Source organism: Chlorocebus sabaeus, chromosome 25 (assembly GCF_047675955.1).
Source record: "Chlorocebus sabaeus isolate Y175 chromosome 25, mChlSab1.0.hap1, whole genome shotgun sequence".
In the NCBI taxonomy this organism is placed as follows: domain Eukaryota; kingdom Metazoa; phylum Chordata; class Mammalia; order Primates; family Cercopithecidae; genus Chlorocebus; species Chlorocebus sabaeus.
In genome coordinates, this window is record NC_132928.1 from 58,596,026 (window position 1) to 58,884,383 (window position 288,358).

Genomic DNA, 288,358 nt, shown 5'->3' on the forward strand with positions numbered 1-288,358 from the left:
TCATGCTGCATTGTAAAACAATAATTTTCAAATTGTACTTTCCACTTAGAATCATATAATTTTAGAACTTGAAAGAACTTTAAGGATTAAATTTATGAATGATCTCACTATGACATTTTGGTCCAGGCAATTTTTCTTTTTCTTTATTTTTTGTGTTGGAGTCTTGTTCTGTCACCCAGGCTGGAATGCTGTGGTGCGATCATGGCTCACTGCACCCTCCCGACTCTCCCGACTTCAGAATACCATCAAGAGGAGGATACCCATCATTTATTGGCCCATAAGTAATATAGAAACCACTGAGACAGTATAAATAAAAAATGAGGAATGAGGGCAGTAGTTTGAGTTTCATACCAGAGAATCTGACCATTTCATTCTTAGAGTCACATACTGCACCTGAGAGTGATGGACCACCCAGGAACACACAGGAAGGCAAAAGAAGCAGCAAAACAGGCACCCTACTGGCTGATGTTAGTGTGATATTCATGTCTGCTTTAGAGTTTATGAAAATGTTACATATTACAATAAAAAATGTTACAGTGATGAGTAGTATAGCTTTTATAGATAGATTAATCAAGTTAATTTGAAGATTAGCATGTATTTGTTTTTTATTAACCAGGAATATTTCCTTTATTAAAATATGATAGAATTACTTCACTAAGATCCTACATAATTTAGTACATTCAGTAACACTTTATAACAAAAGGTTATCTTCGAAACGGTGGACTCTTACCCAAGAATCACAAGCACTGCACAAATTACTTTAATCGCTTTTAGAAACCATCTTTTGTAGGCAAGTTGTAGGAGCCTACATTTATGAGGTCAGCCAACAGCAGCCAACTGAGTGTTTCCTAATGAATCTCTACTTCCAAATGTTTCTCAAGAGCTCTCCTTTGGTAGTTTCTTATAAGTTTTCTCTTTAATTAAAATGATAATTAATTTATTCTTTTTCTGAAACAAAATGAGCATTTCTTTTTTATATATGATATATTCAGGTGCATAATCAAACCTTTTGAAGAATCACACACACATTTTCTTGGACATAGTAGCTTTGCAGAATGCTGACATCACTCACAGTCCTGCAGGTGACTTCCTATTCTCCCTCACAGAACATGTAAGTAACGATGAAACACCAGACTTGGGCCATGCGATCATATGGGACCAAATGGCTCAACAGGTTCGTCTTTATCAGGGTTTCCCATAAAGTACCAGGGAACCAATACATCCCGAGAACAAAAAGAAGTCCTGTTAATATGAATAGGCAGCTCGGAATTAGTAACTTGCCTTGAATTATATCCTCCCTCCTAAGAGTCATTAATGGAGGGGACAGAAGATGCTGAGTCTTGACTGCCCACATCAGGCATCTGCTTCACAAGCATCCCCTGCACTGAGGTATAACTGCTTATCTCCTCTCTCTTTCCTTGGCTAGTTCTGTGTCCTGTAAGCTACTTGGACTTCTGTTTATTATAATATACTCTTGTTCCATTGCCCAGACGTAAATGAGTGCCTTCCCACTAGGTTTCAGGAGTCCAACACCTGCTTGAAGAGCTGTCACTCTATGTTCTGTTGTTGCAAAATGGGGAATAACAGCAATGGAGATTCGGGCATACCAAACCCACTGTGGACTGGTACTGACAATACATCACAAACAAAAGCCTGGAATTGTCTCACTCTACAAATGTCCACAAGGTTTTGACTCTGATCACAACCAATCAAATCTAACTCCTTATTGACGCCAAGGTGCTTTCTCCATTACCATATCCTGTATGAACCACTATTAAACCACTTGGCAAAGCCTTCCAAAACTCAATGATGTGTGGCCAAGCAGTATGTCTCATGCTGCTGAAGTGCCCAGCAACCTAATCATAAACTTGATGGACGTACTCTTGCTCTAGTTGTCAGGTTTCTTTGTCACTCTCTGGAAATGAGGGAGGAGTCTCTTTCCTCTGGCTATCACAAGCCAAAGGGTAACCCATGGGTCCAAAGGTATCTAGATTCTCCTGTCATCACCAGCCAACTCCAACAAGGCAACATAACTGGCACTGTGATACCATCTGGGTACTTAAAATCCATGGCAGTCATGCCCAGCTTAATATTGATTTATGGTCAATTGTTCAGGTTTATGTTTAATGTTACCCTCCCTCAGCTATTTCTCCAAAAAGCTATCACAAACATCAGGAAGACTCCCAGGCAAAGGCTTATCTTTATCTACATTGTTGTTCTCACAGTGGAACTCATAACCAAAATGCTTTACTCTTCTGTGTTTCAAGCATTTTTGAAAATTTTGATCGTCCATATCTTTCGTTCAATCAACACTTTCCAAAAGAATTTTCTCATCCTCAGAAGAAATTATTTCTTCTACTACTATGAGGCCTGGTAGTAAGGCTTGAGGCCCCAATTCCTTCCATTGTGCTTTTTCCACGAAATTCAAATACAGAATAATCTTTTGTCCTAAATCATCCACTATTTCTTTCCCATCGAGGGTAACATAGGCTCTCTTAGATTCTTCTGTAGTTTTGTATCTTCCAAATGAGAAGGGCTTGTTAGGTGGCATTAAGAGAGCATCCACAAGTCCACATTTCTCTAAAACCAGGAGCAGTTGGTTTCTACTCACACCATTACCTAAACCACCATTGGCAACAACTAGCCTCTCCTCTTCAGCTCAGGCTGGATTCAGATTCTCACCCTGCAAGTGCTTTGTTCTTCGCCACCCTCTCCACTGTAGAGCCAGAAAACTGTCATGGATACTTGCACAACGCCTCCTTTGGGCTTGGCCATGTTGGAGAAAAGCAGCATATGTTTGTTATAGGAGACCTGGAATATTTGTAAGTTAGTTTTGTTGGCTTGACCTATGAGGTGCCGGAAGAGATTCAAATGTTCTTTGATCTTTTCACCAGAGAACAACAACAGAAAACTTGTTCAAGCACATAACTTAGCATTTTCTGTTGTGATGAAAATTAAAGTTGTTATATAATCTCTACTTTATAGTAAAATGGTATTTTTCTCTTTTATTCTTAGGAATTACTTCAACTCCATTCCCTGTTTACTTTGGCACCTGAACTTTCACTTTATCCATTAGCTACAATTCCTTGGTTATCATTATCATTGCATAATATTTTCTTTCTGAAGATGGATGATAGTTCTTACAGAGTGTAGGAGTCATGTCTTGCAGTCTAACTTGGATTTTCCTCAGCACTCAGCATGATGCCCTTTGCATACATAGTTTATCACAAAATCATTTACTGAATGGTCAGAGGTTTTAAAAATGAGCCTGTTTTAGAATAGGAAGCCTAGTACAGAGGAGAAGACTATGGTTTTTAGTAGTTTCTCCACAGTTAAGCCCACTTAAATTCATAAAACATTGACAAATACTGTTTTACTGCTTCTCATTGACCTTTACCTATTGGTAACATTAACCCGTATATCTTTGCTGGGATTATGACGAGATCTGGAAAAAAATGATAACAAAACTATTTTCTTTTCAAGCAGAGACCTCATATTCCTGGCAAATAAATTGACCTTGACAATCAAACACAGGCATTAAACAATGAGATGAATGAATAAGGAGTAGAAAAAATTTATGTGTAATCTTCACAATGAAACTTGAAATTATCAGAAAATAATCTTGTTGGTCCTTTTAGTGGGCACCAAACCAATGAATTATTCAGAAAATTCATACATGAACAGAACGTCCAGTTTAAAACCTACCTAGTGCCAAGGTTGACAACTTCCTCAATACTAAGAGCCAGGAATAAGACTGAGGTATGCTTGTGGGTAACAGGATGGGACTTAATACAGGGGCAAGGGATAAGGCAGGAGAGAAAATGAAGACAGAGAAAAGTCAAAGGAGAATAATTTAGCATCAGGCAGACCTAATTTGAAACTCAACCCCCAGTGGGTATCAGCTGCATGAACTTGAGAAAGTTATTTCCTTTCTTAAATTTGCTTTTTAAAAAAATCTGTAAAATAGGGATACTGTAAAAGGTGGTCACAGGAATAAATTAGCTGATGAATATGAAACAGCAAGTTTCTACTTGACAGAGAGTATTTTTGCACACAGGCTCGTTTAGTGGCAAAGCACCATCTCCCTGGAAGGAAGCACAGCTGGTAAGAAAAATATTGGCACAAAAATATACACTTCTGTTTCAGAGAAGCTTTTGTAGGTTAAAGCGGTACGTTTCGCAGCTTTTAGCAGAGGTAAGCACAGCGGCTCTAGAAAATAAGAGATGAATTACTTAAAGTGGACTTTGTTCAGTCACTTAAACTAAGCTAAACCAAATCTGTATTGCCCTGAAACATGCTTGAGAGCAATGGCTCTTAAATAGTGAACAGCAAGCTGATGTGAATGGATTACAAATCAAAATAAAACAGATTACCAGGCCTCATCCTGAGCCTACTGGGTCAAAAATGAAGGGTGAAGCCTAGAAAGGAGTCACTTCCCCTGAAACACTCTCCCTACCTACCACCACTCAAAGAAAGCAAAAAACTTCCCTCACTGTGAGAATTGCTGAGTTTACAAATGAAGAGAGCCCAGTGTGCAAACTAGACCAAATTATACCAGATTTGGTACCCTTGATCACATGGGCTAGGGGTTTAGACTACACTGGTCAATTCTGCAACAAAGAGTAACTGGACATTTATATCAGCATCCTGCTTCACATTTTTTAGATCAGTGCTACTTATATTTATCTTAACTTAGCTATAGTGAAGGCCATCTGGTTTTTATCCCAGAGCGTGTGTTTGAGACACTCTTAAAAACTTGTGTGACTTGCATGAAGTTTAGGATTTGAAAGTTGCTTCTGCCACCTACTGGATGTTTGACCTTAGGTCAATTATTTAATCTTTCTGAGCTTCAGTTTTCTCTTTCATAAAATGAAGATATTAATATGATTGTGTTGTAGTAGTAAATTCCTACATTAAATGAATCCTTTCTATTACCCTCAGGATCCAGAAATCTCAAATAGACAAAACTCAGGGAAACAACATTTATATAATGCTGATTAACAAAGCCTGTTTCCATCTAGAAATGCAATAATCTATAAAACCACTTTTACAGAACTTGTCATAAAATAGGTTCTCAGAAATGCCAGTTTTTTTTTTCCTCTCTCTCCCTAACTTATGGCCACTTTTTATGTACTACCTTGCTTGTTATTTCGTATTGCATTATTATGATCTTTTGTATTATTACTTAATTTTCTATGTGTGCCTTGTTTTTCCAATTGCCTTTTAAACTCTTTGAAGAAAGCGAATACATCTTACATTCATGGTACTATTCCTAATGCCAAGCACGGAGCAGTCCTAGTGCCAATCACATAAAAGTGCTCAATAAAAATTTCAATTGATTGAGGGTGGAAATACTGAAAAATTGATGAAGAGAAGAGATGGGAGTTTATGGTGGGCAGAGTTAATGAGATACAGAGTAGCACTAATGCTAGGGATGTTTAGTCTCCCCCACAGTTGGGTTTTGGCTTCTGTGACATCCCATCTTTGTTACTCAAACTTCGTTTATATCATAATTTGAATGTGTGTATATATATATTTTTGAATGTGTATTTGAAAAGAATTTATATAATGAAAATATTTTTAAGTGATACATATTTGAAGCTAAAAGTAAGCTACACAGATTGGACCTAGGGTGTGTAGACTGGTAGATACCTCTCAATATCCCCCAGCAATTGAGTGCCATAAAAGTGTATAAGGGAGCTGAATCAAATACCTTATTTCAGAAATAGAGGGAGATCATGACTGTTAAAATTTATGTATGAAATTGGATTGTAAAGAATAAGTAGACTTATGGCTAAGAATTTTAATTTTTGAAATGTCTTTTTGTTTTAGTCAGACTACCACAACAGATAGCTGAAAAGAAAAAAAAAGTTAGTATACATAATGCTTGGTTGGTATTTCTATTTTCTGACCTTCTCTGGTTCTCACATCTCTGGTCCTAACCCATTTCTGGGATATCGAAATAAAACTTCTCTCCAACCACAATTGTTGACTATCTAACTTATAAGAATGAATGGTAGACCTGATCCAGATATTCCATTGGGGGTTTAAAGTCTAGAACTGTGCTACCCTTTATTATTTAACAATGTGCCAGTTAAAGATATCACCCCAATGAAAAATAATAATTATAATACATTTCAAATTAGAGATATATTAATGTAGTTGACTGAATACTGGAAGTTAGAGTTGAAAGACTTAACTCTCCCCACGAGCTACTTTGCTAATCATTAACAAGTCACTTGGAATCTCTAGACTTCAGGTTCCTCCTCACTTTCAATGTGCCTCGGGCTAATGTTGTAAGAATAAAATAAGATATCACATGTAAGGTATTTAAAATGGAAAGGCACTAGGAGCAGTGTGGTGGTATTAGCCTGAGGAATCTGCATGTGGGGTCCTGTGATAACTGTGACAGGTGTGGAAGAGCCATTTGAGATATTTCTTCTGGGTTTTTAATACTCTTTGACAGGGCTGCAGCCTTGAAAATAAACACAGAATATGTCCATGTTGAAGAGAAATGAATAGAACTTTCAGGACGAAAAAATCAATAAAAAATGTAAACATCTAAGGGATATTGACATTGACCTCAGAAAGCATGCCAGATTTTTCATAGGTTAGTGATACAAAGATCTGCAATAATGTATAATACTATTTAAAAACGAATATCTTTTTTTGGTTGTGAAGATTTTTGCATTACAAATACATATAAGAGATTGATAAAACACCACATATGCAATCTAAAAACTCCTCCACGTTTGCAGCTAAACTTCTGATCTTAAAATTTTCTAACATAATGGTTCAGTTAAATTATTTCATGTCTACATCCTTAAGCTGCTGTCTATACTGCAGATAAAATGTGATTCATATGTGATCACTACTGAGAAAAACTGAGTACAAGGAACTATTGAATATAAGAATGAATTATTTTTATAAGTTCAAGAAAAGTTAGGAACTGGATAAAGAGTTGAAAAAGGAAGGGCCTTGAAGAATGTGCTAGGAAGGCCTTGAATCTTCATCCAAGCTTCGCACAATTGATACTTAGTCTAATAGGCTTGGATCTTGGAACTGAAAATGATTCTTCTGGGGCAGCCACCAAGTAGACATCTGTTTCAAGTGCATATGATGGATAACTTATGCCCCTCCCCCAATCCCCCGCTGCCTCTCATTGCTCAACTCCTTAAGGTACGCTTTAGTTTTTTAATTTCACTTGTAACTTTTGTAAGAACTTCTGATAGCCTCTTAGGAAAGAAGAAACCTACATATTTTAATAAAGCTTGATGGGATATAATTTTATACTAAAATTTTATAAAGCAAAATTAATAAATACAAGTGTATTAGTTTGTTTTCATGTTGCTGATAAAGACATACCTGAGACGGGGCAATTTACAAAAGAAAGATGTTTAATAGACTTCCACGTGTCTGAGGAAGCCTCCTAATCATGGCACTAGACAAAGAGCTTGTGCAGGGAAACTTCCCGTTATAGAACCATCAGATCTTGTGGGATTTATTCACTATAATGAGGACAGCATGGGAAAGACCTGCCCCCATGATTCAATTACCTCCCACTGGGTCCCTCCCACAACACATGAGAATTCAAGATGAGATTCGGGTGGCGACACAGCAAAACTGTATCAATCAGACTTTGAGTTAAAATAACACATTTTATGTAATTTTTATGTTTGACTATGTATCAGAAAGAATTATTTTGCTAGCTTCCCCTTTCTCCCCATTTCCTGCTGCCTCTGCCATACCCATCCCCAATATAAATAGAACACATGAATTTTTGTAATCAAATAGATCTCCAGTCTGATAGAATAGGTAGTAAGAAACGGAGTAGAGGCAAATATGGGTGGGCTGGGTTCAAAGAAAGAGGCATGGTGGAGTTGAGGAATTTCCTGGATGATGGCTTCTATTTTTGTCTATAATGTCGGGAGCAAAGTCATCTGTTGAGAATGAGTGGGCAAGTGGTCAAGTAGTAGATTTCAGGAGTGTTAAATAAAGGCAGGAACTACCTATAAGGCTTGCCTGGGGTATCAAAGTCTGATTGGGGTTGAGGAACACAGATTTCTAATAGACCACAACTTCTTCATGGGCAATAGCAGCATTCTACATGCACGTGTAACGTTTCTCGGGGAGCAGTGTAATCTAGGAGCAGAGAGGAAAGTAAAATAGGTGAATTCATCTAAGGTTACAGTTTTCCTAGATAGGTTCAAAGGAAGGGGTATGGTGGGGTAGCAGCTTTTGTTTTGAGGGTGGCAGCTGAAGTGAAAGACAAGGGTCCTAAGCTGTGAAAAGAAGGCAATGAAGATTTGAGAACAGGGTTTAAGGGTCTGAATCTTCCCAGTAAAGTGAAAGATGAGATGTGATAGGAATGAAGGTGTCATGAGCTGAACTGTGCTCCCCACCAAACTCCTATGTTGAAGTCCTAACCCCTAGTACAGCAGAAGATGACTGCATTTGGAGATAGGGTCTTTAAAGGGGTAACTACGATTAAGTGAGTTCATTAGGGTGAGTTCTAATTTGGACTGACTAGTATCCTAATAAGAAGAGGAAATTAAGACACAGAGGAAAGATCGTGAGAGGACACAGAGAGGATGGCCATCTATAAGCCAAGGAGAGAGGTCGTAGAAGACACCAGATCTGGGGCCAGGCGCGGTGGCTCACACCTATAATCCTAGCACTTTGGGAGGCTGAGGCAGGCAGATAACCTGAGGTCAAGAGTTTGAGACTAACCTGGCCAACATGGTGAAATCCATCTCTACTAAAAGTATAAAAAAATTAGAAGGGCATGGTGGTGGGCACCTGTAATCCCAGCTACTTGGGAGGCTGAAGCAGGAGAATTGCTTGAACCCAGAAGACAGAGGTTGCAGTGAACTGACACAGAGCCAATGCACTCCAGCCTGGTTGACAGAGTAAGACTCTGTCTCAAAAAAAAAAAAAGAAAAGAAAAAGAAACCAGATCTGCCAGCAAATCGATCTTAGATGTTTAGCCTTCAGAATTGTAAGAAAATGAATTTCTGTTGGTTAAGCAGGATTACTTGAATTTAAGATATCAGTAGTGGAGAAATTCTGCATGGTTCAGGGTGTGGCTATGGGAGTGGAGGTTGAAATGGTAAGGATGTGAACATCACTAGATGCAAAGACAGTAAAGCATGCAATATAAAGACAAATAATTTAAAACCAATTTTACAGTGTTATAAAAAACAAATTTAACAGTTTTGGTGGCAATCGCGAGGTCAATTTACAATGTACTCTGTACGTAACTTTTAGAATAAAAACTATCACGTGAAATAATAAATGTGAAAGTGCCTTTTAATTTCAAGCCACAAAATAAAACCTCTGAAGCCTGAGGTGCATAAATATAGGCCTATATAAGCCTACTAAGAAAAAAAAAATCTGAAACATCTGATTTATTTGCCCTAAAAAACACTATCTTCCTGTGACTTTTCCTTCCTTACATTTTGATGTGGTAATTAAATGCTATAGCAGTTAAATTGTAGGATACATATAGAATGCTTAGCTCTTTGGAAGAGCTCAATGAAAGTTAACTACTATGTACAAATTAGACATGGAAACCTACCATATCTGGGGAAGGGAATGGGGAAACTTTGGAGCTGCAGAACTGGGCAGGTGTCTGGTACTTTCTAATTGTGGCTAAATAAATTAAAACATTGCAAAGAATTTTTACAAGTCAATGCTTTGACAGAATAATATTTTTAAAAAATATTTCTTCATTTGGTAAAGAGTTAATCCATGTTTGAAATTCCTCTAAGTTTCTCTGAATGCATGGTTTCTATTTACTGGAAACTCTTCTAGAGTAATTAGAGAATATTTCATGGTCAAGGTTACTCTATGAATTGTTTTAGCAAATATATCTGTAAAGTGATGGACATTTTATTATCAAGAAATGAATTAAAATACTCATGATTTATGCCATTAATTTGTGTGGATGCCAGGCCCTATTGATTTATATCCTCTGTATCTTGTTGAAGCACACTGTGAAACCCCTTCCCTAGCTCATTTACCGCAATGAACGTCTTGTTCATTTAAAGCCACTGCCAGCCCAAACAACTTCTATTGCTTAGAATTTTTCTTCCAGTCACCCATTACCCTCTATTAAAAAGGCTTTTTCCCTCTCTTTTTAGAAAACTACTCCTGACTACAGTTATAACTCCCTGGTGGGAGGCCTTCCTCTATAACTGATGTCATGAAGGAAAATTTTACCTTGAGACATTTTTCATATACGTAAGTGTTAAAAAAAAAAAAATAAAAGGAAGGGAAAAAAGGCAGTAACAGAAATCAAGTTGTAAATAAATGGCACACCTAAATATCAGGAATTAAATTCTCTGATGTTGTGGAATAACTTAGTAATTCTTGGCCTCGTAAATATATTTCTAAGTAGCAATTCAATTCAAACCAATATATTAATATTATAGGACTGTGGTTTCCACATTCTTTAAGAACTTCCAAAAGGAATCCCTCCCTCCCTCCCTCCCTCCCTCCCTCCCTTCTTTCCTTCCTTCCTTCCTTCCTTCCTTCCTTCCTTCCTTCCTTCCTTCCTTCCTTCCTTCCTTCCTTCCTTCTTTCCTTCCTTCCTTCTTTCCTTCCTTTTTTCTTTCCTTTCCTTCCTTCCTTTTTCTTTTTGTTTTCTTTTTCTTTTTTTAAACAAGGTTTTACCCTGTTGCCCAGGCTGGAGTGCAGTGGTGAAATCAAGGCTCACTGCAGTCTCAACCACCATGGCCTCAGGTGATCCTCCCACCTGAGCTTCCTGAGTAGCTGGTAGCACAAGCCCATGGCACCATGCCTGGCTAATTTTTATGTTTTTTGTAGAGATAGAGTTTCACCATGTTTCCCAGGTTGGTCTTGAACTGGGCTCAAGCGATCCACCTGCCTCAGCCTCCCAAAGTGCTAGGATTATAAGTGTGAGCCACAGTGCCTGGCCTAAAAGGAATATTTCTTACCATTCTTCTTCCAAAGTGTAGTTTCAGAGTTTGACTAGGTTGATTTCAATGTCACTGTAAGGTGGTAGAGGAAGAGGTGCAGAGAAGGTCCCATTTGTAAACCAAAAAGTATCTGAGACAGGACTCAATCAATTTAGAATCTTATTTTGCCAAGGTTAAGGACCACAGTCAATGATATAGCTTCAGGAGGTTCTGAGAACATGTGTCCAAAGTGACTGGGTTACAGGTTTGTTTTATACATTTTAGGGAGACAGGAATTACAGGCAAATACATAGATCAATACATGTAAGGTATACGTTGGTTTGGCCTGAAAAGGTGGGACATCTTAAATGGGTGGGAGAGGGGGCTTCCAGGTCATGGATTCAGAGCTTTCCTGATTGGCACTTGGGTGGAAGAGTTAAGCTCTGCCTGAAGACTTGAACTCAGCATAGAGAAATGCTTGAGTTTAGATAAAGGGTTTGTGATAACCAAGGTTCTTGTCATACAGATGAAGCCCCCAAGTAGCAGGCTTCAGAGAGAATAGATGGTGAATGTCTCTTATCAGAACTTAAATGGTGTCAGACTCTTAAAAAAAAAAAAAAAAAAAAAAAAAAAAAGACCTAGTAAGGGAAAGAGAGTCTCTACAGAATGCAAGTCTTCCCCACAAGAGACAGATTTCAGGACCATTTCAGAATTTGTCAAAGAAATATATTTTGGGGTAAAATACTTGGTTTTCCTTCAGAGTCTGTTATCTGTCATGTGATGCTATACCAGAGTCAGGTTGGAATTGTCTTATTGCTATAGAGTCTGTTTTGTTAGTCTTGAGTTTTCTGTTTCAATGTTAAATTCTAGTCCGTTGCATCTAAACTCCAAAGAGAAGAGTGAACAATGAGGCGTGTCTGACCTTCCACTTTTCCTCATGCCTTGAACAAGTTTTTCAGGTTTCTTTGGGGTTCCCTTGGCCAAGAGGGGGTCCATTAAGACAGTTGGGGGACTTGGAATTCTGTTTTTTGTTTACACATTGAGGAGGAATCAGCAGAGTCTAGTGAAAATAGAACATTACGACAAAATTGCTAGTTTTATCACAACTCTCCAGTGAGAACATTGGTAATTTAACTATTTGAGGACTGAATTTTTACAACTTATTCTATCCTTACAGGGGTTGGAGGACAGAGTGGGATATTGATTTTTGTGATAGATATAATATTGTATTTTGAAATGTTCAACATGCTGTGGAAATGCAAAGTCCCACCTGTCATTCCCATTGTCACAGTGTTGACAGAAGCCCGTAGGCAACCTTGCTTTCAATATCATAGTGGCAGTGTAGCTGACTGTCCTGACTCCACCCTCCCTTCTTCTGCTGGCAACCTGCAGCAGATAGCCATCAAACCAATTTTTCCTGATAGCCTACTTTTATTAAGTCAAGATACTCCTCCAAATCACTACTTCACATTCAACATATTTAACCTAAATTCCCGGGCATAACATGCTTTTCAAATTTTGAAAATGTTTATATAGTTCCAGTGTTTTGTGCAATGTGCTAAAGATTCAGTGGCAAATATGACATAGCTCTTATTACAAAAGAACTTGTAGATTAATGATGAAAAACCAGATGACTTCTTATTTCCTTTTCAATGACAGTGACTTGTTTAAAAGCATTTATCGAATCAGCATATACTTGAATGCCAAATGACAGGCATTGTTCTTGAATTTAGGATTACAGTGATGGACAAAATTGTACTCACTTCATAGTGCTCACATGCTGGCTTGGATTACTCATAAAACGAACACATGCTTATAATGTAATAAAAAGCAAAAAGTCAAAATAAGTATTATATCCTATACCCTTCATTTTTATTCCCCAAAGGCAATCACTATTAATGGCTTTTGTGTACATTTCCAAAATTTTCTGTCTATGCCAATATATATGTTTATTTTTTTAAGCAAAGGGCTCAAATTCTAACTCTACTTAATTTATTTAATCGAACCATATCTTAATATCTCTGAAACAGGGACATGTCTTATAATCAATGTTATATTATAGTTTTAATTGACAGAATGTTTTCTTGTCTTTGTGGTACATAAAATGAGGGTGGGTCTTAATGTTGAGCCAATGAAATGTAGTATTATAATAGTAAAGCACTTAGCTATGAGTACAGAAAACCAACACCATACCAGTTAGAGATGGTTTGGTGTTTTCAGCCTAATTACATTAGGCTGAAAGTAACAGAAATGAAAACCAACAGCTTAAAAAAGGAGTGTAATTTTTCTCACATAACAAGAAATTCTGGAGTTAGGAATGCAGGGCTAACGCATGGCTTCAATGTGCCAATGGGGCTCAAGCTCCTTTGTCTTTATCCTCCTCAGGGTAGTCAGAAGATGGTTCCTTCTCTTTCTGATGGTGCTACTACATCTAGGCAGGAAGAAAAAATATTATCTACCTTTAACGCATTCAATATATAATGGCAGAGAAGAAACAGGATAAATGCAGGAAAAACTACCATTCAGAAAAGGGGAAGATGGGAAGATGGTGATAACCGGTTCATAGAAATCATCAAATCCTGCTAGGCAGGGATGGTGACTCTGGGCCCCAGCAGTAGAGTGAACATTTAGTTGGGCAACCTGGCAACTCCTGGTTCTGCTTTCTGGAAGAACCACCCTTGTCTACTGTCCTCTGTGGACCTGAATCTTTCCTTTTCAAGTTGGGGAGTATGAAGGATGTACTTCTAGGAGTTTGTTCAGCTGTTGGATTTTACTTCTTTTGGTGTGAATTTGGGTTCTCTGAGATTATTTTGGCAATTGCCAACTGTTGTAGGTCAGATATGGCATTTCTTTGACCAATGTATGGAATCAAAATTTAGAATGCTTGCTGTCTGTTTGCTTCCAGTCATTTCTACACATAAGAAACAGCCAAGAATCTTGTAAAGACACATTCTATACCTGAAAATTCCCATTTACCTACTGACATACTAGTTTTTGCAATAGCTTTTTAGAAGGCTTATGTTGTAAAGAAATTTGAAAAAATGACAGTACTCTTAATCCCATCTGTCATAGCAGCTTCCTGCTTTTCTTCCTTAAAAGACTGAACTTTATTCTAATGTGTTTATATTAAATATTGGATGCTAAATAATCCATCCCTATGCCATAAAATATGATGATAAAGATATATATGGAAGAACATTTTAAAACATTTTTAACTTTAAAATATTTAATTGATAAAGATTGCATATATTCGAGATGCATATAATTATGATTTGATATATAGATATGTTGTATAATAATGATCAGAATCAAATTACTTTGTGTTTTTGTATTACAGTAGCACTGGTTTTATCTCCTAATATACTTGGAATGCTTTCTGCTTGATGTATAGAAGCAGTTGGTTTTCTTAACTCTATAAAGCTATGAGCTGTGTACTGTGGCACATAGTATTCTCTCAAAATGGGTGTAACATTATTCTTATATAATAGTCTGATGTGGATTGACATTTTGCCTGAGAAGGTGTTCTCAAGGATATCAAAACCTTTCATTTTGTGATGCCATTGTCTTTAACAAATGGCCTCTGATGCAGAAAGGGAGGAGTGAGAATATCTAGTACTTATCCACTTAGACATAGAAGTGACACTTATCACTCTCACTCACATTTGACTGCCCAGAATGAGTCACTTGGCCAACCTAACTGCAAGGCAGGCCAGTAAATATCCTCTTCTAATGTATGACTAAAGAATAAGGAATTGCTAAAGACCTAGCCAATATCTATCACAAATACTATTGTTAAAATGATTTCAATAATTCAACCTACTATAGAATCATCATTTTCAGCACCATAAAAAGAAATGGATCAGAATACCAGCTTGTCAGTCCAATGGAAGAGTTTTGTCATTATATAGTGGGCTAGAAGTCACACCTGACTGAAGAACAGCATGTTACCCAGAGGTCACAGAATTGAAGCTGAGAACAGTAATTAGATGAGACTGTTATCTTCCTAAGGGAAGGAGTACATTTTGGTGGTATGGAAGAGCTATGTTCTTCATTCTCTTATAAAAATGATTTATTAAAACTATATAATTCTATGTAATTATCCCATTAAAACTTCACAATACGTTTCTCTGGGGGAATAAGCATGCTCTGGGGGAATATTAACTCCATATCATAGAAAAATAAACAAAATGAATTACCTAAGGCTTCCAGCTAGTAAGCAGACAAGCCAGAACTCAAACCTATGTCTCCTCAATTCAAGTCAAGGTTTTTCTTATTATTTTCTCAAGAGGGAACTATCATAGTACTGGCCTCTGCATCAAGCCAATGTTTCTCATTTATTATGAAAATGTTATATTGGGCTACCAGGACACTGCCCTGCCAGAATATCCATTCTCTATCAATGTGCCTTCCTATTCTACTCAAGTCATTATTGCAAGGTGCCACCCCAGGACCATGGACCTGCTTCAGTATTTATCAACTTGGCATCAGTGGTTATTTAGATATTGCAAGAAAACAAACTGGAAAGTAAACAAATTGATTCAAGTCTATTAAATTTCTAGTTTTTACTCTGTCAGATGCTTGGAATTTTGACTGTGTCAGTCTAAACAGCAACCCTCTTTAGAATTTAGATACCTTCTTCTTTTAATGCGGAACAGCCTCTGTTCCTCCTCTACCTCACCTATTATGGAGTATCTCATTAGAATCATGCATCTGGAAATGCTTATTTCCTAGTACAGTGTCTCTTTCCCTAATGTCTCTGTACCCTAACTAAACTAATGTTAGTTTGTGAACAAATAAATGATTGGTTCCTATACTCAATAAATTATAAATTTATGAAGTTTTTCCCCACATGACAAACACAGTGCTAGATGCTGATGATAGAGAAATGCCTAAACCTGATCTCAAGGACTGACTAATACACTGACATACAATACTGACTTCTCTCTGGATCTACCAGGACTCTTAAAAAACACTGATGGCCAGGTGTCAAGCCCAAATATTCTGATATAAATGGTCTGGATTAAAGCCTGTTTATTGATATGTATTTTTAAATCAGTCTAAATGGTTCCAATATGCAAACCGAGTTTATACCCAGTGGGAAAAACAAATCCCTAAAAGGGCAATTTCAGTGATATAGTGATTAAGTATCCTGTTCTGGAGTCCTTGAGTTCAAATATTCTGCACTCCTCTCCTTAAGTTATGTGACATTTACCCAATCTCTCTGAGGTTCAGATTGCTTTTCAGCAAAATGGGAGCAGTGATAATACCCAGCTGCTAAGATTGTCGGGAAGAGTAAGTCGGATATCACAAGTAAAGCACTTTGTAGTTTCTGGGATAAAGCAGCCACTAGGCCAAGTGTGCTGTGGAAACATGTGAGTTAGAGAAGGCCTTTCAGAGGCAGGATACCTCCTTCTCTGACAGGGTGCCACCATAATTTTGTGGTACAAAATGGAGGTCAGATATCCTCCTGGAATAGTGAACTCACCAGGGATCCCTTGAATCCTCTCCTCTTGCATGGATATCAAAGCCAACAGAGTCTATCAAATTGTTTCAACTATGCAATGGCAACAAAAATACCTTTTTTTTCAGTATTATTTGTGAGGATGAAATGAAATAGACACACACAGAGTGCTTATCATGTAGTAAGTCTGCAACAAATGTGTCCCACTTCCCTATACAATGGGCCACAACAATATGCCCAATAAAGCTGAGGCTGTCTCTTCCCTTACATATATTTAGCCACCTGGTATCAGAAAGTCTGCTCATGTGTCTATTTACTCACCCATTTATCCATGTGACGAATATGTATTAAATACTACTATGGCCTATGTGTATACAGGAGTGAATCAAGCAAACATAATTCATGATCTTGTGGAGCTGATATTTTAGCAACAGGGCCAGAGTAGAGGCAACTAACTGCAGATGAATTACCTTTCCATTAATTTATTCTACCATTAATTATCCTAGTTATTGTGGTAAGTGCTACAAAGGTATATGGGGGTCAAAGACGCTTCCTGTGGAAATAACTTCTGAGTTGGGTTTTGAAGGATGGGTAGGAACTGACTGTGTGAGGGAAAAGGAAGAGTGCTTCTGGCACAGGAAGAACATGAGTGAAGGCCCTAATTCGTGGGGAGAATGGGGAGTTGAGGAAGCCAGTGTTTCTGGAACATGAAGAGTGAGCAAGAGAGTGTTCCATGAGGCTGGCAAGGGGGGCCAGATCCTACATGGCCTTAAAGGCCATGTTGACTATTTCTCTCTTACTCCAGCAAACAATGGAGAAGCTTTCAAGGATTATTATATTTTTCAAAAATGGGAATAACAGCCATGTGCCAAGAAGAAAGGTATTCATAACCACAACTATTTCCTAAAGAAGGTGAAATCTATTGAAGGGATACTCTTATGTCTTCAGAACATATGGAAGACCTGCATATCCAAGTAGGAGGTGAAGCCTCTGGAGAATTGAGTGTTTTACCAAGTAAAGTGAAAACAACTCAGAGATCCTGAAGAAATCAGGAAAATGTGGGGTGAAGAGAAGATACGGAAAGGAGAAGGAGGAGAGGGAACCAGGAGATGATGAAGATCATGTCTAATAGGATTATCAGACCCTAAAGAAATATCAACCTTTGTGTACGGCCTAATATATCAATTGCTGTCTGGTTGACTGGTGGGTATTGGTTGAATTGATTTTCTTTGTTTTGCAGAAATGTAGCTATGTTAAATTCCTTTCGCTGCTCTAGCAAATTACCACAAACAGGGCCTTAAAACAACATGAATTTATTTCATACGATTCTGGATGTCAGGTGTCCCAAGTGGGTTTCACTGGGCCAAAGTCAAGATGTATGTAGGGCCGGGCGCGGTGGCTCATGCCTGTAATCCCAGCGCTTTGGGAGGCCAAGGAGGGCAGATCACGAGGTCAGGAGATCGAGACCATCCTGGCTAGCACGGTGAAAGCCCATCTCTACTAAAAATACAAAAAAAAATTAGCTGGGCGTGGTGGCGATGCCTGTAGTCCCAGCCACTGGGGAGGCTGAGGCAGGAGAATGGCGTGAACCCAGGAGGCAGAGCTTGCAGTGAGCCGATTCGCGCCACTGCACTCCAGCCTGGGTGACAGAGCGAGACTCCGTCTCAAAAAAAAAAAAAAAAAAAAAAAAAAAAAAAAAAAGAAAAAAAAAGATGTATGTAGGACCTTGCTCACTGGAAATTCTATAGAAATCTATTTCCTTGCCTTTTTCGGCTCCTAGACCTGTATTCCTTGCATTTTTTGGCTCATGGACCCTACCTCCACCTTCAGAAAGAAGTGTAGCATCTTCATGAATCCCCTTTCTCACTGACCTCCCATATTCCTCTTATAAAGAATCTATGATTACATTGGGCCCACCTAGATAATCCAAAATAATCTCCCCATCTCAAGATTCTTAATCACATCTGTTAAGTTCCTTTTGCCGCATAAAGCAAAGTATCTGCAGATTTCAGGGATTAGGAAGTGGATATTTTGGGGGAGGTCATTATTCAGCCTACCTCTTTAGGTATTCTGCTAGTTCATTATGTGGGAATGAAAATTTGCCCTAATTTTGAAAGGTGAGATCTGGGACACCTGGATATATAAAATAATACAGGTTAAGGTATAAATTAAAATTATGTATTCTTTATTTCTGGTCATTTTTTATTACTCCACATTTCATAAATATGTAAAAACTTTTACTAAAGTGTGAAGGTAATATGTCTTGTTAACATTTCATTCATTTGGCAAGTATTCATTGAGCATTTACAAGTGCCAGGCATTGAGCCCAAGAGCACACAACCAAGTGTAAGACATGACAGTTGCTTTCATGAAACTTCCATTTTATGAGGCAGAAGAAGAAGGAAATAGATAATTTTATTACAGTGTGATTAAAAACGATGAAAGGTATAATCATAGGGTGTTAAGGCAAAATATAGGACCAACACCCACCCGACTTGATCAAAGAGGGAAAGAAAATGGATCCCAGATACATCCATCAGGATTCAACTAGAGAAGCAGAACTGGGGATTTGACCATATGAAATTATGGGAGCAGGATAAGTAGTCTAGTCTCTGAAGCCTATCATTTTCACATCTGATCCTGGAACTTGAAATATGCAGGGCAGGCAGTTGGGAGGGAAGGTGTATGTGAAATGGGAAGAGCAAGGACAAAGTAGAACCCACAAGCTCAAAACTGTGTCCATCTCTTACTGCTTCCAATATTGATGTTGATGATGTGGGTATTCTGCAGGAGAAGCTGGAATCCTTTGTCAATAAAACGAAACTCACCTGGCCCAGAAGTCAGAGAAGCTGAAGGAGAATGTAGGGGAAGCTGGAATGGCTGCCATACAATACTAGAGAAGTGACCCAGCAAAGAAAGGAAAACATACTTGAACTGCAAGTTGACACATTACAAATTCAGATGCCACTACATCTGGATCAACAGAGAAAAAGTGCTTTCATCTAATTACAAGTAGTTTACTGTGGCTAGAATGGCTTATGCTCAGGTGGGGATATGGGGATCCAGAGAAGGTAAGGTAGGAGGAGTGAAGGATAAGCCTTAGCCTTAAGTTGAGCAAGATCATTGATGAGGTTTTATAATTCTGATGGCAATGGGAGCACTGACTATGATGGACTGTCCAATCTTTCTTTTAAAAAGCTCAAACCAATTAGCATAAAGTAGTCTTCGCTTGGGTTTCAGCTCTTCTCATTCTTCTTTCCTCCTCATAGTTGTACCCACAAACTCCTCCACTTTCCCCTACACTCTTATTGCTCAATACCTGTACCCAGAATATATTTCCTTCTCCCCTTTTTCAAGTTCCACATCTTTTTTGTTAACACTGCCCTAGGCAATATTTCTCCCAGCAGGATAGAAATGACCACACTATGTGTCACTAGACTGTGCCCATCCTGAGGTCAGGAACCTTGTCTATATCATCCAAATGTCTCCACTGCCTAACACAGTATCTGGCACTTAGAAGGTGCTCAGTAGATGCTTATGGACTGAATCAAGTTCCAAGAGCTTCTCATCAAACACTTTGCTTATGTGATTTTCAATTATTAGTGGTTTTGATGAAATAGGGCTTCTGATCACTGTCAGACATAGACAGACACCAGGTTTCTCAGATTTCTATATTTGAATAGAGAATTAAGAAGAAACAGTAAAAGCTTCCAGCATTTTTCAGAAAAGCATCTACAAACAGACTCAAGTTGTCAAGAGGGAAAGAAAAATCATTCTTCTAAGGTCAGCTCCAAGACATTGTTGACTTCCCATTGTTTATGAAAGATGAATGTCATTATCATTCTCTTCTATAAGGTCTTATCATTCTTGATATCTTTACTGTCTGTGGGACTGTCTATCTGGTCCTTGAGTGAGTTATAATTGTAAAGAGGGTTCAATTTTTTGATGTAGAAGAATTTAAGTAATTTTTGGAAGTTTTGATTAAGAGTTGCAGAGGTCAGTTTATCGGCTATTTTCTTAAAAATATCATAGGTTATTTCAGCCAACTCTTTGGTCACAGGGTCTTCATCTCGGAGCAGTCGTTCAATAACTGTAATATCAGAAGAGACTTTAGTTCAAGTTATCTCTTTCTCAGAGGCCATGAAACTTTAATTCTAAACAGCCCTGCCACCTTTCACAGAGTGCCCCCTTCTCTCCATCTCTCCTCTTCATTCCCTCTGCATTTTGTAACTTTGACTGATTGCATTCAGGAAGTTTTATCATCTATCTCCACCAGACCCCATTAAAAGAAAAATGGGAATATTCACTAAAAATTACCGAGGACCTTTTATGTGTTGAGCATTTTTCTAGATAACATAAACAGGTATTTGTATATTGAGTAAGAGGTTCATATTGGTCATAATGAAAAAGTTAAAATCAGTCTAAATGTTCATTAATAGGGAACTGCTTAAAAGTTAGGAATATAAAACGAAATACTACATATGTATTAACATATTGTAGGCCCCTATTTCTTGGCATAGAAAGATGTTTATATTATACAGCTAAATGAAAAAAGTTATAAAACAGTTATGATAGTTAAAAATATATAATAGCTTTTATTCTTTAAAAATATCCTGGATAGGCAGGGCACGGTGGCTCATGCCTGTAATCCCAGCACTTTGGGAGACCAAGGCAGGCGGATCTTGAGGTCAGGAGATCAAGACCATCCTGGCTAACACGGTGAACCCTGTCCCTACTAAAAATACAAAAAATTAGCCAGGCGTGGTGGCCCACGCCTGTAGTACCAGTTACTCTGGAGGCTGAGGCAGCAGAATTGCTGGAACCTGGGAGGCGGAGCTTTCACTGAGCAGAGATCATGCCACTGCACTCCAGCTGGGTGACAGAGGGAGACTCCGTCTCAAAAAAAAAAAAAAAAAAAAGAAAAGAGAAAAAAGAAAAAAAAACCGGGATAATACATAGACCAAAATGCTAACATCATTATATAAAATGCTAATACCATTATATCCAGATAGTGGACTGTGAGAAATTACTATTTTATTTCTTGATAAAAGAAATAGAAACAAAGGGGGGAGATTTAGAAAACGGAGAGATGAGAAGGAGCAGGAGAGAGGGGAGTGAAAGAAGAAAATGACTGTAAGAAAGATGGAAAATTCTAGTGTTTGGCATTTAGCAGGTAGTCAAATATGTGTTGAATGAATGAGTGAGTGAGTGAATGGATGAATGGATGAATGAATGAATAAGGAAGGAAAGTAATGACGTATAAATGTAGGTCCATGAATTATAATAAATGTACCACTCTGGTGGGGGATGTCAATAATGGGGGAGGCTAAGCATTGGTGAGGAGAGAAGGTACTTGGGAAATCTCTGTACCTGCAGCTCAATATTGCTGTGAACCTGAAACTGTTCTAAAAAAAAAATCTAGTAAGAAAGAAAGAGGAAGGAAGGCAGCCAACTTGTTTTTATAACTCACTGTTTGTAATTCTGACCCTGATGGGACAACAGACAGAGGCTAAGGGAGATTCCTAAGACCCAAACATTTTGATAGACTAATATTACCTTTCTTTAATTCCCTCCTCTGCAAATGTATTGTATAATGCTATCTACTAAAATGTGAATTCTCTGAGGGAAGAGACTGCTTTATTTGCAACTCTGTCGCTAGCAGTAAATAGTGCTGTCACATAAATATAAGAGATGCTAAAAAACATTTGTTAGATGAATGAGTAAATGAATTTTCAACTTTCCGAAGTTCCCAACGGCTCTAGGATGACAGTTCTCAGACAATCAGTGGAATACATGGAGTGATTGAAACAGGGAAAGAGAGTAAGAGGAAATAGAATAGAAAGAGAAAAAACATACATACCTCTTAGCCCAGTTCTTTCATTGATTCTTCCATAATTATCCAACCACTACTACCACCCTCTTCCTATCTGGCCTGGCACCCTAACAGAAATCATATGTGACTAGAATCACAAATAGTAAATGTACTTAGATTTACGCATAAAGATTTTGTTATAACCTCAATACTCACCATCAAGCATGACTTCAATTTCAACTCTAAGCAGTAAATGACCACCAGATTTTGCCAAATATCCTATGCACACAATAAAAATTAAAGTTACTGCAACATGCATTATGAAAATACATTTTTCTGATGTTATCTGGCTACCTTCTTTGCTTTTTTCAAAGCAAAGCATCTCTAGATTATCCTTGAGTCATCTTTTAGTACTTTTAACTATTGTCTCATAAAATTGTTTATCGAAAGATATATGAGAGTATAAATGTGCACAAATCATATTCAATAGCTCGGTGAATGACCACAAAAGGAACACACCAGGCTACCACTTAGGTTATTAAATAGAGTATTAGCAGCATCCTGGAAGCCTCCTTAAAGCCTCTCCCAGTCTCCTCCTCCACCTTTCAGAATATATTCTTTTGTGTCTGCCTTCTTTTGCTTCACATGACATTTTAAGATTCATCCATGTTCTTTCATGTAGCAATAGTTTGTTCATTTCCATTGCTACATGGCAGAGGCTAGCAAACAAAGTTTTCTTGAGATACAGCCATTCACATGGGCTCATTTGTTTACATACCTATGACTGTTTTCACCCTACCACAGCAGAGTTGAAAAGTTGCAACAGAGACTATATGGTGCTCAAAGTTTAAAGTTACTATTGGGCCTTTAACAGAAATAATTTGCTGAACCTGCTATATACTAGTGTATCTTATGAATGCATCATTTTTTTAAAATCCATTCTGCTGTTGATGGGCATTTGTGTTGTTTCCAGTTTGGGGCCATGATGAATAATGAAGTTATGGGCATTCTTGTACATGAATTTTGGCATGTATTTGTATAACTGCTGTTTGGTATATAACTAGTGGATTTACTGGGCATGCTTATGTTCAACTTTAGCAGTTACGGCTAAACAGTTATCCAAAGTGGCTGTACCAGTTTTCACTCCTACCAATAGTATGCTAACATTTTCATTGCTCTATGTCCTCCGAACAATTGATATTGTTAAAATTTTTCCTTTCAGTCATCCTCATAGGTTTGGTGATAATATCACATTGTAACTTTAATTTTCATTTTTTTTGTTATTGATTAATAAGATCATGTGTGTATTTACTGGCTATTTGGATGTCTTCTTTTCTGAAATGCTTATTCAGATAAGTCTCTTGCCTGCTTATAGATTGAGTTATCTTTTTCTTTGTCACTTGTAGGCATTTTAAAGTTCTGAGCACTAATCGTTTTAAAATGGTGCATGTCTTACAATATCTTCTCCTATCTCATGGCTAAACTTCTCCATTTGCATTTGTGTTTTAACTAACAGAAATCCCTAATTTCAATGTAGTTTAATTTATCATCTTTACATTTATGGTTAGTTAATTTTGAGGTCCTGTTTAGGAAATGTTTCCCTGTCTCAAGCCATAAAGATATTCTCCTATATTTACTTCTGGAAGCTTTACTATTTTACCCTTTATGCTTATATCTACCATCCAGCTGGAGTTATACAGCATGAAGTTGGGGTCAAGATATTTTTATATACCTCTATAGTTGATCCTGCACCATTAAGAGAAAAACTGCTCTTACTTTACTGCTTGGCAGTGTCACCTAGATCATAAATTGTGTGTGGTCAATGTCTTGGCTCCATTCTGTCTGTCTATCATTGTGTCACTACTGCATGACCTTAATGTGTAATGCATCTTCATATCCCATGGTATAAGTCCTTCAACTCTAGTTTCTCTTTAAATTATCTTGGCTATTCTCAAACACTTAAGTTTTAATATAAAGTTTATAATCAGCTTGTCATGTTTCACACACACACCCAAAATCCTCAGTGAGATTTTGTTTGGGAATACACTGAATCTATATAGATCAATTTGGGGAGAACTGACATCATCATAATATTTAATCTTTCAATAAATGAACATAATATATCCTTGTATGGAACTCTTTTAAAAATTTTCTGTATGTTTTCCAGTTTTCTGTGCATTCATTTTGTGTATCATTTCTTTTAAGGTATTTGATGATTTTTGGTGCTATTGTATTGGTATTTTTTAAATTTTTATTTTTATTTCAATAGGCTTTGGGGGAAGAGGTGGTATTTGGTTACATGGTTGAGTCCTTTAGCAGTGATTTCTGAGATTTTGGTGTGCCCATCACCTGAGCAGTGTACACAGTACCCAATATGTAGTCTTTTAAAAACAAATTGTAGAGGGAAATTTTCTTTTTTTCTTTCCATTATTTTTTAAAATATGTGAGTGCATATATAACCTTTCATTTCTTTTAAATAAACTTTTTGCACCTATTGACCCATCCTCTAAGTTTCTTCCCCTCACCTCCCACCCCCAAACAGGCCCTGGTGTGTGTTATTCCCCTCCCTGTGTCCATGTGTTCTCATTGTTCAACTCCCACTTATGAGTGCGAACATGTGGTGTTTGGTTTTCTGTTCCTGTGTTACTTAGCTGAGGATGATGGCTTCCAGCTTCATCCATGTCCCTGAAAAGGACATGATCTCATTTCTTTTTTATGGCTAGATAGTATTCCATGGTATATATGTACCACGTTTTCTTTATCCAGTCTATCATTGATGGGCATTTGGATTGGTTCCATGACTTTGCTATTGTAAATAGTGCTGCAGTAAACATATGTGTGCATGTGTCTTTATAAAATGATTTGTATTCCTTTGGGTATATACCTAGTAATTGGATTTCTGGGTCAAATGGCATTTCTGGTTCTAGATCCTTGAGGAATTGCCACACTGTCTTCTACAATCGTTGAACTAACTTAAATTCCCACTAACAGTGTAAAAGCATTCCCATTTCTCCACAGCCTCGCCAGCATCTATTGTTTCTTGACTTTTTAATAATCACCATTCTTACTGGTGTGAGATGGTATCTGATTGTGGTTTTGATTTGCATTTCTCTAATGATCAGTGATGTTGAGCTTTATTTCATAAGTTTGTTGGCCATGTAAAAGTCTTCTTTTGAGAAGTGTCTGTTCATATCCTTTGCCCACTTTTGCTACTTTGACCACTTCAGACTCTGATATTCTTTCTTCCACTTGGTTGATTCAGCTATTGATACTTGTTTTTTTTCCTTGTAAATTTATTTAAGTTTCATGTAGATTCTGGATGCTAGACCTTTCTCAGATGGGTAGACTGCAAAATTTTTCTCCCATTCTGTAGGTTGCCTATTCACTCTAATGATAGTTTCTTTTGCTGTGTAGAAGCTCTTTAGTTTAATTAGATCCCATTTGTCAATTTTGGCTTTTGTTGCTATTGCTTTTGGCATTTTTGTCATGAAGTCTTTGTCCATGTCTATGTCCTGAATGGTATTGCTTAGGTTTTCTTCTAGGGTTTTTGTGGTTTGGGGTTTACATTTAAGTATTTAAGCCATGTTGAGTTAATTTTTGTATAAGGTGTCAGGAAGGGGTCCAGTTTCAGTTTTCTGCATATGGCTAGCCAGTTTTCCCAGCACCATTTATTAAATAGGGAATCCTTTTCCCATTGCTTGTTTTCAGCAGGTTTGTCGAAGGACAGATAGTTGTAGATATGGTGTTATTTCTGAGGTCTCTTTTCTGTTCCATTGGTCTATATGTCTGGTTTTTTTTTTTTTTTTTTTTTTTTACCAGTACCGTGTTGTCATGGTTACTGTAGCCTTGTAGTATAAAGTCAGGCAGCATGATGCCTCCAGCTTTGTTCTTCCTGATTAGGATTGTTTTGGCTATATGGGATCTTTTTTGATCCTATATGAAATTTAAACTAGTTTTTTTCTAATTTTGTGAAGAATGTCAATAGTAGTATGATGGGAATAACATTGAATTTATAAATTACTTTGGGCAGTATGACCATTTTCATGATATGGATTCTTCTTATTCATGAGGATGGAATGTTTTTCCTTTTTTTTTTTTTTCTGTCCTCTCTTATTTCCTTGACCCGTGGTTTGTAGTTCTCCTTGAAGAGGTCCTTTACATCCCTTGTTATCTGTATTCCAAGGTATTTTATTCTCTTCGTAGTAATTGTGAGTGGGAATTTATTCATAATTTGGCTCTCTGTTTGTCTATTGTTGGTGTAAAGAAAAGCTTGTAATATTTGCACATTGATTTTGTATCCTGATACTTTGCTAAAGTTGCTTATCAGCTTAAGGAGTTTTTGGGCTGAGATGATGTTGTCTTCTAAATATAAAATCATGTCATCTGCAAACAGAAACAATATGACTTGCTCTCTTCCTATTTGAATATGCTTTATTTGTTTCTCTTAACTGAAAGAATGTATTTTGGTGTGTTTTTCCCCCCATATTTAGTGCTTCTTTCAGGTAGGCCTGGTGGTAACAAAATTCCTCAACATTTGCTTATGTGGAAATGATTTTATTTCTCCTTCACTTATGAAGCTTATTTTGGCTGGATATGAAATTCTGGGTTGGAAATTCTTTTCTTTAAGAATGTTGAATTTGGCCCTCAATCTGTTCTGGTTTGCAGAGTTTCTGCTGAGTGGTTCACTCTTAGTCTGATTAGCTTCCCTTTGTAGGTGACCTGGCCTTTCTCTCTGGCTGCCCTTAACACTTTTTCCCTTATTTTGACCTTGGAGAATCTGATGATTATGTATCTTGGGGTTTGTCTTCTTGTGGAGTGTCTTAATGGTGTTCCCTCTCTTTTCCTGGATTTGCATGTTGGCATGTATTGCTAGGTTGGGGAAGTCCTCCTGGATAATATCCTGAAGTGTGTTTTCCAGCTTGTTTCTATTCGCCCCATCTCCTTCAGGTATTCCAGTCTATCACCGGTTCCATCTTTTCACAGAGTCCCATTTCCTGGAGGCTTTGTTTGTTACTTTTCATTCTTTTTTCTCTAATCTTGCTTGCATGCCTTATTTCAATAAAGTGGTCTTCAAACTCTGATATTCTTTCTTCCACTTGGCTGATTTAGTTATTGATACTTGTGTATGCTTCACGAAGTTCCTGTGCTGTTTTTCAGCTCCATTAGGTCATTTCTGTTCCTCTCTAAACTGTTTATTCTAGTTAGCAGTTCCTCTAACCTTTTATCAAGGTTTTTAGCTTCTTTGCATTGGGTTACAACATACTTCTTTAGCTCAGCGTAGTTTTTTATTACCCATCATCTGAAGCCTACTTCTGTTAATTCGTCCATCTCATCCTCTGTGCAGTGCTGTGCCCTTGCTGGAGAGACATTGCAAACATTTGGAGAAGAGGCACTCTGGCTTTTTGGGTTTTCAGCATTTTGTCATTGATTCTTTCTCATCTTTCTGAATTTGCCTAGTTTCGATCTTTGAGGCTGCTGACCCTTGGATGAGGTTTTTGTGAGGACTTTGTTGTTGTTGTTGCTTTTTGTTTGTTTTTCTTTCAATGGTCAGGTCCCTCTTCTGTAGGGCTGCTGCCATTTGCTGGGGGTCCATTTCACGCCCTATTCATCTGGTTCACTCCTGCATCTGGAGATGTCACTCAAGGAGGCTAGAAAACAGCAAAGATGGGTGCCTGCTTCATCTTCTGGCAGGGGCACTGATCTGATGCCAGTTGGATCGCTCCTGTGTAGGGTTTCTGACAACCCCTGTTGGAGGGTCTCACCCAGTTGGGCGGCATGGGGAACAGGATCCATTTAATGAAGCACTTTGACCCTTGATGCAGGGGTTTGATTTGCTAGGGGGAAACCCACTCATCTGGGCTCCTGGATTCCTCAGAACTATGAGGAGGAAAGGCTATGTCTGCTGATTCACAGAGACTGCAGCTATCCCTCCCGCTAGAGGCTCAGGCCCAGAGAGATATGGGTTCTGTCCCTGAGCCTCTGGTTAGAGTTGTTGGATTTCCTGCAGGAAGCCCCCCACCCAGTGAGGAAGGATGAGTCAGGGTCAGGCCTGAAGAGATCCTCTGGCTGCAGTCTTCCACAGCTGGTGTGTTGGGCTGTTGGGGACACCTTTTGGGACCAAGCTGTCCAGTCCTACTGGTTCCAGCAGGGGAAAAGCACAGCCTGGAGCTATAGAGATGGATGCCACACTTCCCCTGCCCGGGGAACTTGACATGTTAGGCAGTTGTGAGTCCCAGTACTGGCTGCTGCCCCTTTCCCAAGAAGCTCAAATGGCTTAGACAGCAGGCAGCTGCAGCTGTGATGCTGGTCACCCCTCCTCCCCAGGGGCTTGATGGGTTTAAGCAGAATCCAGCTGAGATGCTATTGAGAATCTGCATGGCTCTGGGGTTAAGGCCCTAGGCCCCGGTGGTGTGGGTTCATGAGTGGGATCTTCTAATCTGTGGGTTTCATAGTTCCATGGAAAAATCATGGTCCCTCCAGCTGGGAAGGATGCCTCCCTTGGCTGGGGGGTGGGGGCTCCTCTACCCATGTGGCTCTCAGATGGGCCACTGCACCACACTGCTTGCTCTTCCTTTCTCTCCGTGGATCATACCAGCTGCCTAGTCAGTTCTGATGAGAGAACCTGGATACCTTGGTTGCCAGTGAAAGATTAATGCACTTATTATGGTTCTTTTCGATGGGAGCCTCCGACTGCCACTGTTTCTAGTTGGACATCTTGGCCAGTCAGTATGTTGTCTTTTATCCCTCATCCCTTCCCACCCTTTCCCCTGAGTCCCCAAAGTCCACTGTATCTTTTTTTTTTTTTTTTTTTTTTTTTTAAGTCTCATACTGTTGCACAAGCTGGAGTGCAGTGGAGCAATCTCGGTTCACTGCACCCTCCGCCTCCCAGGTTCTAGCGGTTCTACTGCCTCAGCCTCCCAAGTAGCTGGAACTATAGGCACGTGCCACCATGCCTGGCTAATTTCTTTTGTATTAGAGACGGGGTTTCACCATGTTGGCCAGGCTGGTCTTGAACTCCTGACCTCGTGATCTGCCCACCTCAGCCTCCCAAAGTGCTGGGATTACAGGCGTGAGCCACCGCACCTGGCCCATTGTATCATTCTTATGCCCTTGCATCCTCATAGCCTAGCTCCCACTTATGAGTGAGAACACAAGATGTTTGGTTTTCCATTCTTGAGTTACTTCACTTAGAATAATGATCTCCAGTTACATCCAGGTTGCTGCAAATGCCATTATTTCATTCCTTTTTAATGGCTGAGTAATATTTCACGGCATATATACACCACATTTTCTTTATCCATTCATTGATTGATGGATATTTAGGTCAGTTCTATATTTTTGCAATTGCAAATTGTACTGCCATAAACATGCATATGCAAGTGTCTTTTTTTGTATAATGACTTCTTTCCCTCTGGGTAGATACCCAGTAGTGGGACTGCTGGATCAAATGAACTTAACTTTTAGTTCAAATGAAGTTAAAGAACTTTTAGCTCAAGTGAACTTAAAGAACTTTTAGCTCAAGTGAACTTAAAGAACTTTTAGTTCTTTACGGACTCTCCACGCCATTTTCTGTAATGGCTGTACTAGTTTGCAATCCCACCAGCAGTGTAAAAGTGTTCCCTTTTCACCACATCCACACCAACATCTATGATTTTTTTTATTTTTAAATTATGGCTATTCTTGCAGTAGTAAGGTGGTATCACATTGTGGTTCTGATTTGCATTTTCCTGATAATTAGTGGTGTAGAGCATATTTTCATAGGTTTGTTGGCCATTTGTATATTTTCTTTTGAGAATTATCTATTCATGTTCTTAGCCCACTTTTTGATAGGATTGTTTGTTTCTTGCTGATTTGAGTTCCTTGTAGATTCTGGATATTAGTCTTTTGTTGGATGCATAGTTTGTGAAGATTCTCTCCCACTCTGTGGTTGTTGCTCTACTCTGCTGATTATTTCCTTTGCTGTGCAGAAGCTTTTTAGTTTAATTAAGTCCCATCTGTTTATCTTATTTTTGTTGCATTTGCTTTTGGGTTCTTGGTCATGAAGTCTTTGACTAAGCCAATGCCTAGAAAGGTTTTTTCTGATGCTATTTTTCTGGAATTTTTATGTTTCAGGTCTTAGAGTTAAGTCTTTGATCCATCTTGAGTTAGTTTTTATATAAGGTGAGAGATGAGAATCAACTTTTCATTCTTCTACATGTGGCTTGCCAATTATCCCAGCACAATTTGTTGAATAGGGTGTCATGTCCCTACTTTATGTTTTTGTTTGTCGAAGATCAGTTGGCTACACTTTATTTCTGGATTCTCTATTCTGCTTCATTGGTCTAAAAATTAAGCTTCTAATTATTTATTGTTTATGTATAGAAATCCAATTGATCTTTGTATACTGATGTTGTATCTAGAAAACTTGCTAAACGGGTTAATTTGAGAACTTTTTTCTGAATTTCTGGAACGTTTAAAATATGCAATTATTTATTTTCTAATTTTGAATGTTTCAAATGTTTCATTTCCTTCTGTCCAAACTTAGTCATTTGTTTTGCCTTATTTTAGTTTTGGAAAATTCTTGGCCATCATCTCTTACAGTGGTTCTTCTGCCTCATTCTTTCTCCTCTCTCTTTTTGAAATCTATATGTTAGACCATTTTGCCGTGTCTCATATTATCTTACACTTTTTATATATTTTTCATTTTTATTTCTTCAAACTTTAATCTTTAGTTTGAATATTTTATTCTGACATATCCAATTCTATTTTAAGCTTTTTCTAATATGCTGCTGATTTCATTCATTGAGTTCTGCATTCCATTTCATTATTTAATCTTTTGAATACATTAATCATATTTATTTTAAAGGTATATCTAATAACTGCAATAATGATATATTCTTCATTCTATCTCTTGTAACTAAAAAAGTCTACTTCTGGTTTTTTTGATTAACTGTCAGCTATCGTGTATGAAATTCTGTGTAGAAAATTTGAGTCTCTGGGTAATTTATCTTCTTTCAGAGGGGATTTATTTTTGCTTCTGCCAGGCAGTTAAGCTAAAGGTATATCTTCTTTATCCAACCAGGGATTTAGATGTTCAAGGCTTTGTTCATTGTGAGGGCTGGTCTATTTGCAGTTTACTCTTTCTCCTAGGATGAATCCATCACAGATCCCCATTGAAAGTCTGGGAGTATTTGGGATCAAGACGAGGGCAACATTTTCAAACTAGGCTCATACAAAGTCAGTCATTGTTTGGTGATCTGGCTGTGATGGCTACCATGAGCATTTGTCTTGGGCCTCAGAGCACTTGCTTTGAAGTGGGTGAAGTGTTCCCACAGCAAGCAGTGGATGTGGAGTACACTCCAGAGATAGGCATTGAAATTGGGATCTTTCTTGTTGCAGGACTGGAGCAGAAGGAGAGTTTCTGAAGCTGCAGGAAGCTTTACAGTCAGGGATGCCTTTGAGACCTGAGATGACAGCTCTGTATATGTCGTTGCTAGGTGCCTCAACTTGTTCCCTTGGTCAGTCAGGAGAATGAGCCCCACTAGTTCCAAGGAGTAGTAGAGAGAATCCCATTCCTGCTCACCTGAATTAGAAGCATGGGCCACCCTTCCCTTCCTATGCAAAGAATTTCGTGTGGCAGTGCTCCCTCCACTCCACACTAAGGCATATTTTCAGGTATTTGATGCACCCACTCACCTGCATTAGGAGCCTGCATCACCCTTTGCTTTCTGTGCAGAGATCTTGGTGCTGTAGCACTTTCTTTGCTCCATGCCCAGGGCACATTTCCAGGCATTTGGCTCACCCACTCTCTTGGATTAGGAGCCTGAGCTACCCCTGCCTTTCCCTGTGCAGTAGTGATTTCTCTGCTCGTTTCTGGGACATTTCTAGGCATTTTTATGCACTCACTTGCCTGGATTAGGAGCCTAAGCCACTCTTCCCTTTCTGAGTAGAGAACTTGGTGCAGCCAACTTGATGGTCTCTTCACTCTACACCTGGACATATCTCCTGGCATTTGGAGTACCCACTCTTCTAGATTAGGAGTTTAGGCTGCCTCTCCCTTCCCATGCAGAGAACTTAGGGCAGTGGAGGTTCCTCTACTCCACACACAGGCACATCACTGGGTGCTTACCCCCTGGATTACCATAAGAGCTGGTGCTTATGACTGCCACTGGAGGACTATGGATGGTCCTGCCTGGCCTTGTTCCACTCAGCTTGGTCCCCAACTCTGAGACTCAAATAACTGCAACAATGTGCTCAAATAAGCACAGTCAGAAATGATAACAATGACAAACAACTGATTCCACAGGAATACAAAAGATCATCAGCGACTACCATGAGCATCTCTGTGCACGCAAACTATGAAAACTAGAAGAAATGTGTAAATTATTGGAAACATACAATCTCCCAAGATTGAGCCAAGAATAAATAGAAGTCCTGAACAGATCAATAACAAGTAGTAAAATTGAATCAGTAATTAATAAAAAAAAAAAAGAAAAAGAAAAAAGGTCCACAACCAGACTGATCCACAGTTGAATTCTACCAGGCATACAAGGAATAACTGATACCAATTCTATTAAAATTGCTCCAATTCCTATGAAGCCATCATTACCCTAATAACAAAGCATGGCAAAGGCACAAAACAAACTGAGGAGGAGGGAACCCTCCCTAACTCATTCTATGAAGCCACCACCGCAATATCAAAGAATGGCAAGGGTACAAAACAGAAAATGACAGGACGCTATCCCTGATGAAAATATAAGAAAACTTTTTTAAAATTTAATTTAATTGGATTTTAAGTTCTGGGATACATGTGCAGGATGTGCAGGTTTGTTACATTAAGTAAATGTGTGCTATGGTGGTTTGCTGCACCTATCAACCCATCACCTAGGTGTTAAGCCTCACATGCATTGGCTATTTATCCTGTTGCTTTCCCTCCTCCCTGCCTCTGCCAGGCCCCAGTTCGTGTTGCTCCCTTCCCTTTTTCCATGTGTTCTCATTGTTCAGCTCCCATTTATAAGTGAGAATATGTGATGTTTGGTTTTCTGTTTCTGCATTAGTTTGCTGAGGATAATGGCTTCCAGCTTCACCCATGTCTGTGCAAATGACATGATCTCATTCCCTTTTATGGATGCATAGTATTCCATGGCATAGACATACCACATTTTCTTCATCTAATCTAGTATTTATGGATGTTTAGGCTTATTCCATGTCTTTGTTATTGTGTATAGTGCTGCAATGATCATACATGTTCATAGATCTTTATAATAGAATGATTTATGCTCCTTTGGGTATATACCCAGTAATGAGATTGTTGGATCAAATGGTATTTCTGGTTTTAGGTCTTTGAGGAAATGCCACACTGTCTTCTACAATGTTTGAACTAATTTACATTCCCACCAACAGTGTAAAAGCTTTCTATTTCTCCACAATCTCACTGGCATCTTTTATTGAAGAAAACATTTTCAACAAAATACTGGCAAATCAAATCCAACAGAACATGAAAAAGATAATATACCCCAATCAAGTAGGTTTCATTCCAAGGATGTAAGGATGATTCGACATTAAAAAAAATAAATAAATGTGATTCACCACATAAACAAAACTAAAAACAATAATCATTGCAATAAATGTACAAAAAGCATTTGATAAAATCCAGCTTTCCTTCATGAGAAAAACCCTTAACTAGGCACATAAGGAACATACCTCAAAATAATAAAAGCCTATTTATTGCGGCACTATTCACAATAGCAAAGACTTGGAATCAACCCAAATATCCATCAATGACAGACTGGATTAAGAAAATGTGGCACATATACACCATGGAATACTATGCAGCCATAAAAAAGGATGAGTTCATGTTGTTTGCAGGGACATGGATGCAGCTGGAAACCATCATTCTCAGCTAACTATCGCAAGAAGAGAAAGCAAACACTGCATGTTCTCACTCATAGGTGGGAATTGAACAATGAGCACACTTGGACACAGGAAGGGGAACATCACACACTGGGGCCTGTTGTGGGGTGGGGGGAGGGGGGAGGGATAGCATTAGGAGATATACCTAATGTAAATGACGAGTTAATGGGTGCAGCACACCAACATGGCACATGTATACATATATAACAAACCTGCATGTTGTGCACATGTACCCTAGAACATAAAGTATAATAAATAAATAATAAAAGCTATATATGACAAACCCACAACCAATATCTTACTGAATGGGGAAAAGATGAAACCACTCCTCCTAAGAACTAGAACAAGGCAATGTTGTCCACTCTCACCACTTCTATTCAATGCAGTACTGGAAGACTTAACTAGAGCAATCAGACAACAGAAATAAATAAAGGGCATCCAAACCAGAAAAGAGGATGTCAAATCATCCCTCTTCACTGATGATATGATGTTCATGCAGAAACCCTAAAGACTCCTCCAAAAGACTCCTATATTTGATAAATGACTTCAGTAAAGTTTTAGGATATAAAACCAACATACTGAAATCAGTAGCATTTTCATATGCCAACAAGGATAAAGCCAAGAGCCAAATCAAGAACTAAATGCCATCTACAATAGCTACAAAAAACCAAAATACTTAGAAATACATTTAACCAAGGAGGTGAGATATCTGTATAAGAAGAACTATAAAACACTGATGAAAGAAATTGTAGATGACACAAATTTTTAAAATCCCTGTTTCTTACCATATACAAAAATTAAGAGAGATTAAAGACTTAAATATAAGACCCAAAACTATAAAATTATAAAAGAGAAACTAGGAAAAACTCTTCTGCACATTGGTTTGGGTAAAGAAATTTTACTAAGTCTTCAAAAGAAAACATGACAGAAACAAAAACAGACAAATGGAACTTTATTAAACTAAAGTTTCTGCACAGTGAACGAAATAATCAGCTGAGTAAACAGACAATCCACAGGATGAGAGAAAGTATTTGCATAGTATGCATTTGACAAAGAACTAATATTCAGAATCTACAAAAAAATTCAAACAACTCAATAAGAAAGAAAATAGCCCAGGTATGGTGGCTCATGCCTGTAATCCTAGCACATTGGGAGGCCAAGGCAGGCAGATTGCTTGAGCCCAAGAGTTTGAGACCAGCCTGGGTAACATGGAAAAGCCACATTTTTACAAAAAAAAAAAAAAAAAAATACAAAAATTAGTCTGGTGTGGTAGTACAGGCCTATAGTTCCAGCTACTTAGGGGACTGAGTTGGGAAGACCACTTGAACTTGGGAGGTTGAGGCTGCATGAGCTGTGTTCACACCACTGCACTCTAGCCTGGTCTGCAGAGGAGACCACGTCTCAAAAAAAAAAAAAAAAAAGAAAAAAAAAAACAGAAAAAACTCATTAAAGAATGGGTAAAGAACATGAACAGATGAACAGACATTTTTCCAAAAGAAGACATGTAAGCGGCCAAGGAAAATAAAGAAATGGGGGGTGTACCAAGGTGGTGGAATAGAAAGCTCCACTGATCATTACCCAGATCCCTGAGTCCCCTCTGACTAGGGTTGTTTTAAATGCTTCCTCTGTGGGTTGGCATTGGCTGAGTTTTATCTGGTTTTCCTTCCTGCTCTAACAGGACAGCACTGAGTTTAGTGCCTCACAATTGCTGTGTTCTCCCTCACTCAGCACCCAGAGATCCTCTTAGCACCACACTGCTGCCACTGGGAATGGGGGTGGGGGGAGTGGAGTCAGTGATTCAGGACTGTTTTTTTCCTATCTCTGCAGTACCTCTTTCAGAGATATGAAGTTAAAACCAGGAACTAAGCATATTCACCTGACTTTGGGTTCTTATGAAGGCGTTTCTTCTGTGTAGGTGGTTTTTTACTTGTCAGCAGGGGTGGGTAATGATCAGCCAAGGCAGTGCTAGCATCAGCCCTCCCCTAACCCCAAACTACACAGCTTGTGGCTCCAAAAAAGACACTTTCCTTCCCCTTGAGGAGAGGAGAGGGAAAAGTGGGGAGGACTTTGTCTTGCATGTTGGATGCCAGCTCAGCCACAGCAGGATAGGTCACCAGTCAGAATCATGAGGCCCTGTTCCGGGTCCTAGCTCCCAGACATTTGTAAACATACCCTGGGCCAAAAGGGAACCCACTGCCTTGAAGGAAAAGACCTGACCTGGCAGCATTCATTACCTGCTAACGGAAGAGCCCTTGGTCCTTGAATAACCAGCAGCAATGCCCAGGTACTACATTGTGGGCCTTGGGTGAACCTCTGAGATTTGCTGGCTTCAGCTGAGACTCAGTACATTACCAGCTGTGGTGGCTGTGGGACAAAACTCCTTCTGCTTGAGGAAAGCAGAGGAAAAAGTAAAGGGGACTTTCTTTTGTACCTTAGATCCCAGCATAGTTACAGGGGGCAGAGCATCAAGTGGGCTCTTAGGATCCCGGATTCCAGGACTTGACTTTTGGATGGGATTTTTTAGACCTGCCTTAGGCCAAGGGGAACCCACTGCCTTGAAGAGTGAATTGTGGGCCTGGTAGCATTCACCACAAGCTGACTTCAGAGTCCTTGGGCCTTAAGGGAACATCAGTGGTAGTCTGGCAGTATTCCTTGTGACCTGGGATTATTGTGTCTACAAGGTGAGGCTCCTCTGCCTTTGGAAAGGGGAGGGAAGAGTGGAAAGGATTGCATCTCAGTTTGAGGGTCAGCTAAGCTGCAATACAATGGAACACCAGGTAGACTTCCAAGGTTTTTGACCCTAGTCCCTGACTCCTGGACAGTCCTTCTGGACCCACCCATGTCCTGGGGGACCTCACTGTTCTGAAGGGAGGAACACAGGCCTGGCTGGCTTTGCCACATGCTAATCGTAGAGCTTCACAGGCTTTGAGAGAATGTAGGCCAAGGAGTAGTCACAGTAGGTCTTGGGTGAGACTCAGTGCTGTACTGGCTTCAGGTCGACCCAGTGCAGTCATAGTGGTGGTGGCCGCAGGGATGCTTGTGTAACTCTACCTCCAGCTTTAGGTGGTTCACAACAGAGAGACAGGGAGAATATGTTTGTCTGGCAGAAAGTAAGAGAAGAAACAAGAGTCCCTTCTTGATAATCCAGAGAATTCTCACAGATCTTGTCCAAGACGATCAAGGCAGTACCTCTATGAGTCTGCAAGAACCACAATGTTACTTGGCTTGGGGATACAAAGTGGATACAACTTACGTTACAACACCTAAGTCCTTTCAAATCTCTGCAAAGCCTTCCCAAGAAGGACAGCCACAAATAACCAAGACAATGAAGACTACAATAAATACCTAAGTCTTCAATGCCCAGACACTGAAGAACATCTGCTATCATCAACACCATTCAGGAAAACATGACCTCACCAAATGAAGTAAATAAGGCACCATGGACCAATCATAGAGAAATATAGATATGTGACCTTTCAGAGAATTTGAAATAGCTATGTTGAGTAAACTCAAAGAAATTCAATATAACACCAAGAAGGGATTCAGAATTCTGTTAGATAAATTTAACAAAGAGATTAATGAAAAAGAATCAAGCAGAAATTCTGAGAGATGAAAAATGCAATAAGCATACTGTAGAATGCATTGGAGTACTTTAATGGCAGAATTCATCAAGCAAAAGAGAATTCATGAGACTGAAGGCAGTGTATTTGAAAATAGAGCTGACAAAAGGAATAAAAAACAATGAAGCATGCCTACAAGATCTAGAAAATAGCCTCAAGAGGGCAAATCTAAGAGTCACTGGCCTTAAAGAGGGCGCGGAGAAAGAGATAGGGGTTGAAAGTTTATTCACAGGGATAATAACAGAAGCCTTCCCAAATCTAGAGAAAGATATCAATATCCAAGTACAAAAAGGTTGTGGAACACCAAGCAGATTTAATCCAAAGAAAACTACCTAAGGCATTTAACAATCAAACTCCCAAAAGTCAAGGATAAGAAAAGGATCCTAAAAGCAGCTAGAAAAAAGAAACAAATAATATACAATGGAATTCCAATACATCTGGCAGCAGACTTTTAGTGGAACCCTTACAGGCCTTGAGAGAGTGACACGACATATTCAAAGTGCTGAAGGAAAACTATGTTACACTAGAATAGTATAGTATATCTGATGAAAATATCCTTCAAACATGAAGGAGAAATAAAGGCTTTTCCAAATAAACAAAAGCTGAGGGATTTCATCAATACCAGACCTGTCCTACAAGAAATGCTAAAGGGAGTAACTCAATCAGAAAGAAAAGGATATTAACGAGCAATAAAATAGTCACCTCAAGGCACAAAACTCACTGGTAATAGTAAGTACAAAGAAAAACACAGAATATTATAATACTGTAACTGTGGTATATAACCTATTCTTATCCTAAGCAGAAAGACTAAATGATGAGCCAATCAATAATAATAACTACAACAACTTTTCAAGACATAGACAGTATAATAACATATAAATAGAAGCAACAAAAAGTTAAAAAGCAGAGGGATGAAATTAAGGCATCTTTTTTGTTTATGCAAATGGTATTAAGTTGTTAACAGGTTAACGTAATAGTTTATAAGATTGTATTTGCAAGCTCCGTGGTAGCCACAAACCAAAAACATACAATAAATACACAAAAAATAGAAATAAACTAAATTATAATGCCAGAGAAAATTACCTTGACTAGAGGAAGACAGGAAGGAAAGAAAGAAGAAAGAAACCATAACACAACTAGAATACAAATAATAAAATTATAGGAGTAAGTTCTTATAAATAATAACATTGAATGTAAATGGACTAAACTCCCCAATCAAAAGACATAAACTCTCTGAATGGAAGAAAAAGTAAGATTAATTGATCTGTTCAGCCTACAGAAAACACACTTCACCTATAAAGACACATATAGAGTGAAAATAAACTGGTAGAAAAAGATATTTCATACCCATGGAAACCAAAAAAATTGGAAGAGTCACTATATTTATATCAGAAAAGATAGATTTCAAGACAAAAACTATAATAAAGGACAAAGAAGGTCACTATATAATGAAAAAGGGGTCAATTCAGCAAGAGGATATAACAATTTAAAATATATATGTACTCAACACAGGAGCACTCAGATACATAAAGGAAATACTATTAGAGTGAAAGAGAGAGATGGACTTCAATATAATAATAACTGGAGACTTCAACACCCCACTTTAGCATTGCAAAGATCTTCCAGATAGAAAATCAACAAACATCAGATTTAATCTTCACTATACATGAAATGGATCTAATATATATTTAGGGAACATTTCATTCAAGAGCTGCAGAATACACATTCTTTTCCTCAGCACATGGATTATTTTTACAGATAGACCATATGTTAGGTCACTGAACAGTCTTAAAACGTTCAGAATAAAGGGAAACAATATCAAGTATCTTCTTTAATCACAATGGAATAAAACTAAAAATTAATAACAGAGGAATTTTGGAAACTATACGAAATATGTGAAAATTTAACAATATACTTCCAAATGACCAGTGAGTCAATCAATAAATTAGGAAGAAATTGAAAAATTTCTTGAAACAAAATAATGGAAACACAACATACTAAAACCTATGGGATACAGCAAAAGCAGTACTAGGAATTTTGTAGCTGTAAGTGCCTATATCAAAAAAGAGGAAAAACTTCAAATGAGCATTTTAATGATGTATCTTAAAGAACTAGAGAAGCAAGAGCAAACCGAACCCAAAATTAGTAAAAGAAAAGAAATAATAAAGATCAGGGCAGAAATAAATGGAATTGAACTGAAAACAACAATACAAATTATCAGTGAAACAAAAAGTTGACTTTTTTGAAAAGTTAAACAAAATTGACGTACCTTTAGCCAGACTAAGAAAAAAAGGGAGAAGATCCAAATAAAATAAAAAATGAAAAAGGAGACATTAAAACTGTTACTGAAGAAATTCAAGGGATCAATAGTGGCTAGTATGAGCAACTACAGGCCAATAAATTGGAAGATATAGAAGAAATGGACAAATTCCTAGATACATACAACCTACTAAGATTGAACCAGGAAGAAATACAAAATCTGAAAAGACCAATAACAAGTAGTGAGATCAAGGCAATAATACAAAGTCTCCCAGTGAAGAAAAGCCCAGAACCTAATGGTTTTACTGTTGAATTCTACCAAACATTTAAAGAATAATGAATACAAATCTTAATCAAAATATTCTGAAAATTAGAGGAGGAGGGAATACATCCAATATCATTCTATGAGGCTAGTGTTACCCTGATATCAAAACCAGACAAATACACATCAAAAGAAGAAAACGATGGGCCAATATCTCTGATGAATATTAATGCCAAAATCCTCAAGAAAATACTAGCAAGTGAAATCAACAATGTATTAGAAAGATCATCCATCATGAGTTAGTGGGGTTTATCCCTGGGATGCAAAGATAGTTCAACAGGTAAATCAATCACTGTAATACATTATATCAACAGAATGAAGGATAAAACCATATGATCATTTCAATTGATGCTGAAGAAGCATTTGATAAAATATAATATCCCTTCATGATGAAAACCCTTAAAAAACTGGATAGATGGAATATACCTCAACATAATAAAAACCATATATGACAGACCCACAGGTGGTATCATACTGAATGGGGAAAAACTGAAAGCCTTTTCTCTAAAATGTGAAACATGACAAGAATGTCCACTGTCATCACTCTTGTTCAACATAGTACTAGAAGTCCGAGCTAGAGCAATCAGACAAGAGAAAGATATAAAGGATATCTAAACTGGAAAGGAAGAAGTCAAATTATCCTTGTTTGCAGATAATATGATCTTATATTTGGAAAAACCTCAAGCCTTCACAAGAAAACTATTAGAACTGATAAATACAGTGAAGTTACAAAATACAAAATCAACATACAAAAATCAGTAACATTTCTATATGCCAAGTGAACAATGTGAAAAAATTTAAATCCCATTTCTAATAGCCACATATAAAATTGAAGACCTAGTAATTAATTTAACCAAATAAGTGAAAGATTTTTATAAGGAATATTATAAAACACTGATGAAAGAAATTGAAGACACTAGGAAATGAAAAAAATATTCCAAGTTCATGGATTGGAGAATCAATTTTGTTAAAATATCCATACTACACAAAGCAATCTACAAATTAAATGCAATCCCTATCAAAATAAATACCAATGGCATTCTTCATATAAATAGAAAAAACTGTTCTAAAATGTATATGAAACCACAAAAGACCCGGAATAGCCAAAGCTATCCTAAACCAAAAAAACAAAACTGGAGGAATCACATTACCTGACTTCAAATTAAACTACAGAGCTATAGTAACCAAAACAGCATGGTACTGGCATAAAAACAGACACACAGACCAATGGAACAGAATAGAGAACCCAGAAATAAATCCACACACCCACAGTAAACTCATTTTTGACAAAGATGCCAAGAACATAAAGACAGTCTCTTCAATAAATGGTGCTGAAAAAACTGGATCTCCATATGCAGGAGAATGAATCTAGACCCCCATCTATTGTCATATACAAAAATCAAGCCAAAATGGATTAAAGGCTTAAATCTAGGACCTCAAAATATACATCTATTACAAGAAAACATTTGGGAAAACCTCCAGGACATTGGTCTGGGCAAAGATTTCTTGACCAATATCTCACAAGCACGAACAACCAAAGCAAAAACGGACAAATGGGATTACCTCAAGTTAAAAAGCTTTTGTATAGCAAAGGAAGCAATCAACAAAGTGAAGAGATAACCCACACAATGGGAGAAAATATTTGCAAACTACTCATCTGACAAGAGTGTAATAACCAGAATATATAAGGAGTTCAAACAACTCTATAGGTTAAAAAAAAAAAAAAATCTAATAATCAGATCAAAAGATGAGCAAAAGATTTGAATAGACATTTCTAAAAAGAAGACATACAAATGGCAAACAGGTATATGAAAAGATGTTCAACATCACTGATAATCAGAGAAATGCAAATCAAAACTACAATGATATATCCTCTCACCCCGGTTAAAATGGCTTATACCAAAAAGACAGGCGATAACAAATGCTGGTGAGGATGTGGTGAAAAGGGGACCCTCTACACTGTTGGTGAGAGGAGAAGAGTTTGGAGGTTCCTCAAAAAAACTAAAAATTGAACTACCGTATAATTCAGCAATTCCACTGCTGGGTATATACCCAAAAGAAAGAAAATCAGTGTATCAAAGAGATATCTGCATTTCTTTGTTTGTTGCAGCACTGTTTACAATAGCGAAAATTTGGAAGCAACCTAAATGTCCATCAACAGATTAATGCATAAAGAAAATGTGGTGCATACACATACACAATGGAATACTATTCTGCCACGAAAAGAGTGAGATCCAGTCATTTGCAACAACATGAGTGAGACTGAAGATCATTATTTTAAGTGAAATAAGCTAGGAACAGAAAGACAAACTTTGCATGTTCTCACTTATTTGTGGGATTTAAAAATCAAAATAATTGAACTCATGGACATAGAGAGTAGAAGGATGGCTACCAGAGGCTACAAAGGGTAATGGGGGGTTGTGGGGGTTGTGAGGATGGTTAATGGGTACAGAATAATAGTTAGAAAGAATGAGTAAGACTTACTATTTGATAGCACAATAGAATGACTGTAGCCAATAATAACTTAATTGTACATTTTTAAATAGTGTGATTGGATTGTTTATAATTCAAAGGATAGAGGTTTGAGGGGATGAATACCCCATTTTCCATGACATGCTTATTTCACATTGCATGCTTGTATCAAAACATTCCATGTACCCATAAATATATACACATACTATGTACCCACAAAAATAAAAATATTAAAAAATGAGAAAAGGTTGAATGTCACTAATCATCAGTGAAATACAAATTAAAACTGCAGTGAGATACCATCTTGCACTAGTCAGAATGGCTATTACTAAAAAGACCAAAAGAACAAATGTTGATGAAGTTACAGAGAAAAATGAATGCATATACATTGTTGGTGATAATGCAATTTAGTATATCCTTTATGGAAAACATTATGTTGATTTCTCAAATAATTAAAAATAGAACTACCATTTGATCTACCAATCTCACACTAGGTATCTAATCAAAGGAAAACAAATAAAATAATTGTATCAAAAAGACACTTGCATTCCTGTGTTTGTCACAGCACTGTTTACAATAGCAAAGTCATGCAATCAACATAAGTTACCATCAGGAATGATTAGAGAAAGAAAATGTGACGTGTGTGTGTGTGTGTGTGTGTGTGTGTGTAGATTTCTTGACCAATGCATACACACACACACACACACACACCATGGAATACTACTCAGCCATAATAAATAATTGAATCATGTATCTTGCAGCAACATGGATGCAACTGGAAGCCATTATCCTCAGTGAAATGACTCAGAAATATAAAGTCAAAAACCATATTTTCTCACTTACAAATGGGAGCTAAACAGTGGGTACACATGGACATACAGAGTGGAATAATAGATACTGGAGACTTCAAAAGGTGGGAGGGTGGAAAGAGAATGAGGGATAAAATACTACCTATTGGGTACAATGTACATTGTTTGGGTAATGGGTACACTGAATGCCCAGTGTTCTACCATTATGCAATATATCCATGTAAAACAACTGTACTTGTATCCCTAAATCTATTAAATAAAGAAAAAAAATTATATCAGCTTTATAACAGATAGAGGTATATATTATAACAGAGCCCTTCATTTCAGTGGATAATCATGTAATTTTTCAGAATCTTCGAATAGTTATTCTTCAGTCAGTCAAAATATTCAATTGATAAATGCCATGCTATGTGATCATTAAATAAACTAAAAAATAAAATGATTTTAAATATCACAACCAGATGAAAAATAATGCTACAAAGGATTGAACAACTGCTACATGCTAGACACTCTCCTGGGTGCTTTGTTTCAATTACTACTCACACCCATTTTGTGAAGCTATTCTTCTTATTCTCATTTTACAGACGGTAAAACTAAAGTTCATAGAGATTAAGTAACTTGGTAAAGGTCACATGGCTAGAGGGTGTTCATTCTGAGGTTTAAATGCAAGACTATCTATTTTTTACTTGAGTAATCAGAAAATAAAATTTGTTTTTCTGTTGCGTAGACTTAAGGTATATAACATAACGTTTTGATATATATATACCTAGTGAAATGAATACAACACTCAAGCAAGTTAACATATCTATCATCTCACATAGTTACCCTTTTTGTGTGTAACACACACAAATGTGTTGTATTTATTTTAAGTGTTCTTTTAGCTAAAAAGACCTAAGATCTACTCTCTTAGAAAATGTACAGTATGCAAGTATGTAATACAATATTATTAACTACAGTTTTCATGCTATACGTTAGCTCTCTAGATTTATCTTACATGACTGCAACTTTGCACCCTTTGACTTATGTACCCTTTGATTTACATCTTCCCATTTCTTGTGCCCTTGCTCCTGGTAACCACCATTATACTTTATATTTCTACCTATTTGACTTTTTAAAAAAGATTTCACATATAAGTGAGATTATGCAGTATGTTTCTGTCTTTGGCTTATTTCACTTATTATAATGTCCTCTAGGTTCATCTATGTTGTGTCTTGTTTTCCCCTTTTTTCAGGATGGATCATTTATATTGTCTCAAAGGAGGATTTCCTTTGCTTATCAAACCAATATTTTATACTTTTTCTTTGCTTTAGTCAAAATAGTGACCACAAAAATCACATGATCATTTATTTCCTTTTTTTGTTTATTATTATTATACTTTAAGTTCTAGGGTACATGTGCATAACGTGAAGGTTTGTGCCATGTTGGTGTGCTGCACCCATCAACTCGTCAGCACCCATCAACTCATCATTTACATCAGGTATAACTCCCAATGCAATCCCTCCCCCCTCCCCATGATAGGCCCCGGTGTGTGATATTCCCCTTCCTGAGTCCAAGTGATCTCATTGTTCAGTTCCCACCTATGAGTGAGAAGATCATTTTCATAATACAGTCAACTGGCAGTAAAGCTCAAGATACTCTTACTGGCAGGTGGAGCATGGGCCTAGCAATTTAAGAATAATGCTTAAAAAAAATCCTGTTTTGTGGGATGTCCTTTATTACTGTGCTTTTCTATCTGTTTGATTTTGTATTCTAATGCATTTCCTTTTAAGATTAGGTAGATAAATGAATGAAAATTTCTCATGCTAACAAGTATTAATTCCCCCAATGTCAAATTTCTTTTTTTTTTCTTTAGTGCTTTTACTAAAATTACTGAGATTTAGCTGGTCACCCAGCTAACAACCAGATATTTAAGACTTCTTTACAGCTAGGTGGGAGGATATGTCTATGATCTGGGCTAATGATAATTTAGCAGAAGGTATATTTGCTCTTCAGAGGAGTGTATGTGACCTGTTGATATTTTTGTTTCTTTCCAACCAACTGGAATGTAGAAGTGGCTGCAGAAGCTGGAGCAAACATTTTGGAGCTGCTTTGGGAAACTATGTGATGAGAATGTTAGAGCAGCAAAAGAGCTGGCCCTAGTTTACATATCCTTGGACTGTTGCATGAGAGAGAAATAAATTACTATCTTGTTAAACATAGTTATATTTGGATTGTTCTTACAACTGCAGATACTTATTTCATAAATACAATGTTACCACCAAATGAACAAAATAGGTGGAAAAATTGTGCAAAAAGACCTACAAATTGGATGGCTCTACGGAAACTGTGTTTTTGAAAGTCACAAATGAACTTTCAAACAGAATTTGATGCTTTGGACATTATATCAAATTAACCAAAATGCCAAGGTCTAGGTAGGTAACCATGTGATCCCAACTGTGTGGAAGAATGCATTTGGTGGTGGTGGGGAGTGTGGTTAACAGGAAGTGCAGGCTTTATCCACAAGTGAAGCTAATGGTCAGCTACATCCGGTTGCTACCATGCAGAAATGCAGGTTGAGTATAGCTTCGTCTTGCTTTTTTTTTTTTTTCTTCATGAATAACTAGAATCCCATAAACTTATATGAGAACTCTCACATTTTAAATATTGACAGCTGTGACATACTACTCCATATTAATATCATGGTCCCTTTCTTGACCATTTAAATAACTATATTTCCAAGCATCTCTTGAACTAATGGTGTCACTATGACAGTTCTGGTCATTGTGACTGTAAGATAAGTCACAGGTTGGGGACTTTGACGACAGCCTTGTAAAACTGGGCTGGCCCAGTTGGAAAGCACATCTTTTGTCTTTTACTTTTTGTTTCTTTCTTGGTGTAACACTTTTAAAATGTGAAGGTAATCAGAAAATACAAGGATAAAAGCCACATGCTAAGGTCAGATGGCAGTGTACAATGATGCAATAAATATCTATGTACACACATCATTTCTCCCCCGTGTGAGTGTATCTGAGAATATATTCTCTTGAGAGGAAATTACTGAGTCAAAATAATATGCATTTCACATTTTGACAGATTTTACCAAATTGTTCTTCTTAGAGAAAGTAATGATTTACAGTCTCAACAGTAATGTAAGTGATGGCTCACTTCCTGCAACCTGGCCAAAATAGGGTCGTACAAAACTTTTCATCTTTGTCAACTCAATGGATAGAAACATTGTTGGCATCACTTTTGGATAAATTTGTGAACATTTTAATGTTTAAGAGCCAAATGATTTTTTTCGGTGTGTTCTTCGTCCATTTTTCTATTGTTACTTTTTCTTGTGGGTTAGTAAAGATTCTATAGACAGTGAGAATTCATGCTTTGTCTTGATAAATGTAAATATTTCATCAAAATTTGGCTTTTGACTTTGTTTATAGTGGTTTTGCCTTGCCAATACGGTTTCATTTTTACATAATTATCATTCTTTTCTTTATGGCTTCTTTTGACTCTTAGAAAGATCTTCCCCACCTCATGACTGTAAAGCCCATTTTTCCAATTAATTTAATTTAATTTTATTTATTATTATAATTTCCTTTTTAACATTTGAACTTATGATCATCTGGATTTTATTTCGTGTAAGAAATGAAATGGGCGTAAAATTATTCTAAAAATTCCAGATGGCTCAGCAGGTGTCCCAACATCATTTAAGGAACATTTCATATTTTCATCACTGTTAGTTAAGGTCAATGATTCACTTTCTAAAACACTGCATATTTAGGGGGTTATTTCTGGATGGTATTATGTCCTATTTATCTGTCTATTCATTCCATGTGATTTTAATTACTAAAGCTATATTGACATATGATAGGGCTAGTCCTCTCTCATTATTCTTTTCAGTTAGAGTTTCCATTATTCTTGCATGCTAACTTTTCTACTTTAATTTTAGAATCAGTATGCCAATGTTGAAAAAAATCCTATTGATATTTTAATTGGCATTTCATTCCATGCATAGATTCATTTAGAAAAAAATTGACACTTTTAAAATTTTTATTCTTTTTTTCCTAAAAGAGGGTTTATACCTTTCTATTTTCAGTCTTTGTGTCCTTCAGTAATGTTTGCAATTTTCTTCATAGAAATATTGTATATATTTTAAAGTTTATTTTTAGACCTCCCTTCCTTCCTTCTGTCTATCCTTCCTCCTTTTCTTATTCCTCTCCCTATCTCCCATCTCTCTTCTTCTTCCAAAAGTCTTCCTTCCTTCCTTCTTTTGCTCCCTCCTTCTTTTTCTCCTCTCTCCCTCCCTCATTCTTCCCTTCCTCCTTTCTCCTTTACTTCCTCATTTTTTATTTCCTTCTTCAATTTTTACCTACTATAAATGGGATATTTTCTTTCACTGTATTTTTTTTACTGAGTTAGTTGCTTTGAGATTAGCATAATTTAAAGCATGTATTTTTAAATTGAAAGTATATAAAAGAATATATATAATATCCTACCTATGGACTTAAAAAATACTGGTGCTCTTGAAGCTTCTTGTGTGTCCTTTCATAAACACTTCTTTCCCTCCTTCTCCTCCTAGGTAAACTAGTATATTGGATTTTGTGTTGACCATTTCCTTGATCTTTCTTACTGTTTTCCAGAAAATTAATGTGAATTCTCAAATAATGTTTTACTAGTGTCTGCTTTCATCAGTACATAAGTAGTATGTATTCTTTGGGTTTTGTTTTTTGTTTTTATTCATTTTACTCAAAGTTTTTTTTTTTTTTTATGTGTTCATCTATTCTGGTGAAAGTAAAGATAGCATTTATTTACTTATTATTTATTCATTGTTTGTAATAAACTTCCTTGCTATTTACTGTTGCATTTGTGACAATACAAAAATTATTTATTCATTCTACTTGTGACAGACATTTGGATTATTTCTAATTTATCTGATATTACAAATAATATAGCAATAAACTTACATGTCTCCAGATGCACCTATGTGAGAGAGTCTAAGGTACATAGTTAAAAATGGTATTACTGACTTATAGGAACATTATGCTCAACTTTAGCTAATAAGATGATGTCAAATTATTTTCTGAGTGTTTGTATCAATTTCTGTTCCCACTACAAGCAACAAAAATTCCCACCACTCCACACACTTTTCAACTCTTGATACACACACACACACACACACACACACACACACACACAAATCTAGGTATACATGCTTTATACTTAGATTTTTTAAATTAAAGTTATATATATATACACACATATATATACACACATGTGTATATATATATAAAATATATGTGTGTATATATGTGTGTGTATATATATCTTTAATTTTAAAAATCTAGGTATAATGCATATATGAAAAAGTGCACATATAAATGTATAGCTCATGGAATATTCACACAGTGACCACATCTAAAGTCAAGACACAAGACATTACCAGTAATCCAGAAACTCTCTCTGAGGCTCCCTTTTAGTTTCTCCCAAGTGTAAACACTACCCTGAGTGTAATAACTCTTTAGTTCTAGCTGTTTTTGTGTTTTACATCAATGGAATTGTACAATATGTACTTTTTGTGACTCGCTTTCATTTCAACATTGTAAACTTCCTCTCCACTGTGAATGCAGTTGATTTTTTTTTTCGTTGGTATGTAGTATTTCACTGTGTGAATCTACATCAATATATTCATCTAACTGTTGATTTGCAGGATTGGGTTATAACTAGTAATGCTGCTGTGAATATTCTAGTACATTTATTTGTGAACACATGTATGTATTTCTGTGAGATCTTATAGAATTCCTGAGTCATAGGATATGTATATGTTTGGTTTTATCACATATAGCTAAACAGCTTTCCCAAGTGGTTTAAGAATTTTCAGTGCCAACAGCATATAAGAGAGTGCTGTTTGCTCCCTATCCTTGACAACAGTTGAGCTTGTTAGTCTTTATTCTACACTTTATGTTCGATGTATAATGGTACCTTATGTTTTCAATTTGCATTTTCCAAATGAACAATAGAGTCAAATATCTTTTTATATGTTTATTGGTCATTTGTCTATCCTTTTCTGAAAAGTGTCATTTATTACTCATTTTTCTATTAGGTGTTTTTTTCTTATAAATTTATATGAATTCTTTATATATTCTAATGTGATTCTTTGCCAGATATGTGTGTAATAAATACCTTCTTCCATTTGGTGGTTGCCTTTTAACATCATTTGGTGAAGAGAAGCTTTCAATTTTAACATCAGTTTTTTTTTTATATATTTTAAGAAGCGTTGCTACTTTATTGGTGTGAAATGGGGTGTTATTGTTCTAATTTGTATGTTTCTGATTATTAATATTGTTGGACATCTTTTTACATGATTATTTGTATTTATGTTTTCTCTTTTGTGAACTTCCTCTTCATATTTATTATTATTTTTTGCACCTTTTATATTTTGGTCTATGGATTTTTTTGTCTTTTTCTATGTTATAATTAATATAATATCAAATTAATATGTTTTAGTTACACACGTACAAATATTTTTCTCAGCTTATTGCTTGATTTTTATATTTTTATCTTTAGAAATATTTTGTTAATCTTCAGTTATAAAGATATTATCCTACATTTTCTTCTAAAAGTTTTAAAATATTTGTGTTTTATGTTTACATTGTTTGATTCTTCTAGAATTAATTTTTGTGTAGGGCATCAGGAGTCCTTGTGTATTTCCAATTTTCTTTGCAACTTTTATTAGGCAGCCCATCATTTGCCGGTCTGATATACACTGCCAGTTCTGATATATATTAGGTATATGTGTGGATCGGCTTTCTATTCTGTTCCACAGGTCTGTCTTTCCTTGAGTGAGTAACAGACTGTTTAAAATTCTGTAGCTTTATAATAAATCTTTATATCTGGTGAAAGTAGTAGTCCCAATTTTTTTTCCTTCAGGAGTATCTTGGCCTTTTGCTATTCCACAAACATTTAGAATCAATTTATCAAGATCTATGAAATTATCTGATAGTATATTTATGACACTTGAACTGAGCCTGTTGATCAGTATTTTTCAACAGATGCTCAGTAAGGATTCTAGATGGGACAAGCATTTGTGAATAGCACTGTCATAATTATTTCTGAATATTAAGCATATCTCTGCTCATTAAATGCATTAATGGACATTAAGTGTTGTACCCATCAGGAAGCAAGCTGGCAAGGGAGCTTGGGAGATATAGAATGCAGAGGTCAGCCTTCCGAGACATAGAGAAAAATAAAAAGTGGTAGAGACTTGATTGAAAGATGAGAGTCCTACAGGTAAATAGATACTAGATGTCTTTTTGCAATAGTTCATCCATTCATTCTTTAGTTAGATGAATTCCATGCTCTAATAATTTCTTCAAGAAGAATTCATGATGATGATTTCATCCTGAGTTCTTGTGTTTTTGAAAATAATGTTCTGTCATCTGTATAGTTGGATAAAATTGTGCTGAATATAAAATTCTCCAGTCACAGTTTTCACTTCACTTAGGAATTTGTAGGCAATATTCCACATTTTATAGTTGAATACTATAAAAATATGTTTTTATAATATTCAAAATATGTTTTTATAGTATTCAATATTCTATATTTTATACTTGAATTCTATAAAAAAGTACTTTTTAGTATTCAACTATAAAATATAGAATATTGAAGTAAAGAAGTTTAATGACAGTTTCTCTATTTTTAAAATCTATAGGTAATTTTTTTTGTCTGAATACATAAGAATTCTTGAAGAATTCTTACAGAACTGTGCAGTTCCATAACTTTATTACAAAATGCCTTAATGTTGCGTTCTGTATAAAATATTTTTTGAAAAAATGTTTTCCTCTCTCAGTATATTTAATCTAGTCATCTTTATTTCTTAAATTTTATATTCAAAGACTTTTGTTCTGTTGTAGTTTTTCATTTCTCTTCTTCAGGGATATCACTTGCACATATTTGCATTTCTTTTTTCTATCATCTATGTCTACTATTGTTCCCTAATTTTAAGAATTTTGTGGGGGTGCCAAATAGATGGTGGAATAGAAACAGCAGAGTTCAGAGGCTCCCATCATGGAAAAAAACAGACAAACAAACAAACAAACAAAAACCATACTAAGCATGTGAATCCTTCACCAGCAGCCAAGGTATTCAGGTTTTCTCATCAGAACTGCCTAGGAGGCTGGTGCGAGAGAGAGAAGGAAGAACAGTGTGGTGTGGCGACCTGCCTGAGAGCCACATGGGGCAGGGGAGCCCCTCCTCCAAAACCAAGGGAGGCAGTGAGTGAGCGTGCTACCCAGCCAGGAATCTGTGCTTTTTTGATGAAACTGTGCAACCCACAGATTGGAAGATCCCACTCGTGAACCCACGCCACTGAGGCCTAGTGTCCCAACCGCAGAATGTGCAGACTCTTTAGAGCCTCTCATCTGGAATCGGCTTAAGATTACCGAACTCTCTAAGCCATTTGAACTCCTTGAGGGAAGGGCAGCAGCCAGCACTGGGGCTCACAACTGCCTAACACGCTAAGCTCCCTGGGCAGATGAACACCCAGAAAAGGGTGGCACCCCATTTCTAAAGCCCCAGGCTGTGCTTTTCCCCTGCCAGAGCCAGGGAGGCTGGATAACTTGGTTCCAAGACTTGTCACCCCACAGCCCAACACACTGGCTGTGGCAGTCTGTGGCCTGAGCGCCTCTACAGGCCTGACTTAACCATCCTTCCTCATTGGGTGGGACTTCCCTGCAGGGACTCCAATAACTCCAGCCAGGAGGTCAGGGACAGAACGTGAATCCCGCAGGACCTGAGCCCCTAAGGAGAGGGAGGCCACAGTCTCTGCAGACCAGCAGATTTAGCCTTTCTTCCTGGTAGTTCTAAGGAATCCAGGCAGCCCAGACAAGTGGGTTTCCCCCCCAGTGAGGCACACCCCCTCTACCAAGGGGTAAAGTGCTTTGTTAAATGGGTATTGTTCTCCATGGTACCCAACTGTGTGAGACCCTCCAACGGGGTTGTCAGAAACCCTATACAAGAGCAATCCTACTGGCATCAGGTTGGTGCCCCTGGAGCTCAGAGGTCCTAGAGGAAGAAGGCACCCAGCCTCCTTTAGTGACATCTCCAGGCGTGGGAGTGAATCAGATGAATAGGGCCTGAAGTGAACCCCCAGCAAACTGCAGCAGCCCTACAGAAGAGGGACCTGACCACTGAAAGAAAAACAAGCAGAAAGAAACAATAAGAGCAGCAACCAAAAAGCCCCCAAAAATCCCCATCCAAGGGTCAGAGCCTTAAAGACCGACTCTAGACAAACTCAGGAAGATGAGAAAGAATCAACAAAAAAATCCTGAAAACCCAAAAGGCCAGAGTGCCTCTTCTCCTCCAAATAATTGCAACATCTTTCCATCAAGGACACAGAACTGGACAGAGGATCAGATGGGTGAATTGACAGTAGTAGCCTTCAGAAGATGGGTAATAAAAAACTATGCTGCACTAAAGGAGCATGTTCTAACCCAATGCAAAGAAACTAAGAACCTTGATAAAAGCTTATAGGAGCTGCTAACTGAATAACCAGTTTAGAGAGGAACATAAATGATCTGATGGAGTTGAAAACCCCAGCATTAGAAGTTTGTAAAACATATACAGGTATCAATAGCGAAATTGACCAAGTGGAAGAAAGGATATCAGAGTTTGAAAACCACCTTGCTGAAATAAGGCATGCAGCCAAGACTAGAGATAAAAGAATGAAAAGGAATGAACAAAGCCTCCAAAAAATATGGGGCTTCATAAAAAAGACCAAACCTATGATTGCTTAGAGTACCAGAAGGAGATGAGGAGAATGGAAACAAGCTGGAAAACACACTTATATTTATGGATATATTAAGGATATTATTATCCAGGAGGACTTTCCCAACCTAGCAAGACAGCCCAACATGCAAATTCAGGAAATACAGAGAACACCACTAAGATACTCCATGAGAAGATCAACCCCAAGACACATAATCATCCAATTATTCAAGCTTAAAATAAAGGAAAAATTGTTAAGGGCAATCAGAGAGAAAGGCTAGGTCACCTACAAAGAGAAGCCCATAAGACTAAAAGTACACCTCTCAATAGAAACCCTGCAAGCCGGAAGAGATTGGGGGCCAAATTCAACATTGTTAAAGAAAAGAATTTTCAACCCAGAATTTCATATCCAGCCAAATTAAGCTTCATAAGCAAAGGAGAAATAAAATCATTTTGAGACAAATGTTGAGGGATTTCATTATCACCAGGCCTGCCTTGCAAGAGCTCCTGAGAGAAGCACTAAATATGGAAAAAAAGCACCTAGTACCAGTCACTGCAAAACACACCAAAATGTAATGACCAATGACACTATGAAGAAACTGCACCAACTAGTGTGCAAAATAACCAGCTAGTATCATGATGACAGGACCAAATTCACACATAAAAATATTAACATTAAATGTAAATGGGCTAAATGCCCCAATTAAAAGATACAGACTGGCAAACTGGATACAGTCAAGACCCATTGGTGTGCTGTATTCAGGAGACCCATCTAATGTGCAAAGACACACATAGGCTCAAAATAAAGGGATGGAGGAAAATTTACCAAGCAAATGGAAAGCAAAACAAAAACAAAAACAAAACAAAACAAAACAAAAACCAACAAAAACAAAAAAACAAAAACCCAAAAAACAAAACAAACAAACAAAAACCCACAGGGATTTCAATCCTAGTCTCTGACAAAACAGACTTTAAAACAAACAAAGATCAAAAAAGAATAAAAAGGGCATTACATTATGGAAGAGGGAACAATTCAACAAGAAGAGCTAACTATTCTAAATATACATGCACTCAATACAGGCACACCCAGATTCATAAAACAAGTTTATAAGACATACAAAGAGACTTAGACTTCCACACAATAATGGTAGGAGATTTTAACACCTCACTGTCAGTATTAGACAGAACTAGACAGAAAATTAATAAGGATATTCAGGACTTGAACTCAGCTCTGGATCAAGTGGGCCCAGTAGACATATGCAGAACTCTCCAACCCAAATCAACAGAATATACATTCTTCTCAGTGCCACATGACACTGATTCTAAAATAGACCACGTAATTGGAAGTAAAACACTCCTCAGCAAATGTAAAATAACTGAAATCATAACAAACAGTCTTTCAGAACACAGTGCAATCAAAATAACTCAGGATTTAAAAACTCCCTCAAAAACACAGAATTGCACAGAAATTGAACAACCTGCTTCTGAATGACTCCTGGGTAAACAATGAAATTAAGGCAGAAATCAAGAAGTTCTTTGAAACCAATGAGAACATGGAGACAATGCACCAGAATCTCTGGGACACAGCTAAAGCAGTGTTAAGAGGGAAATTTATAGCACTAAATGCCCACATCAGAAAGCTTGGAAGATCTCAAATTGACGCTCTAGAATCACAGTTTAAAAAGCTAGAGCATCAAGAACAAACTAATCCAAAAGCTAGCATAAGACAATAAGTAACTAAAATCAGAAAAGAATTGAACTAGATAGAGACATGAAAAGCCCTCCAAAAAAATCAATAAATCCAGGAGCTGGTTTTTAAAAAAAAAAAATTAACAAAATAGACCACTAGCTAAACTAATATAGAAAAAAAGAGAAGAATTAAATAGATACAATAAAAAATGATAAGGAAATATCACCACTGACCCCATAGAAATACAAACTGCCATCAGAGAATACTATAAACACCTCTACGCAAATAAACTAGACAATCTAGAAGAAATGGGTAAATTCCTGGACACATACACACTCCCAAGTCTAAACAATTAAGAAGTTGAATCCCTGAATAGACCAATAACAAGTTCTGAACATGAGGCAGTAATTAATAGCCTACCAACCAAAAAAAGCCCAGGACCAGATGGACTCACAGTTGAATTCTACCAGAAACACAAATAGGAATGGTACTATTCCTTCTGAAACTATTCTAAACAATTGAAAAGGAGGGACTCCTCCCTAATTCATTTTATGAAGCCAGCATCATTCTGATACCAAAATCAGGAAAAGATACAACAAAAAAGGAAAAGTCCAGGCCAATATTTCTGATGAACATCGATGCAAAAATCCTCAATAAAATCCTGACAAATCATATCTAGCAGCAAATAAAAAAAACTTACTCACCATGATCAGGTTGGCTTCATCCCTGCGATGCAAGACTGATTCAACATATGCATATCAATAAACATAATCCATCACATTAAACAGAACTGAAGACAAAAACCACATGATTATCTCCATAGATGCAGAAAAGACCTTTGATAAAATTCAACATCCCTTCATGTTAAAAACTCTTAACAATCCCGGCACTTTAGGAGGCTGAGGCAGGTAGATCACGAGGTCAGGAGTTCAAGACCAGCCTGACCAACATGCTAAAACCTCGTCTTTACTAAAAATACAAAAATTAGCTGGGCATGGTGGCATGTGCCTGTAATCCTAGCTACTCAGGAGGCTGAGGCAGGAGAATCGCTGGAACCTGGGAGAGGGGGTTGCAGTGAGCCAAGATTGCGCCACTGCACTCCAGCCTGGGCAACAAGAGCAAGACTCCATCAAAAAACAAACAAACAAAACAAAAAAAAACACCTCTTAATGACAAACCCACAGCTAATATCGTATCAATATCATATTGAATGGGCAAAAGCTGGAAGCATTTCCTTTGAAAACTCGTACAAGACAAGGATGGCCTCTCACACTACTCATATTCAACATAGTATTGGAAATTCTGGCCAGGGCAATCAGGCAAGAGAAAAAAACAAAGGTATTCAAATAGGAAGAGAGGAAGTCAAATTGTCTCTGCAGACTGCATGATTCTACATTTAGAAAACTCCATCACCTCAGCCCCAAAACTCTTTAAACTGATAAGCACCTTCAGCAAAGTCTCAGGATACAAAATCAATGTGCAAAAGTTATGAGCGTTCATTTACACCAATGATAGACACACAGAGAGCCAAATCATGAATGAACTCCCATTCATAATTGCTAAGAAGAAAATAAAATACCTAGGAATACAGGTAACAAGAAATGTGAAGGACCTCTTCAAGGAGAACTACAAACCACTGCTCAAAGAAATCAGAGAGTACACAAACAAATGGAAAGACATTCCATCCTCATGGATAGGAAGAATCAATATTGTGAAAATGGCCATAATGCCTAAGGTAATTTATAGATTCAGTACTATTCCCTTCAAACTACCATTGATATTCTTCACAGAATTAGGAAAAGCTATTTTGAATTTCACATGTAATCAAAGAAGACCCCACATAGCCACGACAATCCTAAGCACAAAGAACAAAGGTGGAGGCATTGTAGTACCTGGCTTCAAACTATACTACAAGGCTACAGTAACCAAAACAACATGGTACTGGTACCAAAGCAGATACATAGACCAATGGAACAGAACAGAGACCTCAGAAATAACACCACACAGCTATAATCATCTACTAAATACAAACAATGGGGAAAGGATCTTCTATTCAGTAAATGATACTGCGAAAACTGGCTAGCCATATGCAGGAAACTGAAACTAGATGCTTTCCTTACACCTTATACAAAAATTAACAAAGATTAAAGACTTAAATGTAAAACCCAAAACCCTAAAAACCCTAGAAGAAAACCTAGGCAATACCATTCAGGACATGGGCATGGGCAAAGATTTCATGACAAAAACACCAAAAGCAATTGCAACAAAAGCCAAAATTGATAAATAGGATCTAATTAAATTAAATAGCTTCTGCACAGCAAAAGAAACTATAAGACTGAACAGGCAACCTATAGAATGGGAGAAAATTTTTGCAATCTACCCATCTGACAAAGGTCTAATATCCAGAATCTACAAGAAACTTAAACAAATTTACAAGAAAAAACAACCCCCTCAAAAAGTGGGCAAAGGATATGAACAGACACTTCTGAAAAGAAGACATTTACATGGCCAACAAACATACGGAAAAAAGCTCAACGTCACTGTTCATTAGAGAAATGCAAATCAAAACTACAATGAGACACCATCTCACACAGGTCAGAGTGGTGATTATTAAAAAGTCAAGAAACAATAGATGCTGGCAAGGCTGTGGAGAAATAGGAACGCTTTTACACTGTTGGTGGGAATGTAAATTAGTTCAACTGTTGTGGAATACAGTATGACAATTCCTTAAGGATCTAGGACCAGAAATACCATTTGACCCAGCAATCCCATTACTATGTATACACTCAAAGGAATACAAATCATTTTACTATAAAGACAAGTTCACATGTATGTTTATTGCAGCATTATTTAAAATGGCAAAGACATGGAACCAACCCAAATGCCCATCAATGATACACTGGATAAAGAAAATGTGGTATATATGCACCACAGAATATTATGCAGCCATAAAAAGGAATGAGATCGTGTTCTTTGCAGGGACATGGATGAAGCTGAAAGCCATTCTTCTCAGCAAACTAACACAGGAACAGAAAATGAAATACCACATGTTCTCACTCGTAAGTGGGAGCTGAACAACAAGAACACGTGTACACAGGGAGGGGAACAACACACACCAGAGCCTGTTGGGAGGTGGGGGGTGAGGGGAGGGAACTTTGAGGGCCAGTCAATAGGTGCAGCGAACCACCATGGCACATGTATAGGTATGTAACAAACCTGCATGTTCTGCACATGTATTCCATTTTTTTTAGTAGAAAGAATAAAAAGAATTTTTCATTGATGGTTTTTGTTTGATTTTGCTAACATTTCTCAACCCTGTACTCCTTGTCCCTTACTGAGTTCTCAAAATTATTTTCTCTTTTGCTGGTTGTAATTTAATTTGCATTTTTGGTGACATGTTTTCTCTCACTTTTTCCCCCTTGTACTTTGAAAGTTTATTTTTCATGTGCTCCCATTATCCCATCATATATTCCCTATATGCTTGTGTCTATACTTTAGATCTTCATTTTAAAATGTTTTGGATTCATGGAAATATTTATCATGACTTTCATCTGCTCTATAGACATATTTTCTAAGGTTTGTTTTTCTTCATTCTTTTGTCTCTTTTTTCCCTTGAAGTACCACTGTAGAAAGATAATGCTGTTTCTTTTTTTTAAACTACTTATTTACTAATCTTGCAATAGCTATATACAGAGGTTTATTTGTGGGAACTTCCAAGGTAGAACTCAGGATAGCAGGGATTAATTCTGGTTTGAAATAAAGTTATTATTGGCTGAGCACGGTGGCTTACGCCTGTAATTTCAGCACTTTGGGAGGCGGAGGCAGGCAGATCACTTTAGGTCAGGAGTTCAAGACCAGCCTGGCCAACATAGGGAAACTCTGTCTCTATTAAAAATAGAAAAATTAGCCAGGCGTGGTAGCACATGCCTATAATCCCAGCTACTCTAGAGGCTGAAGCAGGAGAGTCGCTTGAACCTGGAAGGTGGAGGCTACAGTGAGCCAAGATTGTGCACTGCACTCCAGCGTAGGTGACAGAGCAGGAGTCTATCTCAAAAAAAAAAAAAAAAAAAGAAAAGAAAAGAAAAGAAAATGACAGAAAGTTATAACAGGGTTTTTCTTTGTGTGTGTGTGTGCGCGCACACATACACGTGTGCATGCCTGTGTCTGTGTGTTCTGCCACTCCTCTCTGATTAAAACAGATCATGGGCTTCAGTGCTGATCATAATTCATTTTGTCATCTACCCTGACTGAGAGCCTCCTCTCTATATGTATGATGTGACTGTGTATTTCCTTATTCTTTGCTGCTCCTGTTACTCCATGATGCTAACTGGGGTCAAGGGAAGATCCTACTGCCAAGTTGGAGACTCACTACCAAGTTGGGAATTCCAAAATACAGAATAATTCATTTTTATTTTCACAGTGAGAGCTAGTAGGGGAAAACTGTTTGATCAGGTTTGTCTAATATTAAAAAACTGTCTAGTCTTAGAGTCTTCCTGGGTTGCCCCTGCCTGTTTCCACTTTTTAAAAACTTTAGTGGATTTGGTAGTTCTTCCTCATTTACTGTAGTCTGTGGTTACAGATGTCCAAGTTTGGTTGAAGATGATGTTTTTATATTTTTAAAAATTATTCGTATTCTTTGGGTAGTGATTTTTAAGTGATGAAGGGGAATAATGAACGATGGTATGTCACCATCTTAAATTTTGAAATCCATTTTGCTGAATACACTTTGCATAAAAATTAATTATACAGCTATATTCTCTGTGTACTATAAAATAGAACTCTATTCTCATCACATGTATCAACCTCTATTCATCACCATGACAGGTGCTGTCCCTCATAAACAGAGATATTTAAAAAATGTAAGGAAAACTTTTAGCTTCTTCTCCATTCTATACCATTTAAGACAAATTAGAAATTGAGAATTGAATTATATTTACCTATCAAAATAACCGATGCCCTCTTAAGATATGTTCTGGAGCTCCACAGGAATCCTAAGGTATCAGATATCAAATCTGTAATGTAGTTCCTATGAGAAATAATCTGAGAATAAAAAGGAGAAAAAAGCACCTCTCTCAATTGTTGAAATAGAACATTTGCTTCCTCCAGAAAGGTTTCAACATACCAAATCAGGACCAAATTAGAAGCTGGGGATGTTTTTGTGGGAACTATATTCTTGTTCCCAAACTCAACTCTCTTTTTCCATTCTTTGGTTAGCATTCATCCATTCCTACTTGTCTATCATTGTTGTTCATGCTGGGTTTCAGAGGACTAGCTCAAGAGGCAGTGGCAAAGTATTCTAGTTTTCTTTTTCGTGATCTGGGATGTTCTTCCTACCTTAATACCCATCCATAGCTCAAAATGGGTGGGATGGAGGAAGAAGATAAGATGGATGATCAATGTTGAGAAAGAGGAAGTGGAAAATTCTAATTCCTCTCGGCTCAAGCTCCAGTTATAATCACTTATTGAAGATTTTTTCTTCCATTTCTTTTTCTCCAAGATCTTCTCTTATCCCCATTACAGTTTTTATCACTTTGGATATCCTGTAAGTTTTGTCTATAACTCTTACAGTAGTAAAAATGGAAGAGCCACTTACGAGATTGTTACAGATATTGAGCACCACCATCTCAAAACTGTAATTTTCATCTTTGAGCAAACGTGATGTTGACCACATTAATTGTGAGGTACAGATTTTTAATGTATATTTACATGCCTGTGAGACAGAAAAGGGTCAGTGGAGATCTATTCATCTGTTGTTAGATAAAACATTGTAATTCTTGGTAAATTTATGAAAAAGAAGATCAAATGACTTACATTAGCTACTCTCTCCTCGTCATCCTCCAAAAACAGGATTAGGGGCACCAAGCCTTCTAGAATCACATCATTCAGCATCCATGTGTACTGTCTCATATCCCTAACTAATTCACCAAAGTGTCGAATTGCCATACTTCGAATGCCTCCATTAATCTGTAAAAGAAAAAGGTCTTATTTGAGGATAATATTAGGGCTTTTTTCTTCAATCAGTAATCTACACATGCACACACACACACACGATATAAATATACTATATATGTATGTGTCTATACATACACTATGTGAAATTTTATTTATTTTTAAAAAAATTCACGTTGGGTTAAAGTAGTTAGGGTGTCTTTTAATTTTAAAATAATATTTGCTTACTTATTATTCACAAGAACCAAGATATGGAATTAACCTGTGTCCATCAATGGAATAATTGAAATACTTTTCAGTCTTAAAAAGAATAAAATCCTGTCACGTTTGACATGGATGAACTTGGAGGACATCACGCTATTTGAAATCAGTCAGGGACAGAAAGACAAATATTGCATGATCTCACTCATATATGGAATACTAAAAGGTTGAACTCATAGAAGAGGAGAGTGAGACTAGGTTTCCAGCAGCTGAAGGGTGGTGGGAGGCACTAGGGGAGATGTTGGTTAAAGAATACAAAGTTTCTGTTAGACTGGATGAATAAATTCTAGAGATCTAACGTAAGTTTAGTTACATTAGACTATAGTTAATAATGTAATGTATACTTAAAAATTGCAAAGAGATTAGATCTTAAATGTTCTCACAACACACACAAAAAAAGATATATGAGGTAATGGCAATGTTAATTTTGTTTGATTTAATCATTTCACAATGTATAAATATATCAAAACATATTGGATTCTGTAAATATATACAATTTTAATTTATTAATTATGCCTTAATAAAGCTGAAAAAAATATAAACTGGGAAAAAAAATTACTTACCAAAATTCAGATTGCATTACAAAAAACTCCTGTGAAAAATTAGTTTCTTAAATTCAGGAAGATGATTAGTATTTAATAACATCCTAAAAGTATAAACTGAAATAGTATGTATAACTTGGAGATAATTTTTATAAGGATACTTATAATAATGTAACCATGCTATGTTCAAAGGCTGGAGGACTTCGCTGAGTTGCCACTGAGTAGCAATGGAAGCTCTATGCATACTGGCGCACAACCAGGTTTTCAAGGGCTACTTAGGCCAAATAGGAAGGTAATTGGATAAAAATGATTCTAGAAAGGAAAAATGGCAAGTAAGAAGAGGTTCATTTTTAAATTTTATTTATTTATATTTTATTAGAGACAGGGTCTCACTCTGTTGCCCAGGCCAGAGTGCAGGGGCAGGATCATAGCTCACTGCAGCTTTTAACTCCTGGGTTCCAACAACCCTCCTGCTGGTCTCAAAATCTTGGGCTCCAGCAATCCTTCCATGTCAGTCTTGGAAAGTGTTGGGATTACAGGCGTGAGCCACTGCACTTGGCCCAAATTTTTAAAATATAATAACACTTTCTGGTTTTCAGGAAATGTTTATAATCTCAGACTGATGTTTTTTTATGTGAGCATTCTGACTACTTTATCACATATATGACCTTGGCCAAATATTGCCTTCTCTTTGCCTTAGTTTCTTTACATGAAAATTGGATAATAGTAATACAGTTGCTTAGAGATTTATGTAAGATAGCTCGTGTAAATCATTTAGAATAGCCCCGGTGTATATTAAGTGTTCAATAAATTAAGCCACTTTTTTTTTTTTTACTTTAAGTTCTGGGGTACAAGTCCAGAAAGTTTAGGTATGTTACAAAGGTCTATGTGTGCCATGGTGGTTTGCTGCACCTATCACCCCATCATCTAGGTTTTAAGCCCCATATGCATTAGCTATTTCTCCTAATGTTCTCCCTCCCCTTGCTACCCGCCCCCCAAGTGGCCCTGGTGTATGTTGTTCCCCTCCCTGTGTCCATGTGTTTTCATTGTTTAACTCCCACTTACGAGTCAGAATACGAGGTGCTTCATTTTCTGTTCCTGTGTTAGTTTGCTGAGAATGATGGCTTCCAGCTTCATCCATGTCCCTGCAAAGGACATAATCTTCATTCCCTTTTATGGCTGCATAGTAGTCCATGGTGTATATATATCATATTTTCTTTATCCAGTCTAACATTGATGGGCATTTGGGTTGGTTCCATGACTTTGCTACTGTAAGTAGTGCTGCAATAAATATACGTGTGCATATGTCTTTATAGCAGAATGATTTATAATCCTTTGGGTATATACCCAGAAATGGGGTTGCTGGGTCAAATTGTATTTCTGGTTCTAGATTCTTAGGAATCACCATAATGTATTCCACAATGGTTGAACTAATTACATTCTCACCAACAGTGTAAAAGCGTTCCTATTTCTCCACAGCCTCATCAGCATCTATTATTTTTTGACTTTTTAATAATCACCACTCTGACTGGCATGAGATGGTATCTCACTGTGGTTTTGATTTGCATTTCTCTAATGATCAGTGATGTTGAACTTTTTTTCATATGTGTTTTGGCCATGTAAATGTTTTCTTTTGATAAGTGTCTGTTCATATGCTTTGCCCACTTTTTGATGGGGTCTTTTTTTTTTCTTGTAAATTTAAGTTTCTTGTAGATTCTGGATATTAGATCTTTATCAGATGGGTAGATCGCAAAAATTTTCTCCCATTCTGTAGGTTACCTATTCACTCTGATAATAGTCTGTTTTGCTGTGCGAAAACTCTTTAGTTTAGTTAGATTCTATTTGTGAATTTTGCTTTTGTTGCAATTGCTTTTGGCATTTTTATAATGAAGTCTTTGCCCATGCATATGTCCTGAATGGTATTGCCTAGGTTGTCTTTGAGGGTTTTTATGGCTTGGGGTCCTACATTTAAGTTTTTAAGCCATGTTGAGTTAATTTTTGCATAATGTATAAGGAGGGGTCCAGTTTCAGTTTTCTGCATATGGCTAGCCAGTTTTCCCAGACCATTTATTAAATAGGGAATCTTTTCTCCATTGCTTGTTTTTGGCAGGATTGTTGAAGATCAGATGATTGTAGATGTGTGGTGTTATTTCTGAGGTCTCTGTTCTGTTTCATTGGTCTATATATCTGTTTTGGTACCAGCAGCATGTTGTTTTTGAAACTGTAGCCTTGTAGTATAGTTTGAAGTCAGGTACCATGATGTCTTCAGCTTTGTTCTTTGTGCTTACGATTGTCTTGGCTATATGGGCTCTTTTTTGGTTCCATATGAAATTTAAAGTAGGTTTTTCTAATTCCGTGAAGAATGTCAATGGTAGTTTGATGGGAATAGCACTGAACCTGTAAATTACTTTGGGCAATATGGCCATTTTAATAATATTGGTTCTTTTTATCCATGAGGATGGAATGTTTTTCCATTTGTTTGTGTCCTCTCTGACTTCCTTGAGCAGTGGTTTGTAGTTCTCCTTGAAGATGTCCTTCACATCCCTTGTTAGCTGTATTCCTGGGTATTTTATTCTTTGTAGCAATTGTGAATGAGTGTTCATTCATGATTTGGCTCTCTGCTTGTCTGTTGTTGGTGTATAGAAATGCTTGTGATTTTTGCACATTGACTTTGTATCCTGAGATTTTGTGAAGTTGCTTATCAGCTTAAGGAATTTTGGGGCTGAGGTGATGGGGTTTTCTAAATATAGAATCATGTCCATAAACAGAGATAATTTGACTTCTTCTCTTCCTATGTGAGTACCCTTTACTTGTTTCCCTTGCCTGATTGCCCTGACCAGAACTTCCAATACTTTGATGCATAGGAGTGGTGAGAGAGGGCATCCTTGTCTTGTGCTGGTTTTCAAAGGGAATGTTTCCAGCTTTTGCCCATTCAATATGATATTGACTGTGTGTTTGTCATAAATAGCTCTTATTATTTTGAAGTATGTTCCAATAATACCAGGTTTATTGAGAGTTTTTAACATGAAGGAATGTTGAATTTTATCGAAGGCCTTTTCAGCATCTATTGAGATGATCATATGGTTTTTGTCATTGGTTCTCTTTATGTGATGGATTACATTTGTTGATTTGTATATGTTGAACCAGGCTTGCATCCCAGGGATGAAGCCGACCTGATCGGGGTGGATAAGCTTTTGAATGTGCTGCTGGATTTGTTTTGCCAGTATTTTATTGAGGATTTTCTCATCAATGTTCATCAGGGATATTGGCCTAAAGTTTTCTTTTTTGTTGTGTCTCTGACAGGTTTGGAATCAGAATGATGCTGGACTCATAAAATGAATTAGGGAGAAGTCCCTGCTTTTCAGTTGTTTGGAATAGTTTCAGAAGGAATGGGACCAGCTCCTCTTCGTATGTCTAGTAGAATTCAACTGTGAAATGGTCTGGTCCTGGGCTTTTTTTTAATTGGTAGGTGGCTATTAATTACTGCCACAATTTCAGAACTTGTTATTCGTCTATTCAAGGATTCAGTTTCTTCCTGGCTTAGTCTTGGGAGGGTGTATGTGTCCAGGAATTTACCCATTTCTTCTAGATTTTACCATTTATTTGTGTATAGATGTTTATAGTGTTCTCTGATAGTAGTTTGCAGTTTTGGGGGGTCAGTTGTGATTTCCCCCTTATCATTTTTTATTGCGTCTATTTAATTCTTCATTCTATTTTTCTGTATTAGTCTAGCTAGTGGTCTATTTTGTTAATTTTTTCAACAAACCAGCTCTTGGATTCATTGACTTTTTGAAGGGTTTTTCGTGTCTTTACTTTCGTCAGTTCTGCTCTGATTTTAGTTATTTCTGTTTTCTGCTAGCTTTTGAATTTGTTCCTGCTTCTCTAGCTCTTTTAATTGTGATGTTAGGGTGTCGATTTGAGATATTTTTAGCCTTTTTTTTTTGACAGAGTGTCACTCTGTCGCCCAGGCTGGAGTGCAGTGGTGCAATCTCGGCTCACTGCAACCTCCGCCTCCTGGGTTTAAGCAATTCTCTGCCTCAGCCTTCCAAGTAGCTGGGATTACAGGCACGTGCCACTACGGCAGTCTAATTTTTGTATTTTTAACAGAGACGGGGTTTCACCATCTTGGCCATGCTGGTCTTGAACTCCTGACCTAGTGATCCACCCACCTCAGCCTTCCAAAGTTCTGGGATTACAGGCGTCAGCCACTGCTCCTGGCTAATATTTCTAACTTTATGACATGGACATCCAGTGCCATAAATTTCCCTCTCAACACTGCTTTCGCTGTGTCCCACAGATTCTTGTACATAGTCTCTTCTTATTGGTTTCAAAAGACTTCTTGATTTCTGTCTTAATTTCATTATTTACCCAGGAGTCATTCAGGAGCAGGTTGCTCAATTTCCATGTAATTGTGGGCTTTTGAGTGAGTTTCTTAATCCTGAGTTCTAATGTGATTGCACTGTTTTTAGAGAGTGTGTTATGATTTCAGTTCTTGTGAATTTGCTGAGGAGTGTTTTGCCTCCAATTATGTGGTCTATTTTAGAATCAGTGCCATGTGGCACTGAGAAGAAGGTATATTCTGTTGATTTGGGTTGGAGAGTTCTGTACATGTCTGTGGGGCCCACTTGATCCATAGTTGAGCTTAAGTCCTGAATATCCTGTTAATTTTTTGTCTCGTTGATCTGTCCCTTGTTTCTCAGAGGTTTTGCTCATTCCCTTTTCTTCTTTTTTCTCTAATATTGTCTGCATGCCTGATTTCACCAAGATAGTCTTCAAACTCTGATATCATTTCTTCTGCTTGGTCGATTCAGTCATTGATACTTGTGTATGCTTCACAAAGTTCTTGTGCTGTGTTTTTCAGCTCCATCAGGTCATTTATTTTCCTCTCTAAACTGGTTATTCTAGTTAGCAGCTCCTCTAACCTTTTATCAAGGTTCTTAGCTTCTTTGCATTGGGTTAGAACACGCTCCTTTAGCTCAGAGGAGTTTGTTATTACCTACCTTCTGAAGCCTACTTCTGTCAATTCATCTATCTCATCCTCCATCCAGTTCTACGTCTTTGCTGGAGGAGGTGCTGTGACCATTAGAAGGAGAAGAGGCACTCTGGCCTTTTGGGCCTGCAGCGTTGTTTTGTTGATTTTTCTCTCATCTTCATGAGTTTGTCCAGTATTGATCTTTGAGGCTGCTGACCTTTGAATCGGGTTTTTGTGGAGACTTTTTTTGTTGGTGGTGTTGTTGCTTTCTGTTTCTTTGTTTCTCTTGCAATGGTCAGTACCTCTTCTGTAGGGTTGCCACAGTTTTCTAGGGGTTCATTTTAGGCCTTATTCACCTGATTTGCTCCCATGTCTGGAGATGCCACTCGAGGAATCTGGAGAACAGCAAAGATGGGTGCCTGCTCTTTTGTCTGGAATCTTGAGGGGCACCAACCTGATGCTTGTAGGATCGCTCCTGTATAGGGTTTCTGATGACCCCTTTTGGAGGGTTTCACCTGGCTGGGTTTTATGGGGAGCAGGATCCACTTACCAAAGCACTTTGGCTGTCCCTTGGTGGAGGGCGTGTGCTTCGCTGGGGGGAAAGCCCACTTGTCTGGGCTGCCCTGCTTCCTCCAAACTAGGAGGAGGAAAGACTGTGTCTGCTAGTGTGCAGAGACTGTGGCCACCCCTCCCCCCAGGGGTTCAGGCCTAGGAAGATCAGAGTTCTGTCCCTGAGCCCCTGGCTGGAGTAGTCAGACTATCTGCAGGAGGACCCCAGCCAGGAGGGATGGGTCTAGGTCAGGCCTGAAGAGGCACTCATCAGCAGTCTGCCACAACTGGTGTGTTGGGCTGTGGGGGATACCTCTTGGGATCCAGCCATCCAGCCTCACTGGCTCCAGCAGGGAAAAATCATAGCCTGGAGCTATAGAGACGGCTGCTGCCCTACCCCCGCCCTGGGGGCTTTGCGTCTTAGGTGGCTATCAGTCTGAGTGCTGGCTGTCACCCCTCCCCCAAGGAGTTTAAAGAGCTTAGACAGCAGGCAGCCGCCCCGCCCCCCGCCCCCGTCCCAGGAGCTCAGCAGTCTTAAACAGATTCTAGCTTAGTAGCTGTTGAGAATCTGTACAGTTCGGTGTTTGGGACCCTAGACCCTGGTGGCATGGGCTCATGAGTGGGATCTTCATGGAAAAAACACGTTTTCCCAGGGTGGGTAGCACGCTCACTCACTGCCTCCTTTGGCTGGGTGTGGGGGCTCCCCTGGCCTGTGTGGCTCTCAGAGAGGCCACAACACTACACTGCTCTGCCTTCCTCTCCATGGGTCATGCCCGCTGCCTACTCAGTTGTGATGACAGAACCTGGATACCTCAGTTGCCGGTGCAGGATTTGCATGCTGTTAGGGTTTTTTTGATGGGAGCCTCTGAACGCCGCTGCTTCTAGTTGACCATCTTGGCCCCGCCCCTTCAAGTCACTATTATTATTACTATTCTAAAGTGTTTATGTGTTTATAAAATTCATTTTTGCCACTACATTTGTTTTTTCCATAATTTAATAATACTGTGCTCTTCTTCATTGAAATGTAAGTGATTAAAAACTTAGAAGTTTTGGTAGGATAATTTGTTGTGAAATAATTCTCTGGTTTACAAGCAATTTATCATGGAGTTCTTTAAAAATACATAGATTCCCCATGGCATGCCAAAGTTTTCATTCAACTTTTCTGAAACATGTTTACCATGTAAAATGAGAATTTTCAGAAGGAAGAACTTTCTGATAAAATACTTTAAAATTCAAATTTTATATGATAATAAACATTTATTTGGGGCATGGCAAATAACAAATCTGATTCTTGTAATAAACCTAATACTGTTTATGTTACCATTGCTGTTTTATCAATGGGGAGAAAGTGATACACCAAAAGACTGAAGAAATCACTCACTTGGTGTTTGATAGCCAATAAGAGGCGGAAGAGGGATTTGAACCTAGGCGGTCCAGATATAGGGTTAACCAGTACATAGCCACAAAGCTACAATTTCATCCAAGGATAGAGGCCATTCCTTGATGATTATTCTTTTAGTCCCCAGGTTCTCACAGTGTACTTAAAAAAAAAAAAAAGCCTGGACACAGTGGCTCACGCCTGTAATCCCAGCACTTTGGGAGGCCAAGGCGGGCAGATCACAAGCTCAGGAGATCGAGACCATCCTGGCTACACAGTGAAACCCCGTCTCTACTAAAAAATACAAAAAATTAGCCGGGTGTGGTGGCAGGCACCTGTAGTCCCAGCTACTCCGGAGGCTGAGGCAGGAGAATGGCGTGAACCCGGGAGGCGGAGCTTGCAGTGAGCCGAGATGGCGCTACTGCCCTCCAGCCTGGGCTGCAGAGCGAGACTCTGTCAAAAAAACAAACAAACAAACAAACAAACAAACAAAAAATACCAGTACTTACCTAACTAATATTGTTATCTCTGGAAAAGAAATAGTGACTTCTTACAAAATAACTATTTTCTATTGACTTATTCTGTGCCCTAACATCATTGCTTCAACTTGAGTTTCAGCTGAACCACAAAACCTAATGATCTTACATATCTAACTGTGTCACTCACATGATCCATCAGAGGACAGTAGCTGGAACCAATTCTGGTACCCAAAGAATAAGTCATTGTGTCCAGTTTGTTTAAAAGCCTTCTAAGGGTGATCAAGGCCCGAAGTACAACAGTATCGTCTTTGGAAAGGAAGGCATCCAGGATGGCTATTAATATACTGCTGACATTTTCTATCTACATATAAAAGGAAAATATGGTGGGATTTAGGAACTAGCAGGAGACTTGAGCTGACATTTAGTATGGATACCTCGAGTCTGGGTGGCACATCATGGTGTGCGGAAGCCGACTCACGAAAGTCTCTTGTCAAATTTTCAAAAATGTTGACTTTTTGCAAAAAAAAAAAATTACTGAAAATTAAATTATATAAATTTAACATTAAATAGAAACTGATAATAAATACTAAAAAATTGTCACTCCCTAATTCTTTTGCTACATTTTACCATTATCTATGCTCTTGAAATTATTCATGGGCATTGCATCTGATTGGCAGGAATATTAAATAATGATGTGCTATTGTGCATCTTTTGCCAGTTCCATGGTTAGTCATGTCCCTTTGAAAGTTTCAGATTAGCCATCATAGGGATCTTTACACCAGGGAATTGCCCTTATTTTCAGAGAGCTGGCTGTCAAACATTTACTAACACACTACTGGCAGAATGACCTCTAAATTAGATGATAGTGACCCATTTGGACATGAGAGCTACTGAGACACTCAGGCAAGTCATGGGAGTCAATGTAGATCAGTACCAAACAGAATAGAAGGCAAGGAGGAACATGAAAAAGAGACACCAGAGAGAAAGAAAGGCAAGAAGAAAAAGACTAAAGGAAATTAATGAATATTATTTTGCCAAAATAATAGCTTTAAGGAGAAAAAAATAGAGCTAAGGACTATGTCAATGCCAGAGGCCATTTTTGTCTTTACAAACAGTATATGCAATCTCAACCCAGATCACTTTCCACTACTTTTCTTTCACTCTTCTAGGAAGCCTTGACAGAATTTTCCTTTCAGTTGTTAATAACATTAGGAAGAACTCTGGGTAAAGCAATAAATAATTTGCTGCTTACTAAGAGAGTGTACACTACTGGTAAATCCATCAACTTGTATTATTTATTTAAAGTAAACAGACCATGGCTTATGTCAGTATAAATGCACAGTGGGTGTCCACTGATAGACTTAAGTTTTCAGAGGCCATGCTCAATAAATAAACAAGGATTTATTATTGGATATATTATAAAAGTAATGATTTATAGAACATTTACACTCTCAGCATTTTGCAAGATACTTTGGAGTGTAGAATTACAAACATGGAACATGCTTAAATTCAGTCGACCAGGAAGGCAAGAATTATTCATGTGAGTCAGTGGGAAACAATATAAGTCTGTTGTTCTCAGCTTTAACTTGAATAACAGTTACCTGGAGGACCTTTAAAACACAGATTGGTGGGCCTACCCCTGAATTTCTGATTCCATAGGACTGGGGTGGGGCCTCACAATTTGCATTTCTAGCAAGTCTCCAGTTGATGCTGATACTGCTGGTTCAAGAACTGTGCTTTGATGGCCACTGGTATAAAATATGAGTGCTCATAATCGATATGGTTCTGAGAGGGATGAGGCTGCTAGAGATAAGAATTTTCAGTGCAGTTTGACTTGGGCCAATCATTGAAAAAGGAGAAAAATGTAAATATGTATAGGTAAAGTAGGAAAATTATGAGTAGAAGAAAAAGCTTGAGCAAGTGCTCTGAGATAGGAATTAATGTGTACACGTGTGTATGTTGGAGGAGAAATTATGTGTATATGGTTTAGACTGTAAGACAAGTCTAGGGCAATGAGGATAAATACATTCTGAGTGCAATGAATGATTTTCTGTAACAACAACAAAAAAGTAAGGCAATAAAGTCACTAAATGGACTTAATACATCCTTTCTATTCAACTCAGTTTCCTTGTTAATAAAACAGCAGGCTTTGATATGTATTAGTTATATAGAGACTGAAAAATATCACTGCTTTACTAGTGAAGATGTTAAGTGACATCAAAATCTCATATTATGGTTTTGATGATGCTGGCAGACACAAATCACATACACATACCTTATTGACAACTGGTGACATATGGGCAATTCTCTGAAGGATCAGTTTGCTAACTATAGGATTGGAATCACTGATCCAGTTTGTGAAGAGGACCAAAAATTCTTCTGGGAAAGGGTCCCTGAAGAAGTTATTCAGAAGCTGAAAGAAAATAGTTAATAAATTTATAAGGAAAGTAGATGCCAAATTGTATGATTTCTGTCATAAAAAATCAAGATATTCTAAGTAAAACTAGAATGCAAATCTCACTAAAACATCAAATACATATATTTCAGTGCTCACAGCAGTGGGAAGAGACAGAAACCAGGATAGAAAAATAGATGCTTGTGTGTGTGTGTGTGTGTATTTTACATTTTCCTCCATTGTTGGAAACTCAGTGACCCAATTTAAATTTCCCCATCATACTGATTGTAGTCAGGTGGTGAGTTTCTTGACAGTGTATGTCTACATATACTAAGAGGTGATAACCTACTGCAGGCCAGGCACTGCACTAATAAATAGAGATACAATGGTGAGCAAAACGGTAGCACCCTGTGACCCTGTGGAGCTTCCAGGCAAGCTAGAAAGACTGATACTATACTAGGTACTATTCTAATGAGACAGAATTTCTAATTGTAGTCAGTACTAGGAAAGAAAGCTACCAGCTGTCACAATACATCTGCACCTACAGCAGCAGTCCCCAAACTTTTTGGCACCAGGGACCAGTTTTTTAAAGACTTTTTTTTTCCAGGAATGGCTGGGGAGGTGGGGTGTGAAACTCTTCTACCTCAGATCATCAGGCATTAGTTTAGATTCTTATAAAGAGCCTACAACCTAGATCCCGTGCATGCAGAGTTCACAGTAAGGTTTGTGCTCCTGTGAAGATCGAATGCCGCCGCTGATCTGACAGGAGGCAGGGCTCAGGTGGTTATGCTCGCATGCTGCTCACTTCCTGCTGTGCAACCCAGTTCCAAACAGGCTATCGACCCGTACCAATATGTGTCCCAGGGAGCTGGGGACCCCTGATCTATGGGACTGTTTAATTTACATTGTGTAATGTAGATTCAAGTTAGAATGAAGAGTGATATTTAGATTTAGATTTGTGAGTTGGCATTAGATAGAAAAAGTGTTTAGAGAGGTTACCTTCAAGGATGATGAACCGTGTGCAAAGGCCCTGAGGGAGATGAAGCAGGGCATGTTTGAGCACCTGAAAGATGAGTGAGAGGAGGGGAGAGGTAATAGAAAACTGGACAGCAGTAAGGCTTGAGGGCAAGTATGGAAGGTGGGACAGAACCTACAGGCCAGTTTGAGGAAGTTTAGTTTTTAAGAGCTGATACTCAAAGTGAAGACATGAGTATCATGAGCCTTTATACATTTAATAACTGACAAATATGCTGATTAAAATCTCTCAAAAACACAATGACAGTTTTGGCCGGGTGCGGTGGCTCACACCTGTAATCCCAGCACTTTGGGAGGCCGAGGCGGGCAGATTACCAGGTCAGAAGATTGAGACCATCCCAGCTAACACGGTGAAACCCCGTCTCTACGAAAAAAACCCCAAAAAATTAGCCAGGCATGGTGGTGGATGCCTGTAGTCCCAGCTACTTGGGAGGCTGAGGCAGGAGAATGTCCTGAACCCGGGAGGCAGAGCTTGCAGTGAGCTGAGGTCGAACCACTGCACTCCAGCCTGGGTGACAGAGCAAGACTCCGTCTCAAACAAAAACAAAACCAAAAACAAACAGTTTTATAAAATCATGTTTTCCTTGGAAGAATTTAAACTATCCTTAGATCAGGTACACAGAAAGATAGGGAGTGGCAGAGCAAGAGAGCAAGAGTGAGACAGACAGTGAATGAGAGAGAAAGACAGATCACATCTTCTTTTCAAACTTTCAAAGAACATTCACAAAAATTAGATACCATGTCAAAAGTATTATTAACATCTCTAAAGCAAAAAAGTTAAAAAGCACTTCAAAAATTTGTGATATAATAAAAGAAGAAACCAAAAAGAAAGTTTAAATAAAATAAAAAGAAAGCCTATAAGGCACTTGTAAACTTAAGAGAAATCTCTCCTAATTCGTGGATCAAAATCTTAAACCACAGAGGAACTCAAACACTCAATAAGGATGACAACAAAATAAAAAACAATAAAAATTTTATATAACATATATTTATACTATAGTTGGAAGTAAATGTATAATTTGACTTTAAATATTTTACTTAAAAAGAAATGTTAACGTAAATTATTTATATCCTGAAATTAAGAGAAACAATATCACAAAATAGAAAACAGTACTAAAGAAAGCTGGTGTAAGAAAATAATAAAGGCAGAAATCATTGTATTAGGAAACAGAAAAACAATAGAATAAGCCTATTGCCTTTTGCACAGGAAAAAAAATCCTATTAAGATAAACAGATTTTTCATCAACATTGTACAAAAAAGAAAAAATGAGCAGTGAGAAAAAAAGTGTGGAGTAGATAAAAAATTTTAAAAGACTATCTGCGTTAGTAGTTCTTAGGCAAGGATGAGCACAGGATCTTCTGCCGGCAGCTTTTATACATTACACATGTCTGGGCTTCATCCTAGTAGGTTTTCCAAAGGCAGACCCTGGCTTATATACTTAAAAAATATTTCTTGGTGACTTTAATATGCCCATCTAGTAGAGACCCAGTGATTATGGCAGTAATTTGAAATTCTGAGTGAAATAAATTATTTTCTGGAAAAATATAAATCTCCAAACATAAGTCAAGGAAAACTAGATCATTGAAACAGACGAAAAATAATGGGAAACTGGTAATAATCAATGTGTTATTTCCCAATAGGATCAAGGGTAATTCTTTTTGAGTGATAACCACACATATGTAAAGCCATATTTTCCCTTTGGGATTCCAGTAAGTAATCTATAGCATGGTAATTTGGTGTTATGTGAATATTCCATTCTCCAACAACTTTTCACTTAATTGTTTTAACATCTATTGATGATTTTTCTGGATTTAGTTATCAAATTAGGGCTTGCAGAAATTGTGATTTGCCACTTCTAGCATTCCTTCTACATTTAGTGGCTGGCATCTGTCTCTCTGTCTGTCTCTATTCCTGTCTCTGTCTGTCTTCTCATTCTCTCATTTTGAGAACCACCAAAGATTCATGAAATTAAAAAAACCTCAATATTACTAAAAATCCTAGAAGAAAACCTGGGCAGCACCATTCAGGATGTACGCATGGGCAAAGCTTCATGTTTAAAACACCAAAAGCAATGGTAACAAAAGCCAAAATTGACAAATGGGATCAATTAAACTAAAGAGCTTCTGCACAGCAAAAGAAACTACCATCAGAGTGAACCGGCAACCTTCAGAATGGGAGAAAATTTTTGCAGTCTATCCATCTGACAAAGGGTTAACATCCAGAATCTACAAAGAACTTGAACCAATTTACAAGAAAAAAACAACCTCATGAAAAAGTGGGCAAATAATATGAACAGACACTTCTCAAAAGAAGACATTTATGCAGCCAACAGACATATGAAAAAATGCTCATCATCACTGGTCATTAGAGAAATGCAAATCAAAACCACAGTCAGATACCATCTCACACTAGTTAGAATGGTGATCATTAAAAAGTCAGGAAAAAACAGATGATGGAGAGGATGTGGAGAAATAGGAACACTTTTACACTGTTGGTGGGAGTGTAAATTAGTTCAACCATTGTGGAAGACTGGTGATTTCCCAAGAATCTAGAACTAGAATTACCATTTGACCCAGCAATCCCATTACTGGGTATATACCCAAAGGATTATAAGTCATTCTACTCTAAAGACACATGCACACGTATGTTTATTGTGCCACTATTCACAATAACAAAGACTTGGAACCAACCCAAATGTCCATCAGTAATAGACTGGATAAAGAAAATGTGGCACATATCCACCATGGAATACTATGCAGCCATAAAAATGGACGAGTTCATGTCCTTTGCAGGGACATGGATAAAGCTGGAAACCATCATTCTCGGCAAACTATCACAAGAACAGAAAATCAAACACTGCATGTTCTCACTCATAAGTGGGAGTTGAACAATGAGAACACATGGACATAGGGAGGGGAACATCACACACTGGGGCCTCTCAGGGAGTAGGGAGCTAGGGGAGGGATAACATTAGGAGATATACCTAATGTAGGTGATGGGTTGATGGGTGCAGCGAACCACCATGGCACGTGTATACCTGTGTAACAAAGCTGCACATTCTGTACAGGTACCCCAGAACTTAAAGTATAATAATTTAAAAAAGGAAAAAAAAAGTTACAATTAATTAGGTACTATTTATTTTGATACTCTAAGTTGGCTAGTAGAAGCCACTTTGAGTTGACTCTTGTGTCCTTTTGATATGGCCCCATGGGCCTTTAGCTCTTCTTTGGGTTGTGGAAAAATTAGATGTCCGTGACTCATCTATTTTTCTTGACCTCTGAAACCAGCCATTTTATCAAGGAGACATCCTTTTGGTGAGTAATAGCACTTAGAAAACATTAGAAGTCGATGCTAAAGTACGACTGGCTGTCAGAATATCATGTTTTCTTGGCTTTTACTCAGAGCTTAGAAATAGTTATTCTTTAAATCGTGAGTTTATACTAATAATGTTGATATTTTAGCTCAAAGCTAACATAAGAGTTTATATTACCTTTTTGCAGCTTCATGTTTTTATTGCCTTCCTTTTACTTGGAAAACCCTGGTGTCTAATAGGATTAATACATTTACTTATTTGCTTTCTGATAAATAATACATACCTTAGTCTTAAAATGGTAATATCAATATACAATACCAATAAACCTTCTGAGTAAAAGTGAATATTTCTTTATACATATTTTCATTCTTGGAACATATCTAAATCAAAGCACTATGTTCATAAGCTGCATGGAGTAATTATCTGTGTGGTTATTAATTTGGTATACAAATAAATTCATTTGCATGAGTTTAAATTTGGCTTTTTTTTTTTTTTTTTTTTTTTTTTTGAGACGGAGTCTCGCTCTGTCGCCCAGGCTGGAGTGCAGTGGCACGATCTCGGCTCACTGCGAGCTCCACCTCCTGGGTTCCCACCATTCTCCTGCCTCAGCCTCCCGAGGAGCTGGGACTACAGGCGCCTGCCACCATGCCCGGCTAGTTTTTTGTATTTTTTTAGTAGAGACGGGGTTTCACCGTGTTAGCTAGGATGGTCTCAATCTCTTGACCTCGTGATCCGCCCGCCTCGGCCTCCCAAAGTGCTGGGATTACAGGAAATTTGGCTTTTTTCTACTTCTTGATTTAATTTTATTCTTTCAACAATAACTTTATGAGTCAAACTACACAAGAAGGGGTACTTGGAGAGTCTCACTCCCATCCCTGTCCATTCTACCCTTTTACTCCCATGTCGTTTAAAGTAACCAGTTACTTTAATATCTAGTTTATCTTTTCGTTTTCTCTCCAAAAGGTAAGCACATATTTTAAAATCCTTATAGTTTTAATATATAATAAAACTATATAGAATTATATATAATATATAAAACATGTATTTAATGTGTGCATATGTATATATTTCCCAAAGAATAAGTCTACATTTTATATACTTCTATAGTGTATAATACATTTCTTTTTCTCTCTTATGCAAAAGGTAGCATCTGTGCTGCTCTGCAGTTTGTTTTATTTTTACTTAACAACATCTCCTGGAAATTACTCTGCATCAGTACAAAGAGATCTTTCTCATTCTTTTTAAAAAATAGATAAGGTCTTGCTATGTTGCCCAGGCTGGAATGCACTGGTTATTCACAAGCACAATCACAGCTCACGACAGCCTCAAACTCCTGGCTTCAAGTGATCCTTCTGTCTCAGTATCCTGAGTAGCTGTGACTACAGGTGTGTGGCTTCTCATTCGTTTCTATGGCAACATAGTACTAAAATATGTGTGGATCACAGCCGATGATTTTAACTACAGGCTTCTTCCAAAATTTTAAGAAATAGATGATTTGCAAGATTCATAAGTAATTCCATTGTGCAGAGGAGTATTTAAAATTACTGAATTGATTTTTACAATTGAATGTAAATCTCACACAAAAATATGAGAGAGATAACACATAATAAGTAACTACAGAACAAAATCACCTCTGAGTAAGATATAAAAATTTTTAATAAAATTCTAATAAGTCAAGTTCCAGCTATATCGAGTTTGTAGAATATTACAATGATAGTTTTAATGTTAGGCTATCTGTGACTATTATATAGTATTAATAAGATATGTAAAAAATTATATTTTTCACTATCAAAGTCAATAAAATTTAACATTTCAAATGTAACTATGAATAGAACAATGGCTAATAACAGTGTATTTCCGATAAAAGTTAACCATCTTAATAGTGAAATAGAAGCATTTCTATGAAAATCCATAATAAAGCAAGAATGGAATATTATTCACCACAATTATCCCCCAGAGAAGCAATAATTTTCAGTCATTCCCAAGCAAAAGTACCTTGCTGGAGATTATTTGGGTTTATGTAGAAGGTTACAAAAACATGGTGGATTCTAAAATTAAGGAGAGTTCTTTTGAGACTGTAAATCAATACTTGGATGGTAGGCTTGCTGACTGTGGTCCTGCTTCTAAACCTAGAAATGACCCGGTCTCTCTGCAGACTTGGCTACAGTTACATTTGGTGTTGGTCCTGCCACCAAAACCATCCACCAAGGAAACCAGGGTAACAGGCCTGCTGACCTTGGTTATGTCTTTGTGCCCTGAAACAACCCTGTAACTTATCTCTATATCTTCTCAGCAGTGGCCTGAGAGCTGTCCTGCCTGCTGAGAAAGCTGCTAAAAGACAAGCCTATATGTGATTTTGCAGGCTGGACTGCTAACTTTGGACCCACAGCAGATCCTGGAAAGGTCCTGTACCTTGACTCCAGCCCCTTTTAGCTGCAGTTTGGGAGCAGTTCTTCCTGTCTAGTGACTAGCTTAGGAACATACCTATCCTGCAGACCATGTTCTGGCTGTAAACACTGAAGCAGCCTTGTGACTGGGTTCTATCCTTGCTAGTCATGGTCTGGAGCCAGTCCTGCCCTGGGACCCACCCACTTACACAATAGGAGCCCTCTCATAGACCCAAAGGGAGCTACACCAATCTGTGTACTTGGTAATAGGTCTGTTGTTTCTGCATCCTGTAGTGGACCTTGATTCCAGAGACAACACTACTGATCAAGGCCTAGAGGTAGGCCAGTTCACTCAGGAACCAGAGAAGAGGCACACCTTCTTGAGTCCATGGTAACAGACCAGCCAACCACAAGTCCCAGGAGCAGCCAGGTGCCCTAGCTCCAACTCCACCCAACCACAATTCTGGAGGCAATCTCATTAGCCCAGGCGTGAAAAGGAAAAGGTGTTTACCTGCCAAAGCCACTCTGTAAAAGTGGGAAAAGGTGTTTGCATTTTCAAATGCATGAAACCAATGCAAAGCTATACAGATAATGAAGAATGAGGCAAATATGACATCACAAAAGAAAACTTACAAAGCTCCAGTAGTTGACCACAAAAAATGGAGATCTACAAACTGCCTGAAAAAGAGGTCAAAATAATCATCTTAAAGAAGCTCAATGAGATGCAAGAAAACACTGATAGACAACTGAATAAAATTAGAAAAGCAATGCATGAACAGAAAGATACACTTAATTAAAAAAAGAAACCATAAAAAATAACAAAACAGAAATCCTGGAGCTGAAGATTATAATAATAGGCTGAAGAATTCAATTGAGACCTTTGATAGCAGACTTGATCACAGAAGAAAGAATTAGCAAACTTGAAGACAAGTCATTTGAAATTAGCCAAAATAATAATAATAATAATAATAATAATAATAATAAAAGAGAGTAAAGACAGGGATGTAAGGGACACTATTAAATATATGAATGTTTAAATTATGGGAGTTCCAGAAACTGGGGGAGGAGAGAGAAGGAAGAAAGAGGTGGGGGGAGGGAGGAAGGAGCAGAGAGACAGAGAGAAAACATTTAAAGAAATTCTGGCTGAAAACTGAATCTTGTGAGGGTTATAAACATCCAGATTCATAAAGCTCAAGACTCCAAGGAAGATCAACTCAAAGAAGAACTATCTGAGACACATTATAATCTAATTATTAAAAGTCAAAAAAAAAAAAAAAAGAATCTTGAAAGCAGCAAAGGCAAAGAGACTTCTCACACACAAAGAAACTAGCATAAGGCTATCAGCAGATAACAGAAACCTCACAACTGAGGGAGTGGGGTATATTCAAAGAAAAAACCTGACAACTAAGAATACTATACCTGACAAAGTTGTCCTTCAGAATTAAGTAGAGATAAAGACATCCCCAGACAAACAAAAACTAAGGGAGTTTACAACCATAAGACCTAACTTACAAGAAATGCTAAAGGGAGTTCTTCAATTTGAAATAAAAGGACACTGAGTAACAACATTAAAATATGTGAGTGTATAAAACCCACTTTGAAAGATAAATATATAGTCAAAATTAGAATATTTTAATATGGGATGGTGGTCGGTAAATCACATTTAACTCTAACGTAAAAGTTAAAAGGCAAATGTATTAAAATATAGCTTCAATAATTTGTTAATGAATATTAAGTCCTGGACCAACATTCAGACAAGAAACACAAGTCATCCAAATCAGAAAGGAAGAAGTAAAATGTTCTGTCTTTGCAGATGACATGATCTTGTATATATAGAAAGTCCTAATGACTCCATAAAATGCCTCTTGGATGTAATAAATTCAGTAAAGCTGCAGAATTCAAAATCAACATACAAAAGTCAGTTGCATTTCTATACACTAACAATAAACTATATGAAAAAAATTAAGAAAACAATTCTATTTACAATAGCTATAAGAATTAGAATATTTAGGAATATATTTAACCAAGGATGTTAAAGACTTGTACACTGAAACTATAAAATGCTGATGAAGGAAATTGAAGACACACATAAATGGAAAGATCTCCAGTGTTCATATATTGAAAGAATTAAAAGTGTTAAAATGTCTATACTGGCCAGGCATGATGGCTCATGCCTGTAATCCCAGCACTTTGGGAAGCCAAGTTGGGTGGATCACTTGAGCTCAGGAGTTTGAGATCAACCTGGGCAACATGGTGAAACCCAAAATCCATCTCTACTAAAAATACAAAAATTAGCCAAGCATGGTGGCACGCACCTATAGTCCCAGCTACTCTGGAGGCTAAGGTGGAAGGATTGCTTGAGCCTAGAGGACAAGGTTGCAGTAAGTCAAGATCGTGTGACTGCACTCCAGCCTGGGAAATAGAGTGAGACCTGTCTCAAAAAAATAAAAATGTCTATACCACCCAAAGTTATTTACACATTCAATGTAATCTTTCTCAAAAGTCCAATGGCTTGTTTTACAGAAGTAGAAAAAAAATAAGGTTTGTATGAGACCAATAAACACCCCAAATAGTCAAAAAAATCTTGGAAAAACCAAGTTGGAATACTACACTTCCTGATTTCAAAATATATTACAAAGCTATAGTAGTCAAAACAGTATGGTCCTGGTATGAAAACAGACATATTGACCAATAGAACAGAACAGAGTGCTCAGAAATAAACCCACCTGGTGACTAGGAGAGATCATGGCAGATGGGAAGCAGGATTAGATTGCAGCTCCAGACAGAGCAGCATGCAGAGGCTGCATTGTGTATTTTAGCTCCAGATTGATTGTAAGGACAAACCAGCAATCCTGAGAGGACCCACAGACCCTCTGAAGGAAGTAGACGCTCCTGCAGGACCCGGAAGAAAGCCCAAATACTGTGAGTGCCCCAACTGTGGAAGTAAGAAAGGGAGACAGTCCTCTCCCGAACACACAACCTGACTGGAGAAGCTGAAGGTCTGTTTGCTGGAGAAGTTTCTGACTTTACCTGAAGCTGAGTCAAGTCAGAGAGCTGAGCCAAGTGAAATATAGGGGTTAGGGGAAGTAGCAGAAAGGCCCTGGGAGTTCACTGGGTCCCCAAGCAGCCCATTCCTGCCTGGCACCACAGGGATCCATCAGGAAGAGATCCATCAGAAGGAGGATCCATCCATCCTGGCCAGAGGAGCAGGGGGTTAAACTATGCAGGGAGAAGGAATTCTCGAGCTGAACTTTATAACAATTTGAATAGAGCAAGAAGCCTCTTGGCCAGAACTCAGGAGAGGGCATGAATCTGACTTGCAGACTTAGACTTCACAGGCAGCGGAGGAACTAAAGCCTTTTTCTTTTGCAGCTGGGAAGTGAAAAGCCTTGGGCAAGTTTTCAAGCCTGCCTTGCCCTCTGCCTGGAAACAGACTCAGGCCTGTTGCAGGGGACATGATGGGAGTGAGACCGCCCCTTTAGTTTGTGTGGAAGCTGGGTGAAGCCTGTGACTGCCACTTTCCCCCACTTCCCTGACAACCTGCATGACTCAGCAGAGGCAGCCATAATCCTCGTAGGTACACAACTCCAGTGACTTGAGACTCTCACTCCCATCCCCCACAGCAGCCACGGCAAGACCCACGCAAGGGGAATCTGAGCCCAGACACACTTAGCCCCACCCCCACCTGATGATCCTTCCCTACCCACCCTGATAGCAGAAGACAAATGGCATATAATCTTGGGAGTTCTAGGGCTCCACCCACCACCTGTCCCCCTCCACACTACTACAGCTGATGCTTTCTGGAAAGTGCCATCTCCTGCCAGGATGCCAACCAGCACAAAAACAGAGCATTAAACCACCAAAGCTAAGGATCCTCACAGAGTCCATTGCACCCTCTACCACCTCCACTGGAATAGGCATTGTTATCCACTTCTGAGCCCATAAATGGTTCACATTACAGGACTCTGTGTGGACAACCTCCAGTATCAGCCCAGAGGCTGGTAGACTCACAGGGTGGCTAGACCCAGAAAAGAGACAACAATCACTGCAGTTTGACTCATAGGAAGCCACATATACAGGAAAAGGGGAAGAGTACTATATCAAAGGAACACCCTGTTGGACAAAAAAATTTGAATAACAACCTTCAGCCCTAGACCTTCCCTCTGACAGAGCCTACCCGAATGAGAAGGAACCAGAAAACCAAACCTGGGAATATCACAAAACAAGGTTCATTGACACCCCTCAAAAATAATACTAGTTCACCAGCAATGATTCCAAACCAAGAAGAAATCCCTGATTTTCCTGAAAAAGAATTCAGGAGGTTGGTTATTAAGCTAATCAGGAGGGACCACAGAAAGGCAAAGCCCAATGCAAGGAAATCCAAAAAGTGATACAAGAAGTGAAGGGAAAAATATTCAAGGAAATACATAGCTTAAAGAAAAAACAATAAAAATTTCAGGAAATTTTCAGAGACACTTTTAGAAATGCAAAACGCTCCGGAAAGTCTCAGCAATAGAACTGAACAAGTAGAAGAAAACAATTCAGAGCTCAAAGACAAGGTCTTCAAATTAACCCAATCCAACAAAGACAAAAAGAGTAAGAAAATACGAACAAAGCCTCTAAGAAGTATGGGATTATGTTAAACAACTAAACCTAAAAATAATTGGTGTTCCTGAGAAAGAAGATAATTCTAAAAGCTCAGAAAATACATTTGGGGGAATAATTGAGGAAAACTTCCCCAGCCTTGCTAGAGATCTAGACATGCAGATACAAGAAGCTCAAAGAACATCTGGGAAATTCATCAACAAAAGATCTTCACCTAAGCACATTGTCATCAGGTTACCCAAAGTTAAGAGGAAGGAAAGAATCTTAAGAGCTGTTAGACAGAAGCACCAGGTACCCTAACAAGAAAAACCTATCAGATTAACAGCAGACTTCTCAGCATAAACCCTATAAGCTAGAAGGGATTGCAGCCCTATCTTCAGCCTCCTCAAATAAAATTATCTGCCAAGAATTTTGTAGTCAGTGAAACTAAGCATCATATACGAAGGAAAGATATAGTTGTTTTCAGACAAACAAATTCTGAGAGAATTTGCCATTACCAAGCCACCACTACAAGAACTGCTAAAAGGGGCTCTAACTCTTAAAACAAATCATGAAAACAGAACCTCTTTAAAGCATAAATGACACAGGACCTATACAACAAAAATACAAGTTAAAAAGCAAAAACAAAAAAACAAGTACACAGGCGAAAAAGAGCATGACAAATGCAATAGTACCTCACATTTCAGCACTAACATTGAATGTAAATGGCCTAAACACTCCACTTAAAAGATACAGAACTGCGGAATGGATAAGAACTCACCAACCAACTATCTGCTGCCTTCAAGAGACCAACCTAACGCATAAGGACTCACATAAACTTAACGTAAAGGCATGGAAAAAGGGATTTCATGAAAATGAACACTGCAAGTGAGCAGGAGTAGCTATTCTTATATCAGACAAAATAAAATTTAAAGCACCTATGGTTAAAAGAGACAAAGAGTGACATTATATGATGGTAAAAGGCCTTGTCCAACAGGAAAATATCACAATCCTAAACATATTTGCACCTAATACTAGAGCTCCAAAATTTATAAAACAATTACTAATAGACCTAAAAAATGAGATAGACAGCAACACAATAATAGTGGGGGACTTCAATACTCCACTGGCAGCACTAAACAGGTCATCAAGACAGTCAACAAAGAAACAATGAATTTAAACTATACCTTGGAGCAAATGGACTTAACAGAGATATACAGAGCATTTCATCCAACACCCACAGAATACACATTCTATTCAACAGCACATGGAACTTTCTCCAAGATAGAATATATGATAGGCCAAAAAATGAACCTCAATAAATTTAAGAAAACTGAAATTATGTCAAGCACTCTCCCAGACCACAGTGAAATAAAACTGGAAATCAACTCCAAAAGAAACCTTCAAAACCACGCAAATACATTGAAATTAAATCCTGCTCCTGAATGAGCATTGGGTCAAAAAAGAAATCAAGATGGAAATTTTTGAACTGAATGACAATAATGACACAACCTATCAAAACCTCTGGGATACAGCTAAGACAGTGCTAAGAGAAAAGTTCATAGCCCTAAATGCCTACATAAAAAAGTCTGAAAGAGCACAAATAGACAACCTAAGATCACACCTCAAGGAACTAGAAAAACAAGAACAAGCCAAACCCAAACAAAGCCAAAGAAAGAAAATAACCAAGATCACAGCAGAACTGAATGAAATTGAAACAAACAAACAAAAATACAAAAGGTAAATGAAACAAAAAACTGGTTCTTTGTAAAGATAAACAAAATTGATACATGATTAGAAAGATTAACCAAGAAAAGAAGACAGGAAATCCAAATAACCTCACTAAGAAATGAAACAGGAGATATTACAACAGACACCATTGAAATACAAAAGATCCTTCAAGGCTACTATGAACACTTTTATGCACATAAACTAGAAAATCTAGAAAAGATGGATGAATTCCTAGAAAAATGTAAACCCCCTAGCTTAAATCAGGAAGAATTCGATACCCTGAACAGACCAGTAATAAGCAGAGGGATTGAAACAGTAATTTTAAAATTATCAACAAAAAACAGTACAGGACCAGAGGGATTCACAGCAGAATTCTACCAAACATTCAAAAAAGAATTGGTACCAATCCTTTTGACACTATTCCACAAGATTGAGAAAGAAGGAACCCTCCCTAATTCATTCTATGAAGCCAGCGTCACCCTAATACCAAAACCAGGTGAGGACACAACCAAAAAAGAAAACTACAGACCAATATCCTTGATGAGCAAAGATGCTAAAATCCTTAACAAAATACTAGCTCAATGAATTCAACAACAAGTCAGAAAGATAATCCACTATGATCAAGTGGGTTTCATACCAGGTATGCAGGGATGGTTCAACATACGCACATCAATAAATGTGATAAACCACAGAAACAGAGCTAAAAACAAAAATCACATGATCATCTCAATAGATGCAGAAAAAGCAATTGGCAAAGTCCAGCATCCCTTTGTGATTAAAACCCTCAGCAAAATTGGCATACAAGGGATATAGCTTAATGTAATAAAAGCCATCTATGAAAATCCCACAGCCAACATAATACCGAATAGGGAAAGGTCGAAAGCATTCCCTCTGAGAAATGTAACAATACAAGGAACAATACACTCTCACCACTCCTCTTCAACATAGTACTTGAAGTCCTAGCCAGAGCAATCAGACAAGAGAAGGAAATGAAAGGCATCCAAATTGGTAAAGAAGAAGTCAAAGTGTTCCTGTTTGCTGATGATATGATCATTTACCTTGAAAACCCTAATAACTCCTCCAGAAAGCTCCTAGAACTGATGAAAGAATTTGTCAAAGTTTCCAGATACAAGATTAATGTTCATAAATCAGTAGCTCTTCTCTACACCAATAGCGACCAAGCAGAGAATTAAATCAAGAACTCAACCTCTTTTACAATAGCTGCAAAAAAAAAATAAAATAAAATACTTAGGAATATATCTAACAAAGGAGTTGAAAGACCTCTACAAAGAAAACTACAAAACACTGCTAAAATAAATCATAGATGACACAAACAAAAGGAAACACATCCCAAGCTTATGGATTAGTAGAATCAACATTGTGAAAATGACCATACTGCCAAAAATAATCTACAAATTCAACATAATCCCCATCAAAATCCACCATTATTCTTCACAGAACTAGAAAAAACAATTCTAAAATTCATATGGAACCAAAAAAGAGTCCGCATAGCCAAAGCAAGACTAAGCAAAAAGAATAAATCCAGAGGCATCACATTGCCTGATTTCAAGCTATACTATAAGGCCATAGTCACCAAAACAGCATGGTACTGGTACAAAAATAGGCACATAGACCAATGGAACACAAGAGAGAACTCAGAAATAAACCCAAATACTTACAGCCCATTGATCTTCAACAAAGCAAACAAAAATATAAAGTGGGGAAAGGACATCCTTTTCAACAAATGGTGCTGGGTTAATTGGCTAGCTACATATAGGAGAATGAAACTGGATCCTCATTTCTCACCTTATACAATTATCAACTCAAGATGGATTCAGGACTTAAACCTAGGACATGAAACTATAAAAATTCTCAAATATAACATTGGAAAAAAAACTTCTAGACATTGGCTTAGACAAGGATTTCATGACCAGGAACCCAAAAGCAAATGCAACAACAACAAAAATAAATAGCTGGGACCTAATTAAACTAAAGATCTTTTGCATGACAAAAGGAACAGTCAGCAGAGTAAACAGCCCACAGAGTGGGAGAAAATCTTCACAATCTATACATCTGACAAAAGACTAATATTCAGGGTCTACAACGAACTGAAACAAATCAGTAAGAAAAAAACAATCCCATCAAAAAGTGGGCTAAGCACATAAATAGACAATTCCCAAAAGAGGATATACAAATGGCCAAGAAACATATGAAAAAATGCTCAACATCACTAATGATCAGGGAATAATGATCAGGGAAAGGCGAATAAAAACCACAATGCAATACCACCTTACTCCTGTAAGAATGACGGTAATCAAGAATCAAAAAACAGTAGATGTTGGTGTGGATGCGGTGATCAGGGAACATTTCTCCACTGCTGGTGGGAATGTAAAGTAGTACAGCCGCTATGGAAAACAGTGTGGAGGTTCCTTAAAGGACTAAAAGTAGAACTACCATTTGATCCAGCAATCTCACTACTGGATATCTACCCAGAGGAAAAGAAGACATTATTTGAAAAAGAAACTTGCACACACATGTTTATAGTAGCACAATTCCCAATTGCAAAATCATAGAACCAACCCAAATGCCATCAATCAACAAGTGGATAAAGAAATGATTATGTATATATATGATGGAATACTACTCAGCCATAAAAAGGAATGAACTACCAGCATTTGCAGTGACCTGGATGAGATTGGAGACTATTATTCTAAGTGAAGTAACTCAGGAATGTAAAACTAAACATGGTATGTTCTATGTGATATGTGGGAGGTAAGCTATGAGGATGCAAAGGCACAAGAATGATACAATGCACTTTGGGGACTTGGGGGGAAGAGTGGGAGAGAACTGAGGGATAACAGACTACAAATATTGTACAGTGTATGCTACTTGGGTGATGGGTGCACCAAAATCTCACAAATCACCACTAAAGAATTTACTCATGTAACCAAATACCACCTGTGCCCCAATAACTTTTGGGGGAAAAAAAGAAATAAATCCACCTATAAATAGTCAACTAAAGATTGATAAAGGAGCCAATAATAGACACTGGGCAAAGAATAGTCAATTCAATAAAAATGATGAGTCACATAGTAAAATTAATGAGAGGTCAAAATAGACTAAGCATATGTGAAATCATTGATGACTATTGCAATGTTCAGTTAAATTTATGCATACTTTTGAAAGCTTTAGAAGTAGATGGTATAGTATAATAGTACACTTTTCATAATTAATTAACCATTTTACTATGATGTTTGAAATCACCTCTAATTTTGAAAATATTGGGCACTTCACCTTAGGTAATACATGCCTATTATATTACTATTTTTATGAAAAACATTAGATTTGACTGTGATAATTTCAGATTATAAAGCCTTTATTTTTTGTAAACAAGAGTTTGTCAATTTGCTTGATTCCATTATAGTATTACAATACATGGCACAATATTCACATACAAAGTAATATCGTTCTACATCTTCATTTTACCCAGTTACTCAGCCAGTTCCTTTCTCCCCCTAGATGGTCGGAAGTACTGCCTAGATCCCAGATGTTAACTACCATCTTTATTAAACCCAATTATCCCTCAATATACTTTAACAATCATGCAGAAATATATAAACTGGTACTAAAATATAATTAGTGTTTGTAAAAATTCACACCCCTAGAAACAGAGAAAAACCAACTGCTGGTGAAAGCTGAAGGGACAACTCTTCCATAATCCAGATCTAACCCCACACCTCTCCCCATCCAACTTCAGATATCATTCATGATCTTAAGTCTTGGTAAGGACCAACATTCAGAGGGAGAAATATGAGAAACTGGAATTTTGATTTAAATTTGGGTAAGAAAAGGAAATGAGAACACAGCTGTTCCCAGTCTACAAAACTCACTTCGGTGAGGAATATTACTACGATGACACTGTCTTCTGACCTTCTAGGACCTTCTACTGAGAGCTTATAGAGATAACGCAGAGTCTCCGGAAACTGTGGAAAGTTATATTCACTGAGAGTTCTGTAAAAGAGAATAAGGCACTGACTTAGCAAAGAAGAAAACACTATGCTAATAGTGGCAAAGAGAGAAACATTATTCTATTTTGTACCTCCCAGATAGAAAGAAAGATACTCTTTAATAGTTCCTAAATAAATTGTAGTCCCACTATGAATTCTACACATACTCTGGAGAATTACATATAACTGGATCCCTGTCAACATCTCTTTCCTTAATGTCACTTCTCTTTCCTGTCTCTCCCATCCTTTGCCACAGAACAGAATGCCCTATTTTAGTGTGAGCTCCCACCAATTCTTGACTAAAGGGAGAGGAAATAAAAATTTAGTGCTCAGTCCAAGATGGCTGCATACAGGTCATCTTTGTGGTTTTGGACCAAGCTTTTTCTTTGAATGCTGTAATGCCGATGAGAGTTTGGGACCGCCCTGGATTACTCAGGAAAAGAGGGGGTTATCTCTGATTCACTATGCCATTCACATTCTCCAAAACACATTTGGGTGGTGGACAGCCTCACACTTGTCCTGACATGGTGGACTGGATCAGATCAGTAAGGGCAGAATGGCTAAGGATAACATGAGAAAGTTTCCATTTTAAGATTCCTGGTTGGTCTTCGAAACCAGTGCTTCTAAAACTGCAACGTGCAAACAGATCACCCTGGGGATATTGGGAAAATACAGATTCTGATTCAGTAGGTCTAAGGTAGGCCATGGATTCTGAATTTTTAACTCTCAGGTGATGCTGTTGCTGCTTGTCTGTGGACCCCACTTTGTTTGAGTAAGAAGATCCAAAGTTACTTCTTAGATATCCTTAGAGTGACATTCAGCTTGTGACAACTTGCAGGGCACAGATGTACTACACTTTTACACAGCATGTGCCCCTGAAATCTATTTGCAAATGAGATTCTGTTATAAAAGCACCAAGGCCCCACAGACCACAAAGAGTGTAGTTTCTGGGTCAGTCACAACTTGAAGTAGTCTTAGTCTGTCATGTTGTCAACAGCCCGTATTTTGATTCTTGATCAGAAAATCTGATCCCTACAATCAGAAACTTGCTGTTCACTAAAGGGTTAACTAGAAAACCCCCTTTCTAGTACAACAAAAATAAAACTGTTCTTCTACTATTATTTTCCAAATTTATTTGGCTTATTCAGTATAGGTTTTTATTGGACCTCTTTCAAGTGGAAACACATTTAAAACTGATGCCTGCAGTGCAGGAATCAGCTAAAATCAGAGGGAAAAAACCAAACTCACTTCTAGTTTTCTATATCTGTAAAAAAAGAAACCTGTTCTGTGGAGGGAGGAAAATTGGGCATCTATATTATCAGGTAAGAGGGCAAGAAAAAGGAAAAAAATCACAAATAAAAACCCTTCAAAGTAACTGAAGAAGTAGAAATCAAATAGCAACTCATATCATTAAGAGAGATCTGGAAATTTGGAATAGATGCCTATTTTGTTCCCTCATGGCTTATTGAAGGAAGTTGGAAAAGTTGGGATAGAGACCAAGAATCCTACACAGAGACCCCTGTCCTTACTTAGCAATAAAGTAGACTCCATAATAGTAACACAGCTCTTCAGATAACTGGTCCCAGAAATTCGCCTTCGTTAGAGTAATATCTACCTGTTGCAGTCCAGAACAATTCAGCAGAACTCTCAGGGCATCCTGAGCATATCTAAAGCCCCAAAAGAGAGCAAGATCATCACATGTCAGTGATATTCAAAAAACTAAATACACATTACCTGCCTTTTCATCCCATCTTGGGCAGAATATAGGTTTTGAGAAAGGGGATGTCTCAAAGGAAAAAGATTGCTAAATGTCCTTCATCTTCCCTGATTAACAATACATGGGATAGGGGTTAAATTAAAATTGTGGCACATAAAATCTAGCATCAGTTGCAGAACAGCTTATTTGTTTATTATTACTAGCTTATTTGTGATAGATTAATTTGAAAGAGATGTTCAATGATGCAATGACTTGCTAAAGGTATCCATTTTCTTCTATTAAATGAATAGGATATATTTTCATCTAGTTGGGATGCTTTGATGTATGTCTTCTTATAGAATAGGGTAAATAGTAGACAGTTGGGTTGAGATTTCTCTGCTGGGTAGCAAAATCAACTGTACTCTCTTGAGCAAAAAGGAATTGCCAAACTTCTCTGTGGACAAACAACTGCATATAGTCATAAACCCATATATCACATCTCCAACCATGAATTAACTTTACGATTCACAAAGTACATTTGAGCACATCATTTTTAATCTTATATGTAGAATAACCCTGAGAGGTTACTAGCAGAAAGTAAGTAAATGGCAAAGCAAAAACATATCTGACTTTGGATTTAATGCTCTGCTGTCTTTTCTGTGGTAGTCTCTTACTGATCTGATAGGGAGTGTGGTAGGAATCAACAGAGTTCTGTGGTCATGGCTCTTTATATGCTACACATGCTCAGGGAAGGTGAGCTAACTTTTAGGTACTCAGGCTGGTTACTTTTCTGAATGCATTCTACCATTCAGAGAAGAGAAAACTGTAATAAATGAACACACTGCACATGGGACTGTAAAGAATCCCATATGAACCCAAGGGGGTAGAAGTATTGACAGCTGGATGCTTATCTCTTATTTAATCTGAAATAACCAGTATTATCTCACAAAGCATTGTCCCTGGTTGTCAGTTTCAGCTCATTGCTGTAGAAGACTTGGAACATAAGGGTCATCAAGAGCTGGGGGAAAAACTGGGCCACCGCTTTCTTGTAGGAACCAAGAGGCAGAAAGGTGCACAGGGCCTGGGATGCCTACAAGGGAAGGAAATAGGAGGTAGAAATGTAAACATTTTTCTCTAAACCCACTCGACCTTACTGAGGGGAGCAAGGGAGTGACTCTGCAACCCCTCCTTCAGCCTCCTTGAAAAAAACCTAAAGCATATATGGGTATCCATTCATTCAATAACAGCTGCTACATCAATTGTGAGCTGGGAACTGTGCCAAGCCTACTATGGTAAGGGACTCCTCAAGGCACTATACAAACACCCTGGATACCAAACCAGTGGGATGCAGGCTGGTTTCCAAGGTGGGCTTCCTTCCTAAGATCCCCTTCCTATGTGGCCATGAAGAGCAGTCATACTAATAACCTAGGTCCTTCCTGTGCTCAAACAATACAAGGAAGTGAGATATTTAAGGGGAAGGCAGGTCAGGTCACCAACAGATCATTTGGCATACTGACCACTGCAATACCCACCACATCAGAAGTATGGGTTTGGGCTATAATCTTAAAAGACACATTCCTAACTGCCATAATCCTGAATATTGAAATCCTGGGAGACCAAACTCCCAAAAATATAACTCGGGAAAAATAATTTAAAATTTTTAAAGACATGTGTTTATATTCTTAAAAATGAGATTTATTGGTTACCAGAGGCTGGGAAAGGCTAGTGGGATGAGGGAGGTGAGGATGGCTAATGGGTATAAAACAATAGTTAGAAAGAATAAATAAGACTATTTAATAGCATAACAGGGTGACTACTGTCAATAATAATCATACATTTTTAAATAGTGTAATTGGATTGTTTATAATTCAAATAAATGGTTGAGGGGATGGGTACCCCATTCTCTTTGATGTATGTATTTCACATTACATGCTGGTATTAAAACATCTCATGTGCCCCATAAAAATATACACCTACTCTGTACCTACAAAAATGGAAGTTTTTTTAAAAAATTAAAATGACATTTGAGAAACATGAAAACGTGACAGAAAACTTCATAGGTCATTTTACACAATAAATTGGGCAAAAATATACGCATTTTTCCAAACATAAACATTTAGGTATACTAACAACAGTCACATGGATAACAGTTATGGGCAGACAAACCACATTCATAAAGAAATAGCTTATATAACCGTGGTCATCTGAAATCCCTTGGTGGACAACCTAAGTCTTTTGACAAGACAGACCAATGGATCACCACCACACATGCAGTCACCCAAAGAGCCGAGATCTCAATAAATTTTATCTTCCTCAGAAAAAGCAAATATACAAAAATGCATCACTTCATTTACTGAGGAAGTTTCAACATTTTTATGTATAAGTGCAATGCTTACACACAAAGTCAATCGAAGTCAATATAGTGACAATGCATCTTCATGGAGACAAATTTGCAAAAAAAAAAAATGCATAAAAATAATTAGAAGCCTCTAAAAGTCTTTACACCATTTTTATCTCCAATATAGGAAATGAAATATGTAGTATAGCAAATTGGAAAAAATAATGCTGACAACTTAGTGAGAAAAATACATTAAAAAGAAAATAAAAAACACACTAAAAAGAAAATTCAACATAAAAACAATAGGAATAAATTATGGGCAGCTGCATCGAGGTGGTTCATAAGAGCTGGTCAACTTTTATGATCATTAATTATATTTTGAAGTCCTTTATTATGATGAATGGCTGTTATTTTTTCTTTTAGGGCATGGCTCTCCCTGGAGAATATGTTCACATTCATTTCATATGTGATGCTACTCTTTTTGAAATTCTTTTGTGGTTTCACATACACTAATTCGAGCATTCCCTGTTCAATTTTCCCATCTTCTGTGCCATGCTTTTATGTTGTTTTGGCATGCAGAAATCTATTTCACATGCACTCATAGAAAGACCACAGATTTGAAGAAAACAATACTAGTGATTGAACAGCAACACCATTGCGTAAGTGTCTTCTCCTACTGTACACATAATTAATTTCAAACCAGTCAGTAACTTTTCTGACTTATTCAAGGCAAATGTGGCTTTAATTTATCAAAAGCTCCTGGAATTTCATCAGCTGGAAGGAATGTCAATGCAAACAAATGACTTGTTTTACCACTAAAGTTTTCATCATTGTCATATTGCCTGGCTAATCTCATCTGAATTTTTCTAGAAATGCTTTGGACTGAATGGAAAAAAAACAAACTTTATTAGTGACAACTTGAAATTCACTTTTAGAAGCCTTGATTGCACCTAATTCCAAACATGTCATTACAGTTTGGGGATTCAGTTAGATGATAGAAATTTTAGACTTTTGGGATTTTGATATTTTGGAATTTCAATATTCAGGATTATACTGTTCAGGATTTTGCCTTTAGGGATTGTAATTGGCATTGTAGAAATACATATTCCAACATATCACATTTTTGAAGCAATGCCAACTTTATAATACTCTGTCTCTGTAAGACTTTACTCCCGGGAGTGGTGATTTTGGTTTTCAGGAGAATAAAATGATGGACACAAATGAGATTCGGTCTTTACATGGCTACAAACACCTGTATGATGTAGCCAGTGGCTACTTCTCTCATATCTCCTATGCTTTCATCTCCCTTGCCCAATTCACTCAGATTCTTTGGCCTCCTTGTATTCGCTGACATACTAGGTAAGTGTCCATCAATACGAGACTTTTCCCTTCTCTCAGTCTAGAACTCTCTAACTCAGATATATGTAAGGATCACATCCTCACCTGATTCAGGTCTCTGATTAGATGCCAGCTCAGCAGAGAGGTCTGCCCTGACCAACTCACCTAAACCTTGCCAGTCCCTTTCTTTCCTCCACACCACTATATATCTCTTTTAAGCTTTATACCATCTGACTTACACGACATTTATTTGTTCATTGTCTGTGTTTCTTACCAAAATGTAAACTCCATAATAGGGCATAGCACATAATAGACACTCAATAAATATGTGTTGCATGAATGGATGTATGAGAAGAGGACTGTGTTAAGAAAGTATGATTGAGTCTGTGGGCAGATAGGGATTTTTCACAATCAGGAAAACAATACTGAGAAGAAGAAACACTCATCGTGTTATTTACCGCCAAAGGCATTAAGTTGGTAGCATCAAGAGAGAAACGTTTTCCTTTCGTTAGGGTGTCCTCCATTTCCCCAGGTTTTCCTTTCAGTATCAATAAGATTGTCTTCAGCACATGAGGGGCCACGCTTGCCTCAGAACCCGCCGCCTGCCACATCTGTATCAGAGTGCTGCAAACACAGCCCCGCCCCACACAATGAGAATCGTGTTTGTTATGTCCTACTTGATAGAATAACAAGAATCAGGAAAAGAGTCTTGGTTTTACATTTTTATATAGCAAAGACACTGCAGACATGTCCAAAGCAAACTGAGATTCCTATTTCCAAATGATCCCATAAGCCTCTTATCCTAGAAAACAGAGAAAGGATTTAAATAAAACCTTATGGAAAATACCAGTCTGGTCTGCAAATTCATTTCTACTGCTATTTAAATATCTGTCTAACTCACTGTCAAGAACTGATCAGCTTTCTGCACTCTATACTTCCTCTGCTACTCCCACCTTGTGACTTTGTTTGTTCAGAAATAATAGAATATTTAAAAACTGGCATGGGAATACAAATTAATAAGTAGATTAATATAAAAATTAAAAAACCCTAAATAAAAAATGAACTAATTAAATAACAAAAATAAAAACAAAACTGAGCACAGAAGAGTAAGCCATTTTGTCAAATGTCACACAATGAGTGACACAGATGCTATTAAAATCCTGGCTTCTCAATCTCCAGTCCCCTGGCTCCTTTTCCTATGTACTCGACACTCTTCAAGATTAGTCTTACTGTTGCTTATCTTACAAACTGCTGTACACCTCTGCACCGATGTATTTCTGAGACCTTGCCAATTCATGCTGGGTTCTGACACTTATTGCTCAGTCTTTCTGTGTTCAGGTTCCTCATTTGGGTGCCTAATCGCTTGGAATATGGAAATACCCAGCTCTGTAGCACCCACTACCCACCTGCTCCAGGTCCCACTTAGAATCACATGGACATCAACTCTCATATGCCGTGTCTCCTTGTCTTATCTCTTGTTCATACCTCTTGGCTGAGCAAATGTTCCATGTGTTTCTTTGGTTTAGTTTCACTCCATGTCCTGGCCTTTTCTACCTCAGTCCTCAGATAGAATTAGACCTGCTGGTAGCAGCTTTGGTTAAGTTCACCTAAAAAATTATGCCTGCTTTCTGTACTTCCTGAGCACATATTGCTTGTACCAGATTTATTGGCAATTTTTATCTTGTATGCATGTGAATATATTCCCTCTCCTCAACAAAATGCTTCAGGGCCAGTAATACTTTATACAAAGTGGGTGCTTAGTTCCTAATGAGTAAATTGTCTTATGAAGATCTTTCCAGGAATTTTATGAATAGTAAAATACTTTGTGAGTTAAAGCTTCCTAAATAAATACAATCTTTCAGTCTGAAAAATAAAGTTATGTGATTTATTTAGACTTTTGTTTATTTCAGTGCCCTTTCACAGACATTAACTAACCTACATAACACATTTATAGATAGAACTTCCCTCATTTTCTAGATGAGGAAATTTAGCCTCGGGGAGTTTTATCAAACTTCCACAACGTCACATAAAATGTAAGCGTCAAAGTTGATGGAAACAGATTCATTTGTTTCCAAAGCCCAAGTCCTCTTCATAATAAAACTCTCTGCCTTTTACACTATTTATGGTAGGAAGTAGTACCTTGATTTCCAATGTTTATGCAAATTGTAGAAATGGAGTGGTGTGATTTTTCTAAACTCTTCTAATGTGCCTGTTAGGTTCATATTGTCCCATAGGCTCGCATTTGTATTTTTTTCTTCTTAAACTTTTCTTGTGATCCTGGATCATAAATTTCAGTCTAACAGTTAAAGGACACAGGACTCCCAATTTTAATGCTTATTATTGGGATGTAGAAATATCTTATGTCTGTCCTTCATAAACAAGAAAAAACACTACATGTACAAATTTATTTTCTCAACAAAAATGAGTAAATTCACAAATGGGAATAAAAATCCATTATCACATTGAGGAGAGGTTTGTTCCTCTGGGATATGCAACATAATACAATTTAAAACCACAGATAAATAATAGTGACATTGGTCATTTCTTGTGGGCCTACTGTGTTTTAGGTATTATACAAAGATATGCATAACACATATGATATTATTTAAGTCTTACAATCATCCCACATGATGCACAAATACATTTTTCTCTTTCAGAAAAAAGAAACCAGACCTGACTATGGTAGGTTGAGAATTTAAACCCAGGTCCATCTGACAGTGGAACCTGTGAACAAGTCCTCATGGAAGGGGACAAAGGGTTGGGGGGCCTTACTCGTCTGCTGGAACTGAGTAGTCCATAAGTTGAAAGATGACCTTCTTGGGTGAAGTACATGTTAACAAAGTGATAACCCGCAACATAACATCCTTCATACAATTGTTATCACACAATTGCCTATAAATAGTATCCACAATCTTAGACACCTGGAAGAGAAATTCCACAGGTAAACAAGAATCTCCTGTTCCATGGTCACCTCTAAACCAAGGCATTTCTTGGATATAAGAATTCACTTTTTCTCAGAATTACCAAGGCAGCAACTAACACACAAATAAGCACTAGTAGAAAGCATATTTATATGTGTTACTACACAATGCAAAATATTCATTTGGATGAAGACTAAATCTGTGCATTTACGAATAGCAGGAAAATGCCCATTTCTTTCAAAGTTTATTTTGGGAGGGTTGAACTCATTATATAAGAAATATAAACTCAGTATAGGAAATATACATATAATTCAAGTACTTAAAGAAGAAAATCAAAATAATGGAACAGAATAGCAATGGAACTACAGTGTATACTTCAAAGAAACGTTTGAAAGTTAAAGATGATTTGAATTCACATATTGAAGGGATGAATGATGTGTTGGAGGAATGACCCAGAATGGTAAACACCAACCCATAATCTTGCAAACTCTACTCATAGGTCCCATGTTAATTTCATTTTTCCGCCTTTTTACTCATTCTTGAACAAGGAGAGTTCTAGCTGGGTCTGAAATTTGTCTCAAATCAGTGGATGTGTATTCAGTATCAAATTTAATCCACCCAGATCATCTCACTTCTTATCTTGAAAATAATCCTTTGCATTTTTTTCTTCTTAAATATTTCTTGTGATCCTGGATCATAAATTTTAGACTAACAGAGATTATAAGCTGGAAAATTAGTTAATGCAAATTTACATTACCCTGCAGTTACATCACATACCGTTCAGTTATCTGTACAACTTTCTATGGCAAACCAAAGAAAAAATTATAAATAAAATGTTAAAAAGGGCAGGGTACTTTTCCAACCACATAGGTTCCAATGTGAGCAAGAAATGAGAGATATCAAACTACTCTTTTCCATAGACCTTTTTAACTATGGGATTTAGAGCTTCTTCTAGTTGTCCTCTTCTTATTTTAAATGCACATACCTCTAAAGCAAGCCACCTATGTCACTGGGTGCTTAATTATAGAAATTTGTGCCAATTTATGTCCAGTTATAAAAATGATAGTCTGTTTCAATTTTGATGAAATATTTGATGTGTTAGGATTATTTAGAGATTATAAGCCCATATACTATATACGGAATTTAGGGGATTTTTAGGGATATTTTTAGCCTTATAACTCATGTTAGAACCCAACCCCATCTAAGACAAGAATCCACTGTGTTCAGTAGTCCAGTTGCTTGTGGGAGCTGGGGTTGGGTCATAAATTGAGGAGCCCATTTTGTTCATTTTTTTTCTGTGGTTAGAGATTTCACTGTAGCAGAGGCTAGTTTTATACATCTAGTTTTCTGTTTGGTCTCTCTTCCTCTCAGGGACTCGGTAAGGCTTCATGTCGCCTTCCTTCAAGTGCTCTTTCCCACTTCACTAGAAGAGAACTCTATTTTGTAAGATGACTTTTGCCCTTCACCTTTCCCTGTGATTGTGTTTGCCTTACAGAATGCTCCCATCTGCAGCAGCATTGAGAGTTCTATATAAAGCGTCGCCTCCCCTTTCCTGCTCTAGGAATTTGAGTAAGACTTCTCAGATTATTTTCAGTCACCTTGCACTGCCGTGTCAGGAGAGGGAGCTGGAGGTTCATTCCTCATGTCACCATCAGGGCTGGTTTCATGGGCCTGTGACCTATGTGTTTGCACAGGGCTCCATGCTGAGAAGGTACCTTTACTTTGTTTAAAGCTCTGCCACTATCACCTTGAACTTTTAAACAATTTTATCTTTGTATTTTGTAAATCAAATCCCATGGGACAGTGGAGCAGAGGAGATACAATAAGTGAGTCTGCCATTGTTCCTATGGTCCCCTTCACATGTGGTGTTCACAAAATTCCAGGGGACCCAGGATGTGAAGCTCAATGGGAAAACAAGATAAGCATCTTATTGAAACTGTAACCTACTTTAAAAATTCCCACTTAGTCTGAAAATGACATAGAAAGAAACAGAAAGGGTAGCCCATAAATTATTTTCCTTTCAGGCTTTCCTTACTCATCAATAAGCTGAGGGTAGAGAACGTTGGTAGGATATGTGAATGATAAAAAGTGAAATTTTAGGCCGGGCGCGGTGGCTCAAGCCTGTAATCCCAGCACTTTGGGAGGCCGAGACGGGCGGATCACGAGGTCAGGAGATCGAGACCATCCTGGCTAACACGGTGAAACCCTGTCTCTACTAAAAATACAAAAAAAAACTAGCCGGGCGAGGTGGCGGGCGCCTGTAGTCCCAGCTACTCGGGAGGCTGAGGCAGGAGAATGGCGTGAACCCGGGAGGCGGAGCTTGCAGTGAGCTGAGATCGGCCACTGCACTCCAGCCTGGGTGACAGAGCAAGACTCCGTCTCAAAAAAAAAAAAAAAAAAAAAAGTGAAATTTTAGAAGTCGAGCTAGTTTTATGGAGTGTTTCCATCCTTTTGGAAAGAATTGAATACATATGCATGTGTGAGCTGTGAAACACAAATAGCATTATTTTGGTGATTCTGCACATGAGCTAAATGCTCCTATGTTTACCTTTGTAACTGGCATTGCACAATATATGTGTGGATAGTAAAATCTGCTCACGACTAAAAAATGTTCATTGTTCTTTTTGCTTAGAAAGACATTAAATAGCAAATAAAACCAGCATGAAGAATTGAGAGAGAGAGAGACTGTGGAGGAAAGGCGAATACTGCATGTGCTTACACATTTAATGACATTATTTCCTATGTTGTGAGGAAGCAGTCCTAGATTTCATTCTGCACTGAGCCCCACAAATTATGTAGCCAGCTCTACGGCAAGCTGAGGGTCTTTGAAATCTTTCCTTAAGGGATACACAGGGGATTTCTATTACAGCTATACTATTTTATTGCATTAATGTATCTCTTTAAAAATTTGAAAGCAAATATGGCAAAATATTATGATATAATATGATTGGTGGATAAGCATTCATTACCTACTCTTTAAAATTGTTCGTATGCTTGAAATATTTCACACAAAAAATCCTCAGGCCAGCATGGTGGCTCATGTCTGTGACCCTCGTGCTTTGGGAGGCCAAGGTGGGAGAGTTGTTTGAACCCAGGAATTTGAGACCAGCCTGGGCAACATAGCAAGACCTCCATCTTTACAAAAATTCATTTAAAAAGTTAGCTGGGTGTGGTGGTACATGCCTGTAGTCCCAGCTGCTTAGGAGGAGGCTGAGGTGGGAGGATTGCTTAAGCCCAGGAGTTTGAGGCTGCCATGAGCCAAGGTTTCACCACTGCACTCCAGCCTGAGCCACAGAACAAGACCCTATCTCTAAGTAAAATTAAAAAAACCTAAAGCCTCATTATATTAAAGTGATATAATGAACAATGACAAGAAGTACATATAAAAAGAAGTGGACATACAACAAAGGCAAAAATGCACATTAGAGAGTAAACCCTGTGCTCTCCTGTTTATTGTCAAGTATCTTACCATGGTGACCTTCTCGGCATGAAATTCCAGAGTAAATTTCAGTATGGATGCTGCATCAGATGCGATTTTATCATCAGGTGAAGAGAGTTTCATCAGGAGACTCCACACAAAGTCAGTCAGCAGGGAAGGCAGTAAGGTTTGCCCTACTCTCTGCAACCACAAAGGATAGTCATGACCTCAGGGCTTACTCACACCAACATAAGACAGCTAAACTCAGACATGGTGGCAGATGCTCAAGAGCCAGGCAGGGCCACAAGACTTCCATGGTCCATATACATCTCTCATTGGAGTCTCCTTCCTCCATGAAAAAATATTAAAAATTATATTTTACAACAATGTTGGTACAAAAATGACTATAATCCAAGTGAAATTATATTTAATTTTTTTCTTCCGATTTTAAAGCAATTCAGCTATTCAGATATTATCATGAATTTCTTCAGTTTTGGAAATGAGTTTACTCAGATCAGAAACAAGTATGAAGAAAGCAGAAGATGCAGGAGGGGACAGGGTGAGGAAGTCAAGTGAACTCAAAGGCATGGACTTTCCTCTTTTACAGAAAGGGATCAGGAAGCAGAAAGAAATAAAAGGCCTTTATGTCCATGATCGAGGTGCAAGAACTACAATTCAAATAATCCCTTGTTAAAGTTAGAGGACTCTCCGTGGATTGTAAAATTTGAACAAAATCACATTGATTATAGATTTCTCAATTAAAGAAAGATAAACGAGCCAAATTTTCTCCTTTTGCCTTTATACGGGGGACAAATAGTCATTCTCCCAAGTACAGAGGATACCCAATCTCACCAATAAAAGTTTTTCTGCACTGTCTTTAAAGGGATGGAGTATTGCTTTTTGGTCATAAGGCAGAACTAAGACTAAGGTCTGAGTGAGAAGTGATGACCACTAGCGCCTTTCCCACTGGGCAGAGGGGTGACGGATGGGAATCTTGGAAAGCTATGGAAGAAAATTAGAGGAGATTAACCAAGGATTGGAGAGGTGGGATGAATATCATAAATAGTTTGCCACACTTTAAGAAAGCCATATTTAACTCTATGACACTGGATTTTTTTTTAAAATGGTGGAAGGCAGAATATTCTCTTTTTGAATATTTGCTTGCTCAACAAAAAATTTACTTTAGTATCTATCTAAAAAGTTGTAGAAGAAGCAATTCCCAGTGAAACTTAGAGCCAGTGTTAGAAGTTTCTGTCATGTACAGGTGAAGGTGTGATAGTTGATTATATAAAATGATAGGTTTGCTTTGTAAAATATTATCTACACGTAACTCTCCAGAAATACACCAATCACACAGGATCAGCTGGGCTCTTCAGAGGTCATTTTTATCTCCCCCTGCTTCTTACTGCTACACTGTTACACCATGTTATTACATGTTCTTGATGCCACTTGCTTGAATGTTTGCATAATATACTATTAACTTAACAGTCCACAGATTTTCATTTGTTCCTCTATGTTTGGCATATACTTTAAAAAATCTGTGAAGAAGCTCTCACAAATAGTGGTATTGTTTTGAGTTATTTCTTTCTATAAATTCCCATGAATGAGACTACTAGTTTATTTGGTATGAACATATGTGTGTGTGTGTGTGTGTGTGTGTGTGTGTGTGTGTGTGTATTTTAGTTAATGACACTTTGTGGCTCTCTGTGGATCCTTTGCAAAACAGTGTCCCCTCTTACAACCAACTACTATATAAAACGAGAGTGCCATGGTTTGGGAATTGTTTTTCGTTTTGTTTTTCTATCCAGCCTTCCCATTTAATGGTAGTTTGCTTCCAGCTTCCATGGTTAGCAACCTTGCTGCTTCTACCCCTATTTGCATGCTTTGAACTTTGTCTTTGGCTATGGTCCTCTTGGTCTTGTTTCTACAATCTTGTATTCTCTCAATTTACCTATTCCATCTACTACTGGAAGTCCCAGCTCCAGGTTTTCCAGCTACTGCTCCTGCATGTAGTGCTGGACTTGCTTTGGTCTCACAATTGGGAAATGAGTAACAGGTCATGAACACAAGGACCCAGGGCACCTCCCCCAAGCCCAAGGATTTTTATGTCTGATGGATATTAAACTCCGATGAGCAAGGACACCAACCTAGAGGCTGTGATGATAAGTTTCATGAACAGCTTAGAAGAGACCCCAACAGACTGCTGGTCCTAGGTTCACTAGCCCAGTCATGGTACTCAGGATTTCAATTCCAGGATACTGAAGTGGAGGATGGAAGAATGAGGGAAGATTTGCTAGTAAACTTAAACAGATGCCTGGTTTCTTTATGTAAATGAACATGGTCAACCAGGCTTGAAAATTTTGAGAGGAGGTGGGAAAGAATAACTTTTGGTTTTGGAAAGATGTACCATAGGGCTTCTACATATTTAAGACATCTATGCAGTATTTTTGACCATATCATGTTAGATGTATTGCTTCTGTGTATCCTCAGCCTCCCACAATTCCACCCATCTCAGCCATGCAAGAAGACACTGCCTTATACATGTAGTTTTAAGAGGAACCCCTAGGTCCTCCTACCCCAAGAGATGAGCTGGCCTAAAGGGCTTCCCCAAAAGTTTTGCTGAGCCACTGGCTCAATGCGTGTGGATGGAAGGTGCTGGAAAGCCCAGCCTGGGCTCCAGTGCTGTGCAACTTCTGGAGCCTATGACGAAACCTATCTGGAAGGTGCTGGAAAGCCCAGCCTGGGCCCCAGTGCTGTGCAACTTCTGGAGCCTATGGCTAAACCTATGTAGTTTGAATAAGGTGAGGGAGCATATATAGCTATAGAGCCTCACGGTTCTCCCAAGGGTTGAGACAGTGTAAACACAACTAACTTGGTACTGAGATTTATCATGTAGGCTTTTTAAATTTTTATTTCTCATTTAATAACATTTTTAAACAAAATCAAAATCACAGTGTCATTATGTTTGCAGAGTAAATTATGATAGTATTGGAAAGTCTGTTAACTGCTTTGTTAATTTTTCTAAGTAAGCAGAAATTCTCCATTTTTAGTGAACTATTTGTTGGCCAAACAAAAAGAAGTGTAACTAGGAAAACCTCATTTGCTTTCTATAAGGATTAAGTAATACAAATTACTATATTTGGGAATAATTGGCATAATTATTAATAGAGATGAAAGTCAGAAAACCAAATGGTCTATAATCATTTACATTTTACCGCACTGAGTTTAAAAAAAATGAAAAACTACTAACAACATAAACTTTGTTCAAATAAATTGCTACTAAGAGTAATAATACATATAAACAAAAGCCCTTGGCAAAAGTGGGGGCTAAATTACCCGAGCAATTTTGCTTTTGTCTTGTCGAAACTCCTTGGGTAGAAATTCTACATCAGAAGAAGGAAACTGGAGGCTGTAACTTTTATCGTTTGTAGGCTTATTTGTTCTAATATCCGCTGTGTTAAGAAAAATAGTTTAAGGTTATTTGATCACTGGTTTGTTCTATGACATTACTATTTCCAATTTTCTTTTCCTGCCCAGTTCGGGAGATCTGATGTTTTCTGAATATTTAACTCTCTGCTCATAGTTTAGTCTCATAAAATATTATGGCACTCACACAGAATTCATAAAGTGTTTAAGAGAGTCCATGTGACATATGAATGAAGGACAAATACTTTTAATAATAGCCTGACAAGATAACAAATACATATAGACCATCAAATTCATGGTTCAGTGTGCTGGAAAAGCTAATGCTAAGCTGGAGGATCTATTGGCAGGGAGAGTAGACTCAGGCATCTGAAATGAGCTGAGTGGTAGACCAGAGAATCCAGAAGTGCTCAGGAAAAACTTCAGGTGCAGAAAATTTCAGTTCCAGAGAAGGTGAGCTTTAAATGATTTTGTTTGTTTTTAAATAGCTCTATAGAGATATAATTGACATTTATTTCCTGATTTTGTTTTTGTTTTTTGTTTTTTTTGAGCCAGGATCTTGCTCTGTCACCCAGGCTGAAGTCCAGTGGTAAAAACAGAGTTCACTGGAGGCTTGACCTCCTGGGCTCAAGTGATCTTCTCACCTCAGCCTTCCCAGTAACTGGGATTGCAGGCACATGCCACAGTGCCCAGCTAATTAAAAATACACATATTTTGTAGAGATAGGGTCACACTATGTTGCCCAGGCTGGTCTCCAACTCCTGGGCTCAAGTAATCTGCCCGCCCAGGCCTCCCAAATTGCTGGGATTACAGGTGTGAGCCACCATGCCCAGCCCATATAACATATCTAAGGTGAACAACTTGATAAGTTTTTGTGTATCTATAAACTCAATAATAATAAACCACAAGAAAAAAAATGAACATATCTATTGCCTCCAAAAGTTTCCTCATGCCCTTTTGTAATCCCTCACACTTACTCCCTGTACCCATCCTCTGACTCCAAGTCAACCACTGATCCACTTCCTGTCATCTGCTCTCTGTCAAGTTGGTACTTTGTAATTTTATATAAGTGGATCATACAGTATGCACTCTTTTTGGGGGGTGGAGGGGGGTTGGCTTCTTTCACTCAGCAAAACTACTGAGATTCATCCATGTTTTTGTACATATTAATAGTTTGTTCCTTTTTACAGTGAATAATACTATTCTATTACATGTACATACCCAAATCTCTTTATCTATTTGCCTGTTAATGGACATTTAATTTGTTTCTGGTTTGAGGCTATTACAAATAATGGTGTTATGAACATTCATGTACCAGTAAGTATTTGTATGAACTACTTTCATTTTTCTCAGGTAAATATGAAGTTGTGGAATGACTGAATCATATGATAGCTATATGTTTATCTTTTTAGGATAGTGCCAAATTATTTTCTGACGTTGTTATACTATTTTACAGTTTGCCCACAAGGTATGTGAGCTCGAGTGACTATACATCCTTAATAACACATGGTAGAATCAGTCTTTTCAGTTTTATAAATTCTAATGGGTGTGTAGTGGCATCTCATTATAGTTTTAATTTACATTTCTTTAATAAGTATATATAGAACGTTATTTGATTTGCTTCTTTGCTACGTGTTCTTCTTTGGTAAAATGGCTATTTAAATCCATTTTTGTTTTTTAATTTGGTTGTCTTTTTTCTTAGAGAGATTTTTTTTTATTTCTTCTAAAAAAAGGGGGGTGGATACATGTGCAGAATGTGCAGGTTTATTACATAGGTACACGTGTGCCATGGTGGTTTGCTGCACCTAGTGACCCACCCTCTAAGTTCCTTGCCCTCACCCCCCACCCCCCACCCCCAACAGGCCCTGGTGTTTGTTGTTCCCCTCTCTGTGTCCATGTGTTCTCAATGCTCAACTCCCACTTAAGAGTGAGAACACGTGGTATTTGGTTTTCTGTTCCTGTGCTAGTTTGCTGAAGATGATGGCTTCCAGCTTCATCCATCTCCCTGCAAAGGACATGATCTCATTCCTTTCTTTGCCTGCATACTACTCCAGTGTATATATGCACCACATTTTTTTTGTCCAGTCTATCATGGATAGGCATTTGGGTTGGTTCCATGTCTTTGTCATTATAAACAGTGCTGCAGTAAACATATGTGTGCACATGTCTTTATAGTAGAATGATTTATATTCCTTTGGGTATATACCTAGTAATGGGATTGCTGGTCAAATGGTATTCTGGCTCTAGAACCTTGAGGAATTGCCATACTGTTTTCCACAATGGTTGAATTAATTTACATTCCCACCAACAGTGTAAAAGCGTTCCTATTGCTCCACATCCTCTCCGGCATCTATTGTTTCCTGACTTTTGAATAATCACCATTCTGACTGGTATGAGATGTTATCTCATTGTGGTTTTAATTTGCATTTATCTGATGATCAGTGATGGTGAGGTTTTCTTCATATGTCTGTTAGCTGTGTAAATGTCTTCTTTTGAGAAGTCTCCGCTCATATCCTTTGCCCACTTTTTGATGGCGTTGTTTGTTTTTTTCTTGTAAATTTGTTTAAGTTCCCTGTAAATTCTGCATATTAGACCTCTATCAGATGGATAGATTGCAAACATTTTCTCCCATTCTGTAAGTTGCCTGTTCATTCTGACAGTATTTTCTTTTGGTGTGCAGAAGCTCTTTAGTTGAATTAGATCCCATTTGTAAATTTGGGCTTTTCTTGCAATTCCTTTTGGTGTTTTATTCATGAAGTCTTTTCCCATGCTTATGTCCTGAATAGTATTGCCTACATTTTCTTCTAGGGTTTTCATGGTTTTGAGTTTTACATTTAAGTCTTAATCCATTTTGAGTTAATTTTTGTATAAGGTGTAAGAAAGGGGTCCAGTTTCAGTTTTCTGCGTATGGCTAGCCAGTTTTTCAAGCACCATTTATTAAATAGGGAATTCTTTCCCCATTACTTGTTTTTGTCAGCTTTGTCAAAGGTCAGATAGTTGTGGATGTGTAGTGTTATTTCTGAGGTCTCTATTGTGTTCCATTTGTCTATATTTCTGTTTTGGTACCAGTGCCATGTTGTTTTGGTTACTGTAGCCTTGTAGTATAGTTTGAAGTCAGGTAGCATGATGCCTTCAGCTTTCTTCTTTTTGCTTAGGATTGTCTTGGCTGTACGGGGCCTTTTTTGATTCCATATGAAATTTAAAATGGTTTTTTTTAATCATGTGAAGAATGTCAATGGTAGTTTGATAGGAATAGCATTGAATCTATAAATTACTTTAGGCAGTATGGCCATTTTTACAATATTGATTCTTTCTATCCATAAGGATGGAATGTTTTTCCATTTGTTTATGTCCTCTCTTATTTCCTTGAGCAGTGGTTTTCAGCTCTCCTTGAAGAGATCCGTCACATCCCTTGTTAGCTGTATTCCTAGGTATTTTATTCTCTTTGTAGCAATTGTAAATGGGAGTCCACTCATGATTTGGCTCTTTGCTTGCCTATTGTTGGTGTAAAGGAATGCTTGTGATTTCTGCACATTGATTTTGTATTCTGAGACTTTGCTAAAGTTGCTTATCAGTTCAAGAAGTTTGTGGACTGAGATGATGGGGTTTTCTAAATATAAAATCATGTAATCTGTAAATAGAGATGACTTCCTCTCTTCCTCTTACAGAGTTTTGAGTGTCCTTTATGAACTTTGAATATGGGTCTTTTATCAGATATGTAGTTTGAAAATATTTTCTCCCAGTCTGTGGCTTAACTATTAACCGTATCTTTCAAAGAGCAGAGATACCTAATTTATCATTTATTTTCATTTATACTTTGATTACTGTATCTAAGAAATCTTTACCTAATCCAAGGCCCCCAAATTTCTTTGAGTTTTATAGTTGTAGATTTTACATTTAGTTCTATTACTCACTTTGGGTTAATTTTTGAATATGTATGAAGTATGAATCAAAGTTTTTCTGCCTATAAATATTCATTTTTTCCAAACACAATTTATTGAAAAGTTTGTGCTCACTCCTTTAAATTGCCTTTGAAACTTCATAAAAAATCAGCTGACTATATATATGGATTTATTTCTGGACTCTCAATTCTATTTTGCACAATGTTGAATAGAATAGAAGTAGTGATAGTGCACATTCTTGTCTTGTTTCTGATGTTTCAGGGAAATCATTCAGTATTTTACCATTACGTGCAGACATACCTCAAAAGATACTATAGGTTTGGTTTCAGATCATTGCAATAAAGTGATTATCACAATAAATTAACCCACATTAATTTTGTTGGTTTCCCAATGCCTATAGAATGTATGTTTACACTATGCTGTATTCTAGTAAGTATGCAATAGCATTATGTCTAAAAACATACATATCTTACTTAAAAACATTTTATTGCTACAAAATGCTAACAATCATTTAAGTTTTCACTGAACAGGTTCTCCTGGCTTGGATCTCCAGCAATCCCTCACCAACGCTATTGAGCCAGTAGCATCCCTGCAACTCTCTGGGACAGAGTTCCCTGGGAGGGCGAGTTGCCATCTTTGCTGTCTTATAACCCTTACTGTCTCCAGGCTCTTGAGAGTCTGTGGGGACCAAAGACTGGTCTGAATTCCCAGCACAGAGCATTCCCGACATGAAAAAGTGGCTGGGCTATTTTCCACACAGGTCTCAGTCCTTCTCCTCACTGGACATGGTCTCTTGACCTTGGACTCCAGCACAACCACCCTGCCCCCACCTGACCCTTCAATCAGAGGCAGCCCAGCATTTCTCTGAGTAGAAAATCCCAGAGTCAACCCACAACACCTCCACCACTGCAATTGCCGTGGTACTCCCCTAACAGCCCTTGGGCTGGGGGAAGGAACAAAGGGCCTAGTCACTATGTGGGCACCTCCAACACACTCCAGCCACAGGAGGAAAAGGAGTCTAACCCTTATTCCCTGGAAATACCCAACCCCCACTCCTCACCAGGCAGGGCCCCTGGCTCATAACTGCAGAATGGTCACCCACAACCATGACTGAGCATATCCATTGGTAAGTGGCCTGGAGTCTCCCTGGAGAAAGGCTCCCAGAGGTATTTGACAGCCCCTCTGCCATTGCCACAGCAGAGTTCTATCCCTGCTGCCCTCAATTTGGGGAAGAAATGAGCCTGAGGGCTACACCAGAGCTTACAGCACACCACAGTCACCATAGGGAGAGGAGACCAATCTTTCCACCTGGAGAGTCCTTGAACCCCTGCTCTCCAACAAGCACAACCCCAAGCTCATATCAGCAATTTAGGTGTCCTACCCTACTGGCTGAACAATCTCAGTAACAGCAGCTCTGTGTTTCTTGGAAGTAGAGCTCATGGGAGCAACTGAAAACTCCTCTACCACTGCCTCTGCAGTGGTACTACCCTTGGACTAAAGAAGGAGCAAAGACTGTAAGTACCTAATCTGCACCTTCGGCAAGCTACAATCAACCCAAAGAGAGGGGGCCAGTCTGTCTCCCAAGGGTTCTACTTGATGCTCCCTGCTCATCACCAGGCCGGGAACTCCTAGCTTAACCCACAGTACAGACCTTCAATCCTGGGTTGATTACACTGAGCAATTACTGACCTGCATCTCTCTGGTGTGGAGCCTCCAGAAGTCAAGCAAAAGACTGTTGGCCACAATCACTGCTGAGGTTCCTTTCTCTGCTGCCTCCAAGTTAGGGAGGAAACATAAACCTTGAAATCACCCCAGAGTTGTGATAGGCATCCCGGAGGTGCCAAGCCATGATCTATAGCCAACACTCAAGTGGGAAAGGAGCCCATGGTTTCAGGGTACTGAGAAGGAGCATAGCTGCTACTGTAAGGAAATATAGGGGAGCCACAACTGAGCAAGAGTCTACCAACTGACCACTGTGCCTAAGTGCCATTCACCAGATCACACCCTAAAGCTTCAACACCAAAATATCTCACTAACATACCCTACCATGAAACCAAAGATGAGAAGTCAGATACAAATACAGACCCTGCACAAGGCTCAGCCCTGTGAAGACATCCCGAAAAGAAGTCTGCTGACTATACTCAATCTCCACTGCAGTTAAAGGAATACCCTCATGCAGAGCTGAGAAAGAACCAGTAACTCAAAGAGCTAGAGTGTTTTATGTCCTCCAGATGACTGAAATAGTTCTCCAACAAGGGTTCTTAATCAGTTTGGATTGATGGAAATGACAGAAATATAATTCAGAATATGGCTAGGGATGAAGATTACTGAGATTCAGGAGAATAGCAAAACCCAATCAAGGAAACTAAGATTCACAATAAAATGATACAGGAGCTGACAGATGAAATAGCCAGATTAAAAAAACCTAACTGGCCCAATAGAGCTGAAAAACACACTACATAATTTCACAATGCAAATGCAAGTATTAACAGCAGAATAGACCAAACTGAGGAAAAATATCATGAAACTTGAAGCCTGGCTCTCAGAATTAAGGTAGTCAGAAAAAAAACAAACAAACAAACAACAACAACAACAACAACAAAAAAATCAGAAAATAGAATGTAAAGTAAAGAACAAAACCTCCAGGAAATACAAGATTATATAAAGAGGACAATTTTATGTGTTATCCCTGCTATAGATGGGGAGAAAGCAAACAACTTGGAAAACATTTCAGGATTTCATCCATGAAAACTTCCCCAACTTTGCTAGAGAGGTCAACAGTCAAATTCAGGAAATACAGACAATCCCTGCACAATTCTACATCCCCAAAACACATAATCGTCAGATTCTCCAAGGTCAAAATGAGAAAAGAAAAAATGTTTTCATTTTTTGATATGCCTCAGCTTCCTGAGTAGCTGGGATTACAGGCATACACCACCATGCTTGACTAATTTTTGTATTTTTAGTAGAGACGAGGTTTGACCATGTCGGCCAGGCTGTTCTCAAACTCCTGACCTCAATTGATCCACCCACCTCAGCTTCCCAAAGTGCTGGGATTATAGGTATGAGCCAGCATGCCTGGCCTCAACATTCTTAAAAAAAAAAAAAAAAATTCCAACCAAGAATTTCATATCTGGCTCAGCTAAACTTCCTAAGTGAAGGAGAAATAAGATCCTTTTTAGATAAGCAAATGCCAAAGAAATTCATTACCACTGATCTGCCTGATAAGAGCTCCTGAAAAGAACACTAAATATGGAAAGGAAAGACCAGTACTAGTCACAGCAAAAACACACTGAAGTACACAGACCAGTAATACATAAAGCAATCACATGAACAAGTCTGCATAATTAATCAGCTAACATCATGACAGGATCAAATTCATAAATAACACTAACCTTGAAGGTAAATGGGCTAAATGCTCCAATTAAAAGGCACAGAGTGGCAAGCTTAATAAAGAATAAAGATGCAATGGTATGCTGTCTTCAAGAGACCCATGTCACATGTAATGACACTTACAGGTTCAAAATAAAGGAATGGAGAAACCCTACCAAGCAAATGGAAAACAGAAAAAGGCTGGGGTTACAATCCTAATCTCAGGCAAAACAAGACTTTAAGCCAGCAAAGATCAAAAAAGACAAAAAGGGCATTTACATAAATGGTAAAGGATTCAATTCAATGGGAAGACCTAACCATCCTAAATAAATATGCACCCAACACAGGAGCACCCAGATTCATACAGCAAGTTCTTAGAGATCTTCAAAGAAACTTAGACTCCCACACAATAATAGTGAGAGATTTCAACATCCCACACAATAATAGTGGGAGTCTTCAATATCCTGCTGACAGTATTAGACAGATCATTGAGGCAAAAAAGGTTACAATCTTAAGTGAAATAACTCAAAACAGAAAGTCAGATACCACAGGTTCTCACTACATAATGTGTACACATGGGCATACAGAGCATATTAATAGACATCAGAGACTCATAAAGGTAGGAAGATGAAAGGTAGGGTGAGGGATGAGAAAGGACCTAATGGGTAAAATGTACACTATTTAGGTGATGCTTACTAGTCAATATATCCAAGCAACAAATCAGCATTTGTGCCCCCTAAATCTATTCAAAAAAATTATTATGTCCCCCTAATTAATTGATCCCTTTATCATTATGAAATGACTTTTTTTTTCCCTTGGAGGCATTCTTATCTCTAAAATATATCTTTTTATAGCAATATAATGTAGCCACTCCAATTTTCTTTTTATTATTGTTAACATATCATTTTCTAACGTTTAACATTTAATTCATGTGTGTTTTATATTTAAAGTGAGTTTCTTGTAGGCAGCATATAGTTGAGGCTTGCTTTTTATTCAGTCTGACAATCTCTGTCTTTTTACTTGGGATATTTAGAATATTTATATTTATTATGATTGGGTTAAAAATTTTTCTTGATTTTTTTTTACTATTTTTTCTTATTTTTTTTTTCTATTCTTTTTGCTTCATTTTAAATTATTTTCCATGATTCCATTTTAGCTCCATTTTGGCTTATTATATATAACTTTTTGCTATGTTATCTTAGTGGTGGCTTTAGGGTTTAGATGATACATCCTTAACTTATTACAGTTTACTTTCAAGTGTTATTTTATAACTTTGGGCATAGGAGAAGAATTTTAAAACACATTTATACATTTTCCCCTTTAAGTTTTTGTGTTATTGTTTTTATACTTTACTTTTGTTATTATTTTTGCTTTAAAGAGTTGGCTATCATTTAAAGAGATTTAAATAAGAGAGAGAAATGAATATTTATCTATATTGTTGAAGTTTTCCAGTGCTCTTCATTCCTTTTTGTAGATCTAGATTTTCATCTGGTATAATTTCCTTTTCTAAAAGAATTTTCTTTAACATTTTTTGCAGTTAAAGATCTGATGGTAATTAATTCTAGCAACTCTTGTATATCTAAAATGTCTTTATTTTATTTTTTTTGAAAGATATTTCTACTCATTTAAGGATTCTAGATTGACATTTTTTTTTTCTTTTCTGTATTTTATGATGTTGGCTTCATTGCCTATAACTTGTGTCATTTCTGATGAGAAATCTGCTGGCATCCTTACCTTTGTTTCTCTATATGTAATGTCCTTTTTCCTCTTTGGCTCGTTTTAAGATTTTTTTCTTTATCACTTGTAAGCAATTTAATTATGATGTGCCTTTATGTTCTTTTCTTCACATTTCCTGTTCTCTACCATGCTTTTCGGTGTGTGAGTTTATAGCTTTTATTACACTCGAAAATTTTTCAGTCATTATTCTTTAATTTGTTTTTCTGTCCTAACTTTCTCACTTTCAGAGACTCAAATAAGATATGTATTAAGCTCTTCAGAGACTCAAATTAGACATGCCTCATAGTTCATTGATGCTCTATTTGTCTCAGTTGTTTATTTTTCTGTTTAAATTTTGATAATTACTATTACTATGTCTGCAAGCTCATGAATCTTTTCTTCTGCAATGTTGTTGTTAATCCATGCCAGAGAATTTTTCTTCTCAGATACTGTCATTTTTATCTCCAGAGGTTCAATATAGGTCTTTTAGGAGTTTTTCTATGTCTCTACTTAAGATGTTTTTATCTTCTAATTCCTTAAATAAGTGGAATATAGTTATAATAATTCTTTTAATGTCACACTCTACTCATTCTATCATTTGTGCCTTTTCTCTATTGCCCAGGCTGGAGTGCAGTGGCGCGATCCTGGCTCACTGCAACCTCCGCCTCGCAGGTTCAAGCAATTCTCCTGTCTCAGCCTGAGTAGCTGGGATTACAGGCACATACCACCACGCCCAGCTAATTTTGTATTTTTAGTAGAGATGGGATTTCACCATTTTAACCAGGCTGATCATGAACTCCTGACCTCAGGTGATCTGCCCGCCTCAGCCTCTAAAAGTGCTAGGATTACAGGCGTGAACCACCATGCCCGGCCTAATAATTTTTTTTTTAATTGGATTTCAGACATGTTCATTTTAACTTGTTGAGTGCAGGAATTTTTTTATTTCTAGGGGTATTCTTCAGCTTTGTTTTGGTAAATAATTAAAATATTTGGAGACAGTGATACTTTTAGGTCTTGTTTTTAGGCCTTTTTAGGTAGCATTAAAACAGTTTGGTCTGGGGATGATTTTTTTTCTCCTAATGAGACAAAACCCATCTAAGTACTCTACCTCAGTACTTGTGAATTATAAGCTTTTAAATTCTGGCTTACAGGCATAGGTATTATCACCAGCCTTTGTTGAGCACTGGATCTTTTTCTATAATCATTTTTGTTGTTTCCCACCCTTCGAACTCAGGCAGTTTACTCACATGCATATTCTCATTAGTACTCAGCTAAATACTTAAAGGGGGCTCTCTTTAGATCTCTGCAGATCTCGAGTTTGTGCGTTTGTGCGTGTGTGTGTGTGTGTGTATGTGTGTGCATGTACTCATGTACCCCGTTCTGGTACCCTGGCCTTTCAACTCTAGCTATTGACCTATCTGGACTCCCATTTCTTTTTAACTTGATGAGACCACTGGCTTATCTCTTTTTGTGTTGGCTCTTAGAAATGTACTCTAGGTGGTAAGCTTAGGCAATTACAAACCCCACATCATTTGTTCTTACCTTCTCATCTTTCAAGAGTCATTGTCCTTTGTTATTTAACGTCCAATGAATTGAAAATTATATGTGTGTGTGTGTGTGTGTGGGTGTAACACACACACACACACATATATATATATATTTTTTTTTTTGAGACGGAGTTCCGCTCTGTTACCGCTCTGTCACCCAAGCTGGAGTGCAGTGGTGTGATCTTGGCTCACTGCAAGCTCTGCCTCCCGGATTCATGTCATTCTCCTACCTCAGCCTCCTGAGTAGCTGGGACTACAGGCACCTGCCACCATGCCCGGCTAATTTTTTGTATTTTTTAGTAGAGATGGGGTTTCACTGTGTTAGCCAGAATAGTCTCAATCTCCTGACTTCGTGATCCACCCTCCTTGGCCTTCCAAAGTGCTGGGATTACAGGCGTGAGCCACTGCGCCTGGCCAAAAACTATATATATATTAAGTTTGCTTATTATAGGAGGGTAAATAGAGTAAGTCTGTTCTCTGTTATTACATCCTGGACAGAAGCAGAGGCATAGGCTCCATAGACAGAGGCTCCACCCCTTGCAAATATACAAATATTTTTAAGCTTTGTTCTAAAATGCAATTAAATTACTTGAGATAGTTTAATACTTTCAAGTCTTGCTTTTATGTTTCATTAGAAAAGTCATAGCAATATTTATTTTAATCCTAGGCTGATTTTTCTCCACCATTGAAGCAAGAATCTTCTGAGTAGTCTATCAGATGCTCAATTAGATAGAAAAAAATACCTCATTTTAAAAGTCTCATTGGTAAACTCTCTCCTTCTCCATCCTTCCCGGTTCCACCCAGCATTCCTCTCCCCACCATTAATACTCAAGTAATCTAAGAACAGTAGTTTATAAATCTTGAAGAACCAACCACACTATTACCAGAATTTCTTGACAATGTGAAAAAGATTCAAAGATACATTTTAGAAAGTATAGCTATGACTCTTGGGACAGGATTTAGAAATTAACAGACATAGAGCCTTCCCAGGACCCATAAATTACATAACGAGGGACATATTCTTAGTAATCCTGAGAAAAGATGGTGAACCATTCTTACCATTCTGACACTGTGCAATGTAGAGGAGGTGACACATTCCCAATGACGCTTGTTGTACAATCGAGGGATCTTCATGAGAACACAAAAGAGACAGCTCTGCTGCCAGGAGACCCAAACATGGAGCATCAACACTTGTCTAATGGAGAAACAAAGGAGAATATTCATTTGCTATGCATAGCCAACATGAAAATGTCTGCATGCATCTGATCCTGTTATAAATCAGACTAGGATTCTAAGATAAGCTTCAGAGTTTACAATATCTGTAATCAAATCCTGGCCCCGTTACTGACTCTCAATTTCCTCATCTGTGAAATGAAGATAATAAATTCCACTTTGTAACAGTTATTGTGGAGAGTAAGGGGTAACACTGATGACAAGAAGAAAAAAATCCTAGCAAAGTACTTGGAAATAATGGTGACTCAACTAATGTTAGTTTCTGTGCCATGAAGTGGGTAGCCTTTGTGGGTAGCAAATTCCCAGGACATGGAAAAGTAAGGTAGGATGTGTATTTCCAAAACCTTTAGTGCTTCCTTCTCCACATACGGAACACTATAAGTCACTGAGGAGGTATGCCACTTTTCCTCTTGAAGTTGTTCCGATTCCTCTCAGGGAAATTCATTTTTAAAAATGCACTTGCTTTTGATGTCAAAGCTACTACCAAAATATTTCTGTATTTCCTTCTACAACTTCTTCAACACTTTGACTAATCAAATATTTAGATTTTCATCTTAATGGACCTGTTTGGCTAGAGAATATCCACATAGAGAAGGAAGTAGAGATAGAAAAGAGGAAAGATAGAAAAGGCATTTGCTTTTATGAAATTATGGGTGCCCTTTACCAATTGTGTGTGTCTTTTTTAAAACAAAGAAGGGCTCTGATTAAATGTAGATTTGGCGAACTAGCAGCATGGCTTGCAGATAGTTCTTGCCCCCAAGACAAGTGATTACTTTTCCTAGGTAGAGGCTTTGATGATTGGAGCAATTGTTGATGGTAAATTCCAGAGGGATCGCAAGGCCTGTTTCTGTTGACCTTTTTCATGCCCCATTTTCCCTGCCCTTTACGTGACTTACCTCACCACTTCCTGCCCACTCTGTCTCTCTCTCTCACACACACACACAGAAATTCCTAAGGAAGAAATATGAAGTGGCCTGGGTCATCTGGGTCATGGGCCAAGGCCATAATTGAATTGTGATGTGGGGAGTGAAGGTCTCAGTAGGAGAACAGAGATTATAAATATCTTTTTATCCGTGGATATTCTGCTTGTATTCTTTTCCACCCGTACAAAGACTGGCCTGGTCCTTCCCCTTTTAGGAGCTCTGTGGCTTTGGAGAGTCTGGGAGCAGACAGTAGCAGCTGCCTCTGCTCTAGGCCCTAGGGAGAAATGCTCTCTTTCCCTGGAAGTTCTTTTCTTTGGGTTTATATTCCAAGGTTTTTTTTCCCCCACTCGATGGCAAGATCTTAAAAACCATCGTTGTGTATGGGCATGAGAAAAAGGAGCAAGTTTTCTCTCTCTACTGGGCATGAGAGAAGAGTAGTACTTCTCACAGCTTAACTCACTGAAGCTGAGCACCACTTACAGGGGACTGGCCTCACAGTCATCTTATATTACAGGTTTTGCCTCAAATGTCCTCCCTGATTATCCCTGCTCAGGAACTTGTTAAATGTGTAGTTCTTAGTGGATGTTTTTGTAAATGAAACTCCTAGTGGTTTCCTTCTCTTCTGTTTGCCAGTTAGGATGTATCTAACTGTATATGTTAGGTGGATGCCTCTAGCAGAGTATGTGTGGTCGTGCCTAAATTGCATTTCCACTTACTGTCACCAACTAAAAAGGCATGTTTAGGGAGTGGGACATGACCCAAGGTAGGCCGAGAGAGGAGTAAGGCAGCGTGGATCATGGAGCACACTGATATATATCCTGCGCAGCCATTCAGAAGCGTGACAACCACAGCTACCCTTCCTCTAAGACAAGACTTTGAGAGCTTTCAATATGATATATCCTGGCTTTATAGAAAATCTACCCAAGTACTAAAAAGAAGCAAATATTTAAAAAATGGAGAAAAGTAGCTTCTCGATATTCACTCCTAAACCTAAGTATTCTTGCTTAGTTTTCTGGCCCTTTTAACTGTGCCCTTTCTTTGTAGATCTGGCCTCTCCAGTCGCTTGTCTGAACAATAATGATAGTTTTAAGTGATAGGTTCCAGAAGCAACCACTTCCATGGTTTTCAGCTGCTTCTTCTGGAAGTTATCCCTGTTTCTATAAACAATGCACCTTCACTTCTAACATCCGTTTGAGACATTGTCTGTCTCAACTCCATTCTTCCACTTCCCCACAATTCTCTCAATAGAGAACATTACTCATCATAGTATATTATTTTTAATTCTTCTACTTTTGTGTTTTACTACTATATTAATACTTTTATTTTTTGTTTCATAGAACAGAAAAACAGAATAGGAATATAACAGGATAAAATGTAATAACAGAATAGGAACATAAGTAGAATCATCCAGAATATAGCCTTTTGTGCCTGGCTTCTTTCACTTAGTGTAATGTTTTCAAGGTTTATGCATGTTGTAGCATGTATACAACTTTATATCTTTTTATGAGTAGATAATATGCCATATGAGTATGTTACATTTTACTTGTTCATTTGCCTGTTGATGGACATTTAGATTGCCCTTTTCAGCTATTGTGAATTTTGCTGCAATGAACACTTTGTATATGTTTTTGTTTGAACAACTGTTAAATTCTTTTAGGTATATACTTAATATTTCTGTGTCAAATGGCAATTCTATGTTTGACTTGTTGGAGAACCACTAAACTGTTCTCTGCACTTTAATTTTTGCACTTTTGAGCTCGTAGCATTTACATTGTGTTCAGTAACTCATTTAAGTTTTTCTGTGCTGGGTTTATAGATTAATTCTAAAAGTTAAAAATCAATAATATGGTCTCACCATGACTAGGTAAAATTACTCAATGTATAGGCCAAGCTCACTTTAGTTATATTTCCTTTTGGCATGTACCTATGTCTTTCTCATCTGTACCCTGCATTATCTCTTTATTTTATTTTTAAAATTATTTTTATTTTTAATTTTTTTGGAGGTGAGGTCTCACTCTGTCACTCAGGCTGGACTGCAGTGGTGTGATCATAGCTCACTGCAGCCTAGAACTCCTGGGCTCAAGAGGTCCTCCCATCTCAGGCTCTCAAAACACTGGGATTATAGGCATGAGCCACAAAGCCCAGCTGTCTCTCTATCGTTAATAGTATTTTTTTCTTTATTTACCTTTGTCTGTCTCTTTTATTTGCAGAGTTTCCCCCAAATTTCACAAAGTGTGATTGCTGCTTAATATTTAAGGATGCAATGCCTGTTGATGGGGTTTTGTGTGTGAGCAAGGCTTGCCACCTGTTGTACTTTGTTTTAGAGCAGCTAGGAGAGGGGCTGGAGTCATGTGTAGTATATCTAGATAGGATGCAAGACTCTTCTCTCAGGGAACTTAACAATGGTTTTTGCAAAAGAAAAATTCTCAACTTCTGTCTGCCAACGTGTGTCAAGAGGAATGCGGGACGACATAGGTTCTTCTGTACAGGCTTTCAATTAATCCTTTGAATTAATGCATATGTTTCCAGCCTGCCTTGACTCCACCCTTATCATTATTTGGCCTTTCATAACTCACCCTCTAGGGTTCTACAGGGAAAACTGCTTTTCTTCCAGCTAACCCCTATCCTAATGCTCATGGTCTCCCACCACTCAGTTCCCCTGCCAGGTTTTATCTTCTAACTCATCTGTCTTCCAGAAATGTGTTGGCATGACTAGCCCACTGAAAACACTTCATTAATTCTCTTTGTTGCTGTGTATTTATACTTTTAAAATATTTTATGACCATCATTTTGTGGGGACTCTGGAGAAGAAGGAGATATATACATGTGGACAAGTTGTTAGATTGAGCTGGAAATCCACCATCCATTTTTAAATGCTGATGTGCCAAAGGGACAAAGCTAGGGAAAAAACATCTCCGTGCGGGGGGGGGGGCGGAGCAAGATGGCCGAATAGGAACAGCTCCAGTCTCCAACTCCCAGCGCGAGCGACACAGAAGACCGGCGATTTCTGCATTTTCAACTGAGGTACTGGGTTCATCTCACTGGGGAGTGCCAGACGATCGGTGCTGGTCAGCTGCTGCAGCCCGACCAGCGAGAGCTGAAGCAGGGCGAGGCATTGCCTCACCTGGAAAGCGCAAGGGGGAAGGGAATCCCTTTTCCTAGCCAGGGGAACTGAGACACACAACACCTGGAAAATCGGGTAACTCCCACCCCAATACTGCGCTTTAAGCAGACAGGCACACCAGGAGATCAAAATCAGGTAACTCCCACCCCAATACTGCGCTTTAAGCAGACAGGCACACCAGGAGATCATATCCCACACCTGGCCGGGAGTGTCCAACACCCACGGAGCCTCCCTCATTGCTAGCACAGCAGTCTGTGATCTACCGGCAAGGCAGCAGCGAGGCTGGGGGAGGGGCGCCCGCCATTGCTGAGGCTTAAGTAGGTAAACAAAGCTGCTGGGAAGCTCGAACTGGGTGGAGCTCACAGCAGCTCAAGGAAACCTGCCTGTCTCTGTAGACTCCACCTCTGGGGACAGGGCACAGTAAATAATAACAAACGCAGCAGCTCTGCAGACGCAAACGACTCTGTCTGACAGCTTTGGAGAGAGCAGTGGATCTCCCAACACGGAGGTTGAGATCTGAGAAGGGACAGACTCCCTGCTCAAGTGGGTCCCTGACCCCTGAGTAGCCTAACTGGGAGACATCCCCCACTAGGGGCAGTCTGACACCCCACACCTCACAGGGTGGAGTACACCCCTGAGAGGAAGATTCCAAAGCAAGAATCAGACAGGTACACTCGCTGTTCAGAAATATTCTATCTTCTGCAGCCTCTGCTGCTGATACCCAGGCAAACAGGGTCTGGAGTGGACCTCAAGCAATCTCCTACAGCTACAACCTACAGCTGAGGATCCTGACTGTTAGAAGGAAAGCTATCAAACAGGAAGGACACCTACACCAAAACCCCATCAGTACATCACCATCATCAAAGACCAGAGGCAGATAAAACCACAAAGATGGGGAAAAAGCAGGGCAGAAAAGCTGGAAATTCAAAAAATAAGAGCGCATCTCCCCCGGCGAAGGAGCGCAGCTCATCGCCAGCAACGGATCAAAGCTGGACGGAGAATGACTTCGACGAGATGAGAGAAGAAGGCTTCAGTCCATCAAATTTCTCAGAGCTAAAGGAGGAATTACGTACCCAGCGCAAAGAAACTAAAAATCTTGAAAAAAAAGTGGAAGAATTGATGGCTAGAGTAATTAATGCAGAGAAGCTCACAAACGAAATGAAAGAGACGAAAACCATGGCACGAGAAATACGTGACAAATGCACAAGCTTCAGTAACCGTCTTGATCAACTGGAAGAAAGAATGTCAGCTATGGAGGATCAAATGAATGAAATGAAGCGAGAAGAGAAACCAAAAGAAAAAAGAAGAAAAAGAAATGAACAAAGCCTGCAAGAAGTATGGGATTATGTAAAAAGACCAAATCTACGTCTGATTGGGGTGCCTGAAAGTGAGGGGGAAAATGGAACCAAGTTGGAAAACACTCTTCAGGATATCATCCAGGAGAACTTCCCCAACCTAGTAGGGCAGGCCAACATTCAAATCCAGGAAATACAGAGAACGCCACAAAGATACTCCTCGAGAAGAGCAACTCCAAGACACATAATTGCCAGATTCACCAAAGTTGAAATGAAGGAAAAAATCTTAAGGGCAGCCAGAGAGAAAGGTCGGGTTACCCACAAAGGGAAGCCCATCAGACTAACAGCAGATCTCTCGGCAGAAACTCTTCAAGCCAGAAGAGAGTGGGGGCCAATATTCAACATTCTTAAAGAAAAGAATTTTAAACCCAGAATTTTATATCCAGCCAAACTAAGTTTCATAAGTGAAGGAGAAATAAAATCCTTTACAGATAAGCAAATGCTTAGAGATTTTGTCACCACTAGGCCTGCCTTACAAGAGACCCTGAAGGAAGCACTAAACATGGAAAGGAACAACCGGTACCAGCCATTGCAAAAACATGCCAAAATGTAAAGACCATCAAGGCTAGGAAGAAACTGCATCAACTAACGAGCAAAATAACCAGTTAATATCATAATGGCAGGATCAAGTTCACACATAACAATCTTAACCTTAAATGTAAATGGACTAAATGCTCCAATTAAAAGACACAGACTGGCAAACTGGATAAAGAGTCAAGACCCATCAGTCTGCTGTATTCAGGAGACCCATCTCACATGCAGAGACATACATAGGCTCAAAATAAAGGGATGGAGGAAGATTTACCAAGCAAATGGAGAACACAAAAAAGCGGGGGTTGCAATACTAGTCTCTGATAAAACAGACTTTAAACCATCAAAGATCAAAAGAGACACAGAAGGCCATTACATAATGGTAAAGGGATCAATTCAACAGGAAGAGCTAACTATCCTAAATATATATGCACCCAATACAGGAGCACCCAGATTCATAAAGCAAGTCCTTAAAGACTTACAAAGAGACTTAGACTCCCATACAATAATAATGGGAGACTTCAACACTCCACTGTCAACATTAGACAGATCAACGAGACAGAAAGTTAACAAGGATATCCAGGAATTGAACTCATCTCTGCAGCAAGCAGACCTAATAGACATCTATAGAACTCTCCACCCCAAATCAACAGAATATACATTCTTCTCAGCACCACATCGTACTTACTCCAAAATTGACCACGTAATCGGAAGTAAAGCACTCCTCAGCAAATGTACAAGAACAGAAATTATAACAAACTGTCTCTCAGACCACAGTGCAATCAAATTAGAACTCAGGACTAAGAAACTCAATCAAAACCGCTCAACTACATGGAAACTGAACAACCTGCTCCTGAATGACTACTGGGTACATAACGAAATGAAGGCAGAAATAAAGATGTTCTTTGAAACCAATGAGAACAAAGATACAACATACCAGAATCTCTGGGACACATTTAAAGCAGTGTGTAGAGGGAAATTTATAGCACTAAATGCCCACAAGAGAAAGCAGGAAAGATCTAAAATTGACACTCTAACATCGCAATTAAAAGAACTAGAGAAGCAAGAGCAAACACATTCGAAAGCTAGCAGAAGGCAAGAAATAACTAAGATCAGAGCAGAACTGAAGGAGATAGAGACACAAAAAACCCTCCAAAAAATCAATGAATCCAGGAGTTGGTTTTTTGAAAAGATCAACAAAATTGACAGACCACTAGCAAGACTAATAAAGAAGAAAAGAGAGAAGAATCAAATCGACGCAATTAAAAATGATAAAGGGGATATCACCACCGACCCCACAGAAATACAAACTACCATCAGAGAATACTATAAACACCTCTACGCAAATAAACTGGAAAATCTAGAAGAAATGGATAATTTCCTGGACACTTACACTCTTCCAAGACTAAACCAGGAAGAAGTTGAATCCCTGAATAGACCAATAGTAGGCTCTGAAATTGAGGCAATAATTAATAGCCTACCAACCAAAAAAAGTCCAGGACCAGATGGATTCACAGCTGAATTCTACCAGAGGTACAAGGAGGAGCTGGTACCATTCCTTCTAAAACTATTCCAATCAATAGAAAAAGAGGGAATCCTCCCTAACTCATTTTATGAGGCCAACATCATCCTGATACCAAAGCCTGGCAGAGACACAACAAAAAAAAGAGAATTTTAGACCAATATCCCTGATGAACATCGATGCAAAAATCCTCAATAAAATACTGGCAAACCGGATTCAGCAGCACATCAAAAAGCTTATCCACCATGATCAAGCGGGCTTCATCCCTGGGATGCAAGGCTGGTTCAACATTCACAAATCAATAAACATAATCCAGCATATAAACAGAACCAAAGACAAGAACCACATCATTATCTCAATAGATGCAGAAAAGGCTTTTGACAAAATTCAACAGCCCTTCATGCTAAAAACGCTCAATAAATTCGGTATTGATGGAACGTACCTCAAAATCATAAGAGCTATTTATGACAAACCCACAGCCAATATCATACTGAATGGGCAAAAACTGGAAAAATTCCCTTTGAAAACTGGCACAAGACAGGGATGCCCTCTCTCACCACTCCTATTCAACATAGTGTTGGAAGTTCTGGCTAGGGCAATCAGGCAAGAGAAAGAAATCAAGGGGATTCAGTTAGGAAAAGAAGAAGTCAAATTGTCCCTGTTTGCAGACGACATGATTGTATATTTAGAAAACCCCATTGTCTCAGCCCAAAATCTCCTTAAGCTGATCAGCAACTTCAGCAAAGTCTCAGGATACAAAATTAATGTGCAAAAATCACAAGCATTCTTATACACCAGTGACAGTCAAACAGAGAGCCAAATCAGGAATGAACTTCCATTCACAATTGCTTCAAAGAGAATAAAATACCTAGGAATCCAACTTACAAGGGATGCAAAGGACCTCTTCAAGGAGAACTACAAACCACTGCTCAGTGAAATAAAAGAGGACACAAACAAATGGAAGAACATACCATGCTCATGGATAGGAAGAATCAATATCGTGAAAATGGCCATACTGCCCAAGGTCATTTATAGATTCAATGCCATCCCCATCAAGCTACCAATGAGCTTCTTCACAGAATTGGAAAAAACTGCTTTAAAGTTCATATGGAACCAAAAAAGAGCCCGCATCTCCAAGACAATCCTAAGTCAAAAGAACAAAGCTGGAGGCATCACGCTACCTGACTTCAAACTATACTACAAGGCTACAGTAACCAAAACAGCATGGTACTGGTACCAAAACAGAGATATAGACCAATGGAACAGAACAGAGTCCTCAGAAATAATACCACACATCTACAGCCATCTGATCTTTGACAAACCTGAGAGAAACAAGAAATGGGGAAAGGAGTCCCTATTTAATAAATGGTGCTGGGAAAACTGGCTAGCCATAAGTAGAAAGCTGAAACTGGATCCTTTCCTTACTCCTTATACGAAAATTAATTCAAGATGGATTAGAGACTTAAATGTTAGACCTAATACCATAAAAATCCTAGAGGAAAACCTAGGTAGTACCATTCAGGACATAGGCATGGGCAAAGACTTCATGTCTAAAACACCAAAAGCAACGGCAGCAAAAGCCAAAATTGACAAATGGGATCTCATCAAACTAAAGAGCTTCTGCACAGCAAAAGAAACTACCATCAGAGTGAACAGGCAACCTACAGAATGGGAGAAAATTTTTGCAATCTACTCATCTGACAAAGGGCTAATATCCAGAACCTACAAAGAACTCAAACAAATTTACAAGAAAAAAACAAACAACCCCATCCAAAAGTGGGCAAAGGATATGAACAGACATTTCTCAAAAGAAGACATTCATACAGCCAACAGACACATGAAAAAATGCTCATCATCACTGGCCATCAGAGAAATGCAAATCAAAACCACAATGAGATACCATCTCACACCAGTTAGAATGGCGATCATTAAAAAGTCAGGAAACAACAGGTGCTGGAGAGGATGTGGAGAAATAGGAACACTTTTACACTGTTGGTGGGAGTGTAAACTAGTTCAACCATTATGGAAAACAGTATGGCGATTCCTCAAGGATCTAGAACTAGATGTACCATATGACCCAGCCATCCCATTACTGGGTATATACCCAAAGGATTATAAATTATGCTGCTATAAGGACACATGCACACGTATGTTTATTGCAGCACTATTCACAATAGCAAAGACTTGGAATCAACCCAAATGTCCATCAGTGACAGAGTGGATTAAGAAAATGTGGCACATATACACCATGGAATACTATGCAGCCATAAAAAAGGATGAGTTTGTGTCCTTTGTAGGGACATGGATGCAGCTGGAAACCATCATTCTTAGCAAACTATCACAAGAACAGAAAACCAAACACCGCATGTTCTCACTCGTAGGTGGGAACTGAACAATGAGATCACTTGGACTCGGGAAGGGGAACATCACACACCGGGGCCTATCATGGGGAGGGGGGAGGGGGGAGGGATTGCATTGGGAGTTATACCTGATGTAAATGACGAGTTGATGGGTGCAGCACACCAACATGGCACAAGTATACATATGTAGCAAACCTGCACGTTGTGCACATGTACCCTACAACTTGAAGTTTAATAATAATAAATAAATTAAAAAAAAAAAACAAACAAAAACATCTCCGTGCTATAAGCTGACATGCTTAACTCACATTTCTTTGCCTGTTGAAAGTTGAATCATTTAATTGAAGGAACATGTGCTTTGAGTATAGGAGTTTCTCTATCCTGATGGGCACATGGGTCATGTGAGACAAATCATCACTTTAAAAATGTTTATGACAAGATAAAAATGATAGAATTGTTCAATAGGACAAGAATCTCTGACACTCTGGAGGACCTAGGCTAGGGTTATTATGAAGAAAATAGTCTATCCAATGTAGGAACAGTACCAGACAACAAATGAGGTGGATGCACTTAGAGAAGGGTAGAACAAATATTCATTGATGATCTACAATGTGTCAGATACAGACTATGCACAGACTAGGGCTGTGGGAATCTCAGATTTTAATTTATCAACAATGTGTTTTGATTTTTTTGTTTTGTATATTTGCCTCCCCAATTAATTTCACTGGCTTAATCATCTTTACAAGACATTATTTTAAAGAGAAAGAGAACTTAGTGAAGTTTTATGCTTCCCTGATTGTGATGAGCTGGTTGATTCTAGCTCTAGTTTCAATGTCCAGGAAAATGCGGAAGTACTTCCACCTGGTGGCACTTAGTGAACATTGCAGAACTCCATCGGTTTTCTCAAACAAATCTGAGTTATAGCTAGGAACTCTCAACTAACAATTTATGAGAACTTTCTGCTTCACATGTGAATTTACATATTTATTCCTTTGCAGTTGAAGGATGGGATGTATGCAAAGGAGAATGAACTCTACTACAGTAATGGAAAGAGGTGATAGAAGATGAAACTCCAAAATGTCTATCTGCTACTTGAGTGGAATTCACTAGAATATATCAAATGCAGAGAGAAACATGTGACTAGGCTCTAGTCAAACAATTGTCACCAAATACTTGCTGAGTATATAACACATTTTAGGAACTGCGCAGAAAACAGTCTTGAGTGGTGAGATACACTTACTGTCAAGCTTCACTTGCAAAATTTTCAGTGGTGAACCTTCTGGACACCAAATGTATAACTCAAGCTATTTTAGAAATTAGAGAAAGGCTGCCTTCCCAGGTCAGAGAATCAGAAGATTGAAATAAGCCACTCACTCTCATTTTTTGGACACTGAAATAGGGAATCAGCATGATACAAAGAACATTCTGGACTGTATCCCCCGTCTAAGTAAATTGTATTATGTTCCAAAGCTGAGTTTAAACAAAATAGTAAAAATTCAAATGTTTTACAAAGCTCGTCTAGATTCTTCATCTCAATAAATCTGGGGACTGCCTGTACAAGCAGTAGAAAATGGATAAAGATAACATCACGAATGCATGTTTCTCACCCTCTTTACTTTTATCTCCTCCTGAAGTGATTCCAGCAATCAGATAAGTAATTAGCAGAGTATGTTTAAAAATCGCTGTAAAGGATAGGTTGGGAAACAGAGGCTGAATATACAGTATCCACAAAAGAGAAATATTCATAGGTAGTATGACGTTTTTTAGAAGGCAGGCCATGATGGCATTCAAAGTATAGACAAACTCAGTAAATATTGGTGATTATGACATACCTATTTGTTCTCCATCTGAAATGCAAAAATTAAAGTCTGATTATATCCCAGTATTTGTGAAGGTGTGGGGAAATGGGCAGTTTAATATTTATAAGAATGCAAATTGGTGGACAATTTTGTGTTACTAAACTTTAACCTATCATATTTCTTTATCTGACCATCACTTTTCTAAGCCTTTCCAGGTACACACTCATGTACTTGCACAAAGATGCCCATTTTGTATTGTTTGAAGCAGAAAAAATTAAATGATACTTTAATGTCCATCAACTGAAAAATAGCTAAATGGATCATAATATGTTAAAACTATGGGCTATAAACTGTATTTAAAATAATAAAATGAATCTACATATGTTGACATGAAAATATCTGTAGGATGTATTGTTTCAGTGAAAAAAGCAAATTGTAGAACCATATGTAAATATAACTTTAGTAAAGAAACAATAAGTAATAAAGCTATGTATTTCAGTGTGTGTTTTATATGTGGGTATGCACATTGAAAGTGGTTTGGTAGGACACACATCATGCTGACATGGCTAAGGACAGGGTTGGTGTGGAGAGGATAGTAAAGGGAGACTTATGCTCTACCTCTAGCATGTTTCACAATGAAAGAACTTGAGGATTACTTGTATAAATTTAAAATAAATAAATAAATAACAGCTTTCAAATTATTTTAGGAAGTAATACATAAGAAGACAGGTAAGGTTGGAAGAATTTTAAAAATTACAAATTGTGGTCTACAGAGGAAATTTCAGAGTCAGCAAGAATCTGGTTTTAACACCTTCATGTTCTTTGCATAAAGCATGATGCGTCTTAATCAATTGTTTGAGAAACTGTTCTGATTGACAAAAAGTCATGTAGGATATTGACTCCTTTTCTGACATCCCAACCAACCTACCAGTACAATAATACCAAGGACCTGTCAAGTACTGTTAGGACCCAAGACACGGAAAGCAGCACTGTAGAAATGCAGTCTTCAGAATCAGGTGGCATTGTTCTACTCTGTGACTTACATATTTTCTGACTTTCCTGACTGTAAATCTTAACACCTTGTTGATGATCACCAAGATTCTCTCTTGCAGATATGAGCTATCTTTACTCATCCACACGAGCATTTCCTGTTGGAAACACAAAGTCATCCTTGAACCATGCAATTTCCATTTTCCAAGAACCTTTCCTCTATTCTCCAACTTCACCAATTCAGGCATTCCTACAGTCTCCTGGTTATTTCACACTTAACCTACATTTATCTCAAAAACCCAGACAATAAGCATCTAGTATACTACTTCATCTACTATAGAAACTGTTTCTGGGTTTTATTTTATTTTATTGTATTCAACAAGTATTTACTAATATCCACTATAGTAGTCACTTTGTTAGCACCATGAATGGTTCAGCACGAGGCTATGATATGATTATCAGCTGCTTTGCCTCCTCTTTTTCTTTCAAAGTATGTCTTCTCCCTTTTATTTTTAAATGACAAGTTGCATTTCAGATTTAAAAGACATTCCAGAATTCCTCTGCCAATTCACCACTCAAATATTCTGGCTTATGGTTAGAGAGTACATTACTGGAGGCAGGTTTGTTAGAAAGTTCTTGCAAATTTTGATTCAAATCTGTCTTAGCTGCACCTTCTAGCTGTTCTTAATCCTCAGAGGGATTAATTCTTCCCTTGAGAAGGGAAGAATACTGCATATGCCTCATATACTAACCGCCATTAATAGTTTTCTTTAAGGCAATCTGTCAGGGTCTACCATATTTATGTCAATGGTTGGCCAAACCTCTTCACCTGCTCTTGCTCCCATTGTGAAAAATGTTTGAAGTCTATTTCCTAAGGTGAAAGAGTTTCTAAATCTCAGCGAGGTCAGCCTCTGCCTTGGCCTTTTCAGGAGTGAGGTTTCAGCCCTTTTTGAGAATCAGGGAAGATTTTAGGCAAGGTAAGTATAAGAACAAAGTGGTTAAGTAACAGGTTCCCAAGATAGAGGGGCTTCTCCACACATTAACATTATATATATTATTGCTCCTTTCTCTGTTTTCATTTTTTTTTATCACAAAATGGAAGAAATTACAGTAACCCCCTCATGAGATTATGTTAAGGATTATATAACTCACATATTCAATTTAGTGTCTGACATGGAGTCAATGCTTAACTCAATAAATGGAAACTATTGATAATGTCATGGGGTGAATAAAAGAGCATGCACGGGCACGGAAGGGGAGGATTCATAATCACCGTGAAGGGTCGTGAGGATAACAACATTTTTTAACTTTTATTTTAAGTTCAGGGGTACATGTGCAGGTTTTTATATAGATAAACTTGTGGTATTAGCCTAGTACCCACTAATTATTTTTCCTGATTCTCTCCCTATTCCCAACCTCCACCTTTTATTACACCCCAGTATCTGTTGTTCCCCAATAAGTGTCCATGTTTTCTCATCACTCAGCTCTCACTAATAAGTGAGAACATGCAGTATTTGGTTTTCTGTTTCTGTGTTAGTTTGTCAAGGATAATGGCTTCCAGCTCCATCCAAATTCCTGCAAATCACATAATCTCATTCTTTTGTATGGCTGCATAGTATCCCATGGTGTATGTGTACTACAGTTTCTTTGTCCAGTCTACCATTGGTGGTTATTTAGGTTGATTCCATGTCTTTGCTATTGTGAATAGTGTTGCAACATGTGTGCATATGTCTTTATGACAGAACAATTTATATTCCTCTGGATATATCATATCCAGTAATGGAATTGCTGCGTCAAATGGTATTTCTATTTTTAGGTCTTTGAGGAATCACCATGCTGTTTTGTACAATGGTTGTACTAATTTACACTCCCATCAACAGTGTATAAGCATTTATTTTTCTTCACAACCCCGCCAGCATCTGCTGTTTTTTGACTTTTTATGGATAGCCATTCTGACTGGTGTTAGTTGATATCTCATTGTGGTTTTGATTTGCATTTCTTTAATGATCAATGAGGTTGAGCTTTTTTTTCATATTCTTGTTGGCCACATGTATGTCTTCTTTTGAAAAGTGTCTGTTCATGTCCTTTGCCCACTTTGTAATGGAGTTTTTTTTTTTTTTCTTGTAAATTTAAGTTCCTTTTAGATGCTGGATATTAGACCTTTGTCAGATGCATAGTTTGCAAAAAATTTCTCCCATTCTGTAGGTTGTCTGTTTACTCTCTTGATAGTTTCTTACAATGGGCAAAACTCTTCAGTTTAATTAGATCCCATTTGTCAATTTTTGCTTTTGTTGCACTACTTTTGGTGCCTTTTTCATGAAATTTTTGCTTGTTCCTATGTCCAGAATGGTATTGCATAGGTTGTCTTCTAGGATTTTTATAGTTTTGGGGTTTACATTTAAGTCTTTAATCCATCTTGAGTTAATTTTTGTATATGGTGTAAGGAAAGGGTCCAATATCAATCTTCTGCATATGGCTAGCTAGTGGACAACATTTTTTAAATGAATAATTAAAAAAAACAGTTGGCTCAAATTAGGCACAAATTAGCCTAATACATTTTATTTTTCTTCAAATTCCTTTTTGTCCTCATAAATACCAATACTGCTTCTTTACTTTATGTGTGTATTTATGATTTATACAGCTCATAGATGCTCCCAGTAGGATAAATTGATCTGTTTTTCCAGTACTTCTACACAGTTGGCCTCTGATGCCAACATGTTAGGAATGCAAAATTGAAGACCATAAGACATGCAGTGCAGTATTCTGTCTCTGGTTTAGACATTAAAAAATTAAGTTGTGAAAAATAGGTTTTGAACTGTCATTAGGCCTTCTTTAGGTACAGTAGTATCCATGAAGATAGAATGCTCAGCATTTTCTTTAGTACCTGAGTTGAAGAAGAAGCAGCATGCATACAGACATACACAGCATGGTTTCATAGCTATGTGAACTTGAGGGTAGTTTAGGCTAACACTGCTCTCTAATACTACTCTCTGCTACTTCAAATTGTGTTCACCCATATAGCACCACATGAGACCCGGTTTCTGAAGTGCCTGTTGATGCTGTCCTTCCCAAATTAAATTCCTAAAAGTGTGCCTCTGTATTTCAAACAAAGGGAAATGACTACATTTCCCTCTTTTGTGGTAAAGAAAAACTTTCAGTCATCAAATACTTGAAGGAGACGCAAATATAGCAAATGAGAAGACAGCGAAGCATAGTGAGCATACTAGATTTATGACAAGAAAATTAAACTACTTATTTCCCCTTTACCTTTAAGATCTGTAGTTTGTAGAGGTCTTTAGACACCAAGGTCAGAAGAATGTTCTCATATATATTTAAAATACTGTGGTATAAATTCTGAAACACAAAAACATTGCACAGCCAGTCTTAGATAAACTTTTACCTAGTGTCTACAGCTTTTTTCTTGCTTAAAAGTTACTTTTAATTGGGTTTCAATTCCTTGAACATAAATCAGTGACACAGAAAATACTTAACATCAAATTGTAAAATGCCACACATATTTAAAGACTTCTAGCATTATCTCAGATATTAAAAAATATACGAAGAAAAAAGACAAAGGAAAACATAAAAATGTAATTCCCTTTGAGAAATAGAATGAGTATTTTTTATTTAGTGACTTTCTATAATCTTTAAATTTTCTATAATAAGCATCTACCATGTTTTTTTCTTTCTTTCTTTATTATTATTATTACTATTTTGAGATGGAGTGTCACTCTCTCGCCTAGGCTGGAGGGCTGTGGTGCCATCTCCGCTCGCTGCAAACTCCGCCTCCCAGTTTCACGCCATTCTCCTGCCTCAGCCTCCTGAGTAGCTGGGACTACAGGTGCCCACCACCACGCCCGGCTAATTTTTTGTATTTTTCTAGTAGAGACGGGGTTTCGCCGTGTTAGCCAGGATGGTCTCGATTTCCTGACCTCGTGATCCACCCGCCTGGGCCTCCCAAAGTGCTGGGATTACAGGCGTGAGCCATGGCACCCAGCCTGCATCTACCTTGTTTATAGGAGGAAAAGCTGTAAATTTAATTTTATAAAAACTTACTTTTCTGTGTTTATGAATGCTGCATTTTCTCAATATTCTTTGTGCTTAAATGTGATTTTGCTTGAGAATTCAATATGTTGGATTTATTTTCACTGGATGCATGATTTTGAGTTCATTTTTTTCTTTATTTTTTATTATTATGATTATACTTTAAGTTCTACGGTACATGTGCACAACGTGCAGGTTCATATACATGTGCCATGTTGGTGTGCTGCACCCATTAACTCGTCATTTACATTAGGTATGAGTTCATTTTGAAAAAGAACATAGCCCTGGCTAATAGTTTTGTCCCCCTATTTATAAAAAGTTTTATTTCCTATTCTAATGATGAAGATTTAGAAAAATTCTCACATCTTAAATTTTTAATTTTCTCTTGCCTTAGCTGTTTATAGATTATCTTTCTAGTGCTTGTTTCAGGATACTCTTGTACATATACTTTTCAATTTTCCATTGTCTTTTAGAATGTAATAACATGAATATATTTTATTCTAACTGTTGCTTTAAGTTCATTGAAAGCAATAATTTGTGAATATCCACCTGAGTAGTTGTGATGGAAGTAGACAGTAATTGCTATTTTAAGTGCTGACACTTACTACTATCTATGTAAAAAAATAGACTTTTATGCCTTTGTGATTTGAAATAGGTTGGAGAAGATTCAAGCATGATGTGACTTGGTTCTTATTTTAACTGACACCTACAAGTTACCCAAACGTCATATTTAAATATAATTCAGGCCAGGCACAGTGGCTCACACCTATAATCCCAGCAATTTGGGAGGCTAAGGTGGGAGGATTGCTAGAGTTCAGGAGTTTGAGACCAGCTTGGACAACGTAGTGAGAACTCATCTCTATAAAACAAAACAAAACAAAAATTAACCAGGTATGGTGGTGCATGTCTATAGTCCTAGCTACTTGAGAGGCTGAGATGGAAGGATTGTTTGAGCCCAGAAGGTGGAGACTGCAGTGAGCCAAGATAGTGCCACTGCACTCTAGTTTGGGTGACGGCACAAGACCCTGTCTCAAAAAAAAAAAAAAAAAAAAAAAAAAAAAAAAAAAAATCCAATATTGAATACATTTTATATGTAAATAGATGGAAACAGTAAGATTTATTGTTCCACACACTATGTAGGTACTGGAAATTGTATGCTATGTAGGTATTGGAAATTTCCATGTGTGAGTAGCTGACATATAAAATAAATGGAACATTAATAAACATGGGGCATTTGGGTGTTGAAATGCTATATAACAACACATTTTTTTTCTTTCTTGCTAGTATTGGAAGAAGAGTTTCATTTAACTCAGAAAGTTATTTTTCTTCTTCCAACTACCAGAGTGGTCCTCACCAGTAAAAAGTAAAAGTATCTCTGAGTATTCTCAGGTAGCCGCTCAGAAATATTTGGAAGAGGTCGAGTTGGAAAAGAATGGCACATTTGGGAAAATGAGCGGCCTAAAAATCTGTGTTGGGGATATAGGAATACAGCTGAGAAGGTTTCTACATTAAAGTCACCTAGCATCAATCGCAGAAGAGGCTGAAATTATCTGATACTTGTATAGAAGCTCTTATAAAAGGAAATAATTGGCCTGATAGTTTTGCATCTCAGTGTTCTAGGTTCTCTCCACAAACTGAAGAAAGGAGAGAAGTGGCTATGCTGAGATCTCACTTTATACCATAAGCCACGAATTTCTTCTCTAGCTTATAGAGCGAGTTCACTGTATAGCAATGCTGAGGAAATGGAGACCACAGATGTCTGCTAATCTTACTATATGATTCTTTCTACTTTCATCTTTCTATGTTCCTATTCCATTCTTTGAAGCATTTGCCAGCAAACTCCCTATTCTTGCTAAACCAATTACCCAAAAATATCTTCACTGATTTGCTCCTACAAATCCTACAGAATCCACTAAAATCCCATGGGTTGTAGAACTCACAAGGAGTCCAGGGGTATAGATAAGTGCACTGACTGTTACAACTAAAAAGAGTGAAGTGGAGGACTCTCAAGATTATCACCTGCTGAGACACATTCTGCAGGATTGCTGTGATGTGTAATAATATCCTATAACGATTAAAGGAAGAAAAATTTTACCTCCATGTCCTCAAAGTCCTCATTACTGCTCCCCATTTCTTTTACTTTGTCAAGACTTGGCATGACAACTATCATTCCAAAGGATGACTCTATTATCTTCAGCTGAGATTCAAACTGCAGTAAGGGATCCACAAAGCTGACAAGAAAAAGGCGTAATTATTAATGATGAGATAACAAATAATATAATAGAAATTTAGTGGCCATTTCTTTCTTTTTTTTTTTTTTTTTTTTTTGAGACGGTGTCTTGCTCTGTCACCCAGGCTGGAGTGCAGTGGCACCATCTCGGTTCACTGCAAGCTCTGCCTCCCGGGTTCACACCATTCCCCTGCTTCAGCCTCCCGAGTAGCTGGGACTACCAGTGCCCACCACCTTGCCCGGCTAAGTTTTTGTATTTTCAGTAGAGATGGGGTTTCGCCATGTTAGCTAGGATGGTCTCGATCTCCTGACCTTGTGATCCGCCAACCTCAGCCTCCCAAAGGGCTGGGATAGCAGGCATGAGCCATGTGCCTGGCCCAGCCATTTCTTAGTGATAAACAAAAATGAGGTTCAGCTTTTGGCTTTATATGACAGATGAGTCTTAAGTGTTATCTTAAAAATGATAATGTTTTAAATATAAAGGAATTAATTTCTTTGTAAATATTATCTATAAACAATTATTTAGAAATCAGAATATATTTCTCCATAAACATAATAATGCGAAGAGTGGTTATATTCCCAGCCAAGCCCACAAAGCCATGCTAAGCTTTAAACAGTTGAACTATATTACTACCACAATTTCTGTAATCAATGATAATACGTTTTTCATATCTTAGTATTTCTTACATTGAGATGCATCTTCAAATTGATGGCAAATGAAGCTTGCCTAAGCAGCTAGAAAGATTATCTGCCTGTCTATACAATACAGAAAGACTGGAAAAGAGTATGAGAAAGAAATAGTAGTTGCCAAATTATAATGGTGGAATTTGGAGTAATTTCTTAATTTTTCACAATTACATGTTTTAAAGAGATAACATTTTAAATACATCCAATTAGGGAAATAAAAGAGCATGATAGCTTATCATACCTGGAGTTCACAGCCAGGATCACGGATTCATTACTTAAGAGGCCTGAGTATGCATCCAATAGGCTGCTAACTTTATGTGCCTAAGTACCATGTTAAAAAGAAAAGAAAAGAAGAAGAATTAATGATTACAGAACAGTGAGACTCATAATAGCATGTGTACTTCTCCCTTTTACAGAGACTAAAGGAAACAAATCAGACTGGAAAACACGCTCAAAAGTTCATAGAAGAGTTAAGACCAGACAAACTGTAATTTAAATTTACAATAGTATGTTTGCCTAACTGGAGGTCTTTTACAGTCAACAACTATGCTTATATAATTTGTATTTCCAGACAGCATTTTGTAAGGTGTGCTCTTTACCAGATGCACTTCTGTACACCACTATAACTATTAAGTCCCACCTCTACAGTATGGAGTCTGCCTATAAAAATGCCAGCAGGGCCGGGCGCGGTGGCTCACACCTATAATCCCAGCACTTTGGGAGGCTGAGGCGGGCAGATCATGAGGTCAGCAGGTCGAGACCATCCTGGCTAACACGGTGAAACCCCACCTCTACTAAAAATACAAAAAAATTAGCCGGACGTGGTGGCTGGTGCCTGTAGTCCCAGCTACTCGGGAGGCTGAGGCAGGAGAATGGCAGTAACCCAGGAGGCAGAGCTTGAAGTGAGCCAAGATGGCGCCATTGCACGCCAGCCTGGGCAACAGAGCGGGACTCTTGTCTCAAAAAAAAAAAAAAAAAAAAAAAAAAAAAAAATAGCAGGGCAACTTAAGTCAGGTGTTATCAAAGACTGACTAAACTCACACTATGGAATGAGAACGACTACAGGGCAATGTGCAGCTGTTGAATACAACAATTTAGGCTTTAAAAGTGGTAATTAAAGGGATTCCACTAAGAATTTATCATTCTTTCTTTTCCAAGAAACTGGAGAACTAGACCTCCAATAGCCAAAACAATCTTAAGAAAGAACATGGAGGTATTACAGTTATGATTTCAAGCTATAATACAAAATTAAGTAATTAAAAGTGTATGGACTGCTGTAAAAACAGACTCATAGACAAATTGAATGAAACAAAAAGCCCAGACATAAACCCATTAATATATGGTCAACTAATCTTTGATAAGGGAGCCAAGAATTCACACTGGGCAAAGGACAGTCTCTTCAATAAATGGTGTTGGGAAAACTGAATATCCACAAGCAAATAAATGAAATGGGACCCTTATCTTATACCATATACAAAAATTGATTTGAAATGGATTAAAGACAAATGTAAAGATGTGAAACTGTAAAACTCCTAGAAGAAAACATAGGGAAAGAGCTTCTTTACATTGGTCTTGGCAAAGATTTTTTGGGTAGGACGTAAAAAGCACAGGCAACAAAAGCAAAATTAAACAAGTGGGACTACATCAAACTAACAAGCTTCTGCACAGCAAAGAAAGCAATTAACAAAATTAAAATGACAACCTATGGAATGGGATAAAATATTTGTAAAACATAGATCAGATAAGGGGTTAATATCCAAAATGTATAAGAAACTCATACAATTCAATGGCAAAAAAAAAAAAAAAAAAAAAAAAAAAAAAAAAAAAAAAAGCAGATAACCCAATTACAAATGAGCAAAAGGCCTAAATAAAAATTTTTCCAAAGAAGACATACAAAAAGCAGTCCCTCTGAGAACAAGACAAGGATGCCCACTCTCACCACTCCTCTTCAACATAGTACTGGAAGTCCTAGCCAGAGAAATCAGACAAGAGAAAGAAATAAAGGACATCCCAATCCATAAAGAAGTCAAATGGTCACTGTTTGCTGATAATGTGATAGTTTACCGTGAAAACCCTAAAGACTCCTCCAGAAAGCTCCTAGAACTGATAAAAGAATTCAGCAAAGTTTCCAGATACAAGATTGATGTACACAAATCAGTAGCTCTTCTATATACCAACAGCAACCAAGTGGAGAATCAAATCAAGAACTCAACCCCTTTTACAATAGCTGCAGGAAAAAAAGGACAAAACAAAAACAAAACAACAACTTAGGAATAGACTAACCAAGTAGTCAAAAGACCACTGCAAGAAAAACTACAAAACACTGCTGAAAGAAATCATAGACGGCACGAACAAAAGGAAACACATCCCATGCTCATGGATGGGTAGAATCAAGATTGTGAAAATGACCATACTGCCAAAAGCAATCTACAAATTCAACGCAATCCCCATAAAAATACCACCACCATTCTTCACAGAATTAGAAAAAAAAAAATTCTAAAATTCATATGGAACCAAAAAAGAGCCCGCATAGCCAAAGCAAGACTAAGCCAAAAGAACAAATCTGGAGGCATCACACTATCTGATTTCAACCTATACTATAAGGCCATAGTCACCAAAACAGCATGGTACTGGTATAAAAATAGGCACATTGACCAATGGAACAGAATAGAGAATCCAGAAATAAACCCAAATGCTTACAGCCAACTGATCTTTGACAAAGCAAATAAAAACATAAAGTGGGGAAAGTATACCCTTTTCAACAAATGGTGCTGGGATAATTGACTAGCCACATGTAGGAGAATGAAACTGGATCCCCATCTCTTACCTTATACAAAAATCAACACAAGATGGATTAAGGACTTAAATCTAAGACCTGAAACTGTAAAAATTCTGGAAAATAACATTGGAAAAACCCTTCTAGACATTGGCTTAGGCAAAGATTTCATGACCAAGAACCCAAAAGCAAATGCAATAAAAACAAAGATAAATAGCTGGGACTTAATTAAACTAAAGAGTTTTTGCATGACAAAAGGAACAGTCAGCAGAGTAAACAGACAACCCACAGAATGGGAGAAAATCTTCACAATCTATACATCTGACAAAGAACTAATATGCAGAATCTACAACAAACTCAAACAAATCAGTAAGAAAAAAACAAACAATCCCATCAAAAAGTGGGCCAAGGACATGAACAGACAATTCTCAAAAGAAGATATACAAATGGCCAACAAACATATGAAAAAATGTTCAACATCACTAATGATTAGAGAAATGCAAATCAAAATTACAATGCAATACCACCTTACTCCTGCAAGAATGACGGTAATCAAAAAGTCAACAAACAGTAGATGTTGGCATGGATGTGGTGATCAGGGAACACTTCTACACTGCTGGTGGGAATGTAAAGTAGTACAGCCACTAGGGAAAACAGCATGGAGATTCCTTAAAGAACTAAAAGTAGAACTACCATTTGATCCAGCAATCCACACTACTGGGTATCTACCCAGATGAAAAGAAGTCATTATTTGAAAAAGAAACTGGCACACATATGTTTATAGCAGCATAATTCACAATTGCAAAATCGTGGAACCAACCCAAATGCCCATCAATCAACGAGTGAATAAAGAAACTGTGATATATATATATATGAATATATGTCATATATGAGACATATATATGAATATATATATGTGACATATATATGCGATAGAAGACTACTCAGCCATAAAAAGAAATGAATTAACAGCATTTGCAAGGACCTGGATGAGATTAGAGAATATTCTTCTTTTTTTTTTTTATACTTTAAGTTCTAGGGTACATGTGCACAACGTGCAGGTTTGTTACAGATGTATACATGTGCCATGTTGGTGTGCTACACCCATTAACTCATCATTTACATTAGGTATATCTCCTAATGCTATCCCTCCACCCCTCACCTTCCCCACAATAGGCCCCATTGTGTGATGTTTCCCTTCCTGTGTCCAAGTGATCTCATTGTTCAATTCCCACCTATGAGTGAGAACATGCAGTGTTTGGTTTTCTGTTCTTGCGATAGTTTGCTGAGAATGATGGTCTCCAGCTGCATCCATGTCCCTACAAAGGACATGAACTCATCCTTTTTTATGGCTGCATAGTATTCCATGGTGTATATGTGCCACATTTTCTTAATCCAGTCTGTCACTGATGGACATTTGGGTTGATTCCAAGTCTTTACTATTGTGAATAGTGCTGCAATAAACATGCTTGTGCATATGTCTTTATAGCAGAATGATTTATAATCCTTTGGGTATATACCCAGTAATGGGATGGCTGGGTCAAATGGTATTTCTAGTTCTGGATCCTTGAGGAATCGCCACTCTCTTCCACAATGATTGAACTAGTTTACAGTCCCACCAACAGTGTTAAAGTGTTCTATTTTGATTGGAGAATATTATTCTAAGTGAAGTAACTCAGGAATAGAAAACCAAACATTGTATGTTCTGTGATATGTGGGAGTTAAGCTATGAGGACACAAAGGCATAACAATGATACGATGGACTTCAGGGACTTGGGAGAAAGAGTGGGAGGGGGGTAAGGATAAAGGCTACAAATATGTTGCAGGGTATACTGCTCAGATGATGGGTGCACCGGTCTCACAAATTACCGCTAAAGAATTTGTAACCAAATACCACCTGTACCCCAATAACTTATGGGAAAAAAAGACATATAAATGGTGAATAGGAACATGAAAAATGCTCAATATTATCAATATAATAATATTAATTATCAAGGAAATGCAAATTAAAATCACAGTGAGACATTACCTCACACCTGTTAGGATGAGTATTATCAAAAAGATGAAAGATAATAAGAGTTGGTGAGAGTATGGAAAAAACGAAACCCTTGGATGCATGTAAACCCTTGGCATGAATGTAAATTGGCATGAAACCAACCACATGGAAAACAGTATGGAGATTTCTAAAAAATTAAAAATAGAACTACCATATGATTCAGCAATCCTCTTTATGGTTATTTATCCAAAGAAAATAAAAGCAGGATAGCAAAGAGATATCTTTACTCTCATGTTCATTGCAGCATATTCACAATAGTCAAGATATGGAATCAACCTAAATGTCCTCTGATAGATGAATTGATACAGAAAATATAATATCAGATATTGAAGAGTTCCAAAATTCAAAGCTGTCAAATTATAAAATTTCTTAAGAATTTGCAATTCAATATGTAGCTAATAGGAGTCTCATAAAGAATGGAGAAAACATGAAGAGAAAAATTATCCAATCAATAGTGTGGTATAATTTCTCAGAGAGAAATGGCTGGAGCCTTTAGATTGGAAACGTGTGAGTGCCCAGTATATTTTGAATTAAAAAAAAATACCAGAGACATTTTTATAAAATTCCAGTTTACCAAAAATAAAGATAAATCTTAAAGGCTTCGACAGAAAGAATCCAGGTGACAAAGGCTAGAGAATCAGACCACCATCATGTTTTCATCAGTCATAATGGATGCCACAAAACAATGTAAGTTATGTGTTCAATTTTTTTTTAAGAGAAAATGACTTGTGACCTAGAGATATGGCTGAAGTAGTAATTGCTGATGACTCTTTTCACGGTGCTAGTTTCTTTCTTTCTTTCCTTTCTTTCTTTCTCTCTCACACACTCTTCTCTCCCCCTCCCCCCTCCCTCCCTACTTCTTCCTTTCCTTTCCTTTCCTTTCCTTTCCTTTCCTTTCCTTTCCTTTCCTTTCCTTTTTCTTTTCCTTTTTCCTTTCTTTCCTATTCCTTCCTCCTTCCTTTCTTTTCTTTCTTTTCTTTTCTTTCTTTCCCTAATCTACATTGCATGACTTTTAAAAATAAGAGCATACCATTTTTGTAAAACTATAAAAGCATTTGAAATTGATCATATATTCACTTCATGAAGAAAATCTCCTTAAGCTCTGAAAGTTAGAAACTGTACGGGCCAATGCTGCAAGACTTTATGTTACAAACATAAGAATGGGACAAAAGATGTTTAACACAGTTAGATGAATTCATACTTTAACCTGCACCTACACAAAATGGATCATAAATATAAATGTAAGGCTAAAACTATAAAACCCTTAGAAGAAAACACTCATTTTTGGTTAGGAAAAGTTTTTTTTTTCTTTTTAGATGCAACACTAAAACCATGGCCCACAAAATAGAAAAAAATGATAAATTGGACTTGATCAAAACTAAAACCTCTTGCTCTTCAAAAGATACCATTAAGAAAAATAAAACAAACCATATACTGAGAGAATATATTTGCAAATCATACATTTTACACTCAATACTGTTTATAAAATACTTCTAAAGATATTGTATGAAGTCCACATGAAGAAAAAACTTTACTAAATATTCAGATAAGCAGAAAGAAAACATGTTTCTAATGATAAGACAATAGTTTAAGGAAGTATTCATAAATTAATCTGTAAATTCAGTGTTTCAACTCAAAATGCCAAGAGAAATTCTGGAAGGAATTTGACAAGTATATATCAAAGTTCCTCTGAAAGTGTAAATAATTAAAAGTAGCTAATACATTTTTGAAAAAAAATAAGTGGATAGATTACAAAAGATTTTGTGTTTTACATCTGAGCTATCTGCAGTAGTTAAAGATTTGTCTGATACTTCCTTTACCGCTATAATTTGATGTGTTGGCATTGCCTACCTCTGCTGAAGTTAAAAGCTGCTGCTTGCTGCTGCTGCTGCCTCTGCCATCTGTCAAAGGCATTGATACCGTTGCTAGTGCTTCTTGATTACAGCCCCATGGCTGTGGTAACCCATTAGCAAAAGAGCCAGGTTCTGCACAAAAGGTGCTCTCACTTTATAGCTAAAGTCACAGGTGACTGAATTCACTCTCATCATTTTCAGATGGTCATTATTGCTCTTTTACAACAGCCCTGTCTTTGTAGGACTTAGCAGCTGGGACTGTGCTATTAATATAGTGAGAAGTGCTCATCAACCTCTCATACTAGCCCACTGTCTTTGAATCACTTTCACACACTTTGATAATCTTCAGCTAGGAGATGTCTTTCCCTACAGGCTCTTCCATCCTGCTAGTCCTGCCTTATCTTGAGTGGCCCATGCCTCGATGCTAGCAAGAACTCAGTTTCTACATCAAGCAAGTTTATGTTTTGTTTCCAACGAGCCATTTGACTGTCTCCTTCTCTCATCTTGCAACTCCTATTTCCAACCTAAGTCTGTGTCATTCTTTTGAATGTAATTGGGTTTCTGAAGTTGGCCTTTTCCACAGCTAAGAGAAATGTAGATTCTGTTGCTGAAAAACAAATTAAGACCTGGAATGGTAGTCCAGCTTTTGCTTTCTTAGAACCACAGTTTTACTATGCATGCTTAGGAGTTGGTTCACTAACTTCTGTTATTCATCAATAGAGACAAATTGATGGAGTTGATTAATTTGTTTCTGTAATTGGAATGCCATAATTAACTATTTGCACTTTCTAAATTTTCTGTGCACTTTATATTTTCAACAAAACTCCTTATCACACTATTGGCAATAATTGTGTTTGGACTATTGTGCTTCTCTAATACTATATACATGTAACTAGATCAAAATTTAGTGTGATCATCTCTAACTGATGGCAAATCTCTATTTTAAAATTCCTTCAAATCCACATAGGAAGATATCTTTCCATTTTTTCATCAGGACCCCCTCCCACACTAGGGAAAAAAAAAAAGAGGAATTTTCAGTGGCTTAGAGACAAAGAAAAACAATTTGATGATATAAAAATAAAGGCTGAAAGAAAATAAAGAATAAAAATTAAGACAAAATGGAGGATTTAAGGTTGAGGGACATTTACAAACTTGCATAGTAAACAGCCCCTTTACAAGAGCAAAACATGGATTGTAAATATAAACTACATCAAAATATAGATATAGTTTGATCCAGCAATAAAACTTAGATTATTCATAGAAGCATGTTTTTGAATGGACTTTTAAAGTAATATACCTTATTTATTTATTTGAACATGTGAAAAGGTAATACACATGCATGTGCAGTACAGTACAAAAGCATAAACAGTGAACAATGTTTTCAAGTCTTCCCCTTCTCTAGCTCCCATCCTCTAATTTCCATCCCCAGAATCTACAGTTGTTACTGCTTTCCTGTGCATTCTCCTAGCAATAGAATATGCAGATATAAGAATGTTAATGATACTCTTTTGTGAGCAGTTTTAGCCTCTAAGGTATATATATATAGGAATTGGTTCTATGTTTTCCTGTAACTGCTGCCACTGTGCTCTGTTCTTCTTCTCTGCCAGCTCCCTTGCCTTATCTTTCCCTGATAGATGGCTGTCTCCCTTGTGGACTATTCTAAGTCTGATTTCATTAATTCTCCATCTTGTTTTGGTTATTAATACAGCCTCATCATTATTGTTAGTACTAAATCCTGTTTATTTAAAATCTTCAACTTTATTGTTTGTTCAAAAGTCTTCCTTGATACCCAGAGCAAGCAAGGATTTTGGTTTTAGGGTAAACACAGTATAGCTTAGTGCTTAGACCAGCAACTCTGCAGCCACTTGCTAGCTATGTGACTATGAGCTGGTTACTTTCTGCCTATGTTTCCCCATTTTCAAGGTAGTACTTACCCCACAGGGCTGTTGTGGGGATTAAATGAGTTATTCATTTAAAGCACTTAGAGTCTGCCTAACATGCTATCGGTACTATTAAGTTTTAGCTATTTTTACTATCATTGGAATGGGGAAGGGATTTCCCTCTCTCACACCTCTCTGTACTCTGTTCCCTTTCTCATATTCCCTGTCTTTGTATCTCTGGAGTTGTGGATGGCTGAGGAATTAGGGGAAATATGTTTCCTTTTTGGTCCATCCATGAAATAATTTATTGTCCCCTTCCCGTTGGTAATTCGTTCTGGCATAGCAGGTGGTGCCCCCAACAGCCCTGCTGATGAAGAACTCAATCTACTAGGGGAGTGTCACTTTCAAGGTCCAGCTACATGTTCTGGAAGATCCCCACTGTGCTGTGTTTTGGTTTTTTGTTTTTGAATTTTGAAGCACCAGCCCACTTGACCCAGGTGCAGGGGTTCCCAACAGCCATCAGCCCTCAAGTATACACTGCAACTCAGATGTCTGTTATTACTTATAATGAGTATCTTTGTGTTTCATCATCTATAATTTTGATGGAGCAACACCACTCTCCTGATTAAATAAGTCACCAAGGTTTTGAACTTTTTAGCAAAGCTTAAAGGAACTTTTATGACTAAGTCTGTGCTTACCCCTCTATCCACAACTCCTATCATTTCCTCTTGACCAGTCTTCATTCTAGATGCACCTTTTGTCTTAGATGGATGCTACAAGGTGCTGTTTAGACCACCCTTCTCCATTTCAGTACTGAAATACTCTTTCCACAACTTGTGGAAGTGTTGGCAGCTGAGAGCTCTTAGATAAGTATTCTTGAGAATTCTCTTAGCCAAAGAGCCTTCCTACCTAAGATCACATCCCCTCTCTGGGAGCAACCTACATCTAATGACTAGTTGACATGGGGAAATAAAGACCAAACCTCCTTGCCTCAAAGAGGGTCAACTTTGAAAGGTCATCCCAGTTACAGAGCACCCTGCAGAAGTAGCTGAGACTTATTTTGCAAGTGCATTGCAGTTCAACACCTCCTTGTACTTAATCCTGCTTCCTTCACTTTGCCTCCACTACTAATCCCCAAGTATTGATCCAAAGAGCACATCCACTGTTATTTTAGAGTCTACTTCCTGGGGAACCATAGCTAAAATCTATAATTCTACAAATGTATGTTGCTTTTTCTTTCTCCATGCCTTTACAGGTGCTGTTTCCTCTTCTTGGAATGTACTTCACCTTCATCTAGGCATTCTACTCATCCTTCAAAGTCCAGCTCAAATCTTCTCTGGCCCAAAGTCATATTTGAATGTCCCTCCAAATGTACTTCTATCATTTCCTGAATATTGTAACTTCTTCATAACTTGTAGCAGTTTCTAACTACTGAATTTTTTGTAAATCTCTCCCATTGGACTATAAGGAATTTGGGGCTAGTGTTTGAGTTTTATTCTACTTTGTTTCTCAAAAAGATAGCATAATATTTAATGCATAGCAGATTATCAATAAATATTTATTGAATGAATGAATGAGTGATTGAGTGTAATTCTAAACTGCCTCTTTCCGACTCTATGAACTATACAAATGGGAAAGGATTAAATGACCCTGAGTAATAGAATATGATTTTATTAACAACTCTCCTCATGTCTTGGCTGGAAAAGTCAATTTGTCCACCAAATGTTATCAATGTTTTGCTTTAATTATCAGCAACTTCGACCTATGGATTATGAAGGAAGTCTATAAAAGTTTTAATATCCACACTGAAGTATTTCTTTTCTAAAGGTAGAAGATTACATATTTTCTTATGGCAGCCCTCCCCTATTTCTTCTGTATTAATTTGGATGTGGATTAAAATGATGGTAGGGTCTATTAGAGGTTCAGAATTTTAATACAATTTTGAAAAATGACTGGGTGAATATCCACTAAGACAATACCGTGCTACACACTGCAGAGAACACAAAGATGAATAGTCACAATCTGTGCTCTCAAAAGATCAAAGATAAGAAATTTGCAAAAGACCTAGAAAACAATAAGATAAATGGAAAAGGAAAGACGCAAACTAGAATGGCTCTCAAATAAGGAAATAATATCATTCAATAGAGACTAGGTAGAAAGGGCTTCAGTTTGACGGGAAGGGTTTCCACAGTGATGATGGAAGGTAAAATATGAGTGAGGAGACTATCCTAGAGACCAGTCAGTTGATGGAGGATGGGTGGGATAAATAGTAGCATGGGAAAAGAGTTTCATCCTTTTAAATTAGTACTGAAGGTCATTTTCAGGAGCATGAGAGAGTGAAGAAGAAATGACACTGCAGGGACATACAGGTAAAAACAATTTTTAACCAAATTGCCTTTTTTTCCCTTTCTACCCCAAGACATGTACTTTAAACATTACTTGTAACACCCTTGTAATGGAAACAGTTAAAAAGTTATTTTTTCCAAGAGATTTCAATTACATTGATATCCTTATAGAATATCACTTACCATGTGGTGCCATTTCACACTGTATTGCAGATTCTGGAGACAACTCACTAGCCAGAAAGAAGGAGATTAGTTAAAAAGGAATGAACATAGCCTCTTATCATCTTAGTGGAGCCTGATTTCCAAATCTGAAGCTACTATGACCTTAATGTCAAAGCCCAACAAGGACATCCATACACACACTAAAACTATAGAGAAATTTACTGTGACTATTACTGGACAACACTTAACACAAAGATTAGCAGGCAGACTATGGCAGCACATTAAAAGAATGAAACACTATGCCCTAGTAGTATTTATTACATAGAGGATGGTTCAATAAAAGAGAATCTATAATACAATTCTCAACATTAATTGCTAAAGAAGAAATTCTACACAATAATTTTTGAGTTCCAAATTTATGAGATTTTAAATATAAACTTGATAACATTTTTAAATAAAATGGCTATGTAGTTCATGTCTTAATGTGACAGATAAAAAAGAGGGTACCAGGTGTAATTAGAAAATAAATAGAGCATTCTTATTAAGGTAAAGAATAAAACAAAGATTACCATTACTACCACCATCATTTACCATTTCTGGAAGTACCATCACATATTATTTTAAAATAGAAATAAATGTATATATTAAAATTGGAAAGAAAAATATAATTTTGTTTGAATTATAACTTCATGGGAAAAAGTATGAGGGGCTTTTAAATTTTCAATGTTATCAAAATAATTTAATTAGAAGTAGAGTTATCAGTTACTGAAATGATTGATAAAATTGCCTTATGAAATTTTTAGAACCTGTTATGTTTTCCTTTGCTTGCTTGGAGGAGGTAGATCTTTGATAATTATTTTATGTCTTCTATTTTAATTGGTATATTTAGATTTTCTAGATCTTCTTTGATTCTTTTTTAAAAAATAAACTTTTTATTTCAGAGCTATAGGAAAGTTACAAAGACAGTAAATTCTCATGTATCCTTCAACCAGTTCCCACCCCCAGTGTTAACTAAAATCTTACATAATCATGGCGCATTTTTCAAAACTAAGAAATTAACATTATTACAATTACATTAACTAAAATTCAGACTTTATTTGGATTTCACCTATTTTTCCACTAATATCCTTTTCTTGTTAAAGGATCCAGTCCAGGATTCCTTGCTGCATTTAGTCAGCATATCTCCCCAGTTTCCTCTGATCTCTAAAAGTTTAGCAATCTTTCCTTGTTTATGACCTTGACAGTTTTGAAGAGTACTGGTTAGGTATTTTGTAAAATGTACCTCTATTTGTATTTATCTGACTTTTTTTCCACATAATTAGACTGGGAATATAGCTTTGAGGAAAAAATATTACAGAGTGAATGCCTGCCTGTCTCATCATGAAAAAAATACAAGATTTGAATTTATTTATTAGTACTACTATTTTTCTCTTCCTGAATTCAAATATTCAACTTCATCTTTATATGGGTCATTTTCTTTCTGCCATCCTTAGATTTATTTTGTTTTATTTGTATAACTTCTTGCTTTCAATACTTGATTTCATTATTCTCATTTTTTTCTGGTTTATTTTTCTAAGTATTAAAGGCTGTAAATTTTTCTCTGTGACCCCTTTGGCTGTATACTATAGAGTTTGATATATAGTATTATCAATACTTTGTAGTTTCCTATTAATTTCCTCTTTGATCCAACAATTGTTTAAAATAGAAAGTTTACTTGACAAGTGATAGGTTGTTTTTTGCTTGTTTCATAAATTCATTGTCAGTTTCTAACTTTTTGCACTGTAATCAGAGAATATGTCTTCTATTTCTACTTTTTGGAATTTATACAGAAATTTCTAGCCTAACACATGGTTACGTTTGTGAATGTTCTATGGTCATTAGGGAAAAAAAGGTACATTCTTTGTTATCATGGATACAGAATAATGTATAGTTTTCTCTCTGTCGTCTGTCACTCATACACACACATATACACAAAAATACCTCCTCCTATCTCTATCTATTATGTCCTGAAGACTTACTTGCTTTTGGATTCTTTGCCGACATGCTGACAGAGGTGAATTAAAGTCTTCTACTACTAATGCTGCAAAAGAGTATCATGTATTAATACATAAACCAGAAACTTTCCTACAGTTTTTTTTTTGCTCTATCAATTTAGATGGTACTATGATATATAGTATATGGATTGTGTTAATTTTCTCTAGCTATGCATCAATTTATCAAAATTTAATGGCTTAAAAATACCTAGTTATTATAGTGTCTTAGGTCAGAAAGTTCAGTCTCAGTTTAGCTGTAGTCTGCTCAGGGTCTCACACAGATGGACTCAGGATGCCAACTGGCAGTGCTATCTCATTTGAGGCTCAGAGTTCTCTTTCAAGGTCAGTTAGATTGTTGGGAAAATTCAATTGTTTGAGGCTGTCAGATTAAAGACCCTATTACTTTGTTGGCTGTGGCTGAGGGCAATACTCAGCATCTAGAAGCCGTGTGCGGTTTCTTGCCGTATGACCTGTTCCAGAGGCCATCTCATGCTACCAGTCTCCAACTTCTGTCTCCAACCTCCAGACCCAGACTTAAAAGGGTCATGTGATTAGGGCAGGCCACTCAAATACTCTTCCTTTTAACTCAGAGATAACTGATTAGTAACCTTAATTATAGCTGTACAATTCCTTCTTCCACATTATATAACATAATCATGAGAATGATTTCCCATCATATTCAGAGCTTCATCCCATACCCTTCCTTAATATTTCAGCTTCAAGTGGAGGGATTGATATAAGACATGGATACTAGGGGACAGGAATATTGGGAGCCATCTTAAAATTCTTCTTACTACATAGATTTTCATAATTATTTTATCATCACAATGGATTATGAACTTTTTCATAATGTGATACATTTAAAAAATCACCTTTACTGCCTTAAAGCTTATTTTAAAGCTTGAAATTCAAGTTTGTCTGAATTATGATCCCAACACCTACTTTGTGGTTGTTTACACTTTTTTGGTATTCCTTTCTTCCATCTTTTTATTTGCAACCTTTTTGAGATACTTTGTTTTATAAATGCCTCTAGTATGTAACATATTGCTGGACTCTATTAGTGATTTAACTATATTTCTTTCTCTTTCTACGTAAGTTCAATCTCTTGTCATTTATTCCATAACAGATTTTGTCACTGTATTTTATATGTGCTTTTATTGTTGTTGTTGTTACCTTGAAATATCTTATTATTTGATGTTTTTCTCCTCACTTTGTATGTGTGTGATGTGGTGTTTTTGTGTGTTTCTTTAATACGAAAGGTTTATATTCCTGTTGTGATGATGTTTAGGATTACAATAACTTCTTATATTTATTCCTCAAAACTTTAGACAGAATCTGTTGATTTCCAACTATGAGCAAAGATGAAATAGGTTCATTTCTATTTTCTCTGTCACTCCTCTTAAAATTTTAGTTGATTTTATTAGTGAAACCTTTATGCATTTGTGTTTATATTGCTTGTTTACTTTAATAACCCCTAGGTTTTAAAAATGAAATCAATGTGTTTATTAACTTTCCCCTTATCTTTTATTTTTGTTATAATTGTCATTAGCAATATCACTTTTATACTTTCAAGATGTATAATATTTACATTCAGTTATGTAACAATAATCCTACTTCCTTTATGTCTTAGCCCTTCGTGTAACAGATTCTGTGCATACTGCCAGACTTTCCCCTTTCATTTCTTGTTGAGCTAAAGTTCATTTTCTTTGACTTTATTTAAGAGAGACTCATGAGAATCACATTCCTTGATTTTTTTTCACATTAAAACTGTTACACTGAGTTAAAGTTTGGCTGCATATAATATTCTTGAGCTATAATGTTTTCATAAGCGTTTTACAGACATTGTTCCATTGTCATCTAGCACTGTTGTGGAAAAGGCTAAGGTTAGCTACTTTTTTTGTCTCCTATATAGATCAAATGAACCTTTTTTTCCCTCTCTGGATTTCCAAAGGATTCCTTGTTTATTTTTGAAATTAAGTAACTTTACAAGGAAAGAGCTCATCATTGACTGACTTAATTTTTCTAAGGACATAGTCTGCTTTTGAATCTATATGTTCATGAAACATTTTATTAAATTTTATTTACATATTTTCTTCTCCTCTGTTATTTTGGTTCTCTTCTTTAGTGATACCAGTTATGCTTATATTTTGTCTCATTTCTGAAGTCTTTCTGGCTTACCTCAGTCTGGTCCTTAATTCTCCTTAGCACGTTTTTACCAATATTCATTTTCTTTGCACTGTTTCCAACATTGCTTTTGGCCTTTTCAGAGTATTTTTAACATTCCATTTTTTTCCTGAGCTTCACTATATCTTTCCTAAATTCTTATATATCTACTTTGAGATCACATTTTATAGATAAAATCACTCCATTAAATTAAAACAGTTTTTCATCTGCCATTTGATATTTTTCCAGTTTTAATTGTCATTGATTTTTTTTACTTTTCTACTTTTTTCTTGTAAAATATTTGTTTAGATCCTGTATTGATTCTTTTAAAATTATTGCCTATTAGAATAAATTGGGCTACTTCCAAATCAAATATTTTCAGGACTTTCACCTTGAGGAATGTTCCTCTTGATCCAGCATAGTATGTATAAATTTGCTCTTTTAGCTTTACTTTTCCCCAACTATTTCACCCTGGCAGCATTAGAGCTACTGCAGAATTGGCCTCCTTTACCCTTGCCCACTTGCAGGCAACAACAGCTTGTTTGTGTGATTTCTTGTTTAGTTCAGCTTCACCAGCTTATCTTTGGTTCAAAACCAGAACCAAAGAAGGTTTACTTAGTGTATGCATTCCATTCCCCTTTCTCTGTCTAAGCTACTCACCTTGCTTTCCTCACATCCCTATCACCCAGGAAAAGCATTGGTCATCTATCCAGGGAGGTATCTCTGGGTCCAAACATGTGAACAAAAGCCCTATTCCAGGGGTGTCATATTTCCATACAATTCAGCTGTTACTCCATAACTGGAGTGCTTTCCTTGCTGTTTTTGAATATCCCATATTTTAGTAAATGTATGTTACTGGCCTCTACCCTATCAGAAACTTTGCTTTAACAAAAGTTTTTTAAAATTTATCATAGGATTAAAGACATACAGAAAGAAACTTTAGGAAAGATCTAAAATTTTACCCTTGATAAAATTATTGGTATTCATTCCCCCCCCCGCCGACCTTTGTGTATGTGTGTGTGTTTGTGTGTGTGTGTCTACTCTACATTGCTGGAGGAAACTGTAATTGCCTCCCCTGAGGCAGTTGTCAAGCAAGATAATGTTGAGTTTTCTCAGGGGACCCACTCCCACCACTCTTCTTTGCTTCTAGACCCGTAACTAGACTCAAGTTCCAGAGGGTCCCTAAAGTCAATGTACAAGGTGTGACCCATGAGGAAATGTGCTATATTCCAAAAGAATGACTTGAGTTTTCTTCTTTCTACAAGCAGAAATCCAGGGAACCTGTGTAGAAATGGATAATAAAGCTGTGGGATAATGGAGGAAGACACAAAAAGTTGAATTAGGCCATATTTATTGATATGGGCTCACTAAGCAGAGATTCTGCATTTAATGGTGCAGCTCAGGGAATTAGAAGTGGCTCTAACTACTTGTTTTGTTGATTGGCTAAAACATGGACCAAAAAGTGGCCCCTGAGGAGAAAGTTAGAAATGCCAGACCTGTATAGCTTAAGTCAGAAAAGGGATTCAAAGGCTTAGGGATATTGGAATATTAGAGTGAATTTGTCATTTACAACCTAGTCTCTCATGCTGGGAGTGTCCAGAAGGCACATCTTTCACCACTACAGCAAGCAATTTGTGAGGGAAGTCCTAGCATCCTTGAGGAGCTCTGTGCTTGCTCTTTTCTGTAGATCAGACCCTACTATGGTGGAAACTGCAGCCATTGAATGGAGAAATATAAATGTGATGAGGATAACTGGATTTCAGAGTGGCAGGGGCAAAGGGGCAAGCTCAACAACCAATGGAAAGATGAGTGTGGTTGATTTAATGAATAACAAAAACTCAAAGCAGCAGTCAAAATAGTCTGCCTCTTGTGAACCTATGGTATTAGCTAGTTGATCATGGTGTTCCTAGAAGTTAAACAGATAGGAGGCCTATTAAATTCTTATTTGATTTGTGTAAGTATAAAAGTTATAGGTCAAGTAAACAAAAATCTAACCTAAATAAAAAATTAAGTCATGATTCCTCAATCATTTCCCAGACTTAAGCTGGCTTACAAAGCCCAGAATTCCTTGAGTGAAGGGGAGGCAGGGTCCCTTTGAAGAAGGACCTTAGTATACTACCAAAATTTATACTGTGAATCTTTCTCCCGGACTGCCACAAAGGGACCTATGGCCTTTTTCAGGGTAAGTGTGCCTTGGGGAAAGGAAATAATCAGAACTTTTGGGAAGTACTAGACAATGGTTCTGAACTGACAATAATTCCAGGAAACCCAAAATGTCATTCTGGCCATCCAGTCAGAATAGGGAATTAGGGAGGTCAGCAGTTCAATGGAGTGTAGCTCAGGTCCTTCTAACAGTGGGTCCAGTGTGTCCCCAAATCCATCCTCGGTTAGTACAGAGTTATTTGTTATAACTGAGGTTATTTCCTCAGTTCTGGAATGCATAATTGGAATAGACATGCTGAGTAGCTAGTGGAATCCCCATGCTGCTTGCTGGAGCTGTAAAGTGAGGGATATTATGGTGAGAAAAGCCACATGGAAGCCACAAGAACTGCCTCTACCTAGGAACATAGTAAGCTGGAATCTATACCGCATTCCTGGAGGGATTGCAGAGATTAGTGCCATCATCAAGGACTTGAATGATTCAGAGGTGGTCATTCCCACCACATCCCCATTTAAATTATCTATTTGGACTGTGAAGAAGATAGATCTTAGAGACTGACAGTGGATTACTGTAAACTTAACCAGGTGGTAACTCCAAATGTAGTTTCTGTCCCAGGTGTGATTTCATTGCTTGAGCAAATTGACATATTCCCTGGTACCTGGTATGCAGCTATCAATCTGGCAAATGCTTTTTTTCTCCATCCCTTTCAGTAAGGTGCACATGAAGCAGTTTGTCTTCAGCTGGCAAGGCCAGCAATACACCTTCACTGTTCTACCACAGGGGCATGTCAACTCTCCAGCTCTATGTTATAATTTAGTTTTCAGGAGTCTTGATCACTTGCCCATCCACAAACATCACACTGGTTCATTATATTGATGACATTGTGCTTACTGGACTTTCTGAACAAGAAGTAGCAATACTCTAAACTTATGGCAGGACCCCTGTGTGCCAGAGGGTGGGAAATAAATCTGACAAAAATTCAGGGGCCTTCTATCTCAGTGACATTTTTTGGAGTCCAGTAGTGTGGCGCATGTTGAGAAATCCCTTCTAAGGTTAAAGGTAACTTGTTGTATCTGGCACCTCCTAAAACCAAAAAAGAAACAGAATGCCCAGTGGACCTCTACAGATTTTGGGCAACATATTTCTCATCTGGGTGTGTTACTCCAGCACATTCACCAAGTGTTCTAAAAAGCTGCTAATTTAAATGGAGCCCATAATAAAAGAAGACTCTGAAACAGGTCCAGGCTGCTGTACAATCTGCTCTGGTACTTGGACAATAGGATCCAGCAGATCCAATGGTGCTTGATGTATCAGTGGCAGATAATGATGCTTTTTAGAGCCTTTGGCAGTGAATTGAAGTGCAAGCCCCCAGGATTTTGGGGCAAAGCCTTACTCTCCTCTGCAGATAATTAGTCATTTTTTGAGAGACAGCCTTTGACATGCTACTAGGCCTTAGTAGAGACTGAATGCTTGACCATGTGGCACCAAGTTACCATGTGACCTGAGCTGCTTATCATGAACTTGGTGTTATCCAACCCACCAAGCCATAAAGTTGGGTGTGCACAGAAGTATTCCATCATCAAATGGAAGTGATATATATGTGATCAGGCATGAGCAGGTCTTGAAGGCACAAGTAAATTACATAAAGAAGTGGTCAAAAGCCCATGATACTTCCTCCTGCTACCCTGCCTTCTCTTTATTTGCCTGCAACTATGTCCTCATGGGGAGTTCCCTGTGATCAATTGACAGAGGAAGAAAACAGCCTGATTTACAGATGGTTCTACATGATATACAGATACAACTTGAAAGTGGATGACTGTATCCCAATAGCCCCCTTCTGGGACATCTCTGAAGGACAATGGTCAAGAGAAATATTCCCAGTGGGCAAAACCCCAAGCAGTGCAATCCTCCCTGTAGGCAGAACTTCGAGCACTGAATCTGATTTTTTACTTTGATTGGAAGGAGAAATAGCCAGATGTGTGATTATATACTGATTCATCCACTGTGGCTAATGATTTTTCTAGATAGTCATAAACTTGGAAGGAACATGATTGGAAAATTGATGAAGAAATTTGAGGGAGAGATATGTGGATAGACATCTCTGAATTAGCAAAAAGTTTAAAGATATTTGTGTTTTATGTAAATAGTCACCAAAGGGCAATCTCAGCTGAGGATTATTTAATAATCAAGTAGATAGGATGACACATTCTGTAGATACAAATTGGGCTATTTCTTCAGCTACTATTGTCATTACCCAATAATCTCATGATCAAAGTAGCCATAGTGTCAGGGATGTAAGTTATGTATGGGTCCAGCAACAAGGACTTTCGTTTGTCAAGGATAACCTAACTATAGCCACTACTGAGTGGCCAATATGCCAGTAGCAGAGAAAAACACTGAGTTCTTGATATGGCCCAGAGTGATCAGCCAGCTACCTGGTGCCAGGTTGATTACATTGGACTGCTTCCATCATAGAAGAGGAAGCATTTTGTCCTTACTGAAATAGACACTCTGGATACGGATTTGCCTTCCAGGTATGCAATCCTTCTGCCAAAAACTACCATTTGTGGACTTATAGAATGTCTTATCCATCATCATGTTATTCCACACAGCATTGCTTCTGATCAAGGAACTCACTTCACAGCAAAAGAAGTGGGGCAATCGGCTTATGTTCATGGAATTCACTAGTCTTATCATGTTCCCCACCATCCTAAGCTACTTGTTTGATGGAATGGTGGAATGATCTTTTGAAGACTCAGTTACATCACCAGCTAGATATCAATACCTAGAAGGGCTGGGGCAAGATTCTCCGGAAAACTGAATATGCTCTGAATGTGTTCAATTTATAGTGCTATTTCTTCTATAACCAGGATTCCTGGGTCTATGGATCAAGGGGTGAAAATAGGAGTTTCACCACTCACTATTATCCTTAGTGACCCACTAACTTCCTGTTCTTGTGACATTATGCTCTGCTGTCTTAGCGATCTCAGTTCTGGAGGGAAGAATTATTCCATCAGGGGACACAACAATAATTCCATTGAACTGGAAGTTAAGACTGCCACCTGGCCACCTTGGTCTCCTTGTGCTTCTGAGTCAACAGGCTAAGAAGGGAGTTATGGTGCTGCTTGGACTGACTGATCCACACTACCAAAGAGAAATAGGACTACTATTCCATAATGGAGGGAAGGAAGAGTATATCTGCAATACAAAAGATCTCTTAGTGTGTCTCTTAGTATTTCCTCTTAATTTTGTTCTGAATACATATCTGTGTGTTTATATCATCAAATATTTTTTCTTTTCTTATTCTCTTATCACAAATTATAAAATGTAATGACTTCATATTCTAGTATTTAAGTATTGTTAATGTTACATCATATTATTTAAGTTACAGGACATCAAGGAACAGAGTAAATATCACTGAAGGACTTTATCTCCTCCTCTGAGAAGGGTTTAGTGTATTTTCTTTGTATGCAGGACATATGTTGGAACAGGAATTGAAAGAAATTAAAGAATGTGTAAGCAGAAACTCAGTTGTATGTAAGAAAACCCAATTCTCCCTGAGACAGAGAAAGAGTTGGAGCCCTTCAAAATTAACTGCCTGTTTTTCTGTGGCTAGTGAGATTTATCTCGTCTCCTTTCCCAGGCATTGTGAAGACCCTGTTTCTCTAACTGTGCAGGTGCAAGGTCACTAGACAGATAAACTCAAGTCATAAAACATGTTTTTCCTTGAAAAGAAATGATGTGATGCATGTCTCAATTAATTGAATAACTGTCTTTGTTTCTCGCTTCTCTAATATGCTTCCGCCTGCACAGATCTCCCCCTGCCCCATGGAATGCTTAAAAGGTAATTTAACTCTTTGCTCAGGGTTCAGTCCTTTGGATGTTAATCCAACTGGGCCGGTGCACCTAAATAATAAATATCCTCCTCAACCCCATCAGTCTCTCTGATTCCTTATCAATCATGCTACATTTCAACATGTTAAATGGAATTATGAGTTTGTTATTGACTTTATTTGGAGATTAAATATGGCTTAAGGATATGTATATGGGTTCCAAATTTTCAATGTGGGAACACATTATAGTTAGTTAATATTATGTGTCAAACTGAGTGAGCCATAGGTTGCCCAGATATCTGGTAAACATTATTTTGGGGTATGTCTGTGAGGGTATTTCCAAAAGAGATTAGCATTTAAATTGGTGTTCTGAGTATAGGAGATGACACTCTCTAATGTGGGTCAACATCTTCCAATCCTTTGAGGGCCTGGATAAAACAAGAAGGCAGAAGAATGCTTAGTTTTCTCTTTGCCTGACTACTTGAGTTAGTACACAAATCTGCTGCCCTCAGTGCTCTGGTTCTGAATCCTCAGAACCAGGCTGGACTTTTTATCATCAATTCTCTTGCTCTCGGGCCTTCAAACTGCACCACTGGATCTCCTCGGTCTCTGTCTTGCAGAAAGCACAATCTAGGACTTCCTAGCTTCTATTATTGTGTAAACCAATACCTTATAATAAATATATTTATCTATATAGTTGTGGTTTCTCTTCTCCTTACTAATAAGAGAACCCTTACTAGTAAGGCATGAAGTTAGGAGATTAATTAATAAAGACAAATTCTTCCAATTGGCACATTTGGTAAGATTTCTGGATGAGGGCTCTTAGTAATATAATTTTCTTTCTTTCTTTCTTTCTTTTTTTTTTGCAACCTCCACCTCCTGGATTCAAGTATTTCTCCTGCCTCAGCCTCCTGAGTAGCTGGGATTACAGGCACCCGCCACCACACCCGGCTAATTTTTGTATTTTTAGTAGAGACGAGGTTTCACCAAGTTGCCCAGGATGATCTCGATCTCCTGACCTCATGATCCACCTGCCTCGGCCTTTCCAAAGTGCTGGGATTACTGGCGTGAGCCACCATACCCGGTCAGTAATGTAATTTTCTATTGTATTAATAATTCTGTCTCTTAAGAGAACAAAAATTAAGAAAAATAGTCAGGATTAGAAAAAAAGATAAGCTTTTGACTGACTGAAATATTAATAGGAATTCACTTACATATTTGTAACTTCTCTGTAATCACTGATGAGACAAAGTAGTGAAGAGAAACTCTAGTATATTACCTCTTAGCCAAAGATAAAATACCTAGATAGTTACCAAGCAAGCAAATTCTTTGAAATGTTGACACTTGTCATGGCAACTATATATTTCAAAGATTCCATTCTGGAATGAATGTGGTAGAATGTACTGGCATGCCCAAGTGGCTACGAATACTCACCTGTCATTATTGAGGGGTGGGGAAGTTTCTAGTTTCTATGTTACCAGCACTGAAAGGTAGTTCTGCAGACCAACAGTCCAGTAGAAGCTGGGCAAAGGATAAGAATAGAAAATTCACAGAAAAGGAAAACTGAGTGGCCAATAAATATTTTAAAAGATTTGTAATCTCACTTGAAGTTATGAAAAAACAAACCACTGAAATATTATTTCTCAGCTAATAAGTTAAAAAATACTAAAATACAAGTAAAAATAATAAAAAATGATAATTTCAAATATTGGCAAAGATAAAAGAAACTTGAACTTTCTCACATGACTGGTGGGATTATAAATAGATATAACTAGTTTGTAGAGAAATTTGTCAAGTTCTAGCAAAACCGAAAATCTACAACCCAGAATTTCCAGCTGTCAGTCCATAGAGTGTATAAACATGTATACAATTGATGCTCTGAGAGACATGGGGAAGGATGTTTATTGTAGCACTTTTTATAATAGATTTATTAAGATATAATTCACATACCATAAAATTTATCATCTTAAAGTATATGATTCAATCATTTTAAATATATTTACAGAGGTATACAACCATCATTACTATCTAATTTTAGAACATTTTCATTTAGAACAACCTCCAAAGAAACCCTGTACCTGTTAGCAGATATTCTCCCTCCCTCTCCCCCAAGTACCTGGCAACCACTAGTCTTCTTTCTGTCTTTTGGACATTTTATGTAAATAGATTTATACAATGTATGACTTTTTCTGATTAGGTTGTTTCGTTTTTATTGAGTTGTGATATTTTATATATTCTAGATGCTAGTCGCTTATCAGATACATAATTTGCAGATATTTCTACCTTTCCTATGGACTGCCTTTACATTTTCTTGAGTGTCTCTTGAAGCACAAAAGTTTTAAATTTAAGTGAAATTTACTTTGCCATTCTTTTTCTTTTGTTGCCTGTGTTTTTGGTATCATAACTAAAAAAAAAAAAAAAAAAAAAAAAAAAAAAAAAAAAAAAAAAAGACATTGCCTGCATTCCCTGACCCAACTTCACAGAGATTAGATTTAGAACTTTTCTAAGAGTTTTATAGTTTTATGCCTTACATTTAGGTATTTGGTTCATTTTGAATTAGTTTTAGTATATAGTGTGAGGTAGGGGTCTAATTTTATTTTTTGCATCTGGATATTCAGTTGTCTCAGTACAATTTGTTAAAAAGTTGATTCTTTTCCTGATTAATTGTCTTCACATCTTTGTAACAAATGAATTGACTAAAATGGTTTATTTCTGAACTCAATTTTATCCCATTGATCTATATGTTTTTCCTATACCGGTAGCACACTGTATTGATTACTGTGTCTTCATAGTAAGTTTTGAAATCAGGAAGTGTGAATTGTCAAACTTTGTTTGTTCTGGGCTTACAATTACAACATTAGTCTAAAACAATGTAGTTTGAATCAATACTAATTTAGTTTGAATAACATACAAAGGTTTTGCTCCAGTATACCTGGTTTCCTCCTTCATCCTTTCTGCTATTATTGTGATGCACACTATATATATATATACACACACATACACACACACACACCCACACATACATGTTATACATACATATATTTAAATATTATAATCCCACCAACCCAGTTTTATAATTATTGCTTTATGCTGTTTTCTTTTAAACATAATAGGAGAACAAAACCAAATACTTTTAAACTACCTCTGTAGTTTATGAGTGTGCTCTCTGTGTAGACTTGAGTTACTATCTAGTATTCTTTTATTTCAGCCTGAGACAATATCTTCAGTATTTCTCATAGGGCAGATCAGATAGAAAAACAATCTTACTTTATTTGTGAATACTTAATTTTTTCTTTCTTTTTTTTTTTTTTTTTCTGAAGCATAGTTTGGCCAAGTATAGAATTCTCAGTTGGTAATATACTATTTTTTTCTCTTTTGAGATGGAGTCTGGCTATGTTGCCTAGGCTGGAATGCAATGGCTTAATCTCGGCTTACTGTAAGCTCCACCTCCCAGGTTCACACCATTCTCCTGCCTCAGCCTCCTGAGTAGCTGGGAGTACAGGTGCGTGCCACCACACCCAGCTAATTTTTTTGTCTTATCATAGTGACGGGGTTTCACAGTGCTAGCCAGGATGTTCTTGATCTCCTGACCTCATGATCTACCTGCCTTAGCCTCCCAAAGTGTTGAGATTACAGGAATGAGCCACTGGGCCCGGCCCAGTAATTTATTTTTATGTTTCTTTATTGTCATCTGACTTCCTTCTAGCCTCCCTCTTCTCTCTCTTCCTCCTGCTTTGGCCATGTAAGATGTGCCTGCTTCCCCTTCAGCCATGATTGAAAGTTTCCTGAGGCCTCCCCAGCCATGCTTTCTGTAGAACCTGTGGAACAGTGAGCCAGTTAAACCTTATTTATAAATTACCCAGTTTCAGATATTTCTTTAAAGCAGTGTGAGAACAGACTACTACAGAAAATTAATACCTAGGAGTGGTGCTGCAGTGGGATAATTAAGGAATCAGAGAGACAGAGGGGTTGAGGAAGAATTATTTAATTATTTAGGTGCACCGTCCCAGTCGGATGAACATCCAATGGACTGAGCCCTCAACAAACAGTCTGGTTACCTTTTAAGTATTTTGTGGGGTTGGGGGGAGATATGCACAGGGGAAGCATATTACAGAAGTGAGAAACAAAGACAGTTATTCAATTGAGACATGTGTTACGTTATTTCTTACTTTTCAAGGAACAACATGTTTTATAACGAGATTATCTGTTTAGTGACCGTGGAGCCACACAGCTAGAGAAATAGGGTCTTCACAATGCTTGGGAAAGGGAGAGATAAGACTCACTAGCTGCAGAAAAGCAGGCAATTAATTTTAAAGGACCCCAGCTCTTTCTCTTCTTCAGGGGGAATTGGGTTTTCTTACATACAACTGAGTTTTTGCTTACACATTTTTAATTTCTTTTAATTCCTGTTCCAGTGCATTGTTATAAAGATGCCTGAAAATGTGGAAGCAGCTTTGGAGCTGGGTAAGGAGCAGAGGTTGGAACAGTCTGGTTGGCTCAGAAAAAAACAGGAAGATGAGAGAAAGTTTGGAACATCCTAGAGACTTGAATGATTTTGACCGAAATGCTGACAGTGGGACAGAGATGGCCAGGCTGAGGAGGTCTCAGATGGACATGAGGACCTTATTGGGATTGAATCTGAGAGTGATGATTTAGGGAATTTGGTGCAAGAAATTTCTAAGCAGCAAAACATTTAAGATGTGACCTGGCTGCTTCTAACAGTATATACCCATATGTCTAAGCAAAGAGATGGTCTGAAACTAGAACTAAAAAAGGGAAGCAGAGCATAAACGTTGGGAAAATTTGCAGCCTGACCATGTGGTACAAAAGAAAAACCAATCTTCTGGGGGGGATTCAAGCCAACTGCAGAAATTTACATAAGTAAAGAGGAACCAAATGTTAATAGCCAAGACAATGGGGGTAATGCCTTGAAGGCATTTCAGAGATCTTCAGGGCAGTCCTTCCCATTACAGACCTAGAGTCCTAGGAAAGAAGAATGGTTTTAAGGGCCAGGTTTCAGGCCCCACTGCCCTGAGCAACCTTGAGACACTGCTTTTTGTGTCCCAGCTGTTACAGCTACCACTGTGGCTAAAAGAGCCCCAGGTACATCTCAGGCCACTGCTTCAAAATATGCAAGCCATAAGCCTTTGCTGGCTTCCACATGGTGTTAAGCCTGCAGGGTCGCAGGGGACAAGGGTTAAGGCTTGGGAGCCAATGCCTAGATTTCAGATAATATATGGAAATGCCTGGATGTTCAGGCAGCAGTCTCCTGTGGCAGCACAGCTCTCATGGAGAACCTCTACTAGAGCAGGGTAGAGAGAAAATGTGGGGTTGGAACCTTCACATGGAGTCCTCACTGGGGCACTGCCTAGTGGAGCTGTGAGAAGAGGGCCACTGTCCTCCAGATCCCAGAATGGTAGATCTGCCAACAGCTTGTACTGTGCACCTGGAAAGGCTGCAGGCACTCAATACAAACTTGGGAAAACAGCCACAAGGGCAATACCCTGCAGAACCACAGGGGCAAAGCTGTCTAAGGCCTTGGGAGCCCACCCCTTGTGTCATTGTTTTCTGGATTTGAGACATGGAGTCAAAGGAGATTATTTTGCAGCTTTAAGATTTAAAGACTGCCCTGCTGGGTTTCAGACTTGCATGGCACCTGTAGTCCCTTTGTGTTGTCCGATCTCTCCCTTTTGGAAAGGGAATATTTAGCTAATGCCTGTACTACCATTGTATCTTGGAAGCTACTAACTTACTGTTTTTGTAACTTGGAAGCTACTAACTTACTGTTTTTGTAACTTGGAAGTTACTAACTTACTAACTGTTTTTGATTTTTCAGGCTCATAGACAGAAGGCACTAGACTTGTCTCAGATGAGACTTTGGACTTTTGAGTTAATGTTGAAATGAGTTAAGACTTTGGAGAACTGTTGAGAAGAGATGAGTGTATTTTGCAGTATGAGAAGGACATGAGATTGGGGAGGGGCCAAGGGCAGAATGATATGGTTTGGATTTGTGTTCCCACCCAAATCTCATGACAAGTTGTAATTCCCAGTGTTGGAGGAGGGGTGTGGTGGGAGGCGATTGGGTCACTGGGGTGGGTTTCCCCCCTTGCTGCTCTCATGATAGTGAGTGAGTTCTTATGAGATCTGGTTGTTTGAAAGTGAGTAACACCTTCCCCTTCTATCTCTTTTCTCTCTCTTCTTCCTCCTCCAGCTATGTAAGATGTGCCTGCTTCCCCTTCTGCCATGAATGGAAGTTTCCTGAGGCCTCTGCAGCCATGCTTTCTGTACAGCAGAATTCCTTATCCCACCATTCTAAAAATACTTTCACTGCTTTGTTTTGATAGAAAAAAATTGAAAAAAATTTCTAACATTAAACAAATTGTGATCTCTTCATACAATGGAAATAGCAATTAAAATAATGGACTAACATTGTATATCTAAACATGGATAGCTGTAAAAAGATTATGAAAAAATTGCAGAATGATATGTATGGTATGACAGTTATATAATAACATACTGAATTGTATTTTTATTGGGTGCAAAATAGTATTTTTGATATGAAGTAAATTTTGTAAAACAATTGGATAGGAGGATAAATGCATCATAGTGATGGTGAATAAAACTAGAATGAAAAAAAAAATTGGATCAACATTTTCCATAATATTTTCTTTTTCTATTAAAGAAAATCTGGGCACATGAAAGTTTGCTATATTATTTTCTGTGCTTTTATGAATATAAAATTTAAGAAGAAAGTCATAATGAATTAGTTCCGTCTGTTCTCTGGGAATTCCTTTGACTCTATTCAATATTTTATAATCTGAGGGTGGAAAGAAAACAAAAGACAAGAGTAAGATAAATAACTGCTGAACCACAATCAAGTCTGTTATATAATGATTTTGAAATGGGTTTCAAATCTGGAATGTCAAATTCTGGTTTTCATTTTGCTTTTAAATAAGCACAAGTTCAAAACAGACAGAAAAAAGTATGAATCATTGGCTTCTTACTGTCTAAAAATCTCCATGGTTTTCTCTGCTCTGGCCAGAGAATGAGAACTTTGGACATTGTTTCTCTTCTTTCCCCTTCACTGTTCGTTTGTAACACCTCCACAGTTTCCAAAGAAAGAAAAGAAACTGCTTTATAGTCATGCCCACTTGAAAGAACATAGCACCTCTCTTCCAGAGATTTTTAACATTCCAGCAATGAAGTGCGAGCACAAATATAAATTCCGTTTTACAAGTAGGAAGTGGGACAATCTGAATTGCCGTGATCTCTAAATCATTTTTCTCACATGACTATTTGACCAGGGTAAAGACGCAAAAGAAGCTTAAACCTCGCCCCTCTGGCTTGCTAGCCAGAGCTTCCAAGTCTCCTCCGTGTTCTCATTACAACATGAAACCACTAGGTGTCACTCAAGATAAAACTTGCAGGCATCATACTAGAAATTATAAGTAGGGGGAATTCAAGGTGTTAATAGAGAAAACTGAAATTTGTACACTTACATGACGCAATGGAAAGTGGCCTCTTTCCAGCCCAGTACCCTCAGGAGAAGGTCTCAGATCCTCTGTATCATATCTGTGTAGTGTGTGGACTCATTTAGGTTGGAATCAGCTTTCAACAGAAAAATAACTAAATGAGTTCACAAAACTCAAGAGGCATGTTATAGTGATGACTCTGTCAGTAAAATGGAGTTGAAATTCCAAGCCTTAAGTTTTCTGGCATCTCTCCTGGGAATTGTGTCTAAAATTTCAGCAGTTGCCCTCGGGTGGTAGTGAACCAAATAATTAGGATTTTCATATCTCATGAGATATGATTTTAAAATATCCATTTGTACTATTTCCTATGATTTTTCCCATTGTATGTCTTGTATAAACCATAGCTAGCAAATAGTGTGAAGTTACTAAATATTTTTTCAGTGAATCAGATGAATCAAGAGAAAGACACTAAATTTATTTTGTGCCAATCTATGCCCTGTTCTCTACGGCTTTCTTTCATTCTTTTTTTTTTTTTTTTAATAACTTCACGAAAGGCCTGAGAGGTGGTTATTGTAGCCATCACTTTGTACAAGCAGTACTCACAGGATATAATCACAAGTCATTTTTACTTTTATTTCTCCCTGTATTTTTAAACATTATTAAGTAGGAAAGCTTTTGTTCTGTTCCAGGACAAATGTCAGGCACACTTATGACATTTCTGATTTCTTGTTGCTATAAAAAGTCCTATAGTCACTGCACATAGCAGAGTCATCACAATTTAATAATTTTCACAGCCCATTTTTGTATAATAACACAAGTTATTTCACTCAAAATTACATTTTCCTTGTCCAAGCGAAGCATGGCTGCAGTCAGGCAGCCTCCAGAAGTGGATGAGGTATGTTTGTCTTCTTTTTCTTATTTGGTTCCTCTGCACTCCCTAACTTGGGTTGAAGAGGGTAAGAAAGAAGGAGACATGAGAAGGGCAGTGAAGTTTCTTTCTTAGAATGGCGCTTTTGAGATATTCAGATGTCCCTACTAGAATCTTTTGACTGCACTTCCCGAGAGTGAGCTAAGCATTTTTCTTCTAGCTGGCCATTCTCTTGCAGTTTTTCATATAGTTTGACCTTCTTTAATGAAGAAGATGTATTAACTACTGTGGTGTTTTCTCCTTCTTCTATATTATAGAGCCCCCAGTTTTTAGCTGAGTATATAACTGCTTGGAATAAGCCTCTGTTACCATGGCTCATGTGGAAATTCTTGGGCGCCTCCTTGCTTTGTTTTCCTTTTCCTCTATCCTTTTTCCTGTTGGCTGCAGCAGACAGACAAAATTGCGGCCCGGATAATGAGGTAGAAGCCCTGTGCTGAGGGCCTTAATGATCATGAAATGACTTGCCAGCCTTGTTCAACCTTGCTCCTCCTTGTCCAACCTTGCTCAGTCTGGACTTTATTCACCTGAGATAAATAAATTTCTAATCTGCCACGTTAAGCTTTTAGCACTTGCAGACAAGCATAAGCCTAACTGATAGAACTGTGGAACTACACTAGATTTAATTTTAGTGGAACTTCTGATGTAAATAAAGTCAAAATTAGAAAAATAACCTTTACTGATGCATTCTAATGTTTGATCACCTTGCATATAGGAATGACATTGCGTGAAGTTCTGGAAGAGGAGGATACTGAAGTGAAATAAGGGAGGTCCAGCCCACAAGAGGTCACTCTCTTCCTCTCCTACTAGAAACATTTACCTGTGCTTCCCCAAGTGCAAGCTAAGAATTTTCTTTCAGCTGGCCATTCTCCCTCAGTTCTTACATAATTATTCTTATATACTTGTATATACTTTTATATCATATAGTTTTATATTTATACACTTACATACATGTATTTACGTACATACACTCCGTTTTTCATATACCTCATGCTTTCTGCATAGTAAATTAGATCTATAGCCTATGGCTGATTTCTTCTCTTCCAACACTTCATAGCTACTGCTTCTCTATTCTCTGGTGGCAAATCTTACTATTTGCTTACTGAACTCCAACAATATACATTGACATAAGAGAAAATAAATAAGTAAATAAATAATGTTGTCATGATTTTTTCATGCTTAACTTCCTAGAATTCTATTTCTCTCAGATGAATTTGGGTGTAATGTGTTATGACAAGTTGTAATAGGAAATCAGAGTTTTCTTTTTTCCTCAAATGGTCCAATTCTGATGTGATTAGAGAAAATTTCCCTATGTGACTTCCAGTTTCAAAATATGCTCCATGAACAAAGGAGATTCTATGGTCACTGCCTCTTTTTGCAAATTCATATTGAAAATTAGCATATGAAAGTTGCACAGTATCCCTGTGGTAAACAAATGTATTTAACTTTCCTTAACCTAGCATTTTCCAGTCTCATTTGATTATGGAAGCCTTTTGTCCTATAGCATCTACTAATGTATATTAGCAGAACACCATGTGTCCGGAGGCATCACAGATCAGTGAGCTCTTCTTGCTTTCTGCAGCAATGATCCATGAGGTTGATCACTGACATAATTAAATAATGATGACCTTTCCTAATTAGCAGATGAAAGGCAACCAGAATTCCTTAGTTTAAAATTATACTTTCATTAGTTTTGCTTAAATCGTTGGTGTCATGATTATCTGCTTTACAAAATAAATGAGCAAGTAACAAGCATTATTACTGGAAAAAAATTTAAAAAGAGAAGATCATATTTAGATTTACAGCTTGTTTTTCCAAAGTAACCATTTCTATGGCTGTGATTTTACATAATATGCATACAGTATTATACATTCATTAGAAAATTATTTCCAGATCTCATGATAAAATGCTTTTTGATGCACTTTCATGGTGAATCTCAAGAGTGTACTGAGGATCTAGAGAGGCAACACTCTTTGGACTCAATGGTGGGCACTTGAGGGAGCAGGAAGGCATTGGGGGAGGGCACAGGGCAGGAAGGACGAGGAAAGGGAAATGGAGCAGTGCTTTCTATTTATTTGAAACTGTTAAGATGTCAACATTTTCCAAGCTTATAAACTGCCCCCACAAAAACGTGTGTCCTCTCCTCTCAAGTTCCCCCATTGTTTTCTCTTTATTTATTTTTTTAAAATCATGTATCAAAATGGAAAGGACAAACGAGTAGAAACCATTCTGATTCTTTCTTACCTAGTATTTAGTATAGAAATGGTAAGTATGTGATGCTGAAAAAGCAATTCTTTTTTGGATTATTTCTTGTTTAAAAAATAATTTCAACTTTTATTTTAGATTCAGGGGGTCCATGTGCAGGTTTGTTACATGAGTATATTATGTGATGCTGAAGTTTGGGCTATGACTGAGATTGATCTGATCGTCTTGGTAGTGAGCACGGTACCCAGCAATTAGTTTTTCAACTTTTACTCTTCCCTCCCTACCCTCTGTAGTGGTTCAGAGTGCCTATTGTTTTCATCTTTATGTCCATGAGCACTCAATATTTAACTCCAACTGATAAGCAAGAACATGCAGTATTTGATTTTCTGTTCCTGTGCTAGTTCACTTAGGATAGTGGTCTACCACTGCATCCATATTGCTGCAAGGGACATGGTTTTGTTCTTTGTTATGGCCGTGTAGTATTTCATGGTGTATATGTAGTATATGTACCATAATTTCTTTACCCAATCCACCATCAGTGGGCACCTAGGTTGACCCCATGTCTTTCCTATTGTGAATAATGCTGTGATAAACGTGTGAATGCACATGCCCTTTTGGTAGAATGATTTATTTTCTGCTGAAAACAATTCCTAATAGAAAACAATATCTAATAGAAAAACCAACTAAAAAGCAAGACACTGACCATATCCCCAGCATGTGCATTATAGTATAGTTCTATTGTATTTGATTTTTATATTTATTTTTACAGTTTCATTAATAATTAACAAGAATATTTCTTTAAAACTACAACTAAATAATTATGCCTAATTTTGTAAAAAAAAAAAAAAATACATCCTACCCTCACATTAAATAAAACTCCCCAAGTAATAGGATATTATTCCCTAAGTTATCCTTCCAGAGATGTGGAAATTTGGCAGGAGGGATACTAGTTATGTTGTATTTTCATTTAGACATGGTGAATGTTAGAAAAGATTAAGAATTTAGAATGAAATTCTTTTAGTGAGAAATAGAAAAAAAAAGTCCATAAAATAATATCATACAGTAGTTCCACCTTATCTGTGAGAGATATGTTCCAAGATCTCCCCAGTGGGTATCTGAAACCATGGATAGTACTGAATCGTATATATACCATGTTTTTTTCCTATACATACTTACCTTCAATAAAGTTTAATTTATAAATTAGGCACAGTAAGAGATCAACAACAACAAATGATAAAATAGTACAAATATACCAATATACTGAAATAAAACTTATGTAAACATGGTCTCTCCATCTCTCTGTCTCTCTCTCTCGAAGTATCTTATTATACAGTAGTTAATTATTTTTGAACCACAAATAACCACAGGCAACTGAAACTACAGAAAAGCAAAACTGTGGATAATTGTAAATGGGATTACTGCTTTTATTTCTTTTTCAAGTTGGTTGCTGGTAATGTATATAAATGTAACTGATTTTTGATGTTGTATCCTGCAACTTTACTAATTTCATTTAACTAAGAGTTCAATAAATTCTCTACGAGTTTTTTTGGTGGAGTCTTTAGGTTTTTCTAAATATAAGATCACGTTGTCTACCAAGAATGATAATTTGACTTCTTTCTTTTTAATTTGGATGTCCTTTATTTATTTCTTGTATTAGTCCATTTTCAAGCTGCTGATAAAGACATACATGAGCTTGGGCAATTTGCAAAAGAAAGAGGTTTAATGGACTCACAGTTCCACATGACTGGGAAGGCCTCACAATCATGGCAGAAAGTGAAAGTCACATCTGACATGGTGGCAGAAAAGAGGAGAATGAGAGCCAAGTGAGAGGGGTTTCCCCTTATAAAATCATCAGATCTTGTGAGACTTACTCACTACCACAAGAACAGTATGGGGGAAACCCATGACTCAATTATCTTCCACTGGGTCCCTCCCGCAACAGGAGGGAATTATGGGAGCTACAATTCAAGATGAGATTTGGGTGGGGACACAGCCAAACCATATCATTTATCTTGCCTAAATGCTGGCTAGGACTTCCAGTAGTATGTTGAATATAAGTGGTAAAAGTGGGCATCTTTGTCCCATTCCATATATTACTCGAAAGGCTTTCAATTTTTCTCTGCCTAGTATGATATTAGCTGTGGATTTGTCATAAATGGCCTTTATCATGTTGAGGTATGTTTCCTCTATACTCAACTTGTTGAGAATTTTTATAATAAAGGAATGTTGAATTTTATTGAATGTCTTTTCAGCATCTATTGCAATGATCATATGGTTTTTGTCCTTCATTCTGTTAATATGGTGTATCTTGTTTATTGATTTGCACATGTTGAACCATCCTTGTATCCCTAAGATAAATCTCACTTGATCATGATGAGTGATCTTTTTTCTTAACTTTTAAGTTCAGGAGTACAAGTATGGGTTTGTGACATAGGTGAACTTGTGTCACGGGGGTTTCTTGTACAGATTATTTCATCCCCCAGGTATTAACCCCAGCACCCATTAGTTGTTCTTCCTGATCCTCTCCCTCCTCCCATTCTCCACCCTCCCAAAGGCCCCAGTGTGTGTTGTTCCTTTCTATGTGTCCATGTGTTGATGAGTGATCTTTTTAAAGTGTTGTTGAACTTCGTTTGCTAATATTCTGTTGAGAATTTTTTCATCTGTGCTCAACGGGATGTTGGCCTCTAGTGTTTTGTGTGTTTTTTGTTTGTTTGTCTTGGGGAATGTTCTTGTCTGGCTTTGGTATCACGGTAATGCTGACCTCATAGAATGAGTTTGGAAACAGTCCCTCCTCTACAATTTTTGAAATGATTAAAGTATACTTGATATTAATTCTTTACATGTTTGGTAGCATTCAGCAATGAATCCATTAGGTCGTAGGGTTTTCTTTGATTGGATACTGTTTTGCTCTTGTTGCTCATTATTGGTCTGTCCATATTTTCTATTTTTAAATGATTCAGTCTTGGTAGTTTGTAAGTATCCAGGAATTTATCAATTTCTCCTAGGTTTCTGATTTGGTTATGTGTAGTTGTTCATAGTAGTCTATAATTGTCCTTTGTATTTCATAGTAGTCTATAATTATCCTTTGTATTTCTGTAGTACCAGTTGTAATGTTTCCTTTTTAATCTCTGACTTTATTTATTTGGGTTTTCTCTCTTTTGCTCTTAGTCTAGCTAAAGATTTGTCAATTTTGTTTATCTTTTCAAAAAAAAAACAACTTTATGTTTCATTGATCTTTTATATTTTTTTCTCAATTTCATTTGTTTCTGCATTGACCTTAATTACTTACTTTTTCTTACTAAAACTGAGGGTTTTTTTTGTTGCTTTTCTATGTCCTTGAGGTTCATTACTTGAAGTCTTTCTGTTTTTTTTAATGTATGTATTTCTTGCTATAAACTTCCCTCTTAGTGTTGCTTTTGCTGTGCCCCATAGATTCTGTTTCCATTTGCATTTGTGTGAAGAAATTTTCTGGTATCCTTTTAATTTCTTCATTGACCATTGGACATTCAGAAGCATATTCTTTAATTTCCATGTGGTTGTACAGTTTCCAAAATTCCCTCTTGTTAATGTATTTTTTGTTTTATTCTGTGGTGGTAAGAAAATATACTCAATATAATTTTGACTGTTTTGAATTGTTGAGGCTTGTTTTATGGCCTAACATGTGGTTTATCTTGGAGAATGTTTCATGTACTGATGAGAAGAATGTGTGTTCTTCAGCAGTTGGATGAAATGTTCTGTAAATGTGTGTTATGCCCATTTGGTCTAAAGTGCAGTTTAACTCTCATATTTATTTGTTGATTTTCTGCCTGAATTATCTGTCCATTGCCAAAAGTGGGGTGTCCATTATTATTATTATCATTATTATTATTATTATTATTATTATTATTATTATTTTGAGACAGAGTCTCACTCTGTCACCCAGGCTGGAGTGGGGTGGCACAGTCTTGGCTCACTGCAACCTCCGCCTCCTGGGTTTAAGCAATTCTCCTGCCTCAGCTTCCCAAGTAGCTGGGACTACAGGTGTGCACCACCATGCCCAGCTAATTTTTGTATTTTTAGTAGAGACGGAGTTTCACCATGTTGGCCAGGCTGGTCTCAAACTCCTGACCTCAGGTAGTCCACCCACCTAGGCTTCCCAGAGTGCTGGGATTACAGGCATGAGTCACCATTCCCAGCCAGTGTCCCCTATTATTATTGTACTGTAGCCTATCTTTCTCTTTATATCATTAATATTTGCTTATATATTTGGGTGCTCCATAGTTGGGTATACATATATTTATGACTGTTATATGTTCTTGCTGAGTTTACCCCTTTACACTATATAATGACCTTCTTTTTCTCTTTTTACTCCTTTTTACCTAAAGTCTGTAGAACTATAGCTACTCCTGCCCTTTTTTAGTTTCCATTTACATGGAATATATTTTTCCATCCCTTCACTTTTGATCTTTTTGTCTTTATAGGTGAACTAAGTTTCTTGTAGGCAGCATAGAACTGGGTCTTGTTTTTTAATCTATTCAGCCACTATATCTCTTTTAATTGGATAATTTAATCAATTTGCATTCAATGTTATTGATAGGTGAGGACTTACTACTGCCATTTTTTTACTTGTATTCTAGTTGTTTTATAACTCATCTCTTGCTTTCTTCCTTTCTTACTGTCTTCCTTTCTGGTTAAATGAATTTCTATGGTAGTATGTTTTAATTTGTTACATTTTATTTTTAATATATCTATTATAGGTTTTTGCTTTGTGGTTATCATGAGGCTTACACAAAAGTCCTATAATAACAAGTTATTTAAAAGTGATACTAACTTAACTTTGATCACAAAAAAAGAAAAGAAACAACCATATAAAATCCTTACACACTAACTCCCTTCTTTCTCCACATTATGAGTATCTATCTCTTAACAAATTGTCGTAGCCATTATTTTTAATAGTTTTCTCTTTTAGTCTTCTTAGTTAAGATATAAGTGGCTTATACAGCACAATTACAACATTAGTTTAACAGTCAAATTAGCATTCTTCTCTTTCAGTTTGAAGAACTTGCTTTAGCATTTCTTGTTGGACCAGTCTGGTAGCTACAAACTCTCTGAGCTTCTGTTTGTCTGGGAAAGTGTTTCTCTCTCCTTAATTTCTGAGTAATAGGTTTTTGAATACAGTATTCTTGGTTGAAAGTATTTTTCCTTCAGCTCTGTTAATATATCATTTCACTCTCTCTGGCCTGTAACGATTTTGCCAAGAAGTCTGTTGCCAGGCACATTGGCTTTTTTTTTTTTTTTTTTTTTTAATGTTACTTGCTTCTTTTCTCTCACTGCTTTCAGAATCCTCTTTTTGTCATTGATCTTTACAGTTTTCTTATTTGGGCTGAATTTGATTGGTGACCTTTAATGTTTCTGTTCCTGCATATTTGTATCTTTCTCCACATTGGAAAAGTTTTTGGTTATTATTTCTTCGAATAAGCGTTCTCTTTCTTTTTCTTTCTCAGTTCCTTCTTTAATTCCAATAACCCAAATATTTGCTTTTTGATGTTGTATCACAGAGCACATAAACTTTCTTCATTTCCTTTTATTCTTTGTTATTTTTTCTCCTCTGACTATGTATTTTCAAATAATCTTTCAGCTCCCTGATTCTTTCGTCTGTTTGATCAGCTCTGCTATTGATTGCATTTTTTATTTCATTTACTGTATTTTTCAGCTCCAGGATTTCTGTTTTATTTTTTTTAAAGTATTTAAATCTCTCTGATTAATTTATCTGATAGATGTCTGGATTCTCTGTGTTTCCTTGAAGTTTGCTGAACTTCTTTAAAACAACTATTTTGAATTCTTTGTCTAAAAGATCACACATCTCCATCATTGTCTCAGAAGGTCTTTGCACAAACAAGGTAATTACTTGACTGCAACAGAAGAGGCTAGAGCTGAAACTGGGCCTTTTTGGATCTGCTGTGGGACAGAGGCTGGGCTACCTAATACATTGGCTCAGATAGGCATGCATCTACCAGCAGGTCCCTGCACAGAGGGGATAGTTTCCTGATTGCAGCAGGAGGACTGGAGCTGAGACTGGTCCCTGTTGGGATCCACTGTAGGACAGCGGCTGAAGAGCCCAGTCTCATTGCCTTAGAGGATGTGTCTCTCCCAGAAGGAACCTGCCAGCCCTTCATGCAGCATGAGGAACTGGAGCTAAGAATGGGTCCCATTGGGATCTGTTATGGGACAGAGGCTGGAGAGTCCAGTCTCACTGGCTGAGAGGGTGTGCATCTCCCAGAAGGAACACACAAGCCCTTCATGTGGCATGAAGGTATAGAGCTGAAACTGGGCCCCTTTGGGATCTACTGTGGGACAGAATCTGAGGTTCCCATCTTGCAAATTTAAATAATGTAGGTAGCCAATGCTGTACCAAGAAAGTGACATTTAAGCACACCTAAAGGAAGTGAGGATGAATGCTATACATACACGTGGTGGAAAGGCATTTCAGGTACAGAAAACAGCAGATATAAAGGCTCTGATGTCAGAGCATGCTTGAACTTCTCAAAGATGGTCACGAAGACCATTGTAGTTGGACATAAAGGGTGATGTATTGTATTAGTCTGTAGTCAAGCTGCTGATAAAGACATACCCAAAACTGAGCAATTTACAAAAGAAAGAGGTTTAATGGATTTACAGTTCCACATGGCTGGAGAAGCCTCACAATCATGGCAGAAGGCAAAGAGGAGCAAGTCACGTCTTACATGGACGGCAGCAGGCAAAGAGAGAGAGCTTGTGCAGGGGAGCTCCTCTTTACCAAACCATCACATCTTGCACTGCTTATTCACTGTCACAAGAATGGCATGGGAAACACTTGCCCCCATGATTCAATTACCTCCCACTGGGTTCCTCCCATAATACATGGGAATTCAAGATGAGATTTGGGTGGGAACACAGCCAAACCATATCAAGTGTTAAGAAAGGAAGTGAGAGTGGAACCTCATAGACTATTATATGTACTTCACTGTTATTATGGGTAAGAAGTGAAGTTGTTGAGGACTTCAGATGGAGGAAATATGTAATCTTACATATAATTCTGTTTCTCTCTTAAGAGTAATCTGAAACTGACCTAATGCAGAAGTACATAGACCAGTTGAAGTGATTATAATAATTCAGGCAAGAGGTGATGGTGATGGAACAGAGTAGAAGTAGTGCAGGTGGGCACAATGGTCAGATTCTAATTTTATTTTGAAAGTAGAGCTTTAGTTGGTAGATCAGATATGAAGATGTGAGAAAACAAGAGATCATGAGAAAATCAAAGGATAGATATTCCATTCCTGTGTGGGGAGCAAGGATTATGTAGAAAGTAAGAAATTTAGTTTTATATGTTCATCACATATAAGCCTTTAGAGATGTTGAGAGGACAGCTGGATATAAGAAATTATTTTATAATACGAGATACATTCTAAGACCCTGGAGAATGTATGGATTAGTCCATAAAGAGTATGGAATAAACTAATTATTTAGGGGGAAAATCAGCTTGCAGCTTGCAATTACATAGCAACTGAAATTACATCTAGCAACTGAAATTCAAGTTGGATGAAAGAAATAAGTAGTTTTTAAAAACAGTAGAAAACATGAGTAAATTCCTGATCTCTGAATGAATAAAGTTACTTCTGAGTATTAAAATAATGGAAAAGTCAAAAGGGAAAATATTGGTAGATTTATGCACACACAAATTTGAAATATGATAAAAACATAAAAGGTTAATAATATACTGGAAGCAAATGTACCACAGATATGAGAAACAAGGTCAACAGTCTTTTATAAGAAGCCTTACAAATTAGTGATATCAAAGAGTAACATCCAATATGAAAATGTTAAAGGTCATATAGATATAATTTTCAAATAAAAGAAAGGCCAATAAGTATATTTTAAAATGTTCAACCTGACCAACAGTCAAAATGATGAGAATTAAAACAAAGAAAACTCCCTTCTCCTTTTTTTCTCTTTTTTTGCTCATCACAATGTGTGTTCATAGCAGTGCTGTAGGAGAGCTCTCTCTATGTGGTTCATACTCAGACTCTCCCTCATGGGAACACATGTTTCATTCTTCCTGAATTTGGAAATATAAATCAAGAGTCCTGGGAGAGTTCACACCCTGTAACTCAATAATTACATTTCAAGAAACTAGAAGAGAGATTCAAAATTTTTTTTAATAATGACATTTAAAACAGTATTATTTATATTGTGAAACATAGGAACAATAGAAGTATCAACAAAATAATTGATTACCTCAATTATGAAGCATACTTAAAGACTATAATGCAGGCATTAAAATTAGGTTTTGGAGAATTTTTGGTCTCCATCTGTTTTGTGCTACTATAACAAAATACTTGAGATTGGGTATTTTTGAAAGAACAGAAATTTATTTTCTTGTAGTTCTGGAGGATGAGAAGTCCAAGATCAAGGCTCTGGCATCTGGTGTCTAGTGAGGGCCTTCTTGCTATATCCTCACATGGCAGAAAGTAGAAGGGCCAAAAGGAATGGACTACCTCCATTTAGCCCTTTTAATGGCACTCATTCATTCATGAAGGCAGAGTCTTCATGACTTAAACACTTTCCAAAAGACCCCAGCTCCCAACAATGTTGCATAGGGAATTAAGTTTCTAATATAAGAATTTTGAGGGACAGGTTCAGATCACAGAAATTTTTAAGATGGGGTAAACTCTAATGATGTAACTTTTACTAAATAGAATCACAATATAAAACTGTACATCATGAATCTAATTATAAAGTATTAAAAGAAAATACATAAAATTAGCTTCTTGTAAAAAAGAATACTTACAAAAAGATATTTAATATACATAATTTGGAACATATTGAAAAGTAAGAAAAAAACAATAAAATCACCCATAATGCAGAGTTATAAGGCCATCCTAAACCATAAAGCCCCTGATCAACCAGCCCAAACCTAAAAAATCTACCAGGCAACCCATGGGATAGTGAAAAACAATCTTTATTGCTTTAAGGTACTAAATTTTGGTGTGGTTTGTTACACTACAAAAGCTAACTGATGTATTTCATTACCTAAGCCCAGGCACCAAATGTTTCTTTTTCCCTTATTACAATATCTGGGAAAGGAAGGGTTTGACTTTTAATAAAACAAATGATACTTGTGAACCAGCAGGCAATACTGTGTCCCCTTCCCTTCCCTTCCCTTCCCTACTCACCCACACATTTTTGCCTCCAGAAAAGCATGCTTCATAATGGTTAGAAAGTTCTTCCTGTTAACTTTGAGTGGTAACATAATCTCACATGAACCCTGTGAGAAGCCGCTGAGCAGAGCTCATTAGAGCTCATTTGTACTTTGTAAGCATTGCTTTTCGCCCATGGCTCCATCAATTCTTCTTGTAAGACTCTGTATGCCCCTCTAGTTTACAAAATGAGAAGAAATACTGGACATTAGTTAATTGAATTAATAAAGTCACACTTCAGGGTGGAGGAAGCAATTGAGTATCAAATATTTTTTATTATGTGCCTGAAAAAGAAAGGCAGGGAATATGAATGGTATTTGAATGCTGGAAAAACAGATTATCATTTCTTGGCATCACCCCTCTCTTTACTTATCATCCCATGTGTATTTCCAGGGAAATACAATCCTTGTGTTTCTGATTCATTTACACTTAACTCATTACAACGTTTTTCAAGAACTTTTTCTAATGGGTCTTTAAAACATGAGTCTATTTATTGGGAGAATGAGTTTATAATCCTGCCTAGCCCAGATGGACACATATTAAGAGAAAGTGACATCCTCTAGAAAAAGTATTGGAATGCAGATTCATTCCAATAAGACTCTGGGTAAATAAGAATTACCTGGATAATTTACTTTAATGCTCCCCATACTCGACAGAACTAAATGAAGGAAACAAGAATTCCTGTTTTTTTAAGCAACTAGGTATTAGTTTGCCAGGGAGGAAGGCCAGAATCATCCCAGAAATGACCACAGACTCTAGGCCTAGAGATTCTATGAAGATTCACCCATACTCACTCCGTCCATGCTTTGAATCTCAGTTGCTGCTCAGCTCCCGAAATCTGTCTCTTACCTCTATTATTAACTTTAAAATTCACTTGCTAAGTTTGGCCAAATATCTCTGTAATTAGTGTATCCAAAGGAAGGGGATAGGTTGCACTGCACATCATTCTTGACGCCTCTTTTGCATTAAACACTATGGAAGCATATTCCTTCATAAAGCTTATTTGTCCTTTTCCCCCAGCTCTCTTCTGACTTCTCTGCCTGTGTGGTCTCCTGCAGTGACTCCTTTTTCTCTCCCTACCTCTTAAATATTCACTTTTCTCAGGGATCTATCTATACACATTATTATCAGAGTCTCCAAAATGAGGAGCTGTAATCAGAGACAATTGGTCTCTTTTCATTTCACATCAGAACACGAGAGTCTGCTTGCTCCCTCTTTCTTCCCTGCATTCAAGCTTCAGAGTGAGGGGTCTTTGTTCACTGAGTCAGATCAGATAAATATTCAGAGAAGACCATAAATTACTATAAACAGAACTCCAAGTCATCATTTCCAGTTAGGTACATCCTCTCAGGAAATATTAATTACTGAGAGCCACCCTGGGAAATTTCCCTACAGATCCCATAAAAATTTGAACCATGTCAAAAATTTGTCCTGAGCAGATTTATCTACTAACCTGTTAGAGAGAGCCTCTACTAAAGCAAGACTTTACAAAGACTGTTAAACTGGATGGATAATGGGGTGTCTCTTCCCAGGCATAGACACAGGCCTTTCCAATGTGCCTCTGGCTATGTAGCTATTTGTTTTCAGTGTGACATGCTCTAAGTTATGTGTGCTCATAGCAACACATTAGGCCAATTTACCCTTTGCTTACAAAGAAGATCTGTAGGGCACATTCATCAATAACCCTGCTTTCCAGGTGTACAAACACTTGTGATATTAAAAATGAATGCCAAAGACCAAGCTCTTAGCCTGTTCTCAACATGGGGAGAAGCCTATTGTTGATTCAAGCTGGGAATTTCTCCTCATCTATGGAGACTTCATCACCTTTCCTGGGACAGTGCAGATTTGCTGTGCTAGAGTTTTTTGCCTGCATCTGGAATGATGTAGGCCCATATCTGGCCGGTATTGGTAGTGGTTCTGGCTGGTGAGGATGTCAGCATAATTCCCAGAAAAGTCCAGAGCCAGATATCTCTGAAATGAACTAGAAAAACTCTTATATTAGATGGTATTTATAGTCAAAAATCCCATATTCTGCTGCCATGTAAAGTTAAAACTTCAGAGAAAACCATTGGCAACTTATTTCTCAGAGTTTACACACACACACATGCACACACACCATATATACATACATCATACACACACACACCCCATATGTACACACATCATACATATGCACACACATTTGGCTTAACACTTTGAGACTATAGGACTTCTTCAAGAAAAGAACCACATTTGGTCAAAATTTTGGGGGACTGGGATTTTTTGGTATCTCACTGGCAATGCTTTTCATTCTGGGGCAGACAAAATGAGAGGTTCAAAAGCCCACTCAAAACATTATACTTTGTGTGGGAGAGGGTGAGGGGTGCAGTGGTGGGGAGACAGAGAAAAAAAAAAGAGGACAACAGATTTTTTTTCCAGAAAATAACACCAATTGACTTACTTCCCACAACTGAATATCCCAAAGCCTAACAGATAAACACGTGCCTACTGCAAAGCAATTCTGAAGCTAAAAACCCATAATTAATGCAGACTTCACAGATTAAGGGCACAGACCCCACAGGTATCCTCACATCAGACATTGACTGCCAAGTCTGTGATTCCCAGGATACTGGCACTTCTGATGAGCTGGCTACAAATTTGGAGTTCCTACTAGTCCCTCAAGTTCTATAATTCACTAGAATGACCCACAGCACTGAGGAAACTGTTATGCCCATGGTTACAGTTTTATTATAAAGGATAAAAATCAGGAACAACCAAAAGAATGAAGCTATAAGATGAGGTTTGAGAGGGTCTCAAATGTAAAATTTCCATATCCTCTGGATATATCATCCTTCTGACACATCGATGTGTATTGCCAACTAGGAATCTCACTTGACCATCATTGTCTAGAGTTTTTATTGGGGGTTTTATTTAATAGATAGAATCATTGACTATATGATTAAACTCATTCTCTAACCCCCTTCCCTCCTTGGAAGTAAAGCTGATATGATGTAGCTCAAAACTGTAACACTCTAATGGCATAGTTAGTGTTTCTGGTATGGCTAGCCCCTATCCTGAAACTAGGAGCCCACCATGAGTCATCTCATTGGCATAAACTCAATGTGTTCTCTGGTGCCCATCCTGGATAACAAATGCACTTTTATCCCTTGGGACATTTCAAGGGTTTAGAAGCTCCTTTCCAGAAACCAAGGTCAAAGGCCAGACATATTTTTTATTATACAACATTCAATCTGAACCATTGCAGCCAAATTGAAATTCTATAGGGAAGTAGTCATGCATAGAAGGGAACGATAGTGTTTCATTACAGCTTGAGTATGCCCTGTTTAAACAAAATCTGATATATGAAAGTCAGATTTATAAAACAAAGTTATTCCAACAATGAAGAGAAATTATAAAGTAATCATATGATAGATGGCATAATATGTAGTTATTGGTGCTCATAAAAAGGTTAAAGGCATGAGAAAAGTACTTAGATAATATTAAGATATACTCTATATAGAGAGATCAAACAAGAGCAAAAGCATAGTGTAAGAATATTAGCAGTGACTGTAGTTGGGTAGTAGTAGAAAAGAGTGAAGGAGAAGAAGCTGCAGGGAATGACCTCTTCAGGAGACTCTAGGTCCTGTGTTCATCTGGTAAGCCCTGGTGACAGCAGGCTTCAGTATCTACATAACTGTGAGTTTAACATGGTGAAGCTTTTGTGCTCTCCTATATATCAGTATCAGATAGAAAATAAAGCTTCTACCTGGCCTACTTGAAGGCAATGATTACAAAAACAAATGACTATTTTATGTTTTTATTTCCATTGACGGTTTAACTGGTTTAATGAGAGAAAGAGAGAGAGGGAGGGAAAGAGAGAGAGAGAGAGAGACAGAAATTTTATCACATTTTATGATTTCTTTTTCTTATGTCAGTTTTTATTTGAATATTTCCCAAATTTTCTACTGTAAATGTGTGTTTTTCTCTAATAATCCATAACATACAAAGTGGTAGCATGGGATTAAGAATGTTTTATTGTCCTTTTCCCCCTTTTTCTTATAGAAAAAAAATAAAATGACTTCTATGTTTTCTACGAGAAAAATTCTTTACTATACATTTATAAAAGAACACCAGTAAAAGGTTTAAAAAATAGAAAGTAACTACAAGGTTGACAAAGGTTCGGCTTAGAATTCCCTTCAAAACCAAGCATTTTAAATTAATATTACATGTGTCAATGTGCAAAAATGTTCTTTTCATTTGATTCACACACCTGCTGTATCAAACTACATACATTTGCATTCAAACTTTTATTATTTGCGACATTACTTTGGGAGTAAATTTTCCCACAATTCGGAGGCTGGTAGTAGAGTTGCTACTCAATGCTGTTAAATTGAAGCTACAGAGTTTACATTTCTTTGAAATGTTAAAGTACAACTCTAAAATAAGGAATTGTTATTCTTATATGCTGGACAAGAACTTGGAGTCCTTTCCAAAATTTGTCCAGTGAAATATTGTCAAATCAAGATTATTGCCACAGTAGAGAGGAAATAAAATCGTGAGAAATCAAAATGCATTTTCCACATTTCAGATGCAAACTCCTTTTAAAATTTTTAATTTAATCTTTTATTCTGTGTTAGGTTTTCATTAACTTTATTCCTTCATCTTACCACTGAGCTGCAGTGATTAGCTTTATAGCATACCCCAAGATCAACTCCCTTGAGTATCTTTCATTACGTTACTTTTACACAACTCAAGTAGAAATTAAGACTCTTTCGTTTTTAGAACCTAAGCTAAAAGTTTTTTCCTTGCCTGTCTCCTGTACTCTTTCCTTATTATGCCTTTATTTCAAATCATATTTTGTCAGAATAAATATACAAAGGTGATTATATAGGGCAGCAGTTTTCAAAGTGTCACCAGCACATCCCTGGAGGCCCTTGAGACTCTATCAGGAGGTCCTTGAGGTCAAAACTGTTTTAATAATAACGCACCCATGATGCAAAACCATTGTTGGATAAAACTGCTAGTCCTTCGCATGAATCAACATAGGGCACCAAACTATACTAGTAGTCACCATATTCTCCACTGCCACATACATACGGTAAAAACAAACAAACAAAAAAAGCAAAATGCACCAAAACCTCCCTAAAACCCAACCAAACAAAACAAGCAAAGTCAGCACATGAATTTTTAAATATTCTGTATAATGAACTGAGAAATACATATAAAGTACTTCTGCTACATGGAGAAATATGCTGGTTTCATATTTTCAAGGAAAATATGAAAGCACTTGTGTGAGTATTTGAATTGTGAGCTGAACAGGCCACTCTGTAAAACCTTTTTTATTATTTGAATGAAGAAATGACAGACTACGGTTATTCAGATTCGGGTATTTGGCAGATATTTTCTCAAAAATGAATGATATGAGTCTGTCACTTCAGGGAAAATAAGTATCTGTTGCCGATGATAAAACTGAAGTTTTCAAGAGAAAATTAGAGTCTTGGAAAATGTTATCCACCACCATGAGTTTGACAGCTTCCCAATACTGAAACACTTTTCTCATGAAATTGGCAGTGATGTTAGTAACTGTGATTTTGCGTCAGCATTTGGAAGATCTGCATAACTTGGTAAACCAGTATGTTCCAAATTACCAGTGCATAATGTTCCAAAATCAGACATGTGTGAAAGATCTCCTCAAAGTGCAAGACATACAAGTGGATTTTAATGTAACAGAGCATGCAAAGTTTGTGGGTATAGTTTCAGATTGCACATTGCAACAAACCTTTAATATTGCTTATCAAATTTTAGTGTAGTAGCAAAGAATAGTGACAAATGTCGGAAAGGATATATGGAGAGACATGATGTCAAGAGAGACTGTAAATAGTTCAATCATTGCTAGAACAGTGGTCCTCTTGCAAGCATATTTGCTATTGAGAAGCGTTTATAAGACAATAAAATATTTTCAAATGGCTGCTTAGTTTAGAAAATGCTTCCCTGTGTGCCAGTGGTCTCTGCGAGTCGTAACTGCTTCATAGTTTTCTTCCCCATCAACAATTTGCAGGGTGAGGATATAGGAAAAGGGTTTCATAGACCTTTGTAAAGGCCCATTTTAATCAATAGTACCTTTTAAAAACAATGTTTTGAATAATAGTTTCGATTTTGAATTTCTTATAAACATTTCTATAATTCAGTCACTGAAATCTCCCAAGAATAACTTTAAAGACAGAGGTTTGAGTATGACGTTGACATATTCTTTACCTCCCAAGTGTCTCACAGATTAAAGCTTTGTTCTTGGCAATGCAAGAAATGTACAGTCCTTCTTGAAAACTGTTGCTGGGAAAGAATATGCTTACTTTGGATGTTCCTTGTGAACAGTTAGGACACTCAAATAAAACGAATGTTGCCTTAGTTTCAAGGCAAATCAATGATATTTTCAGATACCTCCAAACAGACCTCGAAAATGATCCGTGTCACTGTCATTACTGAGTTATTGGAGTGACCATTCAGATAGGCCTCATCAGTCATAAAGCGTCAAATAAGGGAGATAACCAGAGTCCTAGGAGCTTATAGGCCTTACTGCCTACAGTTTGACCTACGAATCATTTGGAAACTTGACCTTGCAAAACAGGATGAATGATGAAGAATGACTCAATTTCCTGCTAGCCAGGGAGTGATGCTTTTGTTGTCTGCCTCAACCCTTGTCAACCCCACTGCACAGATTTCTTTCTATGTTTCTCAATTTTTAGAACCACTTTCCAAATCTCAACATAAGATGCCTTGCAATCATAGTCATAATTGTTTTCTGAATGAATGTAATTTCCCCACAGATGCAATGCTGAGATATGAGACACATCACTTGTCTTACTGGAACCGTGAGATCTGGCTTCTGGGGACCATTTAATTGCCAGTTGTACAATGTTTAGCAAATTACTTGACTTCTCTGGACCCAAGTTTCTCCTCAGTAAAATAAAGAGATAAAGTAGATTAGTCTAGTTACAAAGTTCCATAATTTATGAAAACTGCCTGTGATTAGTTTTGGGGTTTCATAGAAAGAAGCTGATAAATACCTCCACATAAACCTACTCTTCCCACCCTTGCAGACCCAAGTGTAAGTTATTTTTTGCTGTGTTCACATTTGGTCTCAAAATCATATTCTTCTCAAGACTCTAAGAAGCTACTACCAAGTGATCGAAGTTGGCACAAAGAAAAGTCTTCCAGTTAAGCTTTAAAACTAATTGCTAATTAGGATAACTTTGCTTTTAAATAGCTAACATGTATTAGTACATACTATTTATCTCTCACTGTTCTAAACGCTTTATATGTATTAATTTCCCGAATCTTGGCAAGTTTGGTAGCCAAGTACCATTATTATCCCCATTGTACCGATGAGGAAACTGAGGCACAAAAAGATTTAGTAGTCACCACAGTCCCTCAGCTGCTAAGTAGTAGAGTTGGAATTTAATCTCAGGCAGTTGATTCCAGAGCTATATTCTGAATCACAACACTGTATTGTGTTCAATCTTCATTTCTGCATGTTTTTTCCTTCTTTTTACATTGTTTATTATGGAAACATTAAAACATATATGAAAGTAGCAAGAACATTATAATACATCTACATATACCTACCAATCCACCTCAATAATTATCAAACATGACCAAACATAATTTATCTAGACATCCCTTAATTACCTTCAATTAGATTATTTTGAAACAAATCCTACATATCGTTCATCCAGAAATCTTCAGTGTATGTCTCTAAAAGATTTCCACCACTACTATTATCACACCTAAAACAACAGACAAATAATTCCTTATTTGATCAAATATTCAGCCAGTATTCAAACTTTCCTGATTATCTTATTTTTGTATTTGTTTTGTTTTACAGTTTGTTCAAATCAGAATCCAGAAGTGTTTACACATTGCCTTTGGTTGATGTGTCTTTTAAGGATCTTTTAAACTATAGGTTTTTTTCTTCCTCTTTTTTCCCCTTGACATATACTTGTAGAGGAAACTGAGCTGTTATTCTGAGGAAAAAAATCTTTAGAACTTCCCGTAGTCTGGATTTTGTTATTGCATTCTGGGATGTCACTAACAGGTTCGTCTATGCCCTGTAGCTTCTGTAAACCAGAAATTTGATCTAGAGGCTTTATAAGATGTATTTTGGCAAAAATGCTTCACAGATAATGTTGTGAATGTTCTAATACATCACGTTACTACTCACAAAATGTCAAATTGTTACATTTTTTGTGATGTTAAGATCAGTGGGTTCAGGTACTATCAGCCTGAGCCATCTACTATAATGTTGTCCATCAATTTTTCATCTAATTATTTTAGTATATATTGATGAGCATTGATTACCTCCAGTATTTTATTATAGTTTGCAAAATGGTGATTTCTAATTATGTGATTTCCTTCTTCATTTGTTAGCTAAGATTCTAATTCAAGAAAAATCTTTATGAACAATTTAGCTCAAAATAGAGATAACACATCTTTCCACTTATTGCTACCTATGTGGTTGAAGCAATGTACAGTCTAAATAAGCCAAAATAAAATGTATCTATTCAACTTTGGAAAAGGTAAATAACAAGTTAAAGAGAACAGTGAAATGCTATAATTTATATGCCAATCTTTTAATAGCTCATTAGCAATTATAACATATGAAAGATGGTTAACTTAATTTTCATATTCATTTTTACTTATGTTTCTATTCTAATTGGAACCATTTTACTTATTTACATGTTCAAGTAATGTGTATTGAAACCTCACTATGTGTAAGGCACTCTGCTAAGCAGTGGCTACAGAACATGAAACAGAATAGTCCTTGCCCTCTATGAGCTCCCAGTCCAGTGGCAAAGAGAAAAAATAAATACACAAATACCTCATAAATACTGTTACATGTTATAATTCACACATCATTTACATCCCACATTTATTAAATGTATACATCTTGCATACATTATGGTGCTATGAGAGCATATAACAGAGAAATCTCAGAGGTTAGTGGTTAATCAAGGAATCTATCGTAGATCTTTCCTTCTTTAAAATCTCTATTTCTAAATCCTAAACTATTTAGGCAGCCACTAAAGCCTTGATTATTCATGAAACTCACAAAGTGACTGATTAGCTAAACTGCAGTTACTTTATTGAAACATGTCAGAGAACGCTATTTCTCCTTATCTTTATGGTTATTATATTTTCCCAGAGTATTTAATGGTTATCAAAATGTCACTCAATCTTGATTGAAATATTGAAGTAAACACTGTAAATATGATTAAATGACAGTGACTGATATGTCTTTTTAGCATTCTGTGTAAGGAAATGAGAAGCAATTGTGCAACCCTGCTCTTACGCACTGAAGTTCCGTGGCTGTTAAGTCAAAACTGGTAATGTGAGATTTTGAAATGAGGAATTATATTAAAATTTTCCTATTGATGCTGGAAATTTCATTTGACCAATTATATAATTTCTAGTGACTTGCTTAGGTGATATATTTCAACCACATATTCAACATTTATATAGAGGGGACCTATTAGTTTTGGGCCAAAATATTACCACTTTTATTACTGAGAAGAAGATATCAGGATTTTTAAAAAGAAGACTGCACTGATATCACAGAGATCTGTATTCTTCCCTTCAATCTGAGAATTTCCTTTTCTTATTGGACGAAGAAATGGATGATGTATTATTGTGGAAGTATGTATTATTGATGAATATTGATTAATACTCATCAAAACGAAACAAAGGAAAGCAAAGCAAAACAACACATGCAAGAGAGAACTAGGAAATGCTTTCCACAGTCAAAACTTTTTTGAAGCCTGAATTAGAAAACCATTTGCCTTGGCCGGGCGCAGTGGCTCACGCCTGTAATCCCAGCACTTTGGGAGGCCGAGGCAGTTGGATCACGAGGTCAGGAGATCAAGACCATCCTGGTTAACACGGTGAAACCCTGTCTCTACTAAAAATACAAAAAATTAGCGGGGCTGGTGGCGGGCACCTGTAGTCCCAGCTACTCGGGAGGCTGAAACAGGAGAATGGCGTGAACCCGGGAGGCGGAGCTTGCAGTGAGCGGAGAGTGCCCCACTGCACTCCAGCCTGGGCGACAGAGCGAGAATCCGTCTCAAAACAAACAAACAAACAAACACCATTTGCTATTTGCCTTAATATCTGAAGTTGAGATATTTTTTCTTCTATACTTCAACTGAAAGAAACTAATCAACTTGGGAACTGTCACAGTATTGAATTAATTCTTCAGTGAGAAATCTTAGTGTTCCTGGATCCAGGTTGAATATGAATTGGAGAGTCAACAAATTCATCTGTTTCCAACAATCTGTAACTGTGAGTTGAATTTTTTGCTAATTTAGTAAACAAAAACAGGGAGAAAAGAAGTGGTACAAGGGTGCTTCATGCTTATAGAGCATATACTATGGACCCAGCAATCTTGGCACCTTGCATGCATCATCTCATTTAATCTGTGCAATAACTTTGTAAGATTTCAACTCTTGTCCATTATTAAATATCCCATATTTAATATCTATAAATCTAATATCACACTCTCTTGATTACCATAGCTTTATGTTAAGTTTTGCAATCTAGTAGGGTGTGTTCAAGTTTTTCTTAAGATTGTTTTGATATATATATTAGTTTTATTATAATATATAATATATATAAATTTATATACACAAAATAAACATTTTAATGTATAATTACATATAGCTATATATTATATAGTATATAATATACTATATAATGGTATATATAAATATATAATATATATTATATGTATATTAATTATATATTTTTTCTCCCAGTCTATGGTTTATCTTTTTACTGTCTTAACAGAATCTTTCCAAGTTTTTAATTTTGATGAAATCTATTTGACACTTTTTTTCTTTTATAGTTAACGTGTAGGAAATTACTGCTTATAACAATTTCAAGATGATGTTTTCCTTTGTTTTCTTCAGCAAGCTATATAGTTTGGCTATTATGTTCAGGTCTGTAATACATCAAAAAAAAATTGTTTGCAAGTCTCATGAGCTATAGGTTGAGGTTCATTTATTTTCATATAGGTAGCCAGTTGATCCAACACTGTTTGTTGAAGTCTTTCTTTTTCCCATTGAATTGCTTTAGAACTCTAGTTTAAAAAAAAAGTAATAAATAAAAGAAAGAAATCAGTAAAGATACAGGCTTATTTCTGAACTCTCTTTTTGTTTTTTGATCTATTTATTTTTTCCTTTGGATTCCTATAGGTTTTATAAACAGTGTGTAAATTTAATTCTTAAAAGCCTGATGACTTTGGTTGGTATTGCTTTGAATTCATAGATTAATTTTGAAAGGATTAACATTACAACAATATTGGATCTTTTAATTGATGAACATAATGTATCTCTCCATTTATTTATGTCTTCAATTTCTCTTAGTAGTGTTTGTAATTTTCATTTACACATCTTGCATCTCTATCACTAAACTTGGATCTAATATCTTATATGTTTGGGAGCTGTTATAAATGTCATTTTTTAAAATTATTTTCCAAATGTTATTGTCAGTATCTAGAAATAATTTTTTGTATATTGATTTTGTATCCTGTGACCTTGCTAAATTCACATATTGGTTATAATAATTGTCTATTCCTTAGGGGTTTTTTTATTTTTTTGAGATGGAGTCTCCTTCTGTCACTTAGGCTGCAGTGCAGTGGCGTGATCCCGGCTCACTGCAAGCTCCACCTCTCGAGTTCATGCCATGCTCCTGCCTCAGCCTCCCGAGTAGCTGGGACTACAAGCACCCACCACCATACCTGGCTAATTTTTTGTATTTTTAGTAGAGACAGGATTTCACCGTGTTAGCCAGGATGGTCTTGATCTCCTGACCTCACAAAGTGCTGGGATTACAGGCGTGATCCACCACGCCCGGCCTTCCTTAGGATTTGTTATGCACATGATTATGTCATCTGAGAATAAAGTCTTTTATTTATTCCTTTCCAATATGTGTGTCTTTTATTTCTTTTTCTAGTCTTATTTCATTGGCTAGAGTTGCCAACACAGTGCTGAACAGGGTGAAAAAGTGGATATCTTCCCTTGTGTGCTCCAGAAATTGGTACTGAAAATTTGACTTAATCAAAAACTGCAAAAATGCTCGGGGCAAAACTCTGCAAGGCCTGGCAGAATACAACTACTTGGGGAAGAACAATTATCAAGAAGTTTTGAACTGAGCAACTACCAAAGGTCACACAGGGATGGAAAACATTCAAAGTTTGACAGAAAGAATGAAAAGACCCTGTAGAACCCCCACAGAATTCAACGAAGACCTTATAAACGCTAAGCCTAATAGTTGATGACCTGCTTTCCTCACCATGATAAAGATTTGGAATTGTCCTAATACACTCTTCACCAAGCTATCTTTTAATGGTTTCTTTACCATTCAAGGTAATAATTACTTTAACCAGATGTCACATTTCAGAGATTGGTGAGTGCTCAGTCAAATATTATAATGTCCCATTCCTTTATATGCATATGTCTCTCATCTCAGTATGATAGCTGATGGAAATACTTAAATGCGTTTCTTAACATTAAGAGAATAACTTCACATTAAGATCACAGCATAATAGAGATAGATGTGATTCAGGGATGTAAACAGAAATTTTGGAAATTAATCAAGGATGACCAGAACCAGAAAAAATATCTAATAATAATAAATAAATTTGGGAGTCATGTCTCAAAGACAATAACAAGGAAACCACCATAATTTAAGGTTAACTTAGTTCATAAATGTCTTAGAATACATATCACAGAAAATAATGCTTTGGCCAGAGCAATAGAGAAGATGACTTAATGCTTTTCCTCAGTTTTGGAAAATATTGCATTACCACAGCTTGAAAAAATAATAAAGTAAAGAAAAAAATACCAAAGGCAAAATTTGAGTTTTCCGCCTCACCAAAAATAACAGAAGACTGTCAATCAAAGCATAAAAATACAGTGAACTGCAGTTCAAGTCAATCATCTGCCTTTGATGCCAACTTTTTACCAGTCATATAGAGTCTGCCTTATCTATCTCTTTGGACTATTTGGAAAGTAATTTATTTTGAGACACTTTGGACTGTTGCTGGCCCTCAGTTATGTGCCTGCCTCACCCAATGTGTTCTTTAAAAATTACATTAGCACACATAAAAGGAATTTATTTGGGCTAGTCTTTCTGGCTCTATCCAATTAGTGGAAGCTCTGGTTGTCAATATTAAGGGCAAAGTGTCAAGGACTAAGATATACAGTAGGGAACAGGTTGAAGCATCACTGTCTTCTTAGTGCCCAGTACAAATGATCTTTCTCTATGATTTTATGCCTTACTCCAACATAGTGCATTATATACTTGTAAGGAGGCCAAGCTACATATTTGTACAGATTACCTCTGGCAGTGTGGTGAATATTTTAGACCAACTCTTTAGCTGAATAAAGTGTTTCTTATTTTCAGTTGCAGTGTTATCAAAATTTAATGGATCTAAAAAGTGAACAGATTAGTGAAATGGACTAAAACTGGTAAAACACAGAAACTGGTCCAAATAGGGTGTCAAAACAAACAGGGACCTAAAGCAAGTGACAAAAGCTGGGTCACAAAGTTAACAGATAAAAGATGCAGGAGATGAGGGCTGGAAAAAGCTAGTCAAGTGAATAAGTGGAGGAAAGGGAGGGTAGCTAGAGAAAATATTGACAGCAGAAAGGTATTATCTGGAGTTAGATTTTTTCTTTTTCACCCTAATGTGAAAGTGAACCAAGATGAGAGCAAGTAGTTTTATCCAGTTAAATTGAACTGAGCCCATTTGACTTCAACGCAATTGATGTGCACTAATTGAACCGGATTTAAAGATGGTATTGGGCTGCACTGTTTTCTTTTAGAAATGTGGGTTTTTTATGTGGACACACACATAACTATAAAATTTAGATAACACAATGCTTTTACTAAATTATTTTTACTTAAGCATAGAATGGACATTTAAAAGTTATAAAGTCTATCCTCTTGATCTCCAGGACCATAAGTAAATCATCTCAAAGATATAACAATTCATGTTCATGAAAGACACACACACACATATACACACATACATATACACACACATAGTTTTGGCTTTTTAAAAATAACTTTTGTTCATTTTTAGGAAACATGGAAGAGAAAAGCTGTGTTCCTGCTTCTGTACTTGTCTTGGCCTGGAAACTCCCACTCAGTTCTTCATTACGGAAAATAACTTTGTAAAACTATGAGCTCCAAAATGGGATGAGGCAAAAGAATGAGATGAAAGTTGTAGAATTAATGAAACAGATTATGAACTGAAATAATAGCACGATAGACTTTGTAAATTATAATAAGAACAAGGAAGGAAATAGACATGGACAAAACCTGTATTTATGGCATGGGGAAGACACTGAAATGGTCACAGATCAGTGATTAAAGCAATTGGAAGAGATGATAGTTATGAAAAAGTAAAGATAATCTAACATAAAGGCAACTGGTATCCCTGAAGGAAAGAGCTGCTATTATGTAAAGATATACCACAATGACAAAACATTCCCTGAAATGAAGAAAAAAATTGAGAGGGAATTTTATATACTAGGAAGTAATAATGCAAAATTATTCCTATCTGAACATTTTTAAAAAATAAATTACTATTAAATTACCAAACTGGAAAAAAAAAAAAAAAAAAAAAAAAAACTTTAAAGGAATTGCTTTAGATATTTAGGCAGAAAAAGTAAGTTTCCGAGGAGGAAACAAAATCCAGAAGACAATGAAGCAATGGCTACAGAATTCTATTCTTGGGTCTAATGTTAGACCCAAGAATATTTAATCCAGCCAAATTGCCATTTAGGAAAATAGGAGAAAAGGCAGATACCATATATATGTAAAAAGTAAAGGATTATGGGTTTCAGTCAAGAATTCTTAAGCAAAACATTCAAGAAAACAAAACAAAACAGACAATTAAGTAATGTTTAAAGAAATGAAGAACCCTGACTTGGAAAACTGATACAAATTAAACAAAAGAAGAACTGATTGGGTATGAAATCCATTTAAAAATAGAACAAAATTAGGCCGGGCGCAGTGGCTCATGCCTGTAATCCCAGTACTTTGGGAGGCTGAGGTGGGCAGATCACGCGGTCAGGAGTTCAAGACCAGCCTGACCAACATGGTGAAACCCCATCTCTACTAAAAATACACAAATTTGCTGGGCGTGATGGTGCGAGCCTGTAATCCCAGCTACTTGGGAAACTGAGGCAGGAGATTCGCTTGAACCCAGGAGGCGGAGGTTGCAGTGAGCCGAGATCGCGCCACTGCACTGCAGCCTGGGTGACAGAGCAAGACTGTCTCAAAAAAAAAAAAAAAAAATTAACAGTTGAAGGAATTTTCATTGCAAAACTTAAGTGTTATAATCCCTAAACAAGTAAAAATATTATAAGTAACAGAAAAAAAGATGGTGGGAGGATTAAAAGAAGTTTAGTAATAACAATTGTTTCATTTTTGGTGGAAGAGAGGCAATTCACACTAAAATTGAAAATGTAGTATTTTAAAAAAGATAACACTAATTTAATTATCTTCATATAGTTCTTTTAATGTTAAAAGAGCTTAGAAAAAGTAATAGCTCTGGCGTATAGAAATTTTTAACTCAAGTTTACAAATTCATTTCTGTCTTTTTTTCTTTAAGTAAAATTAAATGTTCGGTATTTTATTAAAAATGACTTACAGCATAATTCCATCCATATAAATTAATTTTATCTATTTATCCTCCTTTCTGATATTCTCTATATATTTGTTGTATTCAAATTTTATTGATTTTCTGCTTTTCTTCAGGGTTAAGATTTTCTTTTACTTGCCTCCACATTACTATCACATTAGCTATATTCTAACGAATTACAAAATTTAGTATTTTCATTATTATTTTGTTGTAAATATATTTCTATTTTCTTTATGATTTCTCCTTTAAACCATGTTATTGTTTTTAATTTTTTGAGCATCATTTATATTATTTATATTTTCTGTAGATGATTTTTAAAAAAATTTTTTAAGTTTTTGTGGGTATATAGTAGATATATGTATTTATGGGGTACATGAGATGCTTTGGTACAGACATGCACTGCCTAATAATCACGTCATGGTAAATGGCATATCCATCTTCTCAAGCATGTATCTTTTGTGTTATAAACAATCCAATTATACTCTTTTAGTTCTTTTTAAATGTATAATTAAATTATTATTGACTATAGTCACTCTGTTTTGCTATCAAATACTAGGTCTTATTAATTCTTTCTAACTACTTTTTCTACTTATTAACCATCCTGACTCCCCTGCACCCCCATGCTTCACTACCCTCCCAGCCTCTGGTAATCATCCATTTACTCTCTATGTCCATGAATTCAACTGTTTTGATTTTTAGTTCCCACAAATAAGTGAGAACATGCAATGTTTGTCTTCTGTGTCTGGCTTATTTCACTTGACATAATGACTTCCAGTTCCATCCATGTTGTTGCAAATAAAAGGATCTCATTATTTTTTATGGCGGAATAGTACTCCATCATGTATATGTACCATGCTTTATCTGTTCATCTGTTGCTTCCAAATCTTGCCCATTGTGAACAATGCTGCAACAAGCATGGGAATGCAGAATATCCCTTTGATATACTGATTTCCTTTCTTTGGATATATACCTTGGAGTGGAATTGCTGGATCATGTGGTAGCTCTAATTTTAGTTTAGTTTGGTTTAGTTTAGTGTTGTTTTTGAGACAGAGTCTCGCTCTGTCACCTAGGCTGGAGAGTACAGTGGTACGATCTCAGCTCACTGCAACTTCCATCTCCCCATGTTCAAGCTATTCTCCTGTCTCAGTCTCCCAAGTAGCTGGGGTTACAGGTGCCCGCCATCATGTCCTGCTATTTTTTTTATTTTTGGTAGAGACAGCGTTTTGCCAAGTTGGCCAGGATGGTCTTGAACCCCTGACCTCAGGTGATCCACGTGCCTTGACCTCCCAAAGTGCTGGGATTACAGGTATGAGCCACCCCATCTGACCTATTTTTAGTTTTTTTTTTTTTTTTTTTTTAATTTTGTGGGTTCATAGTAGGTGTGTGTGTGTGCGTGTGTGTCTGTATGGGGTACATGAGATGCTCTGATACAGGCATGCACTGTGAAATAAGCGTATTATGGAGAATGGGATATCCATCCCCTCAAGCATTTATCTTTTGAGTTACAAACAATCCAATTACACTCTTTAAGTTATTTTAAAATATACAATTAAGTTATTACTGACTATAGTCACCCCGTTGTGCTATCAAATAGTAGGTCTTATTCATTCTTAAACTGTTCTCCATAGTGATTGTTCTAATTTACATTTCCACCAACAGTGTGTGAGGGTTTCTTTTTCTCCATTTCCTCACCAGCATTTGTAATTGCCTGTCTTTTAGATAAAAGCCATTTTACCTGGAGTGAAATGATATCTTATAGTTTTAATTTGAATTTCTCTGATGATCAAATGATGTTGAGCACCTTTACATACTCCTGTTTCCCATTTGTGTGTCTTCTTTTAAGAAATGTGCATTCAGATATTTTGCCCATTTAAAAAATCAGATTATTATATATTTTTTTCCTGTAGAGTTGAGTTCCTTATGTATTCTTAAACTCTGAGTTATTTAAATGTGTTTTTGAAAATTTTATACATATGGAGTACTTTAGTTATCTTTTTGTTATTGAGTTTTTAATTTTATGCTGCTGTGTGGTTAGTTTTTTAAATACATCTTACATTCTTGAAAACAATGTATATTTTCTAACTAAAGGAAGGAGGATAACTCTGTAGGTATAAAGACAGAAATATGGATGTAAGATCAAACTTGGTAATGTGTGGTTCAGATATTCTCTAACCTTGCTTATTTTTGGTTTGTTTTGATGGGAGATGTGTCTATTTCAAATATTTTCTTATGTATTAGAAACTATGTTTTTAGGTGCATATGCATTTGTGATTATTTCTACTGGGTCGATTGCTCCTTATATTGTATCTCACTTTATTCATAATTACTATTTTGTTTCAAATTCTATGTTATCTGGTATTAACATAAAATAATCTTTATTTTGGTTAGAATTTATATGTTACATCCTTTTTTCATAATTTCTTTTCTGACCTGCATGGTTTTATTTCAGTTGTGTGTCTTATAAGCTGCATATACTGGATTTTATTCTTTTTTATACTATCTAAACTGTTAATCTCTATATTTTAATAGGCGACTTAATTGCTTTTAAATTTATTTTAATTATTAAATTGTAGATTTATCCTTCTTGTCTTATTTTGTGTTTTTCAGTTTATCACTATTTCTTTGCTTTATTTTTCCTCTCCCTGTTTTCTCTTGGATTAAAGTTCAATGTATTCCCCATTTCTTTTGTTAGTCCAGAAACTAAGTATTTCTATTTCTTTAGTGATTACCTTAAACTTTTTATTATTTTATAGTGCAGAATTAGGTCTAAACTTTTTAATGGTTTATAAAATTGTTCAGTATTTGCATCCCACTCTCATATAATAGGATCCTAGCACTTTTTAACACCCCATTGACAACAAACTCTCCTAATGTTTTTGTTTTACCATTTTTAACCCACAAAAGCTTCTCATTAGAATTTTTGTAGTCACATTAATTAATTTTCTGGTATGTTTTGCTAATTTTCATAACCTCTGTTGTTTTTTGCATTCCATGCTTTCCCTTTGGGTTCTCTTCTCTTCTAGGCTTCTCCTAATATTCAAAGGGCCTAGACTGAGAAGATAAAGAAGCTCACATACCATACATATAAATACATATTTTTTACATACACAGAAGGTTTTTTTTCCCTACCACAAGCCCCTGTCTTTTCTCGCTAGGATACCACCATTGCTTTTGCATTTACTGGACAAACTGGGACCTGAAATGTAAAAGCTAAAATATAGATTGTGAACAACCACTCACTATTATTTTTCCGAGACTGTAGTTTAGCTCTTTTCATGAGTGTTTGAAATTTGAGGGGCTTCTGAACTGTAGAGAGGCTTTTATCCTGTAGATGGACATTTGTACTATAATTCCATTCAGCCTTTAGCTGTTTGTGTGTTCCCTGTGTACTCTTTACATAGCTGTACTCCTGGGTTAATGGTTCTAAGTTTCTCTTTGTAGAGCTATTTGTTTCCACGCAACTGTACATAAAGTCCCACAAATTGTTAAATACATGATGCTCTATCCTCTTTCTTGGCAAATGGCAAATATATCCTCCTAACAACCTAGAAGAACAGGTTCAAATTTAGATTTCTTAGACTTCTTAGACAAACCAGAAAGTCGTGGCTTGGAGAGAGTGGGCCCCTGACTTTTGTTTTGCAGCTCACACCAATTCTGTTCTCATCCTGGCTTTACCTCACACAATTAAGGGTCTCATATACATGTTTGTAGTTCTCTCCACACATATACATAGCTCCATCTAGAATTCTTGCAAACAGCTACCTCTCAGCTGCCTCTTCAGTTGAGAGGTGTGACCACTGGTGGTATCTCCCTCTGTTGAGACAACAGACTGGGAAAAGAGATCCATCTGGGACCTGTAAGGAGGCCCAGGTTCTGGTGGAAAACTCTGCCGTTCTAGGTATTTGGACCAGGGTCTAGAAGGAGAGGCAGGTTCCCAGTGAGCACATCCCCTTAGTCCTGTGGATTCTACCTTATAGCAAAAACAGAGACAGAGAGAGGATTGTATAATAATAGCATGAGGGTCAGGAGAGCTGCCTGACTCTAAAAACAACAATGTTCGGAAGCACATCTTTACTAATTATTTCAGTGAGAATCTGTGTGTGGTAAACTGTGCTTTTCTCCTTCCCTCTTAAATAATAGTTTAGCTGAATAAAAAAATCTAGTTTTACATTACGTTTTCTTAGTACTTTCAATATATTACTACATTGTCTCCTGATATCTGCTGTTCCCGATTAACAATCTGCTTTTGATCTCACTGTCACATTTTTATAGGTAATTGGCATTTCACTACATGTTTCAGTTTGAATGATATTCACTCAGTTTTGTTTATAGGCAGTGGCTTCGTAGATCTATGGACTCTCGATACCAGGAAAGATCTTAGAAGTCCTTTACAGAGAAGATAAATTACTTTTCTCTTTTTTATCTCTATCCCCTGCTTCTTCCTTGGTTCATTCAGATGAGAAATTTCACCCACATTTTTGACCTTATGTGCCTTTGCACTTCAGTGTCTGAGTGACTATTCCTATCCACAAGGGTGGTTACTTAAGTTAATCTGGAATATACTATGCAGATTCAATCATACTAAATGGAACAGAGAAAAGAAGGTCCAGCCCAGTTTCAAAGCCCAAGATACTCTGGTGTGACTTAGCCAAGGAACTCTACAACCGAAATACTTGACATACTGTTTCCATTTGGCTGCTCAGCCTGGCTCAGATAGTTTTTTCCACAGAGAATTCTAAGTTAGGGGCAGTCTTTAACAGCAATCTTTAACAGTCCCCCTGCAATCTTTAACAGCATTAAATTCATCTCCTTAATTTGGTAGCATAGATGATACCACCAAAACCTGAAGAGATAAAGTGAGTGACTTACCTAAGATTATAAAGTTAATTAGTAAAATAGTATAAAATAGAATTTAGATCTAATTTCTAGCTCAGGAATATTTCCAGGACTCTATATTAAGTTTTTAATATTTTTTTTCTCTATTTTCAATCCGCTTCCTTCACAGAACGGAATTTTCTCCACTATATTCTCTGATTAATACAGAAAGAACAGAAATTTTAAAGTCAGGAAGAACTGAGTTTTAATTTTGTTTCTATCATTTACTAACTCTGGAACCTAAAATGTTAGTTTCTCTGAGCCTTGATTTTCTGTCTGTAAAACAGGGATAAGAACATTCAACTCAAAGAGTCTGTGTAGAATCAGTATGAAGCTCCTAGCACAGTGCTTGCCACACAGTAGACATTAAATAAATAGTATTAATTTTTTTGTTGTTGTTCTTGTTATTAGTATTAGTGTGTTTGCTTTAACACATTGACTTTTGCCCTGCACTGGCATTCCTTCTCTTTGAGGGAGCTCTTAGCTTTAGCTTTATCGTGTGCGCGTGTGTGCACGTGTGTGTGTGTGTGTGTGTGTGTGTGCGCGCGCTTGATGAATTTAAATGGAATGTTCTCTCGGTAGAGATAACTCTTGCTTGTGGCTCAGAGTAGCACTTACTATATTGTGGATGAAGACTGAGAAGTGGTGATTAATAATATTAAGTGATAAGTGAAGAGTTGACAAAAGGATCATAGCCATGCTAAAATAGAATGAGTGCTTGCAGTTTGTCCATAACTCATTAGTCTGCTCCAGACCTAAAATATGAGTCATAGTCACTAAATGCCAAGCTCAAGAACATGGAGTCGAGCTCCTTTTCTTTGACCACATAATTTCAGAAGCCACTCATTAGCATGAGTGTTTTAAGATGCTCAGTCACTGCTCAATGCATATGTCTCTGTTCTCTTTCCCAACTTTCCATCATTTCCCTTTATATATTTCCCTTTGTTGCGTTATCCTGTACTGCCTCTCACTTGATATTCCCACAAGAATTCCTGACTGATTTCTGGAAAATTTGGGGTGGGACTAAATTATGAAAGTTTAAGAGATTGTGTTACACTTCTATTTAAATCATCACAGAAAGAAAGCCTGGGAGAGATGGGTGGTTTTCTTTAAATCAAGCCTGCCAAGTCCATCCAATCTGATAGGATAACATTTCAACTCCAAAGGGAAAAAAACACATTACTTACTCTCATGATTTTTGGGAAACCAGAAGGACATCTCCTTCTTGAATGGAGATCATGAGGTCCAAAAGTCACAGACCTGCAAGCTACAGGGATCCCAAATTAAAGGATGTAGCAGTTACTAGAAGGTCCAGGCAATATAAGACTCCAGGAACTTCAAGGGAGAAATGGGATTGTCAAGGAAGCTTCAAGGGAGAGATGGGAAACTACTGTTTTTCAAATAATAATAATGTAGATTTTAATGATTTTAGATTTTCTAATATGTGATTATGAATCCTTGGGTTTGTGTTAAAGACAAACTTTCCTAAAGGACACTTTAAGTAGTATATAGGAGCCAATAGAGAACATATATGAGTATTGACTTTTATTTGCTTATTGATTTGCATTTTTTAAAAATTTTTAATTGACAAATCATAATTGTATATATTGTATATTTATGGGGTACGATGTTATTGACTTTAAACTAAGACAAATCTGAGTTCCTAATCTCGTGTTGGCTTTACTAACTGATTAACCTTGACAAGTGATTTTCCAGATAGAAGCTTCAGCTCTTCATGTGAACATTGGAGATATTTAATACTTCACAGGGTTTTTGTTTGTTTGTTTTGAGGATTAGAGAAGCTTATGTATAAAAACATTCAAGACTTATTAAAAACTAAGTAAATGGTAAGTTTCTTACATGGAAGCCAAGACATGTATGCCTGCTGAGTTAAATTAATCAAATATTTATTAAATGCCAAGTCTAAATTAGAGACTTTGCATCTAGGCACAGAGATGAGAAAGACATAGTCTCTGCTCTTGTTCTATCCTCAGGATGTTTACTGTCAGCATGGTGTGTCTTTTGAGCATTTTATTTTCATGTCCAAGACACCGATCATGTTGAATGAAAGTCTCTTAAGAGACTTTTTTGTATGTTTTATATCAATGTACCGTCAAAGTCTAAAAGGATGAACAAACTCAGCAAATAGTCACTGTGGGTCTCTTTGCACCAAATTGCTGTTCTTGGTATTTGGGATATATCAATGTCCAAAACAGTCAAGAATCTCTGCCCTTGAGAAACTTACGTTCTGAAAGAATGAATGAAACTACTTAATAATCATAATCAAAGATTTGCCATAAAATGTTTTTGACCTTTTGATAGAAAATTTCCCTGGAGAATAGAAGCAATTCAGAAATAACACTCTTCCAGGTAGAGTGATGCACTTACAAGTCACCACCACAGATCCTGCATTTTGCAAGGCCACCAATTTTTCTCATAGCTTTTATGAGAATCACATGGGAAAGTGTGGGTGAAGAGAGTATCTGGCTCCTTTGAGGAGATGGGTTTTATACAAACTCAGCTTAGGATTCCTGGTGTCCCATCCATCACATCGCTTCCTTGTCCTGACCCTTGAAGACAGTATGGGGCAAGCATAGGGCCCAGGAGGTTAAGCCAACTTACTCTGACCAGTAGGTGTGTATCTACTGTGCTTCTCAATCTGCTCTCTGCAGGGCATGTGTGCTCCTTCATCAAGAAAGCTGCCAGCATTCACAATTGGAACATAAACAGACCAGCAGGTTCTGATTAATCCAAATTGGAACTATTCAAACAGTCACAAAAAGAGATCTTTTCCCCTGAAGGAATTTACATGTGAAGAGAGACTAAGATGGGAAATAAACATTTCTATAATGATTAAAGTTAATTGCCTTGAAAGGATGCCTCTGAAAGAACTGCTTTCTGGTTTTAGTTCCAATCTATTTTGGGACAAGCCTGTTTTTCATAAGATTGGTAACTGCAAACAGATACTGCCCTTTCATTGAAAACAGATGGCACAGGACATAATTAAAGAAGTATGCACTGGCATCTCAAATAACTGCTTTCAATTACAGCATTTCAAGAGTATTAGGGGGAGATATTTTAAACAAGACCACTGCAAAAATAGATTTTGTCATTAACTTTGAAATAATATTTGACTTAAGGCTGAAATTTCCATGTGCCAGGTCTGGATCTCTCAGACCGATGCTGATTGGTGCAGGAGAAATTGAATCGTTACAGTCCTATCATTCAGGGGGAAAAAAATCTTATATTTTTAATCCAGAGAAAAACCATATTTTTCCTCTGGTAAGACTCATATTTTATTTTGCTCTTGAATCTCAGTTGTATATCACAACTTTGAGGAGCTTTCATAGAGAAACCATTTCAATGCTAAGCCTGAGGTTATCTGTCATGAGCTTGTGTGTGTGTGTAGCTGGTGGGTACAGGTCCACTCCCACCGTAAAGTGTGTGTGTGTGTGTGTGTGTATTTATATACATATATATATATACACATTTTTTAAAAAAAAATTTGAGATGGAGTCTTGCTCTGTTGCCCTGGCTGGAGCACAGTGGCACGATCTCGGCTCACTGCAACCTCCGCCTCCCAGGCTCAAGTGATTCCCCTGATTCTTCAGCCTCCCTAGTAGCTGGGACTATAGGCGCCAGCCGCCATGCCCAGCTAATTTTTTGTATTTTTAGTAGAGACGGGGTTTTACCGTGTTAGCCAGGATGGTCTTGATCTCCTGACATTGTGATCCGCCCACCTCTGCCGCCCAAAGTGCTGGGATTACAGGCGTGAGCCACTGCACCTGGCCTGATAAAGTATATTTATATGCCCTGTAGACCAAATTGGTAAGTAACACTATACATGTTCATGCCAAGATCAATACATACAACCCCAAAATTAGATAATTTGCAAAGTTGCCACATTGCCTGGGCTAGTACATTCATAATCTGTGGTTTGCCAGTTGTAATTGTTCTCATTAGATAATTTTAATGGAGATTATACTAATTATAACATAGCGATATACAACTGACAATTTACAAAATGCTTTACTTGTGTTGTCTTATGTAACATTTGGAATGACATTTATTTCTCTCAAAAAAAAATAATTATTGAGCATATAATACATGGTAGGCACTATGCCAAGAGAGAAAACTATAAACAAGATGAGTTTACTTGCCCTCTCAGAGCTTATGCTAGATAGAGACAAGTGAATAGGCAATTACAATACAGGATGGTTAGTGCTGTGGTGAAAGGTAGTTAGGGTTACATAGTAACCTAGAAAGAAGTAGCTTCTCTCCTATTACCTGAAACAGTTTTAGAAACAGAAGTGTGAGGAAAATGTACAATGTATTATCTTAGTGACTCAAACACATATACTTTCTAATGAATCAATGGCTCCCAATAATTATAACAGCAGTCAGGAAGCTATACTTTGTTCATTATTAATGGCCATTAATTGGTTCATAAGCACAACATATATTTACTTTTGATTATATGTACACACACCTACACATATGCACACATACGTGAAGGTGGAGAGACAGAGAACACATATGAGCCATACTGCCTCTGATCCACCAATCAAAACTGCATGGACTTTGAGCTCTGTCCAGTCATGCTGATCAGTTAGTAGTGAACTCTCACCCATTTCCTTTGCACTAGTGGTGTGCATAGCTTAAGAACAAAGGTAGGGTTGTGGTGAATAACAAGCAAAGGCTCCCAAACTAACCAGTTCACACATCCACACATCTAATGCCTCATCATGTGAGTGGTGAGTAGAATATTGCAATTGGAAATTTCCTTCAGGGTTGTACTCAATGTTCAAGTTCTCCCTGAAGATTTTCAGATGAATCTCAACCAATAACTAATTTGCTTTTCCTTATTTTGAATATTCTCATGTGTGTGTGTGTGTGTGTGTGTGTGTGTGTGTGTGTGTATCCTATATAGCTTATTATTTATGGGGAATGAACTGAGGCAGTACTGCAAATGTTAATGACATCCATTCCAGATGAAACTATACAGATTGCCTCCCAAAGAATTAAAATACAGCACAAAGAGTAATCATGTTTTGATAAATGATGAGGGGAAAAAGTTTTCAGTATGGAGCATAAAATGAAATGGGGAATTATGGATTCTGGCTAGGGGAGAAGTGTAGGGGGTTAGAACCCCCTTGAATGATCTTAAAAAGTGAAGAAATATCCTTTCAATAGAGAAGCTTCAAGTTCTGCAGGTGAGAGCATTTTTATCTTAGGATTGGGGGTGATTCAGAGTGATAGGCTGAAAGATCGGCTCCCATTCTTCACACTTTCTTGCTTCCATATTTAGCCATAGCCCCATCATGGGTGGAGTGTGTTTCCTTGCTTCATAGCCTTTGGGCTTGGCCATGTGACTTGCTTTGATCCTGGGGGCAAGGGTGACAATGGGTCAGTTTCATACCTAGGCCTTAAGAGGCCTCATATACATCTTCTTGCTCCCTTTTGCCTCTGCTCCCTCCATGAATGAAGAAGCGTGTCTGTTTCTGGGACTCTAGGATGATGCGAAATGTGAAGTAGAGCCTCCAGGCTGGCCCACAGACCTGTAGTGGGAAGCAACGGCATCTAGGGAGCCACAGCTTCAAGTAGATCCACCTAGTTGAGCACAGCATCCATCCCAGTTCAGCCAACGCACAGGCTCGTGGAAATAAATGTTCTTTTAAGTCACTGAGTTTTGGGTGAAATTTTTACTGAGATATATAGTGGCAAAGGCTAGTTAACAATTGTTTGGGAAAGAAATGATGGTGTGTGGAGGTAGAAAGAGGATGAAGCTGGAAGCAGGTTTGATTCTGGGTGTCTTTCCCTGGTTCTTCACAATCTCTAAATAGAGGCAGCTAGCCGGCAAATGGCTGGACAGCCAGCATTTGACTGTCTTCCCTGACTCATTGCAATTCAAGTCCTGCTTGCCTGACTAGAAACCCGGCTTTCCAAAATTCAGAGCCAGCCATATAGTTTGGGAGGTGAAGGGCTATTATTTCTGCTCACAAATACTCTAAATTTGGCAATAACTAAGCTAAAAATGAGAGATGTAGATTAATTTAGAAACATAGGAATATCTATGCTTCTTACACTCTAAAATATCATGTAAGCTCTTTGATTGTAAAGAATAATTCCAGTCATCCTTTTTGTCCAGCTCAGTTGTGGGTAAACACAGAAATGTTATACATTCTACTAAAGTACTAAATGTTAAATGTTCCTGGGTTGTCAGGCCTGTTTCAGAATCTGGATAATAAGTTGAATGTTATATTTGTAGCTCTCTTCTCTACATAATCCCAGTGTCAACTAATTGTTTTTTATTCCTTACTCTCTTCTCTAAATAACCCCAATATCTATGAATAGTTTTCTAATTCCTTTTTGCCAAGCATTCTTCCTCCAAAATATTGGATTTATGTTATGTGATTTATAAAAATACATGATGAGATTGTGGATGCTGAGACTTTGATACACTTTGATTGGTATATTCACTCTGCATCAGTTCCTCAATTAGAAAATCAAGCAACCTATACATATAGAAGCTGAAGTTTAATTACCTCAACAAGTATGCATTGAGGATATGTGATTGCTTGGTGACAATGAGTAGCTTCCATCTATTTCCTAGATCAATGCTGTTTGTCATATCTGTCCCCTCACCTTGATCTCAGAAAAATCCAACTCTGCTGTGCAGGCTTAGAAGCTTGCAGGAGTGGCAAGACACCAAAGTAGAAATGTCCTGTCACACCACTTGGGCTGCATTGAAGACTCAAATCTAGATAATAAAAATAACAACAACAACAACAACAATATTTTAGCTAGAATATTTTCTGAACACTTAGGATCAACAGGCACTATGCTAAATGTTTTCCTTGCATTATTTCATTTAAACTTCACCACAATCCTATGAGATGGTAACTATGATTAATCCAGAGAAGTTAAACCACTTCCCAGTTAGTAAGTAGCTGAAGCAGGTATTGAACATATTCCTAGGTCACTGCTTTTCACTACTTTGCTAAGAGGTGTTAGTTGAAAGCATGATTTTGGATGTTCTCTTAAAAGACCATGACCCTTTTTCCACTGACTTGTCTCTTCCATAATTAGTGGTTAATCTTAGTCTTACTTTATTCCAAGTTTTTCTTGATAGAACTCCAAAAATACTTAACAACTTCCAAATGTAATAGTGGGTGACCCGGCTCTTTCTCATGTATACTTTCAGTTCAGGTCAAGGGTCACCACACTGAAGCCTTCAAGCATGACTGATTTTTCGCTAGAAGTATAGAAAAATCTAATTTGTCACCAACCACTTTATAAGAAGATAGGCACAAAAACCATGTGGCCTTATCCAATTGAGCTCCTTACCTGTCCTGAGTCTAAGCATAAATACTAATTTTTAAAATAAACCTCATATGTTTAATTTGATTTTTTCTGAAAACAAAAAAGTGTTCCCATATGATTACTTAGAATAAATCTGGTAAATCACTGTCTTCATCATACCAAAGATTTTTTAAAAGTCTACTTCAATAGTTTTCATGTGGTGAACTGTCTGGGTCCTACTGATGGGACGAGTCCTAGAGTTAAAAAAAAAAAAAAAGAAAAGAAAAAGGGAGAAAATGCCTTTTTTAAGACTGTGAGAAAAGAAATACTTTATGCTATTTAAAGAAGCTTGGAAGATTTTTTTTCCCTTTGGTAAATGCCACAAAAGAGACATTTCTCGTGAAAACTTAACGGAGGGAAAGGCTGTAGCATGGTGAGGATGGCCTCTGGGAATAGTTATGGGAGAGAGTTTGGAGCCAGGATCAGTAATTACGAGACACCAAGGAAAAAAGCAGAGGTTACATAGACATAAAACATTCTGAAAGCAATAATGGAAGTGGAATGAGAGGACGAAACAGAGTAAATGCTTTAAATAAAAGTAGTTCTCACCATACAAAAACCAATAGCATTCACATCTGGTATAGCAGAACATATATCAGACTTAGACATATCCTTAAAAGTATATTGAAAGCTAAATGTGTACTTAAAAATATGCTAGACAGAGAGTACTGGATTTTGAATCTTGGACCTTCACTTAAAATGTGAGTGACCTTGAACAATTTACTACACCTTTGGATTCATTATTCGCAAAATAAGTCATGAAACAACATATGTGAAAGTGCATAGCGTATATAGTAAGTGTTTAAAATGTATATTTTTGAGTCTGAATTATATAACCAGTTCTATGCTAGAGGCAAGAATGCTTAGTATGGTGAAAAGAACTTGAAATATAATTTTCAGACCTCGGATTTCTCAAGATCAATCACTTGATAGGCAGTAGGGAAAGTATAGTTTCTGTCACACAGCTGAAAATACATGATGTAAACCCACTGAGTGGCTGCTGTAAACACAGCACTTTGGTAGGCATATGGTGCTGAGGAGAATGGGGTGGGGATTATGGAATGGAGAATAAGAAAGGAACACCTATTGGACACTACACACTTCCGCCAATCAAACTGAGGCTTTAGATGTTTATGACCGGGTGACTTCATGAGCTTTTGAGTTAGGCTTGTTTTCAAATCTTGACTTTGAATATGTGACTTAGGTATAGCCTTCTAAGTCTCAGATCTCCCATCCAGAGAATGGGAACAAAACTATACTGCAATACCATTTAAGGATTACAGATGGTTTATGAAAAATGCCTAGAAGTTAGTAGACATCTGATACATGGCAGCTATTGTTACTTAAAAGGTCACAGCTGCTTCAGAGAAGAAACTGAGCCTCATGAATCTTAGTATTCTTCATTGTGTTTAGCACAATGCCCGTCATAGACTAAGCATAATAAATCTTCATTGAATAGATGAATAACCAAAAGACTAATGCTCTTGGCTTTTGCTCTAATTGCCATCAGATGGAGCTTTGCCTGATTTGGGAAATTTTTTTTCCCTAAAGGACCAACTGAGTACCACCTTTGACTTCAGAGCATATCTCCAAGACAGAGGAACTGCAATAGACAAAAATTGGCCGTCAGGCTTGCTTGCCTATTAAAGACACATTCACATCCCACCTAAATGTTGGTTATACCTTTGGTTTTGGACTTAGTCTTATATTCATTTTCCAGCACCATCATGTCTGACAAGTCACTTTGAGAAAGTTATTTACCTCTTTGAACTTAATTTTCTCATTCATAAATAATGACCTTAACGGGTGATGGGAAAATTAAATGAGACAGGATATGTATAGTGTCTGACACATAATAGGCAGGGCAAGTTTTGAGGCTGGATATATGACACAAGAACTCAAGCTCCTTAGATTACACTTGATTTCCAAAGGATTTTAAGCTTGTTGAATAAAGCAGCCATATCTTATTCAGAACCACTTTGCATGTGCCTTGGTGCCTAGTATAATACAGGGCAAAGAGTAGACGTGTAATCAATACTTGTGGAGCTGAATTGCTTCCAACTGTTAGCCACACTCTAAGTGAATCAAGAACATTTCTCCAGGAAAATGTGACTTTAGGTACTAAGAACCACAATTGATTCACAAAAACAAGGCATACCAAAGACACGTTTTTCCCTTCTTGTTAGAGCAGTTGTTCAGAAAAAACCATAGACATAATATCTCTTTATTTTAATAAGGTTTTAGACAAGGTGAACACTTATGATGGTTTTAGACATAAATAACAGAAAATCTAAATCAAACTAGCTTCAAGAATGAGTACATTTATTGGCCCACATGCTTGGCAGCGTGTATCAGAATTCATTGATCCAGCAGTTTAGTAATATGATCAAGGATCCAGGTTTTATTTTGTCTTTCTGTGCTAACAACAGTGTTGGTTTCATCTTGTATGTAAGTTGTCCAGTAGTCAAATATAGGCTACATGTTCTCTCATTCATATCTGGAAAGAAAAAATGAGCAAACAACTCTCAAGCACTTAACATAATTTTCCTTTCATAATGTTCCCACTTCTTAACCAATAATTGTCATCAATGGAACACTATGCACTGATAGGTTCCAGTTAGGGATCCTGGCAAGGGATGGGTTTTAAGACTGGAGTTGAGGTCAGTTCCTCAAACTTTATTGCTTCTACACAGGGGTGGGAGTGGAGTGGGGAAAGCATGATGGAATTTCAGTCACTGTGTCCCCAGCTAAGATTATTATGTCCATGGAAAGATGTAGACTCAGTCACTGTGTCCCCAGCTAAGATTATCATGTTCATGGAAAGATGTAGACTTTTAGACTGGATGATATAGTTGGGTTGATTAGTAACTGATTAAACAGTCACACAACTAACAAACTAGAAAGTGAGTTGACATACCACATACTCCAGGAATCTTCCCTTACTTTACCTTACCAGCCTAAATTGGGGGAATATGTACCTCCACTCTGCTTTTATACAGAGCTATGTAACATCTTACATACATAGAGTGTATGAATTATATATTTATATGACAATTCTCCAACTCAACTATGAGACTGTTGAAAGCAGGAGCTGTGCCTTATCCATCTTCCTGGCCTCAGCACATAGCACAGAACGTGAAATGTAATAAGGAGCTCAATGTTCAAATATTAGTTCACGAGCAATCAATAAGTAGAAGTTTCAGCAAGGAAGATTTCGAGTCCTCATATGTGTGAAAACAAAACTTTCTAACGATAAATATGTTATGTAAATTAACAGCAGTCTTCAATCAGCTAACTATAAAGAGGATGGAAGCTGGATTAAGTTACCGTTAAAGTCTCTTTTAATCCTGGAATTCAGTGATTTTCTGAGCTTACTAGTGGTGATCACAATGTATACTTGGTGATGGAGTATTACATTAATGGCCCAGATACCTCCCTGATAGAAGTCAGGACATCTGGGGGTGGGAAGTATTATAGCCATCAGTTTGGCTCATGAGAATTTGAACCTTCTTTCTGAGCTATGATCTTTATAAAGGGAGCATATTCCATTCTCCTTGCCAGCAGTGATAAACATTTTTATTTTTATTTTTGTAGATTGTGATCTGGCATGAACTTGGCATTCTTTGTCTACTTATAAGTCAGATGCCAAGACAATGAGAAAGATAACTGAAAAAAACTCATGAGCCAATGCAGTACCAGGGATGAGGGTGGCATTTCTCAATACCTTGAGAATCTTTAGCTCAGGTGACCTTTCAGAAAGAGAATAAATAAAAGCAGAAGTCAACATGGCAGGCACTCAATGTTCACCTAGTGCCGAGTACTGGGCAGGCCCTCTGGTTATGTGGATAATAAATATAAGGAGACAAAATTCTGGCCTACAATAAAATTCAGAGTTAAGTTGGGTAAAAATGTACAAAATGATATCAAAGACCGCAAAGGAAGTGACTGGGCAATATTACATTCAGGAATGTATTATGCACAACATACACCTCCACTCACCTCTTAAACTATCCTAACCTGTTTTCAGAGGGAAATTCATTCCTCCCAAATTGCTTCCAACACGGACACTTCACTCCACCCTATTAGAACTTACATTTGTGTAAGGTGTAAACACGGACTACCCTAAAAATGAGAAAGAAGAGCTCAATTTTCTTGTAGAGCCCCAGAATGCTTAATGACCAAAAAAGCAAATCTATGGGATAAAACACACTCCACATCAGGGAGGGAATTATTCTCAAAGCGCTATTCGGAGGCAGGAATTTGGTGAAGAGAGAGAACTGGCTGGAAATGGGGAGGTATGAATTTTAGTTCTTCTTCTGCTATAATCTAGATAGATGAACATGCAGAAGTCATGGCATCTCTCTTGACTTCAGTTTCCTGCCTTATGAGATCGCTAATTCTAGAATATTTAAAAATTAGGTATTATTGAGGATCTTCAACTTTTCACTTTGCCAAGTATGGGCCATAAAAAGGAATAAGCTAACAAATAAGCAGCAAAATTAAAAACTGTCATCAAACTCTATCATTATTTAACAAACTGAAGGACACTTTAGCACCAAAAAAGGTAAGTAAATAATCCCACATTTTAAAAAACAAAATGTAAAACTTAGCTTTATGTCAGTGCCTTCAAACTTTAACCTTTGTCTATCTTTTTTCTTCGTGGGAAAGTGCAAATTTTTCCATAGCTTCCATATGAGAACCTCAGAAGTAAGCCTGCTTACGTTTCTGTCCTGTGCTGTCATGCTGGCATGCTGTGACCCTGATCCTGACCCTGGACAGCATACTGGACATTCAGTAGTAAGTCCAGGGTAGAGAAGGGGAATTCAAAGCCATATTGCACAGCAATGAGGTTCAGCATTGAAAGAATAATCCAAATTCATTATTGAACTATTATTATGTGCTAGGTCCTCTTCTGGGTGACGGAATTCCACAGAGAACAAAACAGACACAGACCTGCCTTCATGGAGCTTATGTCCTAGTAAAAGGAACAAGGTTATTTATAGATACACAAGCAAATTGTAGTATATCACATCATCTTAACTACTCTAGAGAAAAATAAAGCAGAGTGAGTATGATAAATCCACTCTAGTGAAGTGTTCATGGAAGGTCTCTGAACAGAGCCCAGAAGGAAAGGAAGGGAATGAGCTATGTAAATGTTCTTCTAAGAGAAGAACCTTATTGACACAGAGAATAATAACTATAAATGTCCTTAAGCAAGTGTGTTTGATATAGTTGAGGAACAGCTATGCATGGAAGTTAAGACACAAAGAAAATGAGTTAAGAGGTGACTGAGGGACAGATCACAAAGGACCTTATTAGCTCCAGCAAGGATGGACTTTTCTTGGCGTGAATGGTGAACCATTGGAGGTCATGGAGCAGAGGAGTGATTTAGTCTGACTTGTGTTTAATGAAATTGCTCTGGCTACTATATAAAAAGCCTCTATGTGGACAAACGTAGAAAAAGAAAACTGAGTCAATGCTTTAATTTCTAGTCTTGGAAATGATCAAGGATATTAACAATAGAGAGGTAAAGAAGACATCTGAAAAGTAGCATTGTATTGTTGTTGCTGCTGCTTTCAGAGTTGAGGAAATAGGGGAAAATATATTATTCAATAGGAAAATGGCTAACATTTGGAAATACATTTCTAAACCATATATATTGTAACACACACACATATATATTGACTTCATATACAACACATAACTACTAAAAAACCCTTGTTCTCTAACTTTTTCAAAGCCAATGTTTTCTAATTTTAGGGTTTTTTTAAATTATACTTTAAGTTCTAGGGTGCACAATCTACAGGTTTGTTACATATGCACACCCGTGCCATGTTGGTGTGCTGCACCCATCAACCCGTCAGTACCCATCAACTCGTCATTTACATCAGGTATGACTCCCAGTGCAATCCCTCCCACTTCCCCCCTCCCCATAATAGGCCCCGGTGTGTGATGTTCCCCTTCCTGAGTCCACGTGATCCCACTGTTCAGTTCCCACCTATGAGTGAGAACATGCGGTGTTTGGTTTTCTGTTCTTGTGATAGTTTGCTGATAGTCAGCAAATTTTAGGTTTTTTAAGGCTTTCCTTCTTATTTTTACTTTTATTAGCTCATTATTTTATATATTTTATGGGAATCCTGTGTATTAGTCAGGATGCACTAGGTTATGCTGCAGTAACAAGCAAACCTCACAATTTTGATGGCATACCACAATAAAGGTGTATATCCAATGTGAATCAGCAAACAGACTCTGATCATCTTGGTTACCTAGAGACCAGACTAAGAGGCACTCCATCTCAACATTTGAATTCACAATTGCTGAGGTAGGGAAAAGATACATAACAAATTCTATACTGGCTTTTAAAACTTCAGCTCAGAAGTAATGCACACTGTTTTCCTTCACATGTCACTGGTATAAGTCATACAATCATGTCTAACTTCAATCGAGGCAGGAAAACATAATTGTGTCATGTACCTAGAAGAATAAGAAGTGGAAAAACAAACCCAAATAGTCCTAATGACTCCCACAGTCTGGCTCTTTGTTTCTGATTGGATCTCAGCTATTCCTTGCCCTCATCTTTCCAGTTTGAGCGTCCTCATGCCAGTCTTTCCTGTTTATCTCAGTTGGAATTTTTATGACCTATAAACTCCCAAATCACTTATGCCACTCATACGACATTGCACATTTCCTTATATTGTAGTTTTTGTACATACACACAACTGGCATCTGATATTCTGAATGCCCAGCTATCTTTCTCTTTACTCTAGTAGGGTGATCCTGGTTGTCAGGAAATTGATCCAAAGAGGTCCTAGAGAAAATATCTCTGCCAAGCAAGATATTTGACCAGCAAGCAATTCCAGATATTCTCTGCTGTCTGAAGCCCAGCAAAAGTTAACATCATCATTTGCTTCCTAGCAATGGAAAAGCAATAATGCCGAGGGTTTCATCTTTAGACTGAGGTGTTAGTAAGTGTCAAGGTACACTCTTGAGCCATACTGATAGACTTCCAACTCTGAGGACACTCTGTCTTAAACAAAAATTGTTTATATTTTCCGGGTCAGGGACTAACACCCATATGTCATCTCACTATCAGAATATCATCTTTGATTTTTCTTTCTTTATTACATTTCAGAGATTTATGACTATATGGTACTGACAAGAAGTTCAAAACTGCTGCATTGCCCACAAACAGGGCCCCATCTTTGCTGAGTTGTTAAAACAATTATTTGGTTTATTAAAAGTAATGTCTCATTTTAGTTAAGTGACAGGTATTAAAGATTGCTATTTTTGCTTTTAGCAGCCCCATAAAAGGAGTGTGAAAGAGCAATAGAGCAAATGCCAGGATAGAGCATGTAATCCTTGGAAGGATTTGGGAGGAAAAAAGTTAGGTTTTAAAATAGAGACTTGTCCATATGCTACGACTAGAAATGTCTTTTCAATTTGCTTTACTACTTAGGAAACTTTTTGCAAGTGACTTTTTCATTTTTCTCTCCTTCTCATACTGCAACCTAACATTTTGCCTCCTAGAGGAGGCATAAACAAATATTTTTCCAGTATACAAAAATCATAACAGACTTGCATATTCTACCCAACAGGTGGCATTGCTGTTTTACAAATGGCTCTAGAACTAACCCAACAGCTAAGCAGTCAACATTGGATTTGGCTTTTGTTGTCTGTTTTCTTTTTAATCCCACCTATTTATCATAGAAGAGGGCAGGTAGGAGAAGTACAAATATTATTTGGAGAAGCACTTTGGCTTTGAGAAGACATATATGGCTGATGAGTCATTTCAATTAGGGAACATTAGTTCTGCAAGAAACATCTGACTTTCCCTTTTTGATCGCTCCAGATGAGTTGAAAAAGAATTGTTTATTTTCTTTATTTCTGTCAGTGACCAATTTATACCAGTTGAATTTACAAATTAATTCACTAAATCATTTATGCATTGAGACAGTGGCAGTTACAGAATCTGGCTTTCATCCTTATTGTACAAGGCTAGAAACATCAGGAGCTACAGAAGAAAAATAAGACCCTATCCTCTCCAAAATTTTTACACTAATTAAGATAAAACATATATCTATTCCACTACCAATAATCCAGGCAACATACTCTCATCTGAGGGCACTAATGGTTAAAAATGAAAGCTAATCGTCACTGAGAAGGTACTGTATGCTAGACACTCTTCCAAGGCTTTATTTGATTCCCACTGCAATCCTATGGAGTAGGTACTATAATTATCCTCATGTTATCGTTGAGAAAGTTAAGACCTGAGGCCAAGTCATGGCAGAACTGGGATTTAAATCCAGACAGTGTGACTCCAGGTAAAATAACAGCTGATACTTACTAAGTATTCATCATAAGCCAAGCAAGTGTTTATGTCCTTTGTACACATTAGGTTAATTAATTTTCATGCTTACATTTTAAACTAGGTATTAACCATTATCATTACATTATTTTCTTATAGGGATTTAATTGCCTTTCCTAAAAAATATAAATGCATTTATCTCTCAATTCCTTAAAAATAAACTCAGATTTCTGTAAACATATATTGAATAACATCATACAACGAAATTCCAGAACTCTAGTAATTTACTAAGGGTCATAAAAGTGTGCACTTTTTCCATAAGGTATGTCAGTTACATTTCAACCAGCATTTTGGTAGAAGTTAAAAAATATTTACTTATAATACTTTATTGCTTCCTCCTCAGAAAAAAAAAAAAACTGCATTTTCAGCTGTGAGAAGAGTTGCCAAATGACTAATTAGGGTCTCTGAAACTTTGTCCATTTTGTTTCATCAATATATCACATAGCCTTTAAAATAGGAAAACTTTTTTTTAAAGTAAGAAAATACTGGTACATGCACACACACACACACACACACACACACACACACAGAGAGAGAGAGAGTTCCCACTCAACTGATTAATACATAGCAAATATTTTCTATCCATAAAAAGACAAACAAAAAACATATAAACTTCAATAATCTATAACATTTCTTTGGTTGAAAGCAACCACAGAACGTTTTAGTTAAAAAAAAAATTCCTGAGTGAGATGGGGTTGAGGAAGAACAGCAAAAAAGTAAGAAAGAAATTTGGGCATGGTTTGATTTCTAACCATGATATAGGTTAGCAAGAACATGAAAATATAATAATCTTATTTAGAATTTTACCAACCCACTTTGACAGCTTATTTCATGAACTTTCAAGTATTTTTCGTCATTGTTGAGGAATGGGATATTCTGGTTAATACTTGCCACGAGTTCTTATTAACTCAATAGAACCGAGTTTCAGGATTCCTAATTAGACATCTGGCTGCTTTACATGGAGGCTGAAAAGATTTTATTTTTTAAGGGAAGTGACTAAGTGTTGTAAATACACATTTGAAATTTCTGCTAAAATACTAGAAGAAATATTACTGCTTCTCCCTTATTGCAAATTAGAGCTATAATAAATCGCTAGAATTCTGTAGTTTGTCTGAAATTAAATTAATACCTAAATATTTGCCCAAACCTTAAGTCAGAGTTCAAATGCAAAACTTTTTCTTATAATTCCCATGCTTATTTTCAATGGTTGAGAGGCAGTGCCTTCACATTTATTCTTTAAAAAAAAACACCCAACATAAAGGAGAAAAAACTTTGACATAATTTTATATTCATACAGCAAAAATCTGTGGCTCCCTCCATAGCTGAAGATCTGTTTTTTAGGAGCTCGTTAAGCATCTCCATAAGTTTGATTCCTTCATTTTCTAATCAGAGGGAACACAGCATAGAGTCATCAGTGTATAACATGTATAGAACTCTGCCCTGATGGTTTTCAACTTTCTTTGTTCTCTGGCAAAACCTTAAAACCAATCTAATTTAACTTCAACCACTTATATCTTCCAGAAGTTTTTAGATGCTTCTTGGGCAAATTATCTATTCAAGAGGCAAGGTGGGATAAGAAACGGGATATTTTGAGGTTTTTCAGACAATGGCTGTCTGAAAAATTAGAAAGGCTGATAGCCCAAACCAGCAAGCTGTGGGGATGCAAACCTTCCTCCATTGTGTCAATGGGAGGAGATAATGTTACACGTTTTCTAGAAGGCGCTTGAGTAATTTCCATCCAAAGAACTTTTATATATATATATATTCTATATATAAATGTATATTCTATATATAAAAAATATATATTCATATATACATATATATTCTTTATATAAATATATATCCATATATAAATATAGAATATATAAATATATAGAATACATAAATATATATATTTTATATATACGTATGTGTGTGTATATATATATATTCCCTGTAATTCTACTTCAGAATTTATGTCAAGGAAACAAATGAACATGTATAGATATGCATGTATAAGGATATTCATCACAATGTTCTCATAGCAACTAAGAATCCAAAATAAGCCAGTGTCCATTAATAAGGGTTTAATTAAATAAATTATATCTGTCCAAGCAACAGAAAATTACACAACTATTCAAGAGAAGATATTTATTAACATAGAGAATACACATATAGTGTTGTTGAGTGACAAAAAGGGGATTACAAATGTCGATGCCTTTTTAGAAGGAAATATGAATTTAGGTACATGTGCATAATGAACAGAAATAACCCAGAAGGCTATATGATAAAATTCTAATCATAGTTTTGTTTAGATAGGATTACAGATTATTTTCTTTTTTCTTAATTATTTAATGTACTTTCCAAATACATAAGCATATTTATTTATATATGCATACTTAGAAAAATAAAATAAGACTATTTTTGTGTTATACATACACACACACACACACACACACACACGGGGCAAAACAAAACAAAGCAAAACAAAATGAATTCCTTGAGATATTAACCATGACATGATTGCCTAACTTTATAATAAATTGCTTTAACTTCAAATTTAATAAATATTTTTGAGCAACTGTTATGTATAAGGCATAACATACTCCATGCTACCTTTGGTTCCTTCTGCATCCTTCAGCATTCTCCCTCCTCTTCTCTTCTCTGCGCTACCTCCTCTCTTTTCTCATTTCCTCTCATCCTCTTTCTATTTATTATTCCTTGGTTTCTTCTCTTTGGCTTTTTTCAAATCCCTTGATTCTACCTCTCTTCAAACAAAAACATGCAAGTTTCTTCTATACATCTCGTATAGAAGTCTCTGAAAGTCTCTGAAAGATCAGTTTACTAAACCCTTCTGCTCCTACCTCTTAAAGGAAATTTATCTGACAACACCATTAATGAAGTCCTAACCGAAGAATCCAATAGTCTCATGTGAACAAAAAACTTATTTTTGCATTTTCTTCTGGTCTTTTCTTATATTCACACACCTATACCTATAACATACGGATCCTTTTTGTATTTTCTTTCCTTTTTAACATAAGCCACTAGAAACATTATTTTTTCATATTTTCTTTCCTTTTGAATGTGTCACTCTATCTCCAATCCATTTTCATCGTAATTACCCTCAGTATTTGCTTAATATTGGATAGTTTTACTGATGGTTGAGAACCTTGACTTGGGAGTTATCCTGCTTACATTCAAGTCTTATCTTTACCACTTACTGGTTGTATAATTTTAAACTATGTGTCCTTCATGCTTCTCATCAGTTAATTGGGGGTAAATTCTACCACACAGAATATAATATCTATGTCATAGGCTATTATGAAGAATGAGGTAATGTAAACTAAGCCTTAGCATAGTGTCAAGCACATAGTAAACATTCAGTAAAAGTTACCTGTTATTACAGATTCTATCCAAAGGCACATTACTTATACACTCTCCTTTTCTGGACACTTGTTATATGAATATTTCATTACTACATGTAGGCTGAGCATCCTTATCTTAAATTCTTGGGACCAGAAGGGTTTCTGATTTGAGATTTTTTTTCTGATTTTGGGATATTCATGTAGACATAATGAGATATCTTGGGGATGGAACCCAAGTCTAAACATGAAATTCATTTACGTTTTGTATAAATTTTATACGCATAACCTGAAGGTAATTTTATATAATATTTTAAATAATTTTGTGCATGAATCAAAGCTTTTATTTTATTTCCTTTTGTGGGTGTGCTTGAAGGGGAATCTGGACTTGCATGGAAAAGATACACTGCAGTTGAAGGGGGCTGAGAGGATTTTCTTTTCCCTCTAGGATGCTGAATAAACCATGTTGTGCAACTGTGTTTTGACGGCGACCCATCATGTGAGGTCAAGTGTGGAATTTTCCACATGTGGTGTCATATAAATGCTCAAAAAGTTACAGGTTTTGGAACATTTCGGATTTCATATTTTTGAGATAGGGATGCACAACCTGTATAAGGAAAGTTGCAGTGAGCATTTGACACAAATAATACTTTCTCTCTCTTTTAGATTGTTTGGTTTAATTTTTAAACACAATTCCCTAAGAAAAAGTTCTCAGAATTGGAATGGGGGGGGCAAAAGAGTCATGGGCAATTCTGGGCCACTGCTCTTCAAATGACGGTTCTTTTCTGAATTAGCATCTGCAGCTGTGCATATACAAGTTCTCCCAACATAACCAACATCGAGTAGCCTCATGTCTTTCAATAATCAGTAATTTAATAGTTGTACACTTGTACTCCATTGTTATTTCAATAAGCATATTTTTGTTTTTCTGTTGTGACCAGTCTTTGAAATGCTTATCCATTTATTAAAATTTATCTTTCATAAATCCTCTTTAATATTTAAAACTACACTATTTTCCCCACAAAACTTCGGTCACTCTCATCTAACAATGGTACCTCTGCATACCAGTTTCTCAGGACAAAAGCTTGGGCTCATCCTTGACTCTCCTCTCCCACACTTTATACCCAATCTATCAGCAAGTCTCTGGCTTTTTCTTCAATTGAATATGCAATATGATTCAATCTAAGATAACCCATGCTACAAAGGGGCATGAATGAATTTTTTTGTTGCTATCTATAACTGTTATACCTCTTGATTATGGTGGTGATCACTGGAGTGTATACATTTCTCAAAACTCATTGAAATGTACACTTAAAATGGATGAATTTTCTATACATAGCTTATACTCCAATAAAGCTGACTTAAAATTTTTCTCTTGCAAGAAAATTTTGCAATTTACAGTACTTTGCTTTCTGTGTTTTAAAAGAAAATCCTGTTCTCAATATTTTTAAGTTTCCATCCTTGATTTCTACCTAGACCTAGATTAATAATAATAATAATAATTTGCAGCATTTTCAAAAAGCTGAAAATACGTGAAGTGCTCTCCTTGCTTGGTCATGTCATAAGAAATTTGCTTCTCCACAAGGCGTTGAGTCACGTAATCTATTCTGCAGCTATTCCATCTGCCAAGAATGCCAAGTGGGACAGTTGTCATCTGTTTTTGAAGCACCCAGTGCTCCAGTGCCCTCCTGAGTAACTGTGATGACTCCCTCACAAATTGTACCCCTAGGGTCTCAATGCAGTTGGCCATACACATCAGTTTTGATTTTGAGGATGAGTGAATATTCTGTGAATGCCATAGAGAAGCAACACTGTAGGCAATTTGCACTTTAACACGAGTTAGCTAATCCGATGTCTAAAGTTCCCAATGCTCCCATGGAAATAAGACTTAAGTTAGGAGAAAGGAACAAATCTAGAGAAAAAACAGCTTTCAGGAAGGTGTGGGATAAAGTATTTGGGGAAATTAGCACAAACGCTGCGTCCCTAGAAAATAAGAGGCTGAGGCTGAATTAGAAGCAAGATCCTCAGGAAGCAAATCCAGGACACCTTGCTTTATCATTGGCTTTGGCTCCCACCTGTGTTGTAACTTCTGCAAATAACTATAGCTGCTAGAAAGAGCTGAGTTCTTCATGGTCCCTGGACATTGAACTACAGGCTACCCCTTTGGGAGCTGGGGCAGTTTATAATAACTAATTTCAATTTTTTGTTGTTGTTATTTAACCCTAGCTAGTTATTAGCAAAACCAGGATTTAAATCTGGGATTTCTGATCCCAAAACTCTTTTCCTGTCCACTATGTCAGGCTACCTCATAAACCATTAAGTAGGAGTTTCTATAAATAATAATAATAACACAGCAATAGCATCAACCAACACCAAAACTGCTGTTACTAACAATTATGGAGCATTAGTTATCTGGCAGGCATTGTGAAGTCCAGAAACTTGGAGTTACTGTTGATCTATTGCTATAACCTTTTGATTTTGCTTCCTAAATATTTGTCAAACCCATTTCTTCATCCCTGTGGCCTTATTCTGAGCACCTCACTTGACTGCTGAAATTACCTCCTGGCCAGTTACCACTTTGATCTTCTTCTAAGAATGGCCCACATTTCATCCAGGAAAATCTTTTCAAAACACAAATTCTATTATGCTTCTTTCATGCTTAAAACTCCACAGTGACTTCCCGTTCCTGTTAGGACAAAGAACAGACGTCCTTAATGTTGCCCAAAAGACCCCCACCTCCACTCTGCTCTCTAATCCCATTCCTCTCCACCTCATTCTCTGACTTTCAGCTTTCTTGTTCTGTGAATGTGCCCTCCAGCCAAAAAGGACTTTGTCCTCGCTCTTCTCTCTCTCTGGAATGAAGTCCCCACTGCTATATTGCCTTACCCTCTAACCTATGTAGCTCCTCAGCTCAAGCATTATTTCCTCAAGGAAGTTCATCCTGATTCCATATTCTGGTTGGTCTCATTTATTGCAAATTTTCATAAAGCAGTGTTCCTTTTCTCCAGACCTCTTATTTCAGTTTGTAACAGTACATTTGTTAGTGTGGTTTTTGAACTGTTTTCTCTCCTAAACTGAAAGCTACTTGAGAATAGTAAGTTTGTCTCTTTAGTTCGTATTTCATCTCTAGTAACCCCCACATAATATTCATTTAATAAATATTTCTTAAATCAATACTTCTAAGAGATAAGTACCATGATTATGCCTATGTTACACAATGCAACTGAAGACAGGTAAACGTTAAAACTATAAACTAGGACCAGGTACAGGCTCATGCCTGTAATCCCAGTGATTTGGTAGGCTAAGGCAGGAGGATTGCTTGAGCCCAGGAATTTGAGGCTGCAGTAAACTATTAATTGAGCCACTGCACTCCAGCCTGGGAGACAGTCTGAGACCCTATCTCTGTATATTTTTAAAATTATAAACTGTACATTTTAATTGCATTGTGGAATGTGCTGACTGTGTTGGTAATGTGAGTTAGTGAACGTTGACACAGACTCCCTTTTCTGGTTTGCTCGTTGTCACTCAGTGGCAGGACAGATGGGAAAGAATGGGAAACAGCTTTGATAAAATACCATGAGGTGAGAAAGGTTCAAGCACAGTTTCTGCTAGAGTCCCAGGGAGGTAAATTGCACTAAAAACAAATGAGAACAATACTGATCTTTCAGGAAGTATTTATGAAAATTAAATTATATGACAGCATAAACCCAGAAATTCCATTCCAAGGTGTTTACCCAAGAGAAAGGAAAATACATATTCACCAAAATACTTGTACATAAAAGTTCATAGCAGCTTTACTCACAATAACTAAGACCTGGAAGCAGTTTACTTGTCTGTCAGTAAGAAAATGGAAAACTACACTTCGGTATACTCATACAATGGAATGCTATTCATCAATAAAAAGGAACAAAGTACTGAAACACACAATAACATAGTCAATTTCATCAATATTATGGTAAGCTAAAAAAGTAAGGAAAGACACAAAATGAACAAATCCCATTGGATTCCATTTATAAGATGTTCTTGATAATGCAAAGCTATTTTTTGCAAAGTAAAAATTGACTAATCAATAATAATAATAATTAGAACTGTGGTTGCCTCTGCAGGGGGAGGGGACAAGGATTGCCTAAAAAGAGGGATGAGGGAACACTCTGGGGTAATGATCACATTTTATACCTTGAAAGGGATTTAAGTTACATAGATTTTATTTGTCAAAAATTAGCAAATATTGAATTAAGGTAAATGTATTTCATTGCATGTAAATTCTATCACAAAGAAAAATAAAACTGTAAACAAATACTAAACTAATGATGTGCATGCTGGCATATTCACGGGGAGTATACTGGTGGCTATAATTTACCTAGAATTCCTTGCAAAGCAATTCTAAGGTGGATTGATGGAAGGATGAGTAGATAAATTTGTAATAAAACATGTATAGTAAAATGTTAATGGTAGAATTTGGTGGTGGTTGTATATGAGTATCACTATAACATACTTTCAACTTTTTTGTATATCCAAATATTTTTACAACACAATATTGAAAAAAATCAAATGGGAGCAGCTGTCATCAGTGATCTTTCACTGGTTAAATATATTAGAGTCTTCTCCATTGCTTCAGTCTAAGGAAAATTCTCTGGTGAAAGCTATGAGGTTATCTGACTGTAACTGGAATTCGTTCTCATGGTTTGGCCTGGTCTGGGCTGCAGTTTATTATTACTCCTTTCTTAACATGCTCTTCTTTCTCGTCCTGTGACTCCTGCTTTTCTGTTCTCCTTTCTACTTCCATGTGACTCCTCTTTCTCTCTTTTAGGTTGCTCTTCCTTCTCCTTCTCACTAAATATAGATCTGTATTCTTTTTTCTCTCAATGACATCTCCTGTGAGAATTCCTCTCAGTTTCGTTTCTTCAATTATAGTATTCACTCCAATAATTGCCAAATCTATTGCCAGCCCCACCCTCATTCCAGAATATCAGACGTACACCTAAACTGCTTTCTGGTAAATTCCATCTGGGTATTCCCAGAATCTCACACTAAAACCTCTATATCTCTGTAACCATCCTCTGTTCTCAGCTTGTGTTTCTCCAACTTCAAGGCCTCTTTGACACCTCCTCCCACCCCTCAGTCTATGTAGCCAGTGAGTAGCCACCATCTATCAGGCAGACTTCCTAAACTTCCCAAACACCCCTCCCGCCATCTTCAGACCTTCTGTTGCTACCCTAGTTAATTGGTTTATTTTTCCATAGTTTGTAGCAACAGTCTCCCAACTGGTCTTCTGCTTCCTATGTCTCCTGTTTTTCTTTTTCCTGACAATGATCTTTCTAATGCCCAACTATAGGAATGTAATTCTTCAGCCAAAATATTTTTGATGATTTCTTGTTGCCTAGAGAGTGAAACTCAAGCTTCTTGGCCAGCCTTTCAAGGTCACAGTGTGGCTTAAACTGAGTCTTTTAACCCCTTTTCCCAGCACTTCCATAATCTCCCAATCCTATGTTCCACACAGATGAAACCACTTGTTTCCCAGTCCCATCCAGAGACTCCTTCTCATCCATTTAGGCGCAACTGAAATGTCTTGTAAGTGTCCCTGAGCTTTCCTGATGGAAAGAATCTTTCTTATCTCTGGACATGCATAGTGCATTCTTTGTCATGCTCTTAGGGAACGGGGCACTTTCTCTTCTGTATTATAATTCCCCATGTGTAATCAGCTGCCAGCTCCTTGAGGAGAAAAGTATCTATATTTGGTTAATTTTTTATTCCTCATAGTGCCTAGAAAAGAGCCTTGCAGAGTTAAAACTAAATGAACATTTATTGATTGAACTAATAAAAACCACAGGAAGGAGAAACGTAAGTTAAATAGAAATACGGGTGTTTAAACATAGATCATTCTTCACCACTTCTATTACTAGATAGTTAACTTTTTTCATGTGTGAATTCTTGCTCAACCACTTAATTTCCCTTTGATGCAATTATCTTTATACAAGTCACTTTTTTTAAACCACTGGTGAAGGTTTCTTTTTGTGTATGGATTATAGAGCACAGTGGTATCTTTCATGGTCCAGATAAAAGCACAACATCAAAAATCGGAATTACTATATTGATGAGTGTATACATATTTATGTTCAGCTATTTCACCCAAACACTTAGGCTTAGGCAGATAGCTGGGTATTACTGGACATTCGACCCAGAATAGTGCTGTTTCAATGTGGGCTTTATTAGGAAATTGGTATAAGATTACAGTCTCTTGTTACCTTCTCTTTTAATCTCAAATTAATAAATAGCTTCATATTGCAAAGAAAGAAAACTTTTATACTATAATCCAGTTGTTTCAAAAATATAAATAGTAATTATTTGTTAAATAGGGCCAAATTTAAGGAAAAAATGGCCCTTTATTAAAAACAAAATACTGGAGAAATTTAGAGCTACAAGTGATTTTGGGTACTTTAAACGAACCATTTCATTATGATGTTAGAAAACTGAAATCTGGAAATGTAAGTCATTGGTTAAGAGAAGGTGGTTAATTAAAAGGATCGATAGGGGAACTAGGCACCTGAATCCCCAACCAGGGCTCCTCACTGCTCTGTTCCATGTCTTTCAAGAGACTGTGGAGTAAAAGAGTTGTCTGAAGGTTGTTTTTCCCATCTTCCCCTATAACCACAATAATAAACAAAAATTCACAATTATAATTTGTCTTTTCATGTGCCAGACACTGAGAAATATAATTTATATACATGATCACTTTATTAGTCCTGCTATAACTGCATACTGAGATATGATTAATTCCATTTCACAGATGATAAAACTAGGCTCATAGTGGTGGGAATCAAATAACCAACAGTTCCTGCCTCAAAAAGTTCACAATTTTGTGCAGGAGAAAAGAGTTCACAATTTTGTGCAGGAGAAAAATATTGGAAAGGTAATTCCACTTTTTTCTCAAAGTTTCATTAGGAGGTTTCTAAAGTGCCTTTGTTCACCACAATCAAAATCTAATTAACTATGTTACAATGATCCTGGTTTAAGGTAGAGGAGGAAGAGATCTTTCCTATCATCCTCATGGGGTTTCTTAAATTATTATAATTATTTTTAAGTTCCGGGATACATGTGCAGGATGTGCAGGTTTGTTACATAGGTAAACATGTGCCATGGTGGTTTGCTGCACCTAACAACCCATCAGCTAGATATTAAACCCAGCATGCATTAGCTCTTTTTTCCTAATGCTCTCTGCAACTCCCACCATCCCCCAACAGGCCCCTGTAAGTACTGTTCCCCTCTCTGTGTACATGTGTTCTCATTGTTCAGCTCCCACTTTTAAGTGAGAACAAGCAGTGTTTGGTTTTCTGTGCCTGTGTTAGTTTGCTGAGGATAATGACTTCCAGCTTCATCGTGTCCATGCAAAGGGCATGATTTCATTCCTTTTTATGGCTGCATAGTATTCCATGCTGTATATGTACCACATTTCTTTATCCAGTCTGTCACTGATAGGCATTTAGGTTGATCCCATATCTTTCCTATTGCAAATAGTGCTGCAATGAACATACACGTGCATGTATCTTTGTAACAGAATAATTTATATTCCTTTGAATATATACCCAGTAATGGAAGTGCGGGGTCAAATGTTATTTCTTGTTCTAAATCTTTGAGGAATCGCCACACTGTCTTCCAGAATGCTTGAACTAATTTACATTCCCACCAACAATGTAAAAGCATTCCTGTTTCTCCACAACCTCACCAGCATCTGTTTTTTCTTGACTTTCTAATCATTGCCATTCTAATTGGTGTGAGATGGTATCCCATTGTGGTTTTGATTTGCATTTCTCTAATAATAAGTGATGTTGAGCTTATTTTCATGTGTTTGTTGGCCGCATGTATGTCTTTTTTTGAGAAGTGTCTGTTCATATCCTTTGTCCACTTTTAAATGGGGTTGTTTGCTTTATTTCTTGTAAATTTACTTAAGTTCCTTGTAGATTCTAGATATTAGACCTTTGTCAGATGGATAGATTGTAAAAATTTTCTTCCATTCTGTAGGTAGTCTGTTCACTCTGATGATAGTTTCGTTTGCTGCGCAGAAGTTCTTTAATTTAATTAGATCCCATTTGTCAATTTTTGCTTTTGCTGCAATTGCTTTTGGTGATTTCCTCATAAAATCTTTGCCTATGCCTATTCCCTGAATGGTATTGCCTAAACTTTTTCTAGGGTTTTTATAGTTTTGGGTTTTACATTTAAGTCTTTAATCCATCTTGAGTTAATTTTTGTATAAGGTGTAAGGAAGAGATCCAGTTTCAGTTTTCTGCATATGGCTAACCAGCTCTCCCAGCACCATTTATTAAATAGGAAATCCTTTCCCCATTGCTTGTTTTTGTCAGGTTTGTCAAAGATCAGGTGATTGTAGATGTGTGGCTTTATTTCTGAGTTCTCTATTCTGTAACATTGGTCTACGTGCCTATTTTTGTACCAGTACCATGCTGTTTTGGTTACTGTAAAATCCTCAATAACATATTGGCAAACTGAATCCAGCAGCACATCAGAAAGCTTATCCACCACGACCAAGTTGCTTTCATCCCTGAGATGCAAGGGTGGTTCAACATATGCAAATCAATAAACATAATTCATCACATAAACAGAACTAAAGACAAAAAACACATGATTATCTCAATAGATGCATAAAAGGCCTTTGATAAAATTCAACATCCCTTCTTGTTAAAAACTTTCAATAAGCTAGATATTGAAGAAACACACCTCAAAATAATAAGAGCCATGTATGACAAACCCACAGCCCATATCATACTGAATGGGCAAAAGCTGGAGGCATTCCCTTTGAAAACTGGCACAAGACATGGATGCCCTCTCTTACCACTCCTATTCAACATAGTGTTGGAAGTTCTGGCAAGTCAATCAGGAAAGAGATAAAATAAAGGGTATTCAAATAGGAAGAGAGAACATCAAATTATCTTTGCTTGCAGATGACATGATCCTGTATCTAGAAAACCCCATCATCGCAGCCCTACAGCTTCTTATGCTGATAAGTGACTTCAGCAAAGTTTCAGGATACAAAATCAATGTGCAGAAATCACAAACATTCCTATACATCAATAACAGACAAGCAGAGAACCAAATCATGAATAAAATCCCATTCACAACTGCCACAAAGAGAGTAAAATACCTAGGAATACAGCTAACAAGGGAAGTGAAGAACCTCTTCCAGGAAAACTAAAAACCACTGCTCAAGGAAATCAGAGAGAACACAACCAGCTGGAAAAACATTCCATGCTTATGGATAGGAAGAATCAATATCGTAAAAATGGCCATACTACCCAAAGCAATTTATAGATTCAATGCTATTCCCATTAAACTGCCAATGACATTCTTCATAGAATTAGGAAAAACTATCTTAAAATTCATATGGAACCCAAAAAGAGCTCGCATAGCCAAGACAATCCTAAGCAAAAGGAACAAAGCTGGAGGCAGTCTCATTTTTTAAATTATTTTTGGCGTATTTCATGAAGCTGATGTGCACTCCTTACACTAACTGCGGCAGAAACTTTTATTCCTTCTTTCATGTATTTGCTATTTGTTATTCTGTCCCAGGTTACTGCACATACATGCACTAACCTGCAATGATTTAGCGCCTTAGACATGTTTGTTACTAGACAAATTAATGCAAGTAGGGTGATAAGTGGCACAGCAGTACTTTTAGAAGACAATTAGAGGGGAAAAAAGTAATTGATATTCTGGGGGTGCAGTATTAGGTTGTCTTTGGTGGCTTGAGTTTTATTTCTTTCTCCCATGCTGGGATTCAATTTCTGGGATTCCATGCAGAAATTGAATTCCTTCCATTTTCATGATACTGAAGTGAATACAATTGTATTTCCCCGGTACCTTGTTAGGAAAAATTTGGGTTGGCTAGTTGTGTTCATTCCAGTACACTGCCAGCATGGGCCCAGTTTGAACTCCCATGCAATTCCACTCTGTGTAGAAGGCTACTGTCACAAATGACACACATAAGGAATTTCACACATAAGGAAAATCTATTCCATGACCTTCTTTCTAATCATTTAAAACAAACTTTCTTCTCAGCACCACTGTTCCTGCGCTATCATCCATCTGTCCTCCGCTACTTGTTGTTAGCCAGCAGTGGAAGGGAGAAGTGGATTTGAAGAAGTCTTAATGGTAGCAACTCTGGTCACGGTCTTGGTGACTTACTGCTGTATTAAGACTCATAAAATAGCTGCCTAATACTTGATTTCTAAAAATCTCCTTTCCTCTGAAGTAAAATGGATAGAATAACAGTGCCCACCTTGTGAGCATGAAATTGGATAATACAATGCTAAGTATAGAGCATATCACACACTGGTACTGAATACACTTTAGCAATTACTTTGTAATTCCATCATAATTTCGCCATCCAATAGACAGCAGAGACTGGAGGCAAAGACTTGGGGCAGAAAAAAGTTTGAAGATAGTTACAAACCAGAGAAAGCCAAGATAGCACCGTGACAGCAGTTACAGACTATTCCTCTTTGCTTTATTGCCAAATCTGTCCTTGAAATGCCTACAGATCTTGGGTTTATGAGCAAAGCTTCAGTTATTCATAATTTGCAATCAAAATGTAGGCATTAAGACAAGGATAGAAAGGGATAGACCATCATCTTTTCATCTGCCTTTGTATACATGGACAGAGGAGAAGCAGGATACCGAGACAGGTCAAAGGGGTGAGGTGTATCTCTCCACGTGCACACCAACACTACTCTTTACAGCATTGCTGTTGGCCAACCAAAAGGCTGACATTTTTCTTTTCTTCAACTTGGGAAACGCTTGGCAGATAATAGCATACCATATGAATGGGAAAGATTGGATGTAAATTTGATCTTCAAAAGGTGGGGGGAGTGGATAACCTTGGGGGGAAAAATACAGTTTTCACATAACAGGTCCTTGCATTGACAGGAAGTGTCCTAGATAAAATGCACAGCCTATTTGTTAGAGAAGTGTGCTGATTCCTGATGGGAACAGATATAGATGTCATGTGATACAATAAACATCTGGCATTGTCAACTGAGGGCACGTGGTCTTGACCTCCAAGGTAAGCTTGGTCTTAGGTGAGGTTCTTCTCTGTTAAGGGGAAAATGTGATTCAGTCCATACACATTCCTTTCCATTTCTTATCAGAGATTCAAACAGGAGCTAATACAGTCCTTGGAACTATATTAGGATAATAAATAATCAGTGTTTGTGATGCCACCTTTGTGTCCCAGCAACAGCCATAGCATAATGAACTTGCACTTCTGGCTTCCCAGACATGCTCTTCCCAACTCTACAGGGAGAGAGACAATATGTGACAGGCTCACAAGAATTCTCACATTGGAGAATGAGAATTCTGCAAGTTAATGAAAGTTTTAATAAAGTTCATGGAAGTTTTAACTTGCAAAAATTTTTAACTTGCTTAAAAATTAAACTACTTAATATTCTAGAAACCAGTAGGTAAAAATCCCAGTATTCCTTTTCTTAAGCAATGTATTACATAATTAGCAGGTATATGGAAAGTTGGTGTATATGTGCTAGGAAAATATGGTTTAAGCAATCACTTCTTGGGTCAACCTGCTGCAAGTAATCTAAGGCAAACTATTTGGAAAAATGATGCCTTTGACTGCAATTGAAGCATATGAAAATTGTTGACTGGAAACTAAAGGTTAGTGAGCACAGCAACCTCAGACAGCAGAGTAAGATGCCCAGGCAGAGAAGGCAGATCTGGCATCCATGGTGACTCCTGGAACCATCTGCAGAAATGAAATTTGGAGGAAGGTGTGCCATTTACCACCAGCAGTGTTTCCCATCCACCTGGATATAAACCCTGGCCATCACCCTGAAATCTGACCAGAATTAGTAAGGGATATTTCATAGCCACAAAAGACTTGGACTCTGCAAAGTAAGGATGCTTATTAAAATGGTGTTTAGATTGGTGGAGCCATTGATAATTTCAGATGTTGGAATTTGTTCCAAAGGGAAACAGTGTAGCTGACATCAGGTGAAATATATAGATAAGGATAGTGAGAAGGGGATAGTGAGAAGGTTACCTCTGGAAATCTAAGCCTAGCCTTTGAGTTTCTCTTGGAGGATGAGCAGGGCTCAACCTTTCTTTTCTGTTGTTTAGATTGTTTGAAGTTGTAGTGCTTTGTCAGGAAAAGTCAAGTCTGGGAGGATGACAGCCTGTTGATTTCAGGGAAGAAGAAACAAGGAACTACCTTGCCTACCATGTGCTCAACATGTGCTTGGCAGTTTGTGTCCATTATTTCCTGTAATGATCACATGAATCTCATGCAGGTGGTATTAATATTAGCCCTATTTTATAGCTGCATAAACTGAGGTTTAAAAATAGAAGTAACTTGCCCAAGATTACCCTCCTATTTCATGGCAGAGCAGGGCTTTGAACTAACTCATGTCTATCTGACTTCAAAGTCTATTGCCTTCACAACGGCATTTTTACTTCCCTCTGTGATCATTTCCTAAGTGCTTACAATGGGTAAGGCAGTGTTGTAGATTTTATGTCTATCTCACAGAATATCCTCAACTTCCAGAGGGTAAAATAGAGGCTCAAAAGGGTGACATGTCTGTACTAAAAAAAATGGTACATATTACAGTCAGTGCTAGAATATTCTGTCTTTCTTGAGCCCTAACCTTCCTGAATTGAGAGTTGAACAAGAAGAAAGGGGAGTAATTAGCCCTCTTGCCCTGGGCCTGTACAATGACAGTAAACGTTTGCACAGCTCTTTATAGTTAACAAATCATTTTCACATACAGTTATTTCATCTAAGCCTTGATTAACTCCTGAAGAAAGTAGTGATATTCCTTTCACTTTCCAGATGAAAAGGTGGTTTGTAAAGATTAAGTGACTCTCTCTCTAACACTTAGTAAGCCAAGAAGGGCTGCATCTTTGGTCTTTTGACTATAGATCTCATTACCATTCCTTCAACATTCATTGTGTACTGCCTACATGTCAGCATTGTGATGAGGACTGGGAGCCGAGAGGTGAATAAGGCACCGTTCTGGCTTTTCAGGAGCTCATAGTATAATGGGAGATGCAGCTGAACAAACCAGATAATTCCAGTAGAATGTAGTAAGCCTTTACTCTTAGTTAATACAGCCATGGTATTCTGACAGGGAACTTGGGAATGAGGCCCACTTGGCAGAACTATTAAGGTACTCATAGTAGGACTGACTCCTTATTACAGTCTAGACTTTGTCAACAGCAGTATTTTTGTTATGTGTGTGAAAAGTAAAGGGTAACTAAGTTCCCACTGAAGTCAAGAGAGAATTGATTACTGGAGGGAGGGAAAGTTCTTTTCAGGGTTTCAAATATTTTCCTATTATTATCCCAAATGTCTTCCCAGTTTCATGATCAGTACATCATGCTTTTCTCTTCCACAGGTTCCTCTCAGAAACTGTTATTAAATATGTAGAAGGAAACACATGTCCTTGATGAAGTAAAAAAAAAAAAAAAAAAAAAAAAAAAGACTTTGGAAGTTGAAAATAATGGCAAATGGGGAATGATACAGTTTTGCACGGGTTCTAATAAAAAAAGTCTCAGAAGAGAAAAAAACAATATTTTCATAAAAATCCCTTTTGGAAAGCAGCCAAACAGGCTAGGTCAATTCTAGCTTGGAGGCAAGCCACTGTGACTATTCTGAGATTTCCAAGCAGGACAGCCACAGGGGTGAAGTGCAGCTGGAAGAGAGGGAGCCAAAAGTTTCATCAGCAAAGACTTCATCTTGACTTGTTTTGCAAAGAAACAAAGATGGGGAGGTCTTTGCTCTTCCTCAGGGATGTGTTGAATATTCAAAAATATTAATTTTGGAGCAACAGTGCCTACAATTTTGGAAACAAGCTAAGTCAGAGCTATGGTTGATTCAATTGGCAGAAAGCTCCTCTGAATCTCCTGAGGATGCCCATTCTAAGTCCCCACGGCCCTTCAACAAGAAACCAAAACGACACAACATACAGACCAGGAAGTCTCCAGATGGACTACAATCTCTGGGCACCCCCAAATGTCCAACGCAAACCATAATCCAGCATTTAAGATGAGCCCAGAATTTTTAATAATTGCAAGGGAAATAGCTTAATTTGACAATCCACCAAGTGCTGCAAGTATAGGTAGGGTGTTTTCAGCCTTACAGATGGCCCTTCCAGAATACAGGGCCAGTTCTACACAACAGTGTCCCTAGCATTTTTATGCACTTTGATGCCCTTGTTCTCTACCTCCAGATACTAGGTTTAATCCTATTCTGCAGCACCCCACTCTGAATCATCATCACCAGACAGCTTCCTCTTTTGTACTCCCAACTGAAGGCTTGACTGTACAACTCCCTTGGTACTTTCTGCTAAGTAGCTGTTTATTTGAATGCATAAAAGTGTAAACAGAAACAGAGGTTCTATGTGTTCTTTCTCCTAGAAGTATTCATATTATTAACTTTAGAATTAATGAATTAATTGAAGAGAATTATTAATTAATGGGGGGACTTTTAGGAACCAGGAAGGATTGGAGAGGCTATCAGAGGGTACCTCTGTTGTAAGACAGAGATAGTGACTGTTTAGATCAATTTCTGAGTAATTTCAGCTCTGTTTCCAGGAATATACTTAAGAAAATATTTTGGTCACCCATGGTAGGAATTTTTTTGAGACAGGGTTTTGCTCTGTCGCACCAGCTGGAGTGCAGTGGTGCAATCTTGGCTCACTGTAACATCTGCCTCCCAGATTCAAGCGATTCTCCTGCCTCAGCCTACCGAATAGCTGGGATTACAGGCACCCACCACCATGCCTGGCTAATTTTTGTATTTTTAGTAGACATAGGGTTTCACCATGTTGGCCAGGCTGGTCTTGAACTCCTGACCTCAGGTGATTCACCTGCCTCAGCCTCCCACATGGTAGGATTTTAACTTATGGAGTTCCATCACAAAAGGAAACAAAAAAATTGTTCATGTTTTGTATTTTCTTCCAGTCCTAGGTTGCAGGAATCAACATTGTAAAAATTTCAAAAATTTTCACAAATTGATTTGTAAATTTGATGGACAGAGCTATGGATAGACATATGATAAGTATAAAAGTAAAATGTTAATGGCAGAATCAAAGTGATGAATATGAATGTGTTCACTATAAAATTCTGTCCACTTTTTCATATGTTGAAAGTTTTTATAATAAAATGTTAGGAGAAAATATGTTACTGTTATAACAATAATTATAGAAAAGTATTTGTTTCTCAATATTGATACTTATTTTACAATAATTTATTTTAAATTGGAATTACTGAGTCAAATGTATGAGTATTTCAAGGGTTTTAATATTTATTATAAAATGTTTTCCCAAACATTTGTTTCAAGTTATGCTTCCCCCAGTAGAGTAGACTGTTGGGAGAGCATTTCTTAAAAATATAAACAACTTTATTGTTACAACTGGCACACAGTGAAATTTACAAATCTGAAATGTACAGCTCAGCAAGTTTGTATAAAGGCATGTACCTGTGTAACCAACACCACTAACAAGATACAGACAGTTTCCATCACTGTAGAGGGTAGAGAATGCCCTCATGTTTCTTACCAGCTGTTCCCTATCCACCCCACCTCAGCCAACAATTCTGCTAATTTCTTTTTACCAAGATTAGGCTGATATTTTCTAGAGTTTCATGTCAATTAAGTGATACAGTGTATACTATTCTGAGTCTGTCTTCCTTTTCTTGGTATGTTTTAAGGATTCTTCCATGTTATTTCATGTTTTTGTAGTACGTTGTTCCTTTTTATTGCTGAATAGTATTTCATTGTATAGATAAACTATAATCTGTTTATTAATTCTCTTGCTGATGAACAAGAGATAGCTTTTAAATTTTTTAAATATTACAATTCTGTGTATCCTGATTCCATTCATATAAAAAAGTAATTGTGTGCATTAGACCAAGATCTTTGAAGTCAATGGCTGTGCACAAATAAATGGATAATGTGTAGAGTTTTAGGCATCTGTCAGGTCAGAGGAAAGATACCTGCAGGAAGGTGAAACTGCAGGCACCTGGTATTACCTAGAGGTTGGAGCTCCACAGACACAGAAATAGAACTTTAAAGTTGTTCTTTTTCTACAATGTATTTCTCTTTAAAAAAATAAATGATCTATAAGAAAAGACCCAATATATTATGGCCAATTTCTATTTTCCTTTTTTTAAATAAATAAAAGAATCTTTAGTATGTATTTGCTTAACATTTATCCTGGATACGGCACAAGCTTCTTTTATTGCAGCTAATGGGAATATTTACTCATGAATTGAAACTTCCTATGTTAATTATATTATATTGTTTCCTTTTTGGCATATGTTTGGAACAGCATATGAAAATTTCCCATGAGAAAAACATTTATTTTGTCTTCTTTTTAAACATTTTTACTACAACTTAACCAGTAATGCGTTCTATTTTTAATTTTCATAAAATTAGTTTATATAATAAATGAAAAGCATCCGGTCAAAATTACAAAAGGGTATCTTAGAATTTTAGGAGTAGAAGGGACCCTTGAAGTCATTTTGCTTAAATTTCTTACTGTGCAATTAAAGAAAGTGAGGCCCAGAGAGATTACATGAATTGTGGAAAGTCCCACAGCTAGCTGCATGAGACCTGGGGCCCAACCTTTGGCCTGCGGGGGCCCAGTCCATTTTCTATTGGTACTCCATTACTTTGCCTCTCTGTGGGCTGATGCCAGGTGGTCTTATCTAACCCAGGTCCTGAGGATCATGGACTGTTTTCAAGTGCAGAGGGAATTCATCAAGATCAAAGTGAAAGTGTCTCCCCACCTCCTTCTCTGACTGTGCAGCCCACTTACCTTCTAGCCCTGAGGCTACAAAGTCACAGCCTCCCTGTATTTTGCTGTATGTGCATGTCTCAAATGTTGGGCCATTCCAAAAGTCTAGCTTCAAACTTTAGTTGCATTACAAGAATGCATCAAGCTCAACACCTATGAAGCTTTAATAATTTTTAATTTTTATTTTTGAAAACTTTATGGTCTTATAACAGCTCCAATTATTCAGAATGTCCATCATCAAAGGCAACAAAAAAAGAGGAATGTATGAAATATCCAACTCATAGCAATAAATTCAAACTTAACTATTAGGCCCATCTTGCATCACTATAAAGAAATACCTGCGACTGGGTAATTTATAAAGAAAAGAAATTTAATTAACTCATGATTCTACAGGCTGCGCAAGCATGGTGCTGGCATCTGCTCGGCTTCTGGGAAGGCCTCAGATAACCTTTTCTCCTTGAATGTGAAGGGAGGGCAAGCGTATCACATGGCCAAAGCAGAAGGAAGAGCAAGAATGGAGCAAGTGAACACACTTTAAACCACTAGATCTCCTGAGAGGCTCACTTACTACTACTTTTAGGACAGCACCAAACCATGAGGGATACCCACTCCCATGACCCCAAACACCTCCCGTTAGGCCCCATTCCCAACACTGGGTATTACATCTCAACATGAGAGTTGGAGGGGACATCCAAAATATATAAATGACACTTTCAGAAATAAATAACTTCCCAAATGAAAAAAAAAGAAGTGACAGAATTTGGAAAAGGCAAAGGCTGGTTTCTGTATTAAATAACCATAAAGCAGGAAGGTGAATGATTGTGTTCACACAAAGCTTTGGTTCAGACTCAACCTTTAGGTGAAGCAAGGTAACCGCAAATGGAGAAATCTTGAGTACGAGACCTCCTTAGCATCCTATGGCACTGAGGTGTCCCTAGCTTTATGCCTTGCAATGTTCTTGGCTAAAGGCTTAGAAACACCTTTTTGATAGTGGAAGAGAAGAGTTTGATGTAAACTCACAGTCCGCTACCTGTTAGACTCTTTAGTAGGGTAGTGGTTCTCAAAGTTGTTCAGGCAGGTAACCAGAAGATGTGATGCTCTGTGTAAAGAAAGAGCCACAGAGCACTAACTGATTTCATTCCACCAAACACACGGAATTCTTACCAGCAGAAAATATGACTCTGCTGTATGTAAACAATGTGAAATAATAGAATCATAGCCACAAGGACACTATCCACAAAAAAGCACAGCATCACACTAAGCACCTTTGGCTACTTACAAGTGCTTTCTGTTTTTCCAAAGAGCAAAGCCTAAGGCAAACTGAAAAGAAGCGATTCTATTTGCCCTATTTTTTTGTCTCCAGTGATCTGTGAAAACAGACCCATTATTTTAGCAGCTGGACAATTCCACCCAATACTCTGTTGGAAAACACTTTGAGAGCCACTATTTTAGAAAAAAAAAAAAAATTCTCCTCAAAGGGTCCTGGATTCTTCTTTTTTCTTCTTCTTTATTACTTCCATCCTCCATTTCAAGCACACAACACGCTAAGGCTCTTTCTAAAACTTCCTTTGTAAAAAATAATTATTATCGTTATTCAATAAATGTCTTCACAATGAGATGTACATAATATTAAGGCAAAATGTTTGATCATATGCAAGGATATTTACTTGTTTAATAAAAAGAATAAATAGTAGTAAGTTAAATAAATGAAGCTCTAATTATAGGCATCAATTAGCAAGGTAAGGAGCTCAAACTTCAGCCAGTGAGGACAGGGAAAGACAAGAGCACTGAGCTCTCATAAGAATGAAAGGCGACAGGTTGGGCGTGGTGGCCCACACCTGTAATCCCAACACTTTGGGAGGCCAAGGTGGGTGGATCACCTGAGGTCAGGAGTTCGAGATCAACCTGGCCAACATGGTGAAACCCCATCTCTACTAAAAATACAAAAATTAGCCAGGCATGGTGGCAGATGTCTGTAATCCCCGCTACTTGGGAGGCTAAGGCAGGAGAATCGCTCGAACCTGGGAGGCAGAGGCTGCAGTGAGCCAAGATCGTGTCATTGTACTCCAACCTGGGTGACAAGAGCAAGAATCCATCTCAGAGAAAAAAAAAAAAAAAAATTTAAGGTGACATTGCACATTCAAGGAAGAAATGGCTGAGTTCTGAAGAGTGCAAAACTACGTAAGGAGAAGGAAGAAGCAGTAGAAAAAACTGTTTTATCTTAACGTGACTTTCTTAAGTTTGTATTTCCTCATTTGGATGTAGTATTGATTAATAAAGGATTATCTGAAGTTTGGGTTATTGCTGAAGTTCTAATTTTCTCCACCTAAAATTAGGGTATCACTGCCCATTTTTCTATATTCTAAGCGCTTGGATTTATTTTTTAATTAGCATTATGTTTTCATTTTTTCATATTTATTTCATCTTGAAATAATTCAACTCATAAAAACATACAAAATAGTAGTGTTTTTTTCAGCCTACACTTTGCACAGCTTTTCCAGATGTTGCATCTTATCTAAGCATAGTACAATGATCAAAACCCCAAAATAAAAACATTGATACAATGCTATTAAGTTAATCTACAGTCATACTTTATTCAAATTTTACCAGTTGTCCCACTAATGTTCTTTTTCTTGTACAGGATTCATTTAGTTGCCATGTCTTCTTAGCCTCATCTAATCTGGAACTGTTCCTCAATCTTTCGTCGTCTTTCATGACCTTGAAACTTTCATTGAGTCCCTCAATTTGTTTTGTCTGATGTTTTCTCATGATTAATTCAAGATATTTATTTTTGGCAAGGATACCGTGAAAGAGATCTCGCCCCCTTCTTAGTACCTTCATATTAGGAGATGTCAGATACTGATATGTCTCATTACTGGTGAGAGTAACTTCGATGCCATGGTTAAGGTGGCAACTTTGATTTCTAAACTGTTGTTACTCTTTTTCTCCTTGCAATGAGCAAATACCTTGTGGAGATATACTTTGAGAAAATGCAAATATCCTGTTTTTTGTCATACTTTTGTTCATTAATTTTTGTATCCAATATGATTCTTGCTTGCAACAGTTATTACAGTGGTGTTTGACAAATGGTGATGTTCTATATGGTTCATTCTTTCTACATTTCTCCCCTCCTCCCTTTTCCTCTTCTCACCTCTCTCCTATTCTTCCTTCCTTTTTGTTCAAATTGTCCCAATTTAGCCATTGGGTATTTCTTCAAGTCGGTTTCCATATCTTCTCAATATATCTCTATCATTTTTCAGCACTTCCTTAATCCCCGGCACCACAGAATATTATAGATTCTTCCTGTCCTTTCTTTGACCCAGCCCTGGAATCATCTGTTTTTCCAAGGAACCCTGGCTTCTTTTACTGAACAGTATTATTTAGAAACTAAAATCTTGGTGCTTTTTATGTTAATTCTATTAAGTATCATTGCTTCTAGGCCTTTCCCCCAGAGAAAGCTAGGAAATATATGTATGTACATACATACACATGCACATGTCTGTATTTCTTTCTATCTGTCATCTATCTAGCTATTTAGCTATCATCTATCTATCTGTCTATCCAATCTACTTATTATCTATCACCTGTTAAAGACCATGAGTTCATACTGATATCTCCAATGTGAATCCAATACCATAGGTTTTTTTTTTTTTTTTTTCTCTTAACCTAGATTTCTCTTCTTCCTTATTTGTAACTCTTTTTTCTGACAGGGAGAGATCTGACTCTCATTGTCCACAACATATTTTCATATTTGTTCAATCCCCACAAAACACATAGAGTAGCTTCAGAACTGCTAAAACATACCACAGTGCAAACCAAGTTTATTAGCTAGAGCACATGTGTGCTACATCCTTTTTGTGCTTAGTCTTATACCGTATACTCAAAATCTGTTTCCCAAAGTTACTTAGGATAACTGTGTTCTTCCCCAACTCCTTCATTGTGGCTTGGTTATTCATTTGTTATATGGTTAGGTTTATTTGTTACTATTTGTATTACATTTTGGGTTGACCTCCACACCTCAGTTGATTTAGTTGTTTATTTATTTGGGGGCTATGTGAAACACTACCATGTTGCTAAACACCCGAACTAAGCAAAAGGATATATCCAGAGAAATTAGACTGATGGCTTATAATTAATATGCTTTATGTATTCATTTACTTATTTATTTATATGTTTTCTGGTTACTATTTCAGCCCCACATTCATAGTTAACATTTTTCCTTTTCTGTCACTCTCTTGGGTAGTTTAGTGAAGGGAACTCTAGATATAGGTGATGTTAAAGATAGATATATAGAGATATGCACAAGGATTTATACAGGCACATATTTATACATTAATAGAAATCACTTCCTGCTTCAAAATGATTTTACTCAACAATCTATATTCCAAAACAATACTTCCACAGCACTCCTGCCTGAGGTGAAGTCATTCAGAAACTCTGTTGATAGAAGTATAGCAGAGGCTGCTGAGGAGTTTGAAGAGAACTCTGCCCTGACCCTCCTCCTCCACAAAACATAAGGACGCATGGCCAGCTGTGTGATCTTTTCCCCTTGCTGATTTTCTATGTCCTCCTTGAAGCTTTTGGCTGTTCTGAGCACCCTCCTTTTTTTTTTTTTTTTTTTTTTCTGGCTCTTGCAAAACCTTGTATACATGGCTGCCTTTTCTGTTTTTTCTTCTTCTGTCGCTAATATTCCAAATTATTGTTCTCTATCAGAGAGTATCTTAACTACTTTTGGTGCCACAAAATCTGAGAAAAATGTACAACACATGCAAGATCGAAAATCAAAATTTGGGCTGTCTTTTTTTATACATAGCTACTCTGGCTCTTTCCTTTCCCTCCAAACTACTGCTGAACATTTCCCCAAACTAGCTGGAACACATGGTTCAAAGCAAATCATAAACTAATTAGTGAGCAGAAAATCCTCCCCAGTGCCCTCTTGACCACAGGTACAGAGCTGCACTGAAAGGTCATGAGGCAGTAGAAACCTCAGAAGAGGGCTGGTGCATGGGCATGCTGGGTGAAGAGCCTGCTCTGGCTGGAGAGTTAAACCATTCCAGACCAGCCAGGTTGTAAGTCTCACAAATGCGTCCTTTCTTTTGTGTATCACACAAATCATGGTATTAAATTTACTTTTATATGAATATCACAGAATATAAAGAAATCAAAGTAAAACAAAGAATTATGAACTTCAGATGATTTTTTTCTACAACAAAAATTATTATTCACGCTTCAACAAATCTCTAAAATTGGCGCACAATCTTCTGAGAAGCATTGTTAAGTTGGAGTATTATACTGGAAAACTGTATTTAATATTTGACAGGATCTAATGATTCTCTACTATGATATATGAGGAAAACAATTCACCCAAGATTTTTGCTAATTATGTTACTTTTACAGTTTCAAAATGTAAGTCATTTTTTCCTATTATCTGGCTTCAGTTTCATAGTTGTGTAATTCTAACTCTGTACTTAAATAAAGTCACTAATTTCCACCAGTTCTTGTGTCACGGCTTCTCTGTTCCTGGCATCTTGGTGGCTAGATTTTGTCAAGAAGTGTGTTTTGAGATGTGCTAATGAGACCTGTCTTCTGAGTTCTTATAAGCTTGAAAGCAGGTGTTGTGTTTTGTTTTGTTTTGTTTTCGACAGAGTCTTGCTGTGTCAACCAGGCTGGGGTGCGGCGGTGTGATCTTGGCTCACTGCAACCTCTGCTGCTGGCATCAAATGATACTTCTACCTCAGCCTCCTGAGCAGCTGGGATTACAGGTACCTACCACCATGCCCTGTTAATTTTTGTATTTTCAGTAGAGACAGGATTTTGCCATGTTGGCCAGGTTGGTCTCACACCCTTGACCTCAACTGATCAGCCCGCCTTGGCCTCCCAAAGTACTGAGATTACAGGCATGAGCCACCATGCCCAGTCAGCAAGTGTCTCTTGACCTGGACAATGCTTCATCTAGCAATCATATATTTTGGTTTCACTTTCCTCTTTTAGATATTGTTCCACTGTCTTCTGGTATTGACCACTGCAGTGGTTAAGTCTGACACCAGTTTGGTTTTTCCTTCTTATAAAAGACTTGCACGTCTGTTTTGTTTTAGGGCCTGACTGATTCGATACACTTTCTCTTTGAAGTTCAGTAACTTTACTAAGATATTTTCCCAAGTTTATACCCTGTGCCAGTTTCTCCTGGGGTACAGTTTGTCCTTATGTCCAACACACCTTGCTCCTCAACTTGCATCCTCTCAGACCACTTTTCATTCCAATCTTTTCTGTAGTAGCCAACTTGATAAGCTGTGACCGGACAGTATCTTGCCTCAAATAATACTCAAATCCATCTCTTTCTGTCCAGGGCGTTGCCAATGTAGGGATTTGAGATTCCTGGGGGGACCCTATAGACTCCTCTTCATGTGCAACTTTGGAAGTACAAGGGGGTTAACTTTGTGCAAGGTGGTACCCTTGATTCCAGGGGGGAAATAGAAAGAGGTGTTGCCCATTTCTCCTTTTGAGGAGTGCAGGGTGCCACAGCAAGGCCTGACTTGGGAAGCACTGATGTTTGTATCCCCTTCCCTCTTATGCTCTTCCCAGTTCTTCTCTTCTAATGCCTGGTATTACTTCCCAAAATAACTACCTGAACATAATACCTTGTCTCAGGCTAGGAAGAACAATTATTTCTAAAATGTCCTTAGATCATAGGTTTGTAACTTATTTCACTTTTTCTCCTCTGTAAATGTTCCCCTATCTTCACTTTTTTTTCCATTTTATTTATTGAGCTTGCCTCAAGCCTACTCCGGGTTTCCAAACAGATTTTCTCAGTCCAACACGACATAAATCTCTGTGATTATTTCATTTTTCTCTTTGATATCTTTCTGGCACTTTGCCAGTCTATTTTTCATTACTTTTAATAGGTTATTGTCTCCTCTTTGATTCCTCGTTTCTCCTATTGGTAAGTTTTTAAAACTTTCAAGGGATCACAGTGTATGGAAGGGTAATTAATTGTGTGATGTATGTTCTTCACCTGCTTTTTGCTTATGTTCATGTCTTATCTATGCATTGTCTCTATGTGAGTTTTTTCCTACATATCTGTCATTTTTAACGGGTCAACAATTTGCTGGAGTACAGTGGGGAGGAGAATGGTGAGAGTGAGTGATGCAGTCTGTGTTTTGGAGCTTGTGTTATTTCTTTTTCCTTGGGGGACCATCTCAGCTTGGTTTTCAACATTCTAATAGATCATATTGATCACTGCAAAGCTCTTTCTATACTTGCCTGTGCTGCACATTTGTGGTTTCCTTTTCCCCTCCCTTTTCCATCTCTCTCTCTCTCTCTCTCTTTTAACCTTTGGCAGCCTCTCTAAGCCAGGAGACCAGAATATAGACAGTAGCTGCTTCCCTTATGTTATTTTGTGGTATTTTACTTGGTATCTAAAAAGAAAAATCTTTGATTTTCTAAGGGCCAGTACCAACCCCTAGAGCTCCTTGCTCTAATTAAAAGACTATACAGGGCTTTTAGATTCCCAAGCTAGGATCTCTAACCAATAATATCAGCATTACCTATAGACTTGTTAGAATTGCAGTTTCTCAAGCCTCACCTGCTGAATGAGAAACTCTAGGGGTGGAAATGAGCAGTCTGTGCCTTTAGGAAACTCCCTGGGTGAATCTGATGCACACTGAAGCTTGAGAAACACTCTTTTAAAAGAATCTCCTCTCTAAAGACAGGACTAAGGAGATTTGTCTCACTTCTGAGTTATCCTCGCTCATTTTAGAGCAAATTACAGAAAATTTGGGGTTTAGGATTGTGGTTTAGGGTTGTGGCTCTTTGTGCTAAGCAGATGGAGGGTATTTTTTTCTCTTCTTATTGTTTTCAGTGTGATTTGAGAGAGAAGGCAAGAATAAAAACATACATTTAAGCCCACAATTTAAAACTGGAATTCTAGGCCATTATTCTGAAAGAGCTATATGGAAAAGGATGCGTTTTCTAGATATAAAATCATGTCCTCTGCAAACAGTGACAATTTAACTTCTTTCTTTCCAATTTAGATGCCTTTTATTTTCTTTCTCTTGCCTGATTGCTCTGGCTAGGACTTCCAGTACTATGTTGAATAGGAGTGGTGAAAGTGAACATCTTTGTTTTGTCCCAGTTCTTCAAGGAATAGTTTTCAACTTTTTCCCACTTGGTAGGATATTAGTTGTGGATTTCTCATAGATGGTGGCATTTAGTGTGCTGAGCAAATTGCATTCGTTCTATAACTAATTTGTGAAGATTTTTTAATTATGAAGGTATGTTGAATTTTGTCAGATGTTTCTTCTACATCTATTGAAATGATCATATGGCTTTTGTCCATTCTATTAGTGAGAATGTATTAGTCTGTTTTCACATTGCTGATAAAGACATACCTGAGACTGGCCAATTTACAAAGGAAAGAGGTTTAATGGAGAACTCAGAGTTCTACATGGCTGGGGAAACCTCACAATTATGGCAGAAGGTAAGGAGGAGCAAGTCACATCTTGTGTGGATGGCGGCAGACAAAGAGAGAGCCTGTGCAGGCAAACTCCTGTTTTCTAAAAACCATCTGATCTCATAAGACTCATTCACTATCAGGAGAACAGTGCAGGAAAGACCCACTCCCATAATTCAATCACCTCCCACCGGGTTCCTCACGGGACATGTGGGAACTGTGGAAGTTACAATTCAAGATGAGATTTGGGTGGGGACACTGAGCCAAACCATATCAGAGATGTATCATGCTTTTGATTTGTATGCATTCCACCATCATTGCATCCTTGGGATAAATCCTACTTGATCATGGTGACTAATCTTTTTAGTGTGCTGTTGAATTTGAATTCAGGTTGCTGGTATTTGGTTGAGAATTTCTGCATCTATGTTCATCAGGGATATTGACTTGTAAGTTTTCTTTTTTTTTCCCCCTCTGGTTTTATTATTAAAATAATGCTGGCTTCATAGAATAAGTTTGGTAGAATTCTCTCTTCGATTTTTTATATATAGTTAGGAAACATCTGTATTAGAGTAGAGAGTTTTTAATGTTTGGTAGACTTCATCACTAAAGCCATCAGGTCCTAGGTTTTTTTTTTTTTTTTTTTTTTTTGAGACAGAATCTAGCTCTATCCCCCAGGCTGGAGTTCAGTGGTGTGATATTTTGAATAGAGTTGGGGTTTTGCCACGTTGGCCAGGTTGATTTCAAACTCCTTACCTCAGGTGATCTGCCTGCCTCAGCCTCTCAAAGGGCTGGGATTAGAGGCATGAACCACTGTGGTGGCCCTGGGCTTTCTTTTGATGGGAGACTTTTATTGGATTGGTGCAAAAGTAATTGCCATAATGGCAAAAACTGCAATTACTTTTGCACCAACCTATGAAGCCTTCATTCTTTATTGGTATGTTCAGACATTCTATTCTTCATACTTTTACAGATAGAAAACCCCAAAGACTCCACCAGAAAAACTTAGAATAAATGAATCTGATAAAGTTGCAGGAAATGAAATCAACATACAAAAATCAGTAGCATTTCGATACGCTAATAGAAAATTATCTGCCAAAAATCAAGAAAACAGTCTCATTTACAATAGCTACAAAAACCCTATGAGTTAATTTAACCACAGAGGTAAAAGATCTCTACTATGAAAATTACAAATCACTGATGAAAAATGGAAGAAGACACAAATAGAAAGATGGCTGTGTTCGTGGATTGAAATAATTAATATTGTTTAAATGTCCATAGTATCCAAGGTGATTTACAAATTCAATGTATAATCCCTATCAAAATACCAATGGCATTCTTCATGGAAGTAGAAAAAGAAATCCTAAAATTTGTATAGAACAACAAAAGACCCTGAATAGCCAAAGCAATCTTGAGCAAAAAGAATAGAGCTGGAAGTGTCACACTATTTGACTTCAAAATGTGCTATAAAGCTATAACAACCAAAACAGTATGGTACTAGCATAAAAACAGACACACAGACTAATGGAACAGAATTAAGAGCCCACAAATAAATCTATGCATTTACAACCAATAGATTTGTTTTACGAAAGTGCCAGAAACATATGTTGGGGAAAGAATAGTCTTTTCAATAAATCATGCTAGGAAAATTCACATGTAGAAGACTGAAACTATATGCTTATCTCTCACCACATTAAAAAAAAATCAAAATGGATTAAATACTTAAATGTAAAACCTGGAACTATAAAACTACTAGAAAAAAAAAAACCATAGAGGAAATGCTTCATGATATTGATATGGCCAAGGAGTTTTTGGATAAGTCATCCAAAGCACATGTAATACATGCAAAAATGGACAAATGGGATTGTATCAAAGTAAAAAGCTTCTGCATAGGAAAAAAAAATCAACAGAGTTAAGAGACAACCTACAGAATGGGAGATAATATTTGTAACTATATTGTAACTGTATATCTGACAAGGGTTTGATATCCAAACTATATAAGGAGCTGAATAGCAAAACAAAACAATGTGCAAACAAACAAACAAACCCCAAAACAATAAATGGGAAAAAAATACCTGAATAGACATTCTCAAAATAAGATATACAAATAGTCAATAAGTATATGAAAATCATGCTCAACATCACTAAACAGTAAGGAAATGCATATCAAAACCATAATGAGATGTGGCCTCTCTCCTGTTAGAATGGTTATTATAGGCCGGACGTGGTGGCTCATGTACTTTGAGAGGCTGAAGCGGGTGGATCACCTGGGTCAGGAGTTTGAGACCAGCCTGGACAACATGATAAAACCCCATATCTACAAAAAATACAAAAAATTAGCTGGGCATGGTGGCGGGTACCTGTAATCCCAGCTACTTGGGAGGCTGAGGCAGGAGAATCACTTGAACCTGGAAGGCAGAGGTTGCAGTGAGCCAAGATCGCGCCACTGCACTCCAGCCTGGGCAACAGGAGCGAAACTCCATCTCAAAAAAAAAAAAGAAAAAGAAAAAAGAAAAAAAAGGAACGGCTATTATCAAAAGGACAAAAAATAAGAATTGTTGACAAGGCTGTGGAGAAAAGGGAACCCTTAAACACTGCTGGTGTGAATGTAAATTAGTGTAGCCATTATGGAAAATGGTATGGATTTTTATCAAAAAATTAAATATAGAACCACCATATGATCCAGAAATCCCACTACTGGGTATTTAGCCAAAGGAAATAAAATCCATATGTTGAAGAGATAGCCGTACTTCCATGCTTATTGCAGCACTATCGTCAAAAGCCAAGAGATGGAATCAACCTAAATGTCCAGCAATGGATGAATGGTTAATGAAAATATATACCCAGTGGAATAGTATTGAGCTATAAAAACAAATGAAATTCTGTCATTTGCAACATGGTTGAACCTGGAGGACATTATATTAAGTGAAATAAGCCAGGCACGAAAAGATAAATACTGCATAGTCACACTTACACGTGAAAACTAAAGTTGAATTGATGGAACTAAAGAGTATAATGGTGGTTGCTAGAGGCTGGGGTGGTTGGGCAGGGGATGAGGAGATGTTGATCAAAGAATACATAATTACAGTTAGATAGGAGAAACAAATTTCAAGGTATCTATTGTATAGCAAGGTGATAATAGTTAATTTGATATTTTATATTCTTTAAAAATGTAAACAGAGTGGATGTTAAATGCTCTCACCACAAAAATGATAACCATGTGAGAGAATGCATTTGTTCATTAGCTAGATTTAACATTCCACTATGTATATATACAAGTCAAAACATCATGTTATATGTGATGAAAACACATCATGTTATCTATCAACCTAAAAAAATAAAATAAAAGAAAATGATAAGCTTAACAGCTAGAGGCCCAGCTTGGTTCCCAGTTCTGCATCTCATTAGTTTATGACCTCTGACAAGCCACTTAACCTCTTCAGGCTCCTCTGGGCCATGTAAACTCCATGCCTTTGAGCAACAAAAATGCTCCTTGTGATTTTCCTCCTTAGCTCAAGTTTAAATGCCTCAGAAGATAAGGTTTGTTTTCTTTCCCGTAAGAGGTCATCACTGGGGAGTGCTCACTGCCATAGCCTTGAAGCCTAAACTAATTCTACTCTTAATTTATATTTATTCTTGTTCAAAGACAGTGACACCTTCCTTCAGTGAGGGTAATTTATTCAAATTTCAAGTCTTTGTCAAAAGCTATGGAGCCCCTGCAAGGCCTGCTTTCCATTAATCCTGTAACTCTGGTTCTTTAGGAGAGAGAACATAGCTGACTCCTGCTAGCAAATGGTGAGGTGGAGGCCAAGGCACCATAAAATCTGTATGTGATTTCTGACTTCTCCTGTGCCTCATCACATTTGAAATAATCACACCCCTTCTTCGTTGGCTAAATGATTATTGTTTAAAATTTACCATAGTGCTCAGGTAACCCGTAACAAATATCCTAGCAGGCATACCCAAAAAGAGAAGACTCCTGGCCTCTAGTTATTTCTAGGGACCCCTTCTCCCACATCCAAATGGATTCATTGCTTCCTTCATTTTATTCGTCACTGATTTAATGTCTAGGAAAGTGCCACATGAGGTGGGCCTGTTAGCCATTCCATGACTGGTCGTTACCAATGTGTGATGAGATAATCCTGGAAATGAACAGTAAATATTTAGAAATGTATACAGCAATTTGCTTGACATTGCATGATATCCAAGCAGGTGGTCAATGGACTGGTCTCACTGAACAGAGGATAAGCCAATTTGAGTGTGACTAACTCAGAAAGTGAGCTGCACGTGCCTTGAGTTATATTTTTCATGCCAGCAAGGACTTGTTACATAATTTCCTGAGCCCAACACAAAATGGTGGGAATTGTGTGAATACACAGGTTCTTTGCCCACGGAGTGAGACCTGAATGTACTGTAGAATAATGTTATGACGTGACATGATTATTTTAAAGTTGGCTCATCATCTGGAAACTAAATGCATGTAAAAATTTGAGAAAATATAAGCATATTTTTTATAACTTATCATTTTTATACTCAGCTTAAATTTAAATCAAGCCTGGTTTTCAATTTAGCTGAATAGTATCAAGTATAATAGGATAGAAAATATTTGTCTTATTTATTTTTAATTCTCATGTTCAGTTTGTACTATGTCACTGGATTTTTTGTTTGTTTGTTTTTTGTCAAGAAAAGACACATCTCTTATGAATGTGGCAGTAGTAGAAAAGCAAATGTTGAAAACAGAAGTTATTTAAAAAACTGAAGATCCAAAGAGTTTGTATTGATTTGACATGTAAGTGTGATCCCCCATATATTGATTTTGTAACCATAGTTGAGGTTGAAGTGTGTTATTGCAGAGATGTAGTAGCTGATAAAGCAATGAGACCATCAGAGCAAAAGTACCATTAACATGTGAAACTTGAAGAACTACATTAAAAATCAAACACTTTGAAGAAAGACTATTAAATTAGAAAACTGACAGAGCAGCGCATATGCTCAAATACCATGCTTGTATGTATATAAGTGTATAGGAATATGTATAAATACTACACCTGTAAATACGAGGCCACTGTAGCTTTCTTGTAAAGTAACACTTCGAATTGCTAAAACAAACAATAACAAACCCATGTAGAACTTTGATGGTTTCATTCTTTATAAGCCAGTGCACCTCTGCAACAACACACTTCAACCTCAATATGTTAATATGAGAATGTATTAAAGATAGATGCTTTGAAATTTGGAATAAATCTGCAACCAAGAAGAGAACTCAAGTAGAACTCTCCAATGATTCTGTTGGCTGGTGTGTTCAGGAGTGAACTAGTGATAAGGAAGACAGAGTCATAGAACAAATAAAGCTGGTAAACAATTCTTACTGCATTTTGACAAATGCACAAGCACCCCTACCATGATAATTATTTCCATATATGTTCAATTTAATCATGATACTCTGAAGGAAGCACTTGACTTTCAGCTTCATTGCTGACAACCGCAGCTAACTTGTAACTATATAAAACTAGTAAGAATTATATCATCTAAAATGTGATTTGGAATTTAAGTTTTGTGTAGGAGAATGTTCAGATGGCACAGCTGCAATGATGAAAACATTTGGGAGTCTATTGAAGATTATGGAGCTTGCAGTAGAATGTAAACCGATGCACCAGTTTCTCACCAAGAAAATGTTGTTATGAATAAAGTGTCTTCTGATCTAAACAGTGTGATTAGTGATACAGTAAAAATTGTGAAATGCTTAGAGACAAATGTGTTAAATTTGAGAATTCTCTTCATTATGGTAATTTGCAAGCTGATAGTAAACAACTCTTGTATGCTGAGATACGATTGTGATCCTGGGGAAAACTTATATTGGAATTATTTGAACTATGAAAGGAACTCTTAGTATTTCTGCAAGGTAAAAAACCAATTTGTTTCCATCTTCTTAAACCCATGAATTAAATTGAGACTTGCTGATTTTTACAGCATTGTAAAAATATCTGATAGCTACATCAGTATTTCTAATGATTTCAATAATTCCATTTAAGAAAAGAATGAAATGCATTTTTTTAAAGGCACGTAAGATTAAAGGACAAAAATGAAAGATAGAAACTTGGAAAAACAGTTTCTACAGATTATTATGACATTTAATTAATTTCAGAATAATAGTCCATGAAATAATGATTCTGATATTGCTTATCTGCAAAAAAATTATCAACCTAATAGCTTAGAATTTGATAGAATTTTGGATTTTATTTTTCAACAAAAGGAGATAGATGCTTAGAGTCATGAATCTGAAATCTATTTCTTTCTTTGAAAACTAATTTAAATTGAACTTGAAATTTTAGAATATATTGTTGGAACTGGGTATTGATGGATTGAATTTGAAAATTTAGCAACACTTGCTTTATTTATTTTGACTAAAAGATAAAAATGACTATCCAGAGCTTGCTAAAATTGCTTTAATATATCATCTTCCATTCCTGTCAGTAAAGCTCTGTAGGTCTGGTTTCTCTACTCTGAGTGTTATAAAAGCAAAACAAAAATAATTTAGATGCACATTATCTCATGGGAATAACGTTGTCATAGGTCTAACCACTATTATATGAGAAAAAAGCAAACTCATTTATCACATTAATATTGATATACATAGTATGTTTTCAAAGTGTGAATACAGCATTTAATCAGAAAGGCTATTTTACTTAAAACTTACTGTTTAGTCATAATTGCAACTGACCAAAAATTACAAGTGTAATATAAGTTATCTATTTTAATCACCTGTCTACACATTTCAGTGATCACTATTTATAATTTTTCTGTTATGCTTATTCGAATTATATTCATTAAAAGGTAATGTTTGTTTGAATCTAATAATAAAAAATTGTTATTGTCTGTGTTTTTCAATTTTATTTTTGAATTATTTTTATTGTACTTTACTAAAATATTAATTTGATATGGACTGGAAATTAAAAAACATTTAGGAAATTTTAAAAGAAAAATTTTAATTTAAAATTTTTAAATTAAGAAGTTTTTCAAAACAGCATTGATTTTAAGGGGAAACTCAAAGCTTCCCTCACTCCATCTTCAGCAATGAGGAACTTTAATGTAGACAAAACAAGGGAATATATGTAGCAGATACTACCATTTGCGTAGAAAAAGTAAATCCCATCCCTTAATTTTTAAGATCAAGCCCCCAGTTACATTCTAAAATGCAATGTACCCAGTTAAAGCATTATGTTTACTAGCCTCCCTGAAAGTACTGGGTGGCCAATGAAACGTAAGCCAAAATTGTTTGGCGAGAACCCTGGAAAAATCTCCTAAGGATATATGTGGGCAGGAAGCATGAGCCTCTTTTGGTATTTTCCTCTTTTCCCTATTTCCTGCTTGGAATAAGGGTATGATCAGTAGAGGTGTAGTCGACACCAAGAGCCGATCTAGAGGATAATAACCACCATTAAAAATAATGTACCAAAAACATACGAAGAGTCAAAGTTTCTGAAGGCTAGGGTGATTTTATCATTGGGATCTTAAAGCAGGTCTGTTCTGAAGTAAGAGGAAATCAGTGAAATAATTCAGTATACTTTTAAAATATTTATCTCTTAATTTACAACTTGGTTTATTTTATTGATGAACCTATAAACTAGTTTCATCCAAAAAATATTTTGAAACAGTGAATTTTGCTCTAACAAAACAACATCTATCCGTATGCTTAAAACAAAATTGTAAAAATTCTTAAGTAGGCTGAGTGTAGTGGCTCATGATTGTAAACCCAACTACTTGGGAGGCTGGGCAGGTGGAAGGGATCACTTGAGGCTAGGAGTTTGGGACCAGCCTGGGCAACATAGTGAGACCCCATCTCTACAAAAATATTTAAAAATTAGCTGAGCATGGTGGCATGTACCTATAGTCCCAGCTACTGGGGATGCTAAGGCAGGCGGATCGCTTGAGCCCAGGAACTCAAGGCTGCAGTGAGCTATGATCATGCCACTGCACCCTAGCCTGAGTAACAGAGTAAGATCTCATTTCTTATTTAAAAAATAATAAATTCTTAAGTGGATTATCTGAATATTTAAAAATAACAAGCAGAATAATACTGTGATCCGGCTATTTTTCTGCAATATATTATCTTGCCATATGTTCATATTATATTTATTTTTTCATAAAATTGTCTTCAACCAGCCTTAATGTCTTTTACTTCATGCTTCTTCAATTGATGCGTCTCTGTAGACCATGTTACTTCTAATTGAGAAGATACCTTCCCACAGGTGCTAAGGTATCCGTAAGTTGGAGCAAATTTTGCTATAGGGAGGATATTCTACATTTAGGTTTTGTGGAATTGACAGGTGACTATCTCAGCCCATTTCACCTGTGCTATCTTTTTCTCTCCATCCAGTGTTCGTTTCTTCAAAAAAACAGTTTTACAAGACAAAACGTCAAATAAATTCTCTTTAGCCATAATTCTTTTGAATTTTTTGGTACACTGAAATGTTGAAAAATCACTGACCATCTTAAAATTTTATTTCATCCTGGTATGATTGTAAATTCATTTTATGAAAAATAGAAGCTCCCTCAAAAATTTCTCAGCAAAATTGAGATTTCCAAATTATAATTACAGAATTTTAAAATCAAATCTTACAAACCATTTGAGCTTTAGTCATTATTTCGTTGTTATTTCACCCTGGATTTTGGAGGTATATATTCTAGTCTTTAAGCATTTTTTTTCAATATTGCAATCTTATGAAAGCCCAAAATATATCATTTTGGACCCTCCATTTATTGATTCTTTTTTTGGAATAAAAATTTTTCATGAATTTTTAGGAACCAAGAAAGGTTTTTTTTTAAAGCTATGCATTTAACTCAAGAAATTTGTAATAGATCAGGAGCAAACATCAAAAATAAGAAAGAAACTACACAATGAATTATTATTCAGCCATAAAAAAATTAAATCCTGTCATTTGTAACAACATGGATGGAACTGAATGACATTATATTAAGTGAAATTAGCCAGACACAGAAAGACAAATATTGCGTGTTCTCATTTATATGTGGAAGCTAAAAAATATATAATCTCATGGAGACAGAGAGTAAAATGATGCTTACCAGAGACTGGGAAGGGTAGTGGGGAGGAGGATCAAGAAGGGTTAGTTAATTGGGTACAGAAATACAATTAGAAAGGAGGAATAAGATCTAGTGTTTGGTAACACAATAGAGCCACTATAGTTAACAATAATTTATTGTACATTTCAAAGTAACTAGAAGAGTGGAATTGTATACCCAGTAATGGGATGGCTGGGTCATATGGTACATCTAGTTCTAGATCCTTGAGGAATCGCCATACTGTTTTCCATAATGGTTGAACTAGTTTACAATCCCACCAACAGTGTAAAAGTGTTCCTATTTCTCCACATCCTCTCCAGCACCTGTTGTTTCCTGACTTTTGAATGATCGCCATTCTAACTGGTGTGAGATGGTATCTCATTGTGGTTTTGATTTGCATTTCTCTGATGGCCAGTGATGATGAGCATTTTTTCATGTGTCTGTTGGCTGTATGAATGTCTTCTTTTGAGAAATGTCTGTTCATATCCTTTGCCCACTTTTGGATGGGGTTGTTTGTTTTTTTCTTGTAAATTTGTTTGAGTTCTTTGTAGGTTCTGGATATTAGCCCTTTGTCAGATGAGTAGATTGCAAAAATTTTCTCCCATTCTGTAGGTTGCCTGTTCACTCTGATGGTAGTTTCTTTTGCTGTGCAGAAGCTCTTTAGTTTAATGAGATCCCATTTGTCAATTTTGGCTTTTGCTGCCGTTGCTTTTGGTGTTTTAGACATGAAGTCTTTGCCCATGCCTATGTCCTGAATGGTACTACCTAGGTTTTCCTCTAGGATTTTTATGGTATTAGGTCTAACATTTAAGTCTCTAATCCATCTTGAATTAATTTTCGTATAAGGAGTAAGGAAAGGATCCAGTTTCAGCTTTCTACTTATGGCTAGCCAATTTTCCCAGCACCATTTATTAAATAGGGAATCCTTTCCCCATTTCTTGTTTCTCTCAGGTTTGTCAAAGATCAGATGGCTATAGATGTGTGGTATTATTTCTGAGGACTCTGTTCTGTTCCATTGGTCTATATCTCTGTTTTGGTACCAGTACCATGCTGTTTTGGTTACTGTAGCCTTGTAGTATAGTTTGAAGTCAGGTAGCGTGATGCCTCCAGCTTTGTTCTTTTGACTTAGGATTGTCTTGGAGATGCGGGCTCTTTTTTGGTTCCATATGAACTTTAAAGCAGTTTTTTCCAATTCTGTGAAGAAAGTCATTGGTAGCTTGATGGGGATGGCATTGAATCTATAAATGACCTTGGGCAGTATGGCCATTTTCACGATATTGATTCTTCCTATCCATGAGCATGGTATGTTCTTCCATTTGTTTGTGTCCTCTTTTATTTCACTGAGCAGTGGTTTGTAGTTCTCCTTGAAGAGGTCCTTTACATCCCTTGTAAGTTGGATTCCTAGGTATTTTATTCTCTTTGAAGCAATTGTGAATGGAAGTTCATTCCTGATTTGGCTCTCTGTTTGTCTGTTACTGGTGTATAAGAATGCTTGTGATTTTTGCACATTAATACCCAAAGGATTATAAATTATGCTGCTATAAAGACACATGCACACGTATGTTTATTGCAGCACTATTCACAATAGCAAAGACTTGGAATCAACCCAAATGTCCATCAGTGACAGAGTGGATTAAGAAAATGTGGCACATATACACCATGGAATACTATGCAGCCATAAAAAAGGATGAGTTTGTGTCCTTTGTAGGGACATGGATGCAGCTGGAAACCATCATTCTTAGCAAACTATCGCAAGAACAGAAAACCAAACACCGCATGTTCTCACTCATATGTGGGAACTGAACAATGAGATCACTTGGACTCGGGGAGGGGAACATCACACACCGGGGCCTATCATGGGGAGTGGGGAGGGGGGAGGGATTGCATTGGGAGTTATACCTGATGTAAATGACGAGTTGATGGGTGCAGCACACCAACATGGCACAAGTATACATATGTAACAAACCTGCACGTTATGCACATGTACCCTACAACTTAAAGTATAATAATAATAAATTAATTTAAAAAATAAATAAATAAAAAATAAAAGGAAAAAAAAGTGGAATTGTAATGTTTCTAACACAAAGAAATAATAAATGTTTAAGATGATAGATATCCCATTTACCCTGATTTGATCATTATACAGTGTATGCTTGCATCAAAATATCACACATGCCACAAAAATATATACAACTATTATGTATCCATAGAATTAAATAAAACAAATAAAAGAACAGGAAAATTGATGAAAGAATATCAATCTAAACCTGAATCTGAAAAAAAAAAAACCCACTGATATAGATGAATCTCATAAGATTAATCAAGAGAAAAGATAGAAGATGCCAATAAACAAAGTATGGGATGAAAAATGGGAAAGAAATACAAGCACAATAGAAGTTTTATATACACATATATGGATGTACATGACTATTTTGAATATCTATGTGCTAGTAAGTTTGGAAAGCTAAATAAAATAGATACATTACACTATATAAAGTGTCTATTGGCTCAAGAGTAGAGGACTTGAGTAGATAAATATTATTTAAATATACTTATATATTTAAAGGTGATCAAAGACTTATTTTCTTCAAAACCCTAGGCTCATGTAACTTTATAGGTATATTTTACTGTACTTTTAAGAAATCAAATCTTATCATATTGAAGCTTCCCCCTAAATAATAAAAGAAAATAAAGCTGCCAAGACCGTTTTTGAAGCTATCATAATCTTGATTCCAAAACTAGAAAAGGACAGTGCAAGAAAAAAATATTATGACCCATTTCACTTTGGAACAGAATGCAAACATCCTAAATACAATGTTAACTAACCAAATCCAACATTGTATTTTTAAAATAATCAATGTAATTAAGAAGAAATGTCTTCCTTAATGAAAGAATGATTATTGATCAGGAAAATCTATCAACAAAATTATAAGAAACCTTTGATCATCTCAAAGCAGAAAACTATTTCATAAGGTTCAATACTCATTTGTGATTTTTAATTATAGCAAATTAGAACTACAAGAGGGCTTTTAAATTGAATATAAATATTCAAGTATAAAAATTTAGAACACATAGTCCAATTCTTTTAAGAACTGGAACAAGACATGGTGATTTACTTTGAAAATATTACTCAATATAGAAGTAGAAGTATTTGTCAATGCAATAAGGAGAAAGGAGATAAAATCATCATTATTTGCAGATGATAGGATTGTCAACAAAACAACCAAAACTCTTACCACCAATAAGATAACTCAGAAAGATATCAGATAGAAGACAAACTTACAAAAATCAGCAGCATTCATCGATAACAACAATAACTAACCAGAAAAAAGTATATAGAATAACACAATTTTCACAATGTTAAGAAAAATAATCTGAAAGAAATAATCTAAGCAAGAATATACAAAACTTCGTGGCCTTTAATAAGGAATAAAATAGATAATTTGATTAAATGGAAAGAAATTTCATGCACTTGGATAGAAGGCTTTTATATTACAAATATGTTAATTCTTCCTCAAGTTAATCTATTAAGTAAATGCAAACTCAATCAAAATTACCGTTTTATTTTCATGTTTTTTCTATTTGTAGTTTATATTTAAATTTTTAGAGAGGACCAAAAGCCTATGAATAATTGTAGCAAATTAAAAATTTAAGAGTTAAATGGTGGGATTGTCCTATCACATGTTACGGCACACTACAAAGTTGGAGCAATTAGAAAATATGGCATTGATGTAAGGTCAAATAGGTGGTCAACATCATTGATCATCAGAGAAATGCAAATCAAAACTACAATAAGATATCCTCCTTCCCCAGTTAAAATGGCTTATATCCAAAAGACAGGCAATAACAAATGGTTGCGAGGATGTGGAGGAAAGGGAACCCTTGTACACTGTTGGTGGGAATGTAAATTAGTAAACCACTATGGCGAAGACCTTGGAGGTTCCTCAAATAATTAAAAATAGAGCTATCATATGATCCAGCAATTCTGCTCCTAGGTATACACCCAAAAGAAAGGAAATTTGTGGCCGACTGCCACAGTTACTACTTGAGACAGTCATTACGACAGTTACTACTGTTACTACTTGAGACTGTCATTACAAGACTGAACAAAGGGACAAACGTAGAAATAAAAACTTGAAGACAAAAGAAACTGTTTTAAAGGAAGGGTCCAGGCGAAGGAGAGCTCCCTGCTTCTAGTGAGCAAAGGCAACCACCCCTGAGCTTCCACAGCCCTTCATATTTATAAGGTAGCATGAACAGGGAGGAGGAGGTAATGTTTGGTCAGCTGCTTAATTGATCGCAGGTTCATATTATTACTAACAGGCTTCAGATGTGCTTAATCATAAGAAACACTGCACTTGGGGCATGACTGCCCTCAGCATTCCTTCTGGGGGGCAGACACAGTTTGTCAGTTTGCCAACATTCTGCATTCATGAGAAGCAGCTTGCTGCTTACTCATATAGCCTCCAGTGGTATATTGAGTTGATCATGACCCTCACTCTTTAAGCCTGTAACAGAAATCAGTGTATCAAAGGGATATCTGCACTCCGGTGTTTGTTGCAGCTTTGTTCACAATAGGCAAGATTTGGAAGCAACCTAAGTGTCCATCAGCAAATGAATGGATAAAGAAAATGAGGTACATATACACAATGAGGTACTATTCAGCCACAAAAAGGAATGAGACTCTGTCATTTGCAATAACATGGATGGAACTGGAGATCATTATGTGAAGTGACATAAGCCAGGCACAGAAACACAAACATTTCATGTTCTCTCTTATTTGTGAAACCGAAAAATTAAAACAATTGAACTCATGGACATAGAGAGTAGAAGGATGGTTACCATAGGCTGGGAAGGCTAGTTGGGTGATGAGGGGGAGGCAGGAATGGTTAATGGGTACAAAAAAAAAAGAAAATTAAGATCTACTATTTGATAGCACAACAGGGTGACTATAGTCAATAATAAGTTAATTGTATATTTTAAAATCACTAAAAGAGTCTAATTGGACTGTTTGTAACACAAAGAATAAATGCTTGAGGGGATGGATACCTCATTCTCCATGATGTAATTACTACTCATTGCATGACTGTACCAAAACATTCCATATACCTACATTGTACCCGTAAGATTAAAAATGTTTAAATTAAAAAAAAAATCAAAAGGTCAAATAGACTGACGGAACAGAATATGGAATACAGAGACAAAGCCATTTTTATTGAGCAAATTAATGTACAATAAAGGTGATATCAGAAATCAGTGGAAGGGGCAAGATTAATTATTTGACAGATGATATTACAAAGCTGGCTCAACATATGAAAAAAAGTACGGAATTCCTAGACATCACATACAAAAATGAATTGTACATTAAATTAAAATTTTAAAAAAAGAATATTAAATTTGTGTAGTTAATGGAAAAATGTGATTGAATAATTTAGATTAATATTTCTTAAACCATATTAAATAACATAAGGCAACATAATTCTACCTTTTTCTCTCTCTTCACACACACGCACACACACACATACACAGACACTCTCCCCGTCTCTCTCTCTCTTTCTCATATGTATATAATTATGTTTAAATTAACACTTCCCATTCAATGAAAGACCCTTAGGAAAAGTTAACAGTGGCTGGGCACGGTGGCTCATGCTTGTAATCCCAGCATTTTGGGAGGCCGAGACAGGTGGATCACCTGAGGTCAGGAGTTCAAGACCAGACTGACCAACATGGTGAAACCCTATCTCTACCAAAAATACACACACACACACACACACACACACACACACACACACAAATTAGCCAAGCATAGTGTTGTAAGCCTGTGATCCCAGCTACTCAGAAAGCTGAGGCAGGAGAATCGCTTGAACCCAGGAGGCAGAGGTTGCAGTGAGCCTAGATCACGCCATTGCACTCCAGCCTGGGCAACAAGAGCAAAACTCTGTCTCAAAAAAAAAAAAAAAAAAAAAAATAGTTAACAGATGGATGAAATCATAGGAAATTATATTTCTGATGCCAAAAACTAAAATGTAATTATTTAGAATTTATTGAAAACTCTTCATAATTAACAAGAAGACAAAAATACCAAAGGTATAAAAACATATTTGACAGAAGTGGAACCCCAGAGGAATAACAAGCACATGAACAAGCTACTCATAATCATGACTAATCAGAGAACACAGGCTAGATTAGTGAGCTATTACTTATATGTATTTGATTGGCAAAAGAAAAATGGGTTGGGGAATGATTGGAATGCCAAATATTAGAGAGAATGTGGGTATATAGGAACCCTCAATACTGCAACGAACACATAACAAAGTCAACTGCTGCAGCCATTCTGGACAGCAAACTGACACTATGTGCACAAGTCACCAATCTGTACCCCCATGACCTGGCAATTCTACCTAGCCATATTTACCAAAGACTACTCACTCAGGTCAATAAGAGGGCATACTGAAGATGTTCAATACTGTGTATTCTTGATAGTGGGTGTTTGATGATGAGAAGTTTGAAACACTGTAGGTGTCCATTTCAGGAGAATGGTTAGAAAAATGTGCTGAATGAAAACCATGCAGCAGTTAGAAGTAACCAAGTAGATGAACAGAAAGCAACTTCAACAGATATACATTACCTAAAGAAAAAAAAGGGAAACAACATGTAATATAAAAATGATCTGTCGTAAAATGAGTTAGGGAGGAGTCCCTCTTTTTCTACTGTTTGGAATAATTTCAGAAGGAATGGTACCTGCTCCTATTTGTACCTCTGGTAGAATTCAGCTGTGAATCCAACTGGTCCTGGGCTTTTTTTTGGTTGGTAGACTATTAATTAGTGCCTCAATTTCAGAACGTGTTATTGGTCTGTTCAGGGATTAGACTTCTTCCTGGTTTAGTCTTGGGAGAGTGTATGTGTCCAGGAATTTATCCATTTCTTCTAGATTTTCTAGTCAAAAAGTGGGTGAAGGATATGAACAAATGCTTCTCAAAAGAAGACAGTTATGTGGCCAAGAAACACATGAAAAAAAAGCTCATCATCACTGGTCATTAGAGAAATGCAAATCAAAACCATAGTGAAATACCATCTCACACCAGTTAGAATGACAATCATTAAAAAGTCAGTAAACAACAGATGCTGGAGAGGATATGGAGAAACAAGAATGCTTTTACACTGTTGGTGGGAGTGTAAATTAGTTCAACCATTGTGGGAGACAGTATGGTGATTCCTCAAGGATCTAAAACCAGAAATACCATTTGACCCAGCAATCCCATTACTGGGTATATACCCAAAGGATTTTAAATCATTCTACTATAAAGACACATACACACATATGTTTATTGCAGCACTGTTCACAACAGCAAAGACTTGAAACCAGCCTAAATGTTCATCAATGATAGACTGGATAAAGAAAATGTGGCACATATACACCATGGAATACTATGTAGCCATCTTTTGCAGGGACATGGGTGAAGCTGGAAACCATCATTCTCAGCAAACTAACACACGAACAGAAAACCAAACACTGTATGTTCTCACTCATAAGTGGGAGTTGAACAATGAGAACACATAGACACAGGGAGGGGAACATCACGCAGTGGGGCCTGTTGGGGGATGGGGGCCTAGGGGAGGGATAGCATTAAGAGAAATACCTAATGTAGATGATGGGTTGATGGGTGCAGCAAACCACCATGGCATGTGTATACACCTATGTAACATACTTGCATGTTCTGCACATGTATCCCAAAACTTAAAGTATAATTTTTAGAAAGAGCCCAATATCACTTAGATAAATTAAAAATGCATGCTGTATTAGTCCATTTTCATGCTGCTGATAAAGACATACCTGAGACTAAGCAATTTATAAAAGAAAGAGGTTTAATTGGACTCACAGTTCCACGTGACTGGGGAGGTCTCACGATCATAGTGGAAGGCAAGGAGGAGCAAGTCATATATTACGTGGATGGTGGCTGGCAAAGAGGAAGAACTTTTGCAGGGAAACTCCTCTTTTTAAAGTCATTGGGTCTCATGAGACTTATTCACTATCATGAGAACAGCACAGGAAAGACCTGGCCCCATGATTCAAGTACCTCCCACCGGGTCCCTCCCACAACACGTGGGAATTCAAGATGAGATTTGTGTGGGGAGACAGTCAAATCATATCATTCCACCCCAGCCCCTCCCAAGTATCATGTCCCACCATTTCAAAACCAACTGTGTCTTCCCAACAGTTCCCCAAAGTCTTAACTCATTTCAGCATTAACTCAAAAGTCCACAGTCCAAAGTTATCTGAGATAAGGCAAGTCCCTTCTGCCTATGAGCCTATAAAATCAAAAGCAAGTTAGTTACTTCCTAGATACAATGGGGACACAGGCATCGGGTATATACAGCTATTCCAAATGGGAGATATTGGGCAAAACTAAGGGACTACAGGCCTGATGCAAGTCTGAAATCCAGTGGTGCAGCCCAATCTTAAAGCTCCAAAATGATCTTTGACTCCACGTCTCACATCTGGGTCATGCTGATGCAAGTGGTGCATTCCCATGGTCTTGGGTAGCTTCGCCCCTGTGGCTTTGCAGGATACAGCCTCCCTCATAATCATAACTAATCAGATTATGCCTGATTAATCATATATGTCTAAGCATGACTAGCTGCTTTCATGGGCTGGCATTGAGTGTCTTCAGCTTTTCTGTGCACGGTGCAAGCTGTTGGTGGCTCTACCATTCTGAGTTCTGGAAGATGGTGGCCCTCTTCTCACAGCTCCACTAGGCAATGCCCCAGTAGGGACTCTGTGTAGGGCTCTGACCCCATATTTCCATTCCACACTGCCCTAGTAGAGGTTCTCCATGAGAACCCTGCCCCTGCAGCAAACTTCTGCCTGGGCATCCAGGCATTTTCATACATCCTCTGAAATCTAGGCAGAGGCTCCCAAACCCCAGTTCTTGATTTCTGTGCACTTGCAGGCTCAATATCACATGGAAGCTGCCAAGGTTTGGGGCTTGCACTCTCTGAAGCCATGGTCTGAGTTCTACACTGGCCACTTTCAGCCACAATTGAAGTGGCTAGGACACAGGACACAAAGTCCCTAGGCTACACACAGCACAGGTACCCTCAGCCCAGTCTACAAAACCATTTTTGCCTCCTACGTCTTCAGGCCTGTGATGAGAGGGGCTGCCATGAAGACATCTGACATGCCCTGGAGACATTTTCCCCATTGTCTTGGTGAATAACATTCAGCTCCTCATTATTTATGCAAATTTCTGCAGCCTGCTTGATTTTCTCCTCAGAAAATGGGATTTTCTTTTCTATCGCATCATCAGGCTGCAAATGTTCTGAAGTTTTATACTCTGCTTCTCTTATAAAACTGAATGCCTTTATCAGCACCCAAGTCACATCTTGAATGCTTTGCTGTTTAGAAATTTCTTCTATCATATACCCCAAATCATCTTTCTCAAGTTCAAGGTTCCACAAATCTCTAGGGCAGGGGCAAAATGCCACCAATCTCTTTGCTAAAATATAACAAGAGTCACCTTTGCTCCAATCCCCAACAAGTTCCTCATCTCCATCTGAGACCATCTCAGCCTGGATTTCATTGTCCACATCATTATCAGCATTTTTGTCAACAAGTCTCTAAAGAGTTCCAAACTTTCCCACATTTTCCTGTCTTCTTCTGAGCCTTCCAAACTGTTCCAACCTCTGCCTGTTACCCAGTTCCAGTTGATTTCACATTTTCAGATATCTATTCAGCAGCATCTCCTCTACTGGTACCAATTTACCATATTAGTTCATTTTCACACTGCTACTAAAAACATACTGAGACTGGGCAATTTACAAAAGAAGGAGGTTCCATGTGGCTGGGGAAGCTTCACAATCATGGTTGAAGGCAAGGAGGGACAAGTCACATCTTATGTGGATGGTGGCAGACAAAAAGAGAGCTTGTGCAGAGAAACTCTCATTTTTAAAACCATCAAATCTTGTGAGACTTATTCACTAGCATGAGAACAGCACAGGAAAGACCAGCTCCTATGATTCTATTACCTCCCATCAGGTACTTTCCACAACATGTGGGAATTCAAGATGAGATTTGGGTGAAGACACAACCAAATCATATCACATGCCATGATAAGTACACAATATATATTTTGCAAGAACATATTAAAACCGTTACGCGCCATCTGAGAATGTTTGTCTATGTGTAGAGAGAACAATGGGAGTGGGATATAGGAATTTAAGTGCGGATGCGGGAAAAGTGTTCCCTTATACACTGCTGGTGGGAATGTACAACCACTAAGAAAGATGGTATGGAGATTTCTCAAAAAGCTAAATGTAGATCTACCATTTAATCTAGCAATCTCACTACTGGGTATCTACCCAAAGGAAAAGAAGTCATTATGTAAAAAAGACACCTTCTTGTGCATGTTTATTGTGGCACAATTCATAATTGCAAAGTTATGGAAACAACTGAAGTGCCCATCAACCGATGAGTGAATAAAGAAAATGTGATGTCTATATACCATGAAATATTACTCAGCCAAAAAAAAAAAAAAAAAAATCATGTCTTTTACAACAACTTGGATGGAATTGGAGGCTATTATCCTAAGTGAAGTAAATCAGAAACAGAAAACCAAATACCACATGTGGCTTTTAAGTGGGAGCTAAGCTATGGGTACGCAAAGTATTCAAGAGGTGTACACAATTCTACCTATTGTGTACAACGTACACTGTTCAGGTGATGGGTACACTAAAAGCCCAGACTTCACCACTATATAATTTATCCATGTAACCGAAAACCATGTGCACCCATGAAAATATTGTAAAAAAAAAAAAAAAAAATTTTTTTTGAGACGGAATTTTGCTCTTATTGCCCAGGCTGAAATGCAATGGCACTCTCTCGGCTCACTGCAACCTCCACCTCCCAGGTACATGTGATGCTCCTGTCTCAGCCTCCCAAGTAGTTGTGATTACAGGCATGTGCCACCATGCTGGGCTAATTTTTTTGTATTTAGTAGAGACGGGGTTTCACCATGTTAGTCAGGCTGGTCACGAACTCCTGACCTCAGGCGTGTGCCTGATTACAGGCGTGATTACAAGTGTGTGCCACCACACCTGACCTGGAAAAAAAATTTTAATAAGGTAAAATAAAAACTTTTTAAAGGAATTAATAAACAAACAATAAACAAAACAAGAAAAGACCCGTGAATGGACTCATGATGGTAAAGTGCCATGAACTAAGAAAAGCAATGAACTTTTTTTTTTTTTTTAATGGAGTCTTACTCTATGGCCCAGGCTGGAGGGCAGTGGCACAGTCTCGGCTCACTGCAACCTCCACCTTCCAGGCTCAAGTGTTCTTTCATCTCAGCTTCCCAAGTAGCTTGACTATAGGTGCCTGCCACCAGGCCCGGCTAATTTTTGTATTTTTTTGTAGAGATGGGGTTTTACCATGTTGCCCAGGCTGGTCTCTTTCTCCTGGGCTCAAGTGATCTGTCCACCTCAGCCTCCCAAACTGCTGGAATTACAGTCATGAGCCACCATACTTAGCCAGCAGATGTTTTTATGTTTGTATTCATCAATGCACCTGAAGCAAAAACAAAGAACTATATAAAAGAAAATGAAGAAGGAAGAAAAGAAAGGATGGAGGGAGGAAGAGAGAGAGAGGGAGAGGGCAACACAGGAGCATCAGGGTGTGACTCAGATAAAATGTAAAGGAACTGATGGCAAAGACAAGTTCTGCTTCCAGCTGTCGGGAGCGAAGAGGAATTCTCTTTGATTCCTTCCTTTTCTCACAAAGGTGACATTCAGGATAATGAGTGGGCCACATTCAATGTGTCTCTACATATATTTTCTTCTAAGGAACAAGGCCAATTATGAGAAAAGCATTTATCATTTGTAGCCTCCAATATTTTGACACCATCCCTGTATTTTTATAGTTCTCCACCGTGTTCATCTTGCCTTTCACAGGAAGATGTCAGAACATTCATTTTCTCAGTTCACTTGCAGCTAGGCTGTAGACATGTGACCTGGATCATCACTCAGTCATACCTATTTGAGATTTTAATTTGGTGACTGTATTAGTCAGAATTTTTCAGAGAAACAGAAGCAACAGTACATTGTGTATATATACATATATGTGTTTATATACATACATATATATATTATATATTTTTTTAAAAAAAGAGAGAGACAAAGATTTATTATAAGGAATTGGCAGCAGGGCGCGGTGGCTCATGCCTACAATCCCAGAACTTCGAGAAGTCAAGGCGAGCAGACCACTTGAGGTCAGGAGTTCAAGACCAGCCTGGCCAATGTGGTAAAACCCCATCTCTACTAAAAATACAAAAATTAGCTGGTCAGGGTGGCATGCACCTGTAATCACAGCTACTTGGGAGGCTGAGGTAGGATAATTGCTTGAACCTGGGAGGTGGAAGTTGCAGTGAGCTGAGGTCACGCCATTGCACTCCAGCCTGGGCAACAGAATGAGACTCCATCTCAAAAAAAAAAAAAAAAAAAAGAAAGAAAGAAATAAAAAAAAGGGGGGAATTGGCTCATGTAATTCTGGAGGTTGACAAGTTCCAAAATCTGCCGTCAGAAAGCTGGACACCCAGGAAAGCTGATGATGTGGTTTCAGTCTGAATGCTGGCTGGCTCAAGACCCAGGAAGAGCCAATATTTCAGTATGAGTGGAAAAGGAGGAAAAAAAAAAAAAAAAACCTATGTCTCAGCTCAAAAGCAGTCAGGCAGGAGGTAGGATGAATTCCTTCTTACTCCTGGGAGGGTGAGAGTTTTGCTCAACTCAGGTCTTCACCAGATGGGATGAGTCCCACCCACATTGGGGAAGAGGATCTCCTTTACTCAGTCTACTAATTCAAATGTTAATCCCATCTAGAAAACCCTCACAGACCTTCCCAGAATAATGTTCCACCAAATGTTGGAGCACTCGTAGCCCAGTGAAGTTGACACATAAAATTAACAATCATAGAGAGCAATGTGAGGAAGAGTATGCATGAGAAATCAAGCACCTTGGTGATCACACAGATGGTGGCATCTGCTTCTTTGGGGCTAGCAAGGGAAGACCTTCTAGCATTCCATTGCTCATCATGGGTAGACACTATGGTGGTGGTGTTGAGAGGTGGCACCGGCACTGCTTTGCTAAAACAGATCTGTAGCATGGTTGAGCATGGTTGGGCATGGGTCCTGGCTGGGCTATTATGTTCCTAGTTTGGCTCTTCAGCCCTCCCAAATCTCTGTGAGTGCCCTATCTCCTTTAATACTTACAAGGAATGACTTTTTTTCCTTTGTAACTAATAATCCTGATTGATACAAGCCCACAAATACCACTTTCAGGTTATAACTTTTTGCACTGCACAAATATATATTAATGCAAGGCACTGCACTACATGATGGGAGTACAAAGGCAAAAGCCTTCCTGCTCTTACTGGCATTTGAGTGGGGCAATGCCAGTTATCTAGGATAGAAAACCAGATTGGGGTCAGACCATGATAAGCAACAACTCTATGGACAAAAGCCATGTGTCAAGAATGGTAGAGCAGAAAAATGGAGGGTCTTCCTCCTTAAGTCATCACTGAATCTTCTTTAAGTGACCATACTGCCCTGGATTGCTTTTCTTCAGATTATACTAAGCGCAGGGGGAAAAATACAACTCAAACCCCTTTTCTCTATAGCAGTGGTCCTCAGCCAGGGACTATTTTCCCCCAAAGATACATTTCTATGAGACATTTTTGGTTTTTACGACGAGGGGAGTACTACTGGCATCTAGTGAGCAGAGGCCAAGAATGATGCTAAACATTTCACAACGCACAGGACAGCCCTTCACAATAAGGAATTATCTGGTTCAAAATTCCATAGTGCTGAAGTTCAGAAACCTTGCTTTATAGCTATGCTGTGTCAGGTTCTGTGTAACTAACAACAGAGCACAATCATATCTGATATGGGTAGGAAGTATTGTAATTCTCATTTTACATATGGAAAAACTAATGTATGGAATTAAGTAATTTGCCTACATCATTGCGGCATAGGCAAATCTCTCCTAGGCTTATTTCCCTATCTATGGCATTTTACAATTTACCTGGCACATTGCTATCCCACTAAGGCTTTACTTCTCAGATTCTGTTTCAGCAAAGAAGAGCCATGTGATCAAGTGCTGGTTGAAGGGCTATGACCGGAAATGATTGATACAACTTCCTGGTCATGCCCCTTAGTGGTAGAAATATGCCTTCCCTTCCTTCTCCTGTCTACTGTCTAGAATGCAGACATGAGAGTATGAACTGGAGCGGCCTTCTTGGAGCAAGAGTTGGAAACAGAATTTTGAGGGTGGAAAGGCTATTTGAAAAAAGAGATCCTGCATTCCTAATACTGGTAGAGCTTCCATAGCAGTTCTGGACCATCTACCTGGAATTAGCAGCCCAAATCACCTCACCCAGAATTTTACATGTTATATAAACTAATTTCTAACTTGTTTAAGGCACTGATCTTTTTGAATCCCTTTGTTATAGAAGCCATGCCTGTAGCCTAATTAATACAGATACACAGTTACCAAATGGAGGACTGGAATTCAAACCCAAGTGCACCTTCATGTGTATGGAACCCATGCCCTTAACCACTTGAATTGTATAGAACCCATTGTATCTCTTTGTCTTCCTCCTTCCCACATCATTATCCTATCCCTGCCACAATAACCTCTCTTTATTACTGATTTAGGCATTCCAACAAGTCTACTGCCTCTGCCCCTTCCTCACTCCAGCCCTGCACAGAGTAAACTCTAACTACTCCTACAGGAGCAACATCAGAAACTCTAAAGAATTCTTTCTCCATTGACTTTATCAGCTATTGTTCCAGAAGTAGTGAGCCAGATCCCAGTAAAATGAAGCTGTTAGACTGAATGATATCCAGGATCTGTTTAGTACCCAGAATATTCTTATCTTCTCAGGTAATTTCTTCTTACTCTCATAGGCAGAGGGGATGCAAAAAAAAAAAAAAATCATACAAGTATATGTCACTCTTTAGCTAAGTAAAACCTACAGGCCATTTCAGGTTCATATGTCATGCTATGCATACTTCCCCAGAGGAGAGGATATATTTTATTTTAAATACATAATTTAGGACTTACACCTGAAAATATGACTGATGGGCTTCCCTTTCACAAGCCAAAACTATTTCCAAAGACGGCGTGTCTCATATTTCCCAGAGGAAGAAGTGAAGCAGGCTAAAATGAGTTAGAGTTCTGATGGGAAATGGGGTGTGACAGACCTTTTTCACAGCAGATTTTTACTTTAAATGAACATATATGTTTTAGCAAGTCAGTGACCCAAAGAATTATCCTCCAAGGTATTTAGTATTTGCAAGGCAAAGGCATATATTATCTGTGTATAAAAGACTGGAGAGAAGAAAACTAAGGTCTCAGAATGAAAAATCCTGAGAAAGGTCATACTCAGTGTCATAGCAGTGTGGCACAGGTTTCTTGGGAACTGGATTCAGGTTTATACAATTTATAGATTATCTAATATATTTCATATATCATTAATATGTATTAGGCATTTAATGTAGGAGCAACACTGAAATCCAAACTTAAGAAAGAGAACGATCAAGCAATGTGATTTTCTTTACACAAAGGTCAGTGTAGAGTTCATTTTGATGAGTTCCCCAATGCAATTCCAGGTTGGTATTCTATTTAGAATGCTTTTGGTTGCAGGAAGCAGAAAATATGCAACTATGAGTGGCTTAAATGTTAAGTAATGTTGAGGTTCTCACATGACAGGAAATCTTAAGGTAGGACAGTTCTGGAGTTGATCTATTCAAAACTCAGGCAGGTCATCAGGAACCAGATGCATCTGTGTCTTCCCTCTGCCGTCTTCAGCATACTGACACTCCTGGTGGACCCAAGATGGTCAAAGCAGATTAAAACATGAAATGCTGATGACAGCATGGAGACAGACATGCCACAACCTCTCACTGTGTCCTTAAAAAAAAAAAAAACAAAAAACCGGATGCCCTAGAGTAGACTTTCCTTTAAATATTACTGGCAAAATTGGTTTTATATGCCCATTCCTAAATGAGCTCTTAGAGAGGGGAATAGGATTACTATCTTTGCTTAGACTAATACAGATTGCCTTTGTGGATCAGGGAAGCTCAGCTTTCTCTAAAACACAAGGCCACCAAATATCTAAATTAAAGGAATTATATTTTTACTAAAGCCAAAGAGGAAGATTGGCTATTGGATAGGGAACCAATGATGTCCTTCAGGTTTTGCATTTGTCTTAAATACTTTCAAGGCAAAGGCATACATAGAGAGAGGTTTATAACATCTGCATGTATAAGGCTGAACAGAAAACAGTTTAAAGATCCATAACAACTTGGAGTGAATTGAAAGTGGCAAGTGGGTGCTACTGCGAAATGACCATGAACACAAAGCACAAAGTCAGTATTACAGTGTAAGCATAAGAGAGGATAAGTTAAAAAAAAACCTGTGGTATTGTAAAGTGAGAACCAGATTGGAAATCAGAATTGGAAGCAGCCCAAGTTCTGCCCCTTGCTGGTGTTATGGCTTTGGGCACACATAAATTTCCTTAACTTTAGTTAATTAGTCTGTAAAAATAAATAAGGTTGCTTGCCTTGAAGGGTGTTTCTGAGGGCCAAATGAGGTAATGCAGTCATTTATTCAAGTATTATTTAATAAGTGCTTACTGTGTATTATGACACAATCTTTGCCCTAAAGCAGCACAGCTTAAAGGGCCAATGCAAGAAGGAAAGTGGCAATGATAATACATTGTTCAAACAGGGCTGAGCATTTTGGACTGTGGGAAGACAGAAGAGAGCCCTCCTCACTCAATCATGGTGTGTCCAGAAAGGAGTCCCAGAGAAAATAACATCTGATCTGAAAAAAGAGAGAAACAAGGAGCAGAAATTAGGTAAGTGAAGGAAGGGCAATTCAGGCGGAGAAAGGGGCATAGAGCGAGACAAAGAGAAAGAGTGGTTTGGGAATCTGTTAATAAGTGCAGTATAACTGCATTTGAGAAGGTAGCATAAGTTCGGGGAAATCATTAAAGACAAGACCAGAGAAGTTCACCACAGATCAAAGACTGATAAGCACCTTTTTTGTTTTTTGTTTTTGAGACAGGGTCTCACTCTGTCACCCAGCCTGGAGTGCCTTGCCTCAAGTGATCCTCCCACTTCAGCCTCCCAGGTAGCTGGAACTACAGGCGCACGCCACCATGCCTGGCTAATTTTTTTGTATTTATTGTAGAGACAGATCTTCACCATGTTGCCCAGACTGGTCTTGAACACCTGGGCTCAAACAATCTGACTGCCTCTGCTTCCCTAAGTGGTAGGATTGCAGACATGAGCCACCACACCCAGCTGTGATTAGCATTTTAAACCTCTTTAATTAGGGGGTTCAAAATTTATTCTATTTGTCATATAGAGTCATCTAAAAAGGATTTTAAGCAGAAATTGCATGATCATTTTTTCTCTTTAGAAAGATGACTCTGACTTTCTGGCAGAGACTATTTGGTTGTTACACAATATGTATTTTCTCACACCTTCCTTAATAGTAGAAATAGTAATTTTTAGTTAAATCCACAGGCACTTGAAATAAGCCCCACATTTGACAGGCTTTCATAGCTAAGCGTGGCAGTAGGACTAAGTAAAGTCTGATGAGCTGTAAGCAGAACAAATATGTTTAACTTCTAGGAAGTTAACCCTTTCTTTGCCATTTCCCCTCTTGCTAGTTGACACAGTGGTTGTGATTGTCGTTGTTCAATCAAATGCTTCGGAACACATAGAAAAATTCACATGTTAAAGATGGCAAAGTAGCAAGATAGAACAAACTTGGGTCCATGCCAAGGAACTCTACTTTTAACCCTAGACCCACCTAACTTCAGACTTCTTTTGCATGAGAGAAAAATAAATTTATATCTTGCTTAATTTTATTTCTTAAATAGCCAGACCTTAATTGATATAGAGTGCATTATGCAAAGTGAATTGAATGGCAGCAAAATTGGACATCCCAGTTGGAAAAATGATGCAAGTGAAATAATACCAGTGAAAAATGATAGTTACTTGAAGTAGGAAAGTGAGAGTTAGCATTCACAGAGGCTAGTCATTTATGGGAGGTGGGAGATAACAAAGAATGTTGACACTATTGATATTTTAGGCTGGTAATCCTTTGTTGTAGGGGGATATCCTGTGCATGGTAGGATGTTTTGCAGCATCACTGGCCTCTACCCACTAGATGCCATTACTACCCCACCCCAGTCATAACCGTAAAAAATTACTCCAGACAATACCAAATGTACCCTCAGGGATAAAATCACTCCTGGTTGAGAACTACTGATATATGAGAAATTTTAATGTTTGTAAGTGAGACACTTGCATGGCATCCCTCTGGCCTTAATAATTGTTTCAGGAATTGGCACATAACACATAATTCACACCAAGAAAATGTGAAAGGAAATTTCTGAGACTTTGTAGGAAAAGTTTCTATGTTTCCAAAAAACCTGTAAGAAGGGATGGCTTTCCGTCTTCTGAATATTGTTTGTGTGCCAAGGTGAAGTCAGGACCAGCTGCAGCCATCTTGTGCCCAGTTGATTCATGTAAGAGAGCAGACATGTAGCCACAGGATGGAATGATGTCTGATCAGTTTTTTATCCCTGGTATTCCAGTTAAGTGAGCCAAAATTTCCTTCATAATTTAATCCAGTTGGAGTTGGGTTTTCTTGTACTTATAGTCAGACTTCTAACCTACCCAGTGACTTTGGCAGACTGTCATGGCTTGAGAATTAAAGGGGAGCTGAAGAGTAAGAGAGTAAGACCATAGTTACAAATAACTTATTGTATATTTCCAAAACAACTAAAAGACAAGATTTGAAATGTTCCCAACACAAAGAAGTGATAATATTTGAGAAAATGGATATCTCAACTACCCTGATTTGATCATTATAGTTTGTGTGCATGTATCAAAATGTCATGTGATCCCTGTAAATATGTACAACTATTACATATCTATCTATTTTACAAAAGTTTAGCAGTGAAAGAAGGATACATATAAGGCAGAAGATGGAGGTGGAGTTTGACAGAGGCTTATTTGCTTATTTAAATATGTGGAGGACTTGAGTCTGTTTAAATGATAATGGGAAGGGGTCAGTAAAAACAGAAATGGTTGTAAATAGAGCAAGGATGAGAAAAAAATTCGGTACTGCAAAGTCCCTGGGGAGTGGGGAGCGGGGGAAGGGACAAAAAGGATGAAACTCCAGGAGAGGTAGAATGACTCATCGTGAGTCAACAGAAGAACGTGTCTCCCATGCTGACATCAGGGATGGAAAAGAAGATGCAGATACATTTGTAATGTACATGCAAGATGTTAGAAAAGTTCTTTTTTTTTTTTGATCATTTCAATTTTTCTACAGAGTAGCAGGGAAAGGGGAAGAGGATGTAGATCAAATGCATGGAGAAATTCTCAGAAACTCTAAGGAGCTGTCCAGATATAAAATGCTCTACTTAATGTACATATATTGGAGCTGTTAGCAGGTGACTGGTATCACAACTATGGGACAAAGCAAGTTCTTGTCATTCTTCACCCTGTAGAAGGTGCTCTAGAGACAGGTTAAAATAGAGATGCCTGAGATGATAATCAACATAAAATAGAGGTGCCTGTGCTTTACATACTGAGAAGTTGCAAAGGTCAAAGGGGTCTCCCAAAACCAAGGCTGCTTCCTCTTGATGACCTATGTTGTCCATTCTAAGCCTGCTGCGGAGATGGAGTTCAGAGCTGGGGCACTCATTACGGCTATTGTTCATCAAACAAATGTGAGAAATGGCTGTTTAAAGTCCATTTTAACATGGCTTTCCTCTCAAACCTCTTGTCTGAACTTTAATAATAGAATGTTTGGAAATCGTTAAGTAGTTGCCTTGACTTGTTTAATGCGATGGCCATAGACATTTCATCGAGCTGACATAGGATTTATGTCTCAATAACACAATAACATTTAGTGAGCACTGTGGTTTCAGAACGATTTATGTCTGATCTGCAATTGGAGAATGATTTACACTCAAGTGAGGGGCAGAGTTATGAGAGACTCTGCTAAGACGCCCTGTATCCTGTTGCTTACCTGCTTGCTTTCCACTAGAGGTGGAAGGGAGATGGCAATATTCACTCTCTGACATATTTCCTTTATGGCTTTTTCATTAGAAAAAAAAATAGAAGTCTGAACTTGCTAGCTTATCTCTGCAAAATGTTTCCAATTACTCTGGTTCCTATTAGTTTTTTCCGTAAACTCCAAATTGGTCTGGGACAGCACCAGGGTGAAAGTAGTCACAGGAACTCCACACCAGACAAGACTCTTCAGTTTTCCCATCGCTAATCTGGCGTTATTGAAGGGGCCGTGGCGACGGCCAAGTTTTGCACATCTACTTGTAGATCATCTCAGTGCCAAGGTCACTGGATGTTTTTTTCAAGCCTCTAGTGATACCCACAACAAATAAACCAGTGAGTCCTCAGGATCCTAGGGAGATCACAGTCAAAACGGGATGGCCTCTTGGAAACCAAGAGGCAGAAAAAGCCCCAGGGTTGGCTCAGATCATGGCGGCATGCCTGAGATGGCATCCTGGCTGCACTGTTATCTAGCTCTGCAACACTGGCTTGTTGCCTAATCTGTTTGTGCCTCAATTATCTCATCTATAAATTGGAACAATCGTACCTAATTCAGGGAGATATTCTGAGAAAATGTGACTAAGAATATCCAAAATGCCAATAGTGGGATCGTTAGAGAGAAAAAGGAAACAAGTAGTGCCAGGAAATGAACAATCATCTTGAAAAGGAAAAAGAGAATTGGACTTATTGTTAGAATTCTGGGTTTACATTCCAACTCTGTTTTTCATTAGCTATAGAAATGATAACTGGTATGCCATGCAACTGTTACGAGAAGTACATTAAAAATCATTTGTGAAAACACCTAATAATCACAGATATTGAAGGTATAAGAATTCTCTTCCTTCTTTCCATGCAAGCAAGAAAGTGGATGAGCTTAAATCTTGATTATCAACATGTTAGGTCATAAGGACGATGTCTGTTTTGTAGGGTAAGGCTGTCCTTGGACAAATTTGTGAAGCAATCATAGGTTTCCTCTAGCACCTTCCCACTTTTCCTGCTAGATCTTTTTCTCCAGTCAGGAGCACCTACTTCCTGACTCCACATAGATTTTCCTTTTCAAATTGTTGTCATAGGTAAAAAGCAATACTTACTTCTTGACAAATAATGGTAAAAAAAATTGTAAAAAACAAGGGTACTGGAATTTTACTACAAAACTCCAACAGACAAAGAAAAACTGTAGAGATTCACAGGGCACTATAATGATAAGAATGACATTTTTCAAAGGCTTTTTTTGGATGCAAGCCCTTTCAAGCCTTTCCATCTTTTCCACAATATAATGCAGTCAAATAGCCTGAGCTTTCTATGTTTTCCACATCCTTCTCTTTTTGCCCAAGCCAGTTCTCACCAACCTGCTCTTTCTTTTTCTTTTTTTTTTTTTTCTTTTTTTTGTTGTTTTGGGTTTTGTTGTTGTTGTTGTTGTTGTTGTTTGTTTGTTTGTGACAGAGTCTCACTCTGTTCCCTAGGCTGGAGTGCAGCGGCACGATCACGGTTCAACGCAGACTTGATCTCACCTCAACTTCCCAAGTAGCTGTGACTACAGGCACACACCACCGCATTCGACTAATTCTGTATATTTTATAGAGACAGGATCTTCTCATGTTGCCTAGGCTAGTCTCAAACTCCAGGCCTCAACCAATCCTCCTGCCTCGGCCTCTCAAAGTATTGGGACTATAGGTGTGAGCCACTGTGTGGCACCCAACCTGCTTTTTTCTTGTGTGGTCCTATCAGCCCTAGTCTTTTTGTAATCGGTTCTGTCCTTCAGTGTATCTGTCACTAAGCCATTCTAAGGGCTCTCACCCTGGACAGGAAGGATGATGACTTCATGTTGTCATAGTTTTTTTTTCTTCTTTTTCCTCTGCTACACATTCATTACCATGAAAATAAATGCCCAGATCAGTTCAAATTTCTCACAATGAAAGCACCTGGATTCTTGGTGCTTTCTATTACTAGTTTAAGAAAAATCTGCATAAGCTATTGAACTCAAATTTTATTCAAGTATTTGTTTTCTAAACAATAAGGAAATAGGAAGTGAAAACACACATGAGTTTCAAAAAAAATGCCTCAAAGTTGCCCGATCATTCTTTCTCAAACGATTTTATTTCCTTTGGATCTGAGGAAAAGTAAATAAATTATAACTGATTTAGTTTAAGAAAAATTGTTGAAGGTGAGAAAAATAGATTAGTAAATAGATCCAGAGTTACACTATTTCTTCAATTTGATTCTGCAAGTAGTTACTTACCACATATGTGAATGTTGCTGGGTATTGTCCAGGGCACAACTTAGATCTAGCACCTGCTCCCTGAGACAGCACACCCTCTGCATATATGCTATTGAGTTTACCAGACTGTATTCAAATTACCTGTCTAGGTTGTCCATCTGTCTCCACTAGTCAGTGAGCTACTCCAAGGGAAGAGTGTGACTTAGTTATCGTTGTGATTCAGATGTCTTCTATCCTCTGTTGACACCTCAAGTCAATTTTGATGCAGATTTCAATACTACTTAATATCTTCCAGGAACAAAAGAAAAAAGCACCAAAAGCATTCTTGAACAATAGAGATTTTGGTGAAACTTTTGTAAGATTATGTTGGGGATTTAAAGTCATAATCCCCACAACAACCTCTTAAAGCTTTTTATCAGACACGAATTTTCTCCCAATTCCTCTTGTCTCCTCAGAGAGTCAATGCAGTAGTTATGTTAGTTCAGCAGGTGAAGTAAATGAGGCCTCAGATCCAGTCCTTGACACCCTTTCCAGGCACACAGCCCAAGTGTGGGCGGTAGCCACCCAGAAGCACCAACTTCTTTTTTCCTGCACATAGGCACTGTCCACTTTGCAAACCACATGCCCCTAGGAGCTACTTCTCACCTGAACAAGAACTTTCTTTTTCTACTTCCTATGAAGCTCTAATGACTTAGAGGCCGTAATTCTTCTCCACCCTCTGAAATTGCATTTGTCCTTTTTATGGTGTTCAACTCCTTTCTTGCCCTCATACTCACCCCGTCTGCTACCCTGCAGTCAGGCCACGGTGAGATTACCAATGAGAATGAATTTTTATTTTTTGTATTTGATTCTCTGGAGTCCTGACAACACCAGGCACATAGTAGGCTCTCGGTGCATGTATGTTAAACTGAACTTCATTTAGAATAAAAATTTTAAAAGTAAGAAACAAGTATAAAACATTACTAGACCAATGCCAAAAGAACATTAGAGATAACAAATGCAAAGTAGTCTTATAATAGAAACTGGTATCACTTTTAAGTCAGTAGGAAATAATGTGTCTGGGCCAAATTTGCTGTGGTATCAACATAATTCTCACTAACATCCAGTTTTAGCATGTGAACAATTTATCTTTTTTAATAGAAAAATCTATAAAAATACTCTCTTCTTAACTGCCAATAAAATTTAATTCAGGGCAATAGAAAATGGAGAAAGTTTGTTCGCCATTAGTGAAATGTTTGAATTATAAAATGTCTTCAGAGAAATACAGTTTTGTTACTTCCAATTACTGGGTGACATCTAATTAGAAAAACAAAGTTTTGCCAAATGGAGGAACTTTAGTAATCTGTTTTAGTGAGTACATAAAAGTTTGTGATTAAAATATGAATTACTGTACCACAAATAGACCTTTCCAGAATTAGGAAATGTTCTCTCTTGTAAGTGAAATCTCTCTCTTTCTTTCCATTTTTATTAAAAGTCATGATCATTCAGTAAATTACTTGTAAATAATGTAAGAGTAAATTTCATTTTCACATCTGTGAAAGTGGTCATTTTTATAAATATTGAGGCCTCGTTGTTGACTTTACTTTTTGTTTCAGTGCTGCTGGGTATGTAGGATTACTATTCCTCCTGTTACAACCTCCTGCTCATTGTCCCCACTTTCCAAAATCCTCACACACATAGACACTATTTTCCCTTCCAAGAAATCCTCAGGGAAGAGAATATAGAAGTACCACTATTGGATGTGGTCAGGGCTCATAAATAAAAGAGTTAAATTTCAGTTACCTGGAAATACTTACATTCTGCCAAGGCTGCAATCATTCTCTCACTTATAAATTCTAATTTTAAATTAAATCAAATCCCAGTCTTTCTTGGTTCCAACTCTTCCCTTTTGGCAAGACTTGTATTCTTGGTTCAAAGAAAGAAAGGTTTTCTTTTTTTTTAAGAGGCTAAATTCTTCTTGGACATTGAATGGCTTTTACAAAGTACCATTTGGTTGTTTAAAAGATTAAAAAACAGCTGGGTTACATTTTCTTTGAAATGCACACTTAGTTAAAAATTAAAAAAATTAAAAGTACTAGAGAAAAACACTTTTTGGTTTTGCCAAGACCCAAACCATTTAGAAGGAAGATGGGATAAGAGAGAGGAAAAAAGAATAGTCTGAAATGTGTTGCCAAACCCATTCCCCCTCCTGTGGCAGTGAAGTTCAGTAAGCCCAAAATAAAATAGTGCAAGACACAAAATTAGATTGAACTGGTTCTGGAAACAGTTATGGGTCTGGTAAGTGTGAAGGGATTTAATAAATATTTCTCATCTCTCTTCTCTTCTATCCCAAGAATAGTTGCAGTCATTTTTTTCTTACCAGTTTCTGAATTTTGCCAAACTCTCTCTGATAGAAGTTTCCTAAATAGAGGAATTGAATTTAAGTAGGAAACTACATTCTAGTCACTTAAGTTCCTGGAAACATGTTTGTACTACAAATAGTAAATAAATAATAAAAGTGATTCCAGGGAATGAAAAGTTGCTAGCTCCTGCCAAATTGCTTTCATCACTCAACAGAAAGACAAAAAGTCAACCTTATCCTAAAATCGTAGGTAAAATGGGCCCATATGTGGTGATGTTGACTTAAATTCAATTTAACAAACACTGTTCAGCACCTACCATGTTCAAATCACAGAACTAGGTGCTATAAGTGGATTAAAAACATGAGCAAGGAGCTAAAAAAATGGATAGAGGAAAGAGAAGGAAGGGAAAAACTAAAAAACAAAGTACAGAATAGAACCAGAAAAAAAAATCTTCTATTTTTCAACATAAAATTGTTTTATTCAGTTCAAAAGTTCTCAAGATGCAAAACTTTATTAAATTATCCTTTTTCTAAAGTAATTTTCAGTTTGGGGTACACAAATATATATCAAAAACTTGCATTTGAAGTATCATATAATTATTCAATTATTCCAGAAACAAAGTGTTTCAAAATGACTGAATTGGTGATTAATTGTGCTTTATTTGAAAGGCTCCCTTTAGAATTTCCAGAACCAAGTTAAGCGACAAGAAAAATATTTTTATAGTTTCATACATTTGTAAGGCATGACTCTAACAGCCTCATGCCAGTGTTGGCAAAACTGAGAAAAGCTAATCTATACTTGCAGTTTTTAACCTTTTCAGATTTCTTTTTACCCCCAACACAAACTCAATAGACTCAACATTTTAATGACACTTTCCTGCTGCCTATATTTTTCCACTGAAAGATAATCTGATATGTTAATTAACACTAAAATGACACCATTTTACATTTTCCTGTCTTTCTACTTTTTTATTATTATTATACTATTAGTTCTAGGGTACATGTGCACAACTTGCAGGTTTGTTACATAGGTATACATGTGCCATGTTGGTTTACTGCACCCATCAATTCATCACTTACATTAGGTGTTTCTCCTAATGTTATCCCCACCCCAGCCCCCAACTCCCTGAACAGGCCCCACTGCGTGATGTTCCCCACCCTGTGTCCAGGTGTTCTCATGTTCAATTCCCACCTATGAGTGAGAACATGCGGTGTTTGGTTTTCTGTCCTTGCGGAGAACATTCAGTTTGCTGAGAATGATGGTTTCCAGTTTCATCCATGTCCCTGGAAAGAACATGAACTCATCCTTTTTTATGGCTGCATAGTATTCCATGGTGTATATTCCACATTTTCTTAATTCAGTCTATCATTGATGGACATTTGGATTGGTTCCAAGTCTTTGCTATTGTGAATAGTGCTGCAATAAACATACATGTGCATGTGTCTTTATAGTAGCATGATTTATAATTCTTTGGGTATACACCCAGTAATGAGATCGCTGGGTCAAATGGTATTTGTAGCTCTAGATCCTTGAGGAATCACCACACTGTCTTCCACAATGGTTGAAATAATTTACACTCCCACCAACAATGTAAAAGCATTCCTATTTCTCCACATCCTCTCCAGCATCTGTTGTTTCCTGACTTTTTAACAATTGCCATTCTAACTGGCATAAGATGGTATCTCATTGTGGTTTTGATTTGCATTTCTCTGATTACCAGTGATGAGCATTTTTTCATGTGTCTGTTGGCTGCAGCAATGTCTTCTTTTGAGAAGTGTCTGTTTGTATCCTTTGTCCACTTTTTGATAGGGTTGTTTGTTTTTTTCTTGTAAATTTGTTTGAGTTCTTTGTAGATTCTGGATATTAGCCCTTTGTCAGATGGATAGACTGCAAAAATTTTCTCCCATTCTGTAGGTTGCCTGTTCACTCTGATGGTAGTTTCTTTTGCTGTGCAGAAGTTATTTAGTTTAATTAGATCCCATTTTTCTATTTTGGCTTTTGTTGACATTGCTTTTGGTGTTTTACTCACAAACTCTTTGCTCATGCCTATGTCATGAATGATATTGCCTAGGTTTTCTTCCAGACTTTTTACTGTTTTAGGTCTAATATTTAAGTCTTTCGTCCATCTTGAATTAATTTTTGTATAAGGAGTAAGGAAGGGATCTAGTTTCAGCTTTCTACTTATGGCTAGCCAGTTTTCCCAGCCCCATTTATTAAATAGGGAATCCTTTCCCCATTTCTTGTTTTTGTCAGGTTTGTCAAAGGTCAGATGGCTGTAGATGTGTGGTGTTATTTCTGAGGCCTCTGTTCTTTTACATTGATCTATATCTCTGTTTTGGTACCAGTACCATGCTGTTTTGGTTACTGTAGCCTTGTAGTATAGTTTGAAGTCAGGTAACGTGATACGTCCAGCCTTTTTCCTTTTGCTTAAGATTGTCTTGGCTGTGTGGGCTCTTTTTTGGTTCCATATGAACTTCAAAGTAGTTTTTTCCAATTCTGTGAAGAAAGTCAGTGGTAGCTTGATGGGAATGGCATTGAATCTATAAACTACTTTGGGCAGTATGGTCATTTGCATGATATTGATTCTTCCTATCCATGAGCATGGACTGTTCTTCCATTTGTTTGTGTCCTCTTTTATTTCGTTGAGCAGTGGTTTGTAGTTCTCTTTGAAAAGTTCTTTCACACCCCTTGTAAGTTGGATTACTAGGTATTTTATTCTCTTTGTAGCAATTGTGAATGGGAGTTCAGTCATGATTTGACTCTCTGTTTGTCTGTTATTGGTGTATAGGAATGCTTGTGACTTTTGCACGTTGATTTTGTATCCAGAGACTTTGCTGAAGTTTCATCAGTTTAAGGAGATTTTGGGCTGAGACAATGGGGTTTTCTAAATATACAATCATGTCATCTGCAAACAGGGCCATTTTGACTTCCTCTTTTCCTAATTGAATACGCTTTATTTCTTTCTCTTGCCTGATTGCTCTAGCCAGAACTTTCAACACTATGTTGAATAGGAATGGTGAGAGAGGGCGTTCCTCATCTTGTGCCACTTTTCAAAGGGAATGCTTTCAGTTTTTGCCCATTCAGTATAATATTGGCTGTAGGTTTGTCATAAATAGCTCTTATTATTTTGAGATACGTTCCATCAATACCTAGTTTATTGAGCGTTTTTAGCGTGAAGGACTGTTGGATTTTGTCGAAGACCTTTTCTGCATCAATTGAGATAATCTTGTGGGTTTTGTCATTGGTCCTGTTTATATGATGGATTACATTTATTGATTTGTGTATGTTGAACCAGCCTTGTATCCCAGGCATGACGCTGACTTGATTATGGTGGATAAGTTTTTTGATGTGCTATTGGATTCTGTTTGCCAGTATTTTATTGAGGATTTTTGCATTGATGTTCATCAGGAATATTGGTCTAAAATTCTCTTTTTTTGTTGTGTCTCTGCCAGGTTTTGGTATCACGATGATGTTGGCCTTATAAAATAAGTTAGGGAGGAGTCCCTCTTTTTCTATTGATTGGAATAATTTCAGAAGGAATGGTACCATCTCCTCTTTGTACCTTTGGTAGAGTTTGGCTGTGAATCCATCTGGTCCTGACTTTTTTTGGTTGGTAGGCTATTAATTATTGCCTCAATTTCAGAGCCTGTTATTGGTATATTCAAAGATTTATCTTCTTCCTGGTTTAGTCTTGGGAGGGTGTATGTGTCCAGGAATTTATCCATTTCTTCTAGATTTTCTGGTTTATTTGCATAGAGGTGTTTATAGTATTCTCTGATAGTAGTTTGTATTTCTGTGGGATCGATGGTGATATCTCCTTTATCATTTTTTATTGTGTCTATTTAATTCTCTCTTTTCTTCTTTATTAGTCTTGCTAGTGGTCTATCAATTTTGTTGATCTTTTCAAAAACCCAGCTTCTGGATTCATTGAGTTTTCAAGGATTTTTTTGTGTCTCTATCTCCATCAGTTCTGCTCTGATCTTAGTTATTTCTTGTCTTCTGCTAGCTTTTGAATTTGTTTGCTCTTGCTTCTCTAGTTCTTTTAATTGTGATGTTTGGGTATTGATTTTAGATCTTTCCTGCTCTCCCTTGTGGGCATTTAGTGCTGTAAATTTCCCTGTACACACTGCTTTAAATGTGTCCCAGAGATTCTGGTATGTTGTGTCTTTGTTCTCATTGGTTTCAAAGAACATCTTTATTCCTGCCTTCATTTCATTATTTACCCAGTAGTCATTCAGGAGTATGTTGTTCAGTTTCCATGTAGTTGTGCAGTTTTGAGTGAATTTCTTAGTCCTGAGTTCTAATTTAATTGCACTGTGTGGTCTGAGAGACAGTTTGTTGTGATTTCCATTCCTTTGCATTTGCTGAGGAGTGCTTTACTTCCAATTATGTGGTCAATTTTACAGTAAGTGCGATGTGGTGCTGAGAAGAATGTTTATTCTGTTGATTTGGGGTGGAGAGTTCTGTGGATGTTTTCTAGGTCTGCTTATTGCAGAGCTGAGTTCAAGTCCTAGATATCCTTGTTAACCTTCTGTCTCATTGATCTGTCTAATATTGACAATGGGGTGTTAAAGTCTCCCATTATTATTGTGTGGCATTTTAAGTCTCTTTGTAGGTCTCTAAGGACTTGCTTTATGAATCTGGGTGCTCCTATATTGGGTGCATATATATTTAGCATAGTTCTTCTTGGTGAATTGATCTCTTTACCATTATGTAATGGCCTTCGTTGTCTCTTTTGATCTTTGTTGGGTTAAAGGTTTGTTTCATCAATGATTAGAATGCATCCCTCCCCCACCCATTTTTGTTTGTTTGTTTGTTTTGCTTTCCATTTGCTTGGTAGATCTTCCTCCATCCCTTTATTTTGAGCCTATGTGTGTCTCTGCATGTGAGATGAGTCTCCTGAATACAGCACACTGATGGGTCTTGACTCTTTGTCCAATTTGCCAGACTGCATCTGTTAATTGGGGCATTTAGTCCATTTATATTTAAGGTTACTATTGTTATGTGTGAATTTGATCCTGTCATTATGATGTTAGCTGGTTATTTTGCCCATTAATTGATGCAGTTTCTTCCTAGCATTGATGGTCTTTACAATTTGGCATGTTTCTGCAGTGGCTGATAATGGTTGTTCCTTTCCATGTTTAGTGCTGATAATGGTTGTTCCTTTCTATGTTTAGTGCTTCCTTCAGGAGCTCTTGTAAGGCAGGCCTGGTGGTCACAAAAATGTCTCAGAATTTGCTTGTCTGTAAAGGATTTCATTTCTCCTTCATGAAGCTTAGTTTGGCTGGATATGAAATTCTGGGTTGAAAATTCTTTCCTTTAAGAATGTTGAATATTGGCCCTCATTCTCTTCTGGCTTGCAGGGTTTCTGCCGAGAGATCTGCTGTTGGTCTGACGGGCTTCCTTTTGTGGGTAACCCAACCTTTCTCTCTGGCTGCCCTTAACATTTTTCTCTTCATTTCAACCTTGGGGAATCTGAAAATTAAGTGTCTTGCTGTTGCTATTCTCAAGGAGTATCTTTGTTGTGTTCTCTGTATTTGCTGAATTTGAATATTGGCCTGCCTTCCTAGGTTGGAAAAATTCTCCTGGATAATATCCTGAAGAGTGTTTTCCAACATGGTTCCATTCTCCCTGTCACTTTCAGGTACATTAATCCAATATAGATTTGTTCTTTTCACATAGTCCCATATTTCTTGGAGTCTTTATTCGTTCCTTTTAACTCTTTTTTCTCTAATCTTGTTGTCTCACTTTATTTCATTAATTTGATCTTCAATTGCTGATAGCTCTTCTTCTACTTGATTGAAACACCTATTGAAGCTTGTGGATGCATCACGAAGTTCTCATGCCATGGTTTTCAGCTTCATCAGTTCATTTAAGGTCTTCTCTACAATGTTTATTCTAGTTAGACATTTGTCTAACCTTTTTTCAAGAATTTTAGCTTCCTTGTAATGGGTTAGAACATGCTCCTTTAGCTCAGAGAAGTTTGTTATTGCCAACCTTCTGAAGCCTACTTCTGTCAACTTGTCAAAGTCATTCTCCATCCAGCTTTGTTCCATTGCTGATGAGGAGCTGCAATCCTTTGGAGTAGAACAGGTGCTCTGGTTTCTCCCCATCTTTGTGGTTTTATCTACTTTTGGTCTTTAATGTTGGTGACCTACAGATGGGGTTTTGATGTAGATGTCCTTTTTCTTGATGTTGATGCTATTCCTTTCTGCTTGTTCATCTTCCTTCTAACAGTCAGGTCCCGCAGCTGCATGTCTGTTGGCGTTTGCTGGAGGTCCACTCCAGACCCTGTTTGCCTGGGTATCACCAGCACAGGCTGCAGAACAGCAAATATTGCTGCCTGATCCTTCCTCTGGAAGCTTTGTCCCAGAGGGGCATCCCCCTGTATGATGTGTCTGTTGACCCCTACTGGGAGGTGTCTCCCAATTAAGCTACACAGGGATCAGGGACCCACTTGAAAGGGCAGTGTGTCTGTTCTCAGAGCTCAAATGCCATACTGGGAGAACCACTGCTCTCTTCAGAGTTGTCAGACAGGGATGTTTAAGTCTGCAGAAGTTTCTGCTGCCTTTTGTTCAGCTATGCCCTGCCCACAGAGGTGGAGTCTATAGAGGCAGTAGGCCTTGCTGAACTGCAGTGGGCTCTGCCCACCCAGTTCCTGCTTCCTGGTCTCTTTGTTTACACTGTGAGCTACTCAAGCCTCAGCAATGGCGGATGCCCCTCCCCCCGCCAGGCTGCAGCCTCACAGTTCAATCTCAGACTGCTGTGCTAGGAGTGAGTAAGGCTCCGTGGGCGTGGGACCCGCTGAGATAGGCACAGAAGAGGATCTCCTGGTCTACCAGTTGCTAAGACCTTGGGAAAAGCACAGTATTTGGGTGGAAGTGTCCCAGTTTTCCAGGTACAGGCTTCCCTTGGCTAGGAAAGGGAAATTCCCTGACCCCTCGTGTTTCCTGGGTAAGGCAATGCCCAACCCTGCTTCAGCTCGCCCTCCATGGGCTACACCCACTATCCAACCAGTCCCAATGAGATGAACAAGGTACTTCAGTTGGAAATGCAGAAATCACCCATCTTCTGCATTGATCATGTTGGGAGCTGCAGACCAGAGCTGTTCCTATTCGTCCATCTTGGGATGGATGTCCTGTCTTTCTACTTTTTAAGAAGATACTTGAGAGAGGACTTAAATAACCCAGAAGTATTGTTTTCTCTCAGGATTTGTAAGTAGTCCAGTATGGTAGGAGCTATCAGGAGGCCCAGGGTAGTAGTGAACAGATGATGACTTGACAGCAGCAGGACTGAGAGGTGGCTCATCAAGGCTAAACATTATTGTGGTTTTCAGTCAATTTTCAGGCACATGGTTGGCACTGGGAACCAACATGATGGAGCAGGAGTCCTGCAGATGAATAGGATCCAGAAGAAAGGAATCTTGACCCCAGATGATACTCTGATCCTAGAAAGCCACACTGACTTGCAGGCAATATCCAGCCCTAACCACTAAGTTGGGCCTGGGGGAGGAACCCCACTGACTGGAGAAGGAAAAGGCAGAAGCTGAAGAAAAGACCTGGAAAAACTACAGAACTTCTCAGAAGGGGGCCCAGAATGAAAGCTCCAGTGTAGACTGGGACAGTGATAAGTTTCCTGGTGATTATAAGGGCTAGGAGGGTATGATGAAGAGTGAGGTGCTATTATAGACTCAGAATCAAAAACAAGAACCTCAGGCTCCCAAAGCTGCACGTTCTCTAGGAAGTAACTGCAGGAAGTAGCTGGGAATCCAGAACAAATGGTTGGGACTACTTTGGCCAACTCTGGGACTGACTGAGTCAAGTTAGTTCAAGAACAGAACCTGCAGCCATGGAAAGGCACAGAAGGCAAGGTTGGAAAGAGGCATCAGGAGCAGGCAGAAATGGATCCCTTTACTAGTCAGAGAAATATACCAAGGGTGAAGGAAGGGACTTCTTTTGGTAGTCAAAGGGTGCTTCTATTTCTCCTTCTGAGTAGACATTTAGCTTTGGGATAATGCTGATTTTGAAGTCTGATACAGTACTTCCTTTTCTCCTTTCAGCAGAAGACCCTGGGCAATGGATTATCTAAGCTTCAACTTTAAAACTTAATAGAATAGGATTTACATACTTTCTAACAAGGTCATTGCAAATATTACAAAGTGGGAGCCCTCCAAAAAATTCCAGTAGGATAAAAATTTCATTTTTGCAAAAGCTGATGAAATTTGATAACAGAGTCATAGGAAATAAGAAATTCCTGGGTAAACTTAGGATAATAAAACATCCATTAGGGGCCATGCCTATCATTCCATTATTACCCTCTTAAAACCCTAGAAATACTGGGACTGATGCCTTTGAGACTGGGCTGGACAGGATGATCCCATACATGAAGAAACTGCTAACATGGTGGCAGTGGGTGGCTCTCCACATAATCTCACCTTACCTTGCCCAGCTCAGGTGTTGTCTTGCTAAGGACCCCATTCTAGTCTGCCCACCCTCTCAGGCTTTTGTCTTTCCTTCCTGTGTGGCCCTTCTAGAAATGGCCTGCCTCCCAGACTCCCTGCACCCCAGCCCAGCACCATCCCAGCCACCACACTGGCCTCGCCCCAGAGATTCCTTAAGTCCAGGATCTTCCTTTGTTCTTTGACAGTGCCTAACAGTACTTGGCACTATTTAAAGGTATTTTAAATATTTTAAATATTAAAAAGATACTTAAAACCCTTATTATATTTAACTCAATTCTGGTTGCAGTCTTCTTTTTCCTAAGAGTTAACACTAGTAGGATTTCACAAATTATCCTGTCTTTAATATATTGAAAAAGCTTCTAAGATATACCTGGGGTCAGAAGTCTGAGAGCCATGAGGAGCAAGGCAAAAACCAATTATGCTACCTCTGTTGTGTGGGCAAGTCCGTGAGATTAATAAAGCCTGCCATGCTGTATTCTATGGGTTGTTATAAAGATCAGACTGAAATAAGAAAAACAAATGAACAAAATTATTTTGCAAATTTTGTTATTAAATTATAACATAAACCTAAATATCATCGAAAAATGTGTTTCTGTGGCACACCTGTTTTGAAAGGGGCTGGATAAGTGAGATATCGCTGTGTTTGAGTCTGTTTTATAAACAATTAAGGACTTTTAAGAAAACCCTCTGAGCTTCTCTAGCAAGGCCGAACCTGGCCACAAGCCACTCCTGCTGCAGACTGGAATCCTACAACCCTCTTTTTATTATTATTATTATTATTATTATTATTATTATTATACTTCAAGTTCTAGGGTACATGTGCACAACGTGCAGGTTTGTTACATATGTATACTTGTGCCATGTTGGTGTGCTGCACCTATCAACTCGTCAGCACCCATCAACTCGTTATTTACATCAGGTATAACTCCCAATGCAATCCCTCCCCCCTCCCCCCTCCCCATGATAGGCCCCGGTGTGTGATGTTCCCCTTCCCGAGTCCAAGTGATCTCATTGTTCAGTTCCCACCTATGAGTGAGAACATGCGGTGTTTGGTTTTCTGCTCTTGCGATAGTTTGCTGAGAATGATGGTTTCCAGCTGCATCCATGTCCCTACAAAGGACACAAACTCATCCTTTTTTATGACTGCATAGTATTCCATGGTGTATATGTGCCACATTTTCTTAATCCACTCTGTCACTGATGGACATTTGGGTTGATTCCAAGTCTTTGCTATTGTGAATAGTGCCGCAATAAACATACGTGGGCATATTGTTTTATAACCCAAACCTCAGCCGGTCTTCTGCATGGCAGTTCATCGTTGTTGCTACTGCTGGTTAACTTACAGGTTTTCAGAAAGGAACTGTTTCCTATTTTTCATATCAAGACATTTGGGAACCCCTCCTCCCTGTCTCTCCTCTGAGTCTTCACCTCCCCTGCCTACCCTGTGCAACCCCCACCAGCAGGAATGTGTCACTATAAGCACCCAATAAAAAAAGCAACCTGTGCCCTTCAAAAACAGGTTTATCAACTTGAAATAGTACAATTCAGAGCAGAAAAGCTTCCTTTTCAAGTGTAAAGTAAACGTGTGCCTATTTTTCCAAGAACCAGATGGGGCCATTGTTCTTCCAGGACCCATTTCCTCAAAATACTATATTTTGTACTTTGATAGATTGGTGCTTGTCTCCAGTAGAAACTGTTAATAGCCATCGGATACGCCTCCTACCCCTTAAAATGCCCATAAGTTAGAAGCTGTTGAAATCAAACTATTTCTATCTTCGTTTTACTCATGGCCCCCCCCCCTACAAAATATACTCCAACTTTCCCCACATCTCAAAATAAGATGATTAATGCAGGATTTGCAAAGAAGGTAGCTAAATACAGGTTTTGAGGCTTTGGCCTGGCATCCACTTGAGAGCACAAAATATTTGAAGTTAATGGGCCTGGGGATTATAAAACTTTAAAATATTTTTGAAAAGAGCTATTAATATACTGTGCATTTCATTCCCATCCCCCCTTCAACCATCATCCTAGGGACAGAGGCATTTTGGAGAGTTTGATACGTGGCCCTTGGAGCCCAGGATATCTAGTGAACTGGCATTTGGCTCATACCTGAGAGATCTACAAGGCAAGAGACTGAGATGGACTAGCTGTTCCTCTAGAAGAACAGAGACAGTATTGTTTTGGACAACCTACCCTTTCAGAGAAGGGTGCCTCATTCCTGTGAGTCACCAGAGAGAGAGATGCCCTTTCATAATAGTCCCAGTTAAGCAAAACCATTTTTTCCTCCTTTAGGGGTACTAGCTGGAAGAAGGGAATGCGAATGGATTACCAACCCTGCTGCAGGTGCTTAAAGAAGATGGAATCAGAGCATGGGAACCAGGCCCGAACTACATGACTGACAGTAGATGACTGCCACTGCCATGGGATCCATAGGGCCCCCAAAGGTGCTTTTCACTGGACTGCTATACTTAATCATTCTCAGGTGACATATTGCTTTGAGAATTTAACCAAAGTTTCAAGTTTTCTTCTTGCACAACGTTTTAAAGAAGAGTTCAGGGTTTTTCCAGACCTCTTGAAGGCTGTCCTTGGATCACTGCTCTGTGTCTCAGGCCACCCCTTTCACCAGATGAAGAACTCCTGTTTTAACCCAGCTTGTCCCGTGTAACCAGCATGATGTAACAGCAGGTTTCTGTCCCTCTCCGCATTGTTCACAGCTTCCCCTGAACCACTGGTCCTGGAACCCTCGTCTCATGCTTCTGCTTTCCAATGCGGGCCCCTTCTTCCTGGAATCTAACCTGAAGTCTTATTTCTTCACATTTATGTTGCCCCCCCTTTAGATTTGATCTAGTGCTTTGTTCTCTGCCTGATCATAATTTTTACAGTTCCCTGGTTAAACTCTAGTAATCCCTCCATAATGTCCAATCCAGCCTCTGGGAACTCCCTACTTCCCATCCAACATCCAGGCATCCTTGTCTGGAGAACACTCCTTTGAAAACTTTTTCTAAATTTTGCTTAGTTTAAGGATTGGATCCATATTAACATTTTTTAAAACACCTGTGGGAAAAGTAACAATTAACCTATTGTCTTTCATTTGGATTCCCGTGTTAATAAGTTTTAGGTCTTTGCTTCAGAGATTTTGTTGAGGAGAGTTTGAGAATTAAATAGAATGAAAAGAAGAAACTCTGCTACCAAAGGAAAGGGGCTTTTGAAAGCTGGAGTGTAAAATCATTAATTTTTCCTATCCCTCGTTCTGCTTCAGTCCCACACTCAGCTGAAGTGTTGAAAACTTAGTACAGAAAAAGTTTTTCTGACAGAAAAACATTTGAGTTCTTGCTGAGAGTGCCTTGAGATGGTGTGGCACGCAGCCAGGCCTTTGGCATTGACTGCCACTAGCTAAAAACTGTGTGTTTATAGTGTTGATGTGTGCCTGATGAGCGAGAGACCAGCCCACTAGGCTCAACCCCTGAGCCTGGCCTCTCTTAAGACCTTAGAAGGAACATAGCACACTCCCAAGGCTAGAGCTCTCCGTGGTTCAACAATTGACTTAGGTCAGCATGCCAGTCAAACCAGACAGCCTGACGTTTTCTTCCCCAACAGAAACTTGAATTTATAAAATGTATTCACATCTCATCATTTGGGGATTTATGCCTGCAAGTCCACTATCATTAAAGAGTTACATGCATACATTCTGCTTTCCATTGTAGGGATTACAAACGCCTAACGATAGTAAATTATTCTCTTCTGCGTTGTACACTACGATTACCCTGCGGAATGTTTCAGACTGTTTTGTAAGGCACTACAGCACTAATGAAGTGTTATTTATACTACACACTGATTTTCTGTTTTGTTTTTCTTGAAGTTTCTCCTTGTTCCATCTTTTTTGATTTATCATACATTTAGCAGACTTGAGTATGAAAGCCATTTTTCTGTCACTCTTCAAACTTTAAATGAACAAGACTTTTTATGAAGTGTAATTTTCAATAACAATGAAATATTAGAAGTCCCTCTTGGAGTTCCTTGTTCCATTCGTGTGTGTGTCTGTGTGTGTGTGTGTGTGTGTGTGTGCATGTGCGTGTGTTCTGTTCTGCTTTCCCACCAGTGCTGCCTGTGATTGCCTTAGCCTCTGATATATGGAAGCAAGGATCCAGTGGAAGATCACAGAAGTTTCCTCTTACTCAGAGAACACCAAGAAGTAAAAACATAGACAACTGCACAACACGCTGTGCATACAACTAACGGATGAATGACTTAGCTTAATTCGGGGTGTTGAGAAGGTTGGAGGTGCAAAGAGGCATTATACAAGCTTTCCAAAAGATGGGAGTTATCCTTCAATATTGGTCTGTTTTATACTTGCATCTAAGGTGAATAACTTCCAGCCATTCTCCCCTAAAGGGAGAAGTTATACACCTTAGATACAAGTATAAAACAGACCAGTATCTCTAGAGAGCATGTACTTTCTAATCAGTCAATTTGAATTCAGATCATCACTGCCATTTTCAAGTGTGATTTGGAAGACTTAAAAGAGCTTCTAGAAAATGGGTAAAATAAAAGCACCATGTGAAGGGCACATTGTGAAGTATGTAAAAGGAGCTAACATTAATTCATGGAAGTGCTCAATACATTTTCCCTCTCTCTTCTCCCCTCTTGTCTGTACTCCTCTCTTCTCCCAACCTCCATTTCCATCAGCCATATTAAAACTAAATTCATCCCCAGAACAATAAGTTGGTGGTAGTGCTTGTGACAGACAATTTTTTTTCCATACCAACAGCCATCACCAGACCTCTCCCAGTGTACCTTCTTTTTTTTGCTGACTAAAGGAAAAAGACATCTTAGACAACCTCAGAGAGTGAATCATGATTGATGTAAGTTAATCATAGTAAGACCAAAATCTTGGAAGGTGATTGGATTTAGGCCTAGATGTGTGACTTATTACTAGCCAATAGCACATGCAGAGAAACCTACTGGGAGCACTGGAGGAAAGATTTTCTCACAAATTAAAAAAGAGATTTATAAAGAACATTCTCCCTCCTCTTAAACAAATGTAGTCATGGCTTCCTAGGATGTCCGAAACTGCTAGCACTATGCTCTTGAAAATGAAA

General features: G+C 37.4%; 1 protein-coding gene and 1 pseudogene across 1 annotated transcript; both read right to left on the reverse strand.

Moving 5' to 3' along the window:
• Positions 1 to 2,059: 2,059 nt before the first annotated feature.
• On the reverse strand, positions 2,060 to 3,410 carry LOC103231043 (tRNA (carboxymethyluridine(34)-5-O)-methyltransferase ALKBH8-like; annotated as a pseudogene).
• A 16,818-nt stretch (positions 3,411 to 20,228) lies between these two features.
• On the reverse strand, positions 20,229 to 148,161 carry MROH9 (maestro heat like repeat family member 9). Its single transcript, XM_037986217.2, has 21 exons — positions 148,137 to 148,161; positions 141,730 to 141,863; positions 135,288 to 135,367; positions 134,225 to 134,360; positions 131,353 to 131,439; positions 128,139 to 128,243; positions 115,308 to 115,443; positions 103,625 to 103,740; positions 100,340 to 100,489; positions 96,722 to 96,870; positions 94,408 to 94,573; positions 91,221 to 91,363; positions 90,107 to 90,244; positions 88,461 to 88,581; positions 71,400 to 71,537; positions 69,312 to 69,485; positions 60,806 to 60,958; positions 60,588 to 60,704; positions 59,932 to 60,034; positions 22,409 to 22,471; positions 20,229 to 20,470 (listed from the first exon to the last, which is right to left on the reverse strand). Exons 1-21 carry the CDS (start codon positions 148,159 to 148,161, stop codon positions 20,229 to 20,231), a joined length of 2,676 nt encoding a protein of 891 aa, XP_037842145.1.
• Positions 148,162 to 288,358: the final 140,197 nt, after the last annotated feature.

Coding starts and splice junctions, on each gene's coding strand:
- MROH9 (XM_037986217.2), bottom strand. CDS start 148,161: ATGTCGGCAAAGAATCCAAAAGCAA. Junction 128,244..131,352: donor ACAAACTACAGATCTTAAAG/GTAAAGGGGAAA, acceptor TGTTTCCAACAG/GAAATGCTCGTGTGGATGAG. Junction 71,538..88,460: donor TAGTAATATTCCTCACCGAA/GTGAGTTTTGTA, acceptor ATTTTCTTTCAG/CTTCTGAATAACTTCTTCAG.